General features: G+C 47.4%; 2 protein-coding genes, 2 long non-coding RNA genes and 1 other non-coding gene across 10 annotated transcripts; 2 read left to right on the top strand and 3 right to left on the bottom strand.

Moving 5' to 3' along the window:
• Positions 1 to 31,249: 31,249 nt before the first annotated feature.
• On the bottom strand, positions 31,250 to 143,268 carry apbb1 (amyloid beta (A4) precursor protein-binding, family B, member 1 (Fe65)). Of its 3 annotated transcripts, XM_063054795.1 has the most exons (15): positions 143,197 to 143,268; positions 134,695 to 134,844; positions 128,130 to 128,844; positions 113,926 to 114,131; positions 91,121 to 91,206; positions 89,897 to 89,954; positions 88,307 to 88,453; positions 73,310 to 73,437; positions 62,382 to 62,496; positions 62,007 to 62,091; positions 56,969 to 57,052; positions 43,786 to 43,848; positions 38,210 to 38,325; positions 34,657 to 34,833; positions 31,250 to 34,131 (listed from the first exon to the last, which is right to left on the bottom strand). In XM_063054795.1, exons 1-15 carry the CDS (start codon positions 143,251 to 143,253, stop codon positions 33,964 to 33,966), a joined length of 2,355 nt encoding a protein of 784 aa, XP_062910865.1. In that variant the 5' UTR covers positions 143,254 to 143,268; the 3' UTR covers positions 31,250 to 33,963. The 3 variants fall into 3 exon arrangements, with proteins under 3 accessions (XP_062910865.1, XP_062910867.1, XP_062910866.1); XM_063054797.1 differs by lacking the exons at positions 134,695 to 134,844; positions 143,197 to 143,268 and adding an exon at positions 132,988 to 133,507; XM_063054796.1 differs by lacking the exon at positions 43,786 to 43,848 and having other exon boundaries at positions 31,260 to 34,131.
• On the top strand, positions 134,784 to 201,103 carry LOC134349849 (uncharacterized). Its single transcript, XR_010018786.1, has 3 exons — positions 134,784 to 134,832; positions 138,979 to 139,173; positions 200,886 to 201,103. It is a non-coding gene; the product is annotated as an uncharacterized LOC134349849 (long non-coding RNA).
• On the bottom strand, positions 143,523 to 199,120 carry hpxa (hemopexin a). The gene is made up of 10 exons (XM_063054799.1): positions 199,011 to 199,120; positions 191,957 to 192,003; positions 186,654 to 186,731; positions 181,862 to 182,004; positions 178,753 to 178,900; positions 176,683 to 176,895; positions 171,697 to 171,807; positions 168,985 to 169,115; positions 149,539 to 149,689; positions 143,523 to 143,936 (listed from the first exon to the last, which is right to left on the bottom strand). Exons 1-10 carry the CDS (start codon positions 199,073 to 199,075, stop codon positions 143,686 to 143,688), a joined length of 1,338 nt encoding a protein of 445 aa, XP_062910869.1. The 5' UTR covers positions 199,076 to 199,120; the 3' UTR covers positions 143,523 to 143,685.
• Positions 201,104 to 201,381: 278 nt separating the features above from the next.
• Positions 201,382 to 201,455, top strand: trnan-guu (transfer RNA asparagine (anticodon GUU)). Its single transcript has one exon. It is a non-coding gene; the product is annotated as a tRNA-Asn (tRNA).
• Positions 201,456 to 207,832: 6,377 nt separating this feature from the next.
• LOC134349848 (uncharacterized) lies at positions 207,833 to 244,605 on the bottom strand. Of its 4 annotated transcripts, none has more exons than XR_010018783.1 (4): positions 244,512 to 244,605; positions 237,543 to 237,589; positions 226,817 to 226,972; positions 207,833 to 211,316 (listed from the first exon to the last, which is right to left on the bottom strand). It is a non-coding gene; the product is annotated as an uncharacterized LOC134349848 (long non-coding RNA). The 4 variants fall into 4 exon arrangements; XR_010018785.1 differs by having other exon boundaries at positions 207,840 to 208,284; XR_010018782.1 differs by lacking the exon at positions 226,817 to 226,972 and having other exon boundaries at positions 207,834 to 211,316.
• Between the last annotated feature and the right edge of the window lie 17,618 nt (positions 244,606 to 262,223).

The following is a 262,223-nucleotide window of genomic DNA, read 5'->3' as shown; positions in this document are numbered from 1 at the left end:
CAGTTGCATCAGAAAAACTCAACGATTCGTAAAGCACAACTCAGTGATGCCCACATCATACCGACCAATCTCTAATTGCACCATGAGTTCATCCATCTTATTCCAAATACTATGAGCATTTAAATACAGCACTTACAGTCTTGCATTCTTTGCCCTTTTGAATCTTGCCTCTGTGGTACAATTTAACTCTTGGCTCTGTCTGCATTTGTACCCAATCATTGGCTTTTTCTTCCTTACATTCCTGTTACACCCACCATCTGCTTGTAAACCCACTGGCTCATTCTTAGCTCTATCACACCGGTTCCCATCCTCCTACCATATCAGTTTAAACCACTCCCAACAACTCTAGTAAATCTGCCCACAAGAATATGAAGAGACGGAGGAAGGGGCGTTTGGCTCGGATATAGAGAAAGCTTGGAGACAGTGCAAGAGGGAGGGTAGGCAGGTGTTAGAGAGGGGATGCGCTCAGACTGATGGTTTGAGATTTGTCTATTTTAATGAAAGGAGCATCATGAACAAAGCATAGAGCGTGGATCAGCACTTGGAGCTATGATGTTGTGGCCATTACAGAGACTTGGATGGTTACTTCGAGTGACAGGCTTTAGATGTTTCAGAAAGGACAGGGAAGGAGGGGAAAAGAGATGGGGTCTTGGCACTGTTGATCAGAGACAGTGTCACGGCTGCAGAAAAGGAGGAAGTCATGGCGGGGTTGTCTACTGAGTCTCTGTGGATGGAAGTTAGGAACAGGAAGGGATTAATAACTCTGGGTGTTTTTTATAGTTGTTGTTGTTCGTCCTTCGTAGTCGAAGATGACCATGGCTTCAAAGTCAAATGGGAGATTGGTGGCTGTGGGTCCGGAGGTGACTGATGAGGCCAATCCAGAAGTTAGGAACAGGAAGGGATTAATAACTCTGGGTGTTTTTTATAGACCACCCAATAGTAACAGGGACATTGAGGAGTAGTTAGGGAGACAGATTCTGGAAAGGTGTAATAATAATAGGGTTGACGTGACGAGAGAATTTCATTTCCCCAATATTGATTGGCATCTCTCTAGAGCAAGGGGTTTAGATGGGGTGGAGTTTGTTAGGTGTGTTCAGGAAGGTTTCCTGACATAATATGTAGATAAGTCTACAAGAGGAGAGGCTGTACTTGATTTGGTATTGGGAAATGAACCTGGTCAGGTGTCAGGTCTCTCAGTGGGAGAGCATTTTGGAGATAGTGATCACAATTCTATCTCCTTTACAATGGCATTGGAGAGGGATAGGAACAGACAAGTTAGGAAAGTGTTTAATTGGAGTAAGGGGAAATATGAAGCAATCAGGCAGGAACTTGGAAGCATAAATTGGGAACTGATGTTCTCAGGGAAATGTACGGCAGAAATGTGGCAAATGTTCAGGGGATATTTGTGTGGCGTTCTGCATAGGTACATTCCAATGAGACAGGGAAGGGATGGTAGGGTACAGGAACTGTGGTGCACAAAGGCTGTTGAAAATCCAGTCAAGGAGAAAAGAAAAGCTTACAAAAGGTTCAAAAATCTAGGTAATGATATGAATTTAGAAAATTATAAGGGTAGCAGGAAGGAGGTTAAGAATGAAATTAGGGGAGCCAGAAGGGGCCATGAGAAGGCCTTGCGAGCAGGATTAAGGAAAACCCCAAGGTATTCTACAAGTATGTGAAGAGCAAGAGGATAAGATGTGAGAGAATAGGACCAATCAAGTATGACAATGGGAAAGTGTGTATGGAACCGGAGGAGACAGCGGAGGTACTTAATGAGTACTTTGCTTCAGTATTCACTAAGGAAAAGGATCTTGGCGATTGTAGGGATGACTTACAGTGGATTGAAAAGCTTGAGCATGTAGACATTAAGAAAAAGGATGTGCTGGAGCTTTTGGAAAGCATCAAGTTGGATAAGTCACTGGGACCAGAGGAGATGTACTCCAGGCTACTGTGGGAGGCAAGGGAGGAGATTGCTGAGCCTCTGGCAATGATCTTTCCATCATCAATGGGGACAGGAGAGGTTCCAGAGGAATGGAGGGTTGCAGATGCTGTTCCCTTATTCAAGAAAGGGAGTAGAGCTAGCCCAGGAAATTATCGACCAGTGAGTCTTACTTCAGTGGTTGGTAAGTTGATGGAAAAGATCCTGAGAGGCAGGATTTCTGAACATTTGGAGAGGCATAATATGATTAGGAATAGTCAGCATGGCTTTGTGAAAGGCAGGTCGTGCCTTACGAGCCTGATTGAATTTTTTGAGGATGTGATTAAACACATCGATGAAGGTAGAGCAGTAGATGTAGTGTAGATGGATTTCAGCAAGGCATTTGATAAGGTACCCCATGCAAGGCTTATTGAGAAAGTAAGGAGACATGGGATCCATGGGGACCTTGTTTAGTGGATCCAGAATTGGCTTTCGCACAGAAGACAAAGAGTGTTTGTAGACAGGTCATATTCTGCATGGAGGTTGGTGACCAGTGTAGTGCCTCAGGGATCTGTTCTGGGACCTCTCTTCTTTGTGATTTTTATAAATATCCTGGATGAGGAAGTGGAGGGATGGGTTAGTAAATTTGCTGATGACACAAAGGTTGGGAGTGTTGTGGACAGTGTGAAGGGCTGTCAGAGGTTACAGCGGGACATTGATAGGATGCAAAACTGGGCTGAGCAGTGACAGATGGAGTTCAAGCCAGATAAGTGTGAGATGGTTCATTTTGGTGGTCAAATATGATGACAGAATTTAGTATTGATGGTAAGACTCTTGGCAGTGTGGAGGATCAGAGGGATCTTGGGGTCCGAGTCCATAGGACACCCAAAATTGCTGCGCAGGATGACAGTGTGGTTAAGAAGGCATACGGTGCATTGGCCTTCATCAACCGTGGGATTGAGTTTAAGAGCCGAGAGGTAATATTACAGCTATATAGGACCCTGGTCAGACCCCCTTGGAATACTGTGCTCAGTTCTGGTCACCTCACTACAGGAAGGATGTGGAAACTACAGAAAGGGTGCAGAGATTTACAAGGATGTTGCTTGGATTGGAGAGCATGCTTTATGAGAATAGGTTGAGTGAACTTGGCTTTTTCTGCTTGGAGTGACAGAGGATGAGAGGTGACCTGATAGAGGTGTATAAGATGATGAGAGGCATTGATCGTGTGGATAGTCAGAGGCTTTTTCCCAGGGCTGAAATGGCTAACACAAGAGGGCAGAGTTTTAGGGTGCTTGGAAGTAGGTACAGAGGAAATGCCATGGATAAGTTTTTTACGCGGACAGTGATGAGTACGTGGAATGGGCTGCTGGTGACGGTGATGGAGGTGGATACGATAGGGTCTTTTAAGAGACTCCTGGACAGGTACATGGAGCTTCAAAAAACAGAGGGCTATGGGTAACCCTCGGTTATTTCTTTTTTTGTAATTTATTTTTTATTGCATTTCATCATCAAACAAACATTTCCATAAGATGTATTTCAGATACTGTACATATATATCATATAATCATATTTGTCACAAATCTCCACATAATATTTATCTGAGGTATACACTTACAGAAAGGAGAGGAAAGAAAGAACAATCGAAAGAAGAAAACTATACAAAATAGGGAGTGATCTTTTACAACATATTCATTGATAGTGAGAATAAAATCAGGTCTATAAGATGTTATGTAGCTAAACCATTTTTTCCAGTATGAATCAAATTGTTCCAACTTATGATTAACAGATGTTGTTATCTTCTCCATTTTGTAAATGTCTATTGTAATTTCCATCCATGCATTTAAAGTTGGGCTCTCCTGAGATAACCATTTCCTGGTAAGGGTCTTTTTACCAGCCACCAGCAGTATATTCATTAAATATTTATATTTATCTCTTTTCAACCATTCTTGAGGTGTATACCCAAAATATATGGTCTTACTCTCTTAGTATATCATTGAAATTTGCAGAATATAACTTAATCGATCTACTCCCTGAACAAATAAGAACCAAGAAACGCGAATAATAAAAAGAAAGGTAAGGAAGGTGTGGTTCCAAGGCTGGGGTCTCTAGACGACCCTGGGTTGAGCTAGAGGAAACGTCTATCCGTGGGGGACAGCCCCTCCTACCTGTGAGTTGAGAGCCCCCGCTGCAGTACCTATAAAAGTAAGTTTTAAAAAAAACCTATCTCCATTACACAGAAATGATTTCCCTGTGTATTTCTCCCATGTATATATTCTCATTTAGGTGGGGAAAAAGGAATGAATAAATGAATTTTTAAAAAATTGTGTAATATAAAAACCGCATTATAACACGTATTTCTCGAAATTGGTATATCACCGTCTATTTTTGCTTCCGTTTACTTTATCAGTCCTTTTAAAGTTAGCCAAACCTTATGGCTCTTCTGGAGGAGGTGAGGGCTGCCCTCGGAGAACTGACAGTCTCTTCCTAATATCCTTCTCTCGTCCTCCTCCCGTCCGATGCTTTCTCGCTTCTCTCACTATTTCCCCAGCAGATCAGGAAAACTGCTCAGCCAGACTATCCCTTAGTCATAGTCATACTTTATTGATCCCGAGGGAAACTGGTTTTCGTTACAGTTGCACCAACCAAGAAGAGAGTATAGATATAGCAATATAAAACCATATGACCACGGCAATGGACTGTCCTCTGTTATTCATGTCTGTAGTCGCCTCTCCCGCCGTCTGGTACAATCTTCTTGGTAAAATACTCTCAGTTTAGCAGGGTACGGGGTTTGGAATTTAATCTTGCTTTAATGTTCGTTTCGCTTCAGAACATTCCTGCCGTTTCTGTAGGACCGCCGGGGGGTAATCATGATTGAAGTATATTAACTTCCCGTTCCAAACCACCCTCTTCTTACCCCAGGCCCTTCATAGAATCTCTGCCTTGCTCTTAAATCGAAGGAATCTCAGTACTATTGAGCACGGCTTACTTTCTCTGTCTCTGGGAGGCCTCGGGATTAGCGCACAATGTGCCCTCTCAATTTCAATCTCCATAGTCGGGGGAACCTCCAGCGCTTCCCTCAGCAACTTTTCTACAAACTTCATCATCGACAACCCGTCCGCTCCTTCGGGAACATTATAAATCCTGATATTTTAACATCACCATCTTCCCTCCTGGTCAAGCAACTTACTTTCCTGTTGATTTAATATTTTTATCGTCTTACATAGTATCTGTTCCACGTTTTGCACGTGATCTTCCACCTTCTCAATTCGAGACTCTGCCGCCGCTATTTTCTGATTGACGTTGGCGAGCTCTGACTTAATATCATTTAGTTGCTGTTTTATATCTTGTTTGACTTCATCTCTTCCAAAATCCTTGTCATATTTGCCGCTTCGCCTGAACGAGGCCCCGGGTCAGCCCCGCCGCCGCACGCACCTGTGGAGAGCCGCGCGTTGTACCTCTCAGTTACATAGGCTCCGCAGCGGGGCTTTTCTTGATCTCCATTCTTGCCCCCCTTATCAATTCAGAGATGTTCGAAAGATCTTAGACTTGATGGATTAACGGGGCAGAATATCCGTTTTTCCAGAGGAGCTGTTGATCTAAGCTGCCATTCTGAACGACGGCGTCACCAGAACCACCCCAGGTAATTTCTAAGGTAAGGACATGTTCGTCACAGCACTGTGGGCCGAAGGGCCTGTATTGTGCTGCAGGTTTTCTGTGTTCTAATATTGGACCCCCTGGGATTCAAGTGCAACCCGTCCCTTTTGTACAGGTGACACCTGCCCCAGAAGAGGTCCCAATTGTCCAGAAATCTGATTCTCTGCCCCCTGCTCCAGTTCCTCAGCTGCACATTTATCTGCCACCTCATTCTATTCCTATCCTCACTGTCGCTGGCCTCAGGCAGCAATCCTGAGGTTACCACCCTTGAGGTCCTGCTAACATTTAGGATGTGCTGACATTGGAGATTGCTTAAAGGAGATTCAGGAGAATGATTCCAGAATTGAAAGATTTTTCACATGAGGTGTGTTGAACAGGTCTGGGCCATTTGCACATTGGCATTCAGAAGACTGCAGGGGGAATTCATAGAAATCTGTCAAATGTTGAAAGGCCTTATTAGAATGGATGTGGAGCGGATTTCCTGTAGTCAGGGAGTCAAGGACCAGAGGGCACAGCCTCAGAATAGAGGGGTGTAATTTTCGTACAGTAATGAGGAGGAATTTCTTTAGCCAGAGAGTGATGAATCTGTGGAATTTGCTATGGATGCCAAGCCACTGGGTACATTTAAGGCAGAGGTTGATAGATTCTTGATTAGTCAGAGCATGAAGGGATACGGGGAGAAGGCAGGAGACTGCGGCTGAGAGGGAAATTGGTTCAGCCGTGATGAAATGGCGGAGCAGACTTGATGGACAAAATGGCTTCGTTCTGCTCCTATATCTTATGATCTTGTGATTTAAGGTCAGAGAGTAAATTAGTCACTTGGAGCCCATGGTCTACACCCCAAGATTCTGAAAGAGGGAGCTGAAAAGATTGTGGAGGCATTGGTGATGATCTTTCAGGGAGCAATAGTCTGGCATGCTTCCGGAGTACTGGGAGTTGGGCTGCGCCCAAACAGTGAGTGGGAACACAAAAAGAAGCAAAGATTTCACTTAGGTCCGTGGTTGAAGATTTTAAAAGGTTGCGCTTTGGTGGAAATTTACAGAGTTGGTCTGTGCCCAATCAGTGAACGGGATTTATTAGAAAGGGCAAATAAAAATAAGGCAGGGGTAAGCAGAGCAGCCATTGTGTAAGTGGGCCAGTATTGGAGTGGCTTTGGCCCATCAGGCTTGGGCAAGGCAGGTACAGTGGCACGCAAAAGTTTGGGCACTCCGGTCAAAATTTCTGTTACTGTGAATAGTTATATGAGTAGAAGATGGACTGATCTCCAAAAGTCACAGTTAAAGATGAAACATTCTTTTCAACATTTTAAGCAAGATTAGTGTATTGCTTTTGTTTTGTACAATTTTAGAGTGAAAAAAAAAAGGAAGGAGCACCATACAAAAGTGTAAGCACCCCAAGAGATTTGAGCTCTCAGATAACTTTTACCAAGGTCTCAGACCTTAATTAGCTTGTTAGGGCTATGGCTTGTTCACAGTCATCGTAAGGAAAGGCCAGGTGATGCAAATTTCAAAGCTTTATAAATACCCTGACTCCTCAAACCTTGTCCCAACAATCAGCAGCCATGGGCTCCTCTCAGCAGCTGCCTAGCACTCTGAAAATTAAAATAAATAATGCCCACAAAGCAGGACAAGGCTATGAGAAGATAGCAAAGCATTTTCAGGTAGCTGTTTCCTCAGTTCATAATGTAATGAAGAAATGGTAGTTAACAGGAATGGTGGAGGTCAATTGAGGTCTGGAAGACCAAGAAAACTTTCTGAGATTCGTCCCCCTCACTATACCCCTTGCCCATCCTCTGGTTTCCCCCCCTCACCCTTTTCTTTCTCCCTAGACCTTGGCTCCATCACTCCCCATCCTGTCTTCTCCTATCATTTTGGATCTCCCCCTCCCCCTCCCACTTTCAAATCTGTTACTAGCTCTTCTTTCAGTTAGTCCTGATGAAGGGTCTCGGCCCGAAACGTCGACTGTACCTCTTCCTAGAGATGCTGCCTGGCCTGCTGCATTCACCAGCAACTTTTATGTGTGTTGCCTGAGACAACTGCTTGTAGGATTGTGAGATAGGCAAATCAAAACCCCCGTTTGACTGCAAAAGACCTTCAGGAAGATTTAGCAGACTCTGGAGTGGTGATGCACTGTTCTACTGTGCAGTGACACCTGCACAGATATGACCTTCATGGAAGAGTCATCTGAAGAAAACCTTTCCTGCATCCTCACCACAAAATTTAGTGTCAGAAGTTTGCAAAGGAACATCTAAACAAGCCTGATGCATTTTGGAAACAAGTCCTGTGGACTGATGAAGTTAAAGTAGAACTTTTTGGCCAGAATGAGCAAAGGTATGTTTGGAGAAAGAAGGGTGCAGAATTTCATGAAAAGAACACCTCTCCAACTGTTAAGCACGGGGGTGGATCGATCATGCTTTCGGCTTGTGTTGCAGCCAGTGGCACGGGGAACATTTCACTGGTAGAGGGAAGAATGAATTCAATTAAATACCAGCAAATTCTGGAAGCAAACATCACACCATCTGTAAAAAAGTCAAAGATGAAAAGAGATGACTTCTACAACAGGATAATGATCCGAAACACACCTCAAAATCCACAATGGACTACCTCAAGAGGCGCAAGCTGAAGGTTTTGCCATGGCCCTCACCGTCCCCTGACCTAAACATCATTGAAAATCTGTGGATAGACCTCAAAAGAGCTAAACCTCCATTCTTCTTAGATTTTTGAAGATGAATTTTATTTAGCCGAGAGTGTTTGTTTTTCCATATATAAGAAGATATAATAGAATCAAGAGAGTCAAAAAAAAAAAGATTTAGCTTTACCAAATTTTAGGTTGTATTATTGGGCAGTCAATATACGAAACCTTATGTTTTGGACATATTATATTAACTGTGAGGACTGTCCGATATGGGTTTCTTTAGAAGCTAACTCTGTTAATAAATTTTCTATTAATTCTCTTCTCGGATCCTCACTTCCTTTATCTTTTAGTAAACTAACTGAAAATTTGGTAGTTAAACGTAATTTGAGGATCTAAGTACAATTTAGGAAATTCTTTGGTCTATTGAGATTTTCTTTGTCTAGTCCCATTTGTTCTATTTTTTTAAACCTTTGATGACTGATTCAGTTTTTAAAGAATGAGATAGATTAGGTATTAAATGCTTCCAGGATTTGTTTGTTGGAGGAAGTTTTCTTTCTTTTGAGCAAATGTCAGGTAAATATTGGTTACCCAAAACTCACTTCTTTCGTTATTTGCAAATGAGAGACTTTCTACATTCTCAATTATATACATTTCCTTTAAGTTCCGATAAGGACTTACAAGATGTAATTCTTAATCTGAAACCTTTTTATAATGGTTCAATATTCAATATTTATGGTATGTTGTTAGGAATGAGAAATGTTCCTATAGACATCTTTGGTGAACACTTCATCATTATCTGCCTCTTTCAGTTTAAAGTTGTTCATAGGGTTCACATGTCTAATGATAAGCTATTTCCTTTTTATTCAGATGTATCTCCTTTCTGTGACAGATGTAATAACGGAGAAGCTTCATTAATTCACATGTTTTGAACATGTCCGAGCCTTGAAAGATATTGGAAGGAAGTATTCCAAAGTTTCTCGGTACTTTTCAAGGTAAATTTTAAGCCTAACCCTTTGACCACATTATTTGGTATTGTTGGAGGAAAAGACTTTATTTTGAAGACACGTGATTTGCATATTTTGGCTTTTATTTCTCTTATAGCTAGGAGGGCGCTCTTGCTTAAATCTTGCCATCTTCAGAAGTTTTCTGATGACTCTGCCATAGTTGGATGCATCAGCAAGGGAGATGAGGCTGAGTACAGGGCTACGGTAGGAAACTTTGTCACATGGTGTGAGCAGAATTATCTGCAGCTTAATGTGAAAAAGACTAAGGAGCTGGTGGTAGACCTGAGGAAAGCTAAGGTACCAGTGACCCCTGTTTCCATCCAGGGGGTCAGTGTGGACATGGTGGAGGATTACAAATACCTGGGGATACGAATTGACAATAAACTGGACTGGTCTAAGAACACTGAGGCTGTCTACAAGAAGGGTCAGAGCTGTCTCTATTTCCTGAGGAGACTGAGGTCCTTTAACATCTGCCGGATGATGCTGAGGATGTTCTACGAGTCTGTGGTGGCCAGTGCTATCATGTTTGCTGTTGTGTGCTGGGGCAGCAGGCTGAGGGTAGCAGACACCAACAGAATCAACAAACTCATTCGTAAGACCAGTGATGTTGTGGGGATGGAACTGGACTCTCTGACGGTGGTGTCTGAAAAGAGGATGCTGTCCAAGTTGCATGCCATCTTGGACAATGTCTCCCATCCACTACATAATGTACTGGTTGGGCACAGGAGTACATTCAGCCAGAGACTCATTCCACCGAGATGTAACACAGAGTGTCATAGGAAGTCATTCCTGCCTGTGGCCATCAAACTTTACAACTCCTCCCTTGGAGGGTCAGACACCCTGAGCCGATAGGCTGGTCCTGGACTTAGTTCCATCTGGCATAATTTACATATTATTTATTTATTTATTTATGGTTTTATATTGCCACATTTATACTCTATTCTTGGTTGGTGCAACTGTAATGAAACCCAATTTCCCTCGGGATCAATAAAATATGACTATGACTATTAAATGGAAGGATGCTGCTCTGGCTATTCGTGCTCAATGGTTACGTGATGTTATGTCATGCTTAAATTTAGTCATAGTCATACTTTATTGATCCCGGGGGAAATTGGTTTTCATTACAGTTGCACCATAAATAGTTAAATAGTAATATGTAAATTATGCCAGGAAGTAAGTCCAGGACCAGCCTACTGGCTCAGGGTGTCTGAGAGAAGATCTGTTGTTCAGTTTTTGAATCTAGCCAAGACTTTTTTACATTATGGGAACCATTTCTGAGTTATTTTCAAAACCTTTGATTTGTTGTAAAAGTACAGATGGTGGCTAATAATACATTTTACTATATGATAAAGGGGTTTTCCCCTTTTTTCTTGCTTTTCCTAACAGCTCTGACTTTGGTAGTGGGTTTAGATTTTTTTTCTGTATAACAAAATTATTATATTTCAATATTACGATTTAATCTAATTTTTTATGAATACAAGGTTTTGTGATTAACTGTAATTTTAATATGTATTTGGTACTATTATTTTCTTTTGACTTATAATATATATCTTCTTGGACTCTGTATTCCTTTGTGCAGTTACTAATAGAAATATTGAAAGAGACCTCAAACGAGCAGTGCATGCAAGACAGCCCAAGAAACTCACAGAACTAGAAGCCTTTTGCAAGGAAGAATGGGCGAAAATCCCTCAAACAAGAATTGAAAGACTCTTAGCTGGTTACAGAGAGTGTTTACAAGCTGTGATCTTGCCAAAGGGGGTGTTACTAAGTACTGACCATGCAGGGTGCCCAAACTTTTGCTTCGGGCCCTTTTCCTTTTTTGTTATTTTGAAACTGTAAAAGATGGAAATAAAAAAGTAATCTTGTTTAAAATATTAGATTAGATTAGATTCACCTGTATTGTCATTGTACTGAGTACAGATACAAAGCCAATGAAATGCAGTTAGCATCTGACTAGAAGAGCAAAAGAATAGTGTTATTTACAAAATAACTATGAATAAAAAGTACTACAGCACACAAATATAAAAGTACTGAGACAGTACAATATGGGTGCAATACTGCTTAGCACTGTGATGTGAGGTTTAGCAGCGTCACAGCCTCAGGGAAGAAGCTCTTCCTGAGCCTGCTGGTGTGGGAGCGGAGGCTCCTGTAGCGCCTACCGGATGGGAGGAGAGTAAGAAGTCCATGGTTAGGGTGAGATGCATCCTTGATAATGCTTTTTACACTGCCCAGTCGCGTTTATGGTAATACTCACAATGCGCTGGAGGAACTCAGCAGGTCAGTCAGCATCAGTTGAAAAGATTGGTCAACGTTTCAGGCCGAAACCCTTTGTCAGGACTGAAGGAAGAACTTTGGGGAGGGTTTGAAGAATGCTGGTAGTTGAAAAAAACAGTAATTTGAAAGACAAAGGGGTGGGGGAGGGGAAGCAGGGAGGTGATTGGCAGGAGAACAATGCGAAGTAGTAGAAGGAGGCGGAACTATGAGGGAGGTGATGTGAAATAGGGATAGAGGAAGGGAGGGGGAGGGAATTACCGGAAGTTGGAGAATTCTATGTTCATACCAAGGGGCTGGAGACTACCTAGACGGTATATGAGGTGTTGCTCCTCCCACCTGAGTTTAGCCTCATCATGGCAGTAGAGGAGGCCATGTATGGACATATCTGAATGGGAATGGGAAGCAGAGTTGAAGTGGGTGGCTACCGGGAGATCCTGTCTGTTGTGGCGGACGGAGCGGAGGTGCTTGATGAAGCGGTCCCCCCAATCTGTGTCGGGTTTCACCGATGTAGAGGAGGCCGCACCGGGAGCACCGGATGCAACAGATGACCCCAACAGACTCACAAGTGAAGTGTTGCCTCACCTGGAAGGACTGTTTGGGGCCCTGAATGGTGGCAAGAGAGGAGGTGTAGGGACAGGTGTAGCACTTACGCTTACAGGGATAAGTGCCGGGTGGGAGATCCGTGGGGATGGACGTGCGGATAACTGAGTTGCGGAGGGACCGATCCCTGCAGAAAGCAGAGAGAGGTGGAGAGGGAAAGATGTGCTTAGTGGTGGGGTCCTGTTGAAGATGGCAGAAGTTGCAGAGGATAATGTGCTGGATCCGGAGGCTGGTGGGGTGGTAGGTGAGGACAAGGGGAACTCTGTCACGTTTATGGTAGACATTCTCAATGGTGGGCAATTGGGTGCCGATAATCCGCTGGGCTGTTTTCACCACACTCTGGAGTGCTTTGCGGTCTGATACAGGACAATTGCCATACCACACTGAGATGTAGCTGGTGAGTATGCTCTCAATGGTACAGCGGTAAAATTCCGTCAGTATCCTGGGACAGAGGTGAGCTTTCTTGATTCTCCTCAGGGAATAAAGGCACTGTTGCGCCTTTTTGATCAGGATGGAGGAGTTCAGGGACCAGGTGAGATCCTCGGAAATGTAGACACCAAGGAATTTGAAGCTTGATACATGCTCCACGACAGCTCCGTTGATGTAGATGGGGACGTGAGTGTGACTCCTGGCATGCCTGAAGTCCACAATGATCTCCTTGGTCTTCTCTGTGTTAAGGGCCAGGTTGTTGTCAGCACACCACGCCGCCAGGTGCTGGACCTCATCCCTGTAGGCTGTCTCATCATCCCCTCTGATCAGGCCAACCACCGTGGTGTCGTCTACGAACTTGATTATGGAGTTAGAACCATGTACAGGAACGCAGTCATGGGTGAAAGGGGAGTACAGAAGAGGGCTCAGCACACAGCCTTGAGGTAGGCTGGTATTCAGGGTGAGAATGGAGGAGGAGAGGTTGTCTAACTTAACTGATTGGGGTCTGTTGGTCAGAAAGTCCAAGGTCCAATTGCAGAAGGGTGAGCTGATACCAAGCTGCTGAAGTTGGCGATCAGCTTGGAGGGGATCACAGTATTGAATGCCGAACTAAAGTCAATGAACAGCATTAACTTTGTCATCTTTAACTTTATGCCTTTTGGAAATCAGTTCATCTTTTACTTGCTTAGCTATTTGCAGTAACAGAAATTTTGACCGGGGTGCCCAAACTTTTGCATGCCACTGTATCTGGTAAGTTTCTTCTTTATTCCTTTAATCTGTAATGTTGCCGTTGGTGTGGTGAGAATGGCTCTAGGGGCTGTTTTGTTCTGTTGAGAAATGTGGAACCTCCAAGCTGCAGCTCCTGAGAGAATTTGTTGCGGAACTGGAACTGTAGCTGTCTGACTTTTGGCTCCTGTGGGACAGTGGGGAAGTGATAGATAGGAGCTACAGGGCAGTTGTCACCCCTAAGCAGGTAACTAGGTGACTGTCAGGAGAAGAAAGGGAAACGGACGGTGTTCCCCTCAGTAACAGGCATACCACTTTGGATACTGCTGAGGGGGTCGAGCTGCCAGGGAAGCCCCTGTGACCGGGTCTCTGGCACTGAGTCCGGTGCTGTGGCTCAGGAGAGGAGAGGTGACCAGGACTGCCGTGTGGATTAGGAGGTTCCATAGCCAGAGGAACCGAGACTACATTCTGTGGGCGTGATTGAGACACTCAGATGGTGTGTTGCCTCCCGGGTGCTAGGGTGCTAGGGTCAGGGATGTCTCAGATCGGTCCATGGCATTCTAAAGGGGGAGGGTGATTAGCCAGAGGCCTTGGTGCATATTGATGTCAATGGCGTGCATAGGAATGGTGAGGAGGTCCTGAAGAGAGATTTTAGGGAGCTGGATAGAAAGCTGAAAAACAGGGCCTCCAGGCTAGTAATCTCTGGATAGCTGCCTGTGCCACGCCCCAGTGAGGGTGAGAATAGGATGATTTGGCAGATAAACGTGTGGCTGAGAACTGGTGCAGGCGACAAGGGTTCAGATTTCTGGGGAAGGCATGACCTGTACAAGAGGGACAAGTCACACCTGAACCCAAAGAGGACCAAAATCCTTGCGGGCAGGTTTACTGGAGCTGTTTGGGAGGGTTTAAACTAATTTGGTAGGGGGATGGGAACTGGAGTGATAGGGCCGAGGGTGGGTAGTTGGTTTACAAACCGGCAAAATGTAATGAGACTGCTGGCAAGGAGAAGCTGATGACAGGGCAAAGGTGCAGTCAACAGGATGCCTCGCCTCACCTCGCCAATTCCAGAGATGAGGGCGCTAGGCTATGAGGAGAGATTGCGTCACCTCGGACTGTACTCGCTGGAATTCAAAAGGCTGAGAAGAGATCTTATGGAAACACAAAATTATGAAAGTGATAGAGGCAGGAAAGTTGTTTCCATTGGTAGGTGAGACTAGATCTAGGGGACATAGCCTCAAGATTCATGGGGGGGGGGGTAAATTTAGGACGGAGATTAGGAGGAACTGCTTTTCCCAGAGAGTGGTGAATCTGTGGAATTCTCTGCCCAATGAAGCAGTGGAGGCTACCTCAGTAAATATATTTAAGATGAGGTTGGACAGATTTTTGCATAGTAGAGGAATTAAGAGTTATGGGGAAAAGGCAGGTAGGTGGAGATGAGTCCATGGTCAGATCAGCCATGATCTTATTGAGTGGCAGAGCAGGCTCGACGGGTCAGATGGTCTAATTATAGAATACAGACAGACCAGTATAGCACAGGAACAGATCCTACAGCCCACAATACTGTGCCAACCCAGAGGTAAGGCGAGGCACTTTACAGGATGGGTATAACCAAAAGGCATTGGATCAGAATTAGGCCATTCAGACAATTGAGTCTGTTCCACCCTTCTATCATGGCTGATTTATTATCCTCTCAACCCATAGACCAGCCCCATCACCATATCATTTAATGCCCTGACTGATCAGGAAACGATCAACTTCTGCTTTAAATATACCCATGGACTTGACCTCCACCGTAGTCTGTGGCAGAGAATTCCACAGATTCACTACTCTGGCTAAAAAAAAAAATTCTTGTTACCTCTGTTCTAAAGGGTCACTCCTTAATTTTAAGGCTGTGCCCTCTAGTTCTGGATACCCCCACCAGAGGAAACATCCTCTCCACATCCACCCTATCTAGTCCTTTCAACATTCAGTAGGTTTCAATGAGATCCCCCAGCATTCTTCTAAATTCCGGTGAGTACAGGCCCAAAGCTGACAAACACTCCTCATATGTTAACCCCTTCATTCCTGGAATCATCCTCGTGACCTCCTCTGGACTCTCTCCAATGACAACACATCCTTTCTGAGATATGGGGCCCAAAACTGTTGACGATACTCCAAATGTGGCCTGATGAGTGCCTTCTAAAGCCTCAGCATTATCTCCTTGCTTTTATTTTCTATTCCCCTTGGAATAAATGCCAGTATTGCATTTGCTGCCTTTACCACAGACTCTACCTGTAAATTAACCTTCTGGAAGTCTTGCACGAGGACTCTGATTTCCCTCTGCACCTCTGATGTTTGAATCTTCTCCCCTTTAAGATAACAGTCTGCACTTTTTGACACCCTGATTAATCAAGAAATTACCAACCTCTTCTTTAAATATACCCAATGACTTGGCCTCCACAGCTGAATGTGGCAATAAGTCCCACAGATTCATCATTGTCTGACTAAAAAAATCCCTCCTTATCTCTGTTCTCAGTCTCTGATTACTGAAGGCCAGCATGCCAAATGTCACCTTCACCTACTATCAGGGAAAGTAGAGAGTGTGATACTTTCAGGGAACCATGTATGTGAACTCCTTGGTTCCTCTGTTCTGTTCACTATGTAAATTCTAGTCTGGCCTAATCTCCCAAAACACCTCAGATTTATTTGGATTGGAGGCGATTTGCCAATCTGCAGCCTACAGATCCAGCTGCTCAAGATCACCCTGTGATGTTTCAGAACCATCTACAACACCATCGTATTTTAGTATTACTGGAAAAATTACTAACCATGCCTTGTATGTTCACACACAAAATGCTGGAGGAACTCAGCAGATCAGGCAGCATCCATAGAGAGACTTTCCATCCTGCCCTCCCTCCCCTCCCACTTTTTGCTTTCCGTGGGGATCACTCCCTACGTGACTCCCCACTGTTCTCCCTCCTGGCACTTACCCTCACAAGCAGAACAAGTGCTACACCTGCCCTACACCTCCTCCCTCACTACCATTCAGAGCCCCAAACTGTCCTTCCAGGTGAGGTGAACCACCTCACACTTATCTGGGTTGAACTCCATCTGCCACTTCTCAGCCCAGTTTTGCATCCTGTCAATGTCCGACTGTAATCTCTGACAGCCCTCCACACTATCCACAACACCTCTAACCTTTGTGTCATCAGCAAATTCACTAACCCATCCCTCCACTTCCTCATCCAGGTCATTTATAAAAATCACAAAGAGCAGGGGTCCCAGAACAGATCCCTGAGGCACTACACTGGTCACCAACCTCCATGCAGAATATGACCTGTCTATAACCACTCTTTGCCTTCTGTGGACAAGCCAGTTCTGGATCCACAAAGCAATGTCCCCTTGGATCCCATGCCTCCTTACTTTCTCAATGAGCCTTGCATGGGCTACCTTATCAAATGCCTTGCTGAATTCCATGTACACTATATCTACTGCTCTGCCTTCATCACATCCTCAAAAAATTCAATCAGGCTCGTAAAGCACGACCTGCCTTTGACAAAGCCATGCTGACTATTCTTAATCATATTATGCCTCTCCAAATGTTTATACATCCTGCCTCTCACAATCTTCTGCAGCAACTTACCAACCACTGAAGTAAGACTCACTGGCCTATAATTTCCTGGGCTATCTCTACTCCCTTTCTTGAATAGGGGAACAACATCTGCAACCCTCCAATCCTCCGGAGTCTCTCCCGTCCTCATTGATAATGCAAAGATCATTGCCAGAGGCTCAGCAATCTCCTCCCTCGCTTCCCACAGTAGCCTGGGGTACATCCCGTCTGGTCCCGGTATTCCAAAAGCTCCAGCACATCCTGTTTCTTAATATCTACATGCTCAAGCTTTTCAGTCCACTGCAAGTCATCTCTACAATAGCCAAGATCCTTTTCCATAGTGAATACTGAAGCGAAGTATTCACTGAGTACCTCTGCCATCTTCTCTGGTTCCCTACACACTTTCCCACTGTCACACTTGTTTGGTCCTATTCTCTCACGTCTTATCCTCTTGCTCTTCACATACTTGTAGAATGCCTTGGGGTTTTCCTTAATCCTGTCCGCCAAGGCCTTCTCATGGCCCCTTCTGGCTCTCCTAATTTCATTCTTAAGCTCTTTCCTGTTTGTCTTATAATCTTCTAGATACATATCATTACCTAGTTTTTAGAATCTTTCATAAGCTCTTCTTTTCTTCTTGACTAGATTTACAACAGCCTTTGTACACCCCGGTTCCTGTACCCTACCATCCTTTCCCTGTCTCATTGGAACGTACCTCTGCAGAAAGCCACGCAAATATCCCCTGAACATTTGCCACATTTCTTCCGTACATTTCCCTGAGATCATCTGTTCCCAATTTATGCTTCCAAGTTCCTGCCTGATAGCCTCATATTTCCCCTTACTCCAATTAAACGTTTCCCTAACTTGTCTGTCCCTATCCCTCTCCAATGCTATGGTAAAGGAGATAGAATTGTGATCACTATCTCCAAAATGCTCTCCCACTGAGAGACCTGACATCTGACCAGGTTCATTTCCCAATACCAGATCAGGTACAGCCTCTCCTCTTGTAGGCTTATCTACATATTGTGTCAAGAAACCTTCCTGAGCACATCTAACAAACTCTACCCCATCTAAACCCCCCACTCTGGGGAGATGCCAATCAATATTTGGGAAATTAAAATCTCCCACAACAACCCTGTTATTATTACTCCTTTCCAGAATCTGTCTCCCTATCTGCTCCTCGATGTCCCTGTTACTATTGGGTGGTCTATATAAAAAAAAACACCCAGCAGAGTTATTGACCCCTTCCTATTCCTAACTTACACCTACAGAGACTCCGTAGAAAATCCCTCCATGTCTTCCTCCTTTTCTGCAGCCGTGACACTATCTCTGACCAACAGTGCCACACCCCCACCTCTTTTGCCTCCCTCCCTGTCCTTTCTGAAACATCTAAAGCCTGGCACTTGAAGTAGCCATTCCTGCCCCTGCACCATCCAAGTCTCTGTAATGGCCACAACATCATAGCTCCAAGTGCTGATCCACGCTCTAAGCTCATCTGCTTTATTCATAATACTCCTTGCATTAAAATAGACACATCTCAAACCATCGGACTGAGTCTGTCCCTTCTCTATCACCTGCCTATCCTCCCTTTTGCACTGTCTCCAAGCTTTCTCTATTTGTGAGCCAACCTTGTCTTCCCCAGTCTCTTCAGTTCGGTTCCCACTCCCCAGCAATTCTAGTTTAAACTCTCCCCAGTAGCCTTAGCAAACCTCCCCGCCAGGATATTGGTCCTCCTGGGATTCAAGTGCAACCCGTCCTTTTTGTACAGGTCACACCTGCCCCAGACAAGGTCCCAATGAACCAGAAATCTGAATCCCTGCCCCTGGTCCAATTCCTCAGCCACACATTTATCCTCCACCTCATTCTATTCCTATTCTCACTGTCACGTGGTACAGGCAGTAATCCCAAGATTACTAGCTTTGAGGTCCTGCTTCTCAACTTCTTTCCTAACTCCCTGCAGTCTGTTTTTCACCTTGTCTCCTTACCTGTCCATCACCCCCCTCTGGTGCTCCACCCCTTTCCCTTTCTTCCAAGGCCTTCTGACCTCTCTTATCGGATTCCCCCTTTTCCTGGTTTCACCTGTCATCTACCACCTTGTCCTTTCTCCCCCCACCTTCTTGCTCTGACTTCTAATCTTTTCTTTCCCCGTTCCTGATGAAGGGTCTTGGCCTGAAATCTTCTCCGTAGATGCTGCCTGACCTGAGTTCCTCCTCTATGTGTCACTCTGGATTTTCAGAGCCTGCAGTACCTCGTTTTACATTCACTTCCAAATCCTTTACATAACTGTCGAACAAGAATGCCAGCACCGGCCCCCGGGGAACACCACTAGACAGGCCTCCAGTCTGAGCAACATGCCAAGACCGTCACCCTCTGCTTCCAATCATCGACCATCTCCTCCTAGCTTCCATATGATCTAACCTTCCAGACCACCCTGCCATGCGGGACCTCGCAAAAGTCCATATCGACGACATCTACTGTTCTATCCTCTTGGTTGTCTCCTTGTAGAAATCCGAGAGAGTTATCAGACACAACTTCCCCACACACACAGCCATGCTGACTATCCCAAATCAGATCCTGTCCCTCAGGATCCCTGCTAGCAAATTACCCACCCACCACTGATAGCAGACTCACCAGCCAATCATTTCTTAGATTGTTTTTCCTACTTTTAATACTTATCATTTATTATTTAGAGACACAGCGTGGAACAGGCTCTTCCGGCCCAACAAGCTGCACTACCCAGCACCCCACCTATTTAACCCTAGTCTAATCACAGGACAAGTATAATAGTCCAATTACTAATGGGTACATCTCTGGACTATGGGAGGAAGCCAGAGCACCTGGAGGAAACAATCAGTCGTGGGGAGAACGTACAGATGGTTCAGGAACTGAAACTCCAAACCCCGTGCACTACTGTGGAGTTCCATTTTTTAACTAAATAATGCCACGTTAACCACTCTCCAGTCCATAAGACCATAAGACAAAGGAGCAGAAGTAGGCCATTCGGCCCATCGAGTCTGCTCCACCATTTTATCATGAGCTGATCCATTTTATCCTATTTAGTCCCACTCCCCCGCCTTCTCACCATAACCTTTGATGCCCTGGCTACTCAGATACCTATCAATCTCTGCCTTAAAGACACCCAATGACTTGGCCTCCACTGCTGCCCGTGGCAACAAATTCCATAGATTCACCACCTTCTGACAAAAAAAATTTCTTCGCATTTCTGTTCTGAAAGGGTGCCCTTCAATCCTGAAGTCATGCCCTCTCGTACTAGACTCCCCATCATGGGAAACAACTTTGCCACATCCACTCTGCCCATGCCTTTCAATATTCGAACTGTTTCTATGAGGTCTCCCCTCATTCTTCTAAACTCCAAGGAATACAGTCCAAGAGCGGACAAACATTCCTCATATGTTAACGCTCTCATTCCCAGAATCATTCAGTCCCTTAGAACCCCACCTGTGGCCGGAGATGAAGCAAAGTCTTTACGAGGTCCTCCTCAATTTCTTCCCTTGCTTCCCAAGAGCTGAGATTGCAGTCGGTCAGGGCTTGGGAAAATCTCCACCTTAACGCCTTGAACAGGGCGCCATGGTAACATAGCTGTTAGAGATGCTACTGCAGTTCGTGGGGCTGGAGTTCAGAGTCCAATCTGATGTGCTCTGTAAGGAGTTTGTACATCCTCCCCATTCAATGTGTGGGTTTCCTTCCACAGTCCAAGGACGTACCAGATAGTAGGTCAATTGATGATTGCAAGTTGTCCTGGGGTTAAATTGGTGGGTTGCTGGTGGCGTGGCTCATTGGACTGGCAGGGCCGTCCCTCACTGTTTATCTAAATAATGCCAGTCCTTGTCTGAGTTAAACTCCATTTGCCATTCTTCTGCCCACTTCCCAGTTGCCTGAGGTCCTGCTGTAACCTGAGACACTGTCCTCCTGCTGTCCAGTAGATCACCGATGGTGGAGACATCTGCAAACACACTGATCATGCCACTGACAGAATATCTCCATCATCTGATGCTGTTGTAGGTGAGAAAGCAGTTTGTTCAACTGGCTGTGAAGATTCCAGTCTGGTGTGGTGTTAATCTGCGTTGCTTTTAATAAATGTGTTGTGTGGGTTGGAACCGAAATGCATCTGTTGGAGGTGTTGCCGTGAGATAAGGGGATGTTCTAGACTCAGCAAGGAAGCTTCAGCCTACAGAAGTGATTCCCTTGGGGTGGGGGGGGGTCAATGTTTCTCATCCTAGGAAATGTTGGTAGCGGAACATTATGTTAGTTGTTTTTGAAATGGGAAGTATAAATTTTGTGATAGTGGACACAGCCCAACTCATCACGGATAAAGCCCTTCTCATCATTGGGCTCATTTACACGGAGCGCTGTCACAGGAAAACTGCATCCGTTAACAGGGACCCCACCACCCAGCTCATGCTCTCATCTCACTGCTGCCATCAGGAAGAAGGTACAGGAGCCTCAGGTCTCAGCCATCAGGCTCTTAAACCTCGGGCAGTACAGGAGACCCGAGTTCACTTCCCACCACTGCCTGTAAGGAGTGTGTATGTTCTCCCTGTGATTGTGTGGCTTTCCTCTGGGTGATCCAGTTTCCTCCAGCAGTCCAAAGACGTACCAATCGGTAGGTTAATTGGTCATTGTAAATTGTCCTGTGATTAGGATGGGGTTGAAAGAGGGATTGGCTGGAAGGGCCTGTTCCACAACTCGTCTTCGCTCGCCCCATCACTGAACCGTCCCCACAACCTACGGACTGACTCTCAAGGACTCTTCATCCTCATGTTTATTAGAACACAGAAATCTACAGCACATTACAGGCCCTTCGGCCCACAATGTTGTGCCGACCATGTAACCTACTCTAGAACCTGCTTAGAATTTCCCTACTGCACAGCCCTCTATTTTTCTAAGCTCCATGTACCTAAGAGTATCTTAAAAGACCCTATTGTATCCGCTTCCATCACTGTCGCCAGCAGTGCATTCCACGCACCCACCACACTCTGTGTGAAAAACTTACTCCTGACATCTCCTCTGTAACTACTTCCAAGCACCTTAAAACTAAGCCCCCTCATTTTAGCTATTTCAGCCCTGGGAAAAAGCCTCTGACTATCCACATGATCAAGGCCTCTCATCATCTTGTACACCTCTATCAGGTCACCTCTCATTCTCTGTTGCTCCAAGGAGAAAAGGCCAACTTCACTGAACCTATTCTCATCAGGCATGCTCTCCAATCCAGGCAAATTCCTTGTAAATCTCCTCAGCACTCTCTCTATAGCATTCACATCCTTCCTGTAGCGATGTGACCAGTACTCCAAATGGGGTGTGACCAAGGTCTTGTAGAGCTGTAACGTTACCTCACGGCTCTTGAATCAATCCCACGGTTGATGAAGGCCAACACACCATATGCCTTCTTAACCACACAGTCAACCTGCGCAGCAGCTTTGAGTGTCCTATGGAGTCAGACCCTAAGATCTACCTGATCCTCCACACTGCCAAGAGCTTTACTATTAATATTATATTCTGTCTTCATATTTGACCTACCAAAACGAACCACTTCACACTTATCTGGGTTGAACTCCATCTGCCACTCCTCAGCCCAGTTCTGCATCCTATTGATGACCTGTTGTTACCTCTGACAACCCTCCAGACTATCCACAACACCCCAAACCTTTGTGTCATCAGCAAATGTACTAACCCATCCCTTCTACTTCCTCATCCAGGTCATTTATGAAAATCACAAAGAGCAGGGGTCCCAGACAGATCCATGCAGAACACCACTGGTCACTGACCTCCATGCAGAATACGAACCATCCACAACCACCCTTTGCCAGTTGTAGATACACAAAGCAAGGTCTCCTTGGATCCCATGCCTCCTTACTTTCTGAAGGAGCCTTGCATGGGGAACCTTATCAAATGCCTTACTGAAATCCATATACAGTACATCCACTGCTCTACCTTCATCAATGTGTTTTGTTACATCCTCAAAGAATTCAATCAGGTTTGTAAGGCACGACCTGCCCTTGACAAAGCCCTGCTGACTACCCCTAATCAGATTATGTCTCTCCAAATGCTCATAAATCCTGCCTCTCAGGATCTTCTCCAACAATTTGCCCATCACTGATGCAAGACTCACTGGTCTATAATTTCCAGGGATATCTCTGCTCCTTTTCTTCAACAAGGGAATAATGTTTGCAGCCTTCCAATCCTCTGGTACTTCTCCCATCTCTATTTGCTCCTCGATGTCGCTGACTACTGGGGGGGGGGGGGTCTATAAAAAACCCAGTAGAATTATTGCCCCCTTCCTGTTTCTGACTTCCACCCACATAGACTCAGTAGACAATCCCTCCATGACTACCTCCTTTTCGGCAGCCGTGATACTATCCCTGATTAGCAATGCCACACCCCCACCCTGTCCTTTCTGAAACACCTAAAGCCCCAGTGCATTCAGCAGCCATTCCTAAAACTGACTCTGCACCTCCTATCTAGAACAAAGAATATTTCAGCACAGTACAGGCCCTTCAGCCCACAATTTAACCTACTCTGGCCCTTCCCTCCCACCTGGCCCTCAATTTTTCCATCATCCATGTGCCTATCCAAGACTCTTTTGAATGTTCCTACCTGCCATCAAGGACATCTATACAAAGGGATGCTGGAAAAGGGCCAGTAACATCATGAAGGATCCCACCCACCCTGCTCATGGACTGTTTGTCCCACTCCCATCAGGGAGGAGGCCACGTAGCATCCACATCAGGACCACCAGACTCAAAAACAGTTACTTTCCCCAAGCAGTAAGGCTGATCAACACCTCCACCCACTGACCCATCCCTCCACACCCCCAACCATCACTACTTTATCATTTCCTGTCAGAGTCACCGTATCTAGAGACACTCCTGTGTCTAGTGTCACTTTATGGACATACAATCAATCTGTGTATATAAGCCATTTTATGTATTTATATTTACTATTTTCTTTACCTTATTGTGTTTTTTTTTGTGCTGCATCGGATCTGGGGTAACAATTATTTCATTCTCCTTTACACTTGTGTACTGGAAATGACATTCAACAATCTTGAATCTAATATAACTGCCTCTACCACCACCCCAGCCTCCCCACCCACTGCACTCGGTGTAACAAGACCATATGATACAGGAGCAGAACTAGGGCCACTTGGCACGTCCAGTCAGCTGCGCCATTTCATCACCGCTGATCCATTTTCTCAGCCCCAGTCTCCTGCCTTCTCCCCGTAACCTTTCACGCCCTGACTAATCAAGAATCTATCTACCTCTGCCTTAAATATACCCAATGACTTGGCCTCCACAGCTGCCTGTGGCAATGAATTCCACAGATTCACCACTCTGGCTAAAGAAATTCCTCCTCATCTCCGTTCTAAGAGGATGCTCCTCTTTTCTGAGGCTGTCCTCTCTGGTCCTCGACTCTTCCACCACTGGAATCATCCTCTCTACATCCACTTTAACAAAGCCTTTCACCAGTTTTCAATGAGGTCACCCCTCATTCTCCTGAATTCAGGCCCAAAACCATCAAACACTCTTCATATGACAAACCATTCAATCCTGGAATCATTTTTGTGAACCTCCTTTAAACACTCTGCAGTTTCAGCACATCCTTTCTAAGATAAAACTCCAGGTGACGCCTCCCCAGAGGTTTTAAACTCTCAACATTACATTCTGGTATTTATATTCTAGTCCTCTTGAAATGAATGCTAACATTGCATTTACCTTTCCCACCACAGACTCAACCTGCAAATTAACCTTTAGGGAATCCTGCACAAGGACTCCCAAGTTTGTTTGTACTTCAGATTTTTAAATATTCTCTCAATTTAGAAAACAGATTATCCTTTTATTCCTTCTACCAAAGTGCATGACCAGACACTTCCTGTTACTGTATTCCATCTGCCACTTCTTTGCCCATTCACCTAATCTAAGTCCTTCTGTAGCCTCTCTACTTCCTCAAAACTACCTGTCCCTCCACCTATCTTCATATCATCTGCAAACTTTGCAACAAAGCCATCAATTCTGTCACCAAATCATTGACGTATAATATAAAAAGAAGCGGTCCCAACACAGTCCCCTGTGAAACACCACTAGTCACTGGCAGCCAACCAGGAAAGGCTCCCTTTATTCCCACTTCTTGCCTTCTGACAATCAGCCAATAGTGTTATCCATGCTAGTGTCTTTCCTGTAATATCATGGGAATCTTGTCAAATGGAACAGCTTCTACCACCAGCCCAGATTCCACGCACCCACCTCTCTCTGTGTAATGTGTCTGTCGACCACCAGCCCTGGTTCTACACACCCACCTCTCTCTGTGTAATGTGTCTATCGACCACCAGCCCAGATTCCACACACCCACCTCTCTCTGTGTAATGTGTCTGTCGACCACCAGCCCTGGTTCTACACACCCACCTCTCTCTGTGCCTCTACTACCAGCCCCGGTTCCAGACATCTTCCACCCTCTTCGTAAAAAAAACTAACTCTGACATCGCCATTATATTTCCCTCCAATCACCTTAAAATTATGCCCTTTTGTATTAGCCATTTCCACCCTGTAAAACAGTCTCTGAGTGTCCACACAATCTATCAAGTCACCTCTCATCCTCCTTCACTCCAGAGACAAAAGCCCCTGATCACTCAACCTCTCCCCATGACACGTAAATTTCCTCTGCACCCTCTCTAAAGTTCCACATTCTTCCTCTAACAAAGTGACCAGAACTGAACACAATATTTCAAGTGTAGTCTAACCAGGGTTTTAGAGTATTAGCTGTAAATGGTGTTCATTCACACATTGTCCACCAGCCCCTTGTTTATGCACGGATTCAATCTCTCCATTTTCATCTTCCTTCCTGACTTGTTTGCTCCTCTTATTGAATCACAGAGTTATAGAACACTGCAATACAGAAGTAGGCCATTACTCCCAAAGTGTGTCTGCATTAAATTCCATCTGCCATTTCTCAGCCCCTTTTTCTTGCTGGTCCAGATCCTGCTGCAAAACATGAGTCTTTTTCACTGTCCACTATGCTCCCAATCATGGTGTCATCTGCAAATATGCTGATCCAGTTCACCAATCATCTTCAAATTATTGAAATGGATGATAAGTAACAAACCCAGCACCAACCCCTACAGCACTCCGCTAGTCACAGGCGTCCAGTCAGAGAGGCAACCATCTACTACCACTCTCTGTCTTCTCCCACGAACCCAGCAGCTAACCCAATTTGCTACCTCATCCTGACTGCCAAAGGACTGACATTTCTTGACCAACCACCCACGCAGGAACGTATCAATGACCTTGTTAAGTCCATGTAGACAACATCCACTGTCTTGGCTTCATCACCCTTCTTGATAACTTTTTCAAAAAAAAAAACTAAGATTGGTTAGACATGACTTCCCATGCACAAAGCCATGCTGATTATCCTTAATCAAATGCATTTCTTATATTCAAGTACCTCATTGTTCCTGCCTGCCTTTACCTGCTATGCACCTCCTTCTTTTTCATAAAAATTCCTCCTTACCTCTGTTCTAAAGGGTCACCCCTCATTTTTAAGGTTGTGCCCTCTAGTTCTAGATACCCCCACCATAGGAAACATCCTGTCCATATCCACCCTAACTAGTCCTTTCATCATTTGGTAGGTTTCAATGAGATCCCCCCGTATTCTTCAAAATTCCAGTGAGTACAGGTCCAAAGCTGCCAAATGTTCCTCATGTTAACCCCTTCATTCCCGGAATCATCCTCGTGAACCTTCACTGGACTCTCTCCAATGACAACACATCCTTTCTGAGACATGGGGCCCAAACTGTTGCCAATACTCCAAGTGTGGCCTGACTAGTGTCTTATAAAGCCTCAGCGTTATCTCCTTGCTTTTATATTCTATTTGCCTTGAAATAAATGTCAACATTGCATTTGCCTTCTTTACCACAGACTCAACCTGTAAATTAACCTTCTGGGAGTCTTGCACGAGGACTCTCAAGTCCCTCTGCACCTCTGATGTTTGAACCTTCTCCCCATTTAGATAATAGTCTGCACTATTGTTCATTTTACCAAAATGCATTATCATACATTTCCCAACACTGTATTCCATCTGTCACTTTTTTGCCTATTCTTCCAATTTGTCTAAGTCCTGCTGCAATCGTTTTGCTTTCTCAACACTACCTACCCCACCACCTATCTTCGTATCATCCACAAACTTTGCCACAAAACCACCAATTCCATTATCTAAATCATTGACAATGTGAAAAGTAGCGGTCCCAATACTGACCCCTGAGAAATACCACTAGTCACTGGCAGTCAACCAGAAAAGGACCCCTTTATTCCCACTCACTGCTTCCCGTCTGTCCACCATTCCTCTGTCCATGCCAGTATCTTTCCTGTCACACCATAGGATCTTATCTTGTTAAGCAGCCTCATTTTTGGCACCTTATCAAACGTCTTCTGAAAATCCAAGTAAATGACATCCACTGCCTCTCCTTTGTCCACCCTGCTTGTTACTTCCTCGAAGAACTCGAACAGAAACCATGCTGACTTTGTCTTATTTTATCATTAGTCTCCAAGTCCCCCAAAACCTCATCCTTAATAATAGACTCCAACACTTTCCCAACCACTGAGGTTAGACTAACTGGTCTATAATTTCCTCTCTTTTGCCTTCCTCCCTTCTTAAAGTGTGGAGTGACATTTGCAATCTTCCAGGACTATGCCAGAATCAAGTGATTCTTGAAAGATCATGCCCAATGCATCCGTTATCTCTTCAGCAACCTCTCTCAGGACTCTGGGATATAGTCCAACTAGCCCAGATGACCTATCCACCTTAAGACCTTTCAATCTGCCGAGCACTTTTACCTTTGGAATAACAATGGCATTCACTCCGTTCCCTGACACTCACCGACCTCTGGCACACTGCTAGAGTCTTTCACAGTGAAGACTGATGCAAAATACCCATTAAGTTCATCTGTCATTTCTATGTCCCTCGTTAGTATCTCACCAGCTTCATTTCCTAGTGGTCCAATATCAACCCTCACCTCCCTTTTACTCTCTATATAACTGAAAAATATTTTAATATCCTGCTTTATGATAGTGGATATTTTGCCCTCATATTTAATCTTTTCCCTTATAGCTTTTTGATGGATTTTAAAAGCTTCCCTTCCTCATCATCCAACTTCCCACTCACTTTTGCTACCTTATATGCCCTCTCCTTGGCTTTTATGCAGTCCTTAACTTCCTTTGTCAACCGCAGTAGCCTACCCTTGCCACTTGAGGAAAACTTCTTCTGTGGGACATATCTATCCTGCGCCTTGTGAAATATTCCCAGAAACCTCTGCCATCATCCCCGCCAGTATCCTCCCCCAATCCACCTGGGCAAGCTCCTTTCTCATATATTTGTAATTCCCTTTATTCCATTGTGATATTGATGCTTGAGAGTTACGCTTCTCCCTCTCAAACTGCAGTATGAATTCAATCATATTATGATCACTGGCTTCTACGGGTTCCTTTACATTACCAGATTGATTCCTGGGATGGCAGGTCTTTCATATGAAGAAAGACTGGATGAACTGGGCTTGTACTCGTTGGAATTTAGAAGATTGAGGGGGGATCTGATTGAAACGTATAAGATCCTAAAGGGATTGGACAGGCTAGATGCGGGAAGATTGTTCCCGATGTTGGGGAGGTCTAGAACGAGGGGTCACAGTTTGAGGATAGAGGGGAAGCCTTTTAGGACCGAGGTTAGGAAAAACTTCTTCACACAGAGAGTGGTGAATCTGTGGAATTCTCTGCCACAGAAAACTGTTGAGGCCAGTTCATTAGCTATGTTTAAAAGGAAGTTAGATATGGCCCTTGTGGCTACAGGGGTCACGGGGTATGGAGGGAAGGCTGGGTTCTGAGTTGGATGATCAGCCATGATCATAATAAATGGCGGTGCAGGCTCGAAGGGCCGAATGGCCTACTCCTGCACCTATTTTCTATGTTTCTATGTTTCTATTATTCTATAGGCATCCGTTAGTCTCATGAGACCATGGATTTGCACCTTGGAAGGTTTCCAGGGCACAGGCCTGGGCGAGGTTGTATGGAAGACCAGCAGTTGCCCATGCTGCAAGTCTCCCCTCTCCACCACACCGATGTTGTCCAAGGGAAGGGCATTAGGACCCATACAGCTTGGCACCGGTGTCGTCACAGAGTAATGTGTGGTTAAGTGCCTTGCTCAAGGACACAACACGCTGCCTTAGCCAAGGCTCGAACTAGCCACCTTCAGAGCACTAGACAAATGCCTTAACTACTTGGCCACGTGCCAACACTCCTTTACATTAAGTTCCCTAATAAGATGTGTTTTTTTTTACACAACACCCAATCTAAGGTAGCCTTTAGCATATAACTGATCTAAACAGCCATCTCATAGGCATTCAACAAATTCCATCTCTTGTGATCTGACACCAACCTGATTTCCCAATCCCCTTGTAATTTGAAATCACCCATTACAATTGTGCCATTACCATTGTGACATGCCTTTTCCAGGTCCCTTTGCAATCTCAACCCCACAGCTTGGCTACTATACATGATTCTCTTAATAGTTTTTCTCCCCTTGCAGTTTCTTAACTCCAACCACAAAGATTCAACATTCTCTGACCCAATGTCACCTCTTTCTCAAGAAGAGTAATTCCATTTCTTTACTAACAGAGGCACACCACTGCCTATGATCTTCTTTCAGCCACAACTCTGTGACACCCTCAATGTCACACCCACCAATCTCTAATTGCACCACAAGTTCGTCCACCCTATTCCGAATGCTACGTGCATTTAAATATAGCACCTTCAGTCCTGCATTCTTTGCCCTTTTGAATTTTGCCTCTGTGGTACAATTTGCTCTTTGCTCTGTCTGCATTTGTGCACAATCACTGGCTTGTCCTCCTTACATTCATTTTACACCCATCAGCTCCTTTCTGATACCATCAAAATCCATCTTTCTCCAACTTAGAATCTCAGCACCAGGTCCAGACCCATCCTTTGCCATAACTATCTTGAAACCCATCACATTATGATCACTAGATGCAAAGTGTTCACCTACACAAAGTTCTGTCACCTACCCTGTCTCATTTCCCCAATAGTATCACACTCTCTCTGGTTGGGACTTCTGTGTACTGATTAAGGAAACTTTCCTGAATACATTTAACAGCTCTATCCCCTTTACACTATGGGAATCCCAGTCAATATGTGGGAAGTTAAAATCATCTACTATCACAACCTTATGTTTCTTGCAACAATCTATGATCTCTCTACAAGTTTGCTCCTCTCAACCCCATGGATTGTTGTGCGGTCTAAAACATAATTCTATTAACGTGGTTATACCTTTCTTATTCCTCTTTTTTCCCATAAAGCCTCAGTAGATGAGTTCACTAGTCTTTCCTGACTGAGCACTGCAATGACATTTTCCCTAACTAATAATGCCTCCCTCCCGCCCTATTTCATCTTAAACAGAACCCTGGAACTTTGATCTGCCAGTCCTGCAACCAAGTCTCACTAATGCTACAATATCATAATTCCAGGTGTTAACCCATGCCGTAAGCTCATTTGCCTTTCCTACAATACTTCTTGCATTGATATATGCACAACTTAGAACAATTGTGCATCACATTTGACCTTTTGATTCCTGACCTTGTCTGAGGTCTTAACATCTGTCTCCACAACCTCTCCACTATCTGCTCTGCCATTCTAGTTTAATCCCCCCTCCTGCCCAAGTCCACTAGGATATTAGTCCCCTTCCACTTCAGGTTCCACCTTCCCTGGAGGAGATCCCAATGATCCAAAAATCAGAGCCTTCCCTCCTACAACAACTCCTTATTTCTGGCCTCATAGCATGTGGCATGGTTAGCAATCCTGAGATCACAACCTTGGAGGGCCTGTCCTTTAACTTGGCACCTAACTCAGTGAACTCACTTTGCAGAACTTTGTCACTCTTCCTACCCATGTCATCATGTCATTGGTACCTACATGGACCATGACCTCTGGCTGCTCACAATCTGACTTAAGATTGCTGAAGACTCAATCTGAGATGTCTCTTTCCCTGGCACCCAGAAGGCAGCATACTATTTGGGAATCTCGTTCTCATCCACAGAACTTTTTTTTCTCTTCCCCTAGCTAAAGAATTCCCGATTACCACAGCTTCCCACCCCCTTCCTTTCTGAGCCACAGGGCTAGACTAAGAGGACTGCTGTGGCTTTCCTCTGCCAGGTCACCAACAGCCCCCAGCCCCCCCCCCACCCTCACAACAGGATCCAAAGCGGTATACCTGTTACTGAGGGAAACGGCCACAGGCGTACTCTGTGGCTGTCTATCCCCTTTCATTCTCCTGACAGTTACCCAATTATTTGTGACCTGCACCTTGGGTGCTTGTCTATCAACCGCTCAGTCTCCTGAATGATCTGGAGTTCATCCAGTTCCACCTCCAACTTCTTAACACAGATTTTTAGAAACTGCAGTTGGATGCACTTTTTGCAGGTATAGTCATCAGGGACTCTGCCTTCCCACATCCCCCAAGAGGAGCATTCCTCTCTCCTGCCTGACATCCCCACTGCTCTAAATGTGCAATAAGAAAGATCAAATAACAAAGAAAACCTACCTTTGGCCTATGCCTCTCCTGGCCGAAACCTCAACTCCCCACTCTTAACACCGGACCACTCAAACAATGGCCGCTGCACTAAAAACTAACTTCGTTCTATTGGACCATACCAAGTGTTTTGTGTCTCCATTTTACATGTGAGAAATGATTCTGAATGGGTGATGTAGGGTGTTACTCCTTCTCAGCCACCATCCGCAGCACATTCCTGTTGGCTGGCCCGATCCTTTCCAGAATTCCAGTTTGCCCATTGGTATGGTGCATGACACTATTCCCAGACTTGATACAGATGCCTGTCTCACTCTGCCCTCTGCAAGTGGGTAGCTGAGACCCCGGCTCTAATATCTAGGAAAGGATATGTTGTTATTAGAGAGGGTCAAGGGGAGGATCATGAAAATTATCCTGTGAACATATCTTGTTTAGATCAAACATCAGAATGCAGAAGAAATGTGATCCAAGTGACTCTGACCACGGAATGATTGTTGCTGCCAGACGGGGCGGTTTGAGTATCTCAGAAACTGTTGCTCTCCTGAGATTTTCATGCACAACAGTCACGAGTTTACAGAGCACGGTGTGAAAAGCAGAAACAGCCAGTCAGTGGCAGTTCTCTGGATGAAAGTGCCCCGTTAATGAGAATGGTCAGACTGGTTCAAGCCGACAGGAAGGCGACCGTAACTCAAATAACCATGCGTTACAACGGTGGTGTGCAGAACAGCATCTCTGAATGCACAACACAGTGGAGGGGCTACAGCAGGAGACCACAAACATACACTCAATGGTCGGTTTACTAGGTACAGGAGGCGGCCACCGTGTGTGTCTCTGTGCCAGCTGTTGAATGAACTTGCTAGTAAGTACAGCATAACTGATTCTGTTTTTTCTAGAAGCTTCTCAGTGTTTGTTTATTTTATTAATTTAGAGATACAGTGTGAACAGGCCCTTCCAGCCCAGTGACCCACTGATTTAACCCGAACCCAATCACAGGACAATTCACAATGACCAATTAACCTACTACCTGGTACATTTTGGACGGCGGCAGGAAACCCATGCAGTCACGGGTAGGGTGTACAGTGGCAGCTGCCGTGCCAGTTCAATCTGACTACTTTATAGACTAATTGAAATGCTGTTACCTCTACTGAATATGAGATGACCAGCACTTCCTTTTCTTTGATTTTTCTGGTCTTTGTTCTGGTAACATTTAATAAAATGTCTGTAAGCACCACGGCAGTATTACAGCTTAGCTTGTTCTGCAGTCCAATCTCAGCACTGTCCGTAAAGAGTCTCTGCGTGTTCTCCTAGTGGAATGCGTGCGCTTCCTCTGGCTCTCTCAGTCCAAAGATGGGTTAACTGGTCATTGTAAATTGTCCCGGAATTAGGTTAGGGTTAAATTGGGGGTGGGGGGGTGTCATGGGTTGCTACATGTACGGCTCGAAGGGCTGGAGGGCCTATTCCAAGATGTATCTCTAAAATAAATAAAATAATAGAATAAAGTAACAATAAATAAAATTAAATATACATGGGTCACACCTTGAGGAACTCCCTGAGACTGGATGGTTGAGTGTCCAAGGCCCGCGGCTCCCACAATGTCACCCCTGACCCCAGTGACCTCCCGCCGTGACCCTTCACACCATCTGTCAGTGCCTGCTCGGGCCAGGACAATGACAGGCAATGGAGTGAGGGATGAGGAAGAGTTCCATTGGATACCCCGTAATCTCCCAACGCACTGGGTCAAGCATTCCCACCCACCTATTGATAGGGGACGGGTAGGAAGAGGGAGGGAGGCAGGTGGGGGGGGAGGGACACGGGGGGTAGGGGAGGGTGATGTGAAGAGGGAGGGGGAAGGGGGAGGCAATGGTCTACTGAGACACTGACACTGGGCGAGGTAACACTGATGTTTATTCTGATGACAGTAGGGGCGTTTCGATCGGTGCTGGTGGGGGTGACGGGAGAAAGGCCGGGCTCCAGGACCCAAATCCTCGCCACCCCCACAAACCCACTGCCCTGCCAACACTGCTGTACCCCTTCCTGAGGTCCTCCCCACCCCAGAACTGGCATCACCCACGTAGAATGCCAATGAGATGGAATGGCAGAGCAGACTTGATGGGCTGAATGGCCTAACTCTGCTCCGAGGACTGGGGGAGGGTGTCTAACCCAGTGCTCTGGGTGAGGGGGAGACCCTGGGGTAAGAGGTACAGGAGGGTGGGGCACGATGAGAGGGTGAGACGGACAGTAGGTACACGGCTGGGACCCAGACGGTTATAGACGGAGAACGAAGACAGGGTGGGGGCAGTAGTGATGGGGCTGCCAGCCCCTCCCACTGCGGAGGGTGGGGTGGGAGGGAAGGGAAAGCTGAGAGGTTACAGGTTGCAGGTTGTTGTCACACTAACCAGGGAAAGGCACGTTCCAGTCTGTGTGGGTGGGGAGGTGTGGAACAATGAGTGCTGAACTGGGGGGGGGGGTGCAGAGGGAGAATGTGACTCGCTCAATCCGATGTAGGGTGAGTGGGGGCTCTTGCTGGGAGGTGGGATGTCGAGTCAGGGGGTCTGTGAGCCAGAGCGCTTGGGTCGGAGGGAACCCAGCAGGGACTGCACTCCCTTCCTGACGCTAGAGCCCACCCTCCTGGCGACAGAGTCTGCACACGGCACGGTGGGGGGAGAGCCCGGCCCAGGGGGACGAGCATCCAGACACTTCTGGTAACGTAGCTGTGGGGGTGGGGGAGAGAGAGAGAGAGAGAGAAGGGTGGGGTTTAGTGCGGGGGCAGCATCCATCCTGCCACATTTACCCCTTCTACCACTCTGACACCCTCCATCAAACATATGCTCCCCCGCATAAGCGTAGCCCATCGCTTACATCCGACATCTCCGCTTACAGGCCAGTCTACTCCCACCCTCCAGCCCACTGACCCCTCCCTCTCCCTCAGAACAGCTCCTCACATGTCCCACACCACTTCACCATCCCCTCACTCCCCCACTTACCCCTCCACTCCTGTCCCCCTCCCTCCCTCTAACCTCTCCCTCCCCCCTCCTCTTGCCCCCTCCCCCTTTCCCCACCCTTCCCTCTTTCCTCTCTGTACTCCTCATTCCCCTTTCCCCCCTTCCCTGTACCCGACTCCCCCTCTCTTACTCCCTGCCCTGTTCCCTCCCTCCCTGTACCGCTGCCCCCTCTCCCACCTCTCCCCCATCCTTCCTTCCAGCCATCAGCAGCACCCCAAACCTCAGCACTCTCACCATGCAGGCAGCCTGTACAGCCTCGGACAGCCCTGCAGCGTTGGGTTCACACCAGAACATGTGGCAATCGAATTGGTCGGGGCCAGAGGCCATAATGAAGGCAAAGGAGTGGACGTCTCGTCCTACCCCCATGAACGAGAGGAAACGCACCCGACACTCGGACAGAACCTCACCGGCCTGAGGGAGATCATAGCAACATTGTCCGGTTAGGGAGACGGCTGTAATTAGTATCAGAGTCACAGAACACCGCAGCACAGAAACAGACCCTTCGACCCATCTACTCTGTACTGTACTATTTATCTGCCTAGTTCCATCGACCTGCAGCCGGACCATAGCTCTCCATAGTCCACCCATCCATGTATCTACCCAGCTTTCTCTTAACTGTTGAAATCGAACCCAAATCCATCACTTGTGCTGGCAACTCGTTCCACACTCTCACCACCCTCTGAATGAAGAAGTTCCCCCTCATGTTCGCCTTAAATATTTCACTTTTCACCCTTAACCTATGACCTCTAGTTCTAGTCTCACCCACCCTCAGTGGAAAAAGCCTGATAATTTTGTATACCTTTATCAAATCTCCCCTCAGTCTTCTACGCTCTAGAGGACCTATTCAATCTTTCTCTGTAGCTGAGGTCCTCAAGTCCTGGCAACATCCTTGTAAATATTCTCCACATTCTATCAGCTGATACCTTTCCTGTAGGTTGGTGACCAAAACTGCACACAATACTCCAAATTAGGCTTCACCAAAGTCTTTTACAACTTCAGCATAATATCCCAACTCCGATACTCAGGATTCAGATTCATGAAGGCCAATGTTCCAAAGGATCTCTTTTATGATCTGATCTACCTGTGATGTTTTTTTAAGGAATTATGGGTCAATATTCCCAGATCCCTCTGTTCTACCACACTCCTCAGTGCCCTACCGCTCACCATGCAAGAACTATCCTGGTGCCTCACACTTGTCTGTATTAAATTCCATCTGCCATTTTTCCAGCTCGCCCAGATCCCGCGGCAAGCTTCCTCGCTGTCCACTACACTCCCAATATGGTGTCATCCACAAATTTGCTGATCTAGTTTACCACACTATCATCAAAACGATAAGCATAGAAGGTAAACACCAACAGGCGCAGCAATGATCGTGGCCTCCAGTGACGTGTGATCCTGATCACAATATGGATATTCCCCCTGAGAGAGAGGGACTGAGAGACACCGGTCAGGGTATAGATCTCTCCCTGAGGGACTGAGACACCGGTCAGTGTACAGATATTCCCCCTGAGAGAGAGGGACTGAGAGACACCAGTCAGCGTATAGATCTCTCCCTGAGGGACTGAGACACCGGTCAGTGTACAGATATTCCCCCTGAGAGAGAGGGACTGAGAGACACCGGTCAGGAAACAGATACTACCCTGAGAGAGAGGGACTGAGAGACACCAGTCAGTGTACAGATACTCCCCTGAGAGAGAGGGACTGAGAGACACCAGTCAGTGTACAGATCTCTCCCTGAGGGACTGAGACACTGGTCAGTGTACAGATATTCCCCCTGAGAGAGAGGGACTGAGAGACACCGGTCAGTGTACAGATACTCCCCTGAGAGAGAGGGACTGAGAGACACCAGTCAGGGTATAGATCTCTCCCTGAGGGACTGAGACACTGGTCAGTGTACAGATATTCCCCCTGAGAGACACCGGTCAGTGTACAGATACTCCCCTGAGAGAGGGGCACTGAGAGACACCAGTCAGGGTATAGATCTCTCCCTGAGGGACTGAGACACCGGTCAGTGTACAGATACTCCCCTGAGAGAGAGGGACTGAGAGACACCAGTCAGGGTATAGATCTCTCATTGAGGGACTGAGACACTGGTCAGTGTACAGATATTCCCCCTGAGAGAGAGGGACTGAGAGACACCGGTCAGTGTACAGATACTCCCCTGAGAGAGAGGGACTGAGAGACACCAGTCAGGGTATAGATCTCTCATTGAGGGACTGAGACACTGGTCAGTGTACAGATATTCCCCCTGAGAGAGAGGGACTGAGAGACACCGGTCAGTGTACAGATACTCCCCTGAGAGAGAGGGACTGAGAGACACCAGTCAGGGTATAGATCTCTCCCTGAGGGACTGAGACACTGGTCAGTGTACAGATATTCCCCCTGAGAGAGAGGGACTGAGAGACACTGGTCAGTGTACAGATATTCCCCCTGAGAGTGAGGGACTGAGAGACATCTGGATGAGGTGGGTTACTAAATTTGCTGATGACACAAAGGTTGGAGGTGTTGTGGATAGTATGGAGGGTTGTCAGAGGTTATAGTGGGACATTGATAGGATGCAAAACTGGGCTGAGAAGTGGCAGATGGAGTTCAACATAGGTAAGTGTGAGGTGGTTCATTTTGGTAGGTCAAATTTGATGGCAGAATATAGTATTAATGGTAAGAATCTTGGCAGCGTGGATCAGAGGGATCTTGGAGTCCGAGTCCATAGGACACTCAAAGCTGCTGCGCAGGTTGACTCTGTGGTTATGAAGGCATACAGCGCATTGGCCTTCATCAACCATGGGATTGAATTGAAAGGTAACGTTACAGCTATATAGGACCCTGGTCAGACCCCACTTGGAGTACTGTGCTCAGTTCTGGTCACCTCACTATAGGAAGGATGTGGAAACCATAGAAAGGGGGCAGAGGAGGTTTACAAGGATGTTGCCTGGATTGGGGAGCACGCCTTATGAGAATAGGTTGAGTGAACTTGGCCTTTTTTCTTGGAGTGATGGAGGATGAGAGGTGACCTGATAGAGGTGTATAGGATGATGACAGGCATTGATCATGTGGATAGTCAGAGGCTTTTTCCCAGGGCTGAAATGGCTAGCACAAGAGGACATAGTTTTAAGGTACAGAGGAGATGTCAGGGGTAAGTTTTTTTTATGCAGAGAGTGGTGAGTGCGTGGAATGGGCTGTTGGCGATGGTGGTGGAGGCAGATATGATAGGACTTTTAAGAGAATCCTTGATAGGTACATGGAGCTTAGAAAAATAGAGGGGTATATGTAGCCCCAGGTAATTTCTAAACTAAGTACATGTTCAGTACAGCATTGTGCTCCGAAGGGCCTGTACTGTGCTGTAGGTTTTCTATGTTTCTATGTTCTACACCCCAGTCGGTGTACAGATACTCCCCTGAGAGAGAGACTGAGAGACACTGGTCAGTGTACAGGTCTCCCCCTGAGAGAGAGGGACTGAGAGACACCGGTCAGTGTACAGGTCTCCCCCTGAGAGAGAGGGACTGAGAGACACCGGTCAGTGTACAGGTCTCCCCCTGAGAGAGAGGGACTGAGAGACACCGGTCAGTGTACAGGTCTCCCCCTGAGAGAGAGGGACTGAGATACACCGGTCAGTGTACAGGTCTCCCCCTGAGAGAGAGGGACTGAGAGACACCGGTCAGTGTACAGATACTCCCCTGAGAGAGAGGGACTGAGAGACACTGGTCAGTGTGTCCTGTGTGTGTAACAATAAACGGGTTGCCGCTCCACGTACAGACGTGAATAGACCGTATCCCCTGCCCCAGCTCACCTCCTCACTGACGATAGTGACTGTTGCGGATGCCACGTTGACGACAACAGGAGTCCAGCTCTCTCTGCTGGTATTCACTGTCGTACTCTCCAGAGCACTGTTAATTACATCCATACCTGTTCAGGGAGAGCACAAGACTTGTTCACAGTGGCACTGGGATTTGCTACTTGTAACTATATGTGCTGTAACGAGAGGTTGGACAAACTTGGGTTGCTTTCTCTGGAGTGATGGAGGCTGAGTGGAGATCTGATGGAAGTTTATAAGATTATGAGAGACACAGACAGACAGGGATAAAATGTCTAAAACCAGAGGGCAGGCATTTAAGGTGAGAGGGGGAAATTGCAAAGGAGATGTGAGGGGCAACACACATCAAAGTTGCTGGTGAACGCAGCAGGCCAGGCAGCATCTATAGGAAGAGGCGCAGTCGACGTTTCAGGCCGAGACCCTTCGTCAGGACTAACTGAAGGAAGAGTGAGTAAGGGATTTGAAAGCTGGAGGGGGAGGGGGAGATGCAAAATGATAGGAGAAGACAGGAGGGGGAGGGATGGAGCCAAGAGCTGGACAGGTGATAGGCAAAGGGGATTTGAGAGGATCATGGGACAGGAGGTCCGGGAAGAAAGACAAGGGTGGGGGGGGACCCAGAGGATGGGCAAGAGGTATATTCAGAGGGACAGAGGGAGAAAAAGGAGAGTGAGAGAAAGAATGTGTGCATAAAAATGAGTAACAGATGGGGTACGAGGGGGAGGTGGGGCCTAGCGGAGGTTAGAGAAGTGAATGTTCATGCCATCAGGTTGGAGGCTACCCAGACGGAATATAAGGTGTTGTTCCTCCAACCTGAGTGTGGCTTCATCTTTACAGTAGAGGAGGCCGTGGATAGACATGTCAGAATGGGAATGGGATGTGGAATTAAAATGTGTGGCCACTGGGAGATCCTGCTTTCTCTGGCGGACAGAGCGTAGGTGTTCAGCAAAGCGGTCTCCCAGTCTGCGTCGGGTCTCGCCAATATATAAAAGGCCACATCAGGAGCACCGGATGCAGTACATCACCCCAGTCGACTCACAGGTGAAGTGTTGCCTCACCTGGAAGGATTGTTTGGGGTCCTGAATGGTGGTAAGGGAGGAAGTGTAAGTGTAAGGGGCAAGTTTTTTTTAAAACACAGAGTGGTGGGTGCCTGGGGTAGCGGCAGATACATTAGAGACTCTTAAGAGCTGTTTAGACAGGCACATGGATGTGGGGGAAGAGAAGGACATGGACATTGTGTGGGAAGAAGGGATTAGTTTATACCAGGAAATCTGCAGATGCTGGAAATTCAAGCAACACACACAAAATGCTGGTGGAACACAGCAGGCCAGGCAGCATCTCTAGGAAGAAGTACAGTTGACGTTTCGGGTCAAGACAAAGGGTCAGCACTACCTACCCCTCTGCCTATCTTCATATCATCCACAAGCGCCGCCGCAAAGCCATCAATTCCATTATCTAAATCATTGACAAACAATGTGAAAAGTAGCGGTCTCTATACTGATCCCTGAACATAAGAACATAAGAAATAGAAGCAGCAGGAGGCATTCCGGCCCATCAAGCCTGCCCCGCCATTCAATAAGATCATGGCTGATCTGTCCGTAAACTCAGCTCCATCTACCTGCCTTTTCCCCATAACCCTTAATTCCCCTACTATGTAAAAACCTATCTAACTGTATCTTAAATACAACTACTTCCCTGGGCAGAGAATTCCACAGATTCACCACTCTCTGGGAAAAACAGTTTCTCCTCATCTCCGTCCTAAATCTTCTCCCCTGAATCTTGAGGCAATGTCCCCTAGTTCTAGTCTCACCTACCAATGGAAACAACTTTCCTACTTCTATCTTATCTATCCCTTTCAAAATTTTGTATGTTTCCATAAGAGCCCCTCTCATTCTTCTGAATTCCAGAGAGTACAGTCACAGGCGACTCAATCTCTCCTCATAGGTTAACCCCTTTATCTCTGGAATCAACCTGGTGAACCTCCTCTGCACTGCCTCCAAAGCCAGTATATCCTTCCTCAAGTATGGAGACCAGTACTGCACACAGTACTCCAGGTGCGGCCTCACCAGTACCCTGTAGAGTTGCAGTATGACCTCCCTGCTCTTGAATTCAATCCCTCTAGCAACGAAGGCCAACATTCTGATTGCCTTCTTATTAACCTGTTATACCTGCAAGCCAACTTTTTGTGATTCATGCACAAGCACTCCCAAATCTCTCTGCACAACAGCATGCTGCAATCTTTTACCATTTAAATAATAATCTGCTCTTCTATTATTCCTTCCAAAGTGGATGATCTCACATTTACTGACGTTGTATTCCATCTGCCAGACCTTGGTCCACTCACTTAACCTATCTATATCCCTCTGCAGACTCTCCACCTCCTCTGCACAATTTGCTTTTCCACTCAGTTTAGTGTCATCAGCAAATTTTGCTACGCTACACTCAGTCCCCTCTTCCAAATCATCAATGTAAATGGTAAACAGCTGCGGGCCCAGCACCGACCCCTGCGGCACCCCACTCACCACTGACTGCCAACTGGAGAAACACCCATTTATACCAACTCTCTTAACCAATCCACTATCCATGCCAATACACTTCCTCCGACTCCATGCATCTGTATCTTATTTATAAGTCTCTTGTGCGGCACCTTATCGAACGCTTTCTGGGAATCCAAGTATATGACATCCACCTGTTCCCCTCTATCCACTGTACTCATTATGTCCTCAAAGAACTCCAGTAAGTTTGTCAAACAGGACCTGCCCTTTCTGAATCCATGCTGCGTCTGTCTAACGGAACCACTCCTTTCTAAATGTTTCGCTATTTCTTCCTTAATGACAGCTTCAAGTATTTTTCCGACTACAGATGTTAAGCTAACTGGCCTATAGTTGCCCATCTTTTGCCTACATCCTTTTTTAAATAGTGGCGTGGCATTTGCTGTCTTCCAATCCGCCACGGCAGAACACCACTGGTCACTGGCAAACAACCAGAAAAGGCTCCCTTTATTCCCACTCGCTGCCGCCTGCCTGTCAGCCATTCCTCTATCCATGCCAGTATCTTTCCTGTAACACCACAGGATTTTATCTTGTTAAGCAGCCTCATGTGTGGCACCTTATCAAATGCCTTCTGAAAATCCAAGTAAATGACATCCACTGCCTCTCCTTTGTGCACCCTGCTTGTTACTTCCTCGAAGAATTCTAACAGATTTTTCAAACAAGATTGCCCTTTCCAAAAACCATGTTGACTTTGACTTACTTTATCTTTAGTCTTCAAGTACCTCGAAACTTCATCCTTAATAATAAAGTCTAACACTTTCCCAACCACTAAGGCTAGGCTAACTGGCCTATAATTTCCTTCCTTTTGCTTTCCTCCCTTCTTAGAGAGTGGAGCGATATTTGCAGTTGTCCAGTCCTCTGGGACCATGCCTGAATCAAATGATCCCTGAAAGATCATGACCAATGCATCCGTTATCTCTTCAGCAACCTCTCTCAGGGCTCTGGAATGTAGTCCTTCTGATCCCGGTGACTTATCCACCTGAAGATCTTTGAGTTTGCCTGGCACTTTTTCCTTTGTAATTGCAATGGCACTCACTCCTGCTCCCTGACAGTCACAGACCTCTGGTAAACTGCTAGTGTCTTCCACAGTGAAGACAGATGCAAAGTACCCATTAAGTTCATCTGCCATTTCTTTGTTCCATCATTACCACCTCACTAGCATCACTTTCCAGTGGTCCAAATCAACTCTCACCTCTCTTTCACTCTTTATAAAACAAAAAAAACTTTGCATCCTGCTTTATATTATTGGCTGGTTTGCACTCATATTTAATCTTTTTCATTCTTTTTGCTGTTTTAGTTGCCTTTTGATAGATTTTAAAAGCTTCCTCATCACCCAACTTCCCACTCACTTTTGCTACGTTATAAGCCCTTTCCTTGGCTCTTATGCAGTCCTTAACTTCCCTTGTCAATCACAGTTGCCTACCCCTGCTATTTGATAATTACTTCTTCTGTGGGACTTATCTATCCTGCACCTTGTGAACTATTCCCAGAAACTTCAGCCATCTCTGCTCTGCCGTCATCCCTGCCAGTATCCTCCTCCAATTAAGCTCCTCTCTCATGTCTCTGTAATTCTCTTTATTCCATTGCTATACAGATATATGTGACTTATGCTTCTCTCTCTCAAATTGCAGTATGAATTCAATCATATTATGATCACTCCCTCCTAAGAGTTCCTTTACATTAAGCTCCCTAATATGATCTGGGTTATTACACAACACCCAATCTAAGATAGCCTTTCCCCTGAGTCGATTCAAGCACAAGCTGCTCTAAAAAGCCATCTCATAGACATTCAACAAATTTCCTATCTTGTGATCTGACACCAACCTGATTTTCCCAATCCCCCGTTACAATTGTGACATTACCCTTATGACAAGCGTCCCTTGTGAGATGATCATGGGGTGATCTGGCTTCCTCTCACAGTCCAGAGATCTCCGAGTTAGTCATTGTAAATTGTCCTGTCATTAGGCTCGTGGTTAAATTGGGGTTTGCTGGGTGGCGCAGCTCGAAGAGCCAGAAGGGGCCGTTTCTTGAGAAAAATAAACCACATAGGAGAAGGTGCAGAGGAGAGTGGCTGCCAAACCATAAGACCAAAAAGCATAGGAGCAGAATGAAGCCATTCAGGCCTTTGAGCCTGTTCTGGCAACATTGGAGAAATCAGCATTCATGCTGTGGATTTAGGCAATGGGATACGGGATATGGGATTCAGCACACAAGATACTTGCCTTCATTACCCAGGACACAGAACATTAGAACAGGAAGGATATTAACACATTGGTTAGGCCACAACTGGGGACTTAGTGCAGTTCTGGTTTCTGCATTGTGGAAGGAGGTGTCTGCACTGGAAAGGGTTTGTGTGGTGGGTAGTGGGCAGTGGGGATTGGTGCAGGAGGGGCAGGGTGTTGGTGGGGAAGAGTGGAGGAGTGAAGGTTCATAGAGGGAGGGTGTGAGAGTGCACTCACCCTGGGGTGAGTGAGCTCAAGGAGGGACATCACAAGGCGAGGACTGTAGGTCTGTGACTCCCAACGCCCTCACCCCACTCCCACTCACACAGACATAATGCACAGGGTTTCGGGGAACATCCCCGACGTTTATCACAAACCAATACCGATAAACACAAGGTATCACTCCCCGCCCCCCACCAATCACAAACCTACTCCACCCTCCTCTCCCCACTCTCCCCTAGCCACCCAGAGACCACAGGTTGCCCAAAACTCCAGGAACTGGTGACATCCCATGGACAGTCAGGGACCAGGAACCTCTCACCACTCCCACCCCATTTCCCACCACCTCAGGCCCAGTCACTGTTCCCCAGATTATCTGCAGTTTCTCATATCTGGCCTAGGATGGGTACAGCAGCTCATCTGGGGAGGGACAGTTGGGTGCCCCCTCTACACTGTCCCATCTGTGAGGAGGGGATAGTCCCAGTCCACACACTCCCTCTGGCTGGTGGGTGGGAGAGAACCCCTGGGATCTAGCCGGGGGAGGGTCCAGGTGGGTCCATACCTGATCTGTGCAGCACTGAGCCTGGCCTGGCTCCCAGCCCCACCCTCCAGACGCTCCTCCTGTCTGATGGGAGGAAGCACGGGTGAGCGATCGCATTGCTCACATATGCACACACTCAGACTCTCACATACACACACACACAACCCATACGTACACTCACACACACCCCAGACGTACACTCAGACTTTCACATACACACACACAACCCATACGTACACACACACACACCCCAGACGTACACTCAGACTCTCACATACACACACACAACCCATACGTACACACACACACACCCCAGACGTACACTCAGACTCTCACATACATACACACACACAACCCACCCATGCATACACACAACCCATACGTACACTCAGACTCTCACATACACACAACCCATACGTACACACACACACCCCAGACGTACACTCAGACTCTCACATACATACACACACACACAACCCATACGTACACTCACACACACCCCAGACGTACACTCAGACTCTCACATGCACACACACAACCCATACGTACACTCACACACACCCCAGACGTACACTCAGACTCTCACATACACACACACAACCCATACGTACACACACACACCCCAGACGTACACTCAAGACTCTCATATACACACACACAACCCATACGTACACACACACAACCCATACATATTCACACACACACAAACCATACATACATACACACACTCACTCACACAAACCACACACCTACACACTCTCTCACAAAGGCTCTCTCCCACAGAAACAGCTACATACTGTCTCACACACACAGACAGACTGTGCCAGGGTTAGCCAGATGGCAGCATGGAGCAGAGTGATACGCTGTTAGTCTGATAGCGACAATCACTGCACTGGGCTGTCTAGTCCACGGCAGTTCACAACCAGAAACACTGGAAAGTGGACAGGCTAATAAACAGTCCCTGAAAGGGCCAGGGGAGTGATCTCACCATCATTGTCATTAAAGAAGGCCGTAAGGAGGGAAAGGATGAAATATGAAGGTAAGCTAGCCAATAACATCAAGATGGATACCAGAAGATTTTTCAGATATATAAAGAGTAAAAGAGCGGTGAGAACAGATACTGGACATTGAAGAATAACACTGCAGAGGCAGTAATGGGGGACAAGGAAATGCTGGATGAACCAACTATGTTGCATCAGTCTTCACTATGGAAGACTCCAGCAGTATGCTGGAAGTTCAAGAGTGTCAGGGGCCGAAGTAAGTGAAGTTGCTAATACGAGGGAGAAGGTGCTTGGGAAGCTGAAAGGTCTGAAAGTAGATAAGTCCCCTGGACCATATGGACTACCTCAGGGTTCTGAAATAGGTAGCTGAAGAGATTGTGGAGGCAGTAGTAATGATCCTTTAAGAATCACTGGATCCTGGCATGAGGACTGGAAAATTGCAAATGTCAAACAAGAGAAAATCTGCAGATGCTGGAGGAACTCAGCAGGCCAGGCAGCATCAATGGGAAAAAGTACAGTCGAGGTTTCCGCCCAAAACGTCGACTGTACTTTTTTCCATAGATGCTGCCTGGCCTGTTGAGTTCTCCAGCATTTTGTGTGAATTGCAAATGTCACTTCACTCTTCAAGGAGGAAGGCAGGCAGAAGATAGGCCAGTTAATCTGACTTCAGTGGTTGGGAAGATGTCGGAATTGATTGTATAGCATGAGTTTTTGGGGTACTTGGAGGCACATGACAAAATAAGCCAAAATCAGCATGATTTGCTTAAGGGAAAATCTTGCTTGACAAATCTGTTGGAATTCTTTGAGGAAATAACAAGCAGAATAAACAACAGAGAATCTGTGGATGCTGTGTACTTGGATTTTCAGAAGGCCTTTGACAAGTTGCTACACATGAGGCTGCTTAATAAGAGCTCATGGTATTAAAGAAGAGATATTAGCATGGATAAAGCATTGGCTTATTGGCAGGAGGCAAAGAGTGGGAATAAAGGGAGCCTTTCTGGTTGGCTGCTGGTGACTACTGGTGTTCCACAGGGGTCTGCGTTGGGAACTATTCTTTTTGTATGTTAATGACTTTGATGATGGAATTGATGACTTTATGGCCAAGTTTATGGACGATAACATAGGTGGAGGGGCAGGTGGTGTTGAGGAAGCAGACACGCTACAGAAGGCCTTAGACAGATTAGGAAAACGGGCAAATAAGTGTCAGATAGAGTACAGTGTCGGGAAGTGTATGGTCATGCACCTTGATGGAAGGAATAAAGGCATGTTTTCTCAGTGGAGAGACTCAGAGCTGCAGAGGGACTTGAGGAGTAGTCATCATGCGGGATTCCTTAAAGGTTCACTTGCAGGTCGAGTCAACAGTGCTAAGGAAGGGAAATTTTATGTAACCATTTATTTGGAGAGGACTAGAATATAAAACCAAGGATGTAATACTGAGGTTTTAAAAGACACTGGTGAGCCTTCAGTTGGAGTATTGCTAACAGTTTTGTGCCCCCTATCTAAGAAAAGCTGTGCTGGCATTGTAGAGGGTTTAGAGGGGGTTCACAAGAATGATTCTGGGAATAAAAGGCTTAATGTATGAGGAGCATTTGATGGCTTTGGGCCTGTACTCTCTGGACTTTAGAAGAACGGTGAGGGGGGAACCTCACTGAAACCTACTGAATATTGAAAGATCTGGATAGAGTGATGTGGAGAGGATGTTTCCAATAGTAGGGGACTAGAAGGCACAGCCTCAGTATACAGGGACTTCTACTTAGAGCGGAGATGAGAAGGATAGTGAAGAGGGTAGTGAATTTGCAGAATTCAGTGCCACTGACGGCTGTGAAGGCCAAGTCGCTGAATATATTTAAAGCAGATTTAGATAGATTATTGATTAGTCAGGGCATCAAAAATTACGGGGAGAAGGTAGAAGAATGGGGTTGAGAGGAGTAATAATCAGTCATGATGCAATAGCCGAATAGTCTAATTAGCATAACTTTGATTGTATTCAGTTCGGGTCACCTCATTATAGGAAGGATATGGAAGCTTTAGAGAGGATGCAGAGAGACTTAAAAGTATGCTACCTGGATTACAGAGCATGTCTTATAGAGGCAGAGAGCACTAAATCATGGCAACAGGCCCTTCAGCCCATCTAATCTGTTTATTTAATCCCATCGAATTGCACCCATACTCCTCCCATCCATGTACCTGTCCAAATGTCTCTTACATGTTGATATTGAACCCGCATCCACCACTTCTGCTTGTAGCTCGTTCCACACTCTCACCACCCTCTGAGTGAAGAAGTTCCCCCTCATGTTCCCCTTAAACATTCCATCTTTCATCCTTAACCTTTAGCTCTAATCTCACCCAACCTCAGTGGAAAATGCCTGCTTGTATTTACCCAATCTATACCCCTTATAATTTACCCTTCAAAATATACTCCTCTGTCAAATCTCCTTTGCTTCAAAGAATAAACTCCTAAACTATTCAACTTATTAAAAGGCTGAGGAAGCCAGGGCTTTTCTCTTTAGAGCAAAGGAGGATGAGAAGTGACTTGATAAAGGTGTACAGGATGCTAAGAGGAACACACATCAAAGTTGCTGGTGAACGCAGCAGGCCAAGCAGCATCTGTAGGAAGAGGTACAGTCGACGTTTCAGGCCGAGACCCTTCGTCAGGACTAACTGAAGGAAGAGTGAGTAAGGGATTTGAAAGCTGGAGGGGGAGGGGGAGATGCAAAATGATAGGAGAAGACAGGAGGGGGAGGGATAGAGCCGAGAGCTGGACAGGTGATAGGCAAAAGGGGATACGAGAGGATCATGGGACAGGAGGTCCGGGAAGAAAGACAAGGGGGGGGGGTGACCCAGAGGATGGGCAAGAGGTATATTCAGAGGGACAGAGGGAGAAAAAGGAGAGTGAGAGAAAGAATGTGTGCATAAAAATGAGTAACAGATGGGGTACGAGGGGGAGGTGGGGCCTAGCGGAAGTTAGAGAAGTCAATGTTCATGCCATCAGGTTGGAGGCTACCCAGACGGAATATAAGGTGTTGTTCCTCCAACCTGAGTGTGGCTTCATCTTTACAGTAGAGGAGGCCATGGATAGACATGTCAGAATGGGAATGGGATGTGGAATTAAAATGTGTGGCCACTGGGAGATCCTGCTTTCTCTGGCGGACAGAGCGTAGATGTTCAGCAAAGCGGTCTCCCAGTCTGCGTCGGGTCTCACCAATATATAAAAGGCCACATCGGGAGCACCGGACGCAGTATATCACCCCAGTCGACTCACAGGTGAAGTGATGCCTCACCTGGAAGGACTGTTTGGGGCCCTGAATGGTGGTAAGGGAGGAAGTGTAAGGGCATGTGTAGCACTTGTTCCGCTTACACGGGTAAGTGCCAGGAGGGAGATCAGTGGGGAGGGATGGGGGGGGACGAATGGACAAGGGAGTTGTGTAGGGAGCGATCCCTGCGGAATGCAGAGAGAGGGGGGGAGGGAAAGATGTGCTTAGTGGTGGGATCCCGTTGGAGGTGGCGGAAGTTACGGAGAATAATATGTTGGACCCGGAGGCTGGTGGGGTGGTAGGTGAGGACCAGGGGAACCCTATTCCTAGTGGGGTGGTGGGAGGATGGAGTGAGAGCAGATGTACGTGAAATGGGGGAGATGCGTTTAAGAGCAGAGTTGATAGTGGAGGAAGGGAAGCCCCTTTCTTTAAAAAATGAAGACATCTCCCTCGTCCTAGAATGAAAAGCCTCATCCTGAGAGCAGATGCGGCGGAGACGGAGGAATTGCGAGAAGGGGATGGCGTTTTTGCAAGAGACAGGGTGAGAAGAGGAATAGTCCAGATAGTTGTGAGAGTCAGTAGGCTTATAGTAGACATCAGTGGATAAGCTGTCTCCAGAGACAGAGACAGAAAGATCTAGAAAGGGGAGGGAGGTGTCGGAAATGGACCAGGTAAACTTGAGGGCAGGGTGAAAGTTGGAGGCAAAGTTAATAAAGTCAACGAGTTCTGCATGCGTGCAGGAAGCAGCGCCAATGCAGTCGTCGATGTAGCGAAGGAAAAGTGGGGGACAGATACCAGAATAGGCACGGAACATAGATTGTTCCACAAACCCAACAAAAAGGCAGGCATAGCTAGGACCCATACGGGTGCCCATAGCTACACCTTTAGTTTGGAGGAAATGGGAGGAGCAAAAGGAGAAATTATTAAGAGTAAGGACTAATTCCGCTAGATGGAGCAGAGTGGTGGTAGAGGGGAACTGATTAGATCTGGAATCCAAAAAGAAGCGTAGAGCTTTGAGACCTTCCTGATGGGGGATGGAAGTATATAAGGACTGGACATCCATGGTGAAAATAAAGCGGTGGGGGCCAGGGAACTTAAAATCATCGAAAAGTTTAAGAGCGTGAGAAGTGTCACGAACATAGGTCGGAAGGGATTGAACAAGGGGTGATAAAACAGTGTCGAGGTATGCAGAAACGAGTTCGGTGGGGCAGGAGCAAGCTGAGACAATAGGTCGGCCAGGACAGGCAGGTTTGTGGATCTTGGGTAGGAGGTAGAAACGGGAAGTGCGGGGTGTGGGAACTATAAGGTTGGTAGCAGTGGATGGGAGATCCCCTGAGCGGATAAAGTCGTTGATAGTGTGGGAGACAATGGCCTGGTGCTCCTTAGTGGGGTCACGATCGAGGGGTAAATAAGAGGAGGTATCCGCGAGTTGTCGCTGTGCCTCGGCAAGGTAGAGGTCAGTACGCCAGACTACAACAGCACCCCCTTTATCAGCGGGTTTAATAATAATGTTAGGATTAGTGCGGAGGGAGTGGAGAGCAGAGCGTTCCGAAGGAGTGAGGTTGGAATGGGGACAAGGTGCGGTGAAGTCGAGACGGTTGATGTCCCGTCGGCAGTTGGCAATAAAGAGATCAAGAGCAGGCAGAAGACCAGAGCGGGGTGTCCATGAAGAAGAGGAGGGTTGAAGACGGGAGAAGGGGTCATCGGTGGGGGTGGAAGAAGGATGCGAAGAGGTATAGATTGAGCGGATAATCAGAGACATTTTCCCAGGGTGTAATTGCTAATACGAGGGGGGCATAATTTTGAGGTGTTTGGAGGAAAGTACATGGGAGTGTCAAAGGGTCAGAGTAGGTTTGCTTGTTTATTAGTTCTTCTTCCCCGCCCCCCCCACAGAGAGTGGTGGGTACGTGGAATACACTGTCAGGGGAGGTGGTAGAGGCAGATACATTAGGGATATTTTAGACTCTTAGATCGGCACATGGATGATAGAAAAATAAATTAAACTTAACGTACTGTTCTATGTTCTACCAACCTCCGCCTTAAATATACCCAATGAACTGTGATGTACCGCTCTGTTCTATCACAGAACATGGAACATAGAAATCTACAGCACATTACAGGCCCTTCGGCCCACAATGTTGTGCTGACCATGTAACCTACTCTGGAAACTGCCTAGAATTTCCCTACCGCATAGCCCTCTATTTTTCTAAGCTCCATGTACCTATCTAAGGGTCTCTTAAGGGACTCTGCTGTATCCCCCTCTATCACCGTCGCTGGCAGCTCATTCCATGCATCCACCACTCCCTGTGAAAACTTACCCCTGACATCCCCTCGTACCTACTTCCAAGCACCTTAAAACTGTGCCCTCTTATGTTAGACATTCCAGCCCTGGGAAAAAGCCTCTGACTATCTAAACGATCTATGCCTCTCATCATCTATCAGGTCACCTCTCATCCTCCGTCGCTCTAAGGAGAAAAGGCCGAGTTCACACAACCTATTCTCATAAGGCATGCTCTCCAATCCAGGCAACACTTTTGTAAATCTCCTCTGCACTCTCTCTATAGTATCCACATCCTTCCTGTAGTGAGGTGACCAGAACTGAACACGGTACTCCAAGTGGGATCTAACTAAGGTCTTGTATATCTGTAACATTACCTCACGGCTCTTGAACTCAATCCCACGGTTGGTGAAGGCCAACACACTATAAACCTTCTTAACAACACTGTCAACCTGTGCAGCAGCTTTGAGTGTCCTCTGGACCTGGACCCCAAGATCCCTCTGATCCTCCACACTGCTAGGAGTCTTAATCATGAATACTACATTCTGTCTTCAGATTTGACATATCGAAATGAACCACCTCACACTCTTCCTTCAGTTAGTCCTGACGAAGGGTCTCGGCCTGAAACGTCGACTGCGCCTCTTCCTATAGATGCTGCCTGGCCTGCTGCGTTCACCAGCAACTTTGATGTATGTTGCTTGAATTTCCAGCATCTGCAGAATTCCTGTTGTTCACCTCACACTTATCTAGGTTGAACGCTATCTGCCACTTCTCAGCCCAGTTCTGCATCCTATTAATGTCCCGTTGTAACCTCTGACAGCCCTTCACACTATCCACAACATCTTCCACTTTTGTGTCATCAGCAAACTTACTAACCCATCCCTCCACTTCCTCATCCAGGTCATTTATAAAAATCACAAAGACGAGGGGTCCCAGAACACATCCCTGTAGAACACCACTGGTCATCGTCCTCCATGCAGATTATGACCCGTCTACAACCACCCTTTGCCTTCTGTGGGCAAGCCAGTTCTGGATCCACAAAGCAAGGTCTCCTTCGATCCCATGTCTCATTACTTTCTGAATGAGCTTCGCATGGGGAACCTTATCAAATGCCTTACTGAAATCCATATACACTGCTGTACTTTCATATGTTTTGTTACATCTTCAGAGAATTTAATTAGGCTCATAAGGCACAACCTGCTCTTGACAAAGCCATGCTGACAATCCTTAATCAGATTATGTCTCTCCAAATTCTCATAAATCCTGCCTCTCAGGATCTTCTCCAACAACTTGCCCACCAATGAAGTAAGATTCACTGGTTTATAATCTCCTGGGATTTTTGAAAAAGGGAACAACATTTGTAACCTTACAACCCTCTGGAACCTCTCCTGTCCCCATTGATGATGCAAAGATCATTGCCAGAGGCTCAGCAATCTCCTCCCTCGCCTCCCACAGTAGCCTGGGGTATATCTCTTCCAGACCCGGCGACTTATCTGACTTAATACCTTTAAAAAGCTCCAGCACATCCTCTTGTTTATATGCTCAAGCATTTTAGTCCGCTGCAAGTCATCCCCACAATTGCCAAGGTCCTTTTCACTGGTGAAGGTAGGACTGATTAGAGATAAAGGTGGGAAGATGTGCCTGGAGGCTGTGGAAGTGAGAAAGGTCCTCAATGAATACTTCTCTTCGGTATTCACCAATGAGAGGGAACTTGATGACGGTGAGGACAATATGAGTGAGGTTGATGTTCTGGAGCATGTTGATATTAAGGGAGAGGAGGTGTTGGAGTTGTTAAAATACATTAGGACGGATAAGTCCCCAGGGCCTGACGGAATATTCCCCAGGCTGCTCCACGAGGTGAGGGAAGAGATTGCTGAGCCTCTGGTTAGGATCTTTATGTCCTCGTTGTCCACGGGAATGGTACTGGAGGATTGGAGAGAGGCAAATGTTGTCCCCTTGTTCAAAAAAGGTAGTAGGGATAGTCCGGGTAATTATAGACCAGTGAGCCTTACGTCTCTGGTGGGAAAGCTGTTGGAAAAGATTCTTAGAGATAGGGTCTATGGGCACTTGGAGAATCATGGTCTGATCAGGGACAGTCAGCATGGCTTTGTGAAAGGCAGATCGTGTCTAACAAGCCTGATAGAGTTCTTTGAGGAGGTGACCAGGCATATAGATGAGGGTAGTGCAGTGGATGTGATCTACATGGATTTTAGTAAGGCATTTGACAAGGCTCCACACGGTAGGCTTATTCAGAAAGTCAGAAGGCATGGGATCCAGCGAAGTTTGGCCAGGTGAATTCAGAATTGGCTTGCCTGCAGAAAGCAGAGGGTCTTGGTGGAGGGAGTACATTCAGATTGGAGGGTTATCCTACAAGGATCTGTTCTGGGACCTCTACTTTTTGTGATTTTTATTAACGACCTGGATGTTGGGGTAGAAGGGTGGGTTGGCAAATTTGCAGATGACACAAAGGTTGCTGGTGTTGTAGATAGTGTAGAGGATTGTCAAAGATTGCAGAGAGACATTGATAGGATGCAGAAGTGGGCTGAGAAGTGGCAGATGGAGTTCAACCCGGAGAAGTGTGAGGTGGTACACTTTGGAAGGACAAACTCCAAGGCAGAGTACAAAGTAAATGGCAGGATACTTGGTAGTGTGGAGGAGCAGAGGGATCTGGGGGTACATGTCCACAGATCCCTGAAAGTTGCCTCACAGGTAGATAGGGTAGTTAGGAAAGCTTATGGGGTGTTAGCTTTCATAAGTCGAGGGATAGAGTTTAAGAGTCGCGATGTAATGATGCAGCTCTATAAAACTCTGGTTAGGCCACACTTGGAGTACTGTGTCCAGTTCTGGTCGCCTCACTATAGAAAGGATGTGGAAGCATTGGAAACTGTACAGAGGAGATTTACCAGGATGCTGCCTGGTTTAGAGAGTATGGATTATGATCAGAGATTAAGGGAGCTAGGGCTTTACTCTTTGGAGAGAAGGAGGATGAGAGGAGACATGATAGAGGTGTACAAGATAATAAGAGGAATAGATAGAGTGGATAGCCAGCGCCTCTTCCCCAGGGCACCACTGCTCAATACAAGAGGACATCGCTTTAAGGTAAGGGGTGGGAAGTTCAAGGGGGATACTAGAGGAAGGTTTTTTACTCAGAGAGTGGTTGGTGCGTGGAATGCACTGCCTGAGTCAGTGGTGGAGGCAGATACACTAGTGAAGTTTAAGAGACTACTGGACAGGTATATGGAGGAATTTAAGGTGGGAGGGTTATCTGGGAGGCAGGGTTTGAGGGTCAGCACAACATTGTAGGCTGAAGGGCCTGTACTGTGCTGTGCTATTCTATGTTCTATGTAAGACAGAAGCAAAGTATTCATTAAGTACCTCCGCTACCTCCTCCAGCTCCATGCACACGTTTCCGCTATCACACCTGATTGGTCCAATTCTGACACGGCTCATCCTCTTGCTCTTCACATTCTTGGAGGATGCCTTGGGGTTCTTCTTAATTCTGCTCCCCAAGGCCTTCTCATGGCCCCTTCTAGCTCCTTAATTTTATTCTTGAGCTCCTTCCTGCCACCCTTGTAATTTTCTAGCGCTCTAACTGTACCTAGTTTCTTGAACCTTTTGTAAGCTTTTCTTTTCTTCTTCAGTAGATTTTCCACATCCTTTATACACCATGGTTCTTTTACCCGACCATCCTTTCCCTGCCTCAATGGAACATACCTATGCAGAACTCCATGCAAATGTTCCTGAACAATCACCACATTTCTGCCATGTACTTCCATGAGAACATTTGCTCCTAAGTTCCTACCAAATAGCATCATATTTCCCCTTACCCCAATTAAACGTCTTCACTATCCCTCTCCAATGCTATGGTAAAGGAGATAGAGTTGTGATCACTACCTCCAAAATATTCTCCCACCGAGAGATCTGACACCTGACCAGGTTCATTTCCCAATACCAGATCAAGAACAGCCTCTCCTGTAGTTGGCTTATCTACATATTGTGTCAAGAAACCCTCCTGAACACACCTAACAAACTCCACCCCATCACAACAATCCTATTATTATTGCACTGTTCCAGAATCTGCCTCCCTAATGTCTGTTACTATGGGGGGGGGGGTCTATAAAAAACACCTAGTAGAGTGCTTGTCCCTTCCCATTTCTGACTTCCACCTACAATGACTCAGTAGACAATCCCTCCATGACTTCCTCCTTTTCTGCAGCCGTGATACTATCCCTGATTAGTAATATCACTCCCTCCCTGTCCTTTTTGAAACATCCAAAGCCCAGCACATTCAGCAGCCATTCCTGCCCCTGAGTCATCCAAGTCTCTGCAATGGCCACAACGTCATAGTTCCACGTATTGATCCACGCTCTAAGCTCATCCACCTTGTTTATGATACTCCTTGCATTAAAATAAGACACATCTCAAACCATCTGCCTATCTTTCCTCACAAACTCCCTCCAAGCTGTCACTACTTGTGCCCCAACTGCCCCATCCTCTGCCTCTTCACTTCAGTTCCCACTCCCCTGCAAATCTAGTTTAAACTCTCCCCAATAGCATGAGGAAACCTTCCTCCCAGGATATCGGTTCCCTCCAGTTCAGGTGCAACCCATCCCATTTGTACAGGTCACCCCTTCCCCAGAAAAGGTTCCAATAATCCAAGAACTTGAAACCCTGCCCCCTGCACCATCTCCTCAGCCACTCGTTCATCTGCACCATCTTCCTGTTCTGACCTTCCCTGCTCATGGCACTGGGAGTAATCCGGAGGTTACCACCTTGGAGGTCCTGCCCTTCAGCCCCCTTCCCAACTCCCTGAACCTACTGTGCACAGGACCTCTACCTTCTCCAGCCTATGTCACTGGTACCAACATGTACCACGACCTCCGGCTGCTCACCCTCCCCTTCGAGAATATTCTGCAAATGTTCAGGGACATCCTGGACCCTGGCACCCGGGAGGCAACACACTATCCTGGCGTCTCTTTTGCTGCCACAGAATCTCCTATCTGTCCCCTAACTATTGTCCCCCATGACTATTGCTCTGCCTGACTTCACCCTACCCTTCTGAGGGTCAGAGCCAACCACGGTGCTGCCTTGCCCAGATAGGTCATCCCCCTCAGCAGTATCCAAAGGGGTATATCTGCTGCTGAGGGGAATGGCCACAGGGGGGCCCTGCACTGACTTCTTTCTCCCTTTACCTCTCTTGGAGATATTTAAGGCAGAGGTTGGTAGAATAAAGCAGTACATCACTCTCTGAATTCTGCATTCTGGGCGTAACTACCCGCTCAAAAGTCTTGTCTATCAATTGCTCTGCCTCCCGGGTGATCCGTAGTCAGTCCAGCTCCAGCTCCTTAATGTGGTCTTTCAGGAGCTGGAGTTCACTGCACTTCCTGCAGGTGTAATCATCAGGGAGACCATCAGGTTCCATGAATTCCACATCCTACAGGAGGAGATTTCCACTGCCATACCTGCCAACATTGTACAATGGGCAACCAAGACCAAATCTTCTGACCTGTTTCTTTGGCTTCGGCCTCCTCCCATTGAAGCCTCTTGAGTCAAAGCCTGACAACCCTACTCCCAACAATGGCTGCCCTGCTTGCCCCTGCAGTAGTTTCATTTAATTCACAGCGTGCTGTTCCCAGCACTGATTGGGCCTCTGGAGTGTCCAAATGCCTGTGAAGCTCTCCTTTCATACAAGCTTTGCCAACCTGCAAGTAACCTTGTTGCAGTGCTCTGCTCCTTCCACTGACTGGGCCTCTGGAATCAACCTCCATCTTCAATATCCCCAATGAACTGTGATGTACTGCTGTATGTTCTATCAACCTCCATCTTCAATATCCCGAATGAACTGTGATATACTGCTGTATGTTCTATCAACCTCCATCTTCAATATCCCGAATGAACTGTGATATACTGCTGTATGTTCTATCAACCTCCATCTTCAATATCCCCAGTGAACTGTGATATACTGCTGTATATTCTACCAACCTCTGCCTTCAATATCCCCAATGAACTGTGATGTACTGCTCTGATCTACCAACCTCAACAATGAACTGGCTTGCAGAGCCGTCTGTGGTAACAAATTCCACAGATTCACCACCCTCTGGCTAAAGAAATTCCTCTTAATCTCTGTTCTAAATGGACATCCCTCTATTCTGAGGCTGTGTCCTCTGGTTCTAGACTCCCCCCACCATAGGAAACAATCTCTTCACATCCACTCGATCTAGGCCTTTCAACATTCAATAGGTTTCAAAGAGATCCCCCCTTCATTCTTTTAAACTCCAGTGAGTACAGGCCCAGAGACAACAAATGCAATTCAGGTTAACCCTTTCATTCCTGGAATCGTTTTCGTGAACATCCTGTGGACCGTCTGTAATCTCAGCACATCCTTTCTTAGATAAGGGACCAAAAACTGCTCACAATACTCAAAGTGCGGTCTGATCAATAAAGCCTCAGCCTCAGGCAAAGGGAAAGACCCACTCAATGAAGAGAGATTAAAGATGAAATATTATTAGGAATTGTGGATGGAAAGAACCCACTAAATACAGTCTGAGCATCAGCGGGCCTCTGGGCTTAATGATATCTCTGTACAGACCGGCCTTATTTCTTGGGCATTTCTAAATGAGCTGTGATGAGGGTTAGAGATGAAGAAAAAGCAGTTGTGACAATCTCCTTACCGACAGGTTTGGTCACTGGGATGTTCCCCAAATACAGCACCTGGAACCTCTGGACCAGTTCATTCTTGGGCACCGGGAACTCGACTGGAGAGAGAACAGCAGAGGAGAGGTTAAACTCCATAGGAACCCACCATCTTGGGGTGTAAATGAAGAGAGTCTGGGCTTTGAGCAGATTCCCAAGGGCCAGGAGCAGGATGCCCAGTGGCAGTGACTGCCTGAGACAAGGTGTTGGCACAGGCCAGAGGGATCACCCATCTCCTGGACCGTCAGCCCTCAGAGTTAATGTTCCTGTTGTGAGCCAGAGGTTCCTTAAGGTTGTCACAGCCGGGGCTGGGGAGTGGTGTTGCTCCCACTACCTATTAAGTGCTCCAAATGGTATGGGTCTCTAAAGCCTCTGACAACCAAGTCTGGCTCCTGGTCTTCAAGTGTGGCTTAGCTACTAAGCCCACCAAAACCATTTCCACCGAAAGAAGGGGCCAAGGCAGGTCACTGGTGCCTGAAAACCAGTCGCTCCAGACAGATGGGCTCATCAGCCATGGTGGCAGCTCATCGAGGAGAAGCAAAACTCTGATCTCAACCATCAGCTGCCTTGTGGCTATACCCACTCATGGGGAAGGCTTTGGAAGTAAACCCTGAGGGAAAAATCCGGAGCTGGAGTCCCTAAGGCAGTCCTACACTGAGTTCAACACTGACTAGGAACTCCTGTGATTCCGCAGGTGCCAGATGGTATCGGTCTCGGCCATTCCCTTGGAATCATCGGCTGCATGGAGCGAGGGAGCCTGCTACATGGTCAACGGCTTGCTCTCCGTATTGTACTGCCCAGGCTTGTGCACATATAGGACGTAACCTCCATGATCCCCGATCAATGGAGGGCATCAATGTTGTGGGCAAAGCATCTGCTCCCTCCCCCCCCCCGGGGCTCAGATGTAAAGGTGAAGCCCCCTTCCCCCCTGGCTCAGATGTAAAGGTGAAGCCCCTCCCCCATCCCCCAGGCTCAGATGTAAAGGTGAAGCCCCCCCCTCCCCCCGGGCTCAGATGTAAAGGAGAAGCCCCCCCCCCCCGGGCTCAGATATAAAGGCGAGGCCCCACCCCCCCAGGCTCAGATGTAAAGGTGAAGCCCCCCCCTCCCCCCCCGGGCTCAGATGTAAAGGTGAAAAAGGTGAAGCCCCCTCCCCCCCCCGGGCTCAGATATAAAGGTGAAGCCCCCCCATCCCCCCGGGCTCAGATATAAAGGTGAAGCCCCCCCATCCCCCCGGGCTCAGATGTAAAGGTGAAGCCCCCCCCTCCCCCATCCACCGGGCTCAGATGTAAAGGTGAAGCCCCCCCTCCCCCTGGGCTCAGATGTAAAGGTGAAGCCCACCCCTCCCCCCGGGCTCAGATGTAAAGGTGAAGCCCCCCCCTCCCCCCGGGCTCAGATGTAAAGGTGAAGCCCCTCCCCCGCCTCCCGGGCTCAGATTAAAGGTGAGGCCCCCTCCCCCCCACCCGGGCTCAGATGTAAAGGTGAGGCCCTGAGGCCCCCCCCCCCCCGGTTCAGATGTAAAGGTGAGGCCCCCCCCCTCCCCCTGGGCTCAGATGTAAAGGTGAAGCCCACCCTTCCCCCCGGGCTCAGATGTAAAGGTGAAGCCCCCCCCTCCCCCCGGGCTCAGATGTAAAGGTGAAGCCCCTCCCCCGCCTCCCGGGATCAGATGTAAAGGTGAGGCCCCCTCCCCCCCCACCCGGGCTCAGATGTAAAGGTGAGGCCCCCTCCCCCCTGGGCTCAGATGTAAAGGTGAGGCCCCGCCCCCCCCCAGGCTCAGATGTAAAGGTGAGGCCCTGAGGCCCCCACCCCCCCGGTTCAGATGTAAAGGTGAGGCCCCCCCACTCCCCGGTTCAGATGTAAAGGTGAGGCCCTGAGGCCCCCACCGGGCTCAGATGTAAAGGTGAAGCCCCACCCTCCCCCCGGGCTCAGATGTAAAGGTGAAGCCCCCCCACCTCCCCCCGGGCTCAGATGTAAAGGTGAAGCCCCCTTCCCCCCCCCCCGGGCTCAGATATAAAGGTGAGGCCCCACCCCCCCCACCGGGCTCAGATGTAAAGGTGAGGCCCCCTCCCCCCCCCCGGGCTCAGATGTAAAGGTGAAGCCCCCCCCTCCCCCCCGGGCTCAGATGTAAAGGTGAAGCCCCTCCCCCATCCCCCAGGCTCAGATGTAAAGGTGAAGCCCCCCCTCCCCCCGGGCTCAGATGTAAAGGCAAGGCCCCACCCCCCCAGGCTCAGATGTAAAGGTGAAGCCCCCCCCCTCCCCCCGGGCTCAGATGTAAAGGTGAAAAAGGTGAAGCCCCCTCCCCCCCGGGCTCAGATATAAAGGTGAAGCCCCCCCATCCCCCCGGGCTCAGATGTAAAGGTGAAGCCCCCCCCCTCCCCCGGGCTCAGATGTAAAGGTGAAGCCCCCCCTCCCCCCCGGGCTCAGATGTAAAGGTGAAGCCCCCCCCCCTCCCCCCGGGCTCAGATGTAAAGGTGAAGCCCCTCGCCCGCCTCCCGGGCTCAGATTAAAGGTGAGGCCCCCTCCCCCCCCACCCGGGCTCAGATGTAAAGGTGAGGCCCTGAGGCCCTGAGGCCCCCACCCCCCCCCCCGGTTCAGATGTAAAGGTGAGGCCCTGAGGCCCCCACCGGGCTCAGATGTAAAGGTGAAGCCCCTCCCCCGCCTCCCGGGCCCAGATGTAAAGGTGAGGCCCCCTCCCCCCCCCCACCCGGGCTCAGATGTAAAGGTGAGGCCCCCTCCCCCCCCCACCCGGGCTCAGATGTAAAGGTGAAGCCCCCCCATCCCCCCGGGCTCAGATGTAAAGGTGAGGCCCCCTCCCCCCCCCCATCCACCGGGCTCAGATGTAAAGGTGAAGCCCCCCCATCCCCCCGGGCTCAGATGTAAAGGTGAAGCCCCCCCCTCCCCCATCCACCGGGCTCAGATGTAAAGGTGAAGCCCCCCCTCCCCCCGGGCTCAGATGTAAAGGTGAAGCCCCCCCCTCCCCCCGGGCTCAGATGTAAAGGTGAAGTCCCCCCCTCCCCCCGGGCTCAGATGTAAAGGTGAAGCCCCTCCCCCGCCTCCCGGGCTCAGATGTAAAGGTGAGGCCCCCTCCCCCCCACCCGGGCTCAGATGTAAAGGTGAGGCCCTGAGGCCCCCACCCCCCCCCCCGGTTCAGATGTAAAGGTGAGGCCCTGAGGCCCCCACCGGGCTCAGATGTAAAGGTGAGGCCCCTCCCCTCCCGGGCTCAGATGTAAAGGTGAGGCCCCCCCCCCCCGAGCTCAGATGTAAAGGTGAAGCCCCTCCCCCGCCTCCCGGGCTCAGATGTAAAGGTGAGGCCCCCTCCCCCCTGGGCTCAGATGTAAAGGTGAGGCCCCGCCCCCCCCCCAGGCTCAGATGTAAAGGTGAGGCCCCGCCCCCCCCCCCCAGGCTCAGATGTAAAGGTGAGGCCCTGAGGCCCCCACCCCCCCGGTTCAGATGTAAAGATGAGGCCCCCCCACTACCCGGTTCAGATGTAAAGGTGAGGCCCTGAGGCCCCCACCGGGCTCAGATGTAAAGGTGAAGCCCCCCCACCTCCCCCCGGGCTCAGATGTAAAGATGAAGCCCCCTCCCCCCCCCCGGGCTCAGATATAAAGGTGAGGCCCCACCCCCCCCACCGGGCTCAGATGTAAAGGTGAAGCCCCCCCCCCATCCCCCCGGGCTCAGATGTAAAGGTGAGGCCCCCCCTCCCCCCGGGCTCAGATGTAAAGGTGAAGCCCCACCCTCCCCCCGGGCTCAGATGTAAAGGTGAAGCCCCCTCCCCCCACCGGGCTCAGATATAAAGGTGAGGCCCCCCCCCCCGGGCTCAGATGTAAAGGTGAGGCCCCCCCCCCCAGGCTCAGATGTAAAGGTGAAGCCCCCCCTCCCCCATCCGCCGGGCTCAGATGTAAAGGTGAAGCCCCCCCCCTCCCCCCGGGCGCAGATGTAAAGGTGAAGCCCCCCCCCTCCCCCCGGGCTCAGATGTAAAGGTGAAGCCCCCCCCCTCCCCCCGGGCTCAGATGTAAAGGTGAAGCCCCCATCCTCCCCCCGGGCTCAGATGTAAAGGTGAAGCCCCCCCCTCCCCCCGGGCTCAGATATAAAGGTGAGGCCCCCCGCCCCACCCCCCCCGGGCTCAGATGTAAAGGTGAGGAGCCCCCGTGGCTTGGACGTAGTGAGTGGCTCAGATGCAATTGGGAGGTCATGGTACCGCATGGGTGGCGTGGTAACGTAGTGGTCGGCGTTGCGCCAGGAACCCGGGTTCAATTCCACTGCCAGCTGTAAGGAGTTCTTTCATTTCTTCCTGTGCCTACGAGTCTTCTCCAGGTACCCTGGTTTCCTCCCACATTCCAAAGACGCCCGGGTTAGCAAGTTGTGGACAGGCTATGCTGGCAGTGCCCATTTGAATACACATTTACTCTGAACAGTTACAGCAGCAATCTTAACTGAGATCAGCAAGGAGGACGTACAGCACTGTGTAAAAGTTTTCCGCACCCTAGATGTTTAACCTGGTTTTAGGTAGTATGACCTGATCTCAAAAATCATTGAGACTGTGCGGGATTACCAGGAGAGAAAGAAGCAAGTGAGACAGACACTGAAGAACTGTGGCAAGTTCACCAAGATGCTTGGAACAACCTACCAGCCGGCTTTCTATTAAAGCTGCACGACTGTGTACCTAAGAGAACTGATGCAGCTTTAAAGGCAAGGGTTGGTCATGCCAAACTACTGATTTGATTTAGTAATTTTTTGATATCTAGAAACTTTTCATTATTTTGAAAGCATCTTCACTTTACAGAATTTGTTTCACATGTGCCGACGGTTTCTTCACAGCACCGTAGGAACTCCTGTGCCCTACACAGACAGACAGACACACAACTCAGCTGGGATGGACCCGAAGTTCACAACACCCCAACTCCAGCCTCTACCATTCACTCGTGTGGAGAGGCCGGGGCCATGTCCTGGGACACCGCACCAGACCAGCACTGATGGTGTCTCACTGCCCGTGGCCCTGAGTCTGCACAGGCATCCTACCTTGGAAGGGGACGTCAACAAGTTTGGAATGGTCGAAGAGCAATCCATTCATCGAGGACTTAGTATCCTTCCTATCCGCCATAATCTGTGGTGAGAGAACAGAGCAGTGAATAAGGGAGGTTGTGCGAGTCAGTGGAGGAGAGAAAGCTGAAGGAAGGAAGGATGAGGAGATGGGAGAATGAGGGCATACAGGAGGGGAGGGGAGAGTGAGGGAAGAGGGAGATGGACATGATGAGAGAATAGAGGAAGGGGAGGGTGAAGGTATAGGGAGAGAAAAGAGGGAGTGGAGGGACACGTGGATTAGATGGAGGGCAGAGAGAGATGGGGAGGGGAGGATGAAGATATAGGGGGAGGGAGTGAAGTGCTATACAGTACCTTGGAGCAGACTTCATGCAGCCGGGTGGCAATGGCCTTGGCTGGGCTGTCACAGCGGAACACGTGACACTTAAGCACTCGGGTCAGACGGTCCCTCGCCACATAGGCGAAGTCCCTGTGGGAAATACAACATGGAAGGGTCACACCCGGGGCATTCACTGTGAGACCCAGAGTGAGCAGAGCAGGTTGACAAACAAACCCAGGGGAGTAGAAACGTCATGGCTGAGCATTTACAGCTGCAATAAAGCTTCAAACAAGGTACAGTAAGGGCAGTAGAATAGCTCATCTCTCTGCCTGAGATCACCACATCAACCACAAATCATTAGCTGTAGGACAGGATGCATTACGGGAGAGCTGCACCCAGGTGGCTACACCCTGGCGGGGGACTGTGGGTTCATGGTGAGACCCCTGTGTTGACTCACATTCAGGGTGAGGTGTGGCAGCCACATGTGTCAACAGCTGGGGCAGTGGTGGTGGAAACATCGAATGGTCTTTGTGCTCCAGCTGCTGTTGGGCTACACATATCTGTCTCCCTTAGGTCCCAATGCCCACCTTCATCATCCCTCCCAAAATGTGATCCTCCCTTATCAACTCCCCCTCAGTGTGACCCTCCCTCAATACCACCCCTCCCTCAGAACCACCTAGCCCTGTGTGACCCTCCCTCAGAACCACCTCCCCCACTGTGACCCTCCCTCAATACCATCCCTCCCTCAGTGTGACCCTCCCTCGGTACCGCCCCTCCCACAGTGTGACCCTCCCTCGGTACCACCTCCCCCAGTGTGACCCTCCCTCAGTACCGCCCCTCCCCCAGTGTGACCCTCCCTCGGTGCCGCCCCTCCCACAGTGTGACCCTCCCTCAGTATCACCCCTCCCACAGAGTGACCCTCCCTCGGTACCACCTCCCACAGTGTGACCCTCCCTCGGTACCACCCCTCCACAGTGTGACCCTCCCTCAGTACCGCCCCTCCCCCAGTGTGACCCTCACTCGGTACCACCCCTCCCACAGTGTGACCCTCCCTCAGTACCACCCCTCCCACAGTGTGACCCTCCCTAGGTACCACCCCTCCCACAGAGTGACCCTCCCTCAGTACCACCTCCCACAGTGTGACCCTCCCTCAGAACCACCTCCCCCAGTGTGACCCTCCCTCAGTACCGCCCCTCCCCCAGTGCGACCCTCCCTCAGTACCACCCCTCCACAGTGTGACCCTCCCTCAGTACCACCCCTCCCACAGTGTGACCCTCCCTCAGTACCACCCCTCCACAGTGTGACCCTCCCTCGGTACTACCCCTCCCACAGTGTGACCCTCCCTCAGTGCCGCCCCTCCCCCAGTGTGACCCTCCCTCAGTGCCACCCCTCCCACAGTGTGACCCTCCCTCAGTACCACCCCCCCACAGTGTGACCCTCCCTAGGTACCACCCCTCCCACAGAGTGACCCTCCCTCAGTACCACCCCTCCCACAGTGTGACCCTCCCTCAGTACCACCCCTCCCACACTGTGACCCACTTTTGGTATCGCTGATCTAGTTAGTAAGCTGAGCTGGTGAGGCAGGAACGAATGGGTCTGGGTGACAATACGCACAGACAGACGGACACCATAGGGAGAGCTAGACTGAGTCACAGGGAGTGGAGAGGGGCCAGGGAAAAGGATTCATTCACCATCTGAACAGACACACAGTGAGTGGGTGAAATGTAATGGATCTAACAGGGAGCAAGATACAAAGGCAACAGAATATGGATAATACATCAGGAGGGCACGCACACTGCGAGACGATGCGATGGAGGAAGGCAAGTTGCAATACTGTACCTCTCACTGCATCACCGCCAGCAAAATAGGAGAGAAAAACCGTCTGATCATAACACCACCCAAAAACGTACCACACACATAATTACCCAGTTAACAACAGTCATGGAGAGATCTCTACACTGATCTGTCTCTCTTTCGGGGGAGATCTCCACACTGACCAGTGTCTCTCAGTCTCTCTCTCTCTTATGAGGGTATCTATACACTGGCTTTTGTCTCCCAATCTCTCTCAAATTGGAGTGCCCTTTGTAGGAGTGGTCCAGCTTTGGTTCACCAGGCTTGGGCAAGCACAGGAGGAGGTTCTAAGTGATTAAGAAAGTTTCTAGCAAGTTTTTTTTCCTGTTAGTGCATAGCTATTCTGCTGAGAATGGATCTGGAGATAGTGTGAGAAGTGAGAAATATGGGAGAGCTCCAGTCTCCCTGATAACTACACCTGCAAAGTGTACTGAGCTGCAGCTCCTTAGAGACTGCATTAAGGAACTGGAGATGCCACTGAATGACCTTCAGTTCATAAGGGAAATAGGGAGATGACAGATAGGAGCTACTGAGAAGCAGTCACTCCTAAGTTGCAGGAGACAGGTAAGTGGGTGATTATCATGACGGGGAAAGGAAGCCCCCTCAATAGTAGGTATACTGCTTTGGATACCGTTCAGGGGAAATGACCTACCAGGAGATCGCTGCAGTGACACATCTCTGGCACTGAGTCCGACACTGTAGTTTAGAAGGGAAGGGAGGACAAGAGTACTTGCAGTAGTGATAGCGGATTTCCATAGTTATAGGAGCAGGCACAATGGACGTGATAGAGACATCAGGATGTTATGTTGCCTGCCAGGTGCCAGGGGCAGGGATGTCTTGAATCAGGTCTACGGCATTCTAAAGGGGGAACGTGAGCAGCCAGAAGTCATGGGTACATATTGGTAACAATGAGATAGGAGGAAAAAGAAGGAGGGCCTGAAGAAAGAATTTAGAGAGATAGATAGAAAGCTGAAAAGCACGACCTCTAGGGTAGTAATCTCTGGATTGCTGACTATGCCATGCGCCAGTAAGGGCAAGAATAGGGTGATCTGGCAGATGAATGTGTGGCTGAGGAACTGGTGCAGGGACAGGGTTTCAGATTTCTGGATTATCGGCATCACTTCTGGGGAAGGTATGACCTAATCAAAAAGAATGGGTTACACTTGAATCTAAGGGGTTGTGGGCAGGTTTACTACAGCTGCTGTAGAGGGTTTAAACTAATTTGGCAGGGGAATGGCAAACTGAGTAATAGGACTGAGGATGGACCAGGTGGTATACAAGCAGAGTCAGTCTGTAGTGAGACAGTAAGGAAGGACAGGCAGATGATAGGACAAAATTGCAGTCACTGAGATGAGTTGCAGTGTAACAGGGTACAAAATCATAAAGGGTGATAAATACAGGACAGAAGATGTGCATGGCATAAGGGAGATGGTCTTGTAGTACATTTAGAGATTGGTAGGTATGATGGTTTGGGCTGAAAGATCATAGTTGGGAGCTTAACATCCAAGGATACACATTGTATTGAAAGGACAGGCAGGTAAGCAGAGGGAGTGGGTGGCTAGATTGGTAAAAAATGAAATCACATCCTTGGAAAGAGGTGACATAGGATTGGAAGATGTAGAATCCTTGCCGGTAGAGTAAAAAGACCTTAATGGGAGTTATATACAGGCCTCCGAACAGCAGCCAGGATGTGGGCTACAAATTACAATGGGAGATAGAAAAGGCATTTCAAAAGGGCAATGTTACAATAATCATGGGGGATTTCAATATGCAGGTAGATTGGGAAAATCAGGTTGGTGCTGGATCACAAGAGAGAGTATTTATAGAACGGCTACAATTTAAGAAAGAAATCAGGAGGGTTAAAAGAAGGCACGAGGTTGCTCAGCAGACAAGGTGAAGGAGAACCCCAAGGGCTTCTACAGATATTTTAAGAGCAAAAGGATAGAAAGAGATAAAATTGGTCCTCCGGAAGATCAGAATGGGAAATCTTTAATGGCATTTTTGCCTCTGTTTTACTTGGGAGATGGACAGAGTCTACAGAAGTGAGACAAAGCAGCAGCAAGGTCATGGACCATATACAGATTACAGAAGAGGAGGTGTTTGCTGTCTTGAGGCAGATTAGGGTGGACAAATCCCCAGGGTCTGACAAGGTATTCTCTTGGACCCAATGGGAGGAAAGTGCAGAAACTGCAGGGGCCCTAGCAGAGATATTTAAATCATCCTTAGAGACAGGTGAGGTAACGGACAATTGGAGGAAAGCTGCTGCTCTCCTGCTGTTAAAAAAGGCTATAAAAATAAACCAGGAAATTATGAACAAGAGAAAACCTGCAGATGCTGGAAATTTGAGCAACACACACAAAATGCTGGAGGAACTCAGCAGGCTGGAACAAGTGGGATCTCCCAGTGGCCACCCATGTTAATTCCACTTCCCAATCCCATTCCGATATGACAATCCATGGCCTCCTCCACTGTTGGGATAAGGCCACACATAGGTTGGAGGAAAAAATACCTTATATTCCGTTTGTGTAGCCTCCAACCTGATGGCATGAACATCGAATTCTCAAACCCTGTCTCCTTCACCTTTACCCATCCTTTTTTGCCTCTCTCACCTTATCCCCTCGCCTGCCCATCGCCTCCCTCGTGCTCCTCCCCGCTTTTTTCTTCCATAGCCTTCTGTCTCTTTCACCAATCAACTTCCCAGCTTTTTACATCATCCCCCCGCCCCCCCGTCCAGGTTTCACCCATCACCAGGTGTTTCTCTCTCCCCTCCACCCACCTTTTAAATATACTCCTCAGCTTTTTTTCTCCAGTCCTGCCAAAGGTTTCGGCCCCAAAAATCGACTGTACTTTTTTCCATAAAAGCTGCCTGGAGCTAGTTAGTTCCTCCCGCATTTTGTGTGTGTTACCAGGAAATTATAGGCTGGTGAGACTGACTTCAGCAGTGGGAAAGTTATTGAAAAATATTCTTTTTTTTTTTGGCGTGTGCCTGCGTGCATGAGTCCATGCGCGTGCGTCTGAGCATGTGCTTCTGTGCCTCCGTGATGATGTCTTTTTCATGGCTTTTACAAGGCGCGGAGCGAAAGAGTAAGAGAGAGAGAGATACTGTGTGGCGTGTCACTCCTCACAGAGACATTTTCGCAGTAATTTTCCCTTTATTTTACGAGGTCGAGTTGCGATCTCAACACTCAACCCGGCACGGATGGAAAGTGTACTTGGGAGCGGACCCGACTAATTTCGAACCCGGGAACCTCCGCTCCCGGGTCTGGCGCTGATGTCATTGCGCCACCAGCCGGCCCTATTGAAAAATATTCTAAGGGACAGGATATATTTGGATAGAAAGGGACTGATTAGTGATAGTCAGCACAGGTTACTGCATGGTGGGTCGTGTCTAACCAATAGAGTTTTTCGAGGAAGTTACCAGAAAAGTTGATGAAGGCAAGGCAGTAGATGTTTTCATGGACTTCACAAAGGCATTTGACATGGGAGGTTGGTGAAGGTTCAGTCGCTCAGCATTAAAGATAAGTCAGTAAATTGGCTTTGTGGGAGAAGCCAGAGAGTGGTAGTAGATGGTTGCCTCTCTGACTGGAGGCCTGTGACTAGTGGAGTGCCGTAGGGATCGGTGCTGGGTTTGTTGCTGTTTGTTATCTATGTCAATGATCTGGATGTTAACGTGGTTAACTGGGTAGGCACATTTGCAGATGATACCAGGATTGGGGGGTGCAGTAGACAGCGATGAAGACTATCAAAGCTTGCAGCAAGATCTGGACCAGCTGGAAAAATGGGCTGAAAAATGGCAGATGGAATTTAATGCAGACAAGTGCGAGGTGTTGCACTTTGGGAGAACCAGCCAGGTTAGGTCTTACACAGTGAACGGTAAGGAGTGTGGTGGAACAAAAGGGTCTGGGAATATAGGTCATTAAAAGTTCATTAAAAGTGGCGTCACAGGTAGGTGGGGTTGTAAAGAAAGCTTTTGGCACATTTGTCTTCATAAATCAAAGTATCGTATAGAAAATGGGATGTTATGTTGAAGTTGTACAAGATATTGGTGAGGTCTAATTTGGAATATTGTGTGCAGCTTTGGTCACCTACCTACAGGAAAAATGTAAATAAGATTGAAAAGCTACAGAGAAAATTTACAAGGATGTTGCTGGAACTCAAGGACCTGAGTTACAGAGAAGGATTGAATATGTTAAAACTTTATTTCCTAGAACGTAGAAGATTCAGGGGAGTTTTGATAAAGGTATACAAAATCATAAGTGGTATACAAAGCAGGCTTTTTCCACTGAGGTTGGCTGAAACTACAACTGGAGGTCATGGGTTAAGGGTGAAAGGTGAAATGATTTAAAGAACCATAAGGGGAACTTCTTCATTCAGGGGGTGTAGAGACTGAACGAGCTGCCAATGCAAGTGGTGGATGCGACTTCAATTTTAACATTTGAGAGGAGTTTGGCTAGGAGTAGAATATAAAAGCAACGATGTAACTTTGAGGCTTTAGAAAGCACTGGCGAGGCCTCGCGGAGTATTGTGAGCAGTTTTGGGGCCCTTACATAAGAAAGGATGTGCTGAGATTGGAGAGGATTCAAAGGAGGTTCACAAAATGACTCTGGGATTGAAAGGCTTATCAAATGTTTGATAGCTCTCGGACTGTACTCACTGGAATTCAGAAAAATGAGGGTGGTTCTCATAGATGCCTATCGAATGTTGAAAGATGTCGATAGAGTAGATGTGGAGAGGATGCTTCCTATGGTGGGGAGTTTAAGTTCAGAGGACACAGCCTCAGAATAGAGGGATATTCATTGAGAATCGAGAGGAGGAATTTCTTTAGCCAGAGGGTGGAGAATCTGTGGAATTTGTTGCCACAGACAACTGTGGAGGGCAAGTCATTGGGTATATAAGACCATAAGACAAAGGAGCAGAATTAGGTCATCTGGCCTATCGAGTCTGCTCCGCCATTCAATCATGGCTGATCCTTTTTTCTTCTCCTCCTCAACCCCAGTTCCCGGCCTTCCAGTAACCTCTGATGCCATATCAAATCAAGAACCTATCAATGTCTGCCTTAAGTACACCCAATGACCTGGTCTCCACAGCTGCATGTGGCAACAAATTTCACAAATTCACCACCCTCTGGATAAAGAAATTTCTCCATCACATTTTTAGATGTCCCTGTATCCTGAGGCCTCTTGTCCTAAACTCTCCCACCATGGGAAACATTCTTTCCACATCTACTCTGTGTAGGCCTTTCAACATTTGAAAGGTTTCGATGAGATCTCACCCTCATCCTTCTGAATTCCAGCGAGTACAGACCCAGAGCCATCAAATGTTCCTTGTATGATAACCCTTTCATTCCCAGAATCATCCTTGTGAACCTAATCTGGACCCTCTCCAACACCAACACATTTTTTCTAAGATGAGGGGCCCAAAACTGTTCACAATACTCAAGGTGAGGCCTTACCAGTGCCTTATAAAGCCTCAGCATCACATCCTTGCTCCTGTATTCTAGACCTATTGAAATGAATGCTACATGGCATTTGCCTTCCTCACCACTGACTTGACCTGCAGGGTGTTCTGCACAAGGACTTCCAAGTGCCTCTGCATCTCAGATTCCTGGATTTTCTCTCCATTTAGAAAATAGTCTGCTCATTTATTTCTACTACCAAAGTGCATGACCATGTGTTTTCCAACATGGTATTTCATTTGCCACTTTCTTGCCCATTCTCCTAATCTAAGTTCTTCTACATCCTGACCATTTCCTCAACACTACCTGTCCCTCCACCAACCTTTGTATCATCTGCAAACCTGGCAACATCATCTAAGTCATTGATATACAGCATAAAAAGCAGTCCCAATACCGATCCCTGTGGAACACCACTAGTCACTGGCAGCCAACCAGAAAAGGATCTTCTTATTCCCACTTGCTGCCTCCTACCAATCATCCAATGTTTTAACCATATTAGTAACTTTCCTGTAATACCATGGGCTCTTAACTTGGTAAGCAGCCTCATGTGTGGCACCTTGTCAAAGGCCTGGAAGTCCAAATATACAACATCCACTGCATCCCTTTTATCTATCCTACTTGTAATCTCCTCAAAGAATTCCAACAGGTTTGTCAGGCAGGATTTTCCCTGAAGGAAGCCATGCTGACTTTGCCCTATCTTTTCCTGTGTCAGCAAATACTCCATTCACCTCCTTAACAACTGACTCCAACATCTTCCCAACCACTGAGGTTAGGCTAACTGGTCTATAATTTCCTTTACGCTGCCTTCCTCCTTTCTTAAAGAGTAGAGTAACATTTGCAATTTTCCAGTCCTCTGCCATCATGCCAGAGTCCATGATTTTTGAAAGATCATTTCTAATGCCACCACAATCTCTAATGCTAACTCTTTCAGAACCCTAGGGTGCAGTTCATCTGGTCCGGGTGACTTAGGTACCTTTAAGTCTTTCAACTTTTTGAGTGCCTTCTCTCTTGTAATAGTAACTGCACCCACTTTCTCTTCCTTCACACACATCAGGCATACTGCTAGTTACATTTAATGCAGTGGTTGATAGATTCTTGCTTAGTCAGAGCATGAAGGCAGGAGATTGGGGCTGAGGGGGAAATGGATTGGTCATGACGAAATGGCCCAATTCTACCCCTATATCTTATGGTATGTGGATGGGAGGAGCATGGAGGGCTGTGGACTGGGTGCAGGTCGATGGGACTAGACACAGATTAGATGAGCCGAAGGGCCTGTTTCTCTGCTGTAGTTTTTTATGACCTGGTTTTTTAGAGCAGAATGCTGTTGAACAGTATTTCTGGGTTGTGTGCTATGTAATGATCCAGATCTGATCAGGAAGCATAAAGTAAAATAACCCTTAGAAGACAGTGATCATAATATGATAGCGTTCACCCTGCAGTTTGAGAAGGCGAAGATAAAATCAAATGTATCAGTATCACTGAGGAGTACAGGGAATTATAGAGATAAGAGAAAGGAATAGACCAAAATTAAATGGAAGGGGACACCAGCAGGGTTGATGACAAAACATCCACGGCTGGTGTTTATGGGGGAAATTCAGAAGGCACAGGAAGATACCTCCCAGTGAAGAAGTATTCTAACAGCAGGATGAGGTAGCCATGGCTGACAAGGGAAGTGTAAGCCAACATAAAAGCAAAAGAGAAGGCATATAATAGATAAAATTAGTGGGATAGTAGAGAATCGGGACACTTTTAAAAACCAGCAGAAGGCAACTAAAAAGCCATAGAGAAAAGATGACATATGAAGGCAAGCTCGGCAATAATGTAAAAAATAAAATATGTTTTTCTTCAGATGTATAAAGAGTAAAAGCGAGACAAGAGTGGTTATCAGATCGCTGGAAAATGGCTCTGGAGAGGTAGTAATGGGGAACAAAGTAGAATGCCAGAAATGCGAGAATGTCAGGGCAGAAGTGAATGTCGCTGCTATCACTAAGCAGAAGGTGCTTGGAACGCTGGAAAGCCTTAAAGTAGATAATTCACCTGTACCAGATCAACTACACCCCAGGGTCCTGAAAGAGGTGGCTGAAGAGATTGTGGAGGCACTAGTAATCATCTTTCAAGAATTATTAGATTTTGGAATGGTGGAGGACTGGAAAATTGCAAATGTCACTCCACTCTTTGAGAAGGGAGGAAGGCAGCAGAAAAGAAATTATAAGCCAGTTAGTCTGAGCTCAGTGGTTGGGAAGATGTTGGGAGTTGTTAAGGATGAGGTTTCGGGTACTTGGAGGCACATGATAAAAAAAAAAGCCGTAGTCAGCATGGTTTCCTGTTGGAAATCTTTGAGGAAATAACAGGGAGGATAGACAAAGGCGAGTCAGTGGGTGTTATTTATTTGGATTTTCAGAAAGCCCTTGACAAGGTGCCACACGAGCGCTAAACAAGTTAACAGCCCATGGTATTATGGGAAGGTTATTAGCATGGATAGTCATAGTCATCCTTTATTGATCCCGGGGGAAATTGGTTTTCCTTACAGTTGAACCATAAATAATAAATAGTAATAGAACCATAAATAGTTAAATAGTAATATGTAAATTATGCCAGTAAATTATGAAATGTCCAGGACCAGCCTATTGGCTCAGGGTGTCTGACCCTCCGAGGGAGGAGTTGTAAAGTTTGATGGCCACAGGCAGGAATGACTTCCTATAGAAGACTGGCTGACTGGCAAAAGGCAAAGAGTGGGAATAAAGGGGCCCTTTTCTGGTTGGCTGCTGGTGACTAGTGCTGCATCACAGGGGTTGGTGGTTTTCAGGTTGTATATCGATAATTTGGATGAAAGAAGTGCTGGCTTTGTGCCCAAGTTTGTGGACAATATAAAGACAAGTGGAGGGGCACCAGTGCATGGTGGCAGTCCGCAGGAGGGATCAGCAATGGTCTGATGATGCCTAGACAGGGTGCTGTGGAAATGAGAGTCAGTTCACTAGGCCTCACATGATACCTTACTCATAAACTTACTACAATCACCCTTTTAACCCTAGGTTTTTATAAAGGTCAGAGTGCAGAGGTAACCCAGGACTCCCATGGGCCCTGTGTAACGGGACCATATGACCACAAGATGTAGGAGCAGGATTAGGCCGTTTGGCCCACTGTATCTGCTCTGCTATTCCATCATGTCTAATTTATTATCCCTTTCAACCCCATCCTCCTGCCCATAACCTTTGACACCCTGACTGTATGACATGGCCTCCACAGCTGTTTGTAGCAATGAATTCCACATATTCACCACTCCCTGGGCGAAATTCCTCAGCTCTGTTTGAAAGGGATGTTTCTCAATCTGAGACTGCGTCCTCTGGCCCTAGACTCACTCACTATTTGAAACATTTTCTCCACGTGTGTTCTGAGTACAGGGTCAGAACCATCAAACGCTCCTAATATGTTAACCCTTTCATTCCCAGAATCACATTTGGGAACCTCCTTTGGCACCTCTCCAATGCCAGCATATTTTTCTTTGATAAGGACCAGTACGAGAACACAGCTCAACAGGGCGATGGGATATTTCAGGGTGCTGGGTTAGTGACGATTTCTGGGGGGGGGGGGGGGAATATCTCGGTTTCTCAGTGTGTGTCCCCTGTGGGTTGGCGGGGGGGATGCGGATATACATACCGCCCATTGTCACGGCCGACACCCCACACACGTATGTTGACGATGGGCTGCGTGTGCAGCAAGTTGTGGCTGCCAGGGTCAACCAGGTTCAAAGTATCGTTCTCCAACAGCAGTAGCATCTCCTTCCCCTGTGGAAGAGAAAGAGTCGCAGTGTGAGCAAGGCTGTGTTGTCTCTCAGTCAGGTGGAGAGCAGCACAGGCAACCCTTCACTTTAACAAAACTATACAAGTTCATTTACAGAGCAATCACACAAGGTACAGACATACAGTATTTACAAAACAGAAAGTACACTCAGATTAAAATACAGTCAGCCTTCCGTATCTGTGAGTTCTGCATCCGCGGATTCAATCAACCGCGGATCGAAAATATTTGGAAAAAAAATTCCAGGAAGTTCCAAAAAGCGTAAGTTGAATTTGCCGCGCGCTGAGCACTACACTGAATCCACGCAAACGAAGTGATGTGTAGGCATACCCTGCTGTAGCCTCCCGCCATTTCACAGATCCACAGTCTCTCTCCAGCACTCGTTGTTTGCCTCGCGTCTCGTTCGTTCCCTACTTGTGTTGTGAGCGAGAGGAAGGGATGGCGGGCTGGCTACGTAAAGCGCTACAGCCTCAGGAAGTTAAAGATCTCGGGAGAATCGGGATCGGCTGATGCTGAGGCGGGATCGGCTGATGCTGAGGCAGCATCAGCGTTCCCAGAAGAGCTACGATGGTTGTGTCTGTACTGAACATGTACAGACTTTTTTTTCTTGTCATTATTCCCTAAACAATACAGTATAACAACTACTTACATAGCACTTACATTGTATTAGGTATTATAAGTAATCTAGAGATGATTTAAAGTATACGGGAAGATGTGCGTAGGTTATATGTAAATACTACGCCATCTTATATAAGGGACTTGAGCATCCGCGGATACCGAGGGACAACTGTATGGTTACTATCGTTTATAAAACAGTCATTTCCGTGGGGGGGGGGCACCACTCCCGGAAGTTCCCCACTGTACCCATCGCTCATGTAAGTCCCCCACTGTACCCATCGCGACCGCATGCTCCCTCTCCGAGGACAGCCGGGCACCGACGTATCCTCAGAAGAGGGGCAGGCGGTCGTCCCGGGCAGCAGCCTCCACTTTCCGCCACCGAGACCCATGAATGGTCATCTTGGCCAGACCCAGGACCAAGCCCACCAGGAGATCCTCCTCACGACCTGTCCCCTTCTGTACTGGGTGCCCGTATACAAGGAGCAAAGGTCTAAAGTGCAGCCAGAACCTTCGCTTTCCCCCCTCTGACTGTCACCCAACGACCTGCTTCCGACAGCCTAGGTGTGACTACCTCCCTGTAGCTCTCATCTATGACTGCCTCATTCTCCCTTATGAGTCGAAGGTCAACCAGCTGCTGCTCCAGATTCCTTACACGGTCTTCCAGATCGCCCAGCCGTATGCACTTTTGGCAGATGTGACTCTGCGGGAGAGGGGAGTTCCCCCAAGACTGCCACATCTCACATGAGAGGCACATCACTGTCTCAGGAGACATTGTAAAAACTAACGGCAAGCTAGCTTGTCCTCCGTTCTGGGACCTCTACTTTTCGTGATTTTTATTAACGACCTGGATGTGGGGGTAGAAGGGTGGGTTGGCAAGTTTGCAGACAACACAAAGGTTGGTGGTGTTGTAGATAGTGTAGAGGATTGTCGAAGTTTGCAGAGAGACATTGATAGGATGCAGAAGTGGGCTGAGAAGTGGCAGATGGAGTTCAACCCGGAGAAGTGTGAGGTGGTACACTTTGGAAGGACAAACTTCAAGGCAGAGTACAAAGTAAATGGCAGGATACTTGGTAGTGTGGAGGAGCAGAGGGATCTCGGGGTACATGTCCACAGATCCCTGAAAGTTGCCTCACAGGGGGATAGAGTAGTTAAGAAAGCTTATGGGGTGTTAGCTTTCATAAGTCGAGGGATAGAGTTTAAGAGTCGCGATGTAATGATGCAGCTCTATAAAACTCTGGTTAGGTCACACTTGGAGTACTGTGTCCATTTCTGGTCACCTCACTATAGGAAGGATGTGGAAGCATTGGAAAGGGTACAGAGGAGATTTACCAGGATGCTGCCTGGTTTAGAAAGTATGCATTATGATCAGAGATTAAGGGAGCTAGGGCTTTACTCTTTGGAGAGAAGGAGGATGAGAGGAGACATGATAGAGGTGTACAAGATAATAAGAGGAATAGATAGAGTGGATAGCCAGCGCCTCTTCCCCAGGGCACCACTGCTCAATACAAGAGTACAAGAGGACATGGCTTTAAGGTAAGGTGTGGGAAGTTCAAGGGGGATATTAGAGGAAGGTTTTTTACTCTGAGAGTGGTTGGTGCGTGGAATGCACTGTCTGAGTCAGTGGTGGAGGCAGATACACTAGTGAAGTTTGAGAGACAACTAGACAGGTATATGGAGGAATTTAAGGTGGGGGCTTATATGGGAGGCAGGGTTTGAGGGTCGGCACAACATTGTGGGCCAAAGGGCCTGTACTGTACTGTACTATTCTATGTTCTATGTAACCTCAGCAGTAGCACCCTGAGAAACTCAAACAGGGGCTGAAACCTCTGGCATTCCGTGTACAGGTGGTACACTGACACCTCCCGGCCACAGAATGGTCAGGTGGACGGGGTGTCAGTGAACCTGCTCAGGAACCTGTTGTACGGGACTGCCCAATGAAACACCTTCCACCCCAGGTCCCCACTGTACAGGGGAAGGACCCCTGTGTAAAGAGATTTCCACTGGGGACCTCCTCTGCTGCCTGACGGTAACACGGATCACCAGGGCGTGTCCGGTCAGCAGACGAAGGTGAGGAAGTGAAAGGTGAGCAGGAGCAGCCCGTACAGGAAACGCTTTGAAGCGTCACAGACGGGCACGGTGGGCATTCCCGTGAGACGGCTCCCGTTGTGTGGGACCCTCTCCCGAGTGGTATCCTGAGGCCTGGGTCAGACGAACACTTCCGGCCCATCAGGTGGTGGTGCAGTCATAACCCCACAAACCTCCTCAACACCCACCATGATAGTATTGGACCAGTTCCCCCTCGCAGCTAGAGCACCGAGCCCCACCGGCACGGGAGCACCCTGCCTGGATGAGACTAGGCCCCAGACCCTCCACAGTTCCCAAGAGAAGCAGGGTAGATCCCGCAGAGTGGCACGGCTGACGCCGCCCGCCAGGATTTGCATTCACTCCTGCGGACAGCATCCCCGGCGGAGGCTGCTCACAGTACAGGTAACTCTGCAGGGTCCTAAGGGAGAGACTGGTCACAGTACAGGTAACTCTGCAGGGTCCTGAGGCACAGAGCTGCCAGCTGGGTGCTAACACACACCAATGACTGGTTGCCCTCCACGATTGAAAGACTCAGGACTGCTGCAGAGACCCAATGCCTCCTATTGCCCCTGAAGAAGTCCACCAGCCTCTTCTGGGTCCTGGACACAAACGCTGTGGGAGGGATCAATGCAGTCAGCCAGTACCCCACCATGGAGGTGACCAGCTGATTGATCACTAAAGCCCTCCCCCAGTACGATATCGCACAAAGGAGGCCCCAGCCGGGCAGAGATCTTTGTCTCCAAATCCCGCCAGTTCACCAGCCAAGTCTTAGAAATATAGAAAACCTACAGCACAATACAGGCCCTTTGGCCCACAAAGCTGTGCCAAACATGTCCTTACCCTAGAACTACCTAGGCTTACCCATAGCCCTCTATTTTTCTAAGCTCCATGGAGTCTCTTAAAAGACCCTATCGTATCCGCCTCCACCACCGCCGCCCGCAGCCCATTCCACGCTCTCACCACTATCTGCATAAAAAAACTTACCCCTGATATCTCCTCTGTACCTAACTCCAAGCACCTTAAAACTATGCCATCTCATGCTAGCCATTTCAGCCCTGGGAAAAAGCCTCTGACTATCCACATGATCAATGCCTCTTATTATCTTGTACACCTCTATCAGGTCACCTCTCATCCTTTGTCGCTCCAAGGAGAAAAGGCCGAGTTCACTTAACCTATTCTCATAAGGCATGCTCCCCAATCCAGGCAACATCCTTGTAAATCTCCTCTGCACCCTTTCTATGGTTTCCACATCCTTCCTGTACTGAGGCGACCAGAATTGAACATAGTACTCCAAATGGGGTCTGACCAGGGTCCTATATAGCTGTAACATTACCTCTCAGCTCTTAAACTCAGTCCCACGATTGATGAAGGCCAATGCACTGTATGCCTTCTTAACCACAGAGTCAACCCTCGTAGCAGCTCTGACAATTCTATGGATTCGGACTTCAAGGTCCCTCTGATCCTCCACACTGCCAAGAGTCTTATCGTTAATACTATATTCTGTCATCATATTTGACCTACCAAAATGAACCACCTCACACTTATCTGGGTTGAACTCCATCTGCCACTTCTCAGCCCAGCTTTGCATCCTATCAATGTCCCACTGTAACCTCTGACAGCCCTTCACACTATCCAGAACACCCCTAAACTTTGTGTCATCAGCAAATTTACTAACCCATCCCTCCACTTTCTCATCCAGGTCATTTATAAAAATCACGAAGAGAAGGGGTCCCAGAACAGATCCCCGAGGCACACCACTGGTGACCGACCTCCATGCAGAATATGACCCGTCTACAACCACTCTTTGCCTTCTGTGGGCAAGCCAGTTCTGGATCCACAAAGCAATGTCCCCTTGGATCCCATGCCTCCTTACTTTCTCAAAAAGCTTTGCATGGGGTACATTATCAAATGCCTTGCTAAAATCCATATACTGTACACTACATCTACTGCTCTACCTTCATCAATGTGTTTAGCCACATCCTCAAAAAATTCAATCAAGCTCGTAAGGCATGACCTGCCTTTCACAAAGCCATGCTGACTATCCCCAATCATATTATGCCTCTCCGTTGAGCTCAGGTAGACCCCCAAGTAGAGGAGGTGTGTGGTGCTCCACGCAAATGCCCTCAACTCCTCCGGTAGGGAGTCCACCTGCCACTGACCCACCAAGAGGGAGTCTCGCATCCTCTGCAAATCAACATGGTCGGTGACCATAAAGAGGACGTCAGCAGTGTAAGCCGAAAGGACGACCTCCATGTCTGGTTCACGTAGAACGAAACCCGTTAACCTCCTACAGAGAGGGCAGAGGAATGGCTTCGCACAGACTGAGTACAACAGCCCCGACATGGGGCACACCCCACTCCCAAAGCACAAGGGTGCTGTCAAGGACCCAATGACCTCTGCAACAAGGCATTCTGCAATAGTGTACACCAGTCAGACACAGGCCACAAAATGTGGCCCGAGCCCAAACGGACACAGAGTCCCAAAAAGGTACTCATGGTTCACTCTGTCCAGTGCCTTCTCTAGGTCCATGCAGAGGAAAGGGACTGACAGACCAGTCTCTCAGCCTGGGTAAATCAGATCCCAGACAAGGTGAATATTGTCCTGGATTGACCGCCCCAGGACCGTGTAGGACTGGTCAGGGTGGACCACTTCTGCCAGCACAGAGCCCAGACCCGGGCAAAGACCTTGTACTCTGCACTGAGGAGGGATATTGGGTGCCAATTCCACTGGCTACAGAGATCCCCCTTCTGTGGCAGCAAGGCCACAACCGCTTTGCACCAAGAAAGGGGTTTCTCACCTGTCACCATGCTCTCCCCCAATACCCCTGCATAATCAGCCCCCAGGATATCCCAGAAGGCCTGGAGAAACTCCATCGTGAACCCATCTAGTCCCAGAAACTTGCCCCTCGGCAGCTGGTTGAGGGCACTGGTCAGCTCCACTAAAGATAGTGGTGTATCGAGCCGATCACCCCCCTGTGTTGATCCTCAGCAAGTCCTCCCACAGAGCCCTGTGTGCACCCTCACTGCGCCGGTCTGGTGAGAAGAGAGCCTCGTAAAAGGAATGGGCTTCGTTGGATCCGTGACGGAGGAACCATCCTCTGCCAGCAATTCCACCAGCTGCCTGCGGACACCCCTCCTCCTCCTCCTCGAGAGAGAAGAAGGGCGAGGCATGGTCCAGATCCTCACGTAAGCACCTCAGGACCTCTCGAGCTACAGCTGCCTCAGTGCCTCCTTCCTCCGCTGGTACTCATCCCAGAGGGGCTGGTCCCCATTGGTCAGCCCCAGCCGAGACCCCAGGTCGACCAGCTCCTTCTCAAGCTGATCGATCCCGGACATCCGCCGCTTGGTCAAGCCGTACGTGTATTCCCTGCAGAACAGTCGGATGTGAGCCTTGTCCACATCCCATCAGAGCCTCGGAGGGGAAACTCCCCTGTTCTTCCTGCCAGATCCTCCAAAAGTGACGCAACAAATCCCAGAACCAGCCAATCTCCAGCACCCAGTTGTTAAAATGCCAGTACGTGGACCTCACCCATGCAGCCAGGGTGTTCAGCTCCACCCACACCAGGCGGTGGTCCGAGCACTCAACTGGCCACATGGAGGAGGGAGGCGGGCGACATGCGTCCTAGAGATGCACAATTGATTGATCCACAAGCCTCCACCCTCTCCGTACCTCCTTAGGAAAGCACAGGGGTCAGGGTGAAGGCTCTGCCAGACATCAGCCAAGGCAGACGACACGACCAACTCCCTTAACTTTCTCAGTGACGCTCAGCTACTCTGTGGGCCAGTGCGATCCCTCTCGAGGGTGCAACTGAAATTACCCTCCAGGATTACGCACTCGCTCTGATCCGTGGACCCTAGCAACGCAGACACCTCTCGGAACAGGTCATAGTCATAGTCTTAGTCATACTTTATTGATCCCAGGGGAAATTGTTTTTTATTACAGTTGCACCATAAATAATACATAGTAATAGAAACATAAATAGTTAAATAGTAATATATAAATTATTTATGCAGGAAATAAGTCCAGGACCAGCCTATTGGCTCAGGGTGTCTGACCCTCCAAGGGAGGAGTTGTAAAGTTTGATGGCCACAGGCAGGAATGACTTCCTATGACACTCTGTGCTGCATCTCGGAGGAATGAGTTTCTGGCTGAATGTACTCCTGTGCCCACCCAGTACATTATGTAGTGGATGGGAGACATTGTCCAAGATGGCATGCAACTTGGACAGCATCCTCTTTTCAGACACCACCGTCAGAGAGTCCAGTTCCATCCCCACAACATCACTGGCCTTACGAATGAGTTTGTTGATTCTGTTGGTGTCTGCTACCCTCAGCCTGCTGCCCTGCATCGGGCTGAGCTCAGGACAAAATGCATTGGTACGCTGTCCTGGCGCACGGTGAGGTGAAGCAGGTGGCCTGGCACAAGTTTCTGAATCTACAATATCTCAGGCTGGAGGAAAGGGACCAACAAGATGGCCACCCTGCTGACAGTGGAGCTGAGGTGACTCATGTGGACCCCCCCCCCCGCCGCCATTCCAGCAGCCAGGAGGATTCATCTCCTGGAACGGTATGGGTTTCCTGCAAGAGGCTCACCACATATCTCCCATACTGGAAGACAGAGATGATGAAATCTGTGGAGAGCCCCTTACCACCATTGATGTTAACTTCAAGATGCATTTTACTGAGACCCCTCACCAGAGCCACCGGGAGAAGGAGCAGGGCTCTTCTTTGAACCCCTCCTGTCTTTGTCCTACAACCCTTCTCCAGGGACTCCAGGAGTCTCTTAAACTGGCACCCCTCTTTACTGGTGACTTCAGCTCCCTTCTTTGGAGAATAGCGCAGACAGACTGAAGGCCCCGGTCCTTGAACGGTTTCCTCCAGTAGTCCTTTGTGAACTGTCGCAACTCCTCTAGAGAGATGGGCTGTGACTCGGAGCTGCGGTCAAGGAGGTCTGCCATCTCAGCTTAAAACAGTCCCCCTCTTCCTCCTCACTATAGCCCTACCGGGAGACCCGACCACAGACTCCACCCTATCTCCAGGACCAGTGACAGAGGGAGGCCCCGTCACCTCTGGATCCAGGATCCCTCCCACAGCCAGGATACAAGCTTGCTGGGTCGTATCCATCTCCACACCCTTGTCACCCTTCACGGAATCAGACGAGGAGAGCCCCCAGCCTCCTCACCTCTTGGGACTGTTACAAGGCACCTTTTGCATCGGTATTTACTCAGGAAACTGGCATAGCGTATGTGGAAGGAAGGGAAACAAGCAGTAGTGTCATGGAACATGTAAAGATTAAAGAGGAGGAAGTGCTTGCTACCTTACGGCGAATAAAGGTAGATAAATCTCCCGGGCCTGACATGATATTTCCTCGGACCTTGAGAGAGACTAGTGTAGAAATTGCAGGGGCCCTGGCCAAAATATTTAAAATGTCCTTAGCCACGGGTATGGTGCCGGAGGATTGGAGGGTAGCTCATGTTGGTCTGTTGTTTAAAAAAGGCTCCAAAAGTAAACCAGGTAATTACAGGCCAGTGAGCCTGACATCAGTAGTAGGTAAATTACTGGAGGGTTTTCTGAGAGATCGGATATACAAGTATTTGGACAGCCAAGGGCTGATTAAGGATAATCAGCATAGCTTGGTGCATGGTTGGTCGTGTTTAACGAATCTTGTAGAGTTTTTCGAGGAGGTTAACAAGAAAGTAGACGAAGGAAAGGCTGTGGATGTTGTCTACATGGACTTTAGTAAGGCCTTTGACAAGGTGCCACATGGGAGGTTAGTTCAGAAGGTTCAGACACTAGGTATCCATGGAGAGGTTGTAAACTGGATTTGAAATTGGCTGTGTGGGAGAAGACAGAGAGTGGTAGTGGATGACTGTTTATCAGACTGGAGGCCTGTGACTAGTGGTGTGCCTCAAGGATCTGTGCTGGGACCATTGCTGTTTGTTGTCGAAATCAATGAGCAAGATAATAATGTGGTAAATTGGATCAGCAAGTTTGCTGATGACACTAAGATTAGAGGCGTTGTGGACAGCGAGGAAGGCTTTCAAAGCTTGCAGAGGGATCTGGACCAAATGGAAAAATGGGCCAGAATGGAATTTAATGCAGACAAGTGTGAGGTGTTGGAAGGATAAATCAAGGTAGGACATACACAGTAAATGGTAGGGCACTGAGGAGTGCGGAGGAACAAAGAGATCTGGGAGTTCAGATACATAATTCCCTGAAAGTGGCATCACAGATAGACAGGGTTGTAAAGAAGGCTTTTGGCATCCTGGCATTCATAAATCAAAGTATTGAGTATAGGAGTTGGGATGTTATGGGGAGGTTGTATAAGACATTGGTGACGCCAAATTTGGAGTATTGTGTACAGTTTTGGTCACCTAACTATAGGAAGGATATCAATAAGATTGAAAGAGTGCAGAGAAGATTTACTAGGATGTTGGCAGGTCTTCAGGAGTTGAGTTACAGGGAAAGACTGAACAGGTTAAGACTTTATTCCTTGGAGCGTAGAAGAATGAAGGGAGATTCGATAGAGGTTTACTAAATTATGAGGGATACAGACAGAGTAAATGTGAATAGGCTCTTTCCACTTAGATTAGGAGAGATAAATACGAGTGGACATGGCATTAGGGTGAACGGGGAAAGGTTTAGGGGTGACATTAGGGGGAACTTCTTCACTCAGAGAGTGGTAGGAGTGTGGAATGAGCTGCCATCTGATGTGCTAAATGTGGGCTCACTCTTAAGTCTTAAGAATAAATTGGATAGGTACATGAATGGGAGAGGTCTGGAGGGTTATGGACTGGATGCAGGTCAATGGGACTAGTGGAATAATGTTTCGGCACAGACTAGAAGGGCCGAATGGCCTGTTTTCTGTGCTGTAGTGTTCTATGGTTCTATGTCACGCAGGCTTGTACTGTGAGTGTAACTTTAAGAGCGCCTGAGTGAGGCGGGACTATGATGTCAGTCACAGGCTGTGGCAGCCTGCTGTGGGGAGGGGGAGCAGGATGAGGATGAGGATGAGGACGAGGAGGAGGACGAGGGGGAGGATGAGGAGCGGGGGTGGGGGGAACGGGGGGAGGACGGGGGAGACACACACACACACACACACACACCAGTTGTTGGAACTTCAGCTTGCCGCTGCTATGGTTTGGAACTCTTCGATGCCCAAAAGGTTGGGTTGATCATTGGCACGCAGTGCACAACGGATGTGAGGATGTCACTTTGTATAATGCATATGTGTGGATTTGTTGGAGTATCCTGTGGTATCACTTTTGTTGGCCCATTACCTGGAATCAGGGTGTTCCGGTAACCATTTGAAGACGATATTCCTGTGACGGTCGCCTGGTGATATTTCTAAGTGGATTTCAGAACAGCTTAACGGACAAGATCTTCGACGACAGTTATTTCAGTTACACAGAGGGAATTTGTGGAATACGATGTAATCGCCTACTCACTACATTATATGTTGGATTACAAATCTCTCCCCTCACTCACTCATTTTGTGGATTGCTGAACTTTCCTACTTTACCATCTTAAGACTTTAAGAATTGTTTCTAAGCTTGATAGTTTGGGGAGCTACATATACACACATATAGAAACATAGAAACATAGAAAATAGGTGCAGGAGTAGGCCATTCGGCCCTTCGAGCTTGCACCGCCATTTATTATGATCATGGCTGATCATCCAACTCAGAACCCCGTACCAGCCTTCCCTCCATACCCCCTGACCCCCGTAGCCACAAGGGCCATATCTAACTCCCTCTTAAATATAGCCAATGAACTGGCCTCAACTGTTTCCTGTGGCAGAGAATTCCACAGATTCACCACTCTCTGTGTGAAGAAGTTTTTCCTAATCTCGGTCCTAAAAGGCTTCCCCTCTATCCTCAAACTGTGACCCCTCGTTCTGGACTTCCCCAACATCGGGAACAATCTTCTTGCATCTAGCCTGTCCAACCCCTTTAGGATCTTATATGTTTCAATCAGATCCCCCCTCAATCTTCTAAATTCCAACGAGTACAAGCCCAATTCATCCAGTCTTTCTTCATATGAAAGTCCTGCCATCCCAGGAATCAATCTGGTGAACCTTCTTTGTACTCCCTCTATGGCAAAGATGTCTTTCCTCAGATTAGGGGACCAAAACTGCACACAATACTCCAGGTGTGGTCTCACCAAGGCCTTGTACAACTGCAGTAGTACCTCCCTGCTCCTGTACTCGAATCCTCTCGCTATAAATGCCAGCATACCATTCGCCTTTTTCACCGCCTGCTGTACCTGCATGCCCACTTTCAATGACTGGTGTATAATGACACCCAGGTCTCGTTGCACCTCCCCTTTTCCTAATCGGCCACCATTCAGATAATAATCTGTTTTCCTATTTTTGCCACCAAAGTGGATAACTTCACATTTATCCACATAACACTATATATACACATGTATACACATAACACTGTTAACTTCTGTTCATTTCGTTTAAGTTACTATATTTTAAGTAGGTACTAACGAAGGTAGTGGTTTTAACATTAAAACCCGACTCAGTGTGTGATCCATTGCTGCTGGTACGTAACAGGACACACTCTGTCTGACTAGCTGCATGGCAGGGTGATTTAGAGTTCCTCTGGTTCCCTTCGTGGACCAAATGCTCCTCAGCGGGCATTTAGCCTCGATTGAGGCAACAATCCGGGAAAATAACCTCACTGGTGACCCTCCACCCACAGGTGATGCCAGTCCTACAGGGCTTTGCCCCTCCGCAGGGAGTATGTGTTCCGAGTGCGCAGCCTCAGATGAAGGCAATACAACTCCTCACACGGCCCCTCGACAGTGGCGCTGCTCACCAGCCCGGAGACGCACGTTCCTCACCCTCATTGTTCTGTTCCCACACTCTCCCCAGTCCTCACCCTCACTATCCCATTCCCACATGCTCGACCCACTACTGGAAACAGCTACTGGCATACTCCAGGTCTCATCAGACCCTGAGGCCTGTTGACCTCCAGAAGGGAACTTTGCTTCAATGGAGGGTACACTCCAAGGTGCGTCCCCACTGTAACCCCTCTGCCACAAGTAACCCTTGTTCACCAGAGTCAATCCCCTCCCTAGTGGACGCACGCTCTGTGCACTTGACTCCATCTGAGGACAAATCATCCCCATTGAACAATAGACAATAGGTGCAGGAGTAGGCCTTTGAACACCTCCTGTTCTGTAGAAGCTGGAAGCTCAGCAAATGCAGCCCTGGCAGAGAATGAGACCCTTTCCACATATGGGAAGATGGGAGGAGAAGATGGCAGCGCGCCGTGCGTGCGCAGCTCTCCGGTGAAAAATGATATTATATCCGTTAAATAGGGGCCGTGAGCAACTCTGATTTGATGGAGAGTGGATGTAAAAGCACAGAGGAACATCTGGAGAAATTTCTGAAACGCTTGTTCGCTGCTGTCGTTACTGCGCGGTCGAGAATCTTTCGGAGGGTAGGCCTCAAAATCCCTGGCCTTGCCTGCTTTTGGCGACCGAGGTTGAGGTCGAATCGCTCGGACAGAGATGGCGCTCAGTACTCGGTGTCGGAGAGCTGATCAGAGCTCGAAGTTTTCGGATGACTCAGAGTCGGATTGTGGTCGGCATGGCAGGGAGAGTTTTTTCTTCTCCCATCTGCATGAGATGTGGGATATTTGAGAAACTTTGAACTTCTTCATCAAGTTATGGTATTGTGCACTGTTGTAACTATATGTTATAATTATGTGGTTTTGTCAGTTTTTTTCAGTCTTGGTCTGTCCTGTGTTTTTGTGATATCACACCGGAGGAAATAATGTATCATTTCTTAATGCATGCATTACTAATTGACAATAAAAGAGGACTACGTGTCTTCATAATCTAAAAAATATGGCCCTGAGATGTACCCTGAGCATGCAGCCTTTTGTGGGGGTAAATCTTCTCCCTTAGCTGTTTCCTATCTACGGATTCAGAAGCTGCGTGCCTCCTCCTTTTCATACTTCCGATGTGGGGAAGTCTGGTGACTTCCATCTTGGAGGAACTCTCAGCCATCAGCACCTATGTTCCCTCTGAGCTGTGCGTATCTGCACGCGCACACAGGCTTTCCAACCGGCGCACAAAGGAAACTAATGTGCGCACGAAAGGTTAGTTACCTAAAATAATGTAATAATTATACTTATTGAAAATAATCTTTTAGCTAAATGTTTCTGTTGACTAGTTAGTCGGTTTTTCAAATACCACAGTGCACGTCACTAACTTACGTCACCTCACCTTTCTTGTTCCGGTTTGTACAGCTGCATCATGGCGGCCAGTGTTCATATCGTAAAGTTTACAAAGATCTGTTTCAAATCCTGTAGATAGCTTACTAAGTCTTTATTGAAAAAGATCAGTCAAATGACCCTGTGGTTAAATACTGTCACAAGAAATTGATAAACATCACATACAAAGTAGCTTTACAGGTTTGAAGTGATGGCTTTGACGAACTGGCTGCACTGTGCAAGATTCTGCAATAGAGCGGCCTGACACCGATTGATTCACTTCACTTTGCGTGAGGCAAAATTAACAAGATAAGAAAGCAGTATCTGGGAGACAACGTTTCGTGGAGTGACAAAGTTAAAGTTTTGTTAAGCCAACAACGTGAAGAAAACGTCACAGTAGATGCAAGTTTGCTGTTGACTTTTATAAATAGTCTTTGTGTTCATTCAGAAGAAAGGCTTCCTGAAGATGAGGTACAAGAATGGTCAGCTTTTAATTTCTCTGCAAGTGCAGATTGTGCCTTCACATTTGGCGATGAACTAGTTAATGCCTTATGTCTAAAATATCATGATTTTCTAGCTGAAAATACTGTAATAGTTAGACAGTTTAATGATTTCAAATTTTCCGTGCAAGAAAAAATTAAATCCAAACTGATTTCAAACTTTGCTCAAATGGAGGCATTTGTACTTCAAAATAAACAGTTTTGCAACCTTGCGCAGTTGATGGACATTGGGGGAACCTTTCTCGCGGCTGGTGCGGACTGTGAGTGAGGTTTTAGCCTAATGAATCAACTCAAAAACAAGCTGAGAAACCGTTTAGGTGAATGTCATTTGGATGTGTTAATGAGAATCAAAAGCTATCAATTGGATTCTAATAGTCTAGATAGAGTTTACAAAGAATGGGTAAATGCCAAAGACAGGAGAGAGAAAAATAACTGAGTAACTTAAATATGTATGTTATTTTGTTGTTATTCTGTGCAGTTTTATGTCAAATATTTTGTAAACCTACATAAACTGTGCTATGTGTGCACTCAGTGCGCACATACTTTTGTCACAGGAAAAAAATTTGCACAACGTAAGATTTTTGCGCACACTGACTACTAAAAATTAGAGGGAACATTGAGTCAGCACCAAATCCTCCCTCACACTTCTCCAGGCCCTTGCTGAGTCAGAGAAAACTTTGACCTCCAGGCTGGGACTAAGCATAATTCTTCCTGATTCCGTTTGCTGCAAACGATGCATTTCACTGTATGTTTCGATGTACATGTGACAAATAAAGCCAATCTTACTTTCTAACACACATGTGGCCAAGTGGTTAAGGCATTGGACTAGCCATCTGAAGGTCGTGAGTTCGAGCTCCAGCCGAGGGAACGTGTTGTGTCCTTGAGCAAGGCACTTAATCACACATTGCTCTGCGATGACACTGGTGCCAAGCTGTATTGGCCCTTGCCCTTCCCTTGGACAACATCGGTGTTGCGGAGAGGGGAGACTTGCAGCATGGGCAACTGCCGGTCTTCCATACAACCTTGCCCAGGCCTGCACCCTGGAGAGTGAAGACTTTCCAGACGCAGATCCATGGTCTCGCAAGACTAACAGATGCCTTAAACATACACAAAATGCCAGAAGAACTCAGCAGGTCAGGTAGCATCTATGGAAAAGCATACAGGTGAAGGGTCTCAGCCTGAAACATTGACTGCTTACTTTTTCCATAGATGCTGCCTGGCCTGCTCAGTTCCTCCAGCATTTTGTGTGTGTTGCTTGGATTTCCAGCACCTGCTGATTTTCTCTTGCTTGTAAGCTTTCTTTCAGGTGGAAACGTGGAGAGTGAAATAGCAGGAGTTTAATTCAGACAAGTAAAATGTCAGCACAACATCTAGGAACCCCAACCGGATTTCTGCTTATCATGGATTGAATGTGTCCCCACCTACCTCGCCCCAGGTGCCTGCTCCGTCGTGCAAGTTGCTCCTGTGGTAGGAGAGCTGGCGGATGCAGTTGTTGACAGCGACGCTGCTCTTTCCTGGAGCCAGGTCCTCCTCTAGCATCTCCACCCAGCCCAGCGACTGGACTGCAAAGCACTGCCAAGCAACACCATCACCGTCAGCAAGGGGATTGAGGGGAGATGGAGTTGAGGGTCAGTGTAGTGAGGTCAGTATGGGGAAGCTGGGAGGTGGGGGAATCAACAGTCAGGTCAGTAGAGAGTGTCAAGGGTGCCATCAGTTTGGAGAGTGGTCAGTGGGGAAGGATTGAGAAGTGTGTGTCGAGTATGGGAGAGGTCACAGCTGGGGTCAGCGCTGGATGTCCGAGACAAATGATAGGAAGGGAGCTGGGTAGGACAAGGCAGAGAGGACGCAGCTGAACGAGCAGTCAGGAGGAGAGAGTGTGAGGACACTTAAGAGGGTAGTCTGGAGATGGCATTCCCATCTAGCTGTGCTGCCAACCCGCGGGCCTTCAGTGAGCCAGTGGGAAGTGCATGCTCTCTCTCCCAGAACACTGGGCACAGGTCCTTCCTCTGAAGGAGTGTGGGAAGTGGGCAAAGTTAATGATCTCTCTCCTGGAACGCTGGGCACAGGTCCTTCCTCTGAAGGAGTGTGGGAAGTGGGCAAAGTTAATGATCTCTCTCCCGGAACGCTGGGCACAGGTCCTTCCTCTGAAGGAGTGTGGGAAGTGGGCAAAGTTAATGATCTCTCTCCCGGAACACTGGGCACAGGTCCTTCCTCTGAAGGAGTGTGGGAAGTGGGCAAAGTTAATGATCTCTCTCCCGGAACGCTGGGCACAGGTCCTTCCTCTGAAGGAGTGTGGGAAGCGGGCAAGGTTAATGCCCCAAACACCTGAATAGGAACTGACCACATACAACTATAATCAGAATCAGCTTTAATACCACCGGCATATGTCCTGAAATTTGTTAACTTAATGGCAGCAGTACAATGAAATACAGGATAAATAAATATAGAGTTAAAAAAAGCATATATAAATGTCTATTAATAGCTAAGCTAAAATAAATAGTGGAAAAATAAAACAGAGATAAAAAGTGGTGAGGTAGTGTTCATGGGTTCAAAGTCTATTTAGAAATTGGATGGCAGAGGGGAGGAAGCTGTTCCTGAATGTCTGTCTGTGAGCCCAGAGCACTATCTATCTCAGCCCCAGATGAAGTGAAACCAGAGAGGACCCCCCCCCCCCCAAATACACTGAGTGCAACACCACAAAATGCTGAAGGAGCTTAGCAGGTCAGGCAGCATCTATGGAGAGGAATAAACAGTCAACGTTTAGAGCCAAGAGTGATCATCAGAACTGTTTATTCCTCTCCTTAGACGCTGCCTGACCTGCTGAGTTCGTCCAGCATTTGTGTGTCTTACTCTGGATTTCCAGCATCTACAGAATCTCTTGCGTTTATGAAATACAGTGAGGGACTGGATCCAACCATTCCACACCTACCTGGTCAGGGACTTCCCAGGATGGGGAGAGGACTGGGGTCGAACTATCCGAGAGTAGAACAGAAACACAAACACTTCCGGACTCACCTTCGACTCATCCTCAATATTGATGAACCTTTTGGCATTTTCCTCATCTTCTGGACCTCTGAGAGAAGCAAAGATCAGATTTGAATTAGTTTGAAACAATTAGTTAACATATTGCCTGTTAAGAATTGGAGCTGAGGGGTCGGGAGCTAGCAACGAGGATGCTCTCGGCAGGGAAGGGGACAATAGGTGTGAAAGAGGGACAAGTGAGAGGGAGAGGAAGGGAATAGGTGGTAGAGGAACGATTAAAGCTAAAGATTAGCTTTATTTGCCACATGCACATGAAAACTTGTGTTGTCGATGTCAAGAACCAACAAAGTCTGAGGATGCCTTGGGGGCAGACCGTTAATGGCACCAATATAGCAAACCAACAACTTACTAACTCTACCTGTGGGAGGAAACGGGAGCACCTGGAGGAAATTCGCATGCTGACAGGGAGAATGTACAGACTCCTTATAGACAGCGGCGGAAATTGAACCTTGATCTTACAACTGGTGCTGTAACGTGTTACGCTAACCACTACACTACTGTGCTGGTTTGTGTGGGCATGAACAGAGTGAGAGTGAGAATGAGAGAGAGAGACAAAGAGGAAGGGAAAGTAAGTTGGTAATAATGCTGGCCATACTGGGGTGGGGACACGCACCTGCGACGTCTGAGTTTGGGTGAGAGGGAGATGAAGGGATAGAAGTTGTAGGAAGATACAATTAGGTTCAGCAGAGGGGGAATCTAGGAATAGAGGACAGAGCCTCAGAATAGAAGGGCTTCCTTTTAGAACAGAGATGAGGAAGAATTTCTTTAGCCAGAGTGGTGAATCTGTGGAAGCCAAGTCTTTATGTACATTTAAGGCACAAATTGATAAATTCTTCATTGGTCAGAGCATGAAGGGATACAGGGGGAAGACAGGAAATAGGGGCTGAGAGGAAAAATGGATGAGCCATGAGGAAATGGCAGAGCACTCAATGAGCTAAGTGGCCTAATTCTGCTCCTATATCTTATGATCTTATACCTTCTCGAGTTGGTTTACAGTTGCAGTGAAGAAGAAATGAAGAGGAGGTGATGGAGATACCTTCTCCAGGGTTGGGTAAGAATTGGAGTGGACAAGAGACGAAGGGAAGGTGATGGAACTATCTTCTTCGGGGTTTGTTTAGAGTTAGAATGCACAAGTTCAGTGATGATTTCCCATTCCCCTGTCCCATTCTCAACAAGATCAGAAGTTCCTCCACGTACCGAAGACTCAACGATGCGTATCGTAATGTTGCCCCCTCAAAGTCCTTCAGGCTGGTGTCTGTGGTCTCGGCCGGGGTTAGTACCTCCTGGGGGAGAAAGAATTCCCAAAGATGAAAACCTTAAACAGCAGATTAGTAACACCACATCAGGAACTCTTAAATCGGTCATGGACTTTACTCAACTGCCCACCCTTTGTGACCACAACTCCCTAACCTTTACCATAGGGAGATAGAAAATGCATGTCAAAAGGACAATGTTATCATAGTCCTGGGGGATTTCAATATGCAGGTATATTGGGAAAATCAATTTGGTGCTGATTTTGGATCCCAAGCGACAGAACTTGTAAAGTGCCTACGAGATGGCTTCTTGGAGCAGCTTATGGTTGAGCCTATGAGGGGATCAGCTATTCTGGACTGGGTGTAGTGCAATGAATCGGATCTGATTAGGGAGTTTATGGTATAGGAACCCCAAGGAGGCTGTGATCATAAAATGACAGAATTCACCCTGCAATTTGAGAAGGAGAAGTATTACAGTGGAATAAAGGGAATTACAGAGGCCTGAAAGACAAACTGGCCAAACTTGATTGGAAAGGGGACACTAACAGGGATGACGGCACAGCAGCAATGGCTGGACCCTTTGGGAGCAATTCCGAAGATGCAGGAGAGGTACATCCCAAAAGGAAGTATTCTAAAGGCAGGATGACATAACCATGGCTGACAAGTTAAAAGATAAAAGTTAAAGAGACGTCATAAAATAGAGCAAAAATTAGTTAGAGGATTGGGAAGCTATTAAAAAAACAACAGAAGGCAACTAAAAAGGCACAAGGAGGGAAAAGATAAAACATGAAGGTAGGCTAGCTAATAGTATCAAAGAGGATATCAAACGTTTTTCCAAATACATAAAGGGTAAAAGCCAGGCGAAAGTAGGTAACAAACCACTGGAAGATGACACTGGAGAGGTAGTACTGGGGGACAAGGAAATAGTTGATGAACTGAACAAGTATTTTGCGTCAGTTTTATCTGTGGAAGACACCAGCAGTATGCCGGACGTTCAAGAATGCCAGGTGCAGAAGTGAGTGCAGTTGTTATTACTAAAGAGAAGGTGGTTGGAAAACTGAAAGGTCTGAAGGTAGATAAGTCCATAAGACCATAAGACAAAGGAGCAGAAGTCGGCCATTCGGCCCATCGAGACTGCTCCACCATTTTATCATGAGCTGATCCATTCTCCCATTTAGCCCCACTCGCCCGCCTTCTCACCATAACCTTTGATGCCCTGGCTACTCAGATACCTATCAATCTCTGCCTTAAATACACCCAATGACTTGGCCTCCACTGCCACCCATGGCAACAAATTCCATAGATTCACCACCCTCTGGCTATAAAACTTTCTTCGCATCTCTGTTCTGAATGGGCACCTTTCAATCCTTAAGTCATGCCCTCTCGTACTAGACTCCCCCATCATGGGAAACAACTTTGCCACATCCACTCTGTCCATGCCTTTCAACATATGAGGTCCCCCCCTCATTCTTCTAAACTCCAAAGAATACAGTCCAAGAGCGGACAAACGTTCCTCATATGTTAACCCTCTCATTCCCGGAATCATTCTAGTGAATCTTCTCTGTACCCTCTCCAACGTCAGCACATCCTTTCTTAAATAAGGAGACCAAAACTGCCCACGGTACTCCAAGTGAGGTCTCACCAGCGCCTTATAGAACCTCAACATCACATCCCTGCTCCTATACTCTGTTCCTCTAGAAATGAATGCCAACATTGCATTCACCTTCTTCACCACCGTTGCATCTCAGAACTTTGAATTCTTTCCCCATTTAAATAATAGTCTGCCCTTTTATTTCTTCTGCTAAAGTGCATAACCATACACTTTCCAACATTGTATTTCATTTGCTACTTTGCTTATTCTTCCAATTTATCCAAGTCTCTCTGCAGACTCTGTTTCCTCAGCACTACCGGCCCCTCCACCTATCTTCGTATCATCAGCAAACTTAGCCACAAAGCCATCTATTCCATAAGAAAAGAAGCGGCCCCAACATGAACCCCTGTGGAACACCACTGGTAACCGGCAGCCAACCAGAATAGGATCCCTTTATTCCCACTCTCTGTTTCCTGCCAATCAGCCAACGCTCTATCCATGTATGTAACTTTCCCGTAATTCCATGGGCTCTTACCTCGTTAAGTAGCCTCGTGTGTGGCACCTTGTCAAAGGCCTTCTGAAAATCCAAATATACAACATCCACTGCATCTCCCTTGTCTAGCCTACTTGTAATTTCCTCAAAAAATTGTAATCTGTTTGTCAGGCAGAATTTTCCTTTAAGGAAGCCATGCTGAGTTCTGCCTATCTTGTCATATGCCTCCAGGTACTCTGTAACCTCATCCTTGACAATCGAATCCAACAACTTCCCAACCACCGATGTCAAGCTAACAGGTCTATAATTTCCTTTTTGCTTCCTTGCCCCCTTCTTAAATAGCGGAGTGACATTTGCAATCTTCCAGTCCTGCAGAACCATGCCAGAATCTATCAACTTTTGAAAGATCATTGCTAATGCCTCCACAATCTCCACAGTTACTTCCTTCAGAACATGAGAGTGCATTCCATTTGGTCCAGGAGATTTATCTACCTTTAGACTATTCAGCTTCCTGAGTACCTTCTCTGTCGTAATTGTGACTGTGCACACTTCTCTTCCCTGCCACCCTTGCGTGTCCGGTATACTGCTGATGTCTTCCTCAGTGAAGACTGATGCAAAAATACTCGTTCAGTTCCTCCTCCAACTCCTTATCTCCCATTACAATTTCTCCAGTATTATTTTCTATCTGTCCTATATCTACTCTCACCTGTCTTTTACTCTTTATATACTTGAAGAAACTTTTAGTATCCTCTTTGATATTACTTGCTAGCTCCCTTTCATAGTTAATCTTTTCCCTCTTAATGACCTTCTTAGTTTCCTTTTGTAAGCTTTTAAAAACCTGGACTTGATGGATTACATTCAGGGTTCTGAAAGAGGTGGCTGAAGAGATTGCAGAATTATTAGGAATGATCTTTCAAAATCAATAGCTTGTGGATTAGTTTCAAGAAGGGAGGGAGGCAGAAGAAAGGAGATTACAGGCCAGTTAACCTGACTCAGTGGTTGGGAAGATGTTGGAGTCAGTTGTTAAAAATGAGGTTTCAAAGTCAGCATGGTTTCCTTAAGGAAAATCTTGCCTGACAAGTATTTTGGAATTCTTTGTACAAGCAAGATAGAGAAAGGAGAATCGATAGATCTTGTGTACTTGGATATTTAGAGGCCTCTGATAAAGTGCCGCACGTGAGGTTGCTTAATAAGTTAAGAGCCCCTGGTATAACAGTAAAGATACTAGCATGGATAGAGCATTGGCTGCTTGGCAGGAGGCAAATAGTGGGAATAAATAGTGGAAGCCTTTTCTGGTTGGCTGCTGGTGACTACTGGTGTTCCACAGGGGTCTCTGTTGAGACCTCTTCTTTTTATTATATATGTCAATGACTGGATGATGGAATTGATGGATGTTGTGGATGATATGAAGATAGGTGGAGGGGCAGGAAGTATTGAGGGGCCAGGCAGTGCTGAGGAAACAGGGAGACTACAGAAGGACTTCGATAAGGAGAATGGAAAAAAAGTGGCAGATGGACTACATTTTTGGTAAATGTACGGTCATGCACTTTGGTAGAAGGAATAAAAGTGTAGACTAGTTTCTAAACAGAGTAAAAATTCAAAAGTCAGAGGTGCCAATGGGATAGGAGAGTTATGCAGAGTTGCCTAAAAGTTAGCTTGCAGGTTGAAATGGTGGTGAGGAAGGCAAATACAATGTTAGTATTCATTTTGAAAGGACTAGAATACAAAAAGAAGGATGTAATGCTGAGGCTTTATAAGGCACGAGTGAGGCCTTATTTGGAGTATTGTGAGCAGTTTTGTGACTGACTAAAAAAAGAAGTGCTGACATTGGAGATGGTTCAAAGGAGGTTCCCAAAAATGATTCCGGGAATGAAAGGCTTATCATACGAGTGGTTTTTAGATGGCTCTGGGTGTGCACTCACCAGAGTTTAGAAGAATGAGGGGAGAGCTCACTGAAACCTATCAAATATTGAAAGGCCTAGATAGAGTGGATGTGGAATTCCAAAGCCTCAGAATGGAGTGACGTGCTTTTAGAAAGGAGATGAGGAAGAATTTCTGTAGCTAGATGGTGGAGAAACTGTGGAATTCATTGGCACAGGCGGCTGGGGAAGCCAGATCAATAGACGCATTTAAGGCGGATGTTGATAGATTCTTGATTAATCAGGATGCGAAAGGTTACAGGATGGAGGCTTGAGAATGGGGCTGAGAGAGAAAATGGATCAGCCATGATGAAATGGCAGAGCAGACTCAATGGGTCAAATGGCCTAATTCCGCTTCATTGTCTTATGGTCTTGGACAGGGATAGGAACAGGGAGGAATGGGACCCGCTCTCGGGGTCTCACGACTGGCCGTTATTCGATATACCAAGGACGCAGTCTAGAAGACTGGCGTGCCTTCAGGGTTTCGGGATTTCGTGGCTTTGGAGGCAGGCGGACTTGAGGCCAGCGCCACCTGGTGTGTCGTGGGAGTACACGGAAGATTGAAAGCAGAAAGCTGGCTGTTGGCTGTGTGCCCAGAGACCCGAGTTCTTTGGGCACAGAGCTTGGAAAAAGCAATGCAAGGCTTCTAACATCGTAAATCAACGAGTTGTTTATGTCTCCCCTTTAGCTGTGAAATGGAGATACCTCTTTTTCCCTTATTTGGGAGAGAGAGAGACTGGCATGTTGAATTACTGAGTGAATGAGTAGTGTTTGGGGTACTGCAAGTCTGTATCTTTATTGATGCTTTGCTGCACACTTGAGTGCTCGGTGGGGGAGGGGTGTGCTGATGCATTTTTAGCTGGTGGGGCTGTGATCATTGCTTTGCTGCTGCTTATGTGTGGGGGGGAGCGGGGGGTGTTTGGGATTCTAACATTTAACTGTCATTCATTCTTTGGGGCACTCCTCTGTTTTCATGGATGTCTGCAAAGAAGAAGAATTTCAGGATGTATATTGTATATATTTCTCTGATATTAAATGTACCTTTGAAAGAATTTCATTGGGAGAGGGGGAATTATGATGCTGCTAGGCAGGAATTTGGGAGCGTAAATTAGGAACAGGCGTTTTCAGGGAAATGCACAATGGAAATGTGGAGCTTGTTTAGAGAATACTTGCCGGGGGGGGGGGTTCTAGATAGGTTTGTCCCAGGGAAAGGATGGTTGGGTGAAGGAATCATGGTTGACAAGAGATGTGGAACATCTAGTCAAGAGGAAGTAAGAAGCCTACTTAAGGTTTAGGAAGCAGGGATCAGACAGGGATCCAGAGAGTTACATGGTAACCAGGGCAGAGTTTAAGAATGGACGTAGGAGAGTTGAGAGGGGGGCATGAGAAGACCTTGGTGCACAGGATTATGGAAAACCCCAAAAGTGTTCCACAGGTATGAGAAGAACTGGAGGAGCAACCAGGGATAGAAGGGGAACCCGTGCCTGGAGGAGGTAGGGGAGGTCATTAATGAATACTTTACTTCAGTATTCACAGTGAGGGGGACCTTGACGATTGTGAGGACAGCATAGAACACACTGATATGGTAAAACATGTTGATGTTAAGAAAGATGATGTACTGGAACTTCTGAAAAAGTTACGATACATAAGTCCCCAGGGCTAGATTGGATATACCCCAGATTATATTTGGTGATGATTTTTACGTCCTCACCGGCCAAAAGTACCGGATGATTGGAGGGTAGCAAATGTTATTCCTTTGTTCAAGAAAGGGAGTAGGGATAATTCTGGGAATTATAAACCAGTGAGTCCTTGGTCTGTGGTGGATTCTTAGAGGCAGGATCTACAAGCATTTGAAGAAACATTGTCAGATTAGGGATAGTCAACGTGGCTTTGTGAGGGGTAGGTCATGCCACACGAGCCTGATAGATTTTTTTTGAGAAAGTGACGAAACAAATTGATGAAGGTAGAGCAGTGGATGTGGGGATATGGATTTTAGTAAGGTGTTCGTCAAGGTTCCCCACGATAGGTTCATTCAGAAAGTCAGGAGGCATGGCATCCAGGGAAATTTGGCTGTGTGGATTCGGAATTGGCTTGCCCATAAAAGGTAGAGGAGTGCATTCTGCCTGGAGGTTGGTGACCTGTGATATTCTGCAGGAAGCTGTTCTGGGACCCTTGCTCTTAGTGATTTTTAGAGATGACTTAAATGAGGAAAGTGGGTTAGTATGTTTGCAGATGACACAAAGGTTGGTGGAGTTGTGGATAGTGTAGATGGATGTTTAGGACACTGAGAGGATGCAGAACTGGGCTGAGAAGTGGCAGATGGAGTTTAATCTGGAAAAGTGTGAAGTGATTCACTTTGAAATTTGAAGGCAGAATACAAGAGTCTTAGCCGTGTGGAAGAACAAGAGATCTTGGGGTTCATGTCCCTGGATCCCTCAAAGTTACCACGTAAGTTGATAGGGTGGTTAAAATGGCATATTGTGTGTTGGCCTTCATTACTCTGGGGATTACTGTGAGGTAACGTAACTCGATAAAACTCTGGTTAGACCACACTTGGAATATTGTGTTCAGTTCTGGTCACTTCATTATAGGAAGTATGTTGAACTTTTAGATACGGTGCATAGGAGTTTCACCAGGATACTGCCAGGTTTAGAAAGCATGTCTTACGAGGAAAAGTTTAATGAGCTCGGGGTTTTCTCTTTGGAGCGAAGGAGGATGAGAGGTGACACACACAAATTGCTGGAGGATATCAGCAGGCCAGGCAGCATCTGCGGATAAGAGTACAGTCAACGTTTCAGGTTGAGACTCTTCAGCAAGACTGGAGAAAAAAAGCTGAGGAGTAGATATCAAAGGCGGGGGGAGGGGAGAGAGAAGCACAAGGCGATGGGTGAAACCTGAAGAGGGAGGAATGAAGTAAAGAGCTGGGAAGTTGATTGGTGAATGAGACAGAGGGGCAGAGAAGGGAAAGTCTGATAGAAGAGGACAGAAGGCCATGGCAGAAAGAAAAGGGAGGGGGGTGGAGCACCAGAGGGATGGGTGGACTCGGAGATAAGGTGAGAGAGGGAAAAGGGGATGTGGAATTATGGGGCTGGGGAAGTTCGAGAAATTGATGTTCATGCCATCAGGTTGGAGGCTACCCAAACGGAATGTAAGGTGTTGTTCCTCCAACCTGAGTGTGGCTTTATCTTGACAGTGGAGGAGGCCATGGATGGACATATCGGAATGGGGATGGGAAGTGGAATTAAAATGGGCGGCTACTGGGAGATCCCGCTCTTTCTGGCTGACGGAGCATGGGTGCGCAGCGAAGCAATCTACATTGGTCTCCCTGATATACAGGAGGCCACATCGAACACAGTATATGACCCCAACAGACTCACAGATGAAGTGATGCCTCACCTGGAAGGACTGTTTGGGACCCTGAATGGTAGTGAGGGAGGAGGTATAGGGCAGGTGTAGCACTTGCACCGCTTGCCAGGAGGGAGAGCAGTGGGGAGGGGCGAATGGGATTTCCCTTTCTCCACCATCAACGCTGCCCTCAACCACATCTCTTCCATTTCACATATCTGCTCTCACCCCATCCTCCCGCCAGGGATAGGGTTCCTCGTCCTCACCTAGCACCCACCAGCCCTCACGTCTAGCACATAATTCACCAAAACTTCCACTATCTCCAAAGGGATCCTACCACCAAGCACATCTTCCTCACTCCCCCTACTTTCTGCTTTCTGCAGGGATTGCTCTTGCCCATTCGTCCTTCCCCCAGACCTCCCTCCTGCCACTTATCCTTGCAAGCAGAACAAGTGCTTCACCTCCTCCCTCACTATCATTCAGGGCCCCAAACAGTTCTTCTAGGTGAGGCATCACTTCACCTGTCATATACCGTGTGCAGTGCTCCCGGTACGGCCTCTTGCATATCAGTGAGACCTGATGTGGATTGGGAGACCACTTTGCTGATCATCACTGCTCTGTCCGCCAGAAAAACGGGGATCTCCCAGTGGCCACCCATCTTAATTCCACTTCCCATTCCGATATGTCTATCCATGGCCTCCACCACTGTCATGTTGAGGCCACACTTAGGATGGAGGAACAACACCTTGCATTCCGTCTGGGTAGCCTCCAGCTTGATGGCGTGAACGTCGATTTCTCAGACTTATGGTAATACCCCACCTTCTCCATTTCCCATCCCGTTCCCTCTCACCTTATTTCCTTGTCCGCTCATCACCTCCCTCTCATGCTCCTCCCCCTTTTCTTTCTTCCATGGCCTTCTGTCCTCTTCTATCAGACTCTCCCATCTCCAGCCCTGTATCTCTTTCACCAATGAACTTCCCAGCTCTTTACCTCATTCCTCCCCCTTTAAGTTTCACCTATCACCTTGTGTTTCTCTCCCCCCCGCCCCCCAGCTTTTAAATCTACTCCTCAGCTTTTTTTCTCCAGTCCTGCTGAAGGGTCTTGGCCTGAAACGTCGACAGTACTTTTTTCCATAGATGCTGCCTGGCCTGCTGAGTTCCTCCAGCATTTTGAGAGTGCTGGGTGAATTTCCAGCATCTGCAGATTTTCTCGTTTGTGAGAGGATGAAAGGTGACTTGACAGACGTATGTAAGATGATAAGAGGCATGGTTAGCCAGAGACTTTTTCCTCGGGGTGGGTGGAAATGGCTGATACAAGGGGGCATAGTTGTAAGGAGATGGCAGGAAAATATAGGGGGGGATTGTGGTGTCAGAGCTAGGTTTTTACACAGAGTGGTGGGTGCGTGGAACGCACTGCCAGGGGTTGTAGCAGACTCAGATACATTAGAGACATTTAGGAAACTCTTAAGCACATGGATGGTAGCAAAATGGAGGCTGTGTGACAGGAAGGGTTAAATTGATCTTGGAGTAGGTTAAAAGGTGAGCATAACGTGTGCCAAGGCGCCTGTACTGTTCCATCTTTGTACAGTTACATGTTCCAACTTCTCCGCATTGGCCTTTTGCCTGTATTTGTTGGGTGCTGATTTTATTGAGCTTTTGTATTTAATTGTGAATGCCCACTAGGAAATGGGTCTCAGTGTTATATATTGCGACACAAATGTACTTTGATAATAACTTTACTTTGAACTTTGACCCTCCCTCAACTGTTCGGGGAGGGCTAAGGGAAGAGAGGTCTCCTGCTGTTTCAGTTGGGCCAAAGGGCCTGTTGTGTAACTCAGGGGCTGTATAACAGTTACAAAAAGGTAAACATCCCATTGGTAAAGTCCACACTGCAGAGACGGTTATTTACCATTTCCAGAAATTTCTCAGGACAGTTGTGTGTTGAACCCTATACTCAGTACCGATCTGTAAAGGCTAGCAAGCTAACTATCTCCTCCACTACCCTGTCCACCTAGGTCACTCTTTTCAGGGAGCGTCAACAATGCACCCCATGGTCCCCCTGTGCACCAGGAAGTGCTGCATACTGATGGCTGCTGTCTTGCCTTCCAAACGTTGGCATCAGCACACCTATCGCCTGCAGAGAAACCAGCCCACGTCAGCTGCAACAAACAACAAGGATCAGAGAATGTCAGCACTGGTCACATCAACAAGGAGGGACCAACGGTGAGATGGGGAGCAGCTTTGGAGTTGATACTGCGGATTAACCAGATAATAACTATTCATCCACTCTATGACTCGGATTCTCCTGATCTTCAAAGCTACCTACAAAACCTTTCCTTCTCCCACTTTTCACAGATCAACACACAAAATGCTGGAGGAACTCAGCATCTATGGAAATGAATAAACAGTCCACGTTACGGACCGAGACGCTTTGTCAGTACTGGAAAAAAAGGGGGAGGGGGAAGAAGCCAGAATAGAGATGGGTTGGGGGTTAGGGGGTGGGGGTGAAGAGAACAAGCTATAAGGTATAGATGAAGCCAGGTGGGTGATAATCAGAAACCGGTGTATTATCACCAGCATACGTTGTGAAATTCGTTAACAGCAGCAATTCAATGCAATACATAACAGAGAAGAAAATAATAAATAAATCCACTACAGTATATGTATATCGAATGGATTAAAAACAGAAAAAAAAATATATTAAAGAGGTGAGGTAGTGTCCAAGGGTTCAATGTCCATTTAGGAATCGGATGGCAGAGGGGAAGAAGCTGTTCCTGAATCACTGAGTGTGTGTCTTCAGGCTTCTGTACCTCCTACCTCATGGTAACAGTGAGAAAAGGACATGCCCTGAGTGCTGGGCATCCTTAATAATGGACATTGCCCTTTTGAGATACTGCTCCTTAAAGATGTCCTGGGTACTTTGTAGGCTAGTGCCCAAGATGGAGCTGACTAGATTTACAACCCTCTGCAGCTTCTTTTGGTCCTGTGCAGTAGCCCCTCCATACCAGACAGTGATGCAGCCTGTCAGAATGCTCTCCATGGTACAACTATAGAAGTTTTTGAGTGTATTTGTTGACATGCCAAATCTCTTCAAACTCCTAATAAAGTATAGCCGATGTCTTGCCTTCTTTATAACTGCATCGATATGTTGGGACCAGGTTAGATCCTCAGAGATCTTGACACCCAGGAACTTGAAACTGCTCACTCTCTCCACTTCTGATCCCTCTATGAGGATTGGGATGTGTTCCTTCATCTTACCCTTCCTGAAGTACATAATCAGCTCTTTCATCTTACTGACATTGAGTGCCAGGTTGTTGCTGTGGCACCATTCCACTAGTCGGCATATCTCACTCCTGTACGCCCTCTCGTCACCACCTGAGATTCTACCAACAATGGTTGTATTATTAGCAAATTTATAGATGGCATTTGAGTTATGCCTAGCCACACAATTCATGGGTATATAGAGAGTAAAGCAGTGGGGTAAGCACACACTCGAGGTGCATCAGTGTTGATTGTCAGCGAGGAGGAGATGTTATCACCAATCCACACAGATTGCGGTCTTCCAGTTAGGAAGTCGAGGATCCAACAGCAGAAGGAGGGACAGAGGACCAGGTTCTGTAACTTCTCAATCAGGATTGTGGGAATGATGAGGAAGGGGATGATGTAAAAAGCTGGGAGGTGACAATTGGAAAAGACAAAGGGCTGGAAAAGAAGGAATCTGATAAGGAGAGGAGAGTGAATCATGGAAGAAAGTGAAGGAGGAGGGACACCACAGGGAGTTGATGGGCATATGAAGCGAAGGGGTAAGAGGCTGGAGTGGGTAATTGAAGAAGAGGGAAGGAAGAGGGAAAAAAACTACCAGACATTAGAGAATTGATATTCCTGCCATCAGGTTGGAGGCTACCTACAGTGGCTCATCATGGCAGGAGGATCTCACAGATGATGTTTATGGAATGATCTAAGTGATCCAACAAAAAATGCTCCTCAGAGAGAGGCTGGAATCGTGAACACAGAGCCTTTAGGAGCTTGTGGAGACAGAGACTTTCACAGCATTTAATGAACACCAATCATCAGGGTATAGATGGGTATTTTACAGTGGCATGAAAGCTGTGGGCTGAGGGGCTCAAATTGGTTTCGCAGGAGAAGCCAGCGAGTGGTAGTAGATGCCACAGGGATCGGTGCTGGGTCTATATCAATGATCTGGCTGATAATGTGGTTAACTAGATAAGCAAATTTGCGGATTATGCCACGAATGAGGCTGTAGAGGACAACGAGGAAGATTATCAGAGCTTGCAGTGGGATCAGGACCCCAACTGGAAAAATGGGCTGAAGAATGGCAGACAGAATTTGATGCACAAGTGCGAGGTGTTGCACTTCAGTAGGACCAACCAGGTCCCTACACAGTGAATGGTAGGGCAATGAGATGGTAGAACAAAGGAATCTATGAATGCAGGTCCACAATTTCTTGAAAGTGGTGTAAGGGGTTTCTTCTTTTATGTTACTGCTAAGGCTAATAAAATGGCTTCTTTGTAATGTTAACTGCTGAGTTAACTGTAGCAGTTTGTTTGGGTTATAATTACCGATAATGAGAATTGTATTCATTTGCTAACCAATTGAGATAGATGTTATTCTTTCTTGTGTGTCTGTAAGCTATTGTTTTCGCGGGCTTTGGGCAGAAGGCGCGACGGGGACAGAGAGAGGAGACGCAATGCTGTAAGCTGGGCGACAGAACAGACCCCAAGTGGGAGTCCGAGGCCCAGGGTCTTCGGTGAGGAGAGGAGACGAGGACAGACTCGTGTGGAGCGTTTGGTCGACCACCGAGGGTGGTCCCATTCGAGGGTCGGCGGAGTTCAGAGGACATCGACTAGAGGAAAGGGAGACCTGGTTCTGTAAGAGATCCAACGAATTATTTGTGCACAGAACTAATAGAGTTACGGACTTGGCGCCTTTATTGTATTTGTTTCTACTAACCCATCACCAAGAAATACTTATAAAATGTAATCATTTAATCGTATCTGGTGTATTGTCTGTTATTTGGTGGGGTGGGGTACATCACACAGCACCCACACAAACTTGATTACCCAGTTTGGCATGGCCGAAGGCTGCTCTCCCAGACGAAAGCGAGCTGAGCGAGCCTGAGGCTTACCGGGGGCTACCGTGGCATCACAGGTAGATAGGGTCATTAAGAAAGCTTTTGGCACATGGGCCTTCATAAATCAAAGTACTGAGTGTAGGAGTTGGGATGTTATGTTGAAGTTGTATATGACATTGGTGAATCCTAATTTGGAGTATCGTGTACAATTTTGATCACCCACCTACAGGAAAGATATCAATAAGATTGTAAGAGTGCAGAAAAAATTTACAAAGATGTTGCCAGGATTTGGGGACCTGAGTTATAGGGAAAGATTTAATAGGTTAGGACTTTATTCCATGGAACGTGGGGGAATGAGGGCAGATTTGATCATGTAATACAAAATTATGAGGGACGTAGATAGAGTAAATGTAAGCAAGCTTTTTCCACTGAGGTTGGGTGAGACTACAACTGGAAGTTATGGATTATGGGTGAAAGGTGAAATATTTATGAGGAACATGAGGGGGAACTTCTTCAATCAGAGGATGGTGAAAACGTGGAACGAGTTGCCAGTGGAAGTGGTGGATGAAAGTTCGATTTCAACATTTAAGAATAATTCGGAATGGTACACAGATGGGAGAGGAGTGGAGGGCTATGGTCTGGGATGATGGGACTAGACAGAACAATGGTTTGGCACAGAATAGATGGGCTGAAAGGCCTGTTTCTATGTTCTATGCCTCCATTAGCTTTGTCACATGTCTATTGAAACATGCTGTGAAATGCATCGTCTCTGTCAATCTATCACAGAAACCAGCCTCCCCTCTACTGGACACTTTCTGCTGCCCTGGGTGAAGGCAGCCAACAGAATCAAAGACCTCACTCACCACTCCGGGAGTTCAGTCTTTCTTTGAACTCCAATCCTTTTGCAGCAAAGACCAAAGAAAAGAGATATCTTCAAACTGCACGCAGTCTCTGACAAGGGTCATCAACATCTCCCAGGAGGTAGGGAGATCTTGGTGTGGGGTGCGGGTGGGAGGAAGAGATCACCTTGTAAAGGACTGTGTTGTGGTCACACCTACTAACACGGTCACAGAGGAGACTGAGTTACAAAGTGATGGAGGAAATCAGTGGATCTCGCAGTATCTGAGGAAAGGAATTGTCTAACACTTCAGGTTGGAAGCCTGCAACTCTCAGCTACTCTAAGTGTCAGCACTCAAAATGAATCCATGATTGCAGAAGTTTAACCAGCATCAACTCTCTCACTACTCACACAGCCAGCCTGACGGTTCTGTTCGCATTCTGCTTCAGAACATAGAACGGTTCAGCACAGGAATATGCCTTTCAGCCAGTAATGCTTTACCAAACAAATTAAACACCTCATGTTTGATGGCTCTGGGCCTGGACATACTGGAGTTTAGAAGAATGAGGGGATCTCATTGAAACCTATCGAATATTGAAAAGTCTAGATACAGCAGTTGTGAAGAGGATGTATCCAGTTGTGGGCGAGTCTGGGACCAGAGGGCACAGGCTCAGAATAAAGGACATCGCTTTAGAACAGAGATGAGGAGGAATTTCTTTTGCCGGCGGTGGTGAGTCTGTGAAATTCATTGCCACGGATGGCTGTGCAGGACAAGTCATTTGGGATATTTAAAGTAGAGGCTGATAGGTTTTTAATTAGTAGGGAGAAAAGGAAGGAGAGTGGGGTTAAGAGTGATAATAAATCAGTCATGACTGAAGGGCAGAGAAGACTTGGTGGGTTGAATGGCCTAATTCTGCTTGTATACATATAGTCTAAAATACACCCTTCTGCCAACACAATGCTCATACCCTCCATTTACTGCACTTTGAATAGTCAATATGCAGCCTCTATCGTATCTGCCTCCACCACCATCCCAGGCAATGCACCCACCACTGACCATGTAAAAAAATTGCCCCTGGCATCTCATAGAGTCACAGAGCACTACAGCACAGTTGGCCCATCTAGTCTGGGCTGAACCATTTAATCTGCCGAGTCCCATTGAACTGTATCCAGACCACAGCACTCCATAGCCCTCTCTTCCACGTACCTATCCAAGTTTCTCTTGCGCATGGAAATCAAACCCACATTCTGCACTTCTGCTGGCAGCTCTTTCCATATTCTAACCACCCACTGAGTGAAGAAGTTCCCCTGCAGGTTCCCTTTAAACATTTCACCTTTCACCCTTAACCCATGACCTCTCGTTCAAAATGAATGCTGACATTGCACTTACCTTCCTCATCACAACTCAACTTGCAAATTAACCTTCAGGGAATCCTGCACAAGGACTTTCACACCCCTTTGCACCTCAGAGTTTTCAATATTCTCTCCATTTAGAAAATAGTCTACCCTTTTATTTCTTTCAGTGTACGTTCATACACTTTCCGACACTGTATTCCATCCGCCGCTTCTTTGTCCATTCTCCTAATCTGTCAAAGTCCTTCTACAGTGGTCCCAACACAGAAGAAGCGGTCCCAACACAGACTCCTGTGAAACACCAGTAGTCACTGGCGTCACAGTAGCCAACCAGAAAAAACTCCCTTTATTCTCACTCTCTGTCTGCTGCCAATAAGCCAATGCTTTATCCATGCTACACACATAAAAGTTGCTGGTGAACGCAGCAGGCCAGGCAGCATCTCTAGGAAGAGGTGCAGTCGACGTTTCAGGCCGAGACCCTTCGTCAGTACTAACTGAAGGAAGAGTGAGTAAGGGATTTGAAAGTTGGAGGGGCCTGAAATGTCGACTGTACCTCTTCCTAGAGATGCTGCCTGGCCTGCTGCATTCACCAGCAACTTTTATGTGTGTTGCTTGAATTTCCAGCATCTGCAGAATTCCTGTCGTTTGCTTTATCCAGCTAGTACGTTTCCTGTAATAACATGGGCTCATAGAAGATAGAACATAGAATAGTACAGCACAGTACAGGCCCTTCGGCCCACATTGTTGTGCCGACCCTCAAACCCTGCCTCCCAGATAACCCCCCACCTTAAATTCCTCTATTTATCTGTCTAGTACTCTCTTAAACTTCACTAGTGTATCTGCCTCCACCCCTGATTCAGGCAGTGCATTCCACGCACCAACCACTCTCTGAGTAAAAAACCTTCCTCTAGTATCCCCTTGAACTTCCCACCCCTTACCTTAAAGCCATGTCCTCTTGTATTGAGCAGTGGTGCCCTGGGGAAGAGGCGCTGGCTATCCACTCTATCTATTCCTCTTAATATCTTGTATACCTCTATCATGTCTCCTCTCATCCTCTTTCTCTCCAAAGAGCAAAGCCCTAGCTCCCTTAATCTCTGATCATAATCCATACTCTCTAAACCAGGCGGCATCCTGGTAAATCTGCTCTGTACCCTTTCCAATGCTTCCATATCCTTCCTATAGTGAGGCAACCAGAACTGGACACAGCACTCCAAGAGTGGCCTAACCAGAGATCTTAATGTATTAAGCAACCTCATGTGTAGCATCTTGTCAAAGGACTTCTGAAAATCCAAGGACATAGGATGCACAGATTCTCCTTTGTCTATTCTGCTTGTCTTTTCTTCGACATAATTCCAACAGATTTTTTTAGGCAAGACTTTCCCTTCAGGAAACCATGCTGACTATGGACTATATTATCATGTGTCTGTAAGTACCCTGAGACCACAGCCTTAACAATTGACTCCCACACCTTTCCAGCCACTGTGTTCAAACTAACTGGCCTATAATTTCCTTTCGTCTGCCTCTCTCCCTTCTTGAAGAGTGGAGTGACATTTGTAATTTTGCAGTCCTCCGTAGCTAATCTAGAACCAACCGGTTCTTGAAAGATCATTACTAATATCTTCACAATCTCTTCAGCCACCTTTTTTAGAAGCCTGGGGTGTAGGCCATCTGGTCCAGGTGACTTATCTACCTTCAGATCTTTCAGTTTCCCAAGAATCTTCTCTCTAGTTATGGTAACTTCACTCACTTCATGCCACCTGATACCTGGAACTTCCACCATACTGATAGTGTGTTCCACAGTGAATACTGATGCAAAATACTTTTTCAGTTCATCTGCCATTTCCTTGTCCCCCATTTCACTACCTCTCCAGCATCGTTTTCCAGCAGTCCAATATCCACTCTCGCCTCTCTTTCACACTTTACATATCTGAAGAAACTTTTGGTATCCTCTTCAATATTATTGGCTGGCTTACTTTCAAATTCCATCTCGACCTTCTTTATGAATTTTTTAGTTGCCATCTGTTGGTATTTAAAAGCTTCCCAATCCTCTAACTTCCCACTAATTTTTGCTCTATTATATGCTCTCTCTTTGGTTTATATGTTGGCCATAGTTGTGTCATCTTTCCTTCCTTCTTCCTCTTTGGAAAGTATATATCCTGTGCCTTCTGAATTGCTTCCAGGAATTCCAGCCATTGCTGCTCTGCCGTCATTTCTGTCAGTGTTCTTTTCCAATCAATTCTGGTCACCTCCTCTCTCATGCCTCGGTAGCTTCTCCTTCTCAAACTTCAGGGTGAATTCGATATTATGATCACTTTCCCCTACGCTCTCTAACCAATTCCAGTTCATTGCACAATACCCAATCGAGAATAGTTGATGCTCTGGTGGGCTCACCATGAGCTGCTCTAAAAAGCCATCTCATAAACACTCTAAAAATTCCCCTTCCTGGAATCCAGCACCAACCTGACTTTCCCAGTATGCACTTAACTCCCAGTGTGCAGAACCTCGTCACTCATCCTACCAATATCATTGGTACCTACACGGACCATGACTTCTGGCCGTCCACTGTCCCACTTAAGAATGCTGAGGGCTCGATCTGAGATATCTTGCTTCCTAGGCACCTGGGAGGCAACACACCATCTGGAAATCTCATTCTTGCCCACAGAACCTTCTGTCCGTTCCTCTAATTAATGAATCCCCATTCACCACAGCGTGCCCCTTCTCCCTCTTCCATTCTGAGTCTCGAGAGGCAGACTCAGCACCAGAGACCCGATCACTGTAACTCTCTTATGTTAGGTTATCTCCCCTGAGAGTAGCCAAAGTAATATACCTGTTGAGGGGGGATGGCCACACTAGCTCTGCACTGGCTCCTTAACCCTTTTCTGCTTCCTGACCGTCACCCAGTTTCCTGTGTCCTGCAGCTTGGGCGTAACTACCTCTCTATATGTCCTATCGCTCAGCCTCCTGAATGATCTGGAGTTCATCCAGTTCCAGCTGCACCTCCTTAACACGATTTGTTAGAAGCTGCAGCTGGATGCACTTCTCGCAGATGCAGTTGTCAGGGATACTGGAAGTCTCCATGCCTTCCCACATCACACAAGAGGAGCATTTCACTATCCTGCCTGTCAGCCCCACTGTCCCTAGCTGAGCAGATACAAAGAGAATGAAAAAAAAAACTTGAGCGTTTCTTTCCTTTACTTTCTCTGAGTGAAGCCTCTCTTCATGGAAGCCTTGAAGAGCTAAAGCCTAAAGATCACCACTCAGATTATGGCCACTGCGCTTGTCCCTCCTTCCTTTAATTTACTCTTACTAATCCAGGGGTCCCCAACCTTTCTCGCACTGCGGACCGGATTCATATTGACAATGTTCTTGCGGACCAGCCAACTGGGGGTGGTGGGAGGGTTGCCAACGGACAAGAGTAGCAGTCAAATACGCTGCGTTTACCCCGGGAAAGACTACAATGACCATGAAGCCTTGTGCGGGCACCAGCGCGCATGCGTGTACGATTTTTTTTTTACAAATTGTTTTTGGCGATTCTCTTGGGGGGGGGGGTGTTAATCACGACCGGAATATCGGTGATAAGTGGCTAATACACTCAATTCCCTTTCTAAAAGGGATTATCTAACGAATTTAATATTAAACACACAGCGCATATTTTCCTCACATGAATATAGTGATAAGTCAATTATCAGGGGAGCTTGAAGTAAGTGTTGAACGAACTTCCAGTAAAAGTGGTAGAGGCAGGTTCAATATTATCATTTAACGAAAAATTGGATAGGTATATGGACAGAAAAGAAATGGAGGGTTATGGGCTGAGTGCAGGTCGGTGGGACTAGGTGAGAGTAGCGTTTGGCACGGACTAGAAGGGGAGAGATCGCCTGTTTCCATGCTGTAATTGTTATATGGTTATATAAGTAAGTCAACAGCATCATAACATTTTAAGTAACGTTTGGATATTAAACACACAGCACATATTTTCCCCGTATGAACATATAAAATCATTGCAACACACCAATATCGCTGAATCAGTGGGAGCCCTGGGCTTGTTTTCCTGCAACAACACGGTCCTATCAAGGGGCGATGGGAGGCAGCAATACTCGAAGGGGGTTCCTTATGTCCAGTCTACTCCGCAATTTAGTTTTCGTTGCATTCATTGCAGAGATATGTTGGAAATGGAAGCAACGTTTTCAGTGCTTTCGTGGCTATCTCAGGATTTTTACCCTTGAATTTTTTCCAGAATGTTGGCAGAGATGTTATGTCAAACATACTTTCTAGCCCGCCGTCATTTGCAAGCTCGAGGAGTTGATCTCCTTCCCAAGCTGAAATGAATGATGCGCGGGTAATGACCTCGTGTGCTTTCAAGTTCAACAGTGGGCGTGACAGGGAATGAGGAAAGGTGCAGCTGACTCCTATCGCCAAATCATATCGCTTCCTCGCGGCCCGGTAGCGCATGCTTTGCGGCCCGATACCAGTCCGCGGCCTGGTGGTTGGGGACCGCTGTACTAATCAATCGCAGTTGCTGACTGGTCGTTGGTCAAAGCTCTATAACGCTGTTCCCTTTCATCCTCGGGCAGTGGACCTGATTGAAGTTCCCTCCTCTCCATATTCCCAATGTCTGGACTGGCCACTGTTCAAAGCTCCATTCCTCTTTTTTCCTTATATTCTTCAAGTACCTCATTTGCTCCTCCCTGCCTGTACCTGCTATCCACCTCCTTTCTTTTTTTGATCAGCACCTCAATATGTCTCAAAAACCAAGGTTCCCTACACGTATCCTTGCTTTTCATTCTGACAGGAACATACAAACTCAGTACTCTCAAAATTTGACATATAAAAACCTCCCACTTGCCAAGTACATCTTTGCCAGAAAACAACCTGTCCTAATCCACCACTTGTCAGTGTGACGGGATCCTGAATTACCCCTATGAACTGTGCTTTTGATATGTGTGTGCGTGTGTGTGTGTGTGAGAGATTGATTTAACACCAACAATTTGTTTGTAAAAAAGAGAGAGAGAGACGAAGACTAACTGTTGGACTGTCACTTTAAGGCACTGGAAGTAACTTTTGGATTTCTGCTGAGTTGGAGACAGCACCGAGCAGCTCGTAAGTTGATATGGTGACCGAGGGCATTATTTAATGGACACTCGATGTTATGATTTTCGGCAGGTTGTTGATACTTCTCAAGGACTTTTGCCTGCTTGCATTTCTTACACAGAGAGAGGAAGGAGGAGTTATTTGCATGACAGTTGATGCTCAGCACGAGACAATAAAATAGGAGGTCAGATGATAGACCTCAGACACATGTTCTGGACACTGAATGAGCACTGTTGTGCCCGCAGGAAAAGTGGGTCTTGGAGGATCAATTAGGCAGATCGATCAGTCGCTCTTGCAGTGGAAAGAGGAAAAGGGTTGACTGGTGGGGACTTGTCCATGTGTCCACCATCGCCTGGGGGATAGCTCCACCACAGAAAACCGGTCCCCTTTGTTAAAGTCACAGTCGGTGACTTCTAAAGGATTTCGAAGGACAACGAGGAGATTGACGGCGTCAGCTCACCTGAAGACTCAAATCTCTCCGTCTCTCTCTCTCCATCACTACTCAACTCAATACCACGAACTGAACCGAACTGAACTTTACTCATCATCGTAAGACTGTATCTTTTTACCCCTAGACTTAAAGAAGCTTGGTTTTTCATACATATATTTCCACACTTACTGATATACTTACTTATATATATATATATATAAAATAATTGCTAACCTGTTTGATTTATCTACATTTATATTACTGTATTGTGTAGTTACTAATAAATATTATTAGTTAATAGCAATACTGGACTCCAAAGTGTTTTCCATCTCTGATGGTTCTTTATTCCGGTCACGGGGTACGTGACACCAGATAATTTCTGATACCATCAAAACTCAAAGATTCAAAGTACATTTATTATCAATGAATGTACAAATTATTCAACCTTGAGTTTTGTTTATTTACAGGCAGCTGTAAAGCAAGAAACCCGAAAGAACCCAATTGAAAAAAATAGGACCAACCCCAGTGCCCACCAAGACAGAGGAAAAAAAGAGAAAATAAATAATGCAAAGAATAGAAATGAGGAACAACAGCAGTATTCCAAACCAAATTAAGTCCTTCCTCCAATTGAGAATCTCTACCTACCCGAGGACCAGACCCGTCCTTTTCCAGAATTACCTTGAAACTAATGGCATTATGATCACTGGATGCAAAGCGTTCCCCTACACAAATCATTGTCACATGCCTTGTCTCATTCCCTAGTACCGCACATTCTCTAGTTGGCACATCTATGTACCAATTAAGGAAACTTTCCTTAACACATTCGACAAACTCTTTCCCATCCAGTGATTTTACAGTATGGGATAGCCCCAGACAGTTAAAATCACCTACTATTACAACCTGTCTTGCAACAGTCTGCGATCTCTCTACAAGTCTGCTGTTCTGAATCCTGAGGATGATGGATGGTCTATAATATAATCCCAATAATATAGTCATAACTTTCTTATTCCTCAGCTCCACCCATAAAGTGTCACTTGATCAGTTCTCCAGTCTGCATGACTGAGCACCGCCAACAACAGCGATTCTGCAGATGCTGGAAATTCAAGCAACACACATCAAAGTTGCTGGTGAACGCAGCAGGCCAGGCAGCATCTCCAGGAAGAGGTACAGTCGACGTTTCAGGCTGAGACCCTTCGTCAGGACTAACTGAAGGAAGCGACTAACTTTCCTTCAGTTAGCCCTGACGAAGGGTCTCGGCCTGAAATGTCGACTGTACCTTTTCCTAGAGATGCTGCCTGGCCTGCTGCGTTCACCAGCAACTTTGATGTGTGTTGCTTGAGCACCGCCATGACACTTTCCCTGGTTAATTATACCACCCTTCCTTCTAACAATCTCGCTCTATCATTTTGAAAACAACAGAACCCCAGAACATTGAGCTACCAATCCTGCTCCACCTGCAACAGTCTCACCATTGGCTGCAATGCCATAATTTCGCGTATTGATCCATGCCCTAAGGACATCCACCGTTCCTACAATAGCCCTTGCATTGAAATATACGCAGCTCAGTACATTAGTCGCACCACGTTCAACCTTTCGATTCCTGACTTTATATGCAGGCTTAACAAAATGTTTCTCCACAACCACTCCACTATTTGTTCTGTCGCTCTGGTCCCCATCCCCCTGCAACTCGAGCTTAAATCCTTCCCATGAAGGTTTTCGCGCCCCCCCCCCCCAGTTCAGGTGCAAACTGTCCCTTCTGTACAGGTCTCACCTTATCAGAAAGAGAGCCCAATAATCCAAAGATCTGGAGCCATTCCGCCTGCACCATCTACTTAGTCACGCTTCAAGCTGTATGATTATCTCTCTTTGAAATTACCCTCTTTTATCTTAAAGGTATACTGTCTGGTTTCAGACTTTTCAATGCTGGAGGAAAAATACTGTCTGTCTACACTATCTATGCCTCTCATAGTCTTATAAACCTCTAAGAGATCTCCTCTCAGCCTCCCCTGCTCCAGAGAAAAACCCAAGTTTGTCCAACCTCTTATTATAGCACATGCCTTCTAAACCAGGCAAGAATCCTGGTAAACCTCTTCTGCACCCTTTCCAAAGCCTTCACATAATGAGACCTTCTTATGATGGGCCAACCTTTAATATAATGACCTCTGGTGCCTTACTGACCCACCTCTAAGGTCTGGTCACATACAAGCCGAACCAAGCAAGCACAGCCAAGCGTCTACAAGACCAGTAAACATAGGAACAGAATGAGACCATTCAGCCCATTGAGTCTGCTCACCATTCCATCATGTCTGATTTATTATCCCTTTTGACCCCATTCTCCTCCCCATAACCTTTGATGTCGACTAATCAAGAACCTATCAACCTCTGTATTTAATATATCCAATGACTTGGCAATGAATTCCACAGATTTACCACCCTCTGACTAAAGGAATTCCTCCTCAGGCCTGTTCTAAATGGACATCCATCTACACTGAGGCTGTGCTCTCTCATTCCTGGAGTAATTTTCATTAACCTCCTCCGGGCCCTCTGCAATCCCAGAGCATCCTTCGCAAGCGCATCAGGGCCAGAAACAGTGGTCCGTACCTGCGGCTCCTCCGAGGGGGTGGTGCACTGTGACATGGCAGACGGTTTTCGGGAACCATCTTGTTCGCCGATCAGAGCTGGTGGCTCCCACTGTGTGGTCCCTGTGGGAATGTGCCAGTAGTAGGTGCCTGACGTGTCGCGCACCCTCATCCAGCCCGCTGGCAAATCCGCATCCGTCTCGAACGAGTTCCGATTCCAAATGGGATCTGAAACACAGTGGGAATAGCCCGTCAGTGTGGCTCCCAGGAATACCGAGGAGTGGTAGTGATGACAGGTTGGTGATCAGGGCGAGCCTGATGTTCAAAGCTGTAGGTAAAATTTATTTTTAAATTTTTATTATTTATTTAGAGGTACAGCACGGAACAGGCCCTTCAAGCTGCACCATCCAGCAACACCCCCATTTAACCCCAAGACTAATCACAGGACAATTTACAACCCCCCCCATTTAACCCCAAGACTAATCACAGGACAATTTACAACCCCCCCATTTAACTCCATCCTAATCACAGGACAATTTACAACTCCCCCCATTTAACCCCAGACTAATCACAGGACAATTTACAACCCCCCCCCATTTAACCCCAAGACTAATCACAGGACAATTTACAACCCCCCCATTTAACCCCATCCTAATCACAGGACAATTTACAACCCCCCCCATTTAACCCCATCCTAATCACAGGACAATTTACAACCCCCCCCATTTAACCCCAAGACTAATCACAGGACAATTTACAACCCCCCCCATTTAACCCCAAGACTAATCACAGGACAATTTACAACCCCCCCATTTAACCCCAGACTAATCACAGGACAATTTACAACCCCCCCCATTTAACCCCAGACTAATCACAGGACAATTTACAACCCCCCCCCATTTAACCCCAGACTAATCACAGGACAATTTACAACAACCCCCCCATTTAACCCCAGACTAATCACAGGACAATTTACAACCCCCCCCCCATTTAACCCCAGACTAATCACAGGACAATTTACAAACCCCCCCCCATTTAACCCCAGACTAATCACAGGACAATTTACAACAACCCCCCCATTTAACCCCAGAGTAATCACAGGACAATTTACAACAACCCCCCCATTTAACCCCAGACTAATCACAGGACAATTTACAACACCCCCCCATTTAACCCCAGACTAATCACAGGACAATTTACAACCCCCTGCCCCCATTTAGCTCCAGAGGAATCACAGGACAATTTACAACAACCCCCCCCATTTAACCCCAGACTAATCACAGGACAATTTACAACAACCCCCCCATTTAACCCCAGCCTAATCACAGGACAATTTACAACAACCCCACCCCCATTTAACCCCAGACTAATCACAGGACAATTTACAACCCCCCCCATTTAACCCCAGACTAATCACAGGACAATTTACAACACCCCCCCATTTAACCCCAGACTAATCACAGGACAATTTACAACCTCCTGCCCCCATTTAGCTCCAGAGGAATCACAGGACAATTTACAACAACCCCCCCCATTTAACCCCAGACTAATCACAGGACAATTTACAACAACCCCCCCATTTAACCCCAGCCTAATCACAGGACAATTTACAACAACCCCACCCCCATTTAACCCCAGACTAATCACAGGACAATTTACAACCCCCCCCATTTAACCCCAGACTAATCACAGGACAATTTACAACCCCCCCATTTAACCCCATCCTAATCACAGGGCAATTTACAACCCCCCCCATTTAACCCCAAGACTAATCACAGGACAATTTACAACCCCCCCCATTTAACCCCAGACTAATCACAGGACAATTTACAACAACCCCCCCATTTAACCCCAGACTAATCACAGGACAATTTACAACAACCCCCCCATTTAACCCCAAGACTAATCACAGGACAATTTACAACCCCCCCATTTAACCCCAGACTAATCACAGGACAATTTACAACCCCCCCATTTAACCCCAGACTAATCACAGGACAATTTACAACCCCCCCCATTTAACACCAGACTAATCACAGGACAATTTACAACCCCCCCCCCATTTAACCCCAGACTAATCACAGGACAATTTAGAACAACCCCCCCATTTAACCCCAGACTAATCACAGGACAATTTACAACCCCCCCCATTTAACCCCAGACTAATCACAGGACAATTTACAAACCCCCCCCATTTAACCCCAGACTAATCACAGGACAATTTACAACAACCCCCCCATTTAACCCCAGACTAATCACAGGACAATTTACAACAACCCCCCCATTTAACCCCAGACTAATCACAGGACAATTTACAACACCCCCCCCATTTAACCCCAGACTAATCACAGGACAATTTACAACCCCCTGCCCCCATTTAGCCCCAGAGGAATCACAGGACAATTTACAACAACCCCCCCATTTAACCCCAGACTAATCACAGGACAATTTACAACAACCCCCCCATTTAACCCCAGCCTAATCACAGGACAATTTACAACAACCCCACCCCCATTTAACCCCAGACTAATCACAGGACAATTTACAACCCCCCCCATTTAACCCCAGACTAATCACAGGACAATTTACAATCCCCCCCATTTAACCCCAGACTAATCACAGGACAATTTACAAACCCCCCCCCCATTTAACCCCAGACTAATCACAGGACAATTTACAACAACCCCCCCATTTAACCCCAGACTAATCACAGGACAATTTATAACAACCCCCCCATTTAACCCCAGACTAATCACAGGACAATTTACAACACCCCCCTCATTTAACCCCAGAATAATCACAGGACAATTTACAACAACCCCCCCATTTAACCCCAGACTAATCACAGGACAATTTACAACAACCCCCCCATTTAACCCCAGCCTAATCACAGGACAATTTACAACAACCCCACCCCCATTTAACCCCAGACTAATCACAGGATAATTTACAACAACCCCCTGCCCCCATTTAGCCCCAGAGGAATCACAGGACAATTTACAACCCCCTCCCCCATTTAAACCCAGACTGATCACATGACAATTTACAACCCCCCCCATTTAACCCCAGGCTAATCACAGGACAATTTACAACAACTCCCCCCATTTAACCCCAGACTAATCACAGGACAATTTACAACAACCCCCCGCCCCCATTTAACCCCAGACTAATCACAGGACAATTTACAACAACCCCCCGCCCCCATTTAACCCCGGACTATTCACAGGATAATTTTCATCAACTCCCCCCCCATTTAACCCCAGACTAATCACAGGACAATTTACAACAACCCCCCGCCCCCATTTAGCCCCAGAGGAATCACAGGACAATTTACGACACCCCACCCCCCGCACTTAACCCCAGACTAATCACAGGACAATTTACAACCCCCCCATTTAACCCCAGACTAATCACAGGACAATTTACAAACCCCCCCCCCATTTAACCCCAGACTAATCACAGGAAAATTTACAAACCCCCCCCCCATTTAACCCCAGACTAATCACAGGACAATTTAGAACAACCCCCCCATTTAACCCCAGACTAATCACAGGACAATTTACAACCCCCCCCATTTAACCCCAGACTAATCACAGGACAATTTACAAACCCCCCCCATTTAACCCCAGACTAATCACAGGACAATTTACAACAACCCCCCCATTTAACCCCAGACTAATCACAGGACAATTTACAACAACCCCCCCATTTAACCCCAGACTAATCACAGGACAATTTACAACACCCCCCCCATTTAACCCCAGACTAATCACAGGACAATTTACAACCCCCTGCCCCCATTTAGCCCCAGAGGAATCACAGGACAATTTACAACAACCCCCCCATTTAACCCCAGACTAATCACAGGACAATTTACAACAACCCCCCCATTTAACCCCAGCCTAATCACAGGACAATTTACAACAACCCCACCCCCATTTAACCCCAGACTAATCACAGGACAATTTACAACCCCCCCCATTTAACCCCAGACTAATCACAGGACAATTTACAATCCCCCCCATTTAACCCCAGACTAATCACAGGACAATTTACAAACCCCCCCCCATTTAACCCCAGACTAATCACAGGACAATTTACAACAACCCCCCCATTTAACCCCAGACTAATCACAGGACAATTTATAACAACCCCCCCATTTAACCCCAGACTAATCACAGGACAATTTACAACACCCTCCTCATTTAACCCCAGAATAATCACAGGACAATTTACAACCCCCTGCCCCCATTTAGCCCCAGAGGAATCACAGGACAATTTACAACAACCCCCCCATTTAACCCCAGACTAATCACAGGACAATTTACAACAACCCCCCCATTTAACCCCAGCCTAATCACAGGACAATTTACAACAACCCCACCCCCATTTAACCCCAGACTAATCACAGGATAATTTACAACAACCCCCTGCCCCCATTTAGCCCCAGAGGAATCACAGGACAATTTACAACCCCCTCCCCCATTTAAACCCAGACTGATCACATGACAATTTACAACCCCCCCCATTTAACCCCAGGCTAATCACAGGACAATTTACAACAACTCCCCCCCATTTAACCCCAGACTAATCACAGGACAATTTACAACAACCCCCCGCCCCCATTTAACCCCAGACTAATCACAGGACAATTTACAACAACCCCCCGCCCCCATTTAACCCCGGACTAATCACAGGAAAATTTCCCACAACTCCCCCCCCATTTAACCCCAGACTAATCACAGGACAATTTACAACAACCCCCCGCCCCCATTTAGCCCCAGAGGAATCACAGGACAATTTACGACACCCCACCCCCCGCACTTAACCCCAGACTAATCACAGGACAATTTACAGCAACCCCCCCATTGAACCCCAGACTAATCACAAGGCAGTGTAGAAGGACCAATTAATCTACTGACAGGCAGGTCTTTGGACTGTGGGAGGAAACTGGAGCATTTGCAGGAAACACATGCATTTCTCAGAAAGGAACATACAAACTTGTTAAAGGAGGATATCGGAATTGAAATCTGAACTCCAATGACCTGAGCTGTACTAGCGTTACGCTACCGTGGCATCCTCGGCATGGTAGTTAAACAATTACTTTATCTATTTCATTCTGGAGAACAGCCAGAAACTAGACCTATGGAGTATGTAACAAGTTCTGAGAAGGTAGTGGTAGGAAAAGATTTCTAAAGATTCACTTTACTTCTGACATGTACATCAAAACATTGAAACATACAGTGAAGCTCGCCAATGACCAACACAGTCTGAGGTTGCGCTGGGGGCAGCTCACAGGTACCGCCATGTTTCCGGTGCCAACTAATCTAACTGGTTAGTGGGTGAACTGGTCACTGTAAACTGTCCTGTGATTAAGCTAGGGTTAAACGGCTGGGACGTTGGTCAGTGTGGCTCATTGGACCAGAAGGGCCTGTTTCACATTGTATCGCTAAATAAAATAAATAAATTAAAATAAAAAGAGCCTGCCCACAACTCACTAACCTTAACCTGTACATCTTTGGACTCTGGGAGGAAACAGGAGAACTCGGAAGAAACCCACAGTCATGGGGAGAATGTACAAACACCTGAGTCAGCGAGAGGGATTGAATGCAGGTCACTGGTGGTGTAAAGCCTTCTGTAAACCGCTGTGCTACTGTGCCGTCCAGCTAGATATTGGAAATGGAGAAAGTAGTGAGAAATCCCTGGGATGCAATGACCTGCGTCGCAGGCTAACGAAGCAGGACACGCTGGTTGATTAACAGAGAGAAAGTGGAGTGGGAGACGGAAGTGAGTGAAGTGCCATTGGAATGGTACCCAATCCGCAACAAGTGTTACTATATCCAAGTCTGTGAGCAGACAGAACAAGTTGGCAGTGTGGACTGTGGGTGTGCAGAGGGACATCAGGACTGACAGCAGGATCAAGCACAATTGGGAGGGCAATTTCGGGCAGGTACAATTGTAGGGTACCTTGGCCATCACCGCTGGAGTTTTCGAATGTTACAGTAGACCCCCTGTGGAACCCATTACTACAGACTGCTGTGGAAGTCAAGTCATTGGGCATATTTAAAGTGGACACTGATAGGTTGTTGATTGTTGGGGCATCAAAGGTTACAGGGAGAAGGCAGGAGAAGGGGGTTGAGAGGGATAACAAATCAGCCATGATGGAATGGCAGAGCAGACTCAGTGGACTGAATGTCCTAATTCTGCTCCCATGTCTTATGGTCTGAACATGCTGGTGAATCCCCTCTCCAGTATAATCTCGTCTTTCTCGTACTGCAGTGACCAGAACTGCTGACAAGATGCGCGGGGGGGGGGGAGATGGCGGCGCGACGGTAGCGCGCGCAGCCACTTCAGTGATGATATCTGTTATCTGTCAAGTAGGGGACCGTGCACAGTTCTGACTTGATGGAGGCAGACCTGAGAGCACGGAGGAACATCTGGAAAACCTCTGAAATGCCCGCTTCGCTGCCGCTGCTACTGTGTGGTAACCGGAATCTCCGGAGCAGAAGGCCTCGGAATCCTCAGCTTTACGTGTTTCAGCGGCCGGGGAGAGGTCGAAGGCGCTCAGCAGAGGATGGCACTCAGGAGGCTGGATCAGAGAGGCTGGTCGGAAGCTCGAAGTTTTCGGACGGATGGACTCAGTGTCGGCTGCTTCCAAGGCATCGGCAAGTTGACGGTGCCTGGAGGTTTATGGCAGGGAGTTTCTCCCTTTTGCCGCCTGCTATCGGGGACTCGGGAGAGTCGATCGACTCAGGACTTTGAGACTTTTTTTTTCACTGTGCCCATGGTCTGTTCTTCATCAAATTATGGTATCCTTTTGCACTGCTGTAACTATATGTTATAATTATGTGGCTCTGTCAGTGTTAGTCTTTGGTCTGTCCTGTATTCTGTGATATCACTCCGGTGAAACACTGTATCATTTCCTAATGCATGTATACATTTCTAAATGACAATAAAAGAGGACTGAGTGTTCTCATAATCCAATCTAATCTAATCTAAGCGTCATCTCTTTAATGATGCAGACTGAGCTCTTTGATAAACGAGACCCTGGGTCAGGACTATGCAGGGCAGATCAAAACAGTGGCTTATAACATGACATCTCAATTTCGATCAGAATTAGGTCTATTATCACTGACAGATGTCGTGAAATCTGTTGTTGAGTGGTAGCAGTACACTGCATGACATAAAAGTTATTATAACCACAATAAAAAATACATAGAAATCCATAAATTGTGAAAAGAGAGAGCAAAATTGTGAGGTAGAGTTCATGGGTTCATCGTCCATTCAGAAACATTGAGTTGTGCCTTCAAGCTCCTGTACCTGCTCCCTAACGGCAGCAAAGAAAAGCGGGCATGTCCTTCATTATGGATACTGCACACTGACCAGGGAACCCAGGACTGCCAAAAGTCTATTTCTTTCAAAAATAGTACGATCAGGTTTATCTGTTACATGTGCATCAAAGCATACAGTGAAATGCAGCATTTGAAATGGTCCAAGAATGCACTGGAGCAGCCTGCGAGCGTCACCATGCTTCTGGTACCATCATAGCATGAACACAACTCAATAACCCGAACCTGTATGTCTGTCCAGAGGAGGTTCATGAGAATGATTCCAGGAATTAAATGGTTAATGTACGAGGAGTGTTTGATGGCTCTGGGCCTGTACTCACTGGAGTTTAGAAGAATTGGGGTGGGGGGGGATCTCACGGAAACCTATTGAATATTAAAAAGCCTAGAGTGGATGTGCAGAGGATGTTTCCTATGGGGGGGGCAGGGGGAGTCTAGGATCAGAGCGCAGAGCCTCAGACTAGAGGGACATCCATTTAGAAAAGAGATGAATTTCTTTCGGCAGAGTGTGGTGAATCTGTGGAATTCATTGCCACGGTCAGCTTTCGAGGCTAAGTCATTGGATACATTTAAAGCAGAGGTTGATAGGTTCTTGATTAGTCAGGGAGTCAAAAGTTACGAGGAGAAGGCAGGATGTGGGGTTGAGAGGGTTAATAAATCAGCCGTAATGGAATGGCAAAACAGACTCGATGGGCTGATGGTTCCTGTGCCTTATGGTCTTTGGGATGTGCGAGGAATCCACTGTGGGAGTAGTACTGACGGTGGGTCGGAGGGTTGTAAATTGTATCACTATCTCCCTATACCACACCTGATCCACATCACACTGGCCTTGGGCCAACACAAGGACTCCCCTAACCAGGGAGCCGAGCAGAAGTTTACACTGGTCAGTTCCACAGTCAGGCTACAGTTTAGGGGGAATGTTTACCTGCCCTAACATTCACAGGGCCACTGATCCCCAGATTTGCAGCATTCACATACACTATCCATCACATACTTCCAAGGCAGGAAATGCATACTGTAGCTCAAATTTGTGTTAAACTTCCATTAACTAACAATGGCCAAAGGCCAAAGGTCAATCAGAGGCTGCCTTCACTTTTGTCACCAAATCTTTGCAGCAAAGGAGGATGGGAGTGCATAAGATGATAAAAGACATAGATCGAGTGGACAGTCAGAGACTTTTTCCCAGGGTGGAAAAGGCTAAAAAGAGGGGGCATAATTTAAAGTGATTGGAGGAAAGCATAGGGGGAGATGTCAGAGGTAGGTTCTTTCCACTCTGAGTGGTGGATATATGGAACACATTGCCAGGGTGGTGGTAGAGGCAGATATATTACGGACATTTAAGAGACTCTAAGAAAAATGAGGGATTATGTAGGAGGGATGGGCTAGATTGACATTGGAGTGGGTTAAAGGGCTGGCAGAACATTGTGGGCTGAAGGGTTTGTACTGTGCTGTACTGGTTCATGTTCTATGTAACTCAATTACAGATCACCAAACCGGAAAGTCATGCAGAACAATGTTTAACTTTGAGCTTCCAGAAGTTCTGGAGGGAAGCTCCCCATATTCCTATTAAACAATTCTGGTTGTGTGGAGCAGCGTCTGAGGTGTGGACATCTCAGTGACACAGCAGGTAGTACTGATAACTTACAGCACCAGAGACTCTGGATCGATACCGATCTTGGGCACTGTCTGTGTGGAGTTTGCACGTTCCCCCTGTAACCATATGGGTTTCCCCTGGGTAGTCTGGTTACTTCCCACATCTCAGAGATGGAATGAGCTTCTGCAAAATTATCCTTAGTGTGGGTAAGAGGCAAAATACATCAATGGGGAGTTGATTTAAAGATTAGATTTATTTGTCACATGTACACTGAAACACAGTGAAATGCATCGTTTATGTTAACAACCAACACAGTCTGAGGATGTGCTGGGGGCAGCTCACAAATATCACCATGCCCCCATGGCATGCCCAAGATTTACTAATCCTAACCCGTATGTCTTTGGACTGTGGGAGGAAACCAGAGCACCCGGAGGAAATCTACGCAGAAGGCACAAACTCTTTACAGACGACAGCGGGATTTGAACCCTGGGCACTGACTGCTGGTGCACGGAAGTATGACACTAACCACTATGTCACTGTGGTAAGGGCATGATACAGGGGTGGAGTGAAATAAAGGGAGAGGTATTCAGGCTAGTGGATTGTTCTGCTGGCCAAGTGTCAGAATAATTGTCCTTAGAGGTTTATACAATCATGGGGGGCACAGATGAGGTGGATGGTCACATTTTCCCCAGGGTAGGGGAGTCCAAAACTAGAGGGCATAGGTTTAAGGTGAGAGGGGAAATGCAGGAGATCTATAAGGGAGTTGAGGGATGGGCTATCACCCATAGAGTGTTGGTACATGGAACAAGCTGTCAGAGGTGGATACAACACTGGTGCTGGACACCACATTACCGGTGTTGTGCACTACATGCATTTTGAATGATAATTTTACTAACTTATCTGTGGTAATATCTTGTTTTATGAGCTGTGTGTGATACATGTTTTGTTGGTGCACCCCGGTCTGGAGGAATGTTGTTTCATTTGGTTGCTTGGACAGGTATATTAATAGGAAGGGCTTCCCAACCTGGGGTCCTGGAACCCCTCAATTAATGGTAAGGGTCTATAGCATTAAAAAAAGTTGGGAACTCCTGCTTTCAAGGGAAATAGGCCAAACACAGGCAAATGAGACTGGCTCAGGAAGGCAAGAGTCTGCATGGAGCAGAGGGGCCAGTTTTAGTGGTGTGTAGTCTTGAGCACACCTCTTGTATGAGATGATCTTGACTTCACAATCTAGCTCGTAATGATCTTGCACCTTATCGTTTACTGCAGGGATCCCCAACCTTTTTTGCACTGCGGACCAGTTTAATATTGACAATATTCTTGCGGACTGGCCAGCCGTTGGCGCGGCGGGGGGGGGGGTGGTGTTCAAGTAGGGTTAAACTCATCTCAACATGTCTTTTACAGTTAGGGTTGCCAACTTTCTCACTCCCAAATAAGGGACAAAAGTAGCAGTCAAATCCCGGAAACAAGAGGAATTCTGCAGATGCTGGAAATTCAAGCAACACACATCAAAGTTGCTGGTGAATGCAGCAGGCCAGGCAGCATCTCTAGGAAGGGGTACCGTTGACGCTTCAGGCCAAGACCCTTTGTCAGGACGAAGGGTCTTGGCCTGAAACGTCGACTGTACCTCTTCCTAGAGATGCTGCCTGGCCTGCTGCGTTCACCAGCAACTTTGAGGTAGTCAAATCCCAGGACACTTTACCCCAGGAAAGGCTACCATGACCACGAGCCTTGCGCGGGCACCTGTGTGCGCATGCGTGAGGTGCATGTGTGCGTACGTGCCGATTATTTCCCCACAAATCGGTTTGGCCTTCACCTTCCCGACTATATTGTACATACATTATTTCTACTTCATACAGGCTGTGTACTTATCATATCATTCCTGCTTTTACTATATGTTAGTACTACTTATTTTCAGTTTTATGTGTTATTTGGTATGATTTGTTAGGTTATTTTTTGGTCTTGGAACGCTCAAAAATTTTTCCCATATACATTAATGGTAATTGCTTCTTTGCTTTACGCCATTTTGGCTTACGAACGGTTTCATAGGAACGCTCTACTTTAGCAGGGGAAATACGGGACAAGGGCCGTCCCGTATGGGACAAACCAATTTAGCCCAATATACGGGATGTCCCAGCAAATACGGGACAGTTGGTAACTCTATGTTCAAGTTCAACAGTGCGTGACAGGGAATGAGGAAAGGTGCAGCTGACTCATATCGTCTCCTTGCGGCCCAGTAGCACATGCTTTGCAGCCCGCTGGTTGGGGACCGCTGGTTTACTGCACTGCACTTTCTCTGAGCTGTTACACCCTATTCCGCATCCTGATATTTATTTATTTATTTATTTAGAAATTCAGCGCAGAACAGGACTTTCAAGTCTAATCAGTAGGTACAGAGGAGATGTCAGGGGTAAGTTTTTTTACTCAAAGAGTGATGAGTACGTGGAATGTGCTGCCGGCAACGGTGGTGGAGGCGGATACAATAGGGTCTTTTAAGATACTCCCGGACAGGTACGTGGAGCTTAGAAAAATAGAGGGCTATGGGTAAGCCTAGTAATTTCTAATGTAGGGACATGTTCGGCACAACTTTGTGGCTATGTTTCTACGAGCCGCATCACCCAGCAACCCCCTGCTTTAACCCTAGCCTAATTTCAAGAAATTTACAAATATCAATTAATCTACCAACTGCTATGTCTTTGGACTATGATAGGAAACTGGAGCACCTAGAAGAAACCCATAAGCTCGCGGGAAGAACATATAAACTTCTTACAGATGGCGCTGGAATTGAACTCTGAAATCCGACAGCCAAGATGAAATAGCATTGTACTAACTGCTACCAGGATATCCATAGAACATAAGATATAGGAACAGAAGTAGGCCATTCAGCCCATCAAGTCTGCTCTGCCATTCAATCATGCTGATCCAATTCTTCCAGTCATCCCCACTCTCCTGCCTTCAGCCCATAACCCTCTGATGCCCTGGCTAATCAAGAACCTATCTACCTCTGCCTTAAGTATCCGTAACATGCTCTCCTCAGTGAACTGTGTAATGATTTGATCTGTATGAACAGTAGGCACAATAAGTTTTTCACTTACAATAATAAACCAATGCCACATACAACATAATGAAAATCCCTGGGTTAAAACCAGTGATCCAGGACATTTTAAAAAAAAATGAAACTGAAGGGTATCAGAGACCTCCAGTTTCAATAAACAATTCCAGGGTCACTGGTGTTTACCTGGAACACAATGACAGAGCAGAGAATGGGATGTCTCACTACACCGTGATGAGAAAGCACATTATCAGCCGGGAACGGAACAGCACCCCACACGGTGACAGTGAAGGATGCGGTTCGATCAACCGGGAACGGGGTGTCTCCCCACACAGTGATGATATAAGACATCGTTAGATTGACAGGGAATGGGGTGTCTCCCCACAGTGATGATACAGGAGATCGTTAGATCGACAGGGAATGGGGTGTCTCCCCACATAGTGATGATACAGGACATCGTTAGATCGACAGGGAATGGGGTGTCTTCCCACACACTGTTGATACAGGACATCGTTAGATCGACAGGGAATGGGGTGTCTTCCCACACACTGTTGATACAGGACATCGTTAGATCGACAGGGAATGGGGTGTCTCCCCACATAGTGATGATACAGGACATCGTTAGATCGACAGGGAATGGGGTGTCTCCCCACATAGTGATGATACAGGAGATCGTTAGATCGACAGGGAATGGGGTGTCTCCCCACACAGTGATGATACAGGAGATCGTTAGATCGACAGGGAATGGGGTGTCTCCCCACACAGTGATGATACAGGAGATCGTTAGATCGACAGGGAATGGGGTGTCTCCCCACACACTGTTGATACAGGAGATCGTTAGATCGACAGGGAATGGGGTGTTTGCTCACAGTGATGGTGAAGGACGCTGTTAAATCAACAGGCTGTGGCATGGTTACAGATATAGCCTATAAGATATTAAGACATAGGGGTAGAATTTGGCATTTTGCCCGTCAAGTCTGCTCCACCATTCCATCATGGCTGATTTATTATCCCTCTCAACCCCATTCTTCTGCCTTCTCTTATAACAGTTGATACCCTTACTAAGAACCTATCAATCTCTGCTTTAAATATACACAATGCCTTGGCCTCCACAGCCAACTGTAGCAATGAATTCCACAGATTCACCACCCTCGAGCTGAAGAAATTCTTCCTCATCTCTGTTCGAAACAGACATCTCTCTATTCTGAGTCTGTACCCTCTGGTCCTAGACCCTCCCACTATTGGAAACATCCTTTCCATGTTCACTCTGTCTAGAACTTTCGGTTTAAATGAGATCCTCCTTTATTTTTCTAAACCCCAGCGAGTAAATCGAGATCCATCAGTTGCTCATCATACATTAACCCTTTCATTCTAGAAATCATTCTCATGGACCTCCTTTCAACTCTCTCACTTCCCTATACAGAGTATGTGGAAATGGACAGGCAAGAAGATAGGTTTGTTTGCAAGAGGCTGTAGCAAGCTGCTGGGCTTCCCAGTCAGTCCTGTCCCAGGTGCAGGTGGGTGCCAGGAGGGGTGCAGGGTAACAGAACCACAAATTGAGGGATTAGATGAGGATTAAATGCAATCAAGCATAGTAGCATGACACTTTACAGTGGCAACTGTAAGACTGGGGTTCAATTCCCACTGCTGTCTGTAAGCAGTTTGTACATTCCCACATTCCGAAGTCGTACGGGGAAGGTTAGTAAGTTGTGGGCACGTTATGTTGGTGCCGAAAGCACGGTGACACCTGTGGGCTGCCCCCAGCACTGTGTCGCAAACGACACATTTTACTGTATGTCTGACGTACATGTGCCAATTAAAGCTAATATTTAAACAAAATTTCCATTGAGATTGGGTGAGACCAAAACTAGAGGTCATAGGTAAGGGTGAAAGGTGTAAATGTTTAAGGGGAGAGTGTGTTTAATGTTTAAGGGTAGTTCACTCAGAGGGTGGTGAGAACGTAGAACAAGCTACCGGTGTAAGTGGTGGATGCAGGCTCGATTTCAATATTTAAGAGGAATTTGGATAAGTAATTTGGAGAAATTTGGATGGGAGGGGTATGAAGACTTATGGTCCAGGTGTGGGTCAATGGGACTAGGCAGAATAACAGTTTGGCATGGGCGAGATGGTTCGAGTCCATTATTAGCTGGTTGTAGCTTCCGCAACCATTGCAGTTACCACGGCCACAACCTCCCTGGTTACTGTGCCCAGTACTGCCCCGAGCTGTTCCTTACCAATGTCGTCAGGTGAACTCCAGGACACACTGCCCTGGGACAGGCTGGTCCAGCTGGAGTCTTCGTCACTAGCGGCGGTATTCCTCATCCCGAAGAAGAGGCAGGATCCCTTCCTGTCGTCGGAGGGGCCCTCCAGGGGAAGGTCCAACCTACTGTGGCCAGCATCTGCTGCTGTTTGCTCCCCATTCGCAGTGATCTGTGCTCTCGCCTGCACCAGGCAGCTCTCAGCATCCCCTCGATGCCGGTAGAGGTGTGAGGATTGCTGAGTGTCCAGGTTCTGGGATGTGCCCTCCAGGGACAACTCTAGCCCCATGTAGTAACTGAGGAAACCGTTACTCCTGCTGGGGACAGGCTCAGCAACCTTGGCCGGAGATGGTGCCTGGTCCTTGCTCACCGCGTCCCCTTCTTCTCCTCCCTTGCTGGTGATGTTGCGGTTCTGGTCCTGTCTCTCGTGCTCTGCCGCCTTGCGCATCTGGTTCCGCCCGTCCTTCACCCACTTGGAGTTGGCGTCCGCAGCCAGCCCCATGGCGGCCTGCAGGTCCGTTGATGCGTAGACCTTGCGGCCCTTGGGTTGGCCGCAGCGTCTCAGGTCCGCATTGAGCAGCTCGTTGTGGGAGGACCGCAAGTCAAGGGTCAGCGAAGGAGCCATGCAGCCATTCACGTTGACCACGTCGGTCTGGTTTGCCATGGCGGCTGACGAGGTCCCTGGATCACTCTGCGGAACAGAGCAGAACATTAGGACGGTGTTGCAGAAGGCCGCTCACCCCGCTGATAACACGGCCTGCGATTTCCCAAAACTGAAGAGTATGGTATAGGAACAAGCCCCTAAACCCTCATGTCTGTACTGAGCATGACGGCAATTGTAGCTACACATCTCCCTGTACGATCCCCATCCCTCGCAGGAAACTGCAGAGAGATGGAGACACAGCTCAGCACGTCACAGGAACCAGCCTCCCCTCCACAGACTCTGTCTACACTCCTCACTGCCTCAGTAAAGCAGCCAGCATAATCAAAACCCCCAGCCACCCCGGACTTCCTCTCTTCTCCCGCTGGGCAGATGATATAAAACCTTAAAGCACATACCACCAGGCACAAAGGTCGCTTCTATCACACTGTTATAAAACTATTTTAGTCCCCTGATACAATAAATTGGACTCTAACCTCACAATCTACCTTGTTTTGACCTTGTATCGTATTGTCTGCCTGCACTGCACTTCCTCTGTAACACTTTATTCTGCATTATGCTATTGCTTTACCTTATTCTACCTCAATACACTGTGAAGTAATTTGATCTGTATGAACAGTATGTACAACAACCTCTTCACTGTAAACGTGACTATAATAAACCGATTTCAGATTCCATTGCCTGCCTGTTCACGTGTCTGTCTAACAGCGTTGTAAACACCAGGGGTCCCCAACCTTTTTTGCACCGCGGACCGGTTTAGTATTCTTGAGGACCTGCCGATGGGGTGGGGGGGTTGTTCAAGTAGGGTTAAACTCACCTCAATGTGTCTTTTACAGTTAAGGCTGATTTATACTTCTGCGTCAACTCGACGCCGCAACCTACGCAAGTGACCTACGTGCATTGTGAGCATTTATACTTGTGCGTTGGTGTGTCTGCGTCGCTCTGCAACTCGGGCACATCCCACATGTGCACACACCTGCCTGTGCAAGGCTTCGTGGTCATGGTAGTCTTTCTCCGGGTAAACAAGCGAGCGTCTTTCTTCGTGAAAGCGAAATGTGTCTTCCATAATTTCGGAGGTATGGAAAGCATTGCAGCCAGAGTTCCTTCCCTGCCCTTCAGTCGCCCAATGGGAAGCTACTGCAGCGTAGGAGGAAAAGCGATGCTACCAAGCAGACCAATTACAGTTGTTGCAGTCTGCATTGCCGCGACACGTAGTTACATTTTGGGAGAGGTGCGTGTCAGGCTACGGCGTAGGGATCCGTGTAGGCACTGCGTAGGGTTCGCGGCTACGCCGTACCTAAGGCGTCGAGTTGACGCAGAAGTATAAATCAGCCTTTAGGATTGCCAACTTTCTCACTCCCAAATAAGGGACAAAAGTAGCAGTCAAATCCCGGGACACTTTACCCCAGGAAAGCCTACCATGACCATGAAGCCTCGTGTGGGCACCTGTGTGCGCATGTGATGTGCACTGTGCCTACATGTCGATTTCCCCCCCCACAAATTGGTTTTGCCTTCATCTTCCCGACTACACTGTACATACATTATTTCTACTTTATACAGGCTGTGTATTTATCCTGCCATTCCTGCTTTTACTGTATGTCAGTGTTATTTTGGGTTTTATGTGTTATTTGGTATGATTTGTTAGGTTATTTTTTGGGTCTGGGAATGCTCAAAAATTTTTCCCATATACATTAATGGTAATTGCTTCTCCATTTCACGCCATTTCAGCACGAAAGGTTTCACAGGAACGCTCTACCTTAGCGGGGGAAATACGGGTCAAGGGCGGTCCCATATGGGACAAACCAATTTAGCCCAATATATGGGATGTCCCGGCAAATACGGGACAGTTGGCAACCCTATGTTCAAGTTCAACAGTGGGTGACAGGGAATGAGGAAAGGTGCAGCTGACTCACACAGTTTCCCCGCGGCCCGGTACCGGTCCGCGGCCCGGTGGTTGGTGACCACTGGTAAACACCACCATCACATCTCCTTCCACTACCTCCCTGAAGGCACATTCCACACACCCACTACTCTCTGTGCAGTAAAAACTTTTGCCTGATAAAATTCCCCCCCTTCCCTTAAAACTATACCCTGTGGTAGAACACAAGAGCACACAGCACAGGAACACTATGCAGGCCCCAGCAGCCCACAGCTGAACATAATGACTTATCAACAGCGTTCACTGGTCGGAAAATGGTCAGGAAATCAACGGGAACACTGGCGGCCGCCATGGCCTTTGTACACAACAAGATTTTAAAACTCTGGCTTTAACTATTCTCAGCTTCAACCTCTGCCTCTACCATGGGATAAAGTTTCTACAGGAAGTGGGATTAAGTAAGGATTAACACGAGCGGGTGTCGGATGGCAGGGCGGACTGTGGTGTACACAAGACTCTCTGCCATCATTGTCAGCACCACAGCCTCGACAGTGGCAACGCCCTCTGTCAGTGTGAGCACCAATACACTATCTCATCAGCTTGGTAAGGGAACTGACCATAAGACATGGGAGCAGAACGAGGCCATTTGGCCCATCAAGTCCGTTGCGTCATTCCTTTATGGCTGATTTATTATCCCTCTCAACCCCATTCTCTTACCTTCTTCCCTTAACTTTTGATGCCCTGATTAATCCAGAACTATCAACCTCCGCTTTAAATGTACATAATGACTTGACCTCTATAGCCGTATGTGGCAATGAATTCCACAGATTCACTACCCTCTGGTTAAAGAAATTCCTCCTCATCTTGGTTCTAAGTGAACGTCCCTGTTATTCTGAGTCAGTGGCCTCTGGTCCCAGACTCCTCCACTCGGGAAACATCCTCTCCACATCCACTCTACCTGGACCTTTCTGTGTTTGATGGGTTTCAATGAGATCTCCCCTCATTCTTCTAAATTCCAGCGTGTACAAGCCCTGAGGCAAACACTCCCCATATTAACTCTTTCATGCCCAGGATCATTCCTGCAAACTTCCTTTGGACCTGCGGGGGGGGGGGGGCGCGGTTCGCTTCTGATCATTTCTGATGGAGAAAACCTGGAATGATTGGGATACCTGGAAAACTGACAGCTGATCTGATAGTGTAGAGGGAGATGTGCTCTCTAACTAACCCATACTGCCCCATCTTGGAGGGAGTACTGAGTTGTCCAGCTTGAAACAGACAGATGCTCTCTGACCTGCTGACTGTTCACAGCAGGTTTGATTTTTAATTCAAATTTCCAGATCACAAGTGTTTGAACCCTCATTCCCTGTACGTGGATCGGCATTCTGTGTCTGACCTGTGCACTCCCTGTGCTGGGATTGTGTGACAGGAGAGTTTAGGGAAGTGTTACAATGCTTAACCCATTCTGTCCCTGTGCTGGAAGTGACAGGAGAGTTTAGGGAAGTGTTACAATGCTTAACCCATTCTGTCCCTGTGCTGGGAGTGACAAGAGAGTTTAGGGGAAGTGTTACAATGCTTAATCCGTTCTATCCCTGTGCTGGGATTGTGCGACAGGCGAGTTTAGGGAAGTGTTACAATGCTTAACCCATTCTGTCCCTGTGCTGGGATTGTGTGACAGGAGAGTTCAGGGGAAGTGTTACAGTGCTTAACCCATACTGTCCCTGTGCTGGGAGTGACAAGAGAGTTTAGGGGAAGTGTTACAATGCTTAACCCATTCTGTCCCTCTGACAGGAGAGTGTAGGGGAAACTTTATTCTCTCTAAAATAAAGCACCAAAAATGAGATTGGAAACTGCCTTGTTTACTCCAACTGATCACCCAGTCTGTGTGAAACATTAAAGGAGGAGCCATCTTCTCTCTCTATCTCAGCCGAAGCGATTCAACCCCATAAACACTTTCTCAAAGCGTTACAGAACATTAAAATCAGTGACTGGGGCAGTTATTTACCCTCCACATCCCCAGTTGGCTTTAATCTTGGCAGATGCTTGATTTGTTAAAATGGCTGCCCCAAAGTTCAGATCCTGGCAGGAGCCACGGTTTGAAAATCATTTTTGAAGAAGGTAGGCGCATTATTGTAAACGTGCTGCTGCTCGACAGATACACAGTTTGTTCCTACACAAGTGCCGCCTGTCAGAATGTGACAATTAGACTTTAGTCAGACACTGAATTTGGCAACACAGGCGCGACACCATCCTCTCCCCACCAGCTGCCACCCTCCGCATCACATCAGTAGCAAACAGACCTGCTCCTCAGCCCTCTGGCTCCAGGGACGACTCTCCGCTCCATCTCTCCCTCTCCGACCCCTCGCCTCAGCCCGGATCCCCGCTCCGGGTAGGAAGCTCCAGTTGCTCACACACAAACACGTTCGCAGACACCCCATCCCTTCAAATCAGAGGCGTGAGCTGCCTGCACCTGCTCACTGCTCGCGTTCGCGCGGACTGAGGGCTGCGATGCTGCTCACGGGATCTCACTCCTCCTCATTCGCTCCGGACTGGAGCAATAGGAAAATCCAAGCCCACCCCTCCCTGTGTTGCAGCTAACTCCTTCCCCTCTAAATCGATCAACACCTAACAGCTCAGAACTCGTTCAGGTGAGGTTTGGGGGACAGAGATGTGTGGGAGCTGGGGCAGGCTGTCGGAGCGGTAGGTGCCAGGGGTCCCAGCGAAGGGAGTGGGTCAGACTGAGGGTTACAGGTAGTGCTGGGTTGAGAATGGGGAATGAGGGGGAGGAAGATGGGGAAGGTTGTGTGGGGTCAGAATGGACAGTGGGATGGGGCTGGGGCTGGGGCTGGGGATTTAGAGGGTAGGGGAATGAGATGAGGCTGGAGGCTGGGTCCTAAGTGAGAGAGGAGTGGGGGAAGGTCTGCAGTGGGAGGATGGGGAAATTGGACAGGGGTTTGAGGATGGGGCGAGGGCAGAGGTGAGGGGGGTTGACAGCCTGAGGGTGGGGATGGAGAGAGGGGTGATGGCCTGAGGGGGGGGGATGGAGAGAGGGGTCAGAGGTGAGAGGGGTGATAGCCTGAAGAGAGGGGGTACAATGAGGGAAGTGGAGAGGGAGAAACTACAAGAAGAAAGGGAGAGGGTGGGGTATGAGGGGTTGAAGGGTGGGGGGTTATGGTGGATGGGAGGGGAAGGGGGAGGATAACACGGAGTGGGTGAGGGGAGACAGGAGGGGAAGGAGGATGGGACGGGAAGGGAGGTGGTGAGAGGAGAGACAGGAGGGGAATGACAAAAGGATGGGCTGAAGGGACATAGGGTGAGGGGGTGAAAGGATGGGAGGGAGGGATGAGAAGAGGAGGAGAGGGAAAGGAATAAGGGAGGAAATACGGGGGAGAGAGATGGGAGGAGTGAGAGCAGGAGGAGTAAGAGAAGGGAAGATGAGGGGAGGGTAAGTAGATGGGGAAGGGAAGTAGATGAGGGGAAGGGGAAGTAAATGAGGGGAGGGGAAGTAAATGAGGGGAGGGGAAGTAAATGAGGGGAAGGGGAAGTAGATGAGGGGTATGAGAGAAGACGGTATGAGGGGAGGGGAAGTAGATGAGGGGAAGGGGAAGTAGATGGGGAGGGGGAAGTAGATGGGGAGGGGGAAATAGATGAGGGGAGGGGAGGGGGAAGTAGATGAGGGGAGGGGAAGTAGGTGAGGTGAGGGGGAAGTAGGGGAGGGGAGGGGAGGGGGAAGTAGATGAGGGGAGGGGGAAGTAGATGAGGGGTATGAGAGAAGACGGTATGAGGGGAGGGGAAGTGGAAGTAGGTGAGGGGAGGGGGAAGTAGATGAGGGGTATGAGAGAAGACGGTATGAGAGGAGGGTGTCGGAGCGATGAAGCTAAGGGGTTAGGGAGTCTGGGGGTGGGGAATGAGATGATGGGTTGGGGTCTGTGGAGGGCGGAGGCGACTCTCCCTGCCAGCCTCCTCCTCCTCCTCCCCATACCTTTTCCCTCCCCCTCCCCCTTTACCTCTCCCTCCGCCTCTCTTCCTCTGTGTTTATCTTCGGTCCATCGCCGGACGGACTCGCCTGACGTCAGAGCGTTTCCGGGGTACAGGAAGAGTGTTTCCGTTTTTCGGGAACTCGGGAATATCAGGACACCATGTTGGTGAGGGTGCGCCTGCGCAGTGAGAGTGAGGGAAGCGGGAGAGGGGGAGAAGTGGAATTGCGGGGGTGGGGGTGGGGATGGAGGGAAGAAGTTCAAGTTCATTTTCATTCAGACATGTATACCACCAAACGAAACAACATTCCTCCGGAGCTGTCTTCTTGTCCTCCCACAGTTCAAGGATGCACTAAATGGCCATTGTAAATGGTCGGGTGATTAGGCTGGGGTTAATAGGTAGGTTGGCGGGCGGCGCGTCTCGGTGGGCCGGTGCAGCCTGTGCCGTGTTGTGTCTCACTCACTCACTCAATAACACGATGCATATATCTCACACACGACACGTAATGTAACATTACCGCAAACAGCATATCCCAGAAGGTTGACGTTTAGTATGAGGTGCATTTGCGGCGCAAGTTACAAAGTAAACAGTATAGCACTACTGGCAGTTCGTACGTGATGAGACCTGGGTGGTGGCAGGGAGTTCAGCAGTCTTATGGCTTGGAGGAAGAAGCTGTTTCCCATCCTAACAGTTCTTGTCCTAATACTGTGTACCTCCTGCCTGATGGTGAAGAGCGGTCAAAGAGATTGTTGGGTGGATGGGAGAGATCATTGATGATGTTAAGGGCAGCGCTCTTGATAAATATCTCTCGTGGGTGGAAGAGACCCCGATCAATCCTGTCAGCAGGGTTTCCCGGTAAGATGCCTTGCCATTCCCGTAATTGACGGTGAGTGTCTGGTCAGGACACTCAATGGTGCTCCCGTAAAACATGGTTAGAATGGGGTGGTGGGGGGGAGCCTCGCTCACTTCAATCTCCTCAGGAAGTGGCGACACTGCTGTGGAGAGATGGTGTGGTATTAGCTGAGATTTTCCATTATGAGCCCTCCCAGAAACTCGGTGCTCCTACCCCTCCATGGAGGAGCTGTTTATGTTCTCCTCCATGGAGATAGGGAAGGGGAGGATGCAGAGGAAGTGGGTGAGGGAGAGACGAAGAGGCAGATTTTAGAGGATAAATCAGATGTGGGAAGGGAGGGATGGGGTAAGGAGAGGTGCACTGAGGAATGGCAGCGAGTTAAATTGAGTGTAGACAGCAAAGGAAGAACCTGGTGCTATGTGACAATCAGTGCTTCAAATGCAGACAGTTGTGAAGTGCAAAATCAAATTAGAATTGGGGGGCTGGATTTAATTCCATCAGGCTAACCAGAATGGTGGGTGAGAAGATAGGGGAGGAAAGGCGCTTGTTTTATCATTGTTTAAGGGACTGTGTATGAGTATAGGCCGGAGATGGGACAGGGGGGCTGGAGGGAGGAAAAGGGGCTTGTTTTATCACTGCTTAAGGGACTGTGTGTGTGTATAGGCAGGAGATGGGACGGGGGACTGGAGGGAGGAAAAGGGCTTGCTTTATCACTGCTTAAGGGACTGTGTGTGTGTATAGGCAGGAGATGGGACAGGGGGGCTGGAGGGAGGAAAAGGGCTTGCTTTACTGCTGCTTGTAGAATACTGCACTGGTCCATTGGTGAGACTTGGCGGAGAAGCGGCATCTGCTTGGTGGTTGTGTGGTCCAGGCCCTCGTGCCGCCAGGTCGCCTGATGCAGCCACCCAGGAGAGGAGACGCTGACGTAGTGTGGAAAAGAGCAGAGGCACAGCAGGCGTGCTGGAGTCCGTGCTCAGTCGGGTCCTGCCCTTCAGTGTTCCCTCGTTGGAAGACAAGCTGGATGAGGGCCTCCCATACACCATCAATCACCAGGGAATGGGCCATGCTATCTTTTGTGCTTTGTTTTTCTGCTGTCGTAACTATATGTTATTCGTACTATGCTTTGCACCTTGACCCTGGAGGAACCATGTATCTCAAAGGGAATAGAATATAAAAGCAAGGAGATAATGCTGAGCCTTTATCAAACGCTAGTCAGGCTGCACTTGGAACATTGTCAACTGTTTTGGGCCCCATGTCTCAGAAAGCACGTGTTGTCATTGGAAAGAGTCCAGAGGAGGTTCATGAGGATGATTCCAGGAATGAAGGGGTTAACATATGAGGAACGTTTGTCAGCTTTGGGCCTGTACTCACTGGAAATTAGAAGAATGCGTGGGGATCTCATTGAAACCTACTAACTGTTGAAAGGACTAGATCGGGTGGAGAGGATGTCTCCTGTGGTGGTGGTATCCAGAGCTAGAGGGCACAGCCTCAAATTTGAGAGGCAACCTTTGAGAACAGAGGTAAGCAGGAATTTTTTTTAACCAGAGTGTAGTGGATCTGTGGAATGCTCTGGACTGCAGTGGAGGCCAAGTCCGTGGGTATATTTAAGGTGGAAGCCGACCATTTCCTTTTTGGTCAGGTGTCCAAGGATTTGGCGAGAAGGCAGGTGTGTGGAGTTGAGTGGGATCCAGGATCAGCCATGATGGAATGGCAGGGCAGATTCGATGGGCTGAATGGCCTAATTCTGCTCCTATGTCTTTTGGAACACTATTTGTTTGGCTGTATTCATGGATGTAGTTGAATAACAATTAAAGGAGGGGAGGAGAAGATGACGGTGGGATGCGGTGCAGCGGCCGCTCTGAATTGATATCGTATTTGTGAAGTAGGGGGCCGTGCACAATCCTGATTTGATGGTGACAGCTGTGAGGAGCACAGAGGAACATCTGGAGAAACTTCTGAAATGCCTACTTCGCTGCTGCTGCTACTGTGCGATCGAGAATCTCCAGAGGAGAAGGCCCCAAATCCTCGACTTTGCCTATTGCCTGTTGCCAGGGCCAGAGTGGAAGCGCTCAGCAGAGATGGTGCTCGGTGCCAGAGAACTGGTCGGAGGCTGGAAGTTTTCGGAGTCGGACTGTGGTCGGGTGCTTCCAGGGTGCTGCACCAGCAAGTTTGCGGCGCTGGAAGCTCATGGCAGGAAGAGTTTTCTTCCTTTAACTGTCTGCATGAGATAATGGGACTTTCGAGAGACTTTGAGATTTTTTTTACCGTGCCCATGGTCTGTTCTTCTATCAAATTACAGTATTGCTTTGCACTGTTGTAACTATATGTTATAATTATGTGGTTTTTGTCAGTCTTTTTTTAGTCTTGGTTTGGCTTGTGTTTCTGTGATATCATTCTGGAGGAACAAGTTGTATCATTTCTTAATGTATGCATTACTAAATGATAATAAAAGAGGACTGCGTGTCCTCATAATCTTAAAAAAAAAATTTGAATTTGAACCCTATTGTTGAGATGTGAAATATTTTAGAGAGGTGTCTCCAGTAAGAAATAATTGGGATTGGACAAAAGGGCTTTCAAAGGCTGACTACAGCTAAATACTCATTTCACAGACGCAGGAAGATGACATTTCTCACAGTCAGGCTCACTTCTACTTCACTATCTTCTCCCATCTCTGTTAATCCCCTTGACAACATAATTAACTTCTTCCTCAACATTCAGAGAGTTGGCCTCCTCCACCTTGTGTGGAGAGAATTCCACAGGTTCTCCCCCCCGGATGAAGTACTTTCTCCTGTTCCTGGCTCTAAGCAGCATTCTCGATATCCTGAGGGAGTGATTCCCAGTTCTGTTGTCAGGAACATCCTCCCTGTGTCCCGTTCACTCAGTCCCCAGAGCCCCTCTCTCATTCTCCTCATTTGGAGGGGGTGCAGAAGAGGTTCAGATTAGAGGGCATGTCAGGCTGGGCAAACCTGGGTTGTTTTCTCTGGGGAGGCTGAAGGGAGATGTGACAGAGGTTTAAATGATTATGGGAGACATAGATAGAGTAGACAGACAGTACCTTATTCCCAGGGTTGAAATGTCTAATACCAGAGGCCATGCATTTAAGGTGAGAGGGGTAAGATTTTTACTCAGAGTGGTGGGTGCCTGGAATGTGCTGCCTGGGGTGGGGGTAGAGACAGATACATTAGAGACTTTTAAGAGACAATCAGGCAGATGAATGTGAGGAAAATTGAAGGATATGGACATCGTATGGACAGAAGAGATTAATTTAGTTGTCCATTTGATTACTAATGTAATTGGTTTAGCACAACACTGTGGGCTGAATGGCCTGTTCCTGTGCTGTACTGCTCCATGTTCTATGTCCTGTCACATACACCCTGTTTCCCTCCCTTTCTGCATTTCTCCTGCATTAGCTCACACTTCCACGCATTAAATTCCATTTCCCTCTTTTCATTTCCTTTAGGCATTTGAAAACTCTGTCATGGATGGTCCCAAGCCCGGCTGTGGAAGGAGGAGGGTTGTATATGAGGCTAGCAGCCCCATCCCATAAAAACCCAGAGCGACAGAAATGCCATCCAAAGCTCCAAAGACCCCGTCCCTGGCAGCGACAATTTGAAAGACTGGCCCTGGACTGAGGACTCTGGGGTGATGGGCTTAAGTAAGTAAGTAGGAATTTGGAGAGGCATAGCATTCAAAGCAAATTTATGTCATCACGCCCAACCTGAGGTTCATTTTCTTGCAAGCGTGCTCAATAAATGACCATAACCGGATCAATGAAAGACTGTCCAACTAGGGGGATCAACCAGAGTGCAGAAGACAACAAACTGTGCAAATACAAAAAGAAATGATAATAATAAATACATTTTTTAAATAGATCAAAAAGATGAGGTGAAGAGTGGTTGTAAGTGAGTCGATAGGTTGTGGGAACAGTTCAGTGATGGGCCGAGTGAAGTCGAGTAAAGTTATTTCCTTTGGTTTAAGAGCCTGATGGTTGAGGCTTCAAACCTGGAGGTGAGTGTCCTGAGGCTCCTGTAGCTCCCTCCACCCCCTGATGGCAGCAGTGAGAAGAGAGCATGTTCTGGGTTATGGGATCCTTGATGATGGATGATCTTTTCCTGCAACATCATTTCACGTGGATGTGCTCAATGGTTGGGAGGGTTTTGGGCTGAATCCTCTACTTTTTGTCGGCTTTTCCATTCAAGGGCGTAGGTGTTTCCATAGCAGACCGTGATGTAAGCTGTCCACCACTCTCATCTATAGAAGTCTGTCAAAGTATTAGATGTCGTGCCGAATCTCCACAAACTCTTAAGGAAGTAGAGAAGCTGCTGTGCTTTCTTCGTAATCGCACTTACATGCTGGGCCCAGGACAGATTCTCTGAAATGATAACACCGAGGAATTTAAAGTCGCTGACCCTCTCCACCTCTGATCCTCTGATGAGGATTGGCTCATGGGCCTTTGGTTCCCTCCTCCTGAAGTCAATAATCAGGTCTTTGGACTTGCCGATGTTGAGTAAGAGGTTGTTTTTATGACACCATTCAGCCAGGCCTCCCAGATGCTGACTCATCATCACCTTTGATTCGGCCTACATCGGCTAACTTGAAATTGGCTCAGAGCTATGCTTAGCCTCACAGTCATAAGTGAGCAGAGCAGGGGGCTAAGCACACAGCCTTGTGGTGTGCCTGTGCTGATGGGGATTGTGGAGGAGATATTGATGCTGATTGAGATCAGCAAGTGAGGAAATCAAGGATCCAATTGCACAAAGGGGTATTGAGGCCAAGGTCTTGGAGCTTATTGATGTTTTGTGGGGATGATGGTATTGTATGCTGAGCTGTACTTGATAAAGATTATCCTTATGTATACATCTTTGCTGTCCAGATGTTCCAGGGTTGAGTGAAGAGCCTACAAGATGGGATCTGCTGTGGATCCATTGCTCCAGAAGGCAAATTGGAGTGGATCTGAATTGCTTCTAAGGCAGGAGTTGATATGTTTCATCACCATCCTCTCAAAACTCTTGGTCACTGTGGATGTATGTGCTGCTGGAGTCACTGAGGCAGGTCACCATGCTCTTCTCAGGCGCCTGTATAATTGAAGCCTGCTTGAAGCAGATGGGTATCACACACTGCTGGTGAGAGAGGTTAAATATCTCAGTGAACACTCCAGCCAGTTGATCAACGCAGGTCTTTAATACTTGGCCAGGTAACTATCTGGGCTGGATGCTTTTCGTGGATTCACCCTCTTGAAGGCTGCTTGCACGTTGGCCTCAAAGATTGAAATATTATAATCATCAGGAGATGTGGGAGTCCCTGATGGTATCTTCATGATTTGATGGCCAAAGCGAGCACAGGTGAGCACTGAGCTCATCTGGAAGCGAAGCCCTGCTCTCGTCCATGTTGCTTGACTTAACTTCATAAGAGGTGATAGTATTCAAACTCCGCCACAACTGTCGAGCATCCTTTGTTGAATCAACGTTAGTGCTGAATTACCACTTTGCCCATGAGTTGGCTTTCCAGAATTGTACCTGGACCTCTTGTGACTCTCCTGGATAGTCAGCATTGTGAGGGGCAGGTTGTGCCGCAAGAGCCTAGTTCATTAGTTGAGGATGTGACAAAGCACATTTTTTATCTCTTGGCACCAGAATTGTAGGCTGCCCCCAGCACATTGTTGGGTGGTGTTGGTTGTTGATGGAAACGATGAATTTCACTGAATGTTTCAATGTCCGAGTGATAAGTAAATGAATCTGAATCTGAAATTGATGAAGGTAGAGCAGTGGATGTGGGGATATGGATTTTAGTAAGGTGTTGGTCAAGGTTCCCCACGATAGGTTCATTCAGAAAGTCAGGAGGCATGGCATCCAGGGATGCCATCTTGGCTGTGTGGATCAGAATTGGCTTGCCCACAGAAGACAGAGGGTGGTTTTAGGTGGAATGCAGTCTGCCTGGAGTTCGGTGACCAGTGGTGCTCCTGGGGAGCTGTTCTGGGACCCCTGCTCCTTGTCATTTTTATAAATGACTTGGATGAGGAAATGGAAGGGTGGGTTAGTAAGTTTATAAATGACACAAGGTTGGTGGAGTTGTGAGAGGCGCAGAAGGTTGTTTGTAGGTTCAAAGGGACATTGACAGGATGCAGACCTGAGCTGAGAAATGGTAGATGGAATTCACCTCAGGAAAGTATGAAGTGATTCACTTTGGAAGGTTGAACTTGAAGGCAGAATACAGGGTAACTGTCAGGATTCTTAGCAGTGTGGAGGAACAGGGGTATCTTGGGCTCCCCACCCATAGGTCCCTCAAAATTGCCACACAAGTTGTTACGGTGGTTAAGAAGGAGTATGGCGTGTTGGGATTCATTTGTCAGGGGACTGAGTTCAAGAGCCGTGAGGTAATGTTACAGCTCTATAACCCTGGTTAGACCACACTCGCAGTATCGTGTTCAGTTCTGGTCACCTCATTATAGGAAGGATGTGGAAGCTGTAGAGAGGATGCAGAGGAGATTTACCAGGATGCTGCTTGGATTAGAGAGCATGTCTTATGAGGAGAGGTTGAGCGAGCTGGGGCTCTTCTCTTTGAAGAGAAGAAAGATGAGAGGTGTAGAATATGAAAGCACGACAGCACCTCTACTTCCTCAGGAGTCTGTGGAGGTTCACCATGTCATGGAAAACATTGGCCATCTTGTACAGATCTGTGCTGACTGGATACATTATGGCCTGGTGTGGGACCACCAATGCCTGTGAGGCAGAAGGTAGTGGATTCGGCTGAGTACATCACCAGTAAAGCCCTTCCAACCGTTGAGCACTTCTAATGAAACGTTGACGCGAAAAGCAGCATCCATCATCAGAGACCCTCACCACCCGGGCCAAGCTCTGTTCTCACTGTTGCCGTCACGTAGAAGGTACGTGTGCCTTAGGATTCGCACCGCCAGCTTCCTTCCCCCAATCAACTGGCTCTTGACCAAAAGGGGATAGCTACTCTCATTTAAGGACTGTTACGTTATTATATTGAGGGTTGTTATACGTTGTTATTTCATGCTTGTTATTTGTTGCTATTTATCTATATTTGCATTTGCACAGTTTGTTCACTGATCCTGTGTACAGTTACTGTTCTGTAGATTTGCTAAGTATGCCCACAGAAAAAGAATCTCAGGGTTGTATGTGATGACATGTATGTACTCTGATAATAAATTTTACTTTGAACTTTGATAAGAGGCGGAGATTGAGCGGACAGGCGGAGGCTTTATACCAGGACTGCAATGGCTAATACAAGGGATCCTCATTTTAAGGAGATTGGAGGAGAGTATTGCCGTCAGGCTCAGGAATCGATTGTCTCTGCTGTCAGGCTAGTGAACCGATCCCCTCTGCCGGACTGGCGAACCGATCCCCTCTGCCGGACTGGCGAACCGATCCCCTCTGCCGGATTCGCGAACCGATCCCCTCTGCCGCACTTGCGAACCGATCCCCTCTGCCGGACTCGCGAACAGATCCCCTCTGCAGCAGTCGCGAACAGATCCCCTCTGCCGCACTCGCGAACAGATCCCCTCTGCAGCAGTCGCGAACAGATCCCCTCTGCTGGACTCGTGATCCGATCCCCTCTGCCCTAAATGTTTATTTATTGATTTAAAGACGCAGCATGGTAACGCGTCCTCCCAGTCCAACAAGCCCATGCCGTCCAATTACACCCAATTACCTACTAGTGGTATGTCTTTGGAACGTGGGAGGAAAGCAGAGCAGCCAGAGGAAATCCCCATGGTCCTGTGAAGAACTCCTTATGGACAGCAGTGGGAATTGAACCCAGAATACTGGTACTGTAAAGCATTACACTACCGTGCTGCCCATTCACGTGGACAGGGAGCTTCATTGCACCCAGGTGTAGATGACAATAACCTAATCTGAATGTGGACAACACCATCCGCTTCCTCATCCCTCGCTTGTCCCGATCTCGGGCTGATCTGTTCCTGGGCCAGGTGTGGCTGAAAGAGCCCAGTGGGGGTTGGAAATGACAGACAGGTGACAGCTGTTTGCTCAGAGCTGAATTTATTCAAATAAATCGGTCACAAAGCCGTTGGAATCTTGGTGACCCTGGCGTGAACCGGGGACAGGTCACTCTGGTGTCCTGGATACTTGTACCGTGCCGGTGTGGAGGGGAGCTGTTGCAGAATCAGACCCTATGACAGACACCGTTAGCGATGGTGGGATGGAGTCCCTCTGCGCGAACAATGCATAAAGTCATCCTTGATGCTGTGTGGCTCTGGAAGGTTATTCCACGCACTCAGCTCAGACGGAGAGTTGTATTGGTAGTACTGGGTGCCAATGAACAGATAGATGCCCCTACGATTGCACATTGCACCATCCACCTGCGGGTGGCCAATGCGGACTCCGTCACCCGGCACCCTGGGGCTCTGCTTCAGATCAATAACCCACATGTGGTTCCCTGCAACAGGACAGTGAGAGGGTTAGAATTAGGTTTAATATCACTGACACATGTCATGACATTTGCTTTGTGGCAGCAGAACACTGGCAGTACATAATCATAAAGACAAAAATGATAATACATGGAGTCATTCTCCATTCGGATATTTGATGGTAGAGGGGAAGAAGCTGTTCTTAAAACTTTGAGTATGTGTCTTCAGGCTCCTGTACCTCCTCCCTGATGGTAGAACAAACCAGCTTCTGGTACCCGGCAGAACCTGCACAGCCAATCAGCTGCTCCCCAACCTGCTCACAGCAAGATCCCACCAACAACATTTCAGGATACCATACACCTGCTGTGGCATTCCAGCACGCCATTGGCCCTGTAGAGTGCCCTGGCATTTCATTGGCCTTGTGGGTCATTCCAGCATGCCATTGGCCCTGTAGAGTGTCCTGGCATTTCATTGGCCTTGTGGGTCATTCCAGCATGCCATTGGCCACACAGGGCAGTTCGATACACCACAGATCACCTGAGGCAGCTCACCATCCAATCAGAATGGTAATATTCTGGTGGCAAATGGCATTCCTTTGTTCAAGAAGGGAGTAGGGGATAATAGTGGAAAGATTATTGGACAGAATTCTTAAGTAGTGGTGGAGGAGTGGGTTAGTGGGTAGAGGTGTTGATCAGTCTTACTGCTTGGGGAAAGTAACTGTTTTTGAGTCTGGTGGTCCTGGTGTGGATGCTACCTAGCTTCCTCCCTGATGGGAGTGGGACAAACAGTCCGTGAGCAGGGTGGGTGGGATCCTTCATGATGTTACTGGCCCTTTTCCAGCACCTTTCTGTATGTATATCCTTGATGGTGGGTAGGCTGGTGCCGGTGATGCGTTGGACATAGAAACATAGAAAATAGGTGCAGGAGTAGGCCATTCAGCCCTTCGAGCCTGCACCGCCATTTATTATGATCATGGCAGAGACAGGGTATACGAGTTTTTGGAGAAGAAGGGTTTGATTAGGGATGGTCAGCATGGCTTTGTGAGGGGCAGGTCATGCCTCACAAGCCTGATTGAATTATTTGAGGATGTGACAAAGCGCATTGATAACGGTAGAGCAGTGAATGTGGTGTATATACATTTTAATAAGAAGTTTGATAAGATTCCTCAGGTCATTGATAAAGTCAGGAAGTATGGGATCCAATGGAACTTAGCTGTGTGGATTCAGAATTGGCTTTTGCCCATAGAAGGCAGAGTAAGTCAGAATCCAAATCCAAATCAGAATTGGGTTTAATATCACCAGTGTATGTTGTGAAAACTTGTTGTTATGTGGCAGCAGTATACTGTAATACATAATCATAAAGATTAAAAATTACGTAAGAAATGCATATTTAAAATAAATTAAATGAGGTGCAAAAAGAGATCAAAATAAGAAAAAGAAATTTTGAGATAGCATTCATGGGTTCTTCCGTTATTCAGAAATGTGATGGTGGAGGGAACGAAGATGTTCCTGAAATGCTGGGTGTGTGTGGCTACAGGCCCCTGAACTTCCCCTTGATGGCGGGCTGGTGACCCAGAACTACAGAAGAAATGTTGTCCCAGATGGAGCATGTTCTGCCTGGAGGCCAGTGACCAATGGTGTTCTGTAGGGATCTGTTCTGTACCCCTGCTCTTTCTGAATTTACTGACTTGGATGAGGAAGTGGAAAGGTAGCAAGTCAGTTTGTAGGTGACAGAAGATCAATAGACTTGTGGATGGTGTAGAGGGTTCTAGTGGATTCCAATGGAGGTCAAACATGAAGGCAGAATACAGGGTTAATGACGAGATTCTTAGCAGTGAGGAGGAGCTGAGGGATCACAGGGCCACATCGATCGATTGATCCCTCAAAGTTGCCATGCAAATTGATAGGGTGGTTGTGAAGGTGTATGGTGTGCTGGCCTCGATTAGTCGGGGGATTGAGTTCAAGAGCCATGAGGTAATGTTGTGGCTCTAAGGGGACCAATATCCTGGCGGGAAGATTCAACAGAGCTGTTAAGGAGGGGGATGGGAACCGGAATGATAGAGTGGAGGAAGGGGAAAACAGAAATAAATATAAGATAGTGAGCAGTAAAGATGTCAGGAAAGACAGGCAGGTGATGGGGCAAATTTGCAGCCATTGGGATGAGTTGCAGGGCAATAAAGTTGTAGTGAAATCAAAGCAAAAAGTACCAAATACTGGACTTAAGGTGTTATACTTAAATGCACACAGCATAAGGAATAAGGTGGATGATCTTATTGTACAGCTACAGATTGGCAGGTATGATATTGTGGCCATCACTGAGACGTGGCTAAAGGATGCATGTCTCTGGGAGCTGAACGTCCAAGGATACACGGTGTATCGCAAGGATAGGAAAGTAGGTAGAGGGGGTGGTGTGGCTTTATTGGTAAGAAATGACATCAAATCATTAGAAAGAGGTGACATAGGATCGGAAGGTGCAGAATCTTTATGGGTTGAACTGAGAAATTGCAGGGGTAAAAGGATCCTGATGGCAGTTATTTATAGGCCTCCAAACAGCTGCAGTGATGTGGACAACAAATTACAACAAGAAATAGAAAAGGCTTGTCAGAAGGGCGGTATTATGATAATTGTGGGGGATTTTAACATGCGAGTGGATTGGGAAAATCAGGTCAGCAGTGGATCTCAAGAGAGAGAATTTGTAGAATGTCTGCGAGATAGCTTTTTAGAACAGCTTGTTGTTGAGCCCACTAGGGGATCGGCTGTACTGGATTGGGTATTGTGTAATGAACTGGAGGTGATTGGCGAGATTGAGGTGAAGGAACCCTTAGGAGGCCGTGATCATAACATGATTGAGTTCACTGTGAAATTTGAAAAAGAGAAGCCGAAATCTGATGTGTCAGTATTTCAGTGGAGTAAAGGAAATTACAGTGGCTTGAGAGAGGAACTGGCCAGAGTTTTACTGGAAAGGGACACTGGCGGGAAGGACGGCAGAGCAGCAGTGGCTGGAATTTATGCGAGAAGTGAGGAAGGTGCAAGACAGGTATATTCCAAAAAAGAAATTTTCGAGTGGAAAAAGGATGCAACCGTGGTTGACAAGAGAAGTCAAAGCCAAAGTTAAAGAAAAGGAGAGGACATACAAGGAAGCAAAAATTAGTGGGAAGACAGAGGATTGGGAAGTTTTTAAAACCTTACAAAAAGAAACTAAAAAGGTCATTAAGAGGGAAAAGATTAACTATGAAAGGAAGCTAGCAAATAATATCGAAGAGGATACTAAAAACTTTTTCAAGTATATAAAGAGTAAAAGACAGGTGAGAGTAGATATAGGATCAATAGAAAATGATGCTGGAGAAATTGTAATGGGAGATAAGGAGATGACGGAGGAAATGAACGAGTATTTTGCATCAGTCTTCACTGAGGAACTGGACACTCAAGGGTGTCAGGGAAGAGAAGTGTGCGCAGTCACAATTACGACAGAGAAAGTACTGAAGAAGCTGAATAGTCTAAAGGTTGATAAATCTCCCCGACCAGATGGAATGCACCCTCGTGTTCTGAAGGAAGTAGCTATAGAGATTGTGGAGGCATTAGTGATGATCTTTCGAAAGTCGATAGATTCTGGCATGGTTCCGGAGGACTGGAAGATTGCAAATGTCACTCCGCTATTTAAGAAGGGGGCAAGGAAGCAAAAAGGAAATTATAGACCTGTTGGCTTGAAATCAGTGGTTGGGAAGTTGTTGGAGTCGATTGTCAAGGATGAGATTACGGAGTACCTGGAGGCATATGACAAGATAGGCAGAACTCAGCATGGTTTCCTTAAAGGAAAACCCTCCCTGACAAACCTATTACAATTTTTTGAGGAAATTACAAGTAGGCTAGACAACGAAGATGCAGTGGATGTTGTATATTTGGATTTCCAGAAGGCCTTTGACAAGGTGCCACACATGAGGCTGCTTAACAAGATAAGAGCCCATGGAATTACGGGAAAGTTACATACGTGGATAGGGTGTTGGCTGATTGGCAGGAAACAGAGAGTGGGAATAAAGGGATCCTATTCTGGTTGGCTGCCGGTTACCAGTGGTGTTCCGCAGGGGTCCGTGTTGGGGCCGCTTCTTTTTACGTTGTACGTCAACGATTTGGATTATGGAATAGATGGCTTTGTGGCTAAGTTTGCTGACGATACGAAGATAGGTGGAGGGGCCGGTAGTGCTGAGGAAACAGAGAGTCTGCAGAGAGACTTGGATAGATTGGAAGAATGGGCAAAGAAGTGGCAAATGAAATATAATGTTGGAAAGTGTATGGTTATGCACTTTGGCAGAAGAAATAAACGGACAGACTATTATTTAAATGCGGAGAGAATTCAAAGTTCTGAGGTGTAACGGGCCGGGGAGTCCTCGTACAGGATACCCTGAAGGTTAACATCCAGGTTGAGTTGGTGGCGAAGAAGGCGAATGCAATGTTGGCATTCATTTCTAGAGGAATAGAGTATAGGAGCAGGGATGTGATATTGAGGCTCTATAAGGCGCTGGTAAGACCTCACTTGGAGTACAGTGGGCAGGTTTGGTCTCCTTATTTAAGAAAGGATGTGCTGATGTTGGAGAGGATACAGAGAAGATTCACGAGAATGATTCCGGGAATGAGAGGGTTAACATATGAGGAACATTTGTCTGCTCTTGGACTGTATTCCTTGAAGTTTAGAAGAATGAGGGGGGACCTCATAGAAACATTTCGAATGTTGAAAGGCATGGACAGAGTGGATGTGGCAAAGTTGTTTCCCATGATGGGGGAGTCTAGTACGAGAGGGCATGACTTAAGGATTGAAGGGCGCCCATTCAGAACAGAGATGTGAAGAAATTTTTTTAGCCAGAGGGTGGTGAATCTATGGAATTTGTTGCCACGGGCGGCAGTGGAGGTCAAGTCATTGAGTGTATTTAAGGCAGAGATTGATAGGTATCTGAGTAGCCAGGGCATCAAAGGTTACAGTGAGAAGGCGGGGGAGTGGGACTAAATGGGAGAATGGATCAGCTCATGATAAAATGGTGGAGCAGACTCGATGGGCCGAATGGCCGACTTTTGCTCCTTTGTCTAATGGTCTTACGGTCTCTATGAAACTCTGGTTAGACCATACTCGGAATGTTGAGTTCTGTTCTAGTCACCTCTTTATACGAAGGATATGGAAGTTGGAGAGGGCGTAGAGGGGATTTACCAGGATGCTGCCTGAATAGGGAGCATGTCTTATGAGGATGAGTAGAACGAGTTAGGGATTTTCCCTGTGGAGCAAAGGAGAATGAGAGGTGACTTGATAAGAGGTGTCCAAGATGATAAGAGGCATAGATTAGGTGGACAGCCAGAGACTTTTTCCCAGGGTGGAAATGGTTAATATGTGGGGCATAGTTTTGAATGTGATTGGAGGAAAGTATGGGAGGATGTTAGAAGTAGGTTTCTTTACACAGAGAGTGGTGGGTCTGTGGAACATGCTGCCAGTGGTGGTGGTAAAGGCAGATACATTAGAGACAATTAAGAGACTCTTAGATAGGCACATGGATGATACAAAAATGGAGGGCTATGTGGGAGGGAAGGGTTAGATTGATGGTGGAGTAGGTTAAAGTGTCAACAGGAAAGCTTCAATGTCTGGCCTTACCTGAGATGACATAGAGCAGGGACGTATTTGGGCAGATGAAGGTGGCGCTAACTTGAATGCCAGAAATTCCGAGCTCGTTGCTGACTTGTTTGGGATATCCTTCAATCAGACTGTATCCTGCAATTGCTTTATAGATGTAGAGCTGCGATCCCTGTGAAGGGGAGAAAGAGCAATGGCCATTAGTGTTGTGTTTTCCACTGAATGGCAACGCAGACCGAAAACACGGACAACAATCAGAAACACTCACCAACAGTCAGTCTGAAACACTCTTCAACACACAAGAACACCTTCAATAGAAGTGACATGTGGATCTACGTGAGGAAGATCATGAGCATAAGGAGGCAAGAGGGGGAGGAAATAGTGGACTTCCCTCACCCACTTTCAACAGATGTTGCCTCAAAAAGATGGCATCCATCATTGAGGATTCCCGCCATCCAGCCAGGACACGCTCTCTCTCCCCTCACCATCCAGCCAGGACACGCTCTCTTCCCCCACCATCCAGCCAGGACATGCTCTCTCTCCCCTCACATCCAGCCAGGACACGCTCTCTCCCCCCACCATCCAGCCAGGACACGCTCTCTCCCCTCATATGTCCAGCCAGGACAAGCTCTCTCCCCCCACCATCCAGCCAGGACACGCTCCTCACCAGGACACGCTCTCTCTCCTCCAGCCAGGACACGCTCTCTCTTCCAGCCAGGATACGCTCTCTGCTCCCCTTTCCAGCCAGGACACGCTCTCTCCCCTCGTATGTCCAGCCAGGACACGCTCTCTCCCCCACCATCCAGCCAGGACACGCTCTCTCCCCCACCATCCAGCCAGGACATGCTCTCTCTCCCCTCACATCCAGCCGGGACACGCTCTCTCCCCCAACCATCCAGCCAGGACACGCTCTCTCCCCCAACCATCCAGCCAGGACACGCTCTCTCCCCAGACACCTCTCCCACCATCCAGCCAGGACACGCTCTCTCCCCTCACCATCCAGCCAGGACACGCTCTCTCCCCTCATATGTCCAGCCAGGACACGCTCTCTCCCCCCACCATCCAGCCAGGACACGCTCTCTCCCCCAACCATCCAGCCAGGACACGCTCTCTCCCCCCACCATCCAGCCAGGACACGCTCTCTCCCCCCACCATCCAGCCAGGACACGCTCTCTCCCCTCGCCATCCAGCCAGGACACACTCTCTTCCCCCACCATCCAGCCAGGACACGCTCTCTTCCCCCACCATCCAGCCAGGACACTCTCTCTCCCCCACCATCCAGCCAGGACACGCTCTCTCCCCTCACCATCCAGCCAGGACACGCTCTCTCCCCTCATATGTCCAGCCAGGACACGCTCTCTCCCCCCACCATCCAGCCAGGACACGCTCTCTCACCCCACCATCCAGCCAGGACACGCTCTCTCCCCTCATTTGTCCAGCCAGGACACGCTCTCTCCCCCAACCATCCAGCCAGGACGCTCTCTCCCCCACCATCCAGCCAGGACATGCTCTCTCCCCCCACCATCCAGCCAGGACACGCTCTCTCCCCTCATGTGTCCAGCCAGGACACGCTCTCTTCCCCCACCATCCAGCCAGGACACGCTCTCTCCCCCCACCATCCAGCCAGGACACGCTCTCTCCCCTCATATGTCCAGCCAGGACATGCTCTCTCACCCCACCATCCAGCCAGGACACGCTCTTTCCCCCCACCATCCAGCCAGGACACCCTCTCTCCCCTCGTATGTCCAGCCAGCACACGCTCTCTCACCCCACCATCCAGCCAGGACACGCTCTCTCCCTCCACCATCCAGCCAGGACACGCTCTCTCCCCTCATTTGTCCAGCCAGGACACGCTCTCTCCCCCAACCATCCAGCCAGGACGCTCTCTCCCCCACCATCCAGCCAGGACATGCTCTCTCCCCCCACCATCCAGCCAGGACACGCTCTCTCCCCTCATATGTCCAGCCAGGACACGCTCTCTCCCCCCACCATCCAGCCAGGACATGCTCTCTCCCCCCACCATCCAGCCAGGACACGCTCTCTCCCCCACCATCCAGCCAGGACATGCTCTCTCCCCCCACCATCCAGCCAGGACACGCTCTCTCCCCTCATGTGTCCAGCCAGGACACGCTCTCTCCCCCCACCATCCAGCCAGGACACGCTCTCTCCCCCCACCATCCAGCCAGGACACGCTCTCTCCCCTCATGTGTCTAGCCAGGACATGCTCTCTCACCCCACCATCCAGCCAGGACATGCTCTCTCCTTCCACCATCCAGCCAGGACACGTTCTCTCCCCTCATATGTCCAGCCAGGACACGCTCTCTTCCCCCACCATCCAGCCAGGACACGCTCTCTCCCCCCACCATCCAGCCAGGACACGCTCTCTCCCCTCATATGTCCAGCCAGGACATGCTCTCTCACCCCACCATCCAGCCAGGACACGCTCTCTCCCCCCACCATCCAGCCAGGACACCCTCTCTCCCCTCGTATGTCCAGCCAGCACACGCTCTCTCACCCCACCATCCAGCCAGGACACGCTCTCTCCCTCCACCATCCAGCCAGGACACGCTCTCTCCCCTCATTTGTCCAGCCAGGACACGCTCTCTCCCCCACCATCCAGCCAGGACATGCTCTCTCCCCCCACCATCCAGCCAGGACACGCTCTCTCCCCTCATGTGTCCAGCCAGGACACGCTCTCTCCCCCCACCATCCAGCCAGGACACGCTCTCTCCCCCCATCATCCAGCCAGGACACGCTCTCTCTCCCCTCACCATCCAGCCAGGACACGCTCTCTCCCCTCATATGTCCAGCCAGGACACGCTCTCTCCCCCCACCATCCAGCCAGGACATGCTCTCTCCCCCCACCATCCAGCCAGGACACGCTCTCTCCCCCACCATCCAGCCAGGACATGCTCTCTCCCCCCACCATCCAGCCAGGACACGCTCTCTCCCTCCACCATCCAGCCAGGACACGCTCTCTCCCCTCATTTGTCCAGCCAGGACACGCTCTCTCCCCCAACCATCCAGCCAGGACGCTCTCTCCCCCACCATCCAGCCAGGACATGCTCTCTCCCCCCACCATCCAGCCAGGACATGCTCTCTCCCCTCATATGTCCAGCCAGGACATGCTCTCTCACCCCACCATCCAGCCAGGACACGCTCTCTCCCCCCACCATCCAGCCAGGACACGCTCTCTCCCCTCGTATGTCCAGCCAGGACATGCTCTCTCACCCCACCATCCAGCCAGGACACGCTCTCTCCCCTCGTATGTCCAGTCAGGACACGCTCTCTCACCCCACCATCCAGCCAGGACACGCTCTCTCCCCTCATGTGTCCAGCCAGGACACGCTCTCTCCCCCCACCATCCAGCCAGGACACGCTCTCTCCCCCCACCATCCAGCCAGGACACTCTCTCTCCCCCCACCATCCAGCCAGGACACGCTCTCTCCCCCCACCATCCAGCCAGGACACGCTCTCTCCCCTCGTATGTCCAGCCAGGACACGCTCTCTCCCCCCACCATCCAGCCAGGACACGCTCTCTCCCCTCGTATGTCCAGCCAGGATATGCTCTCTCACCCCACCATCCAGCCAGGACACGCTCTCTCCCCTCATGTGTCCAGCCAGGACACGCTCTCTCCCCCCACCATCCAGCCAGGACACGCTCTCTCCCCCCACCATCCAGCCAGGACACTCTCTCTCCCCCCACCATCCAGCCAGGACACGCTCTCTCACCCCACCATCCAGCCAGGACACGCTCTCTCCCCCCACCATCCAGCCAGGACACGCTCTCTCCCCTCATGTGTCTAGCCAGGACATGCTCTCTCACCCCACCATCCAGCCAGGACATGCTCTCTCCTTCCACCATCCAGCCAGGACACGTTCTCTCCCCTCGTATGTCCAGCCAGGATACGCTCTCTGCTCCCCTTTCCAGCCAGGACACGCTCTCTCCCCTCGTATGTCCAGCCAGGACACGCTCTCTCACCCCACCATCCAGCCAGGACACGCTCTCTCCCCCCACCATCCAGCCAGGACACGTTCTCTCCCCTCGTATGTCCAGCCAGGACACGCTCTCTCCCCCCACCATCCAGCCAGGACACGTTCTCTCCCCTCGTATGTCCAGCCAGGACACGCTCTCTCCCCCCACCATCCAGCCAGGACACGCTCTCTCCCCTCACCATCCAGCCAGGACACGCTCTCTCCCCTCATATGTCCAGCCAGGACACGCTCTCTCCCCCCACCATCCAGCCAGGACACGCTCTCTCCCCCAACCATCCAGCCAGGACACGCTCTCTCCCCCCACCATCCAGCCAGGACACGCTCTCTCCCCCCACCATCCAGCCAGGACACGCTCTCTCCCCTCGCCATCCAGCCAGGACACACTCTCTTCCCCCACCATCCAGCCAGGACACGCTCTCTTCCCCCACCATCCAGCCAGGACACTCTCTCTCCCCCCACCATCCAGCCAGGACACGCTCTCTCCCCTCACCATCCAGCCAGGACACGCTCTCTCCCCTCATATGTCCAGCCAGGACACGCTCTCTCCCCCCACCATCCAGCCAGGACACGCTCTCTCACCCCACCATCCAGCCAGGACACGCTCTCTCCCCTCATTTGTCCAGCCAGGACACGCTCTCTCCCCCAACCATCCAGCCAGGACGCTCTCTCCCCCACCATCCAGCCAGGACATGCTCTCTCCCCCCACCATCCAGCCAGGACACGCTCTCTCCCCTCATGTGTCCAGCCAGGACACGCTCTCTTCCCCCACCATCCAGCCAGGACACGCTCTCTCCCCCCACCATCCAGCCAGGACACGCTCTCTCCCCTCATATGTCCAGCCAGGACATGCTCTCTCACCCCACCATCCAGCCAGGACACGCTCTCTCCCCCCACCATCCAGCCAGGACACCCTCTCTCCCCTCGTATGTCCAGCCAGCACACGCTCTCTCACCCCACCATCCAGCCAGGACACGCTCTCTCCCTCCACCATCCAGCCAGGACACGCTCTCTCCCCTCATTTGTCCAGCCAGGACACGCTCTCTCCCCCAACCATCCAGCCAGGACGCTCTCTCCCCCACCATCCAGCCAGGACATGCTCTCTCCCCCCACCATCCAGCCAGGACACGCTCTCTCCCCTCATATGTCCAGCCAGGACACGCTCTCTCCCCCCACCATCCAGCCAGGACATGCTCTCTCCCCCCACCATCCAGCCAGGACACGCTCTCTCCCCCACCATCCAGCCAGGACATGCTCTCTCCCCCCACCATCCAGCCAGGACACGCTCTCTCCCCTCATGTGTCCAGCCAGGACACGCTCTCTCCCCCCACCATCCAGCCAGGACACGCTCTCTCCCCCCACCATCCAGCCAGGACACGCTCTCTCCCCTCATGTGTCTAGCCAGGACATGCTCTCTCACCCCACCATCCAGCCAGGACATGCTCTCTCCTTCCACCATCCAGCCAGGACACGTTCTCTCCCCTCGTATGTCCAGCCAGGATACGCTCTCTGCTCCCCTTTCCAGCCAGGACACGCTCTCTCCCCTCGTATGTCCAGCCAGGACACGCTCTCTCACCCCACCATCCAGCCAGGACACGCTCTCTCCCCCACCATCCAGCCAGGACACGTTCTCTCCCCTCGTATGTCCAGCCAGGACACGCTCTCTCCCCCACCATCCAGCCAGGACACGTTCTCTCCCCTCGTATGTCCAGCCAGGACACGCTCTCTCCCCCCACCATCCAGCCAGGACACGCTCTCTCCCCTCACCATCCAGCCAGGACACGCTCTCTCCCCTCATATGTCCAGCCAGGACACGCTCTCTCCCCCCACCATCCAGCCAGGACACGCTCTCTCCCCCAACCATCCAGCCAGGACACGCTCTCTCCCCCCACCATCCAGCCAGGACACGCTCTCTCCCCCCACCATCCAGCCAGGACACGCTCTCTCCCCTCGCCATCCAGCCAGGACACACTCTCTTCCCCCACCATCCAGCCAGGACACGCTCTCTTCCCCCACCATCCAGCCAGGACACTCTCTCTCCCCCCACCATCCAGCCAGGACACGCTCTCTCCCCTCACCATCCAGCCAGGACACGCTCTCTCCCCTCATATGTCCAGCCAGGACACGCTCTCTCCCCCCACCATCCAGCCAGGACACGCTCTCTCCCCCCACCATCCAGCCAGGACACGCTCTCTCCCCTCATATGTCCAGCCAGGACACGCTCTCTTCCCCCACCATCCAGCCAGGACACGCTCTCTCCCCCCACCATCCAGCCAGGACACGCTCTCTCCCCTCATATGTCCAGCCAGGACATGCTCTCTCACCCCACCATCCAGCCAGGACACGCTCTCTCCCCCCACCATCCAGCCAGGACACCCTCTCTCCCCTCGTATGTCCAGCCAGCACACGCTCTCTCACCCCACCATCCAGCCAGGACACGCTCTCTCCCTCCACCATCCAGCCAGGACACGCTCTCTCCCCTCATTTGTCCAGCCAGGACACGCTCTCTCCCCCAACCATCCAGCCAGGACGCTCTCTCCCCCACCATCCAGCCAGGACATGCTCTCTCCCCCCACCATCCAGCCAGGACACGCTCTCTCCCCTCATGTGTCCAGCCAGGACACGCTCTCTTCCCCCACCATCCAGCCAGGACACGCTCTCTCCCCCCACCATCCAGCCAGGACACGCTCTCTCCCCTCATATGTCCAGCCAGGACATGCTCTCTCACCCCACCATCCAGCCAGGACACGCTCTCTCCCCCCACCATCCAGCCAGGACACCCTCTCTCCCCTCGTATGTCCAGCCAGTACACGCTCTCTCCCCCCACCATCCAGCCAGGACACGCTCTCTCCCCTCATATGTCCAGCCAGGACATGCTCTCTCACCCCACCATCCAGCCAGGACACGCTCTCTCCCCCCACCATCCAGCCAGGACACCCTCTCTCCCCTCGTATGTCCAGCCAGCACACGCTCTCTCACCCCACCATCCAGCCAGGACACGCTCTCTCCCTCCACCATCCAGCCAGGACACGCTCTCTCCCCTCATTTGTCCAGCCAGGACACGCTCTCTCCCCCACCATCCAGCCAGGACATGCTCTCTCCCCCCACCATCCAGCCAGGACACGCTCTCTCCCCTCATGTGTCCAGCCAGGACACGCTCTCTCCCCCCACCATCCAGCCAGGACACGCTCTCTCCCCCCATCATCCAGCCAGGACACGCTCTCTCTCCCCTCACCATCCAGCCAGGACACGCTCTCTCCCCTCATATGTCCAGCCAGGACACGCTCTCTCCCCCCACCATCCAGCCAGGACATGCTCTCTCCCCCCACCATCCAGCCAGGACACGCTCTCTCCCCCACCATCCAGCCAGGACATGCTCTCTCCCCCCACCATCCAGCCAGGACACGCTCTCTCCCTCCACCATCCAGCCAGGACACGCTCTCTCCCCTCATTTGTCCAGCCAGGACACGCTCTCTCCCCCAACCATCCAGCCAGGACGCTCTCTCCCCCACCATCCAGCCAGGACATGCTCTCTCCCCCCACCATCCAGCCAGGACATGCTCTCTCCCCTCATATGTCCAGCCAGGACATGCTCTCTCACCCCACCATCCAGCCAGGACACGCTCTCTCCCCCCACCATCCAGCCAGGACACGCTCTCTCCCCTCGTATGTCCAGCCAGGACATGCTCTCTCACCCCACCATCCAGCCAGGACACGCTCTCTCCCCTCGTATGTCCAGTCAGGACACGCTCTCTCACCCCACCATCCAGCCAGGACACGCTCTCTCCCCTCATGTGTCCAGCCAGGACACGCTCTCTCCCCCCACCATCCAGCCAGGACACGCTCTCTCCCCCCACCATCCAGCCAGGACACTCTCTCTCCCCCCACCATCCAGCCAGGACACGCTCTCTCCCCCCACCATCCAGCCAGGACACGCTCTCTCCCCTCGTATGTCCAGCCAGGACACGCTCTCTCCCCCCACCATCCAGCCAGGACACGCTCTCTCCCCTCGTATGTCCAGCCAGGATATGCTCTCTCACCCCACCATCCAGCCAGGACACGCTCTCTCCCCTCATGTGTCCAGCCAGGACACGCTCTCTCCCCCCACCATCCAGCCAGGACACGCTCTCTCCCCCCACCATCCAGCCAGGACACGCTCTCTCCCCCCACCATCCAGCCAGGACACGCTCTCTCACCCCACCATCCAGCCAGGACACGCTCTCTCCCCCCACCATCCAGCCAGGACACGCTCTCTCCCCTCATGTGTCTAGCCAGGACATGCTCTCTCACCCCACCATCCAGCCAGGACATGCTCTCTCCTTCCACCATCCAGCCAGGACACGTTCTCTCCCCTCGTATGTCCAGCCAGGATACGCTCTCTGCTCCCCTTTCCAGCCAGGACACGCTCTCTCCCCTCGTATGTCCAGCCAGGACACGCTCTCTCACCCCACCATCCAGCCAGGACACGCTCTCTCCCCCCACCATCCAGCCAGGACACGTTCTCTCCCCTCGTATGTCCAGCCAGGACACGCTCTCTCCCCCCACCATCCAGCCAGGACACGTTCTCTCCCCTCGTATGTCCAGCCAGGACACGCTCTCTCCCCCCACCATCCAGCCAGGACACGCTCTCTCCCCTCACCATCCAGCCAGGACACGCTCTCTCCCCTCATATGTCCAGCCAGGACACGCTCTCTCCCCCCACCATCCAGCCAGGACACGCTCTCTCCCCCAACCATCCAGCCAGGACACGCTCTCTCCCCCCACCATCCAGCCAGGACACGCTCTCTCCCCCCACCATCCAGCCAGGACACGCTCTCTCCCCTCGCCATCCAGCCAGGACACACTCTCTTCCCCCACCATCCAGCCAGGACACGCTCTCTTCCCCCACCATCCAGCCAGGACACTCTCTCTCCCCCCACCATCCAGCCAGGACACGCTCTCTCCCCTCACCATCCAGCCAGGACACGCTCTCTCCCCTCATATGTCCAGCCAGGACACGCTCTCTCCCCCCACCATCCAGCCAGGACACGCTCTCTCACCCCACCATCCAGCCAGGACACGCTCTCTCCCCTCATTTGTCCAGCCAGGACACGCTCTCTCCCCCAACCATCCAGCCAGGACGCTCTCTCCCCCACCATCCAGCCAGGACATGCTCTCTCCCCCCACCATCCAGCCAGGACACGCTCTCTCCCCTCATGTGTCCAGCCAGGACACGCTCTCTTCCCCCACCATCCAGCCAGGACACGCTCTCTCCCCCCACCATCCAGCCAGGACACGCTCTCTCCCCTCATATGTCCAGCCAGGACATGCTCTCTCACCCCACCATCCAGCCAGGACACGCTCTCTCCCCCCACCATCCAGCCAGGACACCCTCTCTCCCCTCGTATGTCCAGCCAGCACACGCTCTCTCACCCCACCATCCAGCCAGGACACGCTCTCTCCCTCCACCATCCAGCCAGGACACGCTCTCTCCCCTCATTTGTCCAGCCAGGACACGCTCTCTCCCCCAACCATCCAGCCAGGACGCTCTCTCCCCCACCATCCAGCCAGGACATGCTCTCTCCCCCCACCATCCAGCCAGGACACGCTCTCTCCCCTCATATGTCCAGCCAGGACACGCTCTCTCCCCCCACCATCCAGCCAGGACATGCTCTCTCCCCCCACCATCCAGCCAGGACACGCTCTCTCCCCCACCATCCAGCCAGGACATGCTCTCTCCCCCCACCATCCAGCCAGGACACGCTCTCTCCCCTCATGTGTCCAGCCAGGACACGCTCTCTCCCCCCACCATCCAGCCAGGACACGCTCTCTCCCCCCACCATCCAGCCAGGACACGCTCTCTCCCCTCATGTGTCTAGCCAGGACATGCTCTCTCACCCCACCATCCAGCCAGGACATGCTCTCTCCTTCCACCATCCAGCCAGGACACGTTCTCTCCCCTCGTATGTCCAGCCAGGATACGCTCTCTGCTCCCCTTTCCAGCCAGGACACGCTCTCTCCCCTCGTATGTCCAGCCAGGACACGCTCTCTCACCCCACCATCCAGCCAGGACACGCTCTCTCCCCCCACCATCCAGCCAGGACACGTTCTCTCCCCTCGTATGTCCAGCCAGGACACGCTCTCTCCCCCCACCATCCAGCCAGGACACGTTCTCTCCCCTCGTATGTCCAGCCAGGACACGCTCTCTCCCCCCACCATCCAGCCAGGACACGCTCTCTCCCCTCACCATCCAGCCAGGACACGCTCTCTCCCCTCATATGTCCAGCCAGGACACGCTCTCTCCCCCCACCATCCAGCCAGGACACGCTCTCTCCCCCAACCATCCAGCCAGGACACGCTCTCTCCCCCCACCATCCAGCCAGGACACGCTCTCTCCCCCCACCATCCAGCCAGGACACGCTCTCTCCCCTCGCCATCCAGCCAGGACACACTCTCTTCCCCCACCATCCAGCCAGGACACGCTCTCTTCCCCCACCATCCAGCCAGGACACTCTCTCTCCCCCCACCATCCAGCCAGGACACGCTCTCTCCCCTCACCATCCAGCCAGGACACGCTCTCTCCCCTCATATGTCCAGCCAGGACACGCTCTCTCCCCCCACCATCCAGCCAGGACACGCTCTCTCCCCCCACCATCCAGCCAGGACACGCTCTCTCCCCTCATATGTCCAGCCAGGACACGCTCTCTTCCCCCACCATCCAGCCAGGACACGCTCTCTCCCCCCACCATCCAGCCAGGACACGCTCTCTCCCCTCATATGTCCAGCCAGGACATGCTCTCTCACCCCACCATCCAGCCAGGACACGCTCTCTCCCCCCACCATCCAGCCAGGACACCCTCTCTCCCCTCGTATGTCCAGCCAGCACACGCTCTCTCACCCCACCATCCAGCCAGGACACGCTCTCTCCCTCCACCATCCAGCCAGGACACGCTCTCTCCCCTCATTTGTCCAGCCAGGACACGCTCTCTCCCCCAACCATCCAGCCAGGACGCTCTCTCCCCCACCATCCAGCCAGGACATGCTCTCTCCCCCCACCATCCAGCCAGGACACGCTCTCTCCCCTCATGTGTCCAGCCAGGACACGCTCTCTTCCCCCACCATCCAGCCAGGACACGCTCTCTCCCCCCACCATCCAGCCAGGACACGCTCTCTCCCCTCATATGTCCAGCCAGGACATGCTCTCTCACCCCACCATCCAGCCAGGACACGCTCTCTCCCCCCACCATCCAGCCAGGACACCCTCTCTCCCCTCGTATGTCCAGCCAGTACACGCTCTCTCACCCCACCATCCAGCCAGGACACGCTCTCTCCCTCCACCATCCAGCCAGGACACGCTCTCTCCCCTCATTTGTCCAGCCAGGACACGCTCTCTCCCCCAACCATCCAGCCAGGACGCTCTCTCCCCCACCATCCAGCCAGGACATGCTCTCTCCCCCCACCATCCAGCCAGGACACGCTCTCTCCCCTCATATGTCCAGCCAGGACACGCTCTCTCCCCCCACCATCCAGCCAGGACATGCTCTCTCCCCCCACCATCCAGCCAGGACACGCTCTCTCCCCCACCATCCAGCCAGGACATGCTCTCTCCCCCCACCATCCAGCCAGGACACGCTCTCTCCCCTCATGTGTCCAGCCAGGACACGCTCTCTCCCCCACCATCCAGCCAGGACACGCTCTCTCCCCCCACCATCCAGCCAGGACACGCTCTCTCTCCCCTCACCATCCAGCCAGGACACGCTCTCTCCCCTCATATGTCCAGCCAGGACACGCTCTCTCCCCCACCATCCAGCCAGGACATGCTCTCTCCCCCACCATCCAGCCAGGACATGCTCTCTCCCCCACCATCCAGCCAGGACACGCTCTCTCCCCTCATCCAGCCAGGACACGCTCTCTTCCCCCACCATCCAGCCAGGACACGCTCTCTCCCCCCACCATCCAGCCAGGACACCCTCTCTCCCCTCGTATGTCCAGCCAGGACACGCTCTCTCCCCCAACCATCCAGCCAGGACGCTCTCTCCCCCACCATCCAGCCAGGACATGCTCTCTCCCCCCACCATCCAGCCAGGACACGCTCTCTCCCCTCATGTGTCCAGCCAGGACACGCTCTCTCCCCCCACCATCCAGCCAGGACACGCTCTCTCCCCCCACCATCCAGCCAGGACACGCTCTCTCTCCCCTCACCATCCAGCCAGGACACGCTCTCTCCCCTCATATGTCCAGCCAGGACACGCTCTCTCCCCCACCATCCAGCCAGGACATGCTCTCTCCCCCCACCATCCAGCCAGGACACGCTCTCTCCCCCACCATCCAGCCAGGACATGCTCTCTCCCCCCACCATCCAGCCAGGACACGCTCTCTCCCCTCATGTGTCCAGCCAGGACACGCTCTCTCCCCCCACCATCCAGCCAGGACACGCTCTCTCCCCCCACCATCCAGCCAGGACACCCTCTCTCCCCTCGTATGTCCAGCCAGGACACGCTCTCTCCCCCAACCATCCAGCCAGGACGCTCTCTCCCCCACCATCCAGCCAGGACATGCTCTCTCCCCCCACCATCCAGCCAGGACACGCTCTCTCCCCTCATGTGTCCAGCCAGGACACGCTCTCTCCCCCCACCATCCAGCCAGGACACGCTCTCTCCCCCCACCATCCAGCCAGGACACGCTCTCTCTCCCCTCACCATCCAGCCAGGACACGCTCTCTCCCCCCACCATCCAGCCAGGACACTCTCTCTCCCCCCACCATCCAGCCAGGACACGCTCTCTCCCCCCACCATCCAGCCAGGACACGCTCTCTCCCCTCGTATGTCCAGCCAGGACACGCTCTCTCCCCCCACCATCCAGCCCGGACACGCTCTCTCCCCTCGTATGTCCAGCCAGGATATGCTCTCTCACCCCACCATCCAGCCAGGACACGCTCTCTCCCCTCATGTGTCCAGCCAGGACACGCTCTCTCCCCCCACCATCCAGCCAGGACACGCTCTCTCCCCCCACCATCCAGCCAGGACACTCTCTCTCCCCCCACCATCCAGCCAGGACACGCTCTCTCCCCCCACCATCCAGCCAGGACACGCTCTCTCACCCCACCATCCAGCCAGGACACGCTCTCTCCCCCCACCATCCAGCCAGGACACGCTCTCTCCCCTCATGTGTCTAGCCAGGACATGCTCTCTCACCCCACCATCCAGCCAGGACATGCTCTCTCCTTCCACCATCCAGCCAGGACACGTTCTCTCCCCTCGTATGTCCAGCCAGGATACGCTCTCTGCTCCCCTTTCCAGCCAGGACACGCTCTCTCCCCTCGTATGTCCAGCCAGGACACGCTCTCTCACCCCACCATCCAGCCAGGACACGCTCTCTCCCCCCACCATCCAGCCAGGACACGTTCTCTCCCCTCGTATGTCCAGCCAGGACACGCTCTCTCCCCCCACCATCCAGCCAGGACACGTTCTCTCCCCTCGTATGTCCAGCCAGGACACGCTCTCTCCCCCCACCATCCAGCCAGGACACGCTCTCTCCCCTCACCATCCAGCCAGGACACGCTCTCTCCCCTCATATGTCCAGCCAGGACACGCTCTCTCCCCCCACCATCCAGCCAGGACACGCTCTCTCCCCCAACCATCCAGCCAGGACACGCTCTCTCCCCCCACCATCCAGCCAGGACACGCTCTCTCCCCCCACCATCCAGCCAGGACACGCTCTCTCCCCTCGCCATCCAGCCAGGACACACTCTCTTCCCCCACCATCCAGCCAGGACACGCTCTCTTCCCCCACCATCCAGCCAGGACACTCTCTCTCCCCCCACCATCCAGCCAGGACACGCTCTCTCCCCTCACCATCCAGCCAGGACACGCTCTCTCCCCTCATATGTCCAGCCAGGACACGCTCTCTCCCCCACCATCCAGCCAGGACACGCTCTCTCACCCCACCATCCAGCCAGGACACGCTCTCTCCCCTCATTTGTCCAGCCAGGACACGCTCTCTCCCCCAACCATCCAGCCAGGACGCTCTCTCCCCCACCATCCAGCCAGGACATGCTCTCTCCCCCCACCATCCAGCCAGGACACGCTCTCTCCCCTCATGTGTCCAGCCAGGACACGCTCTCTTCCCCCACCATCCAGCCAGGACACGCTCTCTCCCCCCACCATCCAGCCAGGACACGCTCTCTCCCCTCATATGTCCAGCCAGGACATGCTCTCTCACCCCACCATCCAGCCAGGACACGCTCTCTCCCCCCACCATCCAGCCAGGACACCCTCTCTCCCCTCGTATGTCCAGCCAGCACACGCTCTCTCACCCCACCATCCAGCCAGGACACGCTCTCTCCCTCCACCATCCAGCCAGGACACGCTCTCTCCCCTCATTTGTCCAGCCAGGACACGCTCTCTCCCCCAACCATCCAGCCAGGACGCTCTCTCCCCCACCATCCAGCCAGGACATGCTCTCTCCCCCCACCATCCAGCCAGGACACGCTCTCTCCCCTCATATGTCCAGCCAGGACACGCACTCTCCCCCCACCATCCAGCCAGGACATGCTCTCTCCCCCCACCATCCAGCCAGGACACGCTCTCTCCCCCACCATCCAGCCAGGACATGCTCTCTCCCCCCACCATCCAGCCAGGACACGCTCTCTCCCCTCATGTGTCCAGCCAGGACACGCTCTCTCCCCCCACCATCCAGCCAGGACACGCTCTCTCCCCCCACCATCCAGCCAGGACACGCTCTCTCCCCTCATGTGTCTAGCCAGGACATGCTCTCTCACCCCACCATCCAGCCAGGACATGCTCTCTCCTTCCACCATCCAGCCAGGACACGTTCTCTCCCCTCGTATGTCCAGCCAGGATACGCTCTCTGCTCCCCTTTCCAGCCAGGACACGCTCTCTCCCCTCGTATGTCCAGCCAGGACACGCTCTCTCACCCCACCATCCAGCCAGGACACGCTCTCTCCCCCCACCATCCAGCCAGGACACGTTCTCTCCCCTCCTATGTCCAGCCAGGACACGCTCTCTCCCCCCCACCATCCAGCCAGGACACGTTCTCTCCCCTTGTATGTCCAGCCAGGACACGCTCTCTCCCCCCACCATCCAGCCAGGACACGCTCTCTCCCCTCACCATCCAGCCAGGACACGCTCTCTCCCCTCATATGTCCAGCCAGGACACGCTCTCTCCCCCCACCATCCAGCCAGGACACGCTCTCTCCCCCAACCATCCAGCCAGGACACGCTCTCTCCCCCCACCATCCAGCCAGGACACGCTCTCTCCCCCCACCATCCAGCCAGGACACGCTCTCTCCCCTCGCCATCCAGCCAGGACACACTCTCTTCCCCCACCATCCAGCCAGGACACGCTCTCTTCCCCCACCATCCAGCCAGGACACTCTCTCTCCCCCCACCATCCAGCCAGGACACGCTCTCTCCCCTCACCATCCAGCCAGGACACGCTCTCTCCCCTCATATGTCCAGCCAGGACACGCTCTCTCCCCCCACCATCCAGCCAGGACACGCTCTCTCCCCCCACCATCCAGCCAGGACACGCTCTCTCCCCTCATATGTCCAGCCAGGACACGCTCTCTTCCCCCACCATCCAGCCAGGACACGCTCTCTCCCCCCACCATCCAGCCAGGACACGCTCTCTCCCCTCATATGTCCAGCCAGGAAATGCTCTCTCACCCCACCATCCAGCCAGGACACGCTCTCTCCCCCCACCATCCAGCCAGGACACCCTCTCTCCCCTCGTATGTCCAGCCAGCACACGCTCTCTCACCCCACCATCCAGCCAGGACACGCTCTCTCCCTCCACCATCCAGCCAGGACACGCTCTCTCCCCTCATTTGTCCAGCCAGGACACGCTCTCTCCCCCAACCATCCAGCCAGGACGCTCTCTCCCCCACCATCCAGCCAGGACATGCTCTCTCCCCCCACCATCCAGCCAGGACACGCTCTCTCCCCTCATGTGTCCAGCCAGGACACGCTCTCTTCCCCCACCATCCAGCCAGGACACGCTCTCTCCCCCCACCATCCAGCCAGGACACGCTCTCTCCCCTCATATGTCCAGCCAGGACATGCTCTCTCACCCCACCATCCAAGCCAGGACACGCTCTCTCCCCCCACCATCCAGCCAGGACACGCTCTCTCTCCCCTCACCATCCAGCCAGGACACGCTCTCTCCCCTCATATGTCCAGCCAGGACACGCTCTCTCCCCCCACCATCCAGCCAGGACATGCTCTCTCCCCCCACCATCCAGCCAGGACACGCTCTCTCCCCCCACCATCCAGCCAGGACACCCTCTCTCCCCTCGTATGTCCAGCCAGGACACGCTCTCTCCCCCAACCATCCAGCCAGGACGCTCTCTCCCCCACCATCCAGCCAGGACATGCTCTCTCCCCCCACCATCCAGCCAGGACACGCTCTCTCCCCTGATGTGTCCAGCCAGGACACGCTCTCTCCCCCCACCATCCAGCCAGGACACGCTCTCTCCCCCCACCATCCAGCCAGGACACGCTCTCTCTCCCCTCACCATCCAGCCAGGACACGCTCTCTCCCCCCACCATCCAGCCAGGACACGCTCTCTCCCCCACCATCCAGCCAGGACATGCTCTCTCCCCCCACCATCCAGCCAGGACACGCTCTCTCCCCTCATGTGTCCAGCCAGGACACGCTCTCTCCCCCCACCATCCAGCCAGGACACGCTCTCTCTCCCCTCACCATCCAGCCAGGACACGCTCTCTCCCCTCATATGTCCAGCCAGGACACGCTCTCTCCCCCCACCATCCAGCCAGGACATGCTCTCTCCCCCCACCATCCAGCCAGGACACGCTCTCTCCCCCCACCATCCAGCCAGGACACGCTCTCTCCCCTCATATGTCCAGCCAGGACACGCTCTCTTCCCCCACCATCCAGCCAGGACACGCTCTCTCCCCCCACCATCCAGCCAGGACACGCTCTCTCCCCTCATATGTCCAGCCAGGACATGCTCTCTCACCCCACCATCCAGCCAGGACACGCTCTCTCCCCCCACCATCCAGCCAGGACACCCTCTCTCCCCTCGTATGTCCAGCCAGCACACGCTCTCTCACCCCACCATCCAGCCAGGACACGCTCTCTCCCTCCACCATCCAGCCAGGACACGCTCTCTCCCCTCATTTGTCCAGCCAGGACACGCTCTCTCCCCCAACCATCCAGCCAGGACGCTCTCTCCCCCACCATCCAGCCAGGACACGCTCTCTCCCCCCACCATCCAGCCAGGACACGCTCTCTCCCCTCGTATGTCCAGCCAGGACATGCTCTCTCACCCCACCATCCAGCCAGGACACGCTCTCTCCCCTCGTATGTCCAGTCAGGACACGCTCTCTCACCCCACCATCCAGCCAGGACACGCTCTCTCCCCTCATGTGTCCAGCCAGGACACGCTCTCTCCCCCCACCATCCAGCCAGGACACGCTCTCTCCCCCCACCATCCAGCCAGGACACTCTCTCTCCCCCCACCATCCAGCCAGGACACGCTCTCTCCCCCCACCATCCAGCCAGGACACGCTCTCTCCCCTCGTATGTCCAGCCAGGACACGCTCTCTCCCCCCACCATCCAGCCAGGACACGCTCTCTCCCCTCGTATGTCCAGCCAGGATATGCTCTCTCACCCCACCATCCAGCCAGGACACGCTCTCTCCCCTCATGTGTCCAGCCAGGACACGCTCTCTCCCCCCACCATCCAGCCAGGACACGCTCTCTCCCCCCACCATCCAGCCAGGACACTCTCTCTCCCCCCACCATCCAGCCAGGACACGCTCTCTCCCCCCACCATCCAGCCAGGACACGCTCTCTCACCCCACCATCCAGCCAGGACACGCTCTCTCCCCCCACCATCCAGCCAGGACACGCTCTCTCCCCTCATGTGTCTAGCCAGGACATGCTCTCTCACCCCACCATCCAGCCAGGACATGCTCTCTCCTTCCACCATCCAGCCAGGACACGTTCTCTCCCCTCGTATGTCCAGCCAGGATACGCTCTCTGCTCCCCTTTCCAGCCAGGACACGCTCTCTCCCCTCGTATGTCCAGCCAGGACACGCTCTCTCACCCCACCATCCAGCCAGGACACGCTCTCTCCCCCCACCATCCAGCCAGGACACGTTCTCTCCCCTCGTATGTCCAGCCAGGACACGCTCTCTCCCCCCACCATCCAGCCAGGACACGCTCTCTCCCCTCGTATGTCCGGCCAGGATATGCTCTCTGCTCCCCTGTCCAGCCAGGACACGCTCTCTCCCCTCGTATGTCCAGCCAGGACACGCTCTCTCCCCTCGTATGTCCAGCCAGGACACGCTCTCTCCCCTCGTATGTCCAGCCAGGACACGCTCTCTCCCCTCGTATGTCCAGTCAGGACACGCTCTCTCCCCTCGTATGTCCAGCCAGGACACGCTCTCTCCCCTCGTATGTCCAGCCAGGACACGCTCTCTCCCCTCGTATGTCCAGCCAGGACACTCTCTCTCCCCCCACCATCCAGCCAGGACACGCTCTCTGCTCTCATATGTCCAGACAGGACACGCTCTCTCCCCTCGTATGTCCAGCCAGGACACGCTCTCTGCTCTCATATGTCCAGCCAGGACACGCTCTCTCCCCTCGTATGTCCAGCCAGGACACTCTCTCTCCCCCCACCATCCAGCCAGGACACGCTCTCTGCTCTCATATGTCCAGACAGGACACGCTCTCTCCCCTCGTATGTCCAGCCTGGACATGCTCACATGTCTAATACCAGAGGCCAAGTGTTGAAGGTGAGAGGGGTGAGTGGGGTGAGGTTTTTACTCCAAGAGTGACGGATGCCTGCAATGCGCTGCCTGGCATGGTGACAGAGGCAAACACACTGGAAGCTTTTAGAAAATATTTGGATAGGCACATGGATGTAAGGAAGAAGGAGGGATATCGACACAGTGCAGGTGGGAGGGATTAGTGTTTGTGTGTTTTTGATTTGCTTTTTAGCTAGTTTAGTACAACTCTGTGCGCCAAATGGTTTGTTCCTGTGCTGTACTGTTCCATGTTCTCAGCGTTATCAGGGAAGAGGGAAAGGAGTCTGAAGATGCACACTTAATATTTCAGCGGCTGATTTTCCCTCTGCCACCAGATTTCTGAACGGACAATGAATCCATGTACACTGCCTCATTAAATTTTTTGCTCTCTTTTTTTGCACCACTTAATTTATTTGTTATATATAGATATTCCTTATTGTAATTTATAGTCTTTTTACAATTTTTCTGTGTTGCAATGTACTGCTGCCACAGAACAACTAATTTCACAACAGTGATACTAAACCCGATTCTGAGCCAGGTGCAGGTACAGTACAGACAAGTTGGGCTGAAGGGCCTGATGGCATCTCAGCCAGGAGCCCCAGGGGGTGAATTGGACCAGCATGTCTGTTTGCATGTACTGGCATCTGTGGTCTGACCCAGGAGCCCCGGGAGATGAGCTGGACCTCAATTGGACACTCACCTGGATGAAGTACATCTTCTTGTCCCAGCTAAACGCTCCATTCAGCTTCCCATGCAGGGACGTCCAACTCGAGTTCAGGGGCAAGGGGTGCCAACCCGTTTGCTTCATGTCTATCCGGAAGTACCAATTATCTGCATTGTCACCAGAAACACCAGTTACTTTGGATACGGGTGTCCATCTGAACCCTGGTGTCTGATGTTCACTCTAAAAATAATACTGAATGTGACTCGCCTCCCCAGAAACCCAGGAGCCCTTATTTAGCTCCCTCCGGATCCCCTCCCCCTTGTGGCTCCTTCCCACTCTCATGAATGGTTGGACCTGAATAACACTATAAGCTGCACTCCAATTCCCCTGGAGTTCAGAAGAATGAGGGTGGATCTCATCGAAATCCATCGAAATTGAAAAGCCCAATTAGAGTGGATATGAAGAGGTTGTTTCCTATAGTGGGGGAGTCTCAGACCCGAGGGCACAGACTCAGAATAGAGGGACATCCATTTAGAACAGAGATGAGGAGGAATTTCTTTAGCCAAAGGGTGGTGAATCCGTGGAATTCATTGCCACCGATGACACAAAGGTTGGAGGTGATATGGATAGTGTGGAGGGCTGTCGGAGGTTACACCGGGACATTGACAGGATGCAAAACTGGGCTGAGAAGTGGCAGATGGAGTTCCACCCAGATAAGTGTGAGGTGGTTCATTTTGGTAGGTCAAATATGATGGCAGAATATAGCATTAATGGTAAGACTCTTGGCAGTGTGGAGGATCAGAGGGACCTTGGGGTCCGAGTCCATAGGACACTCGAAGCAGCTGCGTAGGTTGATGCTGTGGTTAAGAAGGCATACAGTGTATTGGCATTCATTAATTGGCCTTTTCTCCTTGGAGTGACGGAGGATGAGAGGTGACCTGATAGAGGTGTGTAAGGTGAGAGGCATTGATCGTGTGGATAGTCAGAGGCTTTTTCCCAGGGCTGAAATGGTTGCCACAAGAGGACACAGGTTTAAGGTGGTGGGGGGTAGGTACAGAGGTATCAGGGGTAAGTTTTTTTACGCAGAAAGTGGTGAGTGCGTGGAATGGGCTGCCAGCAATGGTGGTGGAGGCGGATACGATAGGGTCTTTTAAGAGACTTTTAGGTAGGTACATGGAGCTTAGAAAAATAAAGGGCTATGGGTAACCCTAGTAATTTCTATGGTAAGGACATATTCGGCACAACTTTGTGGGCCGAAGGTCCTGTATTGTGCTGTAGGTTTTCTATGTTTCTATGGCTGTGGAGGTCAAATCATTGGGTATATTTTAAGCAGAATTTAAGTTCTTGATTTGTCAGGCTGTTAAAGGTTACAGAGGGAAGGCAGAAGAATGGGGTTGAGAGTGATATTAAGTGAGCCATGATGGAATGGTGGAACAGAATTGATGGGCTGAATGGCCTAATTCTGCACTTTGTCTTGTGGTCACTTCCTCGATACACTGATGTACAGAATGATCTGTCTGGGTGGCAGGCCTACTGAAGCCTTCCACTCTTAGCAGTGTGGAGGAACAGAGGGGTCTTCAGGTCCATGTCATAGATCCCTCAAAGTTGTCACGCAACTCGATAGGGTGGTTAAGAAGGTGTTTGGTGTGTTAACCTTCTTAAGTCGGGGGATTGAGTTCAAGAGCCGTGAGGTAATGTTGCAGCTCTCTAAAACTCTGGTTAGACCACACTTAGAATATTGTGTTCAGTTCTGGTCGCCTCATTATAGGAAGGATGTGGAAGCTTTAGAGAGGGTGCAGGGGAGATTTACCAGCCAGAGACTCTTTCCAAGGGTGAAAATGGCTAACACGAGGGGGCATAGTTTGAAGGTGATTTGAGGAAAGTGTAGGGGGTTGTCAGAGGTAGGTTTTTTACGTAGAGAGTGGTGGATGTGTGAAACACACTGCCGGGGCTGGTAGTGGAGTCAGATACATTCGGGACATTTAAGAGACTCTTAGATGGGCATATGGATGATAAAGAAACGGAGGCTATGTGGGAGGTAAGGGTTAGATTGATCTTGGAGTGGGTTAAAGGGTTGGCACAACATTGTGGGCTGAAGGGCCTGTATTTTGCTGTAATTTTTTCATTTCTTATTTATGTTAGTGAGCGTGGATTAGACCCTTCTGACCCCCGGCCATTTGAACCACACCACCCTGCAACCCCCCTGATTTCATCCTATTCTAACTACAGGACAATTTATAACCACCAATTAACCGCCGGCTGGTATGGATTGTCGGCGGAAGGCAACACACACAGACTAAACGCACGTGGTCATGAGGAAAATGCACAATCTTCTTACAGGCAGTGGCGGGAACTGAAACCCGGCTCACCTGTACTGTAAAGCGTTGGGCTGAGCACTACGTAAGTACGCCGTCTTATAATGTTCTGTGGCCAACGATCTGTGGCCCACCATCTGTGACCTACAGTCTATGGTCCACAGTCTGTGGCCTGCAGTCCATGTATCTGGGTATGTGAAGCAAAAAGCAACACACAGAGTATGGGTGATGGTAGGTTGTGGCTGGGATGGGGAGTGTGGTGAATCCCTGGAATTCTCTGCCTCCAGACTGTGGAGACTCCATTTCTCCATGTATTCAGGAAGACAATAGATGGATCTTTGGATAAGGGGAATAAGGTTGATGCAGGATCTGAGCCAGATCAGCCACAAGAGGCTGTATAGCCTCCTCCTACCTCCTGCCTGTTTGAACTCACCTCGGAAGGCGTAGACCCTCCCCAGCTCATCCTCATCAAACTCATCGAAGGGGACGTTGCTGCAGAGGTTGAAGACGTTCTTGTCAATGGTGGTGTTCCCGCTCCAGTGGCCTGAGGAAGAGAAGGTCCCCTCCTATCGTGAGTTTCCATAGACACATAAAATGCTCCCTCATGCAGCAGCTGGTTCCCACGTCCTTGGCCGGAGTATGGTGATCACCCACTGCACACACAATATGGACAAGGACTGAATGCCAAAGGAACAACAGGGAGTGGCGAGGTGCTGTGACAGGGGTCGATAGGCAGGGTGGGAGCTCAGGCCTAGGGACTGGAACCATAATGAAGGACCCTCATCACCCAGGACGTGCCCTCTTCTCGTCACTACCATGGTGGGGGGGGGGGGAGGGAGAGAAGCCTGAAGACACACACTCAACATTTTAGAAACAAGTTCTTCCTCCCGTCATCAAATTCCTGAATGGTCCAGAAACCCATGCACACTACCTCAGTATTTTGCTCTCTTTTAGCACTACTGATTTATATATACACAATCAGTGGCCACTTTATCAGGTACATTGTACAGCTGCTCATTAATGCAAATATCTAATCAGCCAATCATGTGGCAGCAACACAATGCACAAAAGCATGCAGGCACGGTCAAGGGGTTCAGTTGTTGTTCAGACCAAACATCAGAAAGGGGAAGGAATGTGACTTTTGACTATGGACTGATGGTTGGTGCCAGATGGGGTGGTTTGAGTATCTCAGAAACTGTTAATCTACTGGGATTTTCATGCACAACAGTCTCTAGTTTAAAGAAATTTGAACAAAAAATGAAACAAAGCATCCAGTGAGTGGCAGTTTTGTGGACACAAATGCCTTGTTAATGAGGGAGGTCAGAGAAGATGGTCAGACTAGTTCAAGCTTACAGGAAGGTGACAGTAACCCAAATAATCATGTGCTACAATGGTGGTGCCCAGAAGAGCATCTCTGGCAGCTCGACATGTCGAACCTTGAAGTGGATAGGCTACAGCAGAAGACCACAACGGGTTCCACTCCTGTACCTATTAAAGAGACCACTGAGTGTGCGTATATATTCTTACTGTAACTTATAGTGTTTTCATGTATTGCACTGTACTGCTGCCACAGAACAACAAATTTCATGAGATAGGTCAGTGATAGTAAACTTGATTCAGAACACAGAACAAGTTGCTGGGGGAATACAATGGATAGGGCAGTGTCTGTGGAGGCAAAGCAGTGTGTAGATGGTTTGGATTGGGACCTGCATCGGGACTGGGAACCGTAAGATAGAGGAGAAAAATTATGCCATTTGGCTCATCCAGTCTGCTCTGCCGTTTCATCATGACTGATTGAGTTCTCTTTCAGCCCCTTTCTCCTGCTTTCTCCCCACAATCTTGCACACCCTGACTGATCAAGAATCTATCAAGCTCTGCCTTAAATACACCCAATCATTTGGCCTCACAGCTGCCTATGGTAACAAATTCCACAGATTCACCATCCTTTAGCTGCACAAATTCCTCATCTCCATTCTAAAAGGACACCCCTCTATTCTGAGGCTGTGTCTTCCAGTCCTAGACTCCCCCACCAGTGGAAAGATCCCCTCCACATCTAGTCTTATCGATGTCTTAAAACATTCGATAGCTTTCAATGAGATCCCTCTTCATTCTTCTAAATTTTTGTGAGTACATCCAGAACTGTCAAATGCTCTTTCATTCCCAGAATCATTCTTGCGAATCTCCTCTGAACGGTCTCCAATGTCAGAACATCCCTTCTCAGATAAGGGGCCTAAAACTGCTCACAATATTCCAAGTGAGGCCTCACTAGTGCTTTATAAAGCCTCAACAATACATTCTTGCTTTTCTATATTAATCTACTTGTAATTAATGCAAAAATTGCATTTGCTTTCCTCACCACTGAGTCAACCTGCAAATTAACCTTTAGGGAATCCTGCAAGAGGACTCCCAAGTCCCTGTGCATCTCAGATATTTGAATTTTCTCTCCAATTAGAAAATAGTCTACTCTTTTATTTGCATGCCCATACACTTCACGATACTGTATTCTATCTACCAGTCCTTTGCCCATTCTCCTAATCTGTCTAAGTCCTCCTTCAGACTTTCAAATTGCAGGGAAAATTCTATTATATTATGATTATTGCCTCCTTCCTGTTCCTTTACCTTAAGCTCCCTAATTAAGTCTGGTTCATTGGACCTTAAGACTATAAGATATAGGAGCAGAATTAGGCCATTTGGCCCATCAAGTCTCTTCTGCCATTTTTTCATAGCTGATCCAATTTACCTCACAGCCCCAATCTCCCGTTTTTCTCCCTGTATCCCTTCATGCCCCGACTAATCAAGAATCTATCAACCTCTGCCTTAAATATGCATAAAGACTTGGCATCCACAGCTGTCTGTGGCTAAGAATGCCACAAATTTCAATAGGGTCTTTTAAGAGCCTCTTAGATAGGTACATGGAGCTTAGAAAAACAGAGGGCTATCTGCTAGAGAAATTCTAGGCAGTTTCTAGAGTAGGTTACATGGTTGGCACAACATTGAGGGCCGAAGGGCCTGTAATGTGCTGTAGATTTCTACGTTCTATTCACCACTCTCTGGCTAAATAAATACTTTCTCATCTCCATTCTAAAAGGACATCCCTCTATTCTCAGGCTGTCTCCTCTTGTCTGGGACTCTACCACAAAGGAAACAACAACCTCCATATCCACTCTATCAAGGCCTTTCAATATTCGATTGGTGTCAATGAGAACCTCCCCATTTCTTCTAAATTCTAGTGAATACAGGCCCAGAGCCATTAAACGGTCTTTATACGACAAACCATTCAATCCTGGAATCATTTTCATGAATCTCCGTTGAACCCTGTCTAGTTTCAGCACATCCTTTCTAAGGTAATGGGCCCAAAACTGCTCACAATACTCCAAGTGAGGCCTCACCAGTGCTTTAGAAATTCTTAATATTACATCCTTGTTTTGTATTGTAATCCTCTTCAAATGAATGGTAATGTCACATTTGCCTTCCTCACCACAGACTCTTTCCTGTAATACCATAGGCTTGTAACTTGTTAAGCAACCTCATGTGTGGCACCTTGTCAAGGGCCTTCTGAAAATCCAAGTACACAACATCAACCAATTCTCTTTTGTTTATCCTGCCTGTTATTTCTTCAAAGAATTCCAACAGGTTTGTTGGCAAGACTTTCCCTTGAGGAAACCATGCTGAATACGGCCTGTTTTATCCTGTGCCTCCAAGTACCCAGAAACCTCTTGCTTAATAGTAGACTCCAACATCTCCACAACCACTAAGGTTAGACTAACAGGCCTGTAGTTTCCTTTCATCTGCTTCTCTTGAAGAATGGATGGCATTTTCAATTTTCCAGCCTTCTGAAACATTTCCAGAATCTAGTGATTCTTGAAAGATCGGTACTAATAACTCCACAGTCTCTTCAGCCACCTCTTTCAGAATCCTGGGGTGGACACCGTCTGGTCCAATTGACTTACTCAGTTCATTCCCTTGTCCCCCATTACTTCCTCTCCAGCACTGTTTTCTATCCATGCGATATCGACTCTTTCCTCTAGTTTACACATTATGTATCTGAAGAAACTTTGTATCCTCTTTAATATGCAAACAACAGGAATTCTGCAGATGCTGGAAATTCAAGCAACACACATAAAAGTTGCTGGTGAACGCAGCAGGCCAGGCAGCATCTCTAGGAAGAGGTACAGTCGACGTTTCAGGCCGAGACCCTTCGTCAGGACTAACTGAAGGAAGAGTGAGTAAGGGATTTGAAAGTTGGAGGGGGAGGGGGAGATCCAAAATGATAGGAGAAGACAGGAGGGGGAGGGATGGAGCCAAGAGCTGGACAGGTGATTGGCAAATCCTCTCGTATCCCTTTTGCCTAACACCTGTCCAGCTCTTGGCTCCATCCCTCCCCCTCCTGTCTTCTCATATCATTTTGGATCTCCCCCTCCCCCTCCAACTTTCAAATCCCTTACTAGCTCTTCCTTCAGTTAGTCCTGACGAAGGGTTCCGGCCTGAAACGTTGACTGATCGTTTCCATGGATGCTGCCTGACCTGCTGAGTTCCTCCAGCGTGTTGTGAGTGTTGCTTTGACCCCAGCATCTGCAGAGTATTTTGTGTTTACATTGTTGTGTTATCTTGCTTTTAGAATACTTCTTCCTTTTTGGGATGTATAGATCCTGTAATATTGCACAACACCCAATCCAGAATAGCTGATCCCCTAGTGGTCTCAACTGTGAGCTGCTCTAAAAAGCCATCTCATAGGCATTCTATAAATTGGACGTTCAGACACGATTCAGTGATGCCCACAACATATATGTCAACTGTGCTACAAGATCATCAATGTGTGCATTCAAATATGACACCCTTTTCATCACCCTTTTCATTTTGTTCCCCTTTATAAGTTGCAGCTCATCCTGTTGACTGCAATTTTGCCCTAACGTCAGCCTCTCCTTGCCAGCTGTCTCACGAGACACTGCCTCTGTTTGTAAACCAACTGCCCATCCTCAGCCCTATTGCCCCACCTGTAGAATTGCGGGGTATAGACAGCAAGCAGGTTGGGTGGGACTACAACCAGCGGTTGTAGGTTAAGAGTGAAAGGTGTAAAGTTTAAGGGGAAACTTCTTCACTCAGAGGGTGGTGAGTGTGTGGAATGAGCTGCCTGCAGAAGTTGTTGATGCGGGTTCAATTTCAAAACTTAAGAGAAATTTGGACAGGTACATGGATGAAAGGGGTATAGAGGGCTACGGTCGGGTTGCGGGGCGATGGGAGAAGGCAGATAAATAGTTTGGAGCAGTCTAGATGGGCCAAGTGGCCTGTTTCTGTGCTGTAGTGTTCAATGACTATGAATGTTTTGGAGTGATGGGGTTGTTGGAAAGTGAGAAGCAGAGAGATCTCCCTATTTGCCTCTGAGGGCCGGCATTCCAAGAAACAAGAACAGGACACTCACCTCGGCCTTCACATCTGAAGAAGTAATCACGGATGTCTTTCGGGTATCCCGGAGGAACTTCCCCAGTGGTGGGGTTGAAACGAGTGAAGGTTGTTCCTGTGAAGCAGTAATATCTGTCGATCCATGGCATCATAGCTGAACAGCCACGGACTCCTTGCCAGCTCTTTGCTTTCAGCGTCTTGGTGCTCAGATCCAGCACGTACATGGTGTCTCCTGCAAAGACAGAAGGGATGGTTTGAAAGTCAGGCTTACTGTCAGATGTTCAAGTCCACATGTGCACAGGGGCTTTGGAAAACTTATTTCAATGACTTACTTAGAAGAATGAGAGGAGATCTTATAGAAACATATAAAATTATGAAAGGGATAGGTAAGATGGAGGAAGGAAAGTTGTTTCCACTGGTAGATGAGACTAGATCTAGGGGACATAGCCACAAGATTCGGGGGAGTAAATTTAGGATGGAGATGAGGAGGAACTGCTTTTCCCAACGAGTGGTGAATCTGTGGAATTCTCAGTCCAATGAAGCAGTGAGGGCTACCTCAGTAAGTATATTTAAGACAAGGTTGGATAGATTTTTGCATAGTAGGGGAATGGGGGAAAAGGCAGGTAGGTGGAGATGAGTCGATGGCCAGATTGGCCATGATCTTATTGAATGGCGGAGCAGGCTCGATGGGCCAGATGGACGACTCCTGCTCCAATTTCTTATGTTCTTATGTTTACTTAGAAAGATATCAAATTTCATGACAAATACAGTGATATTAAACCTAATTTTGATTGTGATTGTGATTCTGATTTTAACAGCATCAGATATATATACATATTTAAAGATACAGTGTGTAACAGACCCTACCAGCCCAACGACCCCCTCTGCACAGCAACCTGCTGATCTAACACCAGCCTAATCTCAGGATAATTTACAATAACCAATTAACTCACTAATCCGTGGGATGGACGTGATTATTGTGAGTGGGGAACACATATTGTGCATGGTGAGAGTGGACCGTGTAAGGGACAGACGTGATTATTGTGTGTAGACACGTATTGGGCATGGCGAGAGTGGACCGTGTGAGGGACAGAGATGATCAACGTGTGTGTGGAACACATATTGTGTGTGGGGAGAGTGGACCGTGTGTGGGACAGACATGATCATCATCATAGCTTGTCACACCAGACAGCCAGCCACTCTAGTGTTGTTTGGTTATGTTGAGCAGGTCATTCTCAGCTAAATCAGGTGAGAGTGGGCAGTTGCGCAAAACGTGTTCAATGTTCTGCACCCTTTTGCCACACTCACAGTTCACTGGTCTTTAAACCCCACTTCACCATATTGTCTCCCGTCCTACAAACTCCCGCTCTCGCTCTGCTGAGACTGCACCACTTCCATCTGTCAAGCAGTGCCCTGTCTGGCGATATTTCTGTGGGCTCTTGCACTGTATTGTTTGGCGGGGTTCTGGCTTCTGTTTGTTGCCAGAGGTCAATCCTGTATGTTTGGGGGGATGTTCCGTGCGGTAGTTCCTCCACTGGAGCAAAGCTTTTCCTCGATTTTAGGCAGTTGGAGACTGGCACGTGATGATGTAGTGGGTGCCGTGGATCCGAGTTCTGTTTACCTTTTCAAAGTTGCTGATGAACACAGCAGGCCAGGCAACATCTCTAGGAAGAGGTACAGTTGACGTTTCAGGCTGAGGCCCTTCGTCCTGACAAAGGGTCTCGGCCTGAAACATCGACTGTACCTCTTCCTAGAGATGCTGCCTGGCCTGCTGCGTTCACCAGCAACTTTGATGTGTGTTGCTTGAATTTCCAGCATCTGCAGAACTCCTGTTGTTTCTGTTTACCTTTTTCAATTTTTGTTGTAGTGTGTCTTCAGATCCACGTGTGTGTGAAACACAGACTGTGTGGGGACAGTGGACCGTGTGAGGACAGACATGGTCCACGTGTGTGTGGAACACAGATTGTGTGGGGACAGTGGACCGTGTGAGGACAGACATGGTCCACGTGTGTTGAACATGGGATCTCCTGATCCTCTGATCTTTGATGGAAACATTACGGAACAGAGAAACAAGAAGCTGAAACTTCACCTTTGGAAAACAGAATGGAACCGCTTATGCATTCTCCCTGGGGACACTCTGTTGCTCCATCAAGGTTGTCCGGAACTCCCGGGAATTTGTCACGGATCTGGAACGTGCCTTCCAGAGTGTTGCCCAAATACTGCCAGACCTGGCTCCCCTGGGGATTGGAGTGTGCAGCGGGTTAGACTGATGACACAGCCTACCTCGCCCTCCCATCAACCCCATTCTACATTTCACTGTAACCAACACCAGATTGACCGTGTGACCAGCCCACGCCCAGATCTCTGACCAGAACCAGTTAACGCAACAACCAAACCACTGTGGTCATCCACACTCACCCCTCCCCACCCAGCACCACCGCCCTTCTCATCCCTCATGATTGAACAGATTAGCTTTATTTGTGACGTGTCTGTGAAACACTGGCTCACCTGATTAGCTTTATAGTGATTGGGTATATTTAAAGCAGGGGTTGATAGGTTCTTGTTTAGTCAGGGTGTCAAAGATTGCAGAGAGAAGGCTGGAGAATGGGGTTGAGAGGGATTATTAATCAGCCACGATGGAATGGCGGAACTGACTCAGTGGGCCGAATGGCCTAATTCTGCTCCAATTCATATGCTCTTATGTACACTGAATCATACAGTGAGATGTGTCATTTGCGCCAACGACCAGCACAGATTGAGGATGTTCTGGGGACATGCCACTAGTCTGCCATGCTTCCAGTGCTAACGTAGTGTCCCAACACTCACTAACCCTAACCGTACAGCTTTGGACTGTGGGAGCAACTCAAAACTCCCGTAGGAGACGCACACAGTCACAGGGAGAATGTAGAAACTCCTTAGGGACAGTGGCAGGAATTGAACCCGATCATGATTGGTGGCATTGTAAAGCTGCCACGCTAGTGTGCCATTCCTCTCATCTGCCCCACCTATTCCCGGTCTTGCAGCGTCTGAGACCCTCGACATCGACATTGCCTCAGCGGGGCTGGCAAACCTACGGTATTCGTGCCCAGGATGGCGTGTGCAAACCTTCGGTCAAAGCGCAGCATGTAGTGCCGTTCTCCCCCCCCCCCCGATTCTTTAAACCCCACCCATAATAAAAAGATACGTCATGATGATCTTTCCTGCCCAAAGAAGCAGCAAGTGATTTTTTACAGCCCAAGAGCGTGAGATGTTTTCACACCACCACCCCTGGCAGTGTGTTCCACATACCCACCACCCTCTGTGCAAAAAACCTATCTCTGACATCCTCCCGACACTTTCCTCCAATCACCTTAACATTACGCCCCTTTGTATTCACCATTTCCACCCTGGGAAAAAGTCTCTGACTGCCCACTCTATCTATGCCTTTTGTCATCTTGTACACCTGTATCAAGTCACCTTTCATCCTCCTTCACTCAAAAGAGAAAAACCTTAGTTTGCTCAACCGATCTATTAGAAATTTTTTTAGAAAATTGTCGTGTCTGGGGACATGCTCTGAGCAAGGCTCAGCACCCCTGTCAGTGGACCACAAGATATGGATTAGGCCATTCAGCCTATCAAATCTGCTCCATTGTGGCTGAATTGCTTATCAATCCCATTTTTCTATCTTCTCTCCATAATAGAAACATAGAAACACAGGACAATACAGGCCCTTCGGCCCACAATGCTGTGCGGAACATGTACTGACTTTCAAAATTACCTAGGGTTACCCATAGCCCTCTATTTTCCTAAGTTCCATGTACCTATCCAAAAGTCTCTTAAAAGACCCTATCGTATCCGCCTCCACCACCGTCACTGACAGCCCACTGCACGCACTCACCACTCTCTGCATAAAAAACTTACCTCTGACATGTTCTCTGTACCTACTTCCAAGCACCTTAAAACTGTGCCCTCTCTTGTTAGCCATTTCAGCCCTGGGAAAAAGCCTCTGACTACCCACATGATCAATATCTCTCATCGTTTTATACACCTCTATCAGGTCACCTCTCATTCTCCGTCACTCCAAGGAGAAAAGGCCAAGTTTACTCAACCTATTCTCATAAGGCGTGCTCCCCAATCCAGGCAACATCCTTGTAAATCTCCTCTGCACCATTTCTATGGTTCTAGAACTGAGCACAGTACTCCAAGTGGGGTCTGACCAGGGTTCTATATAGCTGTAACATTACCTCTCGGCTCCTAAACTCAATCCCACGATTGATGAAGGCCAATGCACCGTATGCCTTCTTAACCATAGAGTCAACCTGTGCAGCTGCTTTGAGCGTCCTATGAACTTGGACCCCAAGATCCCTCCGATCCTCCACACTGCCAAGAGTCATACCATTAATACTATATTCTGTCATCATACTTAACCTACCAAAATGAACCACCTCACACTTATCTGGGTTGAACTCCATCTGTCACTTCTCAGCCCAGTTTTGCATCCTTTGTGTCGCCGAACTCCCTGCAGAATATGACCCGTCTACAACCACTCCTGGCCTTCTGTGGGCAAGCCAGTTCTGGATCCACAAAGCAAGGTCCCCTTGCATCCCATGCTTCCTTACTTTCTCAATAAGCCTTACATGCGGTGCCTTGTCAAATGCCTTGCTGAAATCCATATACACTACATCTACTGCTCTACCTTCATCAACGTGTTTAGTCACATCCTCATAATATTCAATCAGGCTCATAAGACACAACCTGCCTTTGATAAAGCCATGCTGACTATTCCTAATCATATTATGCCTCTCCAATTCTTCATAAATCCTGCCTCTCAAGATCTTTTCCATCAACTTGCCAATCACTGAAGTAAGATTCGCTGGTCAATAATTTCCTGGGCTATCTCTACTCCCTTTCTTGAATAAGGGAACAGCATCTGCAACCCTCCAATCTTACGGAACCTCTCCTGTCCCCATTGATGATGCAAAGATCATTGCCAGAGGCTCAGCAATCTCTTCCCTCTTTACCTCCCCATTCTTACCAGTAAAGAACTATCAGTCCCTGTCCTAAATACACCCAATGACTTGGCCTTTGTAGAAACAAATTCCATGGGACACCTCCCTCCTGCAGACTTAGGACCTCGTCTGTCTAGTAGCAGTGAGACTTCCCCCAACCTCTCTGACTGATGGCCACGGTACCCCACCCCAATGAGTGATGGGACCCACCTTGAAAAAGAAGGTCCTGTTGTGATAATCTGGGTGGACGGGATCATGTATGTGGAAGGCAGCGTCGAGGTGAGTGGGCAGCTGTGGCCAGATGTTGCGGATGAGCTGGGGTGACGCCCGGAACCCCGGCCAAACAAACTCATCTGTCAGATGGAAAGTGCCGGGAACAGCCGTCAGTAACCATTATCATCAGACCAGTAACACCAAGGATCCCACCCACCCTGCTCATGGACTGTTTGTCCCACTCCCATCAGGGAGGAGGCTATGTCACATCTACACCAGGACCACCAGACTCAAAAACAGTTACTTTCCCCGAGCAGCAAGGCTGATCAACACCTCCACCCACTAACCCACCCCTCCATATCCCCAACCACCACTACTTTATCATTTCCTGTCAGTCACCTTGTGTACAGACACTCCTGTGCCTAGTGTCATTTTATGGACATACAATCAATCAGTGTATATAAGCTAGTAATGTATTTATATTTAATGTGTATCATTATTGTTTTCTTGATCTTATCGTGTTTTATTTGTGCTGCATTAGGTCTGGAGTAACAATTATTTCATTCTCCTTTACACTTGTGTACCGGAGATGACATTAAACAATGTTGAAAGTTAAGAGGAATGTTTAGTTGTGCATTTGATTATTAATTTACTTGGTTCAGCACAAGGTTGTGGGCCGAAAGGCCTGTTCCTGTGCTGTGCTGTTTACGTAGAACTCAGCAGCCTCACTGACACCGGGTCTCACTCCTTCGACCCCGAATCAATTTAGAGACACCTCGCCCCGGTCAATCAACTGGAGATGCCCCAGAGAAGGGCAGATGCAACACTGAGCTGGGGGGAGGGGATTGCAGACTGTTGGTGGGTGTCAGGCTGAACAAAGACTCACGTCCTTCCTAAAGAGTGTTGGGGAGGCAGATATTTCCTCGAACAACCCAGCTGTTGCAGCCAATATCCCTAATCCCAATTCCTGACTCCTCCCACAGACTGAAAGAAGTTCGCCATTGGTCAGTGGGGGTTTGAACTCATCACCATCACCGCCCCCCTCCACGGTCAGAGAATCACCCCACTACCACCCTCGAGCCCTCTGTTGCTCGGGGTTGTCGTCGCAAGCCAGGTTGTACGATGTGGAGAGCAAGCTGTTGCCCACGCAGCATTTCACTCCTCTCCACACAGCTGGTGAATCGAAAGGAATGGCAGAGACTTATAAAGTTTGACATCAGCAGCATTGTAGGAGAAGCCAGTCAGCGTTGAACGCAATGTAGGACTGTCTTCAGGACTCCAGCTCTGGATTATTCCTCCCCCGTGAATGGGTTTAGCTGCAAAGCAGCAGAGGTGTGAGATCAATTTTTCTTCTCCTAGATGAGCTGCCAATGGTTGATGATGAGCCCCACAACCACCCAGAAATGTAAACACCTTCTGTCCGTGAGACCACAAAACATGGGAGCAGAATGAGGCCATCTGGCCCATCGAGTCTGCTCCGCCATTCAATCATGGCTGATCCTTTTTTCTATCTCTTCCTCAACCCCAGTTCCCGGCCTTCTCTCCGTAACCTTTAATGAAATGTCCAATCAAGAACCTATCAATCTCTGCCTTAAATACACCCAACGACCTGGCCTCCACAGCTGCAGGTGGCAACAAATTCCACAAATTCACTACCCTCTGGTTAAAGAAATTTCTCCTCATCTCTGTTTTGAAAGGGCGCCCCTCTATCCTGAGGCTGTGCCCTCTTGTCCTAGACTCTCCCGCAATGTAAAACATCTTTTTCACATCTGCTGTGTCTGGTCCTTTCAAAATTCGAAAGGCTTCAAAGAGATTCCCCCTCATCCTTCTGAATTTGAGCGAGTACAGACCCAGAGCCATCAAATCTTTCTTGTATGATAACTCTTTCATTCCTAGAATCATCCTTGTGAACCTTCTCTGGACCCTCTCCAATGCCAGCACATCTTTTCTAAGATGAGGGGCCCAAAACTGTTCACAATACTCAAGGTGAGGCCTCACCAGTACTTTATAAAGTCTCAGCATTACATCCCTGCTCTTGTATTCCAGACCTCTTGAAATGAATGTTAACATGACATTTGCCTTCCTCACCACCAACTCAACCTGCAAGCTAACCTTCAGGGTGTTGTGCACAAGGACTCCCAAGTCCCTCTGCATCTCAGATTCCTGGATTTTCTCCCCGTTTAGAAAATAGTCCGCACATTTATTTCTACTACCAAAGTGCATGACCATGCATTTTCCAACATTGTATTTCATTTGCTACTTTCTTGCCCATTCTCCAAATCTGTCTAAGTCTTTCTGCATCCTAACTGTTTCCTCAACACTACCTGCCTCTCCACCAATCCTTGTATCATCTGTAAACCTGGCAACAAAGCCATCTATTCCATCATCTAAATCATTTATATACAGCACAAAAAGAAGTGGTCCCAACACCAACCCCTGAGGAACACCACTAGTCGCTGGTAGCCAACCAGACAAGGATCCTTTTATTTCCACTCGCTGCCTCCTGCCTATCAGCCAATACTCTAACTATGTTAGTAACCTTCCTGTAATACCATGGACTCTGAACTTGATAAGCAGCCTCATGTGTGACACCTTGTCAAAGGCCTTCTGAAAGTCCAAATATACAACATCCACTGCATCTCCCTTGTCTAGCCTACTTGTAATCTCCTCAAAGAATTCCAACAGATTCGTCAGGCAACATTTTCCCTTAAGGAAAGCATGCTGACTTTACTATCTCGTCCTGTGTCACCAAGTACTCTACAGCCTCATCCTTAATAATCGACTCCAGCATCTTCCCAACCACTGAGGTCAAGCTAACTGGTCTATAATTTCCTTTCTGTTGTCTTCCTCCCTTCTTAAAGAGTGGAGTAACATTTGCAGTTTTCCAATCCTCTGGCACCATGCCAGAGTCATGAAAGATCAAATGTTGCCTGACGAATCTGTTGGAATTCTTTGAGGAGATTACAAGTCGGCTGGACAAGGGAGATGCAGTGGATGTTGTATATTTGGACTTTCAGAAGGCCTTTGACAAGGTGCCACACTGCTTACCAAGTTCAGAGTCCATGGTATTACAGGAAGGTTACTAACGTAGTTAGAGTATTGGCTGATAGGCAGGAGGCAGCGAGTGGAAATAAAAGGATCCTTGTCTGATCATTTCTAATGCCAGCACAGTCTCTAACACTATTTCAGTGCCCTAGGGTGCAGTTCCTCTGGTCCGGGTGACTTGTATACGTTTAGGTCTTTCATCTTTTTGAGCACCATCTCTCTTGTAATTGTAACTGCACCCACTCCTCTTCCTTCATGCACTACAACATCAGTCATACTGCCAGTGTCTTCCACAGTGAAGACTGATGCAAAATACTCATTTAGTTCATCAGCCATCTCCTTGTCCCCCGTTATTATTTATCTTGCCTCCTTTTCTAGTGGTCCTATATTCACTCTCATTTCTCTTTTATTTTTAACATACTTGAAAATACTTCAACTATCAACTTTGATATTATTTGCTAGCTTGCTTTCATATTTCATCTTTTCCTTTCTAATTATTGTTTTACTTCTTCTCTGTAGGTTTTTTAAAACTCTCCAATCCTCTATCTTCCCACTAAGTTTTGATTTGTTGTAGGCCCTTTCTTTTGCTTTTACAATAGCTTAGACTTCCCTTGACAGCCACTGTTGTACTATTTTAGGGTTTAGGGTTTTACCATTTGAGTATTTCTTCATTTTTGGAATACACATGTCCTGCACCTTCCTCGTTTTTCCCAGAAACACACACCATTACTGCTCTGCTGACGTTCCTACCAGCAGCTCCTTCCAATTTACTTTGGCCAACTCCTCTCTCATACCACTGTAATTTCCCTTACTCCACTAAAATACTGCTATGTTAGACTTTACTTTCTCCCTATCAAATTTTAAGTTGAACACAATCATGTTGTGATCATTGGTTCCTAAGGGTTCTTTTACTTTAAGCTCCCTTTTTGCCTCTGGTTCATTACATAACACCCAAACCAGTATAGCTGATCCCTTAGTAGGCTCAATGACAAACTGCTCTAAAAAGCCATCTCTTTGGCATTCAACAAACTCGCTCTCTTGAGATCTATTACCAACCTGATTTTCCCAATCAACCTGCATGTTAAACCCTCCCATGACTACCATAACATTGCCCTTGTGACTTGCCTTTTCTATTTCCTGTTGTAACCTGTGGTCCACATCCCAGCCACTGTTGGGAGGCCTGGATATAACTGCATCAATGTCTTTTTACCCTTGCAGTTTCCTCTCAACCCACAAGGATTCAACATCTTCTGATCCTATGTTACATCTTTCTACTGATTTGATGCCATTCTTTACCAGTAGAGCCACATCACCCCCGCCCTACCTTCCTATCCCTCCGATATAACATGTCAGACACAATGTGGTAGACCAGGAGCTGAAGCACCACCCTCACCTCACAGCTCCCAATCAATTATTTTATTGTTCATTTGGAGGTACAGCATGGTACGGGCCCTCCAGCCCTACGAGACTGCACTGCCCAATTACCCTACTAACCCAGACCCATGTCTTTGGAATGTGGGAGGAAACCAGAGCACCCGGAGGAAACCCACACGGTCACGGGGAGAACGTACAAACTCCTTACAGACAGTGGTGGGAATTGAACCTGGGTAGCTGGTACTGTAATTTATTACACCACCATGCTGCCCCCAAGCAGGGGCTCTGAGCCGATCTATTGCAGGTAACAGATCCTGGGGGAAGGGAGGAAAATTGGGTGGGGGGGAGAGGCAATATCATCCCGTCTTACTCCTGAAATAGTAAGCAGTTCCATGATCATTTATAGTGACTGCATCCAATCCAAGTCCGTCACATCGGTCGGGTGGACCTGGAAAACACAAACACCTTCCTGAGCCTTTACAGAAGTTTCAGATGTCCGCACTCAAACCTTCCCCACTGGACAGAACACTCAGTCATCTTCAGGGATTTATCTGTCGCCATCTGAGCATTGGAGTGTACGGATGTCCTGGGAGGGGTATCTCCTGTAGTGAAGGGGCTTGTCGTGTCCATTCTGGGGCAGCTCACTGGCCTTTGGTCCCAGACACTTAGCTCTTTCCTGTGGCTCCAAGTAGCTCTCTGCATGCCACATCGCTTCGACAGGCAGGCTGAACCAGACGAGATAGGGACTTGCCGGTCCTGGCATGAGAGCTCAGTTCCAGTAGACTTGTTCAATGAGGGAATTGATGGCTTTGTGGCCAGGTTTGTGGATGATACGAAGCTAGGTGGAGGGGCAGGTAGTGTTCAAGAAACAGAAAGTCTGCAGAAGGATGTAGACAGATTGGGGGAATGGGTAACAAAGTGGCAAATGAAGTAAGGAATAAAGGCATAGACTATTTTCTAAACAGGGAGAAAATTCAAAATTCACAGATGCAAAGGGACTTGGGAGACCTCGTGCAGGATTCCCTGAAGGATAACTTGCTAGGTAGAAAGCTGAGAAGCAGCACCTCCCGGGTAATAATTTCTAGATTGCTGCCTGTGCCACACACCAGTGAGAGTAGAAACAGGATAATTTAGCAAATTAATGCGTGCCTGAGAAGTTGGTACAGGGAGCAGGGCTTCAGGTTCTTGGATCATTGGGATCTCTTTAGAACAGAGAAAAGGAGGATTTTTTTTTAGCCGGAGAGTAGTGAATCTGTGGAATGCTCTGCCCCAGACTGTGGTGGAGGCCAAGTCCATGCATATACTTAAGGCGGAAGTTGATCGTTTCCTGATCGGTCAGGGCTTCAAAGGATATGGCAAGAAGGCAGGTGTATGGTGTGGAGTGGGATCTGGGATCAATCATGATGGGATGGCAGAGCAGACGATGGGCTGAATGGCCTAATTCTGCTCCAATATCTTACGGTCTTCTGGGGGAGGTATGACCTGTTCAAAAGTGACAGGTTGCACCTGAACCCAAGGGGAACCAATATTCTGGTGGGCAGGTTTGTTAGAACTATTGGGGAAGGTTTGAGCTAATTTGGCAGGGGGTGGTTCCCGGAGTGAAGGGACTCAGGATGGTAAAAAATCGAAGAAACCATGGAATTAGACTGTCAGGAAGGGCAGGCAGATGATAGGACAAAATTGTAGCCAGCAAGGCGAGTATCAGTACATTAGGGTTGCAGAATCAAAAAGGATAGCAAATACAGTACTCAAAGTGTTATATCTGAATGCAAGGAGTATAAGAAATAAGGTGGATGATCTTGTTGCACTATTACAGATTGTCAGGTATGATGTTGTGACCATCACTGAATCGTGGCTGAAGGATGGTTGTAGTTGGGAGCTGAATGTCCAAGGTTACACATTGTATCGGAGGGATAAGAAGGTAGACAGAGGAGGTGGTGTGGCTCTACTGGTAAAGAATGGTATCAAGTCAGTAGAAAGATGTGACATAGGATCAGAAGATGTTGAATCCTTGTTGGATGAGTTAAGAAGCTGCAAGGGTTAAAGGACCCTGATGGCAGTTATATACAGGCCTCCCAACAGTAGCTGGGAGGTGGACCACAGATTACACCAGGAAATAGAAAAGGTGTGTAAAAGGGCAATGTTATGATAGTCATGGGAGATTTTAACATGCAGGTCGATTGGGAAAATCATGTTGGAAATGGATCTCAAGAAAGTGAGTTTGTTAAATGCCTACAATATGGCTTTTTAGAGCAGTTTGTCTTGAGCTTACAAGGGGATCAGCTATACTGGATTGGGTGTTATGTAATGAACCAGAGGTGTTTAGGGAGCTTAAGGTAAAAGAACCCTTAGGAGCCAGTGATCATAATATGATTGAGTTCAAGTTGAAATTTGATAGGGAGAAAGGAAAGTCCAACGTAGCAGTATTTCAGTGGAGTAAAGCAAATTACAGTGGTATGAGAGAGGTGTTGGCCAAAGTAAATTGGAAGAAGCTGCTGGCAGGGATGGCGTGAGTTTCTGGGAAAAATGAAAACAGGCAGGATAGATGTATTCCAAAAATGAAGAATTACTCAAATGGTAAAATAGTACAACTGTGGCTGACAAGGGAAATCAAAGCTAATGTAAAAGCAAAAGAGAGGGCATACAACAAAGGAAAAATTAGTGGTAAGACAGAGGATTAGGCAGCTTTTAAAACCCTACAGAGAGCAACTAAAAGAATCACGAGGAGTGAAAAGCTGGCAAGCAATATCAAAGTGGGTAGGAAAAGCTTTTTCGAGTATGTAAAAAAAATAGAGAGATGAGAGTGGCTATAGGACCGCTAGAAAATGAGGCCGGAGAAGTAATAACGAAGGACAGGGCAATGGCAGATGAACTAAATGAGTACTTTGCATCAGTCTCCACTGTAGAAGGCACTAGAATTGTGCCAGATATTGAAGGGTGTGAGGGAAGAGAAGTGAGTGCAGTTATTATTACAAGGAGAAGGTGCTCAAAAAGATGAAAGACCTAAAGGTATACAAGACACCCGGACCAGAGGAACTGCACCCTAGGGTTCTAAAATAGTGTTAGAGATTGTGGTGGCATTAGAAATGATCTTTCAAAAATCATAGGACTTTGGCATGGTGCCAGAGGATGGAAAATTGCAAATGTTACTCTTTAAGAAAGGAGGAAGGCAACAGAAAGGAAATTATAGACCAGTTAGACTGACCTCAGTGGTTGGGAAGATGTTAGAGTCAATTGTTAAGGATGAGGTGATGGAGTACTTGGTGACACAGGACAAGACAGTACAAAGTCAGCATGGTTTCCATCAGGGAAAATCCTGCCTGATGAACCTGATGGAATTCTTTGAGGAAGTTACAGGTAGGATAGATAAAGAGGATGCAGTGGATGTTGTATATTTGGACTTTCAGAAGGCTTTGACAAGGTGCGACACATGAGGCTGCTACCATGTTATAAGCCCATGGTATTACAGGAAAGTTACTAACATGCTTAGAGCATTGGCTGATTGGTAGGAGGCAGCGAGTGGGAACAGAAGGATCCTTTTCTGGTTGGCTGCCAGTGACTAGTGGTTTTCCTTAAGGGTTGTTATTGGGACCACTTCTTTTTTTGCTGTATGTCAATGATTTAGATGATGGATTAGATGGCTTTGTTGCCAAGTTTGCAGATGATACGAAGATTGGTGGAGGGACAGGTAGTACTGAGAAAACAGGTAGACTGTAGGAGGTCTTAGACAGATTAGGAGAATGGGCAAGGAAGGGGCAAATGAAAGACAATGTTTGAAAGTGCATGGTCATGCACTTTGGGAGTAGAAATAAATGTGCGGACTATTTTATAAACGGGGAGAAAATCCAGGAATCTAAGATGCAAAGGGACCTTGTGCAGAACACCCTAAAGTTTAACTTGCAAGTAGAGTCGGTATGAGGAAGGTAAATGCAATGTTAGCATTTATTTCAAAAAGTCTAGGATACAAGAGCAGGGATGTGATGCTGAGACTTTATAAGGCACTGGTGAGGACTCACCTTGAGTATTGTGAACAGTTTTGGGCTCCTCATCTAAGAAAAGGTGTTCTGGCATTGGAGAGGGTTTGAAGGAACGTTTGTCAGCTGTGGGTCTGTACTCACTGGAATTTAGAAGGATGAGGGGGAATATTATTGAATTGTTTTGAATTTTGAAAAGCCTAGATAGAGTAGATATGGGAAGAATGTTTCCCATGGTAGTGCTGTCTAGAACAAGGGGGCACAGCCCCAGGATAGAGGGGCGTCCTTTTAAAACTGAAATGTGGAGAAATTTCTTTAGCCATAGGGTGGTGAATTTGTGGAATTATTAGCAAGTCCAGCTGTGGAGGCCAGGTCGTTGGGTATATTCAAGTCAGAGCTCGACAGGTTTTTGATTGGCCACGGCATCAAAGGTTATGGGGAGAAGGCTGGGGAGTGGGGTTGAGGAGGAGAAAAAGAAATCAGCCATGATGGAAGGGTGGAGCAGACTCGATGAACCAAATGTCCTAATTCTGCTCCTATGTCTTTTGGTCTAAAAGATATGCTGGCTTTGGAGAGGGTCCAGAGGAGATGCAAGAATGATCCTCGGAATGAAAGGTTTAACATATGAGGAGTGTTTGATGGCTCTGGGCCTGCACTCACTGGAGTTTAGAAGAATGAGGGGAGATCTCATTGAAACCTATCAAATATTGAAAGGCCCAGATAGAGTGGATATGGATAAGATGTTTCTATGGGGGGGGGGGCGCTCCAATCTAGGACCAGAGAGCACAGCCTCGGAATTGAAGGACATCCGTTAGAACCGAGATGAGGAGGAATTTCTTTAGCCAGGCCGTGGTGAATCTTTGGAATCCATTGTGAAAAACGGTTGTGCAGGACGTCATTGGGTACATTTAAAGTGGAGCTTGATAGTTCCTTGATTCATCAGGGCATTAGAGGTTACAGGGACAAGGCAGGATAATGAGATTGGGAGGGAAATTAAATCAATTGTGGAGGAATGGAAGAGCAGACGCAATGACCTGAATGGCTCCTCTGTCTTACGGTATTATCTAATTGCCACTATCATTCAGACATCTTGAGAACCCGGCATGGTCTGGGTAATGGGGCTTTAATGATGGATGCTGCCTTTTTGAGGCAACAGGTTTTGAAGATGTCCTCGATGCAGAGGGGGAAGAAGGAGAAACAGGGAGGGAGAGAGGGGAGGGAAAAAGGTATAGGGAGTGGGAAGGAGTGGGGGAGAGTAGAGGGGGAAGGAGGGGGAGAGGAGGAAGAGGGAGGGGAGGTGTAAGAGGGGAGAGGGTAGAGGGAGGGAGAGAATGAGAGGGAGAGGAGTGAGGGTGAGGGGAGAGGGTGTGGAGGGGTTTGGGCAGGGAAGGAGACAACAGAGTGGGAATGGAATAGCTGGGAGGGCAGGGTATCGAGGGGGAGAGAGGGGGTGCACAAGGCAGAAGCAGAAATGGGGTGTAGGAAAAGGAAGGGAAAAGAGTGGGAGAGTGGATTGCAGGGGAGGGAGGAAGAGCAGGAAGAAGGAGGGTGAGGGACGGGGAAGAGGAGAGAATTTGAGGGGAGGGGAGGGAAGGGACTGGATGTGCAGGGAGAGGACAAGGCATTGGGAGTAAAATGGCATGGGAGTGGGGGGGGGGTGGTTGGAGAGGGGAGGGAACAATAATGGAATGAACATTACCCGAGCTCCTAGGCACCCGAAATGTCCAGTGATGACTTGCTCTGCTCCTGGAATGAAGCAGATTTCCATCAACAGATTTTTCCACCAATCTCCCTCACTTCCATGTACATCCCACCCCCCGCAGCTTTCCCAGCAGGTCATACTGTTCCCTCCCAGCTCTAGAGATCTGGGATTGATCCCACTTTCAGGGAACCATCTCTGGGTCTCTCTGTTCTACAATCCCCATGGATCTGACATTTATTGTGTCTAAGCTGCCCTGTGAAATCGCCTTGTCTGAGTTCAACTCCATATGTCATTTCTTGGCCCACTTTCCGTCATCGACTCATAGAACACAACAGCACAGAAACTGGCCCTTTGGCCCATCTAGTCCATGCTAAAATATTAATCTGCCCTGTACCAGGACCATAGTCCTCCATACCCCTCTCAACCATATACCTATCCAAATTTCTCTTAACATAGAACATACAATTTTACAGCACATTACAGGCCCTTTGGCCCACAATGTTGTGCCGACCATGTAACCTACTCTAGAGACTGTCTCAAATTTCCCTAGCGCAAAGCCCTCCGTTTCTCTAAGCTCCATGTACCTGTCTAAGATCTCTTAAAAGATACTATTGTATTCACTTCCACTACTGTCACCGGCAGTGCATTCTACACACCCACCACTCTCTGTGTGGAAAATGGACCTCTGACATCCCCCTTGTACCTACTTCCAAGCACCTTAAAACTATGCCCTCTCACAATAACCATTACAGCCCTGGGAAAAAGCCTCTGGCTATCCACACGATCAATGCCTCTCATCATTTTATACACCTCTATCAGGTCACTTCTCATTCTCCGTTGCTCCAAGGAGAAAAGGCCAAGTACACTGAACCTATCCTCATAAGATACACTCTCCAATCCAGGCAACATCCTTATAAATCTCCTCTGCACTCTCTCTATAGTATCCACATCCTTCCTGTAGTGAGGTGACCAGAACTGAGCACAGTACTCCAAGTGGGGTCTGACCAAAGTCTTATATAGTTGTAACATTACCTCACGGCTCTTGATTCAATCCCGCAGCTGATAAAAACCATCACACCGTATGCCTTCATAACAAAACTGTCAACCTGCGCAGCAGCTTTGAGTGTCCTATGAACACGGACCCCAAGATCTGTCAGATCCTCCACACTGCCAAGGGTCTTACGATTTAAATTATATCCTGTCTTCAAATTTCACCTACCAAAATGAACCACTTCACACTTATCTGGGTTGAACTCCATCTGCCACTTCTCAGCCCAGTTCTGCATCCTATCAATGTTCCACTGTAACCCCTGACAACCCTCCAGACTATCCACAACACCCCCAACCTTTGTGTCATCAGCAAACTTACTAACCCACCCTTCTACTTCCTCTTCTGGGTGATTTATAAAAATCTCAAAGAGGAGGGGTCCCAGAACAGATCCCTGTGGAACACCACTGGTCACTGACCTCCACGGAGAATACGTACCATCTACAACCACCCTTTGCTTTCTATGGGCAAGCCAATTCGGATCCACAAGGCAAGGTCTCCTTGGATCCCATGCCTCCTTATTTTCTGAAGGGGCCTTGCATGGGGAACCTTATCAAATGCCTTACTGAAATCCATATACACTACATCCACTGCTCTACCTTCATCAACGTGTTTTGTTACATTTTCAAAGAGTTCAATCAGGCTCATAAGGCATGACCTGCCCTTGACAAAGCCATGCTGACTATCCATAATCAGATTATGTGTCTCCAAATGCTCATAAATCCTGCCTCTCAGGATCTTCTCCAACAACTTCCCACCACTGAAATCAGGCTATAATTTCCTGGGTTATCTCTACTGCTTTTCTTGAACAAAGGAACAACATTTGCAACCCTCCAATCCTCTGGTACTTCTCCTATCCCTATTGATGATGTAAAGATCATCGCAAGAGGCTCATCCATCTCCTCCCTGGCTTCCCACAGTAGCCTGGGGTATATCTCATCCGGTCCCGGTGACTTATTTAACTTAATGTGTGGACGTCAGCAAGTTAGACCAGTGCGAGGAGTTTAAAAGGGGACGGTTTTTTCTTTGGCAGTTTGATCGAGTGGGTGAGGGAGTAGAGGGAGTCAGAGTAGGAGGACTTTGGCTCAATGGGGCTTTGGTGATAACAGGTCGAGGTGAGGTAAGTAACTTGTGAAGAATAGAAACAGGAAGTACGTCTGTGAGGCCAGTGTTCTGTTCTGGCTGTCAGATGTGGGATGTCTGGGAGATTCCCAGCCTCCCTGATGGCCACGTCTGTGCCAGGTGCATCGAGCTGCAGCTCCTTAGGGACCGGGTTAGGGAACTGGAGATGCACCTTGATGACCTTTGTCTGGTCAAGGAAAGTGAGGAGGTGATAGAGAGGAGCTATAGGCAAGTAGTCACGCCGGGGCCTTGGGAGACAGATAAGTGGGTACCAGTCAGGAGAGGGAAGGGCAAGAGTCAGATACTAGAGAGTACCCCTGTGGCTGTCCCCCTTAATAAGTACTCCTGTTTGAATACCGTTGGGGGGGGAATGGCCTACCTGGGGGAAGCAACAGTGGCCGTGCCTCTGGCACGGAGTCTGGCCCTGTGGCTCAGAAGGGTAGGGAAAGGAAGGAGGCAGCAGTAATAGAGTACTCTATAGTTAGGGGGTCAGACAGGTGATTCTGTGATCACAGGAAAGGAACACGGACGGTAGTTTGCCTCCCAGGTGCCAGAGTCCAGGATGTTTCTGATCGTGTCCACGATATCCTGAAGTAGGAGGGAGAACAGCCAGAGGTCGTGGTACATATTAGTACCAACAACATAGGTAGGAAAAGGGAGGAGGTCCTGAAAACAGACTACAGGGAGTTAGGAAGGAAGTTGAGAAGCAGGATCTCATAGGTAGTAATCTTGGGGTTATTGCCTGTGCCACGAGATGATGAGTAATGGAATAGAGTGAGGTGCATGTCTGAGGGATTGGAGCATGGGGCAGGGATTCAGATTTCTGGATCTTTGGGACCTCTTTTGGGGCAGGCGTGACCTGTACAAAAAGGACGGCTGGCACTTGAATCTGAGGGGGACCAATATCCTGGCGGGGAGGTTTGCTAAGGCTACTGGGGAGAGTTTAAACTACAATTGCTGGAGAGTGGGAACCGAACTGAAGAGACGGAGGAAGAGGCGGTTGGCTCACACATGGAGAAAGCTTGGATTCAGTGCAAGAGAGAGGATAGGCAGGTGATAGAGAAGGGACGCGCTCAGACTGATGGTTTGAGATCTGTCCATTTTAATGCAAGGAGTATTATGAACAAAGCCGATGGGTTTAGATTGTGGATCAGTGCTTGGAGCTATGATGTTGTGGCCATTACAGAGACTTGGATGGCTCAGGGGCAGGAATGGCTACTTCGAGTGCCAGGCTTTAGATGTTTCAGAAAGGACAAGGAGGGAGGCAAAAGTGGTGGAGGTGTGACACTGTTGATCAGAGATAGTGTCATAGCTGCAGAAAAGGAGGAAGTCATGGAAGGATTGTCTACGGAGTCTCTGTGGTGGAAGTTAGGAACATGAAGGGTCAATCACACTACTGGGATTGTAGGGATGACTTACAATGGATTGAAAAGCTTGAGCATGTAGATATTAAGAAAGAGGATGTGCTGGAGCTTTTGGAAAGCCTCAAGTTGGATAAGTCACCGGGACTGGACGAGGCAAGGGAGGAGATTACTGAGCCTCTGGCAATGATCTTTGCATCATCAATGGGGATGGGAGAGGTTTTGGAGGATTGGAGGGTTGCTGATGTTGTTCCCTCATTCAAGAAAGGGAGTAGAGATTGTTTAGGAAATTATAGACCAGTGAGTCTTACTTAAGTGGTTGGTAAGTTGATGGAGAAGATACTGAGAGGCAGGATTTATGAACATTTGGAGAGGCATAATATGATTACGAATAGTCAGCATGGCTTTGTCAAGGGCAGGTCGTGCCTTACTTTACTTTATACTTTATTGTTGCCAAACAACTAGTACTAGAACGTACAATCATCACAGCGATATTTGAATCTGTGCTTCACACTCCCTGGATTACAAGCCTGACTGAATTTTTTGAGGATGTGACTGAACACATTGATGAAGGAAGAGCAGTAGATGTAGTGTATATGGATTTCAGCAAGGCATTTGATAAGGTACCCCTTGCAAGGCTTATTGAGAAAGTAAGGAGGCATGGGATCCAAGGGGAGATTGCTTTATGGATCCAGAATTGGCTTGCCCACAGAAGGCAAAGAGTGGTTGTAGGCGGGTCATATTCTGCATGGATGTCGGTGACCAGTGGTGTGCCTCAGGGATCTGTTCTGGAACCCCTTCTCTTTGTGATTTTAAAAAATGACCTGGATGAGGAAGTGCAGGGATGGGTTAGTGAATTTGCTGATGACACAAAGGTTGGGGGTGTTGTGGATAGTGTGGAGGGCTGTCAGGGGTTACAATGGGACTTTGATAGGATGCAAAACTGGGCTGAGAAGTGGCAGATGGAGTTCAACCCAGATACGTGTGAGGTGGTTCATTTTGGTAGGTCAAATATGATGACAGAATATAGTATTAATGGTAAGACTCTTGGCAGTGTGGAGGATCAGGAGGATCTTGGGGTCCGAGTCCATAGGACACTCAAAGCAGCTGCGCAGGTTGACTCTGTGATTAAGAAGGCCTTCAACAAACGTGGGATTGAGTTTAAGAGCTGAGAAGTAATGTCACAGCTATATAGGACCCTGGTCAGACCCCACTTGAGTACTGTGCTCTGTTCTGTTCACCTCACTACAGGAAGGATGTGGAAACTATAGAACGGGTACAGAGGAGATTTACAAGGAGGTTGCCTGGATTGGGGAGCATGCCTTATGAGAATAGGTTGAGCGAACTCGGCCTTTTCTACTTGGAGTGACGGAGGATGAGAGGTGACCTGATAGAGGTGTATAAGATGATGAACAGCATTGATCGTGTGGATAGTTAGAGGCTTTTTCTCAGGGCTGAAATGGCTAACACGAGAGGGCACAGTTTTAAGGTGCTTGGAAGTAGGTACAGAGGAGATGTCAGGAGTAAGTTTTTTACGCAGAGAGTGTTGAGAGCATGGAATTGGCTGCCAGCAATAGTGGTGGAGGTGGATACGATAGGGTCTTTCAAGAGACTCCTGGACAGATGCATGGAGCTTAGAAAAATAGAGGGCTATGGGCAACCCTAGGTAATTTATAAGGTAAGGATGCATTTCAAAAGCTCCAGTATATCCTCTTTATTAATATCTATATGCTCAAGCATTTCAGTCTGCTGTAAGTCATCCCCACAATTGCCAAGATCCTTTTCACTGGTGAATACTGAAGCAAAGTATTCATTAAGTACTTCCGCTGACCTCTCCAAATCCATGCACACAGTTCCATTATCACACCAGATCGGTCCTATTCTCACACGGCTCATCCTCTTGCTCTTCATATACTTGGAGAATGCCTTGGCGCTTTCCTTAGTCCTGCTCACCAAAGTCTTCTCATGGCCTCTTCTAGCTCTCCGAATTTCATTCTTGAGCTCCTTTCTAGAACTCTAACATTACCTAGTTTCCTGAACCTTCCGTAAGCTTTTCTGTTCTTCTTAACTAGATTTTCTACATCCTTTGTACACCATGGTTCTTTAAACCTACCATTCTTTCCCTGCATCAGTGGAACATCCCGTGCAGAACTCCATGCAAATGTTCCCCGAACATTTACCACATTTCTGATGTACATTTCCTTGAGAACATCTCCTCCCAATTTATGCTCCCAAATTCCAGCCTTATAGCCGCATATTTCCCCCTACCCCAATTCAATGTTTTCCCAAATTGTCTGCTCCTATCCCTCTTCAGCGCTATGGTGAAGGAGATAGAGTTATGGTCACTATCTCCAAAATGCTCTCCCACTGAGAGACCTGACACCTGACCAGGTTCATTTCCCAATACCAGATCAAGTACAGCCTCTCCTTTAGTTGGCTTATCTACATATTATGTTAGGAAACCTTCCTGAACACACCTAACAAACTCCACCCCATCTAAACCCGTTCCACTCAGGAGAAGCCAATCAATATTAGGAAAGTTAAAATCACCCATCACAGCAACTCTATTATTATGCTGGGATTAAACTCCGATTCCTCGAGCCGTGATAGTTATGTGCTAATCACTGCATTACCGTGGTGCCCCTGAATGATCCAGTTATTGTCTCTATAAGAAATAAATTAACTCTAAATCTACTGACAAGACAGCACCCATTTACACTGATCCCATTTCACTCTCCACACATTCCCAGCAATTCAACCCCTCACCCACACACTGGAGGCAATTAACCCCCCAGCCCTGTATATTGTCGGGATGTGTGAAGGAACTCACTGACTTGGAATATTGTGTTCAGTTCTGGTCGCCTCTGTGCAGGAAGGATTTGGAAGATATAGAGAGGTTCAGAGGAGATTTACCAGGATGCTGTCTGGACTAGAGAGAATGTCTTGTGAGGAAAGGTTGAGTGAGCTCGCGCTGAAGGAGGATGAGAGGTGACTTGATCAAGGTGTACAAGATGATAAGAGGCATCTATAGAGTGGACAGCCAGAGACTTTTTCCAGGGTGGAATTAGCATATTTTAAGGTAATTGGAGGCAAGCATAGCGGGGATGTCAGAAGTAAGTTTTTTTTTACACAGAGGGTGGTGGGTGTGTGGAACTCACTGCCAGGGGTGGTGGTAGAGGCAGGTACATTCGGGACATTGAAGAGACTCTTAGAGAGGCTCACGGATGATTGAAAAATGGAGGGTTATGTGGGAGGGAAGGGTTAAGTTGATCTTGAAGTAGGTTGAAAGGTCTGTATGAGATTGTGGGCCCAAGGGTCTGTACTGTGCGATGGGAGCACCCTGGGGAATCCCACATGGTCACAGGGAGAAGGTGTGGTGAGGCAGTGGCTCCACCCTTGTGTCTCTGTCCATCCCCACTCAGATGTCTACTCAGCACTGCTACCCATGGCCCCTTCACTGGTGGCCCAGTCTGTGACTGATGGGAAGGCAGGGAGGAATCCTTCTTTAGCCAGTACTCACCCAGGGAAGAAGAGCGAGAGAGCCACAACCAAGCAGAGGCACAGGTCTCCGAGCAGTAGCTTCATGTTGGTTCAGAGGTACAGCCTGCACTGAGAGAACAGGGCTGGGGCCATATATATACCCCCTCACCCAATGCAAACATGGCTCAGAGCCAGAACAAACTGTCCCCAGTGCTTGGACTCTTTCACAAGTTGTCCTCAAAACACCAGATTCCGGACAACAAATGCCAATGGGTGTGTGTCAAGTAAACAAGTGCCTGATTTCTGAGAACAAACTACTGACACTCCTTCCTGAGTTCTCTGTGCCTCTGTCTGTGTGGGGAGCACGGAGCGTATTGGCAGATCACAGTGTCCAGCACCGGTCCCTGCACCCTTTCATCCTCGGCCTGTCTCCTGGGGACACGGTGATCATTCCAAAGGTCACAGGCAGCACAATACAGAACATAGAACAAAGAACATAGAATGATCCAGGCCCTCAGGCACACAGTGCTTTTAACCCCCTCCAAGATCACTTTAATCCTCCCCCCCCCAACATAACCCTCCATTTCTCCATCATCCATGTGCCTATCTGTCTCTTACATGTCCCCAATGTATCTGCCTCTACCACCATCTCTGACAGCGTGTTCCGCACTTCCACCACTCTCTGTGTAAAAAATCCAGCCCTGACATCCCCCTATACTTTCCTCCAGTCAGAACCAGGTTTAATGTCACTGGCACACGTCATGACATCAGTTGTTTTGTGGCAACAGTATATTGCAATACTTAAATTAAGCTGTAAATTATAGTAATGTGTATACAATGACTATAGAAAGATACATGCTCCCTTGGAAGTTTTCGTGTTTTATTGTTTTACAACATTGAATCACAGTGGATTTAATTTGCCTTTTTTGATAGGGATCAACAGAAAAGACTCATGTCAAAGTGAAAACAGATTTCTACAAATTGGTCTAAATTTATTACAATTATTAAACACAAACTAATTGATTGTATAATTACTCACCCCCTTCAAGTCAGTATTTAGTAGTTGCACCTTTGGCAGCAATTACAGCCTTGAGCCTGTGTGGATGGGTCTCTATCAGCTTTACACATCTGGACACAGCAATTCTTCCCCATTCTTCTTTACAAAACTGCTCAATCTCTGTCAGATTGCAAGGGGATCGTCAGTGAACAGCCCTTTTTAAATCCACAAATCCTCAATTGCATTGAGGTCTGGACTCTAACTTGGCCACTCCAGGACATTAACATTGTTGTTTTTAAGCCATTCCTGTGTGGCTTTGACTTTATGCTTGGGGTCATTGTCTTGCTGGAAAATAAATCTTCTCCCAAGTTACAGTTCTCTTGCAGACTGCATCAGGTTTTCCTCCAGGGTTTCCCTGTATTTTGCTGCATTCATTTTACCTTCTACCTTCACAAGCCTTCCAGTGTCTGCTGCAGTGAAGCATCCCCACAGCATGATGCAGCCAGCACCACGGTAGGGATGGTGTGCTTTTGATGTGCAGTGTTCAGTTTACACCAAACATAATCTGATGGCCAAAAACCTTAATTTTGGTTTCACCAGATGATAGAACCTTCTTTCAGCTGACCTCAGAGTCTCCCACAAGCCTTCTGGCAAACTCTAGCTGAGATTCCATCTGAGCTTTTTCAATAATGGCTTTCTCTTCACCACTCTCCCATAAAGCTGGTCCTGGTGAAGCCTCCCGGCAGCAGTTGTTGTATGCACAGTCTCCCCCATCTCAGCTACTGAAGCAGATTTACAACTGTGCCAGATTATTTCCATTTCTCGATGATTGACTTAACTGTACTCCACGGGATATTCAGTGACTCTGAAATTTCCTTGTATCCATCTCCTGACTTGTTTTCAATAATCTTTTCACAGAGTTGCTTGGAGTGTTCTTTTGTCTTCCTGGTGTTGTTGCAGGATTCGGACTCACCAGCAGTTGGACCTTCTTCGGATTTTTAATGGCAGTTGGCAATCCAACTTAAAGATGCATTACTGCCGCCAACTAGACTGAAGTGTGGTGTAGAGAGTTGGGAAATAAAACTAACTGTTTATCAAGTGAAAACTAAACTACTCCAAAAGCCCTGTAGGTTGTAAATAAAGACAATATTATGAACTAAATTAAAGTTTTTATTTTTTTGTAATTTATTTTTTATTGAAGTTTGTCATCAAACAAACATTTCCATAGGATGTATTTCAGCTACTGTACATATATATCATATAGTCATATTTGTCACAAATCTCCACATAATATTTATATGACATATACACTTATAGAAAGGAAAGGAAAGATAGAACAATCAAAGGAAGAAAACTATGTACAAAATAGGGAGTAACACACATCAAAGTTTCTGGCAGCAGCAGGCCAGGCAGCATCTCTGTGGCGCAATTGGTGAGCGTGTTCGGCTGTTAACCGAAAGGTTGGTGGTTCGAGCCCTCCGAAGGATGCTGGTAATCCAGCAGTTTTAAAGTTTGATGAAGTAGGGAGTGATCTTTTTTTTTACAAAATATTCATTGACCTGTGAGAATAAAATCAGGCCTATGAGGTGTTATGTAGTTAAACCATTTTTCCCAGTATGAATCAATTTGTTCCAACTTATGACTAGCAGATGCTGTTATCTTCTCCATTTTGTAAATGTCCATTGTAATTTCCATCCATACATTTAAAGTTGGGCTCTCCTGTGATAACCATTTCCTGGTAAGGGTCTTTTTACCAGCCACCAGCAGTATATTCATTAAATATATCTATCTCTTTTCAACCATCCTTGAGGGATATACACAGTATGTGGACAGGCCGACCAGGGGGATTGCCATACTAGATCTAGTACTAGGTAATGAACTGGGTCAGGTCACAGATCTCTCAGTGGGTGAGCATCTGGGGGACAGTGACCACCGCTCCCTGGCCTTTATAATTATCATGGAAAAGGATAGAGTCAAAGAGGACAGGAAAATTTTTAATTGGGGAAAGGCAAATTATGAGGCTATAAGGCTAGAACTTGCGGGTGTGAATTGGGATGATGTTTTTGCAGGGGAATGTACTATGAACACGTGGTTGATGTTTAGAGATCTCTTGCGGGATGTAAGGGATAAATTTGTCCCGGTGAAGAAGATAAAGAATGGTAGGGTGAAGGAACCATGGGTGACAAGTGAGGTGGAAAATCTAGTCAGGTGGAAGAAGGCAGCATACATGAGGTTTAGGAAGCAAGGATCAGATGGGTCTATTGAGGAATATAGGGAAGCAAGAAAGGAGCTTAAGAAGGGGCTGAGAAGAGCAAGAAGGGGGCATGAGAAGGCCTTGGCGAGTAGGGTAAAGGAAAACCCCAAGGCATTCTTCAATTATGTGAAGAAAAAAAGGATGACAGGAGTGAAGGTAGGACCGATTAGAGATAAAGGTGGGAAGATGTGCCTGGAGGCTGTGGAAGTGAGCGAGGTCCTCAATGAATACTTCTCTTTGGTATTCACCAATGAGAGGGAACTTGATGATGGTGAGGACAATATGAGTGAGGTTGATGTTCTGGAGCACGTTGATATTAAGGGAGAGGAGGTGTTGGAGTTGTTAAAATACATTAGGATAGGTAAGTCCCCGGGGCCTGATGGAATATTCCCCAGGCTGCTCCACGAGGTGAGGGAAGAGATTGCTGAGCCTCTGGCTAGGATCTTTATGTTCTCGTTGACAACGGGAATGGTACTGGAGGATTGGAGGGAGGTGAATGTTGTTCCCTTGTTCAAAATAGGTAGTAGGGATAGTCCGGGTAATTATAGACCAGTGAGCCTTACATCTGTGGTGGGAAAGCTGTTGGAAAAGATTCTTAGAGATAGGATCTATAGGCATTTAGAGAATCATGGTCTGATCAGGGACAGTCAGCATGGCTTTGTGAAGGGCAGATCGTGTCTAACAAGCCTGAGTTCTTTGAGGAGGTGACCAGGCATATAGATGAGGGTAGTGCAGTGGGTGTGATCTATATGGATTTTAGTGAGGCATTTGACAAGGTTCCACACGGTAGGCTTATTCAGAAAGTTAGAAGGCATGGGATCCAGGGAAGTTTGGCCAGGTGGATTCAGAATTGGCTTGCCTGCAGAAGGCAGAGGGTGGTGGTGGAGGGAGTACATTCAGATTGGAGGATTGTGACTAGTGGTGTCCCACAAGGATCTGTTCTGGGACCTCTACTTTTCGTGATGTTTCTTAACGACCTGGATGTTGGGGTAGAAGGGTGGGTTGGCAAGTTTGCAGACGACACAAAGGTTGGTGGTGTTGTAGATAGTGTAGAGGATTGTCAAAGAGAGACATTGATAGGATGCAGAAGTGGGCTGAGAAGTGGCAGATGGAGTTCAACCTGGAGAAGTGTGAGGTGGTACACTTTGGAAGGACAAACTCCAAGGCAGAGTACAAAGTAAATGGCAGGATACTTGGTAGTGTGGAGGAGCAAAGGGATCTGGGGGTACATGTCCACAGATCCCTGAAAGTTGCCTCACAGGTGGATAGGGTAGTTAGGAAAGCTTATGGGGTGTTAGCTTTCATAAGTCGAGGGATAGAGTTTAAGAGTCGCGATGTAATGATGCAGTTCTGTAAAACTCTGGTTAGGCCACACTTGGAGTACTGTGTCCAGTTCTGGTCACCTCACTATAGGAAGGATGTGGAAGCATTGGAAAGGGTACAGAGGAGATTTACCAGGATGCTGCCTGGTTTAGAGAGTATGCATTATGATTAGAGATTAAGGGAGCTAGGGCTTTACTCTTTGGAGAGAAGGAGGACGAGAGGAGACATGATAGAGGTGTACAAGATAATAAGAGGAATAGATAGAGTGGATAGCCAGCGCCTCTTCCCCAGGGCACCACTGCTCAATACAAGAGGACATGGATTTAAGGTAAGGGGTGGGAAGTTCAAGGGGGATATTAGAGGAAGTTTTTTTACTCAGAGAATGGTTGGTGCGTGGAATGCACTGCCTGAGTCAGTGGTGGAGGCAGATACACTAGTGAAGTTTAAGAGACTACTAGACAGGTATACGGAGGAATCTAAGGTGGGGGCTTATATGGGAGGCAGGGTTTGAAGGTCGGCACAACATTGTGGGCTGAAGGGCCTGTACTGTGCTGTACTATTCTATATATGTTCTTACTTTCTAAGGGTATTTCACATTTAAAGATGTCTTGCAGGGCATTGTGTATCCCACTCCAATAGTCTTTGATAACGGGGCATTCCCAGAAAATATGACAATGGTTTGCATTTTGATTTCCACAATTTCTCCAGCAAACAGGGAGGTTACTATCATAATGGGATTTCTGAGAGGGTGTAATAAAATATCTTATCAAGTTTTTCCACCCAAACTCCCTCCATTTCTGTGAACTCGTACACTTCCATTGATACCTCCATATTACTGTCCATTCTTCCTCAGATATTATTATCCCTCCTTCCTTCTCCCATTTTGTTTTAGTGTATGAAGTCTATGTTTTTTACGATTTGACAAACCCGTATACACACTTGAAATAATTCTACTACCATTGTCTGAATTATATGCTTTTCTCAATAGCTCTATCAAACATGTAGTTGCCTTGGTTACATTTTTAACCGTCCTATTAACATACTGTCGCATCTGTAAGTATCAATAAAAGTCTTGTTTTTCTGATAAGTGTTTCTCTTTGAGCATTTCAAAACTGAACAGTGTTCCTTCTTTCATTATATTGCAAATAGCTGTTATTCCTTTAGCTGTCCAGTCCTTAAATCTAGCATCCAGTTTGTTCAGCGTAAAATCCGAGTCACGTGCACACCATTTAAGAATTGCAATGTCTCTCTCTAGTTTATATTCTTTTATAATAGTTTTCCATATATTAAGATTCCATTTCACCTATGGGTTATCAATGGTATTTATGTAACTTTGTAGGTTGTTATCAGCCAAAATTGCTTGTATGGGGATGGAAAGTATCCTCTCCTCAATGTTTTTTCCATTGAGCATCATATGATGGGTTGCACCAGCATATCACAGCTCTCAACTGTGCTGCAAAATAATAATCTGTAAGAGAAGGTAGGCCCCATCCCCCCTTTTCCTTGGCTGATTGCAAAGTTTTGAGATGAACCCTAGGCCTTTTACCTTGCCATGTATATCTTGATAGCATCTTGTTCCATTCATTGAATTGATTTTGGTTAATTTCTGTTGGTAGGGTCTGAAAGAGATACAGTAGTCTGGGCAGTATATTCATTTTGATAGATTCAATCCTTGAACTGAGACCAATAAAAGGAATTGGGTTCCATCTTGTTATATCTTCCTTAATTTTTTTTATATATAGGCTGCTAATTGCATTCTGATAATTTTGACAAATCTTTTGGCATAAAGATGCCCAAATATTTGACAGACTTTGTTTGCCATGCCCAAGGATATCTACTTTCAATTTCTCTTGGTGGGCTATAGTTATATGAAAGTAGTTGGGTTTTATCTATGTTGATCTTGTATCCTGATAATTGGCCATATTGCCCTAGATAGATCAAATGTGTCTGTGTTACAGGCCAATTTATGTTCTGTCCCTTTAATAGTAATTCTCCTGATATCTTCATTTTGTCTGATGTATTGAGCTAATGGTTCCAGATATAATGTGAAGAGTAGCAGTGACCATGCACAAGCCTGTCTCGTGCCCCTTTCTAGGGTAAAACTATTAGATAAATATCCATTGATTTTAATCCTAGCAGTAGGATTGTCATATAGTGCCTGTATAGTTTTAACAATTGTGTCCTGTAGACCAAGTCTATGTAAAACTCTGTAAAGGAAATTCCAATTAACCAAATCAAATGCCTTTTCAGTGTCCACGCTTATCACTATTGCTTCAATTTCATTTTTTAAAATATGATCCATAATGTGAAGTGTCCTTCATATATTGTCTTGTGTTTGGCGTTGTTGTATAAAACCTGTCTGATCATTATGTATCAGTGTGGGTAGAAACTCTTCTAATCGTTTGGCCATGATGGAGGTAAATAATCTATAATCCACAGTAAGAACAGATATTGGTCTAAATGACCCACATTCCATTTTATCCTTGCTTTCTTTCGGTATAGCTGAGATTATCGCCTCCTTCCAGCTGGGTGGCATTGGCGCCCTTCTTGGAGGCCAGTTCAGTGTGGGGAGTAAAACAGGAATTAACTCATTTCTAATTCTTTATACCACTCTGCCGTATATCCATCTGATCCTGGTGACTTGCTTAATTTAAGCCTACTAATTACAGTTTTTAGTTCAGCTTCAGTTATGTCAGCAGTCATCGTTCTATTTCGTTCTTTGCTTAAAGTGGGTAACTCTAAAGCATTCAGGAAGGTGTCATTCTGGGCTATGCTTCCCCCAGAACATTGGAATATAGAGTTTTGTAAAACATTTCAAAAGCTTCTTGAATTTCACTTAGCTTATTTTTTTAAATCACTTTTGTTCTTGGATCCATAATTCTATGAATTGTATTTTCTGCTATTTTTTTCAGTTTCCACGCCAGTATTTTCATTGATTTAGATCCATTTTCATAGTGTCTCTGTTTCAGGAACTTTAATTTTTTTCTAATTACTTGTGTAGCCAAACTATTAATTTCATTCCTAATTTTTAAAATTTCCTCTAGTGTATCCTGTGCCAAACTCAATTTGTGTTTTTTTCTAGTTCCTTCAGCTTATTTTGTAATTCCTCTAATGTTTTATTCCTTATTTTTTTCTTATATGAAGATATTGTTATAATTTTCCCTCTTAAGACAGCCTTCAGAGTATCCCATAGAATGGGAGGTGAAACCTCTCCATTATCATTGAATTCTAAGGAAAGACCAATTTCTTTTTTAGTTTGTTCCTTAAGATAGGGAATCATTGAGTAGACTTGAATTTAGTTTCCAAATAGTATTCTTTGGTTGTAGGTCAAAATCAACAGATTTTGATATAGAGGTGCATGGTCACTTACATCTATTGTCCCAATTCCACAGGTGATTATTTTGTCTTTGTCTTTTCCAAATGTTATGAAATAGTCTATTCTTGTATATACGGAATGGGGGGCAGAATAATGAGTGTAATCCGTTCTGTCGGGGAAAAGGTCCCTCCATATATCAATTAGATCAACATCCTCAAAAAGAGTGTTAACTTTCTTATGTAAGGACTTAGTTTCATAAGTTTTTCTATTGGAAGCGTCTAACTTTGGTTGTAATTGTAAATTTAAGTCTCCCCGACATATCAAGAGACCTTCTGTTTCCGTTACCATAATATTAGTAATTTTCTGGAAGAAACTAATATCACTTCCTGGGGGTGCGTATATATTCAATAAAGTAACTGGATTTCCATCTAAATTCCCCCTTGCCTGAATATATCTGCCCTCCTTATCTCCCATTTCGAATACTTTTTCAAAATTTAGCTTGCTTGAGATGAGAATAGCAATTCCTCTTCTATGTCCTGATTTATATGAGGAGAAAAACAAATTAGTGAAGCCCATTCTCTTTAATTTTCCATGCTCGTTATCACTGAGTTTCTTGTAAATATACTACATGGGCTTGTTCTTTTTTCATTTTTGATAGAATTTTATTGCGTTTGATTGGATTTAACAGCCCATTGACATTAAAAGAAATGAATTTTACTTTGTCCTTAGCCATGTGTATTTATCTGTTAGTATATCATTGAAATTTGCAGAATATAACTTAATCGATCTACTCCCTGAACAAATAAGAACCAAGAAACGCGAATAATAAAAAAAAGGTAACGAAGTTGTGATTCCAAGGCTGGGGTCTCTAGATGACCCTGGGTTGAGCTAGAAGAAACATCTAACCGTGGGGGACAGCCCCTCCTACCTGTGAGTTGAGAGCCCCCACTGCAGTACCTATAAAAGTAAGTAAAAAAAATCTATGTCCATTACACAGAAATGATTTCCCTGTGTATTCCTCCCATGTATATATTCTCATTTAGGTGGGGAAAAAGGAGTGAGTGAACGAATAAAAAAAAATTGAGTAATATAAAATCCACATTATGATATGTATTTCTTGAGATTGGTATATCACCGTCTGTTTTTGCTTCCGTTTAGTTTATCAGCCCTTTTAAAGTTAGTCAAACCTTATGGCTCTTCTGGAGGAGGTGAGGGCTGCCCTCGGAGAACTCACAGTCTCTTCCTAATATCCTTCTCTCGTCCCCCTCCCGTCCGATGCTTTCTCGGTTCTCTTATTATTTCCCACGCAGATCGGGATAACTGCTCAACCAGACTTTCCCTTGGTTTGACCATGCTAATGGGCAGTCCTCTGTTGTTCATGTCTGTAGTCGCCTCTTCCACCGTCTGATATTGCTGTATCCCACCTGCGTAAGATACTCTCAGTTTAGCAGGATACGGGGTTTAGAATTTAATCTTTTCTTGCTTTAATATTAATTTCGCTTCGGAATATTCCTTCCATTTCTGTAGGACGGCCGGAGGGTAATCATGATCGAAATATATTAACTTCCTGTTCCAAAAACCCTCTTCTTACCCCAGGCCCCTTCGTAGAATCTCCACCTTGCTCTTAAATCGAAGGAAACTCAGTACTATTGAACGCGGTTTACTTTCTCTGTCTCCGGGAGATCTCAGGACGAGCGAACGATGCGCCCTCTCAATTTCAATCTCCATAGTCTGGGGAATTAACCAATTTCCCCCGGGATCAATAAAGTATGACTATCACTATGAACCTCCAGCGCTTCCCTCAGCAACTTGTCTACAAACTCCATCATCAACAATCCCTCCGCTCCTTCAGGAACATTACAAATCCTGATAGTTTTCCGTCGCGATCTTCCCTCCTGCTCAAGCAGTTTACTTCCCTGTTGATTTTTCAGTTATATAAAGAGTAAAAGGGAGGTGAGGGTCACTGGAAAGTGATGCTGGTGAGGTAGTAATGGGGACGATGAAATGGCAGATGAACTTAATGGGTACTTGGCATCAGTCTTCATTCTGGAAGACAGCAGCAGAGTGCCAGGAGTCTGTGAGTGTCTTACAGCAGAAGTAAGTGCCATTGCTATTACAGAGGAAAAACTGCAAGGCAAAATTAAAGGTCTTAAGGTGGATAAGTCATCTGGACTAGGTGGACTATAACTCAGAGTCATGAGAGAAGTTGCTGAAGAGATAACGGATGTATTGGTCATGATCTTTCAAGAATCACTTGATTCTGGCATGGTCCCAGAGGACTGGAAGATTGCAAATGTCACTCCACTCTTTAAGAAGGGAGGAAAGTGAAAAAAAAGGAAATTGTAGGCCAGTTAGCATCACCTCAGTGGTTGGGAAAGTGTTGGACTCTATAATAAGGATGAGGTTTCAGGGGACTTGGAGACTAATGATAAAATAAGTCAAAGTCAGCATGGTTTCCGTCAAAGGAAATCTTGTCTGACAAATCTGTTAGAGTTCTTTGAGGAAGTAAAAAGCAGGGAGGACAAAGGAGAGGCAGTGGATATCATTTACTGGTATCCACACATAAGGAGCCACACATGAAGCCGCTTAACAAGATAAATTCCTATGGCGTTACAGGAAAGATACTGTCATGGATAGAGAAATGGGTGACGTGCAGGAGGCAGTGAGTGGGAATAAAGGGGACCTTTTCTGGTTGGCTGCCAGTGACTAGTGGTGTTCCTCAGGGGTCAGTAGTGGGACCACTACTCTTCACATTGTCTGTCACTGATTTAGATAATGGAATTGATGGTTTTGTGGCAAAGTCTGCAGATGATACAAAGATAAGTGGAGGGGTAGGTAGTGCTGAGGAAGCAATGTGATTGTAGCAGGACTTAGACAAATTGGAATTAAGGATGAGATCAGGGCGATAGTGAGAGACAATATAAGATCTAAGGAGCAGAATGTTGAATCCATCTAGGTAGAGATTCGGAATAGTAAAGGGAAAAAAATCACCAGTGTGAGTTGTCTATCAGCCACCGAATAGTAACATTACAGTGACACAGGCAATAAACAGAGAAAAATCTGAGGCATATGAGAATGGAACAGCAGTTATCATGGGGGACTTTAACTTGCACAGATTGGGTGAATCAAGTTGGTCAAGGCAGTTTTGAGGAAGATTTCATAGAATGCGTCCATGATGGCTTTCTTGAACAGCATGTTACTGAACCTACAAGGGAACGTGTTATCTTAGATCTGATCCTGTGCAATAATACAGGTAAAATTAGTGATCTTGCAGCTGGGGATCCTCTTGGAAAGGGTGATCACAGCATGATTAAGTTTCTCATACAAATAGAAGGTGCAATAGTTCGATCTAAAACCTGTGTATTATGCCTAAACAAGGGAGGCTACAAAGGGAGGAGAGAAGAGTTGGTTAGGATAAACTGGAAATACAGGCTAGATGGTGGGACAGTTGAGGAACAGTGGGAGACTTTCAAAGAGATTCTTCACGGTGCTCAACAAAAGTATATTCCAGTTAAAAGCAAGGACAGTAAGGGTGTGGAGAGCCAGCCATGGATAACTAACAGATGCCTTGGATAGTTGTCCCACCCAACCTCCATGGAAAAAAGCCTGCTTGCATTTACTCTATCAGAGGGATCTCGGGGTCAGAGTCCATAGGGCACTCAAAGCTGCTGCACAGGTTGACCCTGTGGTTAAGAAAGCAGATGGTGCATTGGCCTTTATCAATTGTGGGACTAAGTTTAGGAGCTGAGAGGTAATGTTGCAGCTATATAGGACCCATTTGCAGTACTGTGCTCAGTTCTGGTCGCTTCACTATAGGAAGGATGTGGAAACCATAGAAAGGGTGCAGAGGAGATTTAGATTAGATTAGATTATGAGGACACGCAGTCCTCTTTTATTGTCATTTAGTAATGCATGCATTAAGAAATGATACAGTGTTCCTCCAGTGTGATATCACAGAAACACAAGACAGACCAAGACTGAAAAACTGACAAAAACCACATAATTATAACATATAGTTACAACAGTGCAAACAATACCGTAATTTGATAGAACAGACCATGGGCATGATAAAAAAAAGTCTGAAAGTCTCTCGAAAGTCCCATCATCTCATGCAGACGGTAGAAGGAAGAAAAACTCTCCCTGCCATGAGCTTCCAGTGCTGCAAACTTGCCAATGCAGCACCCTGGAAGCACCCGACCACAGTCCGACTCTCAATCCATCCGAAAACTTCGAGCCTCTGACAGCCCTCCGACACCGAGCACCGAGCGTCATCTCTACCAAGCGCTTCGACCCCAGCCCTGGCTGCCAGCAACAGGCAAAACTGAGGATTTGGGGCCTTCCCCTCTGGAGGTCGCACGGTAGCAGCAGCAGCAAAACAGGCATTTCAGAAGTTTCTCCAGATGTTCCTCCATGCTTCTCATATCCGTCTCCATCAAATCAGGATTGTGCATGGCCCCTATTTAACAAATACAATATCATTTCACCGGAGAGGCCGCGCGCACTGCGTCGCTCTGCCATCTTCTCCTCCCTCCCTGGATGTTGCCTGGATTGGGGAGCATGCCTTATGAGAATAGGTTGAGTGAACTCGGCCTTTTTTCCTTGGAGCGGCGGAGGATGAGAGGTGACCTGATAGAGGCGTATAAGATGATGAGAGGCATTGATCATGTGGATAGTCAGAGGCTTTTTCCCAGGGCTCAAATGACTAAAACAGGAGGGCACAGTTTTAAGGTCCTTGGAAATAGGTACAGAGGAGATGTCGGGTAAATTTTTACGCAGAGAGTGATGAGTGCGTGGAATGGGCTGCTGGCGATGGTGGAGGAGGCGGATACGATACACTCTTTTAAGAGACTCTTGGACAGGTACATGGAGATTAGAAAAAATAGAGGGCTATAGGTAACCCTAGGTAATTTCTAAAGTAAGGACATGTTGGGCACAGCTTTGTGGGCTGAAGGGCCTGTATTGTGCTGTAGGTTTTCTATGTTTCTATCTATACCCCACATTATTTTGTACACCTTTATCAAATCTCCCCTCAATCTTCTACATTCCAAGGAATAAAGTCCTAACCTATTCAATATTTCTTTATAACTCAGGTCCTCCAGACCTGGCAACATCCTTGTAAATTTGCTCTGTACTCTTCCAACCTTGTTTACATCTTTCCTGGAGACAGGTGATCTGAACTGCACACAATAGTCCAAATTAGCCTTCAGCTCTGTCTGAAATATAACATTCTCTCTCCTGTACTCAATTGAATTATGAGGGCCATAGTGCCAATGCTTTCTGTACGACCCTGTCTGCCTGTGCGTCCACTTTAACTGAAGTTTAGACCTGTATTCCCAGATCCCTATGTCCCACTGCACTCCTCAGTGCCGTACCGTTCACTGTGTAAGATCTACCCTGGTTGGGCCTGCTGAAATGCAAAACTTCAAACTTGCCTGCATTAAATTCCATCTGCCATTTTATAACCCAGTTTTCCAGCAGGTCCAGAACCGGCTGCAAGCTCTGATAGTCTCCCTCGCTGTCCACTACATCCCCAATCTTGGTGCAGTCCACAAATTTGCTGATTCAGTTAACTACATTATCATCCAGATCATTGATATAGATGACAAATAACAAAAGAACCAGCACTGATCCCTATGGCACTCTATTAGTCACAGCTCTCCAGTCTGAGAGGCAGCCATCTACTACCACTCTCTGGCTTCTCCAGCAAAGCCAATGTCTAATTTAATTTACTACCTCATCTTGAATGCCAAGCAACTGAACGTTCTTGAACAACCTCCCATGTGGGACCTTATCAGATGCCTTACTAAAGTCCATGTAACAACATCCACTGCCTCACCTTCATCCACTTTCCTGCTAACTTCTTTGAAATGCTAAAATTGGTTAGGCATGACCTACCATGCATGAAGCCATACTGACTGTCCTTAGTCAATCTGTGTCTACCCAAATACTTATACTGTATATCCAGTTCCTCAGAATAACTTTGAGCAATTTTCCCACTACTGATGTCAGGCTCACCAGCAAATAATCTCCTGGTTTATGTTTAGAGCCTTTATTAAACAGTGTGACAACATTAGCTATCCTCCAGTCCTCCGGTACCTCATCTGTCGCTGTGAAAGATTTAAATATCTCTGCTAGGGCCTCTGCAATTTCTGCACTTGGCCTCCCATAAGGTCTGAGGGAACACCTTGTTGGGCCCTGGGGATTTATCCACCCTAATTTATCTCATGACAGCAAACATCTTCTCCTCTGTAAACTATATAAGGTCCATGGCCTTGCTGCCGCTTTGCCTCACTTCTATGTACTTTGTGCCCGTCTCCTGAGTAAATACAGATGCAAAAAAGATCTCCCCCATTCTTTTTGGCTCCATGCATAGATTACCATTCTGATCTTCCAGATTTTGTCCCTTGCAATCCTTTTGCTCTTAACATATCTGTGGAATCCCTTGGGATTCTCCTTCACCTTGTCCGCTAGGGCAACCTGATGCCTTCTCTTAGCCCTCCTGTTATTTTTCCCCAAGTCTTCTCTTGCATTTCTAATGCTCCATAAGCACCTCATTTGTTTCTACCAGCCTATACCTGCTATGCACCTCCTTTTTTCACTAATCCCTTGCAAACAAAGGTTGCATATGTACTCTGATAATGATTTGACTCTGCACTTTGACCCTCCCTCGCTGGGCAACACTAAGGGTGGACCAATTGGGCTGTTTGACTGTTCCCATGTCGTAGGGCTCTGTAGCAGTTACAAAAGGGGTAATGACTCAGTGGTGAAGTGCACATTTTAGAGGTGGTTATTTACCATTTCCAGGAACTTCTCTGGACTGTTTTGTGTTGAGCAACGTGGGGATTGTTTGCTTTGCAACATGTTCGTGTTGTCAGATTTGATGAGTCATAGTGTAATTAGCAACATTTCCAGTTGGAGACGGTCTGCAAGGACACAGACCCTTCCCAGTCGCTGTCTGAAGACTGGCTGTCTGCCCAGAGCGTCTGGACTTACGGGAGTCCCTGAGATGGATCTGTGTCCAAGAGGGATATGCATGGGAGCTAGACGTACACCCACCCTGTCTGCTGCAGCCCCCTGAGTTGTACTTAGAACATGGACCAGTGCAGCACAAGAACAGGCCATTCGGCCCACAATGCTGTGCTGACCCAATTAAATTAGTAATCAAATTGTGAACTAAACTAATTTCTTCTGCCTGCACAATCTGCAGATCCTTCCATTTCCTTCACATCCATGTGCCCATCTACACATCTCTTAAAAGTCCCTGATGTTTCTGCCTCTGCCCCCACCCTAGGAAGCACATTCCAGGCACCCACAACTATCTACATTTTAAAAAAACTTTTCCCTCACATCTCCTTTGAAATTATCCTGTCTTAGCTTAAATACCTGCCCTCTGTTATGAGATATACTCACTGTCTACTCTATCCGTATCTCTCATAACTTATAAACCTCTGTCAGATCTCTCCTCAGCCTCCGTCACTCCAGACAACACAACCCAGGTTTGTCTGCTCACCCTGTCATTGTAGTCCATGCCCTCTGATCCAGGCATCGTCCTAGTACAACATTGTGGGCCGAAGGGCCTGTTCCTGTGCTATACTCTTCTATGTTCTGAGTGAGGGCAGGGGGAATTGCCCCTCTGCTGCAGTCTCCACAGGCTTGTTAATTTATTTAAATCTTTCATCCATCCCACAACAAGAAGGAGTAAAAATCTTTGCATTATGACTCCATCGCAATGTAGAGACATGTGAATTTGTAAGTCTAATGGCTTGTAGAAAGAAACTATCCTGTAGCCTGTTGGTCCTGGCTTTTATGCTACAGTACAGTTTGCCAGACAGAAGCAGCTGAAACAGTTTATGGTTGGGGTGACCGGTGTCCCTGATGATCTTCCAGGCCTTCTTTCTGCACCTGCTGCTGCAAATGTCCTCAATGGAGGGAATTTCACATCCACAAGTGCGCTGGTCTATCCGTACCACTCTCTGCGGTGTCCAGTGATCAAGGTTGGCGCAGTTCCCATACCAGCCGGTGATACAGCCAGTCAGGATGCTCTCAGTTGTGCCTCTGTAGAAGGCCTTGAGGATTTGGGGGCTCATGCCGAACCTTCAGTTGCCTGAGGTGGAAGAGACGCCTCAGTCCAGGTGAGATCTTCGGTGACGTCTATACTGAGGAATTTGAAATGACTCACATTCTCAGCTGCAGTCCCATTGATGTTGATTGGGGCAAGCCTGTCTCTGTTCACCCTATTATCAGCTTTGGGCCCCATATCTCAGAAAGGATGTGTTTTCAGTGGAGAGAGTCCAGAGGAGGTTCACAAGGATTATTCTGGGAATGAAGGGGTTGATATATGAGGAGGGTTTGGCAGCTTTGGGCCTGTACTCACTGGAATTTAGAAGAACATGGTGGTGGGGGGGGTGGTGGTGATCTCATTGAAACCTACTGGATATTGAAAGGACTAGATAAGGTGGATGTGGAGAGGATGTTCCTTATGGTGGGAGTATCCAGAAGTAGAGGGCACAGCCTCAAAATTGAGTTATGACTTTTTAGAACAGAGGTAAAGAGGAATTTTTTTCATCAGAGAGTAGTGAATCTGTGGAATGCTCTGCCACAGACTGTGGTGGAGGCTAAGTCCATGCATATATTTAAGGTGAAGTTGATTGTTTCCCGATCGGTCAAGGCATCAAAGGATGTGGCGAGAAGGCAGGTGTATGGGGTTGAGTGGGATCTGCGATCAGCCATGATGGAATGGCAGAGCAGACTCGATGGGCTGAATGGCCTAATTCTGCTCCTATGTCCTACCAAAAGAAGCTGCAGAGATTTGTAAATTTAGTCAGCTCATCCTTGGGTACTAGACCAGGACATCTTTAGGGAGCGGTGTCTCAGAAAGGCAGCGTCCATTATTAAGGACCTCCAGCACCCAGGACATGCCCTTTTCTCACTGTTACCATCAGGCATGAGGTACAGAAGCCTGAAGACACACACTTAGCGATTCAGGAACATCTTCTTCCCCTCTGCCATCCGATTCCTGAATGGACATTGAATCTTTGGACACTACCTCACTTTTTAAAATATATAGCATTTCTGTTTTTTGCATGATTTTTAATCTATTCAATATACGTATACTGCATAAAGTATACTGAATAAGATTTACTTATTTATTATTATTATCATTATTTTATTTTAGCTTCTTCTTCTAGATTATGTATTGCATTGAACTGCTGCTGCTAATTTAACAAATTTCACGCCACATGCCAGTGATAATAAACCTGATTCTGATTCTGGTCTTAATGCACAATCAGCTCTTTTGTTTTTTGGACATTGAGGGAGAGATTGTTATCTTGGCACCACAGTGTCAGGTTGTTAACCTCTCCTCTGTAGATTGTCTCGCCGCTGCTGAGAATAAGGCCGATCAATGTGTCATCTGCAAATTTGATCAGCAGGTTGTTGCTATGAGAAGAGACAGCAGCAGAGAGAGAGGGACGGTGGTTGTGGAGGTCAATGTTCTCCTGCAGCTGCCTCAGTAATTCTTCCACCTCTCCATTCACTTTCCCCTCATGAATATGGGATCAGACATTCGGCATTCCCCCACTAATTCCCCCCCTGCCACACAGGAGTGTGTAACCAAACCCTCAACAATCCCTCAGTAATCCCCCCACCTCTCCGTTCACTCTCCCCACAGGAGTGTGGAATCAAACCCTCAACAATCCCTCAGTAATCCCCCCACCTCTCCGTTCACTCTCCCCACAGGAGTGTGGAATCAAACCATCAACATTCCCTCAGTAATCCCCCCAGCTCTCCGTTCACTCTCCCCACAGGAGTATGGAATCAGACCCTTGGCCTTCCCTCAGCCATTCCCACACCTCTCCGTTCACTCTTCTCACAGGACACAGGAGTGTGGGAACAGACACTTGGCATTCCCCCAGTAATCCCCCCACCTCTCCATTCACTTTCCCACGGGAGAGTTGGATCCGACCCTTGGCATTACCTCAGTAACCCCTCCACATCTCCATTAACTCTCCCCATAGGAGTCTGGGATTAGATCCTCGGCATTCCCTCAGTAATTCCTCCACCTCTCCATTCACTCTCTCCACCTCTCTGTTCACTCTTCCCACAGGAGTGTGGGATCGGACCATTGGTGTTCCCTCAGTAATCCCCCCCAGCATCATTCCCACAATCCTGATTGAGAAATTACAGAACCTGGGCTTCTGTACTTCCCTCTGCAATTGGATCCTCAACTTCCTAACCAGAAGACCACAGTCTGTGTGGATTGATGATAACATATCCTCCTCGCTGATGATCAACATTGGTGCTTCTCAGGGGTGTGTGCTTAGCCCACTGCTCTACTCTCTGTATACACATGACTGTGTGGCTAGGCATAGCTCAAATACCATCTATAAATTTGCTGATGGTACAACCATTGTTGGTAGAATCTCAGGTGGTGACGAGAGGGCGTACGGGAGTGAGATATGCCAACTAGTGGAGTGGTGCCACAGCAACAACCTGGCACTCAATGTCAGTAAGACAAAAGAGCTGATTGTGAACTTCAGGAAGGGTAAGATGAAGGAACACATACCAATCCTTATAGAGGGATCAGAAGTGGAGAGAGTGAGCAGATTTAAGTTCCTGGGTGTCAAGATCTCTAATGATCTTGCAAGGGGTTTAGATAGGGTGGAGTTTGTTGGGTGTGTTCAGGAAGGTTCCTTGACACAATATGTAGATAAGCCTACAAGAGGAGAGGCTGTACTTGATCTGGTATTGGGAAATGAACCTGGTCAGGTGTCAGGTCTCTCAGTGGGAGTGCATTTTGGAGATAGTGATCAAAATTCTATCTCCGTTACCATAGCACTGGAGATGCATAGGAACAGATAAGTTAGGAAAGTGTTTAATTGCAGTAAGGAGAAATATGAAGCTATCAGGCAGTTCATCTGTTTGGCGAGGTAAGTGGGTGAGTAGACTTATTTTTCCTGTTTCATTCCTGTAGAATTAGATAGCATGCCTGCAGGGTTAGTGCTTTGTTCAGGGTGTCAGATGTGGGAATCCTGGGAGACCTCCAGCCTCCCTGATGACCACATCTGCTCAGGTACACCGAGATGCAGCTCCTCAGAGACCGTGTTAGGGACCTGGAGCTGCAGCTTGTTGACCTACTGCTTATCAGGGAAAGTGAAGAGGTGATAGACAGGAGCTACAGGGACGTAGTCATCCCTAGGCTACAGGAGTCAGGACACTGGGTCACTGTCAGGAGAGGGAAGGGAAATGCCCGGATAGTGGAGAGCACCCCTGTGGCTGTCCCCTTCAGCAACAAATATCTTGTTTTGGATGCTGTTGAGGGGGATGACCTGACAGGGGACACCCACGGTGACCGGGTCTCTGGCACTGAGCCTGGCGCTGTTGTGCAGGAGGGAAGGAGGGAGAAGAGAAATGCGGTAGTCGTAGGGGATTCCATAGTCAGGGGAACGGACAGGAGATTCTGTGAGCCTGATAGAGATACCCGCATGGTGTATTGCCTCCCAGGTGCCAGGGTACGGGATGTCTCGGATCAGGTCCTGAATATTCTGAAGGGGGAGGGTGAGCAGCCAGTTGTCTTGGTACATGTTGGCACCAATGACATAGATAGGGCAAAGGAGGAGGTCCTGAAGAGAGATTTCCAGGAGTTAGGAAGGAAGCTGAGAAGCAGGACTTCCAGGGTAGTAATCTCAGGATTGCTACCTGTGCCACGTGCTAGCAAGGGCAAGAATAGTCGGATCAGGCAGATGAATGCGTGGCTGAGAGACTGGTGTAGGGGGCAGGGCTTCAGATTCTTGGATAAGAGCAAAAGGATTGTAAGGGATAAAATTGGTCCTCTTGAAGATCAGAGTGGTCGGCTATTTATTTGTGGAACCAAAGGAAATGGGGGAGATCTTAAATAGGTTATTTGCGTCTGTATTTACTAAGGAAACTGGCATGAAGTCTATGGAATTAAGGGAAACAAGTAGTGAGATCATGGAAACTGTACAGATCGAAAAGGAGGAGGTCCTTGCTGTCTTGAGGAAAATTAAAGTGGATAAATCCCCGGGACCTGACAGAGTGTTCCCTCGGACTTTGAAGGAGACTAGTGTTGAAATTGCAGGGGCCCTGGCAGAAATATTTAAAATGTCGCTGTCTACAGGTGAGGTGCTGGAGGATTGGAGAGTGGCTCATGTTGTTCCGTTGTTTAAAAAAGGATGGAAAAGTAATCCGGGAAATTATAGGCCGGTGAGTTTAACGTCAGTAGTAGGTAAGTTATTGGAGGGAGTACTAAGAGACAGAATCTACAAGCATTTGGATAGACAGGGGCTTATTAGGGAGAGTCAACATGGCTTTGTGCGTGGTAGGTCATGTTTGACCAATCTGTTGGAGTTTTTCGAGGAGGTTACCAGGAAAGTGGATGAAGGGAAGGCAGTGGATATTGTCTACATGGACTTCAGTAAGGCCTTTGACAAGGTCCCGCATGGGGGGTTAGTTAGGAAAATTCAGTCGCTAGGTATACATGGAGAGGTGGTAAATTGGATTAGACATTGGCTCAATGGAAGAAGCCAGAGAGTGGTGGTAGAGAATTGTTTCTCTGAGTGGAGGCCTGTGACTAATGGTGTGCCACAGGGATCAGTGCTGGGTCCATTGTTATTTGTCATCTATATCAATGATCTGGATGATAATGTGGTAAATTGGATCAGCAAATTTGCTGATGATACAAAGATTGGAGGTGTAGTAGACAGTGAGGAAGGTTTTCAGAGCCTGCAGAGGGACTTGGACCAGCTGGAAAAACGGGCTGAAAAATGGCAGATGGAGTTTAATACTGACAAGTGTGAGGTATTGCATGTTGGAAGGACAAACCAAGGTAGAACATACAGGGTTAATGGTAAGGCACTGAGGAGTGCAGTGGAACAGAGGGATCTGGGAATACAGATACAAAATTCCCTAAAAGTGGCGTCATGGGTAGATAGGGTTGTAAAGAGAGCTTTTGGTACATTGGCCTTTATTAATCAAAGTATTGAGTATAAGAGCTGGAATGTTATGATGAGGTTATACAAGGCATTGGTGAGGCCGAATCTGGAGTATTGTGTTCAGTTTTGGTCACCAAATTACAGGAAGGATATAAATAAGGTTGAAAGAGTGCAGAGAAGGTTTACAAGGATGTTGCCAGGACTTGAGAAACTCAGTTACAGAGAAAGGTTGAATAGGTTAGGACTTTATTCCCTGGAGCGTAGAAGATTGAGGGGAGATTTGATAGAGGTATATAAAATTATGATGGGTATAGATAGAGTGAATGCAAGCAGACTTTTTCCACTGAGGCAAGGGGAGAAAAAAACCAGAGGACGTGGGTTAAGGGTGAGGGGGGAAAAGTTTAAAGGGAACATTAGCGGGGGCTTCTTCACGTAGAGAGTGGTGGGAGTATGGAATGAGCTGCCAGGTGAGGTGGTAAATGCGGGTTTTTTTTTAACATTTAAGAATAAATTGGACAGATACATGGATGGGAGGTGTATGGAGGGATATGGTCCGTGTGCAGGTCAGTGGGACTAGGCAGAAAATGGTTCGGCACAGCCAAGAAGTGCCAAAAGGGCTGTTTCTGTGCTGTAGTTTCTATGGTTCTATGGTTCTATAATTGGGATCTCTTCTGGGGGCAGTATGACCTGTTCAAAAAGGACAGGTTACACCTGAACCCGAAGGGGACCAATATCCGGGTGGGAAGGTTTAATAGAGCTGTTAGGGAGGGTTTAACCTAATTTGGCAGGAGGATGGGAAACGGAATGATAGAGCGGAGGAAGGGGAAAACAGAAATAAATCTAAGATAGTGAGCAGTTAAGATGTCAGGAAAGACAGGCAGGTGATGGGGCAAATTTGTAGCCATTGGGATGAGTTGCAGTGCAATAAAGTTGCAGTGAAATCAAAGTGAAAAGTACCAAACACTGGTCTTAAGCTGCTGTACTTAAATGCACGCAGCATAAGGAATGAGGTGGATAATCTTGTCGTACAGCTACAGATTGGTAGGTATGATATTGTGGCCATCACTGAGACGTGGCTAAAGGATGCATGTCTCAGGGAGCTGAACGTCCAAGGATACACGGTGTATCGGAAGGATAGGCAGGTAGGCAGAGGGGGTGACATGGCTTTATTGGTAAGATGTGATATCAAATCATTAGAAAGAGGTGATATAGGATCGGAAGGTGCAGAATCTTTATGGGTTGAGCTAAGAAATCGCAGGGGTAAAAGGGCCCTGATGGCAGTTATATACAGGCCTCCAAACAGCTGCAGGGATGTGGATTACAAATTACAACAGGAAATAGAAAAGGCTTGTCAGAAGGGCAGTGTTATGATAATTGTAGGGGATTTTAACATGCGAGTGGATTGGGAAAATCAGGTCGGCACTGGATCTCAAGAGAGAGAATTTGTAGAATGTCTGCGAGATGGCTTTTTAGAACAGCTTGTTGTTGAGCCCACTAGGGGATCGGCTGTACTGGATTGGGTATTGTGTAATGAACTGGAGGTGATTGGCGAGATTGAGGTGAAGGAACCCTTAGGAGGCAGTGATCATAACATGATTGAGTTCACTGTGAAATTTGAAAAAGTGAAGCCAAAATCTGATGTGTCAGTATTTCAGTGGAGTAAAGGAAATTACAGTGGCGTGAGAGAGGAACTGGCCAGAGTTGACTGGAAAGGGACACTGGCGGGAAAGACGGCAGAGCAGCAGTGGCTGGAATTTATGTGAGAAGTGAGGAAGGTGCAAGACAGGTATATTCCAAAAAAGAAGAAATTTTCCAGTGGAAAAAGGATGCAACCGTGGTTGACAAGAGACGTCAAAGCCAAAGTGAAAGCAAAGGAGAGGGCATACAAGGAAGCAAAAATTAGTGGGAAGACAGAGGATTGGGAAGTTTTTAAAACCTTACAAAAAGAAACTAAGAAGGTCATTAAGAGGGGAAAGTTTAACTATGAAAGGAAGCTAGCAAATAATATCAATGAGGATACTAAAAGCTTTTTCAAGTATATAAAGAGTAAAAGACAGGTGAGAGTAGATATAGGACAAATAGAAAATGATGCTGGAGAAATTGTAATGGGAGATAAGGAGATGACGGAGGAACTGAACAAGTATTTTGCATCAGTCTTCACTGAGGAAGACATCAGCAGTATACCGGACACTCTAGCGTGGCAGGGAAGAGAAGTGTGCGCAGTCACAATTATGACAGAGAAAGTACTCAGGAAGCTGAATAGTCTAAAGGTAGGTAAATCTCCTGGACCAGATGGAATGCACCCTCGTGTTCTGAAGGAAGTAGCTGTGGGGATTGCGGAGGCATTAGCAATGATCTTTCAAAAGTCGATAGATTCTGGCATGGTTCCGGAGGACTGGAAGATTGCAAATGTCACTCTGCTATTTAAGAAGGGGGCAAGGAAGCAAAAAGGAAATTATAGACCTGTTAGCTTGACATCGGTGGTTGGGAAGTTGTTGGAGTTGATTGTCAAGGATGAGGTTACAGAGTACCTGGAGGCATATGACAAGATAGGCAGAACTCAGCATAGTTTCCTTAAAGGAAAATCCTGCCTGACAAACCTATTACAATTTTTTGAGGAAATTACCAGTAGGCTGGACAAGGGAGATGCAGTGGATGTTGTATATTTGGATTTTCAGAAGGCCTTTGACAAGATGCCACACATGAGGCTACTTAACAAGATAAGAGCCCATGGAATTACGGGAAAGTTACATTCGTGGATAGGGCTCTGGCTTATTGGCAGGAAACAGAGAGTGGGAATAAAGGGATCCTATTCTGGTTGGCTGCCAGTTACCAGTGGTGTTCCACAGGGGTCCGTGCTGGGGCCGCTTCTTTTTACATTGTACATCAACGATTTGGATTATGGAATAGATGGCTTTGTGGCTAAGTTTGCTGACGATACGAAGATAGGTGGAGGGGCCGGTAGTGCTGAGGAAACAGGGAGTCTGCAGAGAGACTTAGATAGATTGGAAGAATGGGCAAAGAAGTGGCAAATGAAATACAATGTTGGAAAGTGTATGGTTATGCACTTTGGCAGAAGAAATAAACGGGCAGATATTATTTAAATGGGGAAAGAATTCAAAGTTCTGAGATGCAACAGGACATGGGAGTCCTCGTGCAGGATACCCTTAAGGTTAACCTCTAGTTTGAGTCGGTGGTGAAGAAGGCGAATGCAATGTTGGCATTCATTTCTAGAGGAATAGAGTATAGGAGCAGGGATGTGATGTTGAGGCTCTATTAGGCACTGGTGAGACCTCACTTGAAGTACTGTGGGCAGTTTTGGCCTCCTTATTTAAGAAAGGATTTGCTGACGTTGGAGAGGGTCCGGAGAAGATTCACTAGAATGATTCTAGGAATGAGAAGGTTAACATATGAGGAACGTTTGTCCACTCTTGGACTGTATTCCTTGGAGTTTAGAAGAATGAGGGGAGACCTCAACAGAAACATTTCGAATGTTGAAAGGCATGGACAGAGTGGATGTGGCAAAGTTGTTTCCCATGATGGGGGAGTCTAGTATGAGAGGGCATGACTTAAGGATTGAAGGGCGCCCATTCAGAACAGAAATGCGAAGAAATTTTTTTAGTCAGAGGGTGATGAATCTATGGAATTTGTTGCCACGGGCAGCAGTGGAGGCCAAGTCATTGGGTGTATTTAAGGCAGAGATTGATAGGTATCTGAGTAGCCAGGGCATCAAAGGTTATGGTGAGAAGGCGGGGGAGTGGGACTAAATAGGAGAATGGATCAGCTCATGATAAAATGGCAGAGCAGACTTGATGGGCCGAATGGCCTACTTCTGCTCCTTTGTCTTATGGTCTTATGGAACTTGGAAGCATAAATTGGGAACAGATGTTCTCAGGGAAATGTACAGCAGAAATGTGGCAAATGTTCAGGGGATATTTGCGTAGAGTTCTGTATACGTACGTTCCAATGATACAGGTAAAGGATGGTAGGGTACAGGAACTGTGGAATACAAAGGCTGTTGAAAATCTTGTCAAGAAGAAAAGAAAGGCTTACAAAAAGGTTCAAAAAACTAGGTGTTGATAGAGATCTTGAAGATTATAAGTCCAGCAGGAAGGAGCTTAAGAAAGAAATTAGGAGAGCCAGAAGGGGTCTTGAGAAGGCCTTGGCAAAAAGTATTAAGGAAAACCCCAAGTATGTGAAGAGCAAGAGGATAAAACATGAGAGAATAGGACCAATCAAGTGTGACAGTGGAAAAGTGTGTATGGAATTGGAGGAGATAACAGGCGTACTTAATGAATACTTTGCTTCAGTATTCACTATGGAAAAGGATCTTGGTGATTGTAGTCCTGACTTGCAGCAGACTGAAAAGCTTGAACATGTAGATAATAAGGAAAATAATGTGCTGGAACTTTGGGAAAGCATCAAGTTGGATAAGTCACTGGGACCAGACGAGATGTACCCCAGGCTACTGTGGGAGGTGAAGGAGGAGATTGCTGAGTCTCTGATGATGATCTTTGCATCATCAATGGAGACAGGAGTGGTTCCAGAGGATTGGAGGGTTACAGATGTTGTTCCCTTATTCAAGAAAGGGAGTAGAGGTAACCCAGGAAATTATAGGCCAGTCAGTCTTACTTCAGTGGTTGGTAAGTTGATGGAAAAGATTGTGAGAGGCAGGATTTATGAACATTTGGAGAGGCATAATGTAATTAGGAATAGTCAGCATGGCTTTGTCAAATGCAGGTCGTGCCTTACGAGCCTGATTGAATTTTTTGAGGATGTGACTGAATGCATTGATGAAGGTAGAGCAGTAGACGTAGTATATATGGAATTCAGCAAGGCATTTGATAAGGTACCCCATGCAAGGCTCACTGAGAAAGTAAGGAGGCATGGGATCCAAGGGGACATTGCTTTGTGGATCCAGAACTGGCTTGCCCACAGAGGGCAAAGAGTGGTTATAGACGGGTCATATTCTGCATGGAGGTCAGTCACCAGTGGTGTGCCTCAGAGATCTGTTCTGGGACCCTTTCTCTTTGTGATTTTTATAAATGACCTGGATGAGGAAGTGGAGGGATCGGTTAGTAAGTTTGCTGATGACACAAAGGTTGGGGGTGTTGTGGATAGTGTGGAGGGCTGTCAGAGTTTAAAGCAGGACATTGATAGGATGCAAAACTGGGCTGAGAAATGGCAGATGGAGTTCAACCCAGATAAGTGTTAGGTGGTTCATTTTGGTAGGTGAAATATGATGGCAGAATGTAGTATTAATTATTAGACTCTTGGCAGTGTGGAGGATCAGAGTGATCTTGGGGTCCGAGTCCATAGGACACTCAAAGCTGCTATGCAGGTTGACTCTGTGGTTAAGAAGGCATATGGTGCATTGGCCTTCATCAATCATGGGATTGAGTTTAAGAGCCGAGAGGTAATGTTGCAGGTATATTCGGACCCTAGTCAGACCCCACTTGGAGTACTGTGCTCAGTTCTGGTTGCCTCACTACAGGAAGGATGTGGAAACCATAGAAAGGGTGCAGAGGAGATTTACAAGGATGTTGCCTGGATTGGGGAGCATGCCTTATGAGAATAGGTTGAGTGAACTCGGCCTTTTCTCGTTGGAGCGATGGAGGATAAGAGGTGACCTGATAGAGATGTACAAGATGATGGGAGGCATTGATCGTGTGGATAGTCAGAGGTTTATCCCCAGGGCTGAAATAGCTAGCATGAGTGGGCACAGGTTTAAGGTGCTTGGAAGTAGGTACAGAGGAGATGTCAGATTTTTTTTCCGCAGAGCGGTGAGTGCGTGGAATGGGCTGCTGGTGACAGTGCTGGAGGCGGATACGATAGGGTCTTTTAAGAGACTCCTGAACAGGTACATGGAGCTTAGAAAAATAGAGGGCTATGGGTAACCCTCGGTAATTTCTAAGGTAAGGACATGTTCGGAACAGCATTGTCGGCCAAAGGGCCTGTATTGTGCTGTAGGTTTTCTATTATTTTTTTCTCTCTTCTATATTATGTATTGCATTGAATTGCTGCTGCTAAGTTGACAATTTTCATGTCACATGCCGGTGATAATAAACCTGATTCTGATTCTGAGTGTGGGATCAGACACTCAGCATTCCCTCAGTAATCCCCCCAACCTTTCCATTCACTCTCTCCACCTCTCCGTTCACTCTCCCCACAGGAGTGTGTGATCGGACCCTTGGCAATCTCTCAGTAATCCCCCACCTCTCCGTTCACTCTCCCCACAGGAGAGTGGGATCGGACCCTCAGCATTCCCTCAGTAATCCCCCACCTCTCCGTTCACTCTCCCCACAGGAGAGTGGGATCGGACCCTCAGCATTCCCTCAGTAATCCCCCACCTCTCCGTTCACTCTCCCCACAGGAGAGTGGGATCGGACCCTCAGCATTCCCTCAGTAATCCCCCACCTCTCCGTTCACTCTCCCCACAGGAGAGTGGGATCGGACCCTCAGCATTCCCTCAGTAATCCCCCACCTCTCCGTTCACTCTCCCCACAGGAGAGTGGGATCGGACCCTCAGCATTCCCTCAGTAATCCCCCACCTCTCCGTTCACTCTCCCCACAGGAGAGTGGGATCGGACCCTCAGCATTCCCTCAGTAATCCCCCACCTCTCCGTTCACTCTCCCCACAGGAGAGTGGGATCGGACCCTCAGCATTCCCTCAGTAATCCCCCACCTCTCCGTTCACTCTCCCCACAGGAGTGTGTGATCGGACCCTCAGCATTCCCTCAGTAATCCCCCACCTCTCCGTTCACTCTCCCCACAGGAGTGTGTGATCGGACCCTTGGTGTTGCCCCGTAATCCTCCCACCTCTCCATTCAGTCTCCCCATAGGAGAGTGGGATCAGACCCTTGGCTTCTCTCAGTAATCCCCCCCCCACCTCTCCGTTCACTCTCCCCACAGGAGTGTACAGCAGGGAGCTTGGAACACTTCCAATTCTTCCATCTACCCAGTTAAGGGGTCTGCAGCAGAGACAGCAAAGGGAGACAGAACTCACCTGGAGAGTAAAGCTAGTTAGCCGTAGCAGACCAGTCCTTCAGCCCTTTGAATTTATGCTCTCAGGATAATTTTGTTGTTCTGTGTTGATCCCGTACAACCTCTTCCCTCTCTCAACATCACAATTCCCTTTCTCTTATTGCTCATTTACAGCAGGCTGTAACGTGGAGGTAGGTTCATGTGAGTGAGACAGAAGGCTCTGACTACAAATCGGTATATCAATCATTATTTACATTTTTACTGGACATCTCTAGAAACACGGCTGGCTGGCTCCTCACTAACAAGCCAATGGACCCAGTGGTGAGAAAACCACCCTTCTCAAATTCCATACGTCTAGGGTCAATATGACGTGGGTCCCACCAGGCCGGGAGAGCCGGGATGTTTCAACCACCTGCACCCCAATCTAAGCAAATACTGTGGAAAAGCTGGCCACTTGTAATTACCGGTCGGCAAGACATAACAGATCGTACACTGTGTACAATTATGAAGAGAATATATTTACAAATTTCTGCTTTATTGAACAGATAGTAGGAAAAAGAAAAGAAAAAAAATGAAAAGGGCTCATTACAGTTAACCTAGTCCAAATGTGCACGTAAGTTGAAGCTCATCTTGAAGTTGTCTTTAACTCATGTGCTGGACCCACAGTCTGGACACCACCTTCCCAATTTTGCTTGAAATCCATCTTGAGCAAACAGGCTCTCCCACGGGAGTATTGGTCCTTCCTCCTCGAAGCCAGTCTTCTACACAAAGCACCTTGTGCAATAGGGATGGCATCCTCAGCCAGCTTTCTTCCCATTTTCTCCCAGGTCCAACCAAAAAGACCTCCACCCACATCAGTATCCTTCACAAAAACATCTCCACCCAGTGTTCTCCAGAACCTTCTCCCAACTCCCCATCCTGATTGGCTGATACAACATTCCTAAGCTGAACAACATAGCCCCGTATCTTTGGCTCAAACCCAAACATGCTAAAAGCAGAACAGACTGCTCCTGCAGAACTGCTAAAATGAAATACCTACAGCACAGCAGTAAAAATCTTAACCAAGGCATTACATACAAACAATAAAAAAATTGACCTAACATTTAAGTTTCCCCAGGAACAAACACAGCACCCAGTACTATAAACCCAATAGTCACCCCCCCCCAGTGAACTACAGTAGTCCACCAGCCTCCCTGTGCCCCAGAAGACCACCAGCCCTTCTCCAGAGTGTAATAGCCAACGAGCTGGTCCCCCACTTTATCTTATACACTCACTCCCAGTTGTGATCAGCCAGCCGAGTGATGCTCCCTGACGCATCGGGAATGTAGGTGCAATCACAGTACAAGTGTCACCTTTCTTTGTGAGCAGGTAATCGAAGCCATCAGTATCAGTTCCCGGGACAGTCTGGTCCCGGAGGTACTCAGGTGGTATATGAACAGCACCACATATCAGCTGCACCACCCCCTGGGGAGCCACGGGTAGGCCTGGCAACTGCATGTCCAATATCTGCCATTCCGTGTCCTGGGAATGCTCACACTGCCATCCCATGATCCTGTTCCTGCTCACTCTCGCTTATCATACAACACTCCCTATTAGGTGGGAAATCGCTTCAGGAGTCAGGACCTTACAATTAAACAAAAGGCACATGGGAAAATACCAGTCCTTAAAGCACTTACTCCACAGGGAGCCATGAAGACTCAAGCCCCTTAAGGCTGACACAATACTCTGGGTCGGAGTTGGCTGGAATAGACTACCCCCTCTGGGCTCCCCCCAACACAGAAAGCTGAGAAGCCAGATAATTTCCCTAAATGGTGTTTTTCCTTGTCATCAAAAGGGATTGATATTAGCAGTATCCCTTCCGCGATTAGTAAGGAGTCCTCATACAAATGCAGAGATCCGACCTGTTGGTCCAGTGTGCAAATTAAAACACCATCCCTAGGAATGTATCACAGGGTCTCCCATCACAAGTCAGCACCCACCACTTTCCCATTCTGTGATGCAGGGAGATAGAAACACACTCACTCCTGATTGGTCACTGGGTGTTTAGACACAACAAAACGAAAACTAGAAGAATTGCTCCCCAAATGCCTATGTCCCTTTGAAATGTTGCCCAAATCCCCTCCACATCCACTCTAATAAAGGCCTTTCACCATTCGATAGGTTTCAGTTAAGTCACCCCCTCATTCTTTTGAGTTCCAGTGAGTTCAGGCCCAGAGCCGTCAAATGCTCTTCACGTGACAAACCATTCAATCCTGGGATAATTTTGTGAACTTCCTCTGAACCCTCTCCAGTTTCACCACTTCCTTTTGAAGATAGCTATATGGACAGGAAAGGAATGGAGGGTTATGGGCTGAGTGCAGGTCAGTGGGACTAGGTGAGAGTAAGAGTTCGGCACGGACTAGAAGGGCTGAGATGGCCTGTTTCCGTGCTGTAATTGTTATATGGTTATATAAGCGGCTCAAACCTGCACACAATACTCCAAGTGAGGCCTCACCAGTGCTTCATAAAGTTTCACTATTACATCCTTGCTTTTATATTCTTGTCCTCTTGAAAAATGCTAACATGGCATTTGCCTTCCTCACCACAGACTCAACCTGCAAGTTAACCTTTAGGGAATCCTGCACAAATACTCTGACACGAGGAAATTTGCAGATGCTAGAAATTCAAGCAACACACACAAAATGCTGGTGGAACGCAGCAGGCCAGGCAACATCCATAGGAAGAAAATCTCTTTGTGCCTCAGATTTTTTATATTTTCTCTCCATTTAGAAAATAGTCAACCTTTTCATTTCTTCTACCAAAGTGCATGCCTGTACACTTCCCGACATTACTCCATCTGCCACATTTTTTGCCCATTCTCTTAATCTGGCTAGGTCTTCTGTAGCCTATTTCCTCAAAACTATCTGCCCTTCCATCTATCTTCATATTGTCTGCAAACTTTGTGACAAAGTCATCAATTCCATCATCCTAATCATTGACATAAAATGTAAAAAGAAACAGTCCCAGCCCAGACTCCTGAGGAACATCACTAGGCACCGGTAGCCAACCAGAAAAGGCTCCCTTTAATCCCACTCTTTGCCTCCTGCCAATCAGCCACTGCTTTATCCATGCTAGAATCTTTCCTGTAATACCATGGGCTCATAGCACCTTCTTAGATGCCCTGACTATTGTAACATTGCCCTTCTGGCATGCACTTTCTATCTCCAGTTGCAATTTGTAGGCCACATCCTTACTACTGTTTGGGGACCTGTATACATCTCCCATCAGGGTCTTTATACCCCTGCAGTTCCTTAGCTCTATCCACAATGATTCAACACCTTCTGACCCTATGTCATGTCTTTCTAGTGATTTTTTACCAACAGGACAACACCACCACTCAGCCTTCCTGCCTGTCCTTTTGATACCATGTGTATCCTTGGACGTTGCGCTCCCAGCTATAATCTTCTTTCAGCCATGATTCAGTGATGCCTACAACATCATACCTGCCTATCTGTAACTATGCTGCAAGTTCATCTACCTTATTCTGTATACTGAGCACATTCAGATATAACACCTTCAGTCTTCTATTCACCCTTTGATTTTGTCTGCCTTTTACGTTGCAACTCATCCTGTTGACTGCAATTTTGCCCTATCAACAGCTTCTCCTCAATATGCATTGTCTCTGTTTGTAAACCAGCTACCTCATCTTCAGCACTATCATCTGCCTTTCCTCTGATTTTTCTTGCATTGAAATATATGTAGCTCAGGACACTAGTCGCACCATGCTCAACCTTTTGACTCCTAACTTTGTCTGAGATCTTACCAACAAGTGTCTCCACAACATCTCCACTAACTGTTCTAGCTCACTGGTTCCCATCCCCCTGCATCTCTAGTTCAAACCCCACCGTGCAGCATTAACAAACCTTCCCACTAGGGTATTAGTCCCCCTCCAGTTCAGGTGCAAACTGTCCCTTCTGAACAGATCGCACCTTCTCTGGAATAGAGCCCAGTGATCCAAAAATCTTATGCCCTCCTTCCTACACCAACTCCTAGCCACATATTAAACTGTATAATCTTTCACAGTTCTGGCCTCACCAGCACGTGGCACGTGTAGCAATCCTGAGATCACAACCCTGGAGGTCCTGCCCTTTAACTTAGCACCCAACTCCGTGAACTCCCTCTTCAGAACCTTGTCATTTATCCCACCCATGTCACTGGTACCTACATGGACCATGACTTCTGGCTGTTCACTCTCCCACTGAAGAATGCTGATGACTCGATTCAAGGTATCCCAGCGCCTGACATCCAAAAGGCAACACACCATTTGGAAGTCTTGTTCTCACCCATCCTGTCTGTTCCCCCAGCTAACAAATCCCCCAACACCACAGCACGCCTGTTCTGCCCACTTCTGTTCTGAGTCACAGAGGCAGACTCAGTGCCTTAGACCCAACCACTGTGACTTTGCTCTGTTAGGTCATTTCCCCCTGACAGTATCCAAAGTGATATACCTGTTGTTGAGGGGGATGGCCACAAGGGTACTCTGCACTGGCTCCTTAACCCCTTTCCCCTTCCTGACTGTCACCCAGTTTCCTGTGTCCTGCACCTTGGGTGTAACTACCTCTCAATCTGTCCTATCTATCACTCCCTCGGCCTCCCAAATGATCTGGAGTTCATCCAGGTCCAGCTCCAGCTCCTTAACGCGATTGTTAGAAGCTGCGGCTGGATGTTCTTCTCACAGTTGCAGTCATCAGGGGTGTTGGAAGTCTCCCTGCCTTCCCACATCCTGCAAGAGAGCATTATACTATCCTGTTTGTCATCTCTACTGTCCTAGTTGAACAGATATAAAGAGCAGAAGGAAAAAAACTTAAGCTTTCCTTTCCTTTGATTTCTCTGAATGAAACTTCTCTTTGCTGAATCCTCGAAGAGCTAAAGCCTTAAGATCACTCTTTATTTCCACATGTTCCTAAAAGAATCACAGTAGCTTCACATGATGTAGATGTTGGAGATGCCAGACCCATAAAGCAATATCCATATTGGATGAAGATGGAAAAATGTGCACTTGCTGAACAAGCAATTAAGTATTTGTTAGAGAATAATATTATTAGACCTTCTACTTCAAATTGGGGTTCATCTTGTGTCATGGCACCTAAACCAGATGGTAGTATTCGGTTTTGTACTGATTACTGGAAGGTGAATGCTGTAACAAAAACAGATGCATATCCAATCCCTAGGTTAGATGATTGTGTGGACAAAGTTGGAAAAGCACAGTTCCTTACAAAGATTGATTTGTTAAAAGGGTATTGGTGTGTTCCTCTGACGGATAGAAGTAGAGAGAATTCTGCATTTGTAACACCTTCTGGAATATATGAATATAATATTCTACCATTTGGACTGAAGAATGCACCAGGAACTTTCCAGAGAATGATTAATTCTGTGATTCATGGATCAAAAGATACAGATGCCTATATTGATGATTTAGTTACAGGAAATGATACTTGGGAAGCACATATTACTGCAGTGGAGAAACTATTTGAAAGGCTTTCAAAAGCTAACCTAACTATTAACTTAGCTAAAAGTGAATTTGGTCATGCCACTGTGACCTACCTTGATTATGTTGTGGGTCAAGGTAGATTAGCTCCTGTTCAGGCAAGAGTTCAGGCAATTTTAGAGGTACCCACTCCAAGTGGTAAGAAAACTCTCAGAAGATTCTTGGGAATGGTAGAATATTACCAAAAATTTTGTAAGAATTTTGCTGACATTGCCCTTCCATTAACTAACCTCTTGAAGAAGGGTGAAAAGTTTGTGTGGATAGTGCTTTGTCAGGGGGCATTTGATAAATTGAAAACTATGCTATGTCATCAACCTGTGCTCAGGTCACCTGACTTTGAAAACCCATTTTCAAAGCTGTGGACGCCAGTGATGAGGCTGCAGGAGCAGTGTTACTCCAAAGGGATGATGGTGATGAGGTTGATCATCAGGTAGCTTACTTTTCTAAGAAATTTAATGAGCATCAAAGAAATTATTCAACCATAGAAAAGGAATTATTATCTCTTGTTTTGGCTTTACAACATTTTGATGTGTCTGTTGGTGCAACTCATAGTTTACACTGATCATAATCCATTAGTATTTTTGAGTAAGATGAAAAACAAAAATAGAAGGTTACTGAATTGGAGTTTGATGTTACAGGAGTATAATATTTTGATAACTCATATTAAAGGCAAAGATAATGTGATTGCTGACTGTCTGTCCTAATATTGAATTTACGATGTTTTTTTTTGAGTGGAATATAATATTTATAACACTCTGACTGTATATTAGTTTGTAAGGTGCTGTATGATAATTCTATGTATATTATGTATGTTGTAGATTTTATACATTTGTATGTTTTTTGCAAATATTTGTTAAAATTTTGCTCATGATAGATCAAAATTTTCCCTTTTGGGGGAAGGTGTTACATGCCCACAGTTTGATCATGGGGCAGTGGGATGATGTAATTATCTCATGACCATGGGGTGATGTTATGTCACATGATGGCATGTCCCCTACGGTATTTAAGGAAGCCCGCCAAAGTGTGACGCAGTTTTTACTTTCTATTTTAAGGTGCAAACACGTTGTTGCCGGCAGTTTCGCCAATCGCTGCCAGTTTTTGCTTGTTGCACATTTGTTTTACTTTTACAGTCTAGTATTGGAGAGTGAATACCTTACCAATGTACAGGAACCCAATGGATTGGGTAAAGTTAATGACATTTGGTGTTTTGGTAGCGATCGACTGTTTGGAATTGGAATCATCTGGGAAATTGTGTCATGCACGTTTGAGTTAAACCCCTGCAAGGTCAGGACGGTTTGCACAGCGTCTACCCTCCAGCCAAAAGGTAAGTTAATTTATGACTTCATTTCTTCGTGATTCCTTTGGACAAAGCATCGCTCGACGGTGATCGGCAGATTCGTTATTTTCTTATTGTTGCTGCAGTAAAGTCTCTCCTTAAAGTCTGTAAAAATCACTAGGACTTTTCAACTTACTACTTTAAGACTGTGTTCGAATTAACCCCTTTTAGAAGTATTTCTAAGTTCGACTGTTTGTTCGATATAGCCGTATAAAGTTAACGTTCGGTTAAGCTAGTTTATTTACTTTTCTATGTTTTTGAGTAGAAGTTAATAAATATCGCGGTTTGTTTATAAAACCTGACTCAATTTCATATCCATTGTTGCTGGACACGTGACAGTACCAATGGCATAGGAAGGAAAAGCAAAGAGGTCCTGAAAAGAGAATTTAGAGAGCTAGGTAGAGAGCTGAGAAGCAGCACCTCCCAGGTAGTAAATTCAAGATTGCTGCCTGTGCCACACACCCGCGAGGGTAGAAACAGGATAATTTGGCAAATTAAAGCGTGCCTGAGAAGTTGGTGCAGGGAGCAGGGCTTCAGGTTCTTGGATCATTGAGATCTCTTCAGAACAGAGGTATGGAGGAATTTTTTTAGCCAGAGAGTAGTGAATCTGTGGAATGCTCTGCCACAGACTGCGGTGGAGGCCAAGTCCATGCGCATATTTAAGGAGGAAGTTGATCGTTTCCTGATTGGTCAGGGCATCAAAGGATATGGTGAGAAGGCTCCCACCTTGTTAAAGTGTATCCAGGAAGGTTTCTTTAACCCATATGTGGACGGTCCATTGAGAGGAGGTGCCATACTGGCTCTGGTGTTGGGGAATGAGCCTGGCCAGGTGACTGACCTTTCAGTGGGTGCACAGTTAAGGAACAGTGACACAACTCCTTAACTTTCAGGCTAGCAATAGGTAAGGATAGGTATGGTCCTTGTGGGAGAGTTTTAAATTGGAGTAGGGCAAATAACGAGGACATTAGGTATCAAGTGCACAGATTACAGGAAAGGTATGTTCTTGTTGGAAGGAAGGATGGGGATGGAAAGATGATCTGCATTGAAGGGACTTTTGAGGTGGAGTTCTGTAATTAGTGGAATTCCACAGGGATCTGTAATGTATATAAATGACCTGGATGAAATGACCTCGATGGGAGGGTTAGTAAATTTGCAAATGATACCAAGATTGGTGCATTGTGAATAGTGTAGAAGCATGGCAAAGAATACTGTGCAAAATAGACCAGTCGCAGATATGGGCTGAGGAATGGCAGATGGAGTTTAACCCAGATTAAGGAGTTGCACCTTGGTAGGGCAAATGCAAGGAGACAGTACACTGTTAAGGGCCTTAATAGTGTTGCTGAGTAGAGAGATACTGGGATCCAGGATCAGCCATTCTGCTCCGATGTCTTATGGTCTTCTGGGGGAGGTATGATTTGTTCAAAAGTGACAGGTTGCACCTGAACCGAGGGGGACCAATATTCTCATGGGCAGGTTTGTTAGAACCATTGGGGAAGGTTTGAACTAATTTGGTGGGGGGTGGTCCCAGAGTGAAGGGACTCAGGATGACAAAAAAGCAAAGATACCATGGATTCAGACTGTCAGGAAGGGCAGGCAGATGATAGGACAAAATTGCAGCCAGCAAGGTGAGTATCAGTACATTAGGGATGCAGAATCAAAAAGGGTAGCAAATACATTTCTGATCTGAATGCAAGGAGTATAAGGAATAAGGTGGATGATCTTGTTGCACTATTACAGATCGTCAAGTATGATGTTGTGGCCATCACTGAATCGTGGCTGAAGGATGGTTGTAGTTGGGAGCTGAATGTCCAAGGATACGCATTGTATCAGAGGGATAGGAAGGTAGGCAGAGAGGGTGACGTGGTTCTATTGGTAAAGAATGGTATCAAATCAGTAGAAAGTTGTAACATAGGATCGGAAGATGTTGAATCCTTGTGGGTTGAGTTAAGAAGCTGCAAGGGTTAAAGGACCCTGATGGCAGTTATATACAGGCCTCCCAACAGTGGCTGGGAGGTGGACCACAGATTACACCAGGAAATAGAAAAGTTGTGTAAAAGAGCAATGTTATGGTAGTCATGAGAGATTTTAACACGTAGGTCGATTTGGAAAATCAGGTTGGAAATGGATCTCAAGAGAGTGAGTTTGTTAAATGCCTACGAGATGGCTTTTTAGAGCAGTTTGTCATTGAGCCTACTAGGGAATCAGCTATACTGGATTGGGTGTTATGTAATGAACCAGAAGTGTTTAGGGAGCTGAAGGTAAAAGAACCCTTAGGAGCCAGTGATCACAATATGATTGAGTTCAACTTGAAATTGAAATTAGGGAGAAAGGAAAGTCTAACGTAGCAGTATTTCAGTGTAGTAAGGGAAATTACGGTGGTGTGAGAGAGGAGTTGGCCAAAGTAAATTGGAAGGAGCTACTGGCAGGGATGTCAGCAGAGCAACAATGGTTTGAGTTTTTGGGAAAAATGAAAACATGCAGGATAGATGTATTCCAAAAACGAATAAATGCTCAAATAGCAAAATAGTACAACAGTGGCTGACATGGGAAGTCAAAGCCAATGTAAAAGCAAAGAGAGGGCATACAACAAAACAAAAAATGAGTGGTAAGGCAGAGGATTGGGCAGCTTTTAAAACCCTACAGAGAGCAACTAAAAGAATCATGAGGAGTGAAAATATGAAATATGGTAGCAAGCCAGCAAACAATATCAAAGTGGGTAGGAAAAGCTTTTTTCAAGTATGTAAAAAAAAGATGTGAGAGTGGCTATAGGACCACTAGAAAATGAGGCCAGAGAAATAACGAGGGATAGGACAATGGCAGATGAACTAAATGAGTACTTTGCATCAGTCTTCACTGTAGAAGGCACTAGAATTGTGCCAGGTATTGACGGGTGTGAGGGAAGAGAAGTGAGTACAATTATTATTACGAGGGAGAAACTGAAAGACCTAAAGGTACATAAATCACCTAGGCCAGATGAACTGCACCCTAGGGTTGTGAAAGAGGCAGCAGTAGAAATTGTGGAGGCTTTGGTAATGATTGTTCAGAAAATTTTGGACTCGGGCACTCGGGCATGATGCCAGACAACTGGAAAATTGCAAATGTCACTCCACTCTTTAAGGAGGAAGGCAGCAGAAAGCAAGTTATAGACAAGTATGTCTGACCTCAGTGGTTGGGAAGATATCGGAGTCAATTGTTAAGGATGAAGTTGTGGAGTACTTGGCGACACAGGTCAAGATAGGACAAAGTCAGCATGGTTTCCTTAAGGGAAATTTTGCCTGATGAACCTATTGGAATTCTTTGAGGAAATTACATGTGGGATAGATAAAGGGGATGTGTATTTGGACTTTCAGAAAGCTTTGACAAGATGCCACACATGAGGCTGCTACCAAGTTAAGAGCCCATGGTATTACAGGAAAGTTACTAACATGGTTAGAGCATTGGCTGATTGGTAGGAGGCAAGCGAGTGGGAATAAAAGGATCCTTTTCTGGTTGGCTGCCAGAGACTAGTGGTTTTCCTTAAGGGTTGATATTGGGACCACTTCTATTTATGCTGTATATCAAAGATTTAAATGATGGAATAGATGGCTTTGTTGCCAAGTTTGCAGATGATCTGAAAATTGGTGGAGGGACAGGTAGTGTTGAGGAAACAAGTAGGATGCAGAAGGACTTAGACAGATTAGGAGAATGGGCAAGAAAGTAGCAAATGAAAGACAATGTTTGAAAATGCAAAGTCATGCACTTTGGGAGAGAATTTGAGGGAAAGGGAGCGACAGGGAGGTGTGGGGGCAAGGTGGGGGAGAGGAACAAGGCATTGGGAGTAAAATGGCATGGGAGTGGGGGGGGGTGGTTGGAGAGGGGAGGGAACAATAATGGAATGAACATTACCCGAGCTCCTAGGCACCCGAAATGTCCAGTGATGACTTGCTCTGCTCCTGGAATGAAGCAGATTTCCATCAACAGATTTTTCCACCAATCTCCCTCACTTCTATGTACATCCCACCCCCCGCAGCTTTCCCAGCAGGTCATACTGTTCCCTCCCAGCTCTAGAGATCTGGCATTGATCCCACTTTCAGGGAACCATCTCTGGGTCTCTCTGTTCTACAATCCCCATGGATCTGACATTTATTGTGTTTAAGTTGCCCTGTGAAATTGCCTTGTCTGAATTAAACTCCATATGTCCTCTCTTGGCCCACTTTCCGTCATTGACTCATAGAACACAGCAGCACAAAAACTGGCCCTTTGGCCCATCTAGTCCATGCTAAAATATTAATCTGCCCTGTACCAGGACCATAGTCCTCCATACCCCTCTCAACCATATACCTATCCAAATTTCTCTTAACATAGAACATATAATTTTACAGCACATTACAGGCCCTTCGGCCCACAATGTTGTGCCAACCATGTAACCTACTCTAGAGAAGGTCTAGAAGTTCCATAGTGCATAGTCCTCTATTTTTCTAAGCTTCTTGTACCGATCTAAGAGGCTCTTAAAATACCCTATTGTATCCGCTTCCACCACCGTCACTGGCAGTGCATTCCACACACCCACCAATCTATGTGTGAAAAACCTACCCCTGACATCCCTTTGGTACCTATTTCCAAGCACCTTAAGACTATGTCCCCTCACGTTAGCCATTTCAGCCCTGGGAAAAAGTCTCTGACTATCCACACGATCAATGCCTCTCATCATCTTATACACCTCTATCAGGTCACCTCTCATCCTCTGTCGCTCCAAGGAGAAAAGGCTGAGTTCACTCAATCTGTTCTCATAAGGCATGCTCCCCAATCCAGGCAACATCCTTGTAAATCTCCTCTGCACTCTCTCTAAAGTATCCACACCCTTCCTGTAGTGAGGTGAACACAGTACTCCAAGTGGGGTCTGACCAATGTCTTATATAGCTGTAACATTACCTCATGGCTCTTGAACTCAATCCCAAGGTTGATAAATGTCTTCTTGACAACATTGTCAACCTGTGCATCAGCTTTGAGCGTTCTATCGACACAGACCCTAAAATCTCTCAGATCCTCCACACTGCCAAAAGTCTTACCATATACATTGTATTCTGTGTTCAAATTGGACCTACCAACATGAACCACTTCACACTTATCTGGGTTGAAGTCCATCTGCCACTTCTCAGCCCAGTTTTGCATCCTATCAATGTCCCACTGTAACCTCTGACAGCCCTCCAGACTATCCACAACATCCCCAACTTTTGTGTCGTCAGCAAACTTACTAACCCACCCTTCTACTTCCTCATCCATGTCATTTATAAAAATCACAAAGAGGAACAGTCCCAGAACAAATCCCTGCAGAACACCACTGGTCACTGACCTCCATGCAGAATGTGAACCATCTACAACCATTCTTTGCCTTCTGTAGGCAAACCAATTCTGGATCCACAAAGCAAGGTCTCCTTGGATCCTATGCCTCCTTACTTTCTAGAGGAGCCTTGCATGGGGAACCTTATTAAATACCTTACTGAAATCTATATACACAACATCCACTGCTCTACCTTTATTAATGTGTTTTGTTACATTCTCAAAAAATTCAATATGGCTTGTAAGGCAGGATCTGCCCTTGACAAAGCCATGCTGACTATCCCTAATCAGATTATGTCTCTCCAAATGCTCATCAATCCTCCCTCTCATAAGAACATAAGAAATAGGAGCAGGAGTAGGCCATTCGGCCCATCAAGCCTGCCCCACCATTTAATAAGATCATGGCTGATCTGTCCATAAACTCTCCATTTACCTGCCTTTTCCCAATAACCCTCACTTCCCCTACTATGTAAAAATCTATCTAACTGTATCTTAAATATATTTAGTGAAGAAGCCTCAACTGCTTCCCTGGGCAAAGAAATCCACAGATTCACCACTCTCTGGGGAATAACAGTTTCTCCTCATCTCCGTCCTAAGTCTTCTTCCCTGAATCTTGAGGCAATGTCCCCTAGTTCTAAGATCCTCAGGATCTTCTCCAACAACTTGCCTACCAATGAAGTCAGACTCACTGGTCTATAATTTCCTGGACTATCTCTACTCCCTTTCTTGAACAAGGGAACAATATTTGCAACGCTCCAATCCTCCAGTACTTCTCCTGCTCCTATTAATGACGCAATGATCATCGCAATCTCCTCCCTCACTTCCCACAGTAGCCTGGGGTATATCTCATCTGGTCCCAGTGACTTATCGAACTTGATGCTTTTCAAAAACCCTAGCACATCCTCTTTCTTAATGTCTATATGCTCAAGCATTTCAGTCTGCTGTAAGTCATCCCTACAATCGCCAAAGTCCTTTTCTCTGGTGAATACTGAAGCAGAGTATTCATTAAGTGTCTCCGCTACCTCCTCCGACTCCATGCATACGTTTCCTCTCTCGCACCTGATTGGTCCAATTCCCACACAGCTCATCCTCTTGCTCTTCACACATAGGATGCCTTGGGGCTTTCCATTATCCTGCTCATCAAGGCCCTCTGATGGCCCCTTCTGCTTCCCCTAATTCCATTCTTAAGCTCCTTCCAAGCAACCTTGTAATTTTCCAGAGCTCTGACTGTATCTTGTTTCTTGAACCTTTCATAAGCTTTTCTTTTCTTAACTAGATTTTCTGCAGGCTTTGTACACAGTGGTCCTTTAACCCTGCCAGCCTTTCCCTGTCTCAATGGAACATATCTGCACAGAACTCCATGCAAATGTTCCGTGAACATTCCGTGTCTGTTCTTATCCCTCTCCAGCATTATGGTAAAGGAGATAGAGTTGTGATCTCTACCTTCAAAATGCTCTCCCACTGAGAGATCTGACACCTGACCAGGTTCATTTCCCAATACCAGATCAAGAACAGCCTCCCTCTAGTTGGCTTATCTACATATTGCATCAGGAAACCTTCCTGAACACACCTAACAAACTCCACCCCATTGAAACCCCTTGCGCTAAGGAGATGGCAATCAATACTAGGAAAGTCTAAATCTCCCCTGACGACATTATTGCACAGTTCCAGAATCTGCCTCCCTATCTGCTCCTCGATGTCCCTGTTACTATTAGGGGGGGTCTATAAAAAACACGCAGTAGAATTACCAGAAGAGGCGGAGCAAAGTTAAGATGGCGCTAAACAGCAACTCCTCTGCTTGCATCTTCAGAAACAGCTCTATTTCCATCTTTAATATCTTTATTTTTCCCTTTCAGGGTTCTTCGGAAGACCCTGACCTGGAGTTACACGCAGACTTTGGTTCTTTGCGGGAATGGGACCCATTCTCAGGGTTTCATAGCCGACCCTTGTTGTTCGGCACACCAAGGGCTCAGCCTAAGAGTCCGGCTCGGATTTGGAAGCCTAGGATCTTGAGGCTCTGGAGACGGGCGGATTGAGGGTCGGTGTCACAGCAGGAGACCCCTGTGTCATCAGGGAAGATCTTTGAGATCTTCAGGCTCAGAGCTCGAAATAAAGCGATGTAATGGACTTCTAACATCGTAAACCAGTGAGTTGTTTGTTATGTCTCCCTGCTTGCTGAGAAAGAGAGAGCCTGTGGTATGTTGTCTACTGGATGAAACGTGAAGATTTTGGGGTAACTGCATGCCTGTGTCTTTGCTCACGCTTGAGCGCTCGCTGGCGGGTGCTATTGCTTTTTTTTGCCGGTGGGGGGGGATTGTAGTTCGCTGCCGCTTACACGTGAGAAGGAGGGAGCTGCAGGGGACTTTGTGGTTCTAACGTTTAACTGTCGTTCATTCTTTGGGGCACTTCTCTGTTTTCTTGGATGTTTGGGAAGAAAAAACATTTCAGGATGTATATGTATACATTTCTCTGACATTAAATTTGACGTTTGAACCTTTGAATTATTGCCCTTTTCCTATTTCTGCCTTCAATCACATTGGCTTAGTAGACCATCCCTCCATGACTTCCTCCTTTTCCTGCAGACGTGACACTATCCCTAATTAGTAACGCCACACCCCCAACTCTTTGGCCTCCCTCTCTGTTGTTTTCGAAACAACTAAACGCTGGCACATTCAGCAGCCATTCCTGCTCCTGAGACATCCAAGTCTCTGTAATAGCCATGATGTCACAGTTCCACATATTGATCCATGCTCTTAAATGTTGAAATTGAACCTAGACCACCATGTTCCACACTCTCATCACCCTCTGAGTGAAGAAATTCCCCCTCATATTCTCCTTAAACAATTTACCTTTCACCCTTAACCTATGACCTCTAGTTCTAGTCTCACCAACATCAGTGGAAAAAGCCTATTTGTATTTACCCTATCTATACCTCTCATAATTTTGTATACCTCCATCAAATCTCCCCTCATTCTCCTATGCCCCAGGGAATGAAGTCCGAACCTTTTCAACCTTTCCCTCTAAGCCAGGTCCTCAAATCCAATGAACATCCTTGTAAATTTTCTCTGCATTCTTTCAATCTTGTTTACATCCTTCCTAGGTAGGTGGCTCGATCTGCACACAATACTCCAAATTAGGCCCCACAACAATGTCCTCTGCAGCTTCAACATAACATCCCAACTCCTGTACTCAATACTTTGATTTATGAAGGCCAATGTGACAAAAGCTTTCTTTACAACTCTATCTACCTGTGACGCCACTTTCAATGAATTATAGACCTGTATTCCCAGATCCCTCTGTTCTACCACACACCTGAGTGCCCACCGTGAAAGACCTGTCCTAGATGGTTCTCCCAAAGTGCAATACCTCGCACTTGTCTGCATTAAATTCCATCTGCCATTTTTCAGCCCATTTTTCCATCTGGTCCAGATCTCGCTGCAAGCTCTGATAGTCTTCATCGCTGTCCACTACAGACTTGGTGTTAGCTCAAACGTACTGATCATAACTGCTAACATGTACTTCACTGGGAGGTAGATTATCAAACTGCTCTTCAATCTGACCCAGTCTATCAACACTACTTTAAATAAAAACTTTGCAAAACACTTGTTATTCTCTCCAATAGCACGTGCTCAGTGTCTGAGCACCCACTACCTTCAACCAGGGCAGCTACACCTCCTCCAGGCCAGACACTCTGAGGAGTTTGTATGTTCTCCGTGTGACAGTATGGGTTTCCCCCAAAATTCCAAAGACGTGGGAGTTATTAGATTAATTGGTCACATGGGTGTAATGTGTCTCGTTTTTTAATTGTATTTATTCTTTATCTAGAGACAGTGTGGAGTAAGCACTTCCAGCCCTTCAATGCAGTCTCAACAACCCCCATACCCTGATCACGGGACAATTGACAATGAACAATTAACCTGCCTGGTATGTCTTGGACTGTAGGAGGAAACCAGAACACCTGGAGGAAACACTCACATTCACAGTTAGGATGTACAGGTATCCCTTATAGAGGGATGCCAGGATTAAACTCCGACTCCTCGAGCCGTGATAGCTTTACGCTAATTACTACATCACAACCTGGTATGGAAGTTGTCCTGTCCAAGACCGAAAGAAGCTGCAGAAGATTGTGAACACGGCGCAGCACATCACACAAACCAATCTTCCGTCCTTGGACTCACTTTACACCGCACGCTGTCGGAGCCGTGCTGCCAGGATAATCAAGGATATGACCCACCCAGTCAACACACTTTTCGTCCCTCTTCCCTCTGGTAGAAGGCTCAGGAGCTTGAAGACTCGTACGGCCAGATTTGGGAACAGCTTCTTTCCAACTGTGATAAGACTGCTGAACGGATCCTGACCCGGATCTGGGCCGTACCTTCCAAATATCCGGACCTGCCTCTCGGTTTTTTTGCACTATCTTCCCATTTTTCTATTTTCTATTTATGATTTATAATTTAAATTTTTAATATTTACTAACCTAAACTATTTTTAATATTTAATATTTGTAATCCAGGGAGTGTGAAGCGCAGAATCAAATATCGCTGTGATGACTGTACATTCTAGTATCAATTGTTTGGCGACAATAAAGTATAAAGTATAAAGTACTGTGGTCCCCGTGGATGGTCCAGTTATTGTGCCCTATCACAAATAAATTAACTCGAAATCTACTGACAGGACAGCACCCATCTCACTCTCCACGCCTTCCCACCAATTCAACCCCTCACCCATACACTACGACTACTACGTCGAGTCAGGCCTGGGGGGTCAGTGTCGGGCAAAATCCACACACTGGAGGCAATTAACCCCCCAGCCCTGTATATTGTCGGGATGTGTGAAGGAACTCACTGACTTGGAATATTGTGTTCAGTTCTGGTCGCCTCTGTGCAGGAAGGATTTGGAAGATATAGAGAGGTTCAGAGGAGATTTACCAGGATGCTGTCTGGACTAGAGAGAATGTCTTGTGAGGAAAGGTTGAGTGAGCTCGCGCTGAAGGAGGATGAGAGGTGACTTGATCAAGGTGTACAAGATGATAAGAGGCATCTATAGAGTGGACAGCCAGAGACTTTTTCCAGGGTGGAATTAGCATATTTTAAGGTAATTGGAGGCAAGCATAGCGGGGATGTCAGAAGTAAGTTTTTTTTTACACAGAGGGTGGTGGGTGTGTGGAACTCACTGCCAGGGGTGGTGGTAGAGGCAGGTACATTCGGGACATTGAAGAGACTCTTAGAGAGGCTCACGGATGATTGAAAAATGGAGGGTTATGTGGGAGGGAAGGGTTAAGTTGATCTTGAAGTAGGTTGAAAGGTCTGTATGAGATTGTGGGCCCAAGGGTCTGTACTGTGCGATGGGAGCACCCTGGGGAATCCCACATGGTCACAGGGAGAAGGTGTGGTGAGGCAGTGGCTCCACCCTTGTGTCTCTGTCCATCCCCACTCAGATGTCTACTCAGCACTGCTACCCATGGCCCCTTCACTGGTGGCCCAGTCTGTGACTGATGGGAAGGCAGGGAGGAATCCTTCTTTAGCCAGTACTCACCCAGGGAAGAAGAGCGAGAGAGCCACAACCAAGCAGAGGCACAGGTCTCCGAGCAGTAGCTTCATGTTGGTTCAGAGGTACAGCCTGCACTGAGAAAACAGGGCTGGGGCCATATATATACCCCCTCACCCAATGCAAACATGGCTCAGAGCCAGAACAAACTGTCCCCAGTGCTTGGACTCTTTCACAAGTTGTCCTCAAAACACCAGATTCCGGACAACAAATGCCAATGGGTGTGTGTCAAGTAAACAAGTGCCTGATTTCTGAGAACAAACTACTGACACTCCTTCCTGAGTTCTCTGTGCCTCTGTCTGTGTGGGGAGCACGGAGCGTATTGGCAGATCACAGTGTCTAGCACCGGTCCCTGCACCCTTTCATCCTCGGCCTGTCTCCTGGGGACACGGTGATCATTCCAAAGGTCACAGGCAGCACAATACAGAACATAGAACAAAGAACATAGAATGATCCAGGCCCTCAGGCACACAGTGCTTTTAACCCCCTCCAAGATCACTTTAATCCTCCCCCCCCCAACATAACCCTCCATTTCTCCATCATCCATGTGCCTATCTGTCTCTTACATGTCCCCAATGTATCTGCCTCTACCACCATCTCTGACAGCGTGTTCCGCACTTCCACCACTCTCTGTGTAAAAAATCCAGCCCTGACATCCCCCTATACTTTCCTCCAGTCAGAACCAGGTTTAATGTCACTGGCACATGGAATACGAGGTGGGACAGCGGAAACCTGATTGGCTGAGGACTAACCAATCAGGCGGGACGGATAACGGGAGTTGAGTATAAAGTACACAGAACGTAGAAATCTACAGCACATTACAGGCCCTTCGGCCCACAATGTTGTGCCGACCATGTAACCTACTCTAGAAGCTGCCTAGAATTTCCCTACCGCATAGCCCTCTATTTCTCTAAGCTCCATGTACCTGTCTAAGAGGCTCTTATATGAGATAGATACTCTTGTATGAGTATATATACAACCAGACTAGACGTACCTGGCATCATCCCTGATGAAGATGGTGGAGTCAGTCATAGAAACATCGGTCAAAATCAACACCTGGACCCAGCTAGAAACCCAAAAAGAGTTTATGCGACTCAGTATTCACCAGTGAGAGGGATCATGACAATTGTGAGGACAGCATAGAAGAGCATGTCAATGTTAAGAAATAGGATGTGCTGGAACTTTAGAAAAACATTAGGATAGGTACAGTGCGTGTAAAAAGTATTTACCCCCTTTGAAAGTTTTCATGTTTTATTGTTTTACAACATTGAACCACAGTGGGTTTAATTTGACTTCTTTGACACTGATCAACAGAAAAGACTCTTTGGTGTCAAAGTGAAAACAGATCTCTACAAAGTGATCTAAATTAATTACAATAAAACACAAAATAATTAATTGTATAATTACTCACCCCTTAAAGTCAGTATTTAGTAGATGCACCTTTGACAGCAATTACAACCTTGAGTCTGTGTGGATGGGTCTCTATCAGCTTTGCATATCTGGACACTGCAACTTTTCCCCATTCTTCTTTAAAAACTGCTCAAGTTCTGTCAGATTGTGTGGGGATTGTCGGTGAACAACCCTTTTCAAAACCACAAATTCTCAGTTGGATTGCGGTCTGGAGTCTGACTTGGCCATTCCAGGACATTAACTTTGTTGTTTTTAAGCCATTCCTGTGTAGCTTTGACTTTATGCTTGGGGTCATCGTCTTGCTGGAAAACAAATCTTCTCCCAAGTTGCAGTTCTCTTGCAGACTGCATCCAGGATTTCCCTGTATTTTGCTGCATTCATTTTACCCCCTACCTTCACAAGCCTTCCAGAGCCTGCTGCAGTGAAGCATCCCCACAGCAAGATGCAGCCAGCACCATGCTTCATGGTAGGGGTGGTGTGTTTTTGATGATGTGCGGTGTTTGGCTTATGCCAGATTTGGCATTTATTCTGATGGCCAAAAAACTTAATTTTTGTTTCATCAGACTATAGAACCTTCTTCCAGCTGACTTCAGAGCCTCCCATATGCCTTCTGGCAAACTCTAGCTGAGATTTCATGTGTTTTTTTCAACAGTGCCACTCTTTGCCATTCTCCCATAAAGCTGTGACTGGTGAAGAACCCAGGCAACAGTTGTAGTCGCAGTCTCTCCCATCTCAGCCACTGAAGCTTGTAACTCCTCCAGAGTTGTCATATATCGCTTGGTGGCCTCCCTCACGAGTCCCCTTCTTGCACGGTCACTCAGTTTTTGAGGACCGTCTGCTCTAGGCAGATTTACAGCTGTTCCATATTCTTTCCATTTCTTGATGATTGACTTAACTGTACTCCAAGGGATATTCAGTGACTGGAAATTTTCTTGTATCCACCTCCTGACTTGTGCTTTTCAATAACCTTTTTGTGGAGTTGTTTGGAGTGTTCTTTTGTCCTCATGGTGTAGTTTTTGCCAGGATACTGACTCACCAGCAGTTGAACCTTCCAGATACAGGTGTATTTTTACTACAATCAGTTGAAACACCTTGACTGCACACAGTGATCTCCTTTAACTAATGATGTAACTTCTAAAACCATTTGGCTGCACCAGTGATGACTTGGTGTGTCATATTAAGTGTGAATACTTATGCAAATGTATTTTACATTTGTAATTAATTTAGTCAACTTTGTAGCGATCTGTTTTCACTTTGATACAAAAGAGATCTTTTCTGTAGATCAGTGGCAAAAAATTCAAATTAAATCCACTGTTCCTTAAGGTTGTTAGAGCCAGGGGTGGTAATGGGGACAAGTTCCCACTATCTATTAAATGTTCCCAACAGCATGTGCCTTAAATAACCTCTGACAACCAAGACCAGCTCTTGGTTCTCACGTGTGGCGGAACTGTTTCTATTGACAGAAGAAGGGGCAAGGGAGGGTTACTGGAGACTTAAAACCAGTAGCTTCAGGCAAATAAGGCTCATCAGCCATGGTTGGCAGCTCATCTAGGAGAAGAAAAATTCTGATCTCAAACCTCTGCTGCCTTGTGGCTATACCCACTCATGGGGAAGCCTTCGGGAGTAAACCCCAGTTGAAAAATCCAGAGTTGGAGTCCCTAAAGCAGTCCTACATCGAGTTCACTGCTGACTGGCGGCTCCTGAGTTGCTACTGGTACCAAACTGTATTGGTCTCTACCATTTCTTTGGGTTCATCAGGTGCATGGAGAGAGGGAGCTTGCGACATCGGCAACAGCTTGCTCTCCATATCGTACTGCCCAGGCTGCCTAGATAGCTAGGGTGCAATACCCATGGTCAACTCTGACCAACGGAGGCCTCAGATCCACTGTGATTCAAGCATCACACACAAAATGCTGGAGGAACTCAGCAGGCCAGGCAGCATCTGTGGAAAAAAGTACAGCCTACATTTCAGGCCAAAACCTTCGGCATGAGGAGGTTCCTGGTGTCCCTATCCCAGTCACTTTCACAACTCCAGGATTCCCTGTTCCCCACCTGTAATGGACTTGTTGTTATCCTTTGCCTGATCCACGTTTTCAATCTCCAGTACTCAGAAGATCACCCGTCTACAGACCACAAAACTATAAAATCATAAGATATAGCAGAAGTAGGCCATTCGGCCCATCGAGTCTGCTCCGCCATTCAATCATGGGCTGACCCAATTCTTCCAGTCCTCCCCACTCCCCTGCCTTCTCCTGATACCCTTTGATGCCCTGGCTAATCAAGAACCTATCTATCTCTGCCTTAAATGCACCCAATGACTTGGCCTCCGTAGCCACTCGTGGCAACAAATTCCACAGATTTATCACTCTCTGACTAAAGTAATTTCTCCGTATCTCAGTTCTGAAAGGACATCCTTCAATCCTGAAGTTGTGCCCTCTTGTCCTAGAATCCCCTACCATGGGAAATAACTTTGCCATATTTAATCTGTTCAGGCCTTTTAACATCCGGAATGTTTCTATGAGATCCCCCCTCATTCTCCTGAACTCCAGGGAATACAGCCCAAGAGCTGCCAGACATTCCCCATATGGTAACCCTCTCATTCCTGGAATCATTCTCGTGAATCTTCTCTGAACCCTCTGCAATGTCAGTATATCCTTTCTAAAATAAGGAGCCCAAAACTGTGCACAATACTCCAAGTGTGGTCTCACGAGTGCCTTATAGAGCCTCAACATCACATCCCTGCTTTTATATTCTATACCTCTAGAAATGAATGCCAACATTGCATTCACCTTCTTCACAACCAACTCAACCTGGAGGTTAACCTTTAGGGTATCTTGCACAAGGACTCCCAAGTCCCTTTGCATTTCTGCATTTTGAATTCTCTCCCCATCTAAATAATAGAAGAAGAAGAAAGCCCTTAACTCCGAATGGAGTCATTGGGACGCTGTCATGACCGTGCTTTTTTGTGCAGACTTTCTTATTTTTACGAGGCCGAGTTGCTAGCTCAACATTCAACCCAGTACAGATGGAAAGCGTGCAAGGGAGCCGGCTGGATTCGAACTCGGGAGCCTTTGCTCCAAAGTCCAGCACTGATGCCACTATGCCACCAGCCGGCTGTAAATAATAGTCTGTCCATTTATTTCTTCCACCAAAGTGCATGACTATACACTTTCCAACACTGTATTTCATTTGCTACTTCTTTGCCCATTCCTCTAAACTATCTAAGTCTCTCTGCAGGCTCTCTGTTTCTTCAACACTACCCGCTCCTCCACCTATCTTTGTATCATTGGCAAATTTAGCTACAAATCCATTAATCCCATAGTCCAAATAGGATTAATGGATTTGTAGCTAAATTTGCCGATATATTGACATACATCGTAAAAAGCAACGGTCCCAACACCATCCCCTGTGGAACTCCACTCGTAACCAGCAGCCAGCCAGAATAGGATCCGTTTATTCCCACTCTCTGTTTTCTGCCGATCAGCCAATGCTCCACCCACACTAGTAACTTCTGTGGGCAAACCAATTCTGGATCCATCAAGCAAGATCCCCTTGGATCCCACGCCTCCTTCCTTTCTCACTAAGCCTTGCATGGGGTACCTTATCAAATGCCTTGCTGAAATCCGTGTACACTACATCTATGGCTCTACCTTCATCAATGTGGTTAGTCAGATCCTCAAAAAATTCAATCTGGCTCGTAAGGCACGCCCTACCTTTGACAAAGCCATGCTGACTATTCCTAATCATATTATGCCTCTCCAAATGTTCATAAATCCTGCCTCTCAGGATCTTTTCCATCAACTTACCAACCACTGAAGTAAGACTCACTGGTCTATAATTTGAGAAATTGTCCGAGAAAGGAAGCACATGTGCCCTGATTGGACAAGAATATTGCACTTACATACTAGATGAATCAGGAGAATATAATTCGCTTGACAGTTCACATCTGAGAGGCCACCAAGAAGATTAAGGAAGTAGGAGGCAGTCCCAATAATTACAACCTCCAGGAATCTGGTGGTTGTTTGGGAAATTGGGAGGAATGCCCTGCTTCATGGAGTGATTGTTGGTATTATAATATTAGCAGTCATTTCCTTGTGATTTCTTGTAAGGTATTTGGACCCAAAAGAAGAGGGTACTTATTGAAGAAGGACATGGACAAAGGGGAAATGTTTGACCAAGGCTCTGCCGTTGTATCATTGTATAAATGTACAGGCATGAATGCTTAATTTGTTTTATTATTACTGTATTTTAAACCAAAAGCTTATGAAATTATGGTGTTGTCATATAATGAAAAAAGGAAGAAATGTGGAATTAAATTCAAAACTTTGAGATTTTTGTATATTTGATCTTATTAGACAAAGTGGAACCTGTATAATCCCAGACTGTTTTGCTATAAGCTATGTCTGTATGTGGCAGAAGGCGTGTAATGTCCTGATCATTCTTCATTGTGTAACTCAGTGGAGGTTGATATACTGTGTGGCCTTGAGTACTGCAACTGTGCCCCAGCGGAGGTGCTTCTCTTTGTAAGTAATGATCATGTCTTCAAACAGATCCACTCTGTTTTTCGGTTCTTTGTTATAAGACCTAGTGAAAAGTAAACAACAGTTCTCTGAGGGCAGAGGGAACTGCCCCACTCCCTGTCTACTGCAGTCTCCTCCGGCCTGTTATGAGGTAGAGAGGGAGGGGAGGTGCTCTCCTTGACTTGCCTCACTAACTCTCCAACCTCTCTGTTCACTCACCCCACAGGAGTATACGATCAGACCCTTGCATTCCCTCAGTAATCCCCTCCCCTCTCCCCATAGAACTGTGGGATCAGACACTTGGCATTCCTTTCATGATCCGCCCACTTCTATATTCACTCACCCCTCAGGATTGTGGGATCAGACACTTGACATTCCCTCAGTAATCCCTTCACCTCTCTGTTCGCTCTCCCCACAGGAGTGCAGGATCACTCCCATGGCCCATCTAGTCCATGCTAAACCATTTAACTTGTCTACTCCCATCAATCTGCGCTAGAACCATAGCCCTCCATTCCTCCACTGTCCATGTACTGAACCAAACCTGAAAATGAGCTTACATGTGCCACTTCCACTAGCAGTTCATTCCCCTTAAACCTTTCACCTTTCACCCCTAACCCATGACCTCCAGTTGTAGTCTCACCCAACCATAGTGGAAAAAGACTGCTTGCATTTACCCAATCTATACCCCTCATAATTTTGTATACCTCCATCAAATCTCCCCTCAATCTTAAACATTCCAAAGAATAAAGTCCTAACCTATTATTTTTCCCTCGTAACTCAAGTCCTCCAACCCGGCAACATCCTTGTAAATTTTCTCTGCACTCTTCCAACCTTATTTACATCTTTCCTGTAGGTAGGTGACCAAAACTGCACACAATACTGCAAATTAGGCCTCACCAATGTCTTAACATAACTTCAACATAACATCCCAATTTCTGTATTCAATACTTTGATCTATGAAGGCCAATGTGCCCAAAGATGTTTTTAACGACACTATCTACCTGTGCCATCATTTTCAAAGCATTATGGACATATGTTCTCAGATCCTTTGTTCTACCACATTCCTCAGTGCTCCACAGTTCACTTGCCTTCATTAAAAAGTGACGCAACAGACTTTTAACACCATAAATCGGCGAGTTGTTTTGTTATGTCTCCCCTCTCGTTGTGAAATGGGGATACCTCTTTTCCCTTATTAGGGAGAGAGAGAGAGCCTGTGGTATGTTAAATTACCGGGTGAACGAGTAGTTTTTGGGGTACTGCAAGTCTGCATCTTTATTGATGCTTTTCCACTCGCTAGAATACTTGGTGGGGGGTGCCGATGCTTTTTTTGCTGGTGGGGTGGGGGGGGTCGTTGCTGCTGCTTACACGTGGGTGGGGGGAGCTGGGGGACTTTGGGGTTCTAACATTTAACTGTCATTCATTCTTTGGGGCACTCCTCTGTTTTTGTGGATGTCTGCAAAGAAAAAGAATTTCAGGATGTATACTTTATACATTTCTTTGACATTAAATATACCTTTGAAATCCTATTGAATTCCATCTACCGTTTCTCAGCCCAGTTTTCCAGCTGGTCCAGCTCCCGCTGCAAATCATGATAGCCTTTCACGCTGTCCACTACAACCCCAGTCCTGGTGTCATCTGCAGATCTGCTGATCCAGTTTACCACATTATCATCCAGATCATTCACGTGGATAACAACAACGGACCCAGCACTGATCCCTGTAGTACTCCACTAGTCACAGGCCTCCAGTCTGAGAGGCAACCATCTGCTACCACTCTCTGGCCTCTCCTAGGAAGCCAATGGCTAATCTCATTTATTACCCCATCTTGAATGCCAAGCAACTGAATCTTCTTGACCAACCTCCCATGCGGGACCTTGTCAAGTTGGCCTTTCTATATTTAATATTTAATAAGATCTTCCCCCCCCCACTCTTTGAAATGCCAGTGAGTACAGGCTCAGAGTTGTCAAACATTGCTCTGAGTTTCTCTAACTTGTCATTGTAGCACATGCCCTCTAGTCCAGGTAACATCCTGGTAAACCTCTTCTGCAGCCTCTCCAGAACCTCTACATCTATCCTATAATGGGATTACCAAGTCTGTCAGCAATACTCCAGACGCAGCCAAACTAGAGTTTTGTAAAGCTGCAATGTAACTTCCTGACTTTTGAACTCAATGCCTTGACTAAAGGCAAACATGTCATAAGCCTTCATAATCACCCGATCAAGCTGTGTAACCACTTTCCGGGAGCTCTGAACTTGGACCCCAGGATCCCCGTGTTCATCAGCTGTTCACCACTGTTAAGAGTCTTGCCATTAACAATATACTGTCTCCTTACATTTGATCTACCAAGATACAACTCCTCACATTGACAGAGTACTGTGTTTGTCAGTCTTTGTTTATGTATCATTTTTTGTAAATGCTATTGTATTTCTTCATTTTCCTGTAAAAGTCTGCAAGAAAATGAATCTCAAGGTAGCATACGTATGATCTTTCATTCTGCCATGAACATTCCAAGGAGGAGGGTTGGGCATGGGGGCATAGGGCTGACAATGAAAGCTCCAAACTCTTCATCCCTTGAAGAGGAAGCATCTTCACTGAGAGGGTGTATGAAGTTGTGAGGAGAAAGTGGAAGACACAGGGCTGATCAGCCTTCGGCCAGGACAGAGGACTCGGCTGAGCTGCCCCAGTACGGGTGATGGGCTCAGGAGGAAGGCGGCTTATGTACTTTGATCACAAAGATGCTGCCTGGCCTGCTGAGCTCCTCCAGCATTTTGTGTTTTATGCACTTGGATGATAATTTTTACTTTGACTTTAAATTTGATCTCATAGAACATAGAACATAGAATAGTACAGCACAGTATAGACCCTTCAGCCCACATTGTTGTGCCGACCCTCAAACCCTGCCTCCCATATAAGCCCCCACCTTAAATTCCTCCACATACCTGTCTAGTAGTCTCTTAAACTTCACTAGTGTATCTGCCTCCACCACTGACTCAGGCAGTGCATTCCACGCACCAACCACTCTCTGAGTAAAAAACCTTCCTCTAATATCCCCCTTGAACTTCCCACCCCTTACCTTAATGCCATGTCCTCTTCTACTCTTGTATTGAGCAGTGGTGCCCTGGGGAAGAGGCGCTGGCTATCCACTCTATCTATTCCTCTTATTATCTTGTACACCTCTATCATGTCTCCTCTCGTCCTCCTTCTCTCCAAAGAGTAAAGCCCTAGCTCCCTTAATCTCTGATCATAATGCATACTTTCTAAACCAGGCAGCATCCTGGTAAATCTCCTCTGTACCCTTTCCAATGCTTCCACATCCTTCCTATAGTGAGGCGACCAGAACTGGACACAGTACTCCAAGTGTGGCCTAACCAGAGTTTTATAGAGCTGCATCATTACCTCGCGACTCTTAAACTCTATCCCTCGACTTATGAAAGCTAACACCCTATAAGCTTTCTCGCAAAGGGCAAACTCTTGACTGAATTAAACTCCATCTGCAACTCATTATATCCCATTCTATCCTTCTGCAATCTTCTACACTGTCCAAACTTCACCAAACTTTGCGTCATCTGAGAACATACTAACCCCCACCCCCCATTTCATGCAAGTTTAAGAGGCAAAAGCAGGCGAATTGGGCCATCTCAGAGAGGTCAGGAGGGAGGATCTGGGCTAAAAAGTGTCTTTCTTCAAGATTGTTTAACATCATTTTCTGTACATGGGCATAAAGGAGAATGAAATAATTGTTACTCCAGATCTGATGCAGCACAAAAAAAAATCACAATAATAATAAAACACAATAAATAAAAGAAGATAGTTTATATAGATAGATTAATTGATTGTCCATAAAGTGCCACTAGGCACAGGAGTGTCTACATAAGGTGGCTCTAACAGGAAATGATAAAGTAATGGTGGTTGGGGTGTGGAGGGATGGGTTAGTGCGTGGAGGTGTTGATCATATATAACCATATAACAATTACAGCACAGAAACAGGCCATCTCGGCCCTTCTGGTCCGTGCCGAACTCTTATTCTCACCTAGTCCCACTGACCTGCACTCAGTCCATAACCCTCCATTCCTTTCCTGTCCATATAGCTGTCCAGTTTAACTTTAAACGACAACATCTAACCTGCCTCAACCACTTCTGCTGGAAGCTCGTCCCACACAGCCACCACTCTCTGAGTAAAGAAGTTCCCCCTCATGTTACCCTTAAACTTTTGCCCCCAACTCTCAACTCATGTCCTCTTGTTTGAATCTCCCCCACTCTCAATGGAAAAAGCCTATCCACGTCAACTCTATCTATCCCCCTCATAATTTTAAATACCTCTATCAAGTCCCCCCTCAACCTTCTACGCTCCAAAGAATAAAGACCCAACTTGTTCAACCTTTCTCTGTAACTTAGGTGAGGAAACCCCGGTAACATTCCAGTAAATCTTCTCTGTACTCTCTCTATTTTGTTGACATCTTTCCTGTAATTCGGTGACCAGAACTGTACACAATACTCCAAATTTGGCCTCGCCAATGCTTTGTACAATTTCAACATTACATCCCAACTCCTATACTCAATGCTCTGATTTATAAAGGCCAGCATACCAAAAGCTTTCTTCACCACCCTATCCACATGAGATTCCACCTTCAGGGAACTATGCACCACTATTCCTAGATCCTTCTGTTCTACTGCATTCCTCAATGCCATACCATTTACCATGTATGTCCTATTTTGATTAGTCCTACCAAATGTAGCACCTCACATTTTTCAGCATTAAACTCCATCTGCCATCTTTCAGCCCACTCTTCTAACTGGCCTAAATCTCTCTGCAAGCTTTGAAAACCTACTTCATTATCCACAACGCCACCTATCTTAGTATCGTCTGCATACCTACTAATCCAATTTACCACCTCATCATCCAGATCATTAATGTATACGATCAGCTTTATTGCTTGGGGAAAGTAACTGTTTTTGAGTCTGGTGGTCTTGGCGTCGATGCTGCGTGCCCTCCTCCCTGATAGAGCAGTGTGGGTGGCAAATGCAACCACACCATTAAAGCCAGGACCAACAGGCTATGGGACAGCTTCTTTCTACAAACCATTAGACTCATAAATTCACAGGTCTTTACGTTGCAATGGAATATTAACACAAAGATTTTTACTCCCAGGCATTGTGACATGGATGTAAGATTTAAATAAATTCTAAATTTTAAAGGGAATTACAAAGGCATGAGAGAGGTGCTTGCCCAGGTGGATTGGAGGAGGATACTGGCAGGGATGATGGCAGAGCAGAGATGGCTGAAGTTTCTGGGAATAGTTCACAAGGCGCAGGATAGATATGTCCCACAGAAGAAGTAGTTCTCAAATGGCAGGGCTAGGTAACAGTATCAAGGGAACAAGGGAAGATAAGGATTGCATAAAAGCCAAGGAAAGGGCATATAAGGTAGCAAAAGTGAGTGGGAATTTGGAGTATTGGGAAGTTTTTAAAATCCAACAAAAGGCAACTAAAAAAGCTAAAGATGAAATATTAGGGCAGACTATCCAATAATATAAAGCGAGATACTAAAAACTTTTGAGTTACATAAAGAGTAAAAGGGAGGTGAGCGTTGATATTGGACCACTGGAAAGTGATGCAGGTGAGGTGGTAATGGGGGATAAAGAAGTGGCAGATGAACTTAATGAGTACTTTGCATCCATTTTCACTGTGGAAGACACGAGCTGTGTGCCAGAGGTCTGTGAGTGTCAGGGAGCAGGAGTGAGTGCCATTGCTATTACAAAGGAGAAAGTGCTCTGCAAACTCTTTTTTTTTTAATTTTATTTTTATTTGGATAAGGAATTCACAAGTATCATGTACTTTTTTCACACGTATAACCTTTTCCATTTTTTTTATATGTATAAAACTATAATTATTTATACATTCTTAAGTACACATTGAAATGATATAAAAGAAAATTAGACACTTAAATAGATAATTACGTACAGTGGTAATTCTAATCTATTAGGCTAAGTAATGGTATTAGTTGTTAAGAAAAATAGTAATAATAGTTTCCATATACTCTGATAAAGAAGAAGAGGGAGTTGTATGAAATGTATAGGAAACAGGGGGTAAATCAGGTGCTTGAGGAGTATAAGAAGTGCAAGAAAATACTTAAGAGGGCAAAAAGAAGACATGAGGTTGCCTTGGCAGTCAAAGTGAAGGATAATCCAAAGAGTTTTTACAAGTATATTAAGAGCAAAAGGATTGTAAGGGATAAAATTGGTCCTCTTGAAGATCAGAGTGGTCGGCTTTGTGCGGAACCAAAGGAAATGGGGGAAATCTTAAATAGGTTTTTTGCGACTGTATTTACTAAGGAAGCTGGCATGAAATCTATGGAATTGAGGGAATCAAGTAGTGAGACCATGGCAACTGTACAGATTGAAAAGGAGGAGGTGCTTGCTGTCTTGAGGAAAATTAAAGTGGATAAATCCCCAGGACCTGACAGAGTGTTCCCTCGGACCTTGAAGGAGACTAGTGTTGAAATTGCGGGGGCCCTGGCAGAAATATTTAAAATATCGCTGTCTACGGGTGAAGTGCTGGAGGATTGGAGAGTGGCTCATATTGTTCCGTTGTTTAAAAAGGATGGAAAAGTAATCTGGGAAATTATAGGCCGGTGAGTTTAACGTCAGTAGTAGGTAAGTTATTGGAGGGAGTACTAAGAGACAGAATCTACAAGCATTTGGATAGACAGGGGCTTATTAGGGAGAGTCAACATGGCTTTGTTCGTGGTAGGTCATGTTTGACCAATCTGTTGGAGATTTTTCGAAGAGATTACCAGGAAAGTGGATGAAGGGAAGGCAGTGGATATTGTCTACATGGACTTCAGTAAGGCCTTTGACAAGGTCCCGCATGGGAGGTTAGTTAGGAAAATTCAGTCGCTAGGTATACATGGAGAGGTGGTAAATTGGATTGGACATTGGCTCGATGGAAGAAGCCAGAGAGTGGTGGTAGAAAATTGCTTCTCCGAGTGGAGGCCTGTGACTAGTGGTGTGCCACAGGGATCAGTGCTGGGTCCATTGTTATTTTTCATCTATATCAATGATCTGGATGATAATGTGGTAAATTGGATCAGCAAGTTTGCTGATGATACGAAGATTGGAGGTGTGGTAGACAGTGAGGAAGGTTTTCAGAGCCTGCAGAGGGACTTGGACCAGCTGGAAAAATGGGCTGAAAAATGGCAGATGGAGTTTAATACTGACAAGTGTGAGGTATTGCACGTTGGAAGGCCAAACCAAGGTAGAACATACAGGGTTAATGGTAAGGCACTGAGGAGTGCAGTGGAACAGAGGGCTCTGGGAATACAGATACAAAATTCCCTAAAAGTGTCGTCACAGGTAGATAGGGTCATAAAGAGAGCTTTTGGTACATTGGCCTTTATTAATCGAAGTATTGAGTATAAGAGCTGGGATGTTATGATGAGGTTGTATAAGGCATTAGTGAGGCTGAATTTGGAGTATTGTGTTCAGTTTAGGTCACCAAATTACAGGAAGGATATAAATAAGGTTGAAAGAGTGCAGAGAAGGTTTACAAGGATGTTGCTGGGACTTGAGAAACTCAGTTACAGAGAAAAGTTGAATAGGTTAGGACTTTATTCCCTGGAGCGTAGAAGAATGAGGGGAGATTTGATAGAGGTATATAAAATTATGATGGGTATAGATAGAGTGAATGCAAGCAGGCTTTTTCCACTGAGGCAAGGGGAGAAAAAAACCAGAGGACATGGGTTAAGGGTGAGGGGGGAAAAGTTTAAAGGGAACATTAGTGGGGGCTTCTTCACACAGAGAGTGGTGGGAGTATGGAATGAGCTGCCAGACGAGGTGGTAAATGCGGGTTCTTTTTTAACATTTGAGAATAAATTGGACAGATACATGGATGGGAGGTGTATGGAGGGATATGGTCCATGTGAAGGTCAGTGGGACTAGGCAGAAAATGGTTCGGCACAGCCAAGAAGGGCCAAAGGGCCTGTTTCTGTGCTGTAGTTTCTATGGTTCTATGGTTCTATATCTCTTCTGGACCATTTCTAGAATGTTGTATGTAAGCCTATGTAACAACCATTGTAGGTGTTTATAATCCTAACTTGTTCATGCTTGCTCCTGCCCCCAGACATAATTATCCAATCCCTATGTACTTATTTACTTAATTTTATCATTTTTTATCCCTTTCCCAAATCTTTTCCTTTACTTGTATTAATTCTCTATTTTCCAAAAGAAAACAAAAAACAGTAAATATTTAGACTAGGGGTGCTTACGTTAGCAATATTACTGTGTTGATGAGAAGAGCAATATAAATCATTAGGAGAGTCATCTAAAGTCTGCTCGCATTGGGGTTATATATTCAACCCATTTATTCCAGATTTGATAAAATTTTTCTTTTTGACTTCTTAGGGAGTAAGTCAACTTTTCCATTTTAAATATTTCCAAGATAATTTCGTGCCAATCTTCTAATGTAGGTGGTATTGGATTTAGCCACTTTCTAGTGATTGATTTCTTACTTGCCGCTAAGAGGGCCTGCAGCAACTTTATATCTTCCTTCTGTTCAAGAAACAATACATGCCCCAAATAGAGCGTCTCAAAGTTCAGAGGTATCTGGGACCTTAACTAATGTTCTATGAATACCTTTCCAATATAGACTTAATTTAGGGCAATCTCAGAAAATATGAAAATGATTTGCCTCCTTGGAGCCGCACCTTCTCCAACACGTCGCGTTTGTATCTTTATATTTTTCCTGATATGGGGTCTTAAAGTATCTTATAATATTTTTCCAACAATGTTCTCTCCAAGTCAAAGAATTAGTCAAAGACCACTGAAAGCTGCATATTTTCCCCCAAGCCTCCTCTGAAAGTACCAACCCCGCTTCTTTCTCCCACTTCTCTTTAATATACAGTGTATTTACATTTTTAGCATGGGAGAGTGCATTATATAGGCGAGAAACTGATTTACTAGGTATTGAACTGCAAGCCAAATTAAGAATCTTGAAAAATTCTAATTCTACTGTTGATAGGTCTGTATATCTACAACTCTGGTTAACATAGTTTTGTACTTGAAGGTACCTAAAAAAGTCATTGTGTTCTAGGTGCTCGGCAAACTCAAAGGTCTTAAAGTGGATAAGTCACCTGGACCAGATGGACTACATCCCAGAGTCCTGAGAGAGGTTGCAGAAGAGATAATGGATGTATTGGTTATGATCTTTCAAGAATCACTTAATTCTGGCATGGTTCAAAAGGAAAATTGCTTATGTCACTCCACTCTTTAAGAAAATCAAAAGAAAGAAAATTATAGGCCAGTTGGCCTAACCTCAGTTGCTGGGAAAGTGTTGGAGCCCATTATTAAGGATGAGGTTTTGGAGTACGTGGGGACTAATGATAAAATAAGTCAAAGTCAGCATGGTTTCTGTGAAGCGAAATCTTGTCTGATAAATCTGTTAGAGTTCTTCGAGGAAGTAACAAGCAGGGTGGACAAAGGAGAGGCAGTGGATGTCATTTACTTGGATTTTCAGAAAGTGTTTGATTAGGTGCCTCACATGAGACTGTGTAGCAAGATAAAATCCCATTATCCAATTGTCCAACATTCTGAGCCGTATAACATAACTGGATAAATGTAACATTTCAGTACTCTGAGGCGGGTTGTCATGCCTAGTTTAGTATTGGTCAGTATACTCTTCATTCTCAAAAAGGTGTCTTTCACCATCCCTATTCTTCTTCTGATGTTCAAGTTGCACCTGCCATCTGATGTCACCCAGCTTCCTAAGTAGCAAAAAGTTCTGTAATTATTTTATGTCTTCCTTGTTTATTCTCAGTCTGCAGATAGGATTCTCCTCCTTTTTGGACATCACCATACATTCTGTCTTTTTGCAATTGATAGACAGACCCATTCTTGCACTTTCTTCAACAACTATATCAGTTAAGTGCAAGATGAATAATCAGGTCATTATGAATACCTACTTTAAAAACCATCCAAGACGCTTGTGGACCTGGAGAAGTCCAGGTGATAACACTAGAAATCAAACTGACTTTATTACTATAAACCAAAGATTTAGAAACTCAGTGACTCAATGCAAAACATATCTCGGTGCGACTGTAATAGTGACCATAACCCAGTAGTATGTCATGTAAAAACTTTAAAAAACTAAAGCAGCAAAAAGCTGAACAATCCCTTGACTACTTGCAATTAATTACAGAAGAAAACTTAAGACAAAAATTTACAATTGAAGTAAGGAATAGATTTCAAAGTCTAGAAATAGAATCTGTTGAAGATGATAGCGATCATGTAGAAATGAAGTTTAACTCTCTAAAGGATGCCTTGGTAGAATCAGCAAAGTCAGTGATTCCTAAGAAAGAAAAAAGCACAAAGAATAAATGGATGACAGATGAAACCAAAAATCTGATGGAAGAAAGGAGATGAAAGAAAGCAAATCCTATAGAATATAAGTCCTTTGATAAAAAAGTTAAAAGCTTATGTCAAAAAGCCAAAGAAGAATGGTTAAACCAGGAATGTGAGCAAATAGAAAGAATCCCTATTACTGATCCAAAAAGGTTACATCAACAAATCAAGAATATCACTGGTAAAAAGCTCGTCTGTTCTTCAGGTGGTTGTTTGAAAGCAAAGGACGGTACCATTATCATGGAAAAAGATGAGATTATGAACAGATGGACTGAGTATATTCAGGAATTGTTTGAAGACGATCGAGGCGAAAAACCAGAAATTAAGAAAAACATTGAAGGTCCAAGTTTTTAAAATCTGAAGTTCGTAATGCAATAAATAAGATAGAAACATAGAAACATAGAAAATAGGTGCAGGAGTAGGACATTCGGCGCTTCGAGCCTGCACCGCCATTTATTATGATCATGGCTGATCATCCAACTCAGAACCCCGCCCCAGCCTTCCCTCCATACCCCCTGACCCCCGTAGCCACAAGGGCCATATCTAACTTCCTTTTAAACATAGCTAATGAACTGGCCTCAACAGTTTGCTGTGGCAGAGAATTCCACAGATTCACCACTCTCTGTGTGAAGAAGTTTTTCCTAACCTCGGTCCTAAAAGGCTTCCCCTCTATCCTCAAACTGTGACCCCTCGTTCTAGACCTCCCCAACATCGGGAACAATCTTCCCGCATCTAGCCTGTCCAATCCCTTTAGGATCTTATATGTTTCAATCAGATCCCCCCTCAATCTTCTAAATTCCAACGAGTACAAGCCCAGTTCATCCAGTCTTTCTTCATATGAAAGACCTGCCATCCCAGGAATCAATCTGGTGAACCTTCTTTGTACTCCCTCTATGGCAAAGATGTCTTTCCTCAGATTAGGGGACCAAAACTGCACACAATAAAGATGAAGAAAGGAAAGGCAGCAGGTCCTGATGAATTAGTAATAGAACAAATTATCACCCTTGAAGATTATGGAATTGAAAAACTTACTGATTTAATCAATGACATTTATGAGACCGGAATAATACCGGAAGAGATGAAAAAAATCAGTATTTATCACTCTTCCTAAGAAACCTGGAGCAATAGAATGTGAATTACATAGGACCATAAGTTTAATGAGTTATGTCACCAAGGTATTTCTTAGAGTTTTGATGACAAGAGCGAAAAGTAAGATACAAGCCAAAATAGGTAAAGAACAATGTGGTTTTGTGAAAGACAAAGGTACAAGAGACGCAATATTGATGTTAAGGATACTATCAGAATGAGCTATTCAAGTGCAAAAAGATTGTTTGTTTTATCGACTACACAAAAGCACTTGATAAAGTGAAGCACAA

The sequence above is a fragment of the Mobula hypostoma genome, chromosome 7 (genome assembly GCF_963921235.1).
Source record: "Mobula hypostoma chromosome 7, sMobHyp1.1, whole genome shotgun sequence".
NCBI lineage: Eukaryota > Metazoa > Chordata > Chondrichthyes > Myliobatiformes > Myliobatidae > Mobula > Mobula hypostoma.
This window is presented reverse-complemented; position numbering and strand designations above follow the sequence as displayed.

What these genes read in the sequence shown, in the direction of transcription:
- apbb1 (XM_063054795.1), bottom strand. Translation starts at nt 143,253, where the DNA reads ATGGGGATTTCCTCTGGCTGCTCTGCTTTCCTCCCACGTTCCAAAGAC. An exon ending in GTTCCAAAGACATACCACTA is followed by an intron (nt 134,845 to 143,196) that starts GTAGGTAATTGG and finishes CTCACTGCGCAG; the next exon opens with GCGCACCCTCACCAACATGG. An exon ending in GAGTTCACCTGACGACATTG is followed by an intron (nt 114,132 to 128,129) that starts GTAAGGAACAGC and finishes ACTGTGTTTCAG; the next exon opens with ATCCCATTTGGAATCGGAAC.
- hpxa (XM_063054799.1), bottom strand. Translation starts at nt 199,075, where the DNA reads ATGAAGCTACTGCTCGGAGACCTGTGCCTCTGCTTGGTTGTGGCTCTC. An exon ending in CTTCAGATGTGAAGGCCGAG is followed by an intron (nt 171,808 to 176,682) that starts GTGAGTGTCCTG and finishes TCTCTTCCTCAG; the next exon opens with GCCACTGGAGCGGGAACACC. An exon ending in CCTGCTCTATGTCATCTCAG is followed by an intron (nt 143,937 to 149,538) that starts GTAAGGCCAGAC and finishes GTCCTGTTGCAG; the next exon opens with GGAACCACATGTGGGTTATT.